The sequence below is a fragment of the Acanthaster planci genome, unplaced genomic scaffold (genome assembly GCF_054643075.1).
Source record: "Acanthaster planci isolate LZ-2023a unplaced genomic scaffold, COTS_SCS Contig3, whole genome shotgun sequence".
In the NCBI taxonomy this organism is placed as follows: domain Eukaryota; kingdom Metazoa; phylum Echinodermata; class Asteroidea; order Valvatida; family Acanthasteridae; genus Acanthaster; species Acanthaster planci.
Window position 1 is genome coordinate 11803 of NW_028257627.1, and position 241001 is coordinate 252803.

The 241001-nt window shown below is 41.1% G+C and overlaps 7 protein-coding genes and 2 long non-coding RNA genes across 20 annotated transcripts; 3 read left to right on the forward strand and 6 right to left on the reverse strand.

Annotated features, from left to right (window-relative positions):
• Positions 1–8871: 8871 nt before the first annotated feature.
• Positions 8872–32227, reverse strand: LOC110981090 (kynurenine--oxoglutarate transaminase 3-like). 2 transcript variants are annotated; one of them, XM_087131599.1, is made up of 15 exons: positions 32068–32227; positions 24549–24710; positions 23376–23434; positions 22725–22776; positions 22216–22314; positions 21313–21462; positions 19401–19487; positions 19025–19144; positions 18282–18402; positions 17384–17460; positions 16443–16532; positions 15503–15689; positions 13676–13746; positions 11616–11702; positions 8872–10915 (listed from the first exon to the last, which is right to left on the reverse strand). In XM_087131599.1, the coding sequence occupies exons 2-15, from the start codon at positions 24690–24692 to the stop codon at positions 10856–10858; spliced, it is 1404 nt and encodes a 467-aa protein (XP_086987725.1). In that variant the 5' UTR covers positions 24693–24710; positions 32068–32227; the 3' UTR covers positions 8872–10855. The 2 variants fall into 2 exon arrangements, with proteins under 2 accessions (XP_086987725.1, XP_086987726.1); XM_087131600.1 differs by lacking the exon at positions 32068–32227 and adding an exon at positions 25671–25845.
• Positions 32228–37009: 4782 nt separating this feature from the next.
• On the reverse strand, positions 37010–118573 carry LOC110981044 (G protein-signaling modulator 2-like). Of its 2 annotated transcripts, XM_022238211.2 has the most exons (15): positions 118441–118573; positions 112172–112392; positions 108072–108207; positions 90014–90156; positions 88541–88664; positions 80374–80489; positions 75615–75770; positions 74410–74518; positions 70854–70939; positions 69483–69532; positions 67095–67159; positions 65438–65626; positions 61014–61158; positions 43046–43239; positions 37010–41035 (listed from the first exon to the last, which is right to left on the reverse strand). In XM_022238211.2, the coding sequence occupies exons 1-15, from the start codon at positions 118441–118443 to the stop codon at positions 40880–40882; spliced, it is 1893 nt and encodes a 630-aa protein (XP_022093903.1). In that variant the 5' UTR covers positions 118444–118573; the 3' UTR covers positions 37010–40879. The 2 variants fall into 2 exon arrangements, with proteins under 2 accessions (XP_022093903.1, XP_086987731.1); XM_087131605.1 differs by lacking the exon at positions 118441–118573.
• Positions 51153–65502, forward strand: LOC147795589 (uncharacterized). Of its 3 annotated transcripts, XR_015423735.1 has the most exons (5): positions 51157–51366; positions 55915–55988; positions 56640–56693; positions 57620–57845; positions 65378–65502. It is a non-coding gene; the product is annotated as an uncharacterized LOC147795589 (long non-coding RNA). The 3 variants fall into 3 exon arrangements; XR_015423733.1 differs by lacking the exon at positions 65378–65502 and having other exon boundaries at positions 51153–51366; positions 57620–58032; XR_015423734.1 differs by lacking the exons at positions 51157–51366; positions 65378–65502 and adding an exon at positions 51383–51521 and having other exon boundaries at positions 57620–58032.
• Positions 118574–122649: 4076 nt separating the features above from the next.
• Positions 122650–141546, forward strand: LOC110981073 (pre-mRNA-splicing factor SYF1-like). Its single transcript, XM_022238296.2, has 23 exons — positions 122650–122844; positions 124397–124545; positions 125350–125473; positions 126228–126425; positions 127131–127265; positions 127606–127770; positions 128301–128360; positions 128735–128819; positions 130186–130337; positions 130810–130929; positions 131628–131728; positions 132834–132909; positions 133603–133689; positions 134355–134468; positions 134700–134786; positions 135617–135692; positions 136486–136595; positions 137105–137308; positions 138583–138699; positions 139150–139204; positions 139367–139487; positions 140035–140144; positions 140842–141546. Exons 1-23 carry the CDS (start codon positions 122809–122811, stop codon positions 140901–140903), a joined length of 2544 nt encoding a protein of 847 aa, XP_022093988.1. The 5' UTR covers positions 122650–122808; the 3' UTR covers positions 140904–141546.
• On the reverse strand, positions 141543–153825 carry LOC110981074 (uncharacterized). 3 transcript variants are annotated; one of them, XM_022238297.2, is made up of 13 exons: positions 153639–153825; positions 152476–152597; positions 151858–151996; positions 150643–150813; positions 150320–150457; positions 149219–149290; positions 148475–148592; positions 147138–147417; positions 146233–146335; positions 145190–145506; positions 144491–144733; positions 143739–143882; positions 141543–143309 (listed from the first exon to the last, which is right to left on the reverse strand). In XM_022238297.2, exons 1-13 carry the CDS (start codon positions 153817–153819, stop codon positions 142176–142178), a joined length of 3162 nt encoding a protein of 1053 aa, XP_022093989.2. In that variant the 5' UTR covers positions 153820–153825; the 3' UTR covers positions 141543–142175. The 3 variants fall into 3 exon arrangements, with proteins under 3 accessions (XP_022093989.2, XP_086987729.1, XP_086987728.1); XM_087131603.1 differs by lacking the exon at positions 153639–153825 and adding an exon at positions 153498–153578; XM_087131602.1 differs by lacking the exon at positions 153639–153825 and adding an exon at positions 153398–153491.
• A 280-nt stretch (positions 153826–154105) lies between these two features.
• Positions 154106–172395, forward strand: LOC110981063 (uncharacterized). 2 transcript variants are annotated; one of them, XM_022238250.2, is made up of 12 exons: positions 154106–154273; positions 155016–156995; positions 158308–158446; positions 159840–160002; positions 160543–160724; positions 162629–162706; positions 163007–163108; positions 164205–164306; positions 165613–165750; positions 166386–166481; positions 167510–167628; positions 168065–172395. In XM_022238250.2, the coding sequence occupies exons 2-12, from the start codon at positions 155137–155139 to the stop codon at positions 168225–168227; spliced, it is 3141 nt and encodes a 1046-aa protein (XP_022093942.2). In that variant the 5' UTR covers positions 154106–154273; positions 155016–155136; the 3' UTR covers positions 168228–172395. The 2 variants fall into 2 exon arrangements, with proteins under 2 accessions (XP_022093942.2, XP_022093944.2); XM_022238252.2 differs by having other exon boundaries at positions 154106–154261.
• rabggtb (Rab geranylgeranyltransferase subunit beta) lies at positions 170980–183937 on the reverse strand. The gene is made up of 9 exons (XM_087131598.1): positions 183810–183937; positions 182014–182121; positions 181224–181421; positions 179229–179334; positions 177660–177712; positions 176322–176432; positions 175004–175115; positions 173667–173830; positions 170980–172561 (listed from the first exon to the last, which is right to left on the reverse strand). The coding sequence occupies exons 1-9, from the start codon at positions 183810–183812 to the stop codon at positions 172418–172420; spliced, it is 999 nt and encodes a 332-aa protein (XP_086987724.1). The 5' UTR covers positions 183813–183937; the 3' UTR covers positions 170980–172417.
• An 802-nt stretch (positions 183938–184739) lies between these two features.
• On the reverse strand, positions 184740–224995 carry LOC110981046 (TNF receptor-associated factor 2-like). 5 transcript variants are annotated; one of them, XM_022238214.2, is made up of 8 exons: positions 224895–224995; positions 208755–209114; positions 207160–207232; positions 205595–205696; positions 205124–205288; positions 201458–201526; positions 199312–199398; positions 184740–188930 (listed from the first exon to the last, which is right to left on the reverse strand). In XM_022238214.2, exons 2-8 carry the CDS (start codon positions 208901–208903, stop codon positions 187815–187817), a joined length of 1761 nt encoding a protein of 586 aa, XP_022093906.1. In that variant the 5' UTR covers positions 208904–209114; positions 224895–224995; the 3' UTR covers positions 184740–187814. The 5 variants fall into 5 exon arrangements, with proteins under 5 accessions (XP_022093906.1, XP_022093909.1, XP_086987723.1 ...); XM_022238217.2 differs by lacking the exon at positions 224895–224995 and adding an exon at positions 215883–218321; XM_087131597.1 differs by lacking the exon at positions 224895–224995 and adding an exon at positions 211775–211925.
• Positions 224996–227950: 2955 nt separating this feature from the next.
• Positions 227951–232788, reverse strand: LOC110981047 (uncharacterized). Its single transcript, XR_015423732.1, has 3 exons — positions 231208–232788; positions 229396–229649; positions 227951–229171 (listed from the first exon to the last, which is right to left on the reverse strand). It is a non-coding gene; the product is annotated as an uncharacterized LOC110981047 (long non-coding RNA).
• Positions 232789–241001: the final 8213 nt, after the last annotated feature.

Consider the following 241001-nt stretch of genomic DNA (forward strand, 5'->3'; position numbering starts at 1 on the left):
GCGGAAACGGCTCCATGCCGGCGGGTTGCGTTGTGCGGCGCGGTGAATCGCCTTTTTCGGAAAACCTGGTCCGAGAGGTTCGGATGTCCGGGGTTGCCCGCGGAGAGCGGGCCGGGCGCTTCAGGCATGGCGTCCATCGGCTCGCCGGCCCACCCAAGGCCTCTGAGAGGGCTTTGCCCCGGGACAGGTTGGGCCCAAAACGTGCGTATTTCAATGAGAGCGTTTTGGACCTTAACCCCCACTCCCTGGTTTGCCTATTTATAGGGGGAGGGTGGTCTGGAGCTCAGCTCCAGCTGCCAGAAATCAGTACAGCCATATATTGTCCATACAATACGGCAATTCCTGCAGGGTGGAGCCCAAGCCTCCGGAGCGATTCCCCCTGGGGTCTGGACAAGCCCCGCTCCGTAGCCGGGAGGCCCTCCGGGCGCTCCGTTAACGGCGTTTCTCTGCGTGGCCGGCCCGACCCTTCATGCCCAGAAGAGCGTCGGCCGGCCCGCCCGGCCTTGCCCAGAGGTGTCGGAAAGGCCGCTCCCGGGCCGCGGCCGGCCCTGCCGGAGAGCCCCGGGACGGGAGGTGCGGAAAAAGTGGCAGCCCGCCGCCCCCACCCGTGAACGCGTCGGTGAGGCACCCTAGCTCCCAAGAGCGTCTCTCGTCGGGGTCTGTCGGGCCCGAAACATTACAAACATGTTGGCAAATTGTGATTACAACATTTGCTTGTTTATTAAGTGCGAGGATTTCATGCAATATGGAACTGAGTCGGACACGGAAAAGTCAACATTTAGATGCAGAGATTTTTTTCAGGGGATTGGATGTTAGGTGTATTTCTCATATGTGACAAATGCATTTCCATGAACACAAAACAAGATACTTAAAACCTGTTTTGGATTTCTGTGCAGTGGTTTGCTTTATGGTTAACGTGACATTTAAATAGCCACAACTTGTCAGTTGAATGTTTGGTGGGAAATGGTGGACACTATTGTGAGACATATCCCCACCCTTTTGTGACACTGACAAACCCTCGAATTATGCTAACCCTCATTTTGGTTTCAATTCAGTTTTAATTTGCCAGAAAGACTCACTACTTTGTGTTCTCTTCTAATTCATAATTCATGTTTGTCATTACGCATTTAGAAAACAAAAGCAAGTTAACTGGACATATCAAAATTCTCTTATAAATAACGTAATGAGGGGGTGTATAACTTTTGAAAATATTTTTAGAGGGTCTTCCAAACAAAGAGGAGGGCATCCATATTCAGTAATCAGAAAATATTAACCAATGCCAACTAATAGTTTTTTTAATAAGTGTTTCATGAAAAGTTAAGTGTTGCTACAGTTTAAAAGTTTTTGAGAAGTTTTGTAATATTCTATATCGAATACGTCACGTAAAACTGATAATTCTAATTGTTAATTTAACTGGGAGTGTTAAGGGAATGTACAACACGGGCAAGCAAAAATTCAAGCAAAACTACAGTCATTTCACGTAGTACCTTATTGAAATGTTGGTAATTTACATTCAAAATTTGATCCTGTAAAATAATAGCATCAGAAAAGTATAGTATTTCTTAACAATTTCCAACACTGGTCGGCCGACTTTTGTTGGAAAAACCTGATTGTTTCAACTTCCACCTCTCAGTCACCCAATTCAGTCCAGTTTGCTTGTGTTTAACCCATTTGTGACCGAATGCAATCCAGCTAAAAGTGGTTTCCTACAGCCTTACGTTTGATTCATGTCTACTGGGAGTGAAGCACTACAAAAAAATAATTCTTTATCTTGGATTCTTCAGGCATTTTGGAGCACTTTGTGCCAATTTTTTTTTCAGTCTGTAATTGAGATACAAATACCATTTCAAATACCACATTTTATTCAGACCTTTTTTAGCTACTACATGCATAAACAAGAAATAAATCATGTGGTTGAATGTATATTAGAAATGTTTCTAACACTGCTTTGAATATACTCAAATTCTATGCTTGCAACTGCCATCCAGTGCTAATAATTATGTCAATGCATAAATGTATAATCTTTATGTGAGTAGAAGTCAACTAGGAATTAGTGATCTTGCGATTTATAAATAAAATATAACTAGGATAAAGATGCAAGATGACTTGTCGAAGAAGATAGTAGATTTTGACCATCTGAATTTCCAACTTTTTATTTCAATGACAGTTACAATTAAATTATTTTCATGTAAACCCTGAAAATGCACCTTTCTGTCTCAGTTAACCTTGCTTTCAACTTTTGTTTCACTATTTTCAAAGGGTGCTCTAATTGATGCATGTTTTGTTTTCACCGTAACGAGCATTCCCATATTCAAAGCAAAAGCCATGCTTTCCCAGTTAGGATTGGGGCTAGGGTTAGGGTTGGGGTTAGGGATAGGGTTGGGGTTACAGATAGGGATAGGGTAAGGGTTAGGGTTGGGATTGTGGTTAGGGTAAGGTTTAGTGATATATAGGTTTGTGGTAAGGGTGAGGGGTAGGGAAAAGATAATAGGGAGGCAGCGTCGCCGCCGCGGGGGCGGTTTCTGGGAGAGGGGCGCCGCCATTCGGGAGGCGGGGAGGCGGTGGTGGTGGGATCCAGCAGTTAGGGGTAGGGTTAGGATAATAGGGTTGGGGTTACAGATAGGGTTAGGGTTACAGATAGAGTTAGGGGTGGGGTTAGGGATATGGTAAGGGTTAGGGTTGGGGTTGTGGTTAGGGTTGGTGATATATAGGTTTGTGGTTAGGGCTAGGGTTAGGGTTAGAGTAAGGGTTAGGGGTACGGGTAGGAGTGTGGGTAGGGTAAGGGTTAGGATTGGGGTTGTGGTTAGGGTTAGATTTAGTGATATATAGGTTTGTGGTTAGGGTTAGGGGTATGGTAAGGGTTAGGATTAGGATTAGGGGTGTGGTTAGGGTTAAGTTTAGTGATATATAGGCTTGTGGTTAGGGTTAGGGCTAGGGTTAGGAAAATAGGGTTGGGGTTAGGGATATGTTAGGGTTACAGATAGGGTTAGGGGAAGAGATAGTTTTAGGATTGGGGTTGTGGTTAGGGTTAGTGATATATAGGTTTGTTGTTAGGGCTAGGTTATGGTTAGGGTTTGAGTAAGGGTTAAGGTTAGGGGTAGGGGTAGGTAAGGGTTAGGATTGGGTTAGGGTTAGTGATATAAAGGTTTGTGGTTAGAGCTAGGGTTAGGTTTAGAGTAAGATTTAGAGTTAGGGGTACGGGTAGGGGTGGTGGGTAGGGGTAAGGGTTAAGATTGGGGTTGTGGTTAGGGTTAGATTTAGTGATATATACGTTTGTGGTTAGGGTTAGGGGTAGGCTAAGGGCTAGGATGAGGGGCGTGGTTAGGGTTAGATTTAGTGATATATAAGTTGTGGTTAGGGTTAGGGCTAGGGGTTACGATAATAGGGGGTAGGGGTTAGGGATATTGTTAGGGTTACAGATAGGGTTAGTGGTAGGGTTAGGATTAAGGTTAGGATTGGAGTTGTGGTTAGGGTTAGTGATATAAAGGTTTGCTGTTAGGGCTAGGGTTAGGGTTATGGTTAGGGTTGGAGTACGTTTTAGGGTTAGGGGTAGGGGTATGGGTAAGATTGGGGTTGTGGTCAGATTTACTTTTAGTGATATATAGGTTTGTGGTTAGGGTCAGGGATATATAGGTTTGTGGTTAGGGTTAGGGACACTAGAGTGAGGGATATTCTTGGCGTTAGGGTTAGGATAGTGTGAGTGTTCGTGATTGGGTTAGAGAAAGGGGCAGTTTGGGCTATATATCCACATCAACATTTGACACAACTGAAAATACTACAATTCAAGTCAACATATTAAAAATATGTTATAAAAATGATAGGAACAGTGTTCACTTTTCAAGTAAAGAGGCTCCCTTCACAGGGCAAAGTATCTGATTAACTAAAACATGTATCAGATCCACTACACAACTGAACATTCTAGTCCTATTTATCAGAACTGTTGGTGTTTCCGATTCACTCCCACCCCTGGAAAAAATGGCCTACGTGATACCATTCCGCATTCCGCGAAATGATTGTACTTCTGCGTGCAAACTCACTGATGTTTTGTGATCCCGTGGGATTTTTACAATAAAACATGCCATAATCAGGAGGGATGACATAAACATTTTTATAAATCCCGAATTTTGGACTGGTAGTTTCCAGTTCGGGTTATTTTTTTCACAAAAAACACGAAATTGCGGGCTTATTTGGAAAGACAATCAGAACTGGGCGAACAGTTTTACTAGTATGGATATATCTTTGGGAAAAGGCGAATAAAAAAAATCGTGGGTAAAACCCATAAAATTGAAACGAAAAGTGATCTACTGGCCATAATCTTGAATTTCCGGTGAAAAAAGCTGGGGACAAACCTCCTCCGAGAGTCAACAGGCGGCGCTATTTCGCTCTGTTTTTTCACTTATTTCTATGCGTGCACTGAACTAAAGGAAGCCCATTTGAAGACAAGGTAAAATCGACCACGTTTGCAGCCCCAGAGCAGGCAACCAAAGTCCTTTGGACCTCTTAACCCTCCCCCCCCCGCGGCAACTTGAACAAAAAAAGCAGAGTGTTCTTGGGTCATTCAGCTTTCTATTGATTTTCAATTTTAAGTAGGTTACTTAACGAATGAACTTTCTGATTATCCACCAAAAACAAACTCACCCCCATAAAAGTGAACACTCCCAAGTCTGTCATCAGCGGCCATTTTTCAAATGACATCCCTCCACCTTTTCAGTCTCTTGGGACAATTTGTCAGTAGCATTTTGCTGTGCTTGGCCTTGGAATGGGAGCCCTTGAAAGTGGAGAGTTCATTCTTGGCCATTCTTCCACAATCCCACAATTTCTTGGGCCACACAATCTCCTCTTTTTCCAATAAACTCTAGGGGTACTTTTTCAGCGCCTCGGTACGGCGAAGAATTCTCTTTGAATTGGGCAGAGCACCCCTATGGGCGCGTATTTTGGTGTAGTGCAACCTTTAAGAGCTGAGACGTGTCCGGACGGACGTGCAGTCCGGTGACTTTATCATATTGATGCGCGCGCATTAATTGAAATTTATCGACCGGGAGGAAGAGCTGCCAGTGAGATTTGTGTGTAGGCCAATTGTGCATTTTGGCTACATGATGCACTATTGTAGCGTTTTAATCGCTCAGTCTTTGCAGAGCAAAATTCTGTGCGGTATAACTTGGTTATTAATGGTTTTCTTATCTACGTAAATATGAACGACCCGAAGCGATTCTCTGAAATTGCCAAATGGTTAAGCTCGTGGTTATCAGATCGTTAGACGGTGGGTTCGAATCCCACCGGTGACTTTTATTTTCCCAAAGCTTGCTGTCAGCCAGTAGCTATAAGAGACTCTAATTCACCCCCGCCAAATACCAACAGTACCTTAGCCCACGGGGTAAGCTCTTCTGCTGGGACTGTCCGCGAAGTCCAGGTGAGCGCCCTAGTACAGGTTCGAGACGTATGGCCGACTCGGCGGCCAGGGCTTAGGGGCTTGTCTCGTTTCCTCCCTTGCATGGTCGCTCAAACTCTTTTTTAGAGTTAAATGGATGGGCAGGGAGGAAGTGTGGTGGGCCGGGAACCCTGAGATCCCAGAAGAGTCCTATATGGAAGCTGGTAACTGCGATTCCTTGCGAATTTCAGGAGTCCGTGCGCCTGAATGCTTTGTCAACACCACATAACTTTTATATTTTTCCCTCACCTATTTTTTTTTTAAATTTTGTGAGCGCAAAACACTCTCAAGGCAATTTTCTGGGTTGAGTACACGGATCACTTTTTGATTCATAATCTTAATTTCTTAAATGTTCGACAATAAAACCGATTTCAACCGTGTTTGGGTCCATTTCTGTCTAGTGATCTCAGTCGAAAAAACAGCGACGTATCTGTATGGTGAATTTTTATTATTGACGGTGCAAGAGAAACAGATCAAGGGGCGACACAGTCTTGCAACACTTGCCTCCTTATTTCATTGATGGAAAAACATTTAGTACAATTTTGCTTGCTTTCAACTGCAGAATCACTTGATATTTTCAAACAGAAATCCTCGCAAAAGACATGCATGTCTCACTTGTATTGGATTAATCTTCTTGCGTCACGCCCACAGATCTGCTCCCCCAAATACAAGCACAAAACTGGTCAAACAAAAGCAAAACAAACAAAGAAACAATCCCTATAGTTCTTTGAATTTCAACAACAGAAAATGATAGAGAATCCACTGGATGTCGAATCAGTCAAGATTTTGCTTTTACCCTAATCACGTCCCAAACGCTGTATACACCCTCTGTATCACGGCGCACTCCATTGGGGTGGTGGGGTTTAGCAGCGGGGGGAGGAGGTTGAGCGCGGAGGGCCGGCCGGCGCGGGTGCTCGCTGAAGATTTCTTCCTCGGACTTCGTTGACCGCGAAAGGGCGCATCTCCAGTTACGCTTCGACTCGGGCGCAAAAACCGACTCGGCCCCACCCGTGAACGCGTCGGTGAGGCACCCTAGCTCCCAAGAGCGTCTCTCGTCAGGGTCTGTCGGGCCCGAAACATTACAAACATGTTGGCAAATTGTGAAAACAACATTTGCTTGTTTATCATGTGTCCTTTTTTTCCCTTTTTTCCATTCAGTTCTGTTTTTATCTCCACGTAACCCACGTTACATTTAATTTTGGCAAGACCGAAACTTCATGTTGTCATTTATATCTAGAGCCTCACTGGCCCTAAATTTTATATCAGTATATTCGAGTTACAAAAAGGGACAAGGGAAAAAAAGTCACCCAAGTTACTTGGTCAAGAATGTGTCTCTTTTCCAACTCAAACAGAACACCACCGAAATTTACCTGCCATTTCTCAAAACTTGAGAAAATATCAAATGCAAGTATTGACCATTCCGTATTTCCCTAGGTGCTGGGCATGATGAAACACCGTCTTTGGAGTTACGATGATCTCCTGCTAAAACAGTTGTGATTGTACGCACACAACACAAAGTTGGCGTATATCTTTCTTTTTCTTTAACTCGTGTACAATTTGTCTAAAATGTACCTTTTTATTCAACCGCCGGCCTTGAGAATCAAAACCTTGACTTAACACTGGCTTGTGCACAGACTGGCGTATGTGAAATGGCATAAATGATGACGTGATCTTGTGATTTATAAATAAAATGTAACTTGGATAAAGATGCAAGATGACTTGTCAAAGAAGATAGTAGATTTTGACCATCTGAATTTCCAACTTTTTATTTCAATGACAGTTACAATTGTTTTTAATGTAAACCCTCAAAATGCACCTTTCTGTCTCAGTTAACCTTGCTTTCAACTTTTGTTTCACTATTTTCAAAGGGTGCTTTAATTGATGCATGTTTTGTTTTCACGGTAACGAGCATTCCCATATTCAGGCGCAACAGCCATGCTTTCCCAGTTAGGGTTGGGGCTAGAGTTAGGATAATAGGGTTGGGGTTAGGGATAGGGTTGGTGTTACAGATAGGGATAGGGTAAGGGTTGGGATTGTGGTTAGGGTAAGGGTTAGAGATATATGGGTTTGTGGTTAGGGCTAGGGTTAGGATAATAGGGTTGGGGTTACGGATAGGGTTAGGGTTACAGATAGAGTTAGGGGTGGGGTTAGGGATAGGGTAAGGGTTAGGGTTGGGGTTGGGGTTGTGGTTAGGGTAAGGTTTAGAGATATATAGGTTTGTGGTTAGGGGTAGGGTTAGGATAATAGGGAGGCAGCGTCGCCGCCGCGGGAGCGGTTTCTGGGAGAGGGGCGCCGCCACTCGGGTGGCGGGGAGGCGGTGGTGTTGGGGTCCAGCAGCTGGGGGAGGAGGTAGAGCGCGGAGGGCCGGCCGGCGCCGCCCGTTGGCCCTCGGGCGGACCGGACTTGGAGGAGGAGACCGAGGAGGACCAGCGGCGGGCCCGGCGGATCTCGGACTCGGCGGAGAAGCGGGTGCAGCCGGAGGAGGGCATGCCAGAACTGACGGCGGAGTGAACAAGCGCTTCCCCGGTGGCCGAGGATTGGCAGCTGGGCTGCATGTCTGACGCGGCCGCCCCAAACTGAGTTGAAATTCACGGTTAATAGTGTACCCCGCAGGAGGGCTCTCGGGGAGTTGCCAAGTCGGTCCCAATGCCATCGTGCGATCAGCTGTTCGGCACGGATGAACCATGGCTTCCAGCCCGAGGGCGGCATCTCGCAGCGGGCGGCGTCGGTCCCACCGTGGGTGCCGGACGGGGAGCGTTACGTGGGCGCCTGCTGAAGATTTCTTCCTCGGACTTCGTTGACCGCGAAAGGGCGCATCTCCAGTTACGCTTCGACTCGGGCGCAAAAACCGACTCGGCCCCACCCGTGAACGCGTCGGTGAGGCACCCTAGCTCGCAAGAGCGTCTCTCGTCGGGGTCTGTTGGGCCCGAAACTTACCGTCACATTTTGTCGGATTGTCTGAATTAATGTTCAGTAGCGTAACTACGGGGGCCTGTACCCCCCCCACCCATTTGAGATCTGTGAATAATGTCTGATTTTTCTTGCGTGAGAAAGTGCAGGGGTTATACTACATCTTTGAGGCACTGGAGCCAATGTACTTTATTGTCAGAGTTTGCCAGGTTGATGATGTCGGGGGGGGGGGAGACAAGCCATTCATCGATGATGTGCCGTCCTGTTTGCTGGATTGCTCCACAAAGCTAGGAGACATAGAGACAGCAGCAATAATCTCCATTGAGTTAATACAGTTCTGAAGCTACAACTTATTCTTGTGGTACCCCTTGAAAAAAGCATGTGCACCCCAAGCCGAGGTGCACTGGCTGCCCCGACGTTTAGCCCTATAGTTACACCACTGCTAATGATGGACACATTTTCATTTAGTTTGTTGAACCTTGAAGTCGAAGACGAAGCTGGATGCATAGTGCAAAAGACAGGAGCCCCACAACTTTCTATACATAATTCTGACATGATCATTATTTTATTTAAAATTCAAAATGAAAATTCTCAGTCTGTGACTGTTACAGCAAAAGGAGGGTTTTAATGGCTCAGTCTGTTAATAGCTGCTAGTGCATCATTGTGAGGGTCCCACAACTGCCCCCTCCTTGAAAAACATTCTGTCACCAGTTATTACATTACAAAAATTAAAATGACTTCCCAAATTGTTTCCTATTTATTACATTACAAAAATTAAAATGACTTCCCAAATTGTTTCCTATTTATTACATTACAAAAATTAAAATGACTTCCCAAATTGTTTCCCATTTATATAAAGTCAACATCAGGCCAACTGAAGCATATAAATTTAAAAAAGTGATATCTGTCAGGGATAAGCTTGTGGGGCCTGATCTTCTGCAGTGAGGCATCTGTAGTTCAATGGCTGAACCCACAGTGGCTCTCAAACAACACTAGTCAAGCATCTATTCCATGTAATGCTTAAGTCACTGGCTAAGTTTCCGCCCAAAATACTAAGCTTTTTTGTGTGTATTTTCAATTTTTTTCGTGTGGGGGACTACAATAGGTACAGGCATGAGGAGAGGGGATCACTTGATCCCAGAAATATTTCCATTGTTGACAGATATATGTACGTGTATGTGCAATGAACAATCCAATCATTTGTATGCCATACAAATGAGGCAATACAAATGCTCCAAATGCAGCTAGAACTGCATGCATCTGTTGTATGTGATGCTTGGGAAGCTTTCCACTGACAGTCTGAAAGAGAGACCTACAACAAGCTATGGGAGGAATGCTGCACCTCAGGGTTCCATGGTAGCTGGGGGTTATTCATCTTTTTCATGGAACAGTCCACTGGACAGAGAGCAAATTCTCTCTCTGTAGACCTCCATTTTTTCCAGTCACACTCAAAAGCAGCAAAATTCAATTGCTGCATGATATCTTATTAATAACAAAATGCATACGATTAGTGATACAAAATTTTAATTATGTTCTTTTCAAAATGGGTATATCTCAAAATAGTGGGTCCTATCCACCCAGACTTTCATTGACAATTCTACGATTTGTACTGACTTCATGTCAGATAATTAAAGTCATTTGCAAAAGTTTAGGACCACCCATAGAAAATGCATTAACCTAAAGGAAAACCAAATTTAAACCAATCAATCATGGCAACTTATGTTTATTTTCAATGTGTAACCTTGGTACCTTGGTTGAACATTTCTGACTACTATTTCCATGATTTGACATGTTAACAGTCTAATATTCAGTGTTCCCTCCTTTATTTCTGATTGCTTAGACTGGCTTTTTTTCCAAGCTGCCTTACAGACAAAATGTCATACAAGACCTGCCTTTGCAAGAAATTTGTCAATTGGGTATATAGCACTACACTGATGTTATGCACCACTGTAAAATCATGTTAAGTAATCATTCAGTGAGACAGTGTAATGCAGGCCCAGTGACAGAAATACCAATGAAATTCAAGGTGGTCTTAAACTTTTGCAGATGACTGTAGATCAGGTAAAGACACTTAGGCATGGTAATAATCACAGCAAGTCAAGCAATTCTAGGTACTTATATCCATTTGTGTATCACTGTACCTGCAACATTTATACACATGAATGTACTGTGTGCTTGAGTCACCTCTCACTAAGGACAGCTCAGTGAGAGCTCAGCCAAACACATCTGGAGACACTAAGACCTTTGTAAGTTGGAGCAGTGCAATCACAATTAGTTATCAGCAATCTGTGCCATATGTGCATTTATTGACTAGTTCACATCTGGCTCCCCAGACATTGTTTCAGGTAACAATGCACTGATTCTTCCTCCCTCACAAAAAGAGTCCATTGCATAAGAATGAAATATTTGTTTTTCAGTGAAAGAACAATGGCAAATGGTTCCTGGTCAACAACCAGTGATACCAGTAATGTTAATGGGTGAGACCACGGCACAGCCTCTTCCTAGAGTACTTCCATCCTACACACCAGCCTTCCATTTCATAAGTTTCTCTGCAGCCTTATCCAAAGTGCTGTCCTCCTGAAATATCCCAGAAACAAAATTGAGCTTTAGTCTTTTCTCCTCAGATATCATTTCTATTTTAAGGATCACAGCCTGCCCACTGAGAGATAGGGTAAAAACTGCAATGAAACTATGACCGTTATCAAAAGGAAAGAAGATTAAACCTTGAAATTAAACATGTAAATGCAGTTCTACTAATTTTCTGAAAGTCTTTAACAGTCTCAAGTGAAATTTGAAGGAATGGGTGCTTTTTTCAACATTTGTAATGATGGCATTTGATGGTTCCAGAGCTATGCCCTCTGTGCATAGCTCTGTGCATGTGCCCTCTGGTATGAAATTAACTCATCTGACACATTTTCTTCAACAATCTTTGGAACAATGATGACATTTTGACATTCGTTCTCCTGCGTCCAAATATCTGCCACCACATCCCTGTTTTACCTCTGGATACAGTGCACTTTCTAACAAGGGTGTGAGTGGCCACTAAAACTTAAAGCTGAAAACAGCTAGCAAAAAGTGCACATTTAAAAGGTTCCTATACTTTTGTACAGACCAGGTGTGCCAAAAAAGCTGAAATTCAGGGTTTAGATCTAAACAAAAAAAGCTAAACTCGGCTAAAAAGTTGAATTCTCACACCCAAGTACATGTTATAACTAAATGGCTAAATGAAAAAAAATAATGAAATGTCCAAAAGTGTTATGACGTAATTTTGTATTACCTTGATGAAGCAGAATCGAATGTACTTCTCTCCAAAGGACTTGTGTTCTTCACAGTAGAAGGCACTGCAGGGAATTGTTGCAACACCCTAAAAAATCAGAGAGGCCAGAAACACACAGTGCTAAAGTTTAAAAAAAATGTGTTACCTGTGACTAATACAAGCAATGAATGTATGACCCACACATGTGTAGTAAATAGTTTTCCCCCACACTGTATTTAAGTGGGCTAGACTAAACATATGACATATGCTTAGAAGTCACTTTAAGAGACTTTCCAATGGAACCACATAATAAAGTTTCTCAACAAAAAACAACCTGTTATAGTATCCTGTCTGTGTACTTGCCCATTTCAAAAGCAATGCTTAGGGTTTTTTGTGATTATCCTCAGTTATCAGGTTATCAACCCTCCTTTAGTTTTACAGCACAAATATGCACAAGTGCCCAAGGTCACTCTCTTGCACGTTGGTGCAATGCACAACACAACACAGCTGTGCTTCTTTGAGGTGTTTACCAAGTGACCCAAAGAGTGACTTCAGCGTAGGAGGGTTAATGAAAGTATTTCAGAATCACATTATTTGCTTGCTAAATAATTTGATCACAAATGGCAACTGTCTCAAATCAAGGTATAGCATACAAAAAAAAAAAGAGCACAATGTACTGACAACAGAAATGTCCGTTTCAATCTCCAATTTCATATTTTGGTGTAAAAACAAAACAAATGCAAGGCAATTATTGATCTGTTTACAAGACTTTTCCTTCTTTTTAATTTTCATGACCAATTGTTATTCCCTCAAAAAGGAAAAGCCAGCTATGCAGGCACAGAGGCTGTGTACCAAGTACGCATGTCCTGTGATTCAGCAGTGGTGGGTCAGGGGTTTAGATAATTGTCTTCAAGCTATGAGTACAATACCCTTCTTCCTTACTCAGAGTAGAGAGCAGTACTCTTTTGCCCTCAGGGTTGTTTCATATTGTACTCTTCTTTTTCGTGGGGAGAGTACTGTACTCCCTCATAGATGGAGGAATTGAGTATCGATATTACGCGAGTTAATCCTTTTGCCTCAGTAAATATAACAATACTTGTTATCTCTCTTGAAAAACACAGTAAAAAACGGTGCTTTGTGATAACCATAAACTCATGACAGCATAGACAAAAATCACATGAGTCCGTATCCGGCCATGTACTGTGGCACGTGTCAGGCTACCATGCACGGATGCCATGTTGACTCACCACCATGCGCACTTCTGACAGTGGCCATTCGGAAAGTCACGGTGCACTTCATTGCTTGGCGGTCAAATGTACTCACACTCACGATCTAAACCTCAATCTTTTTAAGGTGTTTCAGACTCAAATTTTCCAAAACTGATACCTGGTTTCTTGCAGACGTACCAGAAAGCCTCTAAAATGCCACTTGAAAAAATGCCAGTGTTTATCGGATCAAAACTTGCAGAAAACTTCCCATTTTTTTTCAAAACTTTCGATGAAGAGTTTGGGCAACTCGAACCCCATCCATTCGTGCAAAAGTTGATGAAATAGTGTGGTCCCCGCATGCTGGAAATCAATTTTACCGCACCGTGTCTTCAGGGAGTCCGGTGACCACGTTTTTGTACACAAAAACGATTCATGCACACAATGCGTGCGCAGTAGCCCATTTCGGTCTACAACACATTTCGCTTCAGGTTTTTCCCGTCAATTCAGGGTTTTCTGAATAATTTATCATGGCTATGCATGGAGCGGCGGGAAAAGCTGCATGCAGACGAACATGAACAAATTGGTTTCAGCAGCCTCTACTCAGAATGTTGCTGTAACTCTGATACATAAAAAATACAGAAACCCAAGGTACTCTTTTTATAGAAGAAATCACTGCTGCATGAGATTTTATGCTGCATATTTTGACTAAAGTTCCAAGTCGGGGAGCGTATATACACCAACACACATGTTATCTGAACCCCTGGTGGGTGTTTTGTTTTCCTAATTCAGAAAAACTGGGATTTTGATATTCAAGATGATAGAAAGCTGTTACAAGAAATTAACTTCACGTTTCTGTGTTCTGGCATGGCTTACCAATTTTGTGGTTATCCAGCGGACAATCTTGTAATCTTTCGGCCCATCACCGGAATCAGACAAATCTAAATCTGTGGGGAAAACAAAAATCAAACACAGCTTCAATGGTGTGTTGACAAAGGTCCCCTGCCAAACCCATGCCTACCCCATGACATTCAATCAGCTCTGCAGGACGTCAAGACCAACCCACACACCAAGTTTGAAATTGGTATGTCGAGTCCTTGTCAAGCTGCAGTGAAAATATTGATGGACAGGCGGCCTGATGGATACACACTTGGAAGGACAAGGTAAAGGCAATAAATGTATGCCCCTTTGAAAAACACGACATGACACAGGAGTTGAGTGGTGCAAATTTACATGTTGCGCAGCATCACTGATATTTAAGCATGTGACAGCTGAACCAGAGATCTATAAAAACAAAAAAGCTAACTTCGGGTCGCCTGCAATAAACAGAGAATTATTTGAAGATTGAAGACATGTATGGGAAGAATATAACGGACAAATGAAATCACTTCGAACAAACTTTAAGACAGATATACAAATCTCAAATTTGTTCCAGATCTTTTTAAACTATGACTTGGCCAGAGAAAAATTCAAACGTGTCACAGGAGTAGAAAGAAATGGAAATTACTCCTACATTCAGAAGTACTTGTAACGAAGTATAGACTTCTCTACCAACCTGAAAACCCCTCCTACTTTATTGGCAACGTTCATTCATTCTTTATTTTCCGACATAACTGTAAGTATGTTGCAAAGATGTACATGTGTAACAGAAAAAAAAATTGTGGATGGGGTCCCTTAGAAGCAGTGCTTGTCGAGTAGGGACCCCAATGAGGAATAATACACATTACTGCAAACACCACATTAATTTTGACATTAAACTGGACAAGAAACCAGAAAGTCATGTAAACAACAAGTCTTGTAACCCTGTAAGACACAGAAAATAAATGAAGATGAATAGAATTTATTTACATTTGAATGTTTGTAGATTTGACAGATTCTTTATAGAAACGTCTCAAGAATACCACAGCTTGGGACCCTCATGCTTGACTGTATTCGGCGTGAGAATGGTGCACGCAAAAGAAAAAGTTTCTTGTGATATCTGGTGAAGAGTTGATGCACTTCTTCCTTTCTGATAAACATAGAACGAATGGACTTAGGTAAATTTTTACTGTTTAACTCATGCATGAGGATCCCAAGCTGAAGGGAATATATCATTTACTTTGAGAGCTTTATACTATTTATGCCTATTTTGCCGGCAGGGTGTGAAAGCTCTGACATGCAAAAAAATTGCCAACCCTAACCCCCTGGGGTGTATGTAAAATCAGATTGAAATCAGAGGATTTGGGATTGTTCAGGTTAACGAATATCTAATCCACAGGTTGGCTCAGAAGAGATTTGAACCAATATCTCTAGGACAGTGTTGTGGTTCCGTTCATTCTAAGTATATCCTGACTGGAAAGCTCATGTGCCCATCACCATGCATAAACAAATGTTGCCTCCATGACTAGTTCATTGGGCCTCCATCTGTCCAGTACAGCCTTGTGCACTCTACATATCTGCCTTTTTCTCAGGGTTATGAGCTTTACTGAACGAATTATGTTATTCATGGGTTAAAGCTATAGGACATTTTGACTTGGATATTCCGGTGTAAATATACAAAAATGGGTCCACGTGAAATGCCCTCCAACAAGCGAGATTTCAAAACTCACCGCCATGTCTCTAATGCACACACGTGTTGAGGTAGTACCTACAGGCATCTAGTGTCTCAGACAGTTAAAGTGAAGAAACTACTCTTGCATTAGATGCAGATTGTCAAGTACTAACCTAGGTGGCTGACATTAGCCAGCATGAAGTAGCTGCCCTGAGGGATGATGGGAGTCAGGCCAATTCCCCGAAGTAAATTAGCCAGCTTATCCCTCTTGACCTCCAGCTCCTTGGCTAGGCTGGTCAGGTAGCAATCTGGTTGGCCCAGACGGGACATTTCTAGTTCCAGGCTTTGTGCTACGGCTTCCTGTGTTCAAAACAATGGCCTCTGATATACAACCTCTACCAAGCACTCATGACTAAGACGCAATTCAACCAGCAAATTTTGGGCAGTGTCAAGAGCCATCCTGCAAGGAACCATGGCCAAGTAGTTGAGGTTTGTAAATCATGACCAGTGGGTCAGGTGTTTGAATCCAGCTGCTGGCCATGTCTTGTCTTGTAATTAATCGGGCAACCATTTGACTCTCCCAACTCATGGGTACTGGCATAAGCTGGGAGTAACCTGTGATTGGAATAGTGTACCGTTTAAACCAGACAATGCTCTTGTGTGCCAATTCCACTTGAAATACATGTCCTGATTAAACCAATATAAGAAAAGGTGATTTATATTTAGATACTACATGGTCCCATGGATTTCATTCATGTTTTCCTTAGAAATTTAGCTTCGGCTTCTTCAACTAGTATTTGAGCTTGACACAATACACCCATGCACAACTATATCCATAGTATTACAGACTACTGCCGCTGGCACACATGAGGAGATTTTCTATCAAGTGCCCATGCTAATGTGCATTCCTCTTGTGTCAAGATGCTTCACATAATTTGTGCACATTCAATTCAAAATATACTCAGTGCTCTATGGGTGCAAACTAGAGTCCAAATGTATGCCTCCAAATGTATGCCTCCCTCTGTAGCACTCTAACTATGCCACACAGTGGCATCAACAGCTTTTGGTTGCCAGACCGGAACTTCTTCTAGCAGAGGAAAATGAAAGACATACCTGAAGCGGAGTGGGCGAGGTGTAAGCGCAATTCTGACCGACTGTTTTCAGATGGTCTATTAGGTACTGTGGCCCTATGGTCCAGCCAAGCTACGGAAGAGGAAAAGTAAAACCTCATATAAAAAAAACAGATCAATGATAAAAGCTGTGTACAATTTTAGGATTTATCTACCAAATACAATTTTGGATTTCTTCCCGGAACACATTGCAAAAGTTTTGGACTGCAACAGAACCATTCCGCTTCATCCGGAAGATAACCCCTGCTCGCTTATTCTTCCAAAAAGAGATTATGTAATTGATCCCACTTTTTATTACACTTGTCAAAAATGCTTTGCAACCAAAACTGAGGCCAAAATAAAAGAAAAATGTGAGCCATAAAATGAGTTGATACAGGCAGTCACTGTAAGTTGGTGGTGAACTGAATTGTGTGCTAATTTTTCCTCAATCACTGTTTATATCCTGCAGCTGGACCAAAATTCAATGACTGCAAAGATCAAGTTGATTTCAATGTCAGCACAAGAAATGGTAAGCTTCTAAGAAGCCAAATGCTCTTGTAGACAGGGCAACTTTACTTCTAGTTAAGTAGCCCTTGGAAATAGGAGGCCAGTGGTCTCATCAAACCACTTAAAAACCACGAAAAATCAGCCTTTAAAAACTCAACCCAGAACTGTGCAATGAACTAATGAATTTAGCAAGACTACAGAAATCATTTTAAATGAAACAGTTACACTGCACTTCAACACTGCTTTACTTTCTTTCAGAGACAAATTAACATTTCCTTCGGATTTCTGCAGCCAAAGCTGTATGAAATCTTTGTTTTTTTTAATGCTTGATCTGTTGAAAGTAACTGAATTACAATGACATTTGGTCCACGTAGTAATTCATGCACAATGACATTTGGTCCAAGTAGTAATTCATGCACAATGACTTTGGAGTCCTACCTTGAATCCTGTTACACTGAATATCTTGCCAGCGCTACAGACAGTTAACGTTCTCTCCCACATGTCAGGCAAAGTAGCTGTGTACACATTCACAGAATACAAAATCAGGTCACTGGTTCTCATTAAGGGATAGGTTGAAAATTCTGTGCGAGAACTAGTATCACTTGAAGTCAAGTATCTTCTAAATCTATATCAATAGCAGGTTTTTATTCGTGGACTCTCCCGGGTACCACACCGAATTAAGAATGCATGTGGAAAAATACTGTAATGAAGCATAGTATTATGCATATTAACCAAGTACTTTATAGAACAGAGCTAACCATGTAAACATGAATATTCTGACTCTATTTACTAGTGGAATAGCTAAACGAAAAGCTGATAGTCATTTTGAACTGAAAAGTTGGGGACCATTTGTCTTTAAATACTTTGAAAGAAAAAAAAATGGAAAAACAGACAGGCCCTAATCCTCCTCATTCTGAAAAAAAAAAAAGACAATCAACTGAATTTTTGCTATACTTAGTCTCAAAACAGAGTGACATGTGTATATTAATGTTGAGAATATGAGGGCTACTTTGCATCAAGTAGGAAATTCATATTTCACAAATATGACGAATCAAGATTGGAACTTTTATCACTACAAAGTGAGTAGCAGTATTTGTCCTAAAGCACCGTCTGAGGGTTGATAACATCTTCAGAAATGTATTCTTAAACATGAAAATGACACGTTTGTCACTCAGTGCTTTGGCTGATTTGTAATTAAGCATAAAGAATGCAAACAGAATATGAGGTGTGATGATTAAACAATGTGGCTTTAAGTTTTACAAGTTTTAAAATTAACACCACAGCTCTTCCAAATGCCTGGGCCATTTTCTTTGTTTTGAGCAACACAATGCCATACTTATTCTGATGTGCTCATGGCCTGGGTAGATCATGAATTCGTAGACTTCGTCACTGATACACAGTGTGTCGTGTTTCTTGCATAGATTGGCAATCATTTCCAACTCGCTCCTTTTGTAAACCTGGAAATTACAATCAAAATAAATTACAAAAAAATATGTGTTTATACCATCAAGTTACCTCCACGTGGTGATGGTTTCCTAGCCTGGTAATTACAGTGAGTCACATTTGCAGCCAGAGAATGCTGTCTGGATCCCTGAAAACGCTTGAGGACAACCATGGGTAGGCTTTTTCCCACATTAAAGGGGCAATGTCTTTTCTAGACGAAAGTTGTGGCCACAAAAAGTTGTCCCTGTAATGTTTTTCGTCTCCACAACATCTTTATTTGAACACATATGTAGTCCCCACACCCGGCCACAAGTATGTTTAAACTGTTCTACACTTCACTCACATACAAATCAATGATGACATGGCCAAGCTGCAAGGTGGAGATTAAGGCATGAAGAGCTAGGGGTTTTAATGACAATTCAATACTCAGGCTCTTTAGGATTTAATGACTAACAAGACACGAGTTCTAGGATTGTGGGAATCTTACACTTGGTATTTATATACAAAGAAGCACACTCCAAACCTCTTAAAACCTTTCAAGGTATCTGGAAACATTTCTCTGAGGCTCCACCCTGCACCTGGGTGAGCTAAGCTACATGTAGGTCAACTTGTTTTTCAGACCATTATACAACATACCTTTCCAAGGGGGTTGTTTGGAGTGTTGACAACTATGGCTTTGGTCTTCTCATTGAACAATCCAGACAGTTCCTCTGGGTCTAATTCAAAATCCTCGGCTGATTCTGGATTGTCGGTTTTCTGTAATGAGGGGGAAAATCATAACTGGAGAGTGATTTCACAAGCTTTAATACTTTATGCACCTAAATGTACCTAACTCTCAACTGAAACACTCGGTTAGATTTAAAAGCATTAACAACCATCAAATCAGTGTTCTTGTCAGCTTTTTATTCAAAAGAATTTGTAGAAATGATCTAATTTTGGATGCTTTCAATTAGTGTCTTTCTGAGAGCATGCAGATACCATGAAGGCTACTGTATACATGTACTGTACTTACGGGTTTTAATGCAATAAACCTGGGAGTACCCTCAGCCATCAGCACCATGGGCTCGTAACAGTCAAAAAATGGCTCAATAAGGATCACCTACATGTACATTGACAAAATAAAAGCCTTAAAAAGTTGATAAATTTACCATTTCATGAGCATACTTTTCATAGTCACATCTAAAATATGCACATATGAACTTAGAGCTAACAAAATGCTACCCGGTCTACCACCATCAGCCACAGGTAAGTTTCCTGTGTACTAACCTTCGGTCAAGGCTGTGGTCATTATATTTAAGCCTACACAAGGCATACATACTGCTTGAGGAAGATCTACATGTAGCACATGATTACTGGATTCACCATCTGCCACCACGATCTCCTTTACCAACTCACTTTTCCTGAGCTCAAGTGTTTCTTAATTTCTTTTGCCATGTCGGGACTGATATCTCACTAGGACCACTTTGAGAGTAAAAATACCAGATTAGAGTAAGAATCTGTTGATGCAGTCACCATTCTTGCCTGCAGTTGGGGCACAGGTGCTGTGACTTAACAAAAGGTAGCCACACCTCAAGTTGAGGATGTATGCTTCAATGCAGTGCCACTCTATGAATTGGTATCTCCTGGACTTCATTACATCTGCATAGATGGCAGCCTGCTGCGCTGAGTAGTTGGTCAAGAGAAATTATCACATTGGAATAGTTCAAACTACTGAGTTAATCAGCACGAGGCCTTGGAAATGTGTTGGTAAAAGGCATTTACTGCAGCAGGCTGTAAATACATGGACTCTTCACGCACTGTGCTTACTGCTCTTGTGGGTTACATTTGTTGCTACTATCGCCTTGAATAAAGGCTACTCTGGCTGGTTGGTTGGTTGGTTAATGGCATGTACGGCAACCTAAATGCCCTTTATGCCATGAGAATTAGACATGCATCAGATACAGGGGCTGTCATGTCACACATGACTGCCCCAGTACTGGCTACTACTATTTGTATTCGTGTGCAGCGTGAGTTCAACGTTGAAGCTCTGTTATGCGGACGACCGAAAACTCCAGGAATCAATACTGAAAGCCGCACGATTTTGGCAGGTACCAAAAAACTGGAGGGGAGATAGGAAAATACAATGTAGCAGAAGGGGGGAGCTTGTGATCCTCCAGACAAAGGCTACCCTTGTAGCCACCATGGCTTTTCAAGGGTACCGGCAATGGTTGATCTCTTTGACACAATAATGTAAGGTGCCAATCCCCGGGTCACCAGTCAAGATCTCTCCAATGAGAGCTCAAAGAAATTTGAGATCACCAGTTTCGACCTTCATACCAAAAAAAAAGGCTCGAATTCTATCAAATTCTAAATTTATGTGCAGAATGCATCAACATCCAACACCAGCTTCAGGTAATGTCAGAAGCCAAAAGCATCATTATCACCAAGCACGTAGTATGACTATCTGCCTAAATATAAAATAGAAGTTGGACTTCATTTTTTGTGGTTCCTTGCCATGTAAAAGGAACCATTCCCAAGTACATGTACCAGCTGCAAGGGGGCCTATTGGTTTGTCCAACAACTCAAAACTGGCTTCATTCCACTGGGGAAGACACTACCTTCTCACACTATTGATGTTTGAGTTTATGAGAGCACAAGTTATATTCCAGGGAAAGAGTAAGCAAGTTATTGAAATGATTTGGGAGGCATTAAAAATTATTTTTTAATTATCAACAACTGATGAATGAAATGGTGCAATGCACTTTCATTTCAGAAAAGGTTTCAATCATTTTAGGCTTTGGGTAATATAACTTAAAATTCAGCAAGGTAGGAAAATCTGGATTTGAGTATCCAACTACATGTATGTCATAGCCCTATTCAGTCCCATCCTTGCTTTCTGAGGCCAACCTGAACACTAAGTACTCACTAATCAATCTCTCTCATACCTCATCTCCTGGACTGATGAGACTCATAAAGATGGAAAAGAGTGACTGATAGGCACCAACAGTGACCATGACCTCCTCCATGGAATCAATCTCTCGTCCCATCAGCTTCCCATACAATGCTGCTATGGCATTCACCATCCTGGGATGACCCTGCCCAAATGCCAAATCCGCTCATGGTTATGTACAAATCTACATGTGAGGCACTACATTTCATGTCATGAAAGCCTTTGTTCTCTGCAATAACAATTTGAACTACATTACCTTGGTTGCCATATGACCATGCAATGTTCTAATCACAGCAAAAACAGAATGTACAGAGGCATCCCACACAAAAACATACGCTGTTAGGCTTAAACGTAAACTCAGTTGGCCATACTGCAAACACTAAGCACTACACCCCAAAGATGTACGGAGATCTTAAAACCCTCGCTGTAATCAGGCTGTTTTACATGTACAATACACTTTTTCTGCAAATGAACTGTTAGGGGATTTTTTAGGTGGGGTTGTAGGTTTTGCTTGTGGTTGTGATTTGTTTATTTGTTTTACTTTGTTCTTGCTTTGTTTATTTTTGTCAACAATTTGGTTGCGCACTAAATGCATGAAGTGTTTGTTTTTAGTAACTTGCATTTTTAATAAACTTCCCTAGATGGCAACAAAATTCCTTTGCAAAAAACAATTAGACACAATACCAAAAGATGGGCAGTGCTAAATCTTTGATTAGGTGAACGAGATCAAAGTTCAACCTTAACTACGAAGAGTCACATCAAATCAGATCGTACTGGCATAACAAAGTTGTGCAAAAAGTTGTGCATAACTCATTCACACCAAAACCATCCTACTACTGGTTTTAGCCTTGGAACCCCAACACATGAAATGCAAATCATGTCTGATGGCCAGACTTACAAAGCCTCTTGTATACTGAAAAAGGAGAGGATTGGAGCTGGTTGCTACATCAATGAGGGCCTTCCTGACATGGTCTGGAGCAGCAAAATCAGGGAACCCCTACAGCAGAACAGAAAACACAAAAACTCTCATGAGATGAAGGATCCTGTCACCTGTTGTTTTCAGCTTTTATGAGCACATAGTCCTGTTTGAAAACTGAAAATTCCTAACAGTTAAAGTATGCAAAACCAGAAAACAGACTGGCAGAATCAAAACTTGGCTTTACTCACTCCTACATAGAGCTCACTTCTATTCAGAATCAAGACTTTTAACTTCAATTGTAAAATAGTTCTGTCATCTTTGCTTTGTAGCAATTTTGAAGAGTTTTGTCAGCATAAACAAGAGTAAAGATGGCCGATTTTGTCTTGTTTTCCCCCTGCAATAAACACAATGATCTTCATGCCTTGAGACCGTGAGCAAAACAGCACATTGCTGATACAATATATCAGTTTGTCTCCAATCATACTAACCTGACCAAGATTGATGGCTTTGGTCTCGGAGCTCAGTTTGACAAACTCAGTCCTGTTCACCAAAATTAAAACATGTAAAATAAGAATGCGCAATGTAACAAGAAACCAGTGAAGTGTTCCAACAAAAGGAATAGAGAAAAAGCATGTTTGTCAATTGAGTGACTCAAACAAATCAAGATACCAATCTTAAGTTTTGGAACATTTCTTAATCCTCCAACATCCACAGTTCCAGGGCTGTCACAATACGGCCGTTTCACAATAGTGCGCCACCAAGAGTTTGCAACGCGTTGGCCGATCACAAAGCGCAAAATTTGTCGACCCAATGAGCATTTGGAAAGGGTTGACAAATTCCGCACATTATGATTGGCCAACGCGTTGCAAACTCTTGGTGGTGCGATATTGTGAATCCCCCATACTGACTAAGAACTGTCGTTATTATATCCTAAATTACTGTACATAACATGTACAGTGTAGGTATAACGTGAGCCATTTTGGGACTATATTCGTCTGTTTGCTTCGACATAAACTTCCACAATGTTGGCATATCTTCAGAGGGAGAAGCAAGATGGATGGCATCAGTTCAAAAGTAGACAAGCAAACATTAGCATTGACTTTCAGCCCATCAATTATGACATGAACACAGACAGTTACCAAACACTTTTCTTTTGCCCAGCCAGTCTTTTTGCAGGTCCATGGGATGTCATTTTCGTCTGAAAAATAAAAACCCCGAGAAATCTTGAAAGTAACCAAGAAATAACAAATTAAAGTCCTCGATTCTCTCATTCTACAATACGCTGCTGCTTCTCTCTCATCGATGAGTTGGAGCAGAGAAAAAGTCTTTGAAACACGGCACAGTATATATACATTACACACAGCTAGGTTTGCTGTGAAGTGAGTTAACTGGTTCATTACTGTACTGTAAGTCAGAATACATTAGTAATTTCCCTGAAAAAAGAAATAAATTAGACCTGACAAAAAGCAGAACTTGGATTTTCAGGATTTTTTTCATGCAAAGAGAAGGACCTCACCTGCAAATCTGAACAGATACCTTTACAATGTACAGGTAACAAATTACACCTTGCAGTGGGACACAATGGTACGGAAGGGTACAGCTACGGGGGGGTTACATGTAATTTCAATCTCATTCTCATCATACGGTACTTGTCAGAATTGTATACAATGTACTTCACGATGCATCAAATTGATCAAAATGACGGGGTTAACTATTAGAACAAACATATATTTGATTGAAGTCCATGTAAATAAAAGCATGTGGGCATTCCCTCAACTGCAACAAATAGAGGATATAACACACACCTGAATGCCAAACAGTCTGATCCAAGCACAGATGTTATGGTTGTGCTAAGTCAGATGAAAACTGCTTACTGCATGTGCCGCCTGATGCGTGCTGCTTTACACATGTGGTGTGTAAATAGAGAGTGTCCCTCATATGTAATCATGCATTGGCTCTTGTGAATAAACCACTTTAATAGGATGATCTACTGTATCCTTAGAAGTAAGTTGAATTTACATCATAAACTTGTCAATTTACATTGTAATTTACATGTACATTATAGACTTGTGAAAGCATTTTTGATGTTATAAGAAAAATTAAAACCTGTATGTAACTTATTCTGCCATTCTTCTGTCTTTGTGGTTCAGTGAGTACCAGGTGCGCCTTCAGGTCTTGAATACAAAATACATGTACCATACCCTGTGTAAAACCTCAATTAAATCCACTTCAATTATCAGTTTATTCCAAAAATTTATCCATAACATTATTTCAACTAGCAGCTGGTCCAATACGCACACATTTGCATGTACCTCATTAGAAAGGTGACGATGCCTTTGATGGAAGCACGCACTGCACGGTAGACAGACCGTCAGGGAGGACAACACACGTGGATGATGGAACACAGATCTTTCAGACACAACACAGATGAGAGCTGGTAAAATCCTATGCAGCATACCTCATGCGGTAAACCACTGAATAAAATGGACAAAAGAAAAATGAAGCGGAATTAAACAAGCAACCTTAAAAACAAAACGAGATTCTACTGAAAAGAAGTACAAGTACATGTACATGTGTATATTTTATGAAAATGCTGATGGAGGTCTCTAGATTCTACAAACTAGAGTTTCCAAGAGGTCAAGCAAATTGTACCTCTGAGCATGGCAGAATGAACACATGCTATGAGTGAGGCTACATGTACATGTATATCAAGGCTCTACATACACACATGTACCCCCTGAAATGCTGTGTTTAGCACAACTGAACTAGACTGGTGCTCAAATGGTTCTCCTCACCGTTAATTGTTGCAATGTACCGGTACAGTTCAACCCAAACAAACACTAATCGTGATCTCAATAGTAATGTGAATTTCCTGTACATACATGTTTATCTTACGACACATTTGAGCCTCTTCAATCAAATGTTTTTCTAAACAGAAATTCACACAACCAAGGTACACGTACATGTATGTTTTTCTTTTTTTGACAACGATGAATTAAACTATCACCTCCAGACTCTTCTAAATTCTTATAATGTTTTGGTGTTCACAACCAGATCATGGGGTGGGTTTATCTTTAAAAGCAAACACTGCTAATGTTGTCAAATGATATCTCACTGAATGTGCACAAGATCTCTATGTTGGCGACACTTGAATGCTACAAGTCCCTTACCTTTGACCCCTACATGTACATGTATCTGTGCCAAGGCTATGAACTGACCCAGTGGTCATAAGGCTTGGCTGGACAAAGGAGAGAACCCCTCCTATTTTAAGTTATTTTGTCAATGATTGTCAACAGAGAATACTCCGGCAGAGTTTTGCAGATTAATGAGCAAAACACAAAAAACAAAAATGGTACTTAACTGCTAGGGCATTTTGAGGCTGGCAAATAATGTACTGTCACTTCAATTTAAATGATTAAGCTAAACAGACATACCAGTTGGAATACGAATGCCGCCCACTTTGCTTGGAGGTAGCCTGCAGCAATACTATCTAATACTAGCTAATAGCCAATACTGGGCTAGTGCAGCATACAAGAAACATGCGATGTGTGGTCACCATTTGGATGAACACACACTAACCTTTGCATTTACCAATATTAGCTCACTACGCAAATACATGTACGGTATTGACCTCTGTTGCATAGACTTTTGTTATTTACACTTGCTGGTACACGTTCCGGTACATAACACACACTCTGACATTCACATGCAGGATGAATTGATGCATACAAATTGTGCCTGTCTGGATACCGTTTTCAACATGAAATATGGATGGAAAGACGTAAAACTGTGCAGCAAAGATAGGGATTTTGTACTGGGTTGAGCTTCTGGTATGGTTGGTCTCTTCTCCCTCAGTTTATCAGCAAAGGTCCAAAACCCTAACTTAGAAAGTTTTCTCATACCCAACTGATATTTCAAGTTACATGTATTTTATGGATGCCAATTATAATTTACATAAAAATGCAAGTTGTACCCCTCGACTTGCCTTTTCCAACACATGTACTGTACATGTAGCTGGACATGCATGATTGGTGATTTATAAGGACTCAATTACTGCAGTACACGTTCAGTAGGTGACAGCCAGATTCACTCCACAGGGGATCCCCCCCCCCAAAAAAAAATATATTACAAGTTCTACCAACAGCAATGCTAGTGCATTTTACTTTGCTGAAAAACATAGAGTTGATGACTGTACGTGTACGATGAACATGTACTGTCAATACATGGATGTTCATGTTTATACATGAACATGTAATTGCCCCAACCTATTAACTACATGTGTATTTTGAGTCCCTGTCTAAATTCAATTTAGTGTCACAGTAACATTTGTGACTGTATAATCGTCAGGCCCCTAATTTTGCCATCTACTGTGAAAGCCGAGCAGACTTCAAAATAGGTGGTGAAATTAGGGACCTGGCAACTACATGTACATGTATGTACACAGTCAGGGACTCTGTAGTGGAGTTTGCTAATGTGGTGCAGTTGAAAAACTTCAAAAATTCATGGAATTAAATACTGTAGGTACATATGTTATAACATACATGTATGTTATGAAGGTGATAGGTCTATCACCTTCATAACACATACTGTTGAACCTTTATTACTGCTGAGTGTTCCCTAATGAGGTGCATTCGAACAAATCTTAGAAACTTCCACATTTAACACTTAAGAATTCTTTGTTAAAGTTGATAAATTGTGATTAATCATTATTACCTCCACTTACCAACTACTATTTTGAAAGAAACTTATTTTCTCATATATCTAGGCACACATCAAAAGAGATCATTGTGTACTTTGAAAAAAAAAGAAGAAAATCAGGCCTGAATGGAATTCATTTGAACTTTACAGTGGGTGTGATAAACTCAAGATTTATGAATGGGAATGTCAACAGGTTGATGAAATTTTATTGTGAATTGATTGTGATTGATTTATGAATGGGAATGTCAACAGGTTGATGAAATTTTATTGTGAATTGATTGTGATTGATATATGAATGGGAATGTCAACAGGTTGATGAAATTTTATTGTGAATTGATTGTGATTGATATATGAATGGGAATGTCAACAGGTTGATGAAATTTTATTGTGAATTGATTGTGATTGATATATGAATGGGAATGTCAACAGGTTGATGAAATTTTATTGTGAATTGATTGTGATTGATTTATGAATGGGAATGTCAACAGGTTGATGAAATTTTATTGTGAATTGATTGTGATTGATTTATGAATGGGAATGTCAACAGGTTGATGAAATTTTATTGTGACACTTGAGGGAAACATTGCTATAGCAGCAAAAATTAGGGCTTTGCCATGTTAGATTACATCCAGAAATCACATTCATAAAAAAAGACAACATCCCAATTACTGGGACTCAGACGTTTGTGCAGCATGTTTGATACAGCAATTCATGAACATACTCCATCTGCCAATTCATGTAAATGTTACTACACTCAAAAACGTTCATTATTTATGTATGACACTGTATGGTTATTTGTGTATGCTTTCCCCTTGGCACTAGAATGCCATATTTTACACTCCCATTCAATCCTTGTTGACTAAATACAAGTACACTACACAAGCATAGCTCACATCTTATATGCTTGCAGCTCGAAGGAAGGAAATGACAGAAAGTAATCAATATCATGATCTTGGGTCTAGGTACAATACCACACTCTGGCATGCATGCGCTTCTGTTGCTTAAGCATGCATTTCTTGGGTCTGTACTGCCATTTCTTTCATGATATCCCTTTAAACATGTTGAATAGCATCTTCATTTATGAGTTCTGAACAAAATGTAGATCAATGCTACATTTTAACCACTTCCTGCCGGGGACTCCGGAATCGGAGACGTATGGTTTATATGCTTGGCCGGGGTCTCCGAACTCAAGAAAAAGGAAACAGGGCCCTGTAACAAAAGACCGTACTCCAAACAAAAGACCAGGGTGCTGGGCATTACTGACATTTTTCACTCTCAAATGTGGTGATAATCCAGCCTTGTTTTGAAACCGTATACCAGGGTTTGGGGCATTGAGAGCGAGTGGATTACCACCAGGGACAAAAGCACTCCACCCCAGCGATGAGCCACACAGCACTGCTGCACACTAATCTGGCCCCTACTGAAAAGAGGTCAGCAGTGCACTGAGCCAGGTTCGTGAACAAAAGAAAGTTATATAACAGTGCACACCGCACAATCTGGGCTCTGTTTACAATGCTGCAGGCCTGGCTGAAATACTCGGGCACCAATGAAGGTAACCTGTCAACTTAGAGTAGTGCCTAAAGATTACTTCGTGCGGCTATAAATGACCGTTAAATGAAATGATGAATTTTTGAATGATTTGAAAACGAATAAAATGATAGTCATGCCAGCCCAGCATAATCAACATCGAAAAATGCCCTGGCATGAAGTGGTTAAATTCTTTTTAACAAATCCCTCTAATCAAACTGATATTTTGTTTCCATTCAGTCCATTTCCTTATTATCAGTGACTGTCTCAGCATGTCATTCTCTACTGCTTTTATTCATTTAATGTTATTTCCCTTAATGACATTAATTTGTACACTGGGAGCCCTCCCTTGGCCTGCATACATGTAGCTTGTACAAATTAAGTTAAATTCTGTAATATTTACCTTTAATTTATGTTATCAATATCTCGTCACTGTAGATGATCATTTGTTGTTCATATGTCCATGTACTGTACATGTGTCTTGTTGATTGTTCTTTATTTGTACTGTAGTTTGGGGACCTGCACTCGACAAGCCATGCTTTTTGTGGGTCGTGGGTCTCGGTCCTCGGGAAGACATCATACCCCACAGTTCTGGGGTTAGGTCTCTCCTGCATACATGTATCTTGTCTTGGATGTCAGACAACTCGACCGTTTGCCAACTCGACTTACATGTAGGACAACTCTACCATTGAGATAATTCGACCGTTTGCCAGGTCGTCTGTTAGGACAACTTGACTTTGACAGAAAGACAACTCGACCAGTGAGATCTCTTCACATAATACAGTCATTTCCCAGTTCAAGATAGCGAAATTATTCAGTCAGATTGCAGCTCTACAAAAATCCTCGAATTCCAGTGAAATGTGGTCAATGTCCACCTTGTGTGATAAAGATACCACGGTTACCACTAAATCAATTTCAAATTTTAAACTTTTAATTCGGACGTACGGGATCGACAGAAGAGGTGACACACGTTCTGGATCTGTTTCCAATAAGTAACCACGCGAACGGCAAATCTATTTTCAGCCAGAACCATTGCAAAGAGCTTATTTTCTAATGAAAAATTCTTCAATTTAGAAAACTTGGTTCATAAATAAGAATTCCAATGAATTTTTTAAAAATGGGATCTTGTGTAAATTTCGACTCACCTTTTTCAGCTGCACAGCGCGAGCCATCAACAATATAAAAGGTTAATGTTCGTGATATTGATGTATATCTGCAGTATATGTTGTACGCATGCAGCATCTCTTATGTACAGCAGAAGGGTCTATCTGTGGCTTTTTATTGCAACACAACCTTTGAGGGCTGTTTGGTGAAAGTTCATTCGATTTGTTCTGGTGATGTGGAGTGCCAAAAAAACTTTGGAGAAAGGGCGTCAATGATGTGGTACTGTCACTCCAAAAGCTGCTCCCATTGGTTGTCCCAAGCTCCCACTCCCCGACCATAAGGTTTCAAGAATGGAAGGTGACAAAATCGGAACTCGGGTACCTCGGAAGCTAATAACCGATTAAGATTCAAGATTACAAGCAGCAAATAGGACATCAAAGGAAATGTGCCTCCATAAAAATACGACGCACGTCGGTTACTTCTCACTTGTTCCAAAACATCACTGATATCAAATCTAGTCCCGTACGGTTTTCAACCACCATGCTTGTTCAAACTCGAAAACTGAGAAATTCTGGGAATCCCTGTGCCACTGTTTCCCTGCATTACGTGTAGAGCGGTTGTTACATCTCGGCAGCATGCAGTGAAAAAGTGTCATTTACCAAATGCTAAATTGTAAAAGTGGACAAAATCAAAATTTTCAACAAGTTTATCACGCTCCTGGGGTTGGGTCCGAGTTGACTCAGGATGGGTCCGAGTTGGTCGTAGGTGCGAGTTAGTATTGGGTCCGAGTTGGTCGTGGGTCCAGGTTAGTATTGGGTCCGAGTTGGCATGGGTCCAAGTTGGTGTTGGGTCCTTGTTGGCATGGGTCCGAGTTGGCATGGGTCCGAGTTGGTTTGGGTCTGAGTTGACTCGAAATCACGACCAAGTCGGACCCATAACCAACTCGGACCCAATACTAACTCGGACCCACGACCAACTCGGACCCGCCCTGAGTCAACTCGGACCCAACCCCAGGAGCGTGATTAACTTGTTGAAAATTTTTATTTTGTCCTTTTTTACATTTTAGCATTTGGTAAATGACACTTTTGCACTGCATGCTGCCAAGCTGTAACGCCCTCTCACGTTATGCAGGGAGACAGTGGCACAGGTTTCCCAGAATTTCTCCGTTTTCCAGATCCAGATCACCAGCAGAAATCGAATCAACTTTCACCAAACAGCCCCAAAGTTTTTGTTGCAATAAAAAGCCACAGATAGGCCCTTCTGATGTACATAAGAGATGCTGCATACGTACAACAGATACTGCAGATATACATCAATGTCACGAACATTGACCTTTTATAGTGTCTAATGGTGTTATCCCCCACCTCACTTTTCAATTTTTTTTTGCCTGGCAAGTCTTGCACCTTGCCCCATTCCCTCCCCCACCCCAATACCGGCAAGATTTAGGCAGATGGAGGAATTCATCCATACAGGCCTTAACTGACTGTCCAAATAACGCAAATAGGTTGGTAATTTCGAACAACACTGACAAATCAAATCATTTTAAAATAAAAATGTGGAATATTTCCTATTGGCTTAAACTTGGAGACGGTTTTGAAGCATCGTATGTCTGCTCGCGAGCTCATTATTAATATTTTGTGATCCCACGGTTTCCTATTTTCTACAATAAGACGTGCCATAATCACGAGGGGTCATAGAATTATTTATACAAATCCCGAATTTGGGATTGATAAATTCCGGTTCAGAGTACTGTATTTCTTTCACAAAGAGCCCCACAATGCGGGCCTATTTTGGATAGAGGCAGGCCGCTACATTCATACGAGTGCATAGTTTTACTACTATTGGGGGGTATCTTCGGGAAAAGGCGAATAAAAAAGTTCATAAAATTGAAACGAAAAGTGACCGATCTGTCCATAATCTTGAATTTCCGGTCTACGGGCGCATATTTGGTGTGATGCAACCATAAGACTCAATGGGTCCGAGTTGACTCGAGGTGGGTCCGAAACGGCGTGGGTCCGAGTTGGCGTGGGTCCGAGTTGGTTGTGGGTCCGAGATGGTCGTGGGTCCGAGTTAGTATTGGGTCCGAGTTGGCGTGGGTCCGAGTTGGTCGTGGGTCCGAGTTGGCATGGGTCCGAGTTGGAATGGGTCCGAGTTGGTTTGGGTCCGAGTTGACCTGATCCCACGGAGATAACCCCCCGCCTATGTGACTGTTGGTCATTGTTTGATCGGACTTCTGGAGGGATGACGGTAACAATAGTCTAGAGTGTGTATATGGATTTGACATGTAAGGGGGGGTACCCCTCCGTCCCATATCTTGCCTGGTATAACTTTTGTAGCCTATGATTCAGTGATTATGAAGTAGGCCTAGGCCTAACGAATGTTAGCCTGCGGTACCTAAATTGTCGAAAACCATGAAAACCGGTCTCTGGTGGATAAGAATTTAACTTAATTTGTAAGCTGCCCCAGTTTCTTACACTGCCAGGATATGGAAAGAATACTCACACTTCTCTACTCCTGTTAAAAATACACTCTGTCGACTGAGAGAATTTGAGAATTCACAACAGACATGACAGATCTGTGCAGGCTTTCCACCGAGGATTGTCTTTGATGATTCACTATGCCGTGCGCATGCAGTGAACATTGTATGTCCACATGTTTCCGACACGCGTCATACGGCCGGATCCACACAGAAATTGACCAATCAGCACTCAGTCTGAAACACACGCCCACATCGTACGTCGACTGCCACGGACGACCGGTACGTACACATACATGTACATGTACAGAGGCTTAGAGCTTTTATAAATTTGTGAAACGATTTTTGTTTTAAAACTATGTCTTCTCATTCTCGGCGGCCACATGGAGAAAATTTGAACTCTAAGGGCGCAGACATTTTGAATCCATGTGTGTGGTTGTAGAACATTCAAAATCAGACAGAAGAATATCTGCAAAATCATCACATGTAACCTTTAGAGCTGCTGCTGAGGTGAAATTGAGAGGACAAGATGGAATATATGTATCGGTTGGCAGATTTCTTTCTGGAATTTGATGAAAACAAGTCGGCACATTTTTACAGTATGCAAATTAGAATAACACTGTGGATAAGTTGGCCGGAACATTTTTACTGAAAATGTTTTTCCCCAAAAAACACTTGGTTGAATTCTCAGAGAGGCGATATTTTCTTGTCAAGGGGCAGGGCCGGGTAGTCTAGCATTATTGGAATTAATTATGGGACTAGTATATGCTTTGCAGGTGGGATTTGTACTTGCCTTATTCGGAAAAGATCCTTAGAAGGGAATGGAATCATCACATTGTCATTTGTTAAACCCTGGCTTTTGCAGGTCCCATGCAACCCATTTGATGGGCGACGCACGACCCACGACGGGCGACGCACGACGGAAAATGGCATGTTTGGAACTGGTAAATGGCAGAACCGGGACACAACAAAAAGCAAAATGCGACGGACGACGGCAGATATGGAATTCCATACTAATGTATGGTGTACTATTTACGACAAATATTTCTCTCTCTCTTGCCTCCCTCCAGGCGACGCAACCAGACGACGCGACGGCACGACGGCTCTCTTGCGTCGTGCCGTTGGGTCGAACCGTCGCCTTCTTGCCATTTTGTTTGTCCACACACGACGCGTTGCGTCGTGCGTCGCGTCGTGCCGTCGCCCGTCGCGTCGTGCTGCCTTAGGCCCTTTCCTTGTTGCAATTTTTCTGCCTAAACGTTGCCCCTTCCGTCGCCCGTCGCGTCGTGCTGTCGTGCGTCGCGTCGTGCGTCGTGTTGTGCATCGCGTAGCGTGAAGCACGACGCGACTCGTCGTGTGCTGTTGCCCTTTACTTCATGGTGTTTGTAAAGGGCGCCTTTACTGTTTTCTTTCACCTTTCTTGCAAAGTACACGCTATTCGCTCTTTGGTGTTGAGTTTTCATTGTTTTTATCTCATCGATTCATTAATTGGGATTAATTTCAGTCATATTTTATCGAAAAAAATGAAAACCAGCAAAAAGAAAATCTGCCTATGTAGGTGCTCTCACATAATAAGTGTAAGCCCAGAATTTGTCACTTTTTAATTTACCCGGCTGCTCCTTGTTCGAATGTCCGTCCAATTTCTTTTTAAGACCGTTGATAAAGTTCCCATTCTTGGTAGATTTGTAACCTTATAAATATTTCTCTGTGGTCCATGCCTGCAGTTTCCAAGTAGTTCTCCCACTCCTCCAGACAACTTGTCTACAATTGTACGACCGCAAGTTTGACCACGGGTTTCATTAGTTACCATCCAGCCTGCACTATATTATTACCCTCAGTTTTCTTTCAAAGGGTGCAGTGTCCCAATTCAAGGAAAATTCTCCGCCAGGCGGAGGCGCAGAAAAAGTACCCCCCCCAGAGATTGTTTCGAAAAGAGGGGTCTGTTTGGGCTAGGAAATGGTGGAATTGTGTCAGTATGGCCCAGGATCATCTCTGTAGATTCAGGGGCACCCATCTGGGGGCAAAGCAGACAAAAATGGGATTGAAAATTAGTCAGAAGAGCCCCAGGAAGGTGAGGGATGTCATTTGAAAAATGGCCGCTGGGAGGGCTTGGCAACATTCACTTTTTGGGGGGTGAGTTTGTTTTGGGCGGATAATTAAAAAAATCATTGGTTAACCTACTAAAAATTGAAAATCAAATGAAATCTGAAGGACCAAACAACACATTGATTTTTGTTTGAGAGGCCTCAGGGACTTCAGTTGCCTGCCATGGGGCTCCAAACTTGGTTGATTTTACACTATTTTCAATGGAGCTTGAATTAGTTCAGTGCACCCTTCAGTTTAGTCTTCCTCGTTAACTTAATCAGCACCACACTTTCAAGGATATTAGTCCGCCGGCGTGTTTCTTAATAAAACACTGTAGATCCTACTACCATTGTGACGGTGTCTTTTCTTCCTCTCTGTTTGGCCTCGCACTTAATTTCTCATCAGATCTGCATGTTACATTTTTGCAAGTACGTAATAATAGATTGATGTATTGTATCTTAGAATAGATTTACAAAATTTCTTAGAAAAATCACAATTAGATCAGGAAAAGCTAAAACATTGTTGTGGCTGACGTTAATGTCATATATTTCCTGGAGACAATGCCGATTAGTCGCGAAGCTCTTTCTGATTACATTTGATTTGAAAAAAAAGGAAGAGTTTTCTTCAACAAATCACTACCAGATTCCACTTGAACATTCAGACGAACTTCATAACCTACAAGCGGGTTCATGACTTAAACACTAAACTTCATTAACCCTAACACTCCTCAGTCCTCCAACAGGTGAAGGATTGAGGAGGGTTAGGGTTAAAAGAAAACCTGTTGGAGAGTCTTTCAAGCGTTTATTTTGTATTGGAGAAACTTCCAGAATTTTAAAGCTGCTGAGTAACTGAGTAATTTCAGGTGACACAAGACGTGCACATTTCCAATCGCATTGAACTTGGTTCACCTCTTAACAGGTGCACTCACATGTCCATAGTCGTTTTCTTCCATCATCAGTTTGTCATAACAATGTTACTGAGAGATTTCACTGCTAGTTTTCCTTTCCCCTGCAATTCAAAATTATAAAAGAACTGTTTCCACTGTACTGGATTCATGTTGAGTTTGTTCAAAAGCTGAGGTGTTGATTGCAAGGGGTATGAGACTTAAGGCCTTACACATTAAGCAAAGATTTGCAACTATCATCACATCTACATACATGTACAATGGATATTTTTTTCTAAGCATTTTAAAAAAATGGTTTAATGTTCAACCCAACAGAGAACAGATTTAGACCTTCCTTTTCAGGGGAGGGGGGTCTTTCAGTGGGGACAGGGCCATCAAATTTTGAGAATGCCTTCATGTAGTTGTGGCAGAGCCAGAAACGAGTACAGGTATGTTATTAAATACACGTTTTACATAGAAGTAGTTCCCCTTTAAAATGTTTAGTTTTAGTTTGAAGTTCTTGATTTTTTTTTAAGTGTGCTTCCCGTTTATTTGTTTAAGCCCCAGCTCCCCCTATATAGAATTGCCACATGGTCTGGCCACACTCAGTGTAGCAAATCAGCAGAGACCAGTCAACTTCACATGTATTGTTCCTCCTAACTGGAGTGTGGTTTTCTGCTTGAGCCCTATTCTGCTAGAAGTCAGTGATTGAAGTCTTGAGTGTAAACTCATTTGGTCCATTTTATATACTGTGTTAGGTTTTGGTTTTTCAGTCCTTTTAAAATTTTTCGTCTTTCGGTTTTTAGTCCTTTTAAGTTTTTAGTCTTTAGGTGTTGGTTTTGAGTCCTTTAGTCCTTTTGGGTTTTTTGCATTTTTTCCAGTACTTCATTGATAAATTCTTTTGTGTCCTTTTGTTGAAGTCAAACATTGGTGTCCAAGTTCTTATTAATTCAGTTTCCTGCGACTTTTCCCTCAAAGATCCTTGGTTTAGTTAGAGTTTTGGTTGTTTTGCAAGTTCCCACATAGTGTGCCATTTTTCCCCGTTACATAATCTTCAAGGTCATTCTGACATGAGGCTGTGGGGTTACACACTTTGGGAAGAAAAGAATGAAATTTTCAAAAGAATCTTTTTGTCTTTGCATTTCAACATCTTCCGGATGAGGGGGGAGGATACTTGGCACTCCCGTCAACCTGACCTGACACTGCACCCATGCAGTCAAATCTCAAAAAAAATGAACTATCTATTTATACTTTATGTCTCAGGAAAGAAGACAAACTAAAAACACTTGAATTAAGTGCTAATATATAAAAAGTGCAAATTTTCTCAAAAATAAGGAGTATCTTTCCGGCCCACATACACATTGGGAGATTTATTCACGGGGAGTGGCACGTACACGCCGCGCAAGCAACTAATATACATGTATTGGCATTTGAAGATAGGGCAATCCAGCCAGCGTCTCCATTCAAGTTTGTGCAGCTCCTGCAGTTCAAAGGGAAACACTTGTTCAAAAATGCTGAATCCTTTTACATGTTCAGCAGTAATTCTTATCATTCGGTCACAAAAATACAAAAAAATATTTTGCACACCAAATCCACCTTCAATCCTGAACAACACTCAAAAAAGACAAATTAGTTCAACTTTCCAAGCATTTGACAGAAATTGAGAATTGAAAGCACATCCTTTGTCTAAAAAGGTAATTATAGGAGGGTTGATATTCAAATTAGGCTAACATTATGCCTGCTGAAATTTACAGATTTTCACTCACAGCTATAACTGTGAAAATATGGAGCACACTTTGGGAAAAAAGTTTCCTCGTGCCATTCTTTACTGCAATTTGAGCACAGTTTCATCTGACATTTGTGTCCGTGAAGTACCACAGTGGTTCAAGCATAAATGGATGAATTGTTGTTATCTAAGCAAATTTGTTGGCACTTTTCTGCAAGGACAAGATAAAATAGCACGGCAAACCACGGGGGCATGACAGTCACATTTCTACAAAGAGTTAAACTCACGCACTTGTTTATTTCAGAAAACATCTACCGTGCTGCTTTATTGTAGCGTTGCACCAGTTGGAGACTACATCATATGGGGCGCTCTCTTTGTCAATCAAAATGTCGCCCTCTGTGTGCACATGACAAATTCACTGGTACAGGACTAGAATCCACACGTTCATTCATTTCAATCCAAACAAATATCTGCAGTCACTGATATTAACAGAAAAAAAAATCAAAACCCACATGAGTGACACAGCTCAGTGGTGGGGGCCAAACCCCCCTAAAAGATATTTACAATATATTCCCCGTACATACATATAAAAAAAATGAAGCCCACGCCCCCACCCCAAATGCAATCACAGCACTTTTGTACTTAAAAACTCTCTGCAAAATCACATCTTACAAATTCAGTCCATTTACACATCGTGGGGAAAATATGTACAGGCTTACAAATGTGGGTTGCTAAGACACTCGTCACATGTACAGCCACTTTATACAACTCATTTTATATTAACAAACAGCTACCTTGGGCCAGTTTTCAAATTCACACGTGAATAACCATCTCAGTTATGTTCACTGGCTGACTCTTGACTTCATATAAATTTGGTTCAAGTCCACACTTAAGTCTCTGTGTTTCCAAGGGCAGGGCCGCCAAAATTGTCAAGTTCTACATGAGAATGGACACAGTCATAGCTGGCAAGGCTGTGTCTGACACCGGCTCATGTCCTAAATCAATGCACAAAACACGTCTATGATCTTGCAGCTCTAATGGCAACCAATCACATCATTTGTTCTTTGCCTGAAATGAGCTTACAGACCATGGAATGTCGTCATTGTTAGGTGAGAACAGATCAGGGAAGGGTGGAGCTAATTGGTGTTTAAAATATTGTGTAGTTTTTGGTCTATATATTTTTATTATGTGTGAGAAATCCCATATGAAAGCACGAGAATAACCTAAAATATCCGAGTCTAAAACTCAATGTGTGAGATTTGGCAACCCTGCATGCCTTCCTTGTCAAAAACAAAAACCACCTCTTTGTATCTCCCCCCCATTTGATTTGCTGTAGCTTCAGTCCATTATAGACTCAATGCTAGTAACCCTGTAACACGTACCGTGACAAATGGAGAGCTTGGACAAACATGTCAATGACACTGCTTTTGTGTGTCCATCGCCCACGTAAAAACACTGCGAGATTCGACATTTTGTATGAAGAGAATAAATTATACGCATTCGGTACCAAACATACGTAAGCCACTGCCTACACTTTGGTGTGTTTGTCCCAGGGGGATCATTGCTAGGTAACAAGGAGCCCTCAATCACTCACACAACATCTGTACAGTGGAGGCTTGTGCACTGCTGGAAATGAGTCCCTGCAAGTCTCTCACAAGTCAGTCACAAACTATCTACTCAGAAGTCAAGACATATGAAAACTATTTAAATGAACTGTGACAAAAACCTTCATTTGTTCATCTTGGTACTTGCGACTGGCCTTGTGAAATAACTTTTGACTGGAAATGTGAAAGGACTTGGCAAGGGACTTATGATGGACTCAACAACAACACTGTAAACAATGCTTTGAGTGCTATCAAATTCTTTTTTTTAAGTGGACAGAATTTTAGTGAGATAGGTCAACAATGCGAAAACCTTGGAATTTAATATGATTTCCCACTTCACGATACAAGCTGTTTTCTTCTGTTACTCAAGACTCGTCCAATATGAATTTTCTCTAATCCACTGTAAACTACTATCAGTGACCAAAATGAAAATGCCACAGCAAAGCTTTGAATGATTCATTATCTACACATCAATGCTTATGGATCACTTTGTAAGTGACTGTTGCATAGTTCCTAACCAAGATTCACACTAAATTGCAAAGTCACATTCATCCGGTAAGCCAAGAGCTCTTACCATCAACAGTTTCTGTACTTTCAAGTAACACTGTTGTTGATATGTACATGACATGCTTGCTGGACAAGGAATGTATAGCCATGAAATTTGGAAGCGAGCAATATATTTTGTTGGTAAGTCTATGACACTGTTGCAGTCATATCCCTGTTCAAGGTACCACTTTGAACAGCAATGCAAGGTAAAATGTAAGGTCCATTAACGCCTCAAACTGGGAAAACAGGCTCAACATGTTTGGAGTTAATCTACGACATTACTGAAGCTAACCATACAATGACAGGCTTAAATCCATAAAGTTAACAGCACGTTTTAACTAAACCTTGACCAATGGCCAGGTCAATTGTCAAACCAATCATGACCCTTTCAGGTAGGTCTATTGCATAAATTTTCAACTCGGTAGTGTGAGTTGTGGCGAGACAAATCACTGGAATATTATTTGCCAACAAACAACTTACAAATTAAGGCTGAGGCCAGAAATTTCACAGCTTTGCTTTGTCTTTAAGTGCAATGCCATACTGTAACACCCATGACCAATTTAACCTTATTCTGAACAAAATCAGGCGAAACTGTTTTCGAAATGGAGGAAGGAGCTATTTCAAAATTTGTGCCTGTTGTAACAATCCTATTATACTGACAGCCAACGTAAAGCTGCAAGTGAAACTGACTAAGAGTACGCTTTGCAGTTACAACACAAATTTGCCATGAAATCTTGTCTATGGTGTAAGTCACATACGGTTTACAAAATGGGCTTCTGGGCTTTACAAATCCATGTTTGGGTCTCCTCCTATATTAATCCAAGGACACGATTACTGTACAAAAGTGTACTGAAGTCTGGGCTTGGGTATAACGTGGTGGGTCCAGGGCTCAAATCAGTATTCCGGGCTCTCATTTCGGACTTGTAAAATTTCTTTTTTTTTTAAAACAATTCCTGTCTTGCTCTGTGCCAAGGATTTGACTGCGGGGCTGGTTAGACCTACTTCTTACACGGTACATCATCCTTTGTGACAGAGCAGATTTCATTCTGATTGTATCTTGGAGATAACTCTACAACTGCGTTACATTTACAGGCCACTACAACTCTCCTTAAAAATAAATAAAATGAAGTAAAACTACAAATGCATTCAAGTAAGACAGTCTTAAAAACAAAGGCACCTCATAAACACTTTTCGAACCTGGACCAGCTGTGGTGCCTAACAGACGAGTGGAAGAGTTTAAGATGAACGCATGAAACAACTGGTTAAGGTTTAGTGGGCTTCACTACATACAAGGTGTAAACGTGTTGCAACATCTCCGTGAGTGAAATCACTGTGACATCTACGCATGCGGCAAAACCTGAACTCATTTTTGTGTGGTGTCTTTCCACTGGGTTAGGACTACTTTCACAATGACACACATGGTAACAACGGTCCGTCACATTGACACATACGTGGAACACTAGAGAATCCTCCAAGAAAACAGACAGGGGATTGATTAAATAGGCAGAGGTTCCAAGTACCTGTCACGCTTTTGTCACATCTTTTGTTGTTTGAGTTGCCACTGCATGGCTCACAAGACTATTTCCCTAAGCCTCGTAACATATTGGGAGTGCTTCTCTGTTACCAACACCCCACACACAACATGACCCAAGGCCCAAGAGAAGCACAATACCTCATCCTACTCCATCATTGTTTATACGTGCAAAACACGCCAGCACTCTTCAACACAATGGAGATCACACTGACATTAAGCTCTTATTAACATAGGGGAATCACTTTACAGTCAGACAGACATTTTTCTCGAGGTGACTTGGCTCATGGCATCTAAAGGACTGGACTTCCTGCCTCATGGAGCAAGGCTACTTGATTCGTGCTCTGAGCTTGAGGGCGACATTGATGAGGACGACGAGCCATGCCGCTGGAGTTGCAAAAGTCTAGATTTACAACCTTCTTCAATGTTGCCAACTTTTTTTTTACTTGTCCGTAACAGAGAATTGCTATTTGGTTTGGTCCTGAGGTCCCTTGTCCGCCCGTTGAGCATCCATTCGTTTAGACTGGATGCGCTGAATCAAGGCAAAGAAATCTTCATCTGGTACAGTAGGGGCAGGCTGCAGGACAGGGGGCTCACTTCGCTGGTCATTTATTCGTGAACCCTGCATCAAACAAACCAAGGAAGGGTAAATCAATATAGAGTACTAAAACTTTACTTTTTTTACCCATGGGGAAAAAACCACAGCTCAGGGTCAGGTAGTATGAAGGAATTTTCATCAGCAACATGGACGCCACTGCATACACTGCAATGTACGGAGGAACAACTCAGGTATTTGCAGTTGTTTTGAACAAACAAAATATTCTCAGGTTGATTGGAAATTCTTAGACAACTACAGTGGACATAGATTTTCAGTTTGTTTTATACTTTCTTTGCAGGAATTATCTCCGACCAATAGCCTCTGCACTTCCTCGTGCGACATGACCGAAACAGCAATAACAATCTGGCCAAACTGTTACACAATGTACTGTACATCACGTTTGGATTGTACATAAAGACGTGTATGTCCAAGGAGACATATGCTTGAGGAGATGTACATTTCTGGGCAGTCCTCCGCTGAGAGGATATAGCCAAATCCATATTTTAACTGTACAGTCATTTACAAAAAGTTGAAGACCACCCAGAATTTCTTTTGGTATTTCTGTCACTGGGCCTGCATTACACTGTCTAACTGAATGATGACAGCATCATCTTCACAGCCATAGAGCAGTGCTAGGACCCCATCTAAATGAACGTTTCACAAAGGCAGGTCTTGTATGACATTTTGTCTGTAATGCAGCATGGGTAAAAAAGCCAGTCTAAGTCATCAGACACGGAGAAGTTTGTTTTAAGTCAGGGAAACGTAGTCAAATGCATGTAGCTGTTCAACGAAGATGCTAAGGTCAGTTACTTTGATTGATTTAAATTGGTTTTTCCTTCAGGTTAATACGTTTTGTATGGATGGTCCTTGACATTTGCTAACAACAGCAGAACATTGCTCATGCTGCATGAATTCAAAGTTTGGCTATAAATGTTTGGTAGGAACCAAGTACACGGGTGGAGAGCAAACATTTCATTGAGGAAGTTTGTACTGGCAAAAAACTGATTTTGAATAAATGCCACAACTGAAATTAACAAAAGAAGTACAAGTACGCATCGGCATTCACAGATGCCTTTCCAACTGTGCAAAACCTAACACTGCCTCTGTAAACCAACCTTCCCTTGTCATTTGTGGTACATTCCTTTTTCTTTAGTTTGATCAAAAAGAATACATGTAGCAAGACATAAATTGCCTCATACGACCCATTTTGTTGTACCATTCTGATAGCAATCAGCATGTACATGTATACTGTGTACACAATACAAAGACTGCCAAAAAGAGAATTACCCAAATACTTCAGGGGCGATCTTAAATGATGAAAATAACAAGTCCCAATTCTAGTCAATTTCACATGCATACACGAATACTCAACTGTCAGCACCCAAGGCAACTATTTCCAACAGTGCAGGAGCAGAATGACTGACTGCAATAACATTTCTCAGAAATGGGCTCCTATGGTACCCGGTATCTGAAGTCTCATAATAGCATTGACGTCATAGCTGGGTTTAATGGCTTTTCTGAAGAGGAAACTCTGGTCAGGTGCTTTCATGCATTGATTGAATTACAGGTGTCTAGATATTGATGCAGGGTCAGAAATATAAGCTGTCAGTTTATTTTGAGTTATATTTTTTTATTTTTCTTTATTTTTTTCGCCTACAACATTCCATATGTTTGTCAAACACTCTATGAGTAATGGATATACTTCATAAAGTAAATACCTGTAAGCATGAGAGACACTGATAAATGACCGGTGAAATTTGTCAAGGAAGTTATATTGCTCCAAGACAATCTGACTTTCTAAGAACAAGTTCCAAAGAAATGTCTAAAACCACTTTTTTAAAAATTGAGGAAGTGTGGGTTTTTAATTTGGTCAACTTCCAAGAATACAAGAGAAAGGCTCTTTTTAAAACGATGACCAAATGGATAACGTTTGACCAAATAGAAATAACGAACAGTAAAAATCTCCTTTGCATATACTGACCATTTTATTCAAACCTATGCAAATGAGTTTGCTCATGTACATGTAGATCTCACCTGACACCTCATTAGCATGTCAAAGAAGTCATCATCTGGCACACCCTGACTGCCCTTTTGTAGCAGCTGGCCCAGCACCTCCTCATTGTTGGTCTTGAGGCCTGGCAGGTTGCAGATACTAGACCGCTGCTCATTCAGCCGACTGCGCTGGAAACTGGCAATCTGATTCATGAGTTCCTCTTTCATAGGATAATCTGGAGATGGATAGGAGTAGGTGGGAAAAGGAGGGTGGAGGAAAGAGAAGGAATCACATTAAAGAACACAGGAAACCCACCCATGGAAGAGTAAAAGTTGGCTCTGATATTTCTGGCCAGCAGTACTATGAGCTGATAATGTACCATATAAAGGTACCATATAAAGGTGCCATAAGGTACCATACATGTATCAAGGTACCATATAAAGGTACCATATAAAGGTACCATATCAAGGTACCATATCAAGGTACCATATCAAGGTACCATATAAAGACAGATATTATGTGGTATCTACATCAGTATCATTGCCTTCCAGATATCATTGAAGTGTTGGTCTGACTTCAGTTTTTCCTGTAAATAAATGATGTTTAAAGCTCCAAATATTCAGAGCAATGTCAGAGTACTGGCTCATAAAATTCACTGGTTCCAAACTGTTCAGGAAACATACCCGTATTTTAGACATTAATGTACTTGTACATGTATGACCATTGGACAGACACTGTACAATGACTAACATGACTCCTGCTTACACACTGAGGCTGTGCTGCATACACGTACTCCGACATCAGAATATGTCATCCAATATTGAATACATGAACGTTTGAAGAATGAATATTTGAACACTTTTTACACAGCTCAACTGCTGGGAAATGGCCTACACGGACTTACAGGAGAAACAATCATGTATCTGAGACAAGAGTTGTACGTTTTATTTCTTATTTGCCAAAAACGTCGCCAAACTATGCTGTACTACCAGTGCTGGCTGTTTGTTATGAGAAACTATGGGAAAAGCGACAGTGAAGATCTAATTTACAGTTTTCAAATTACTTGTATTTGTTGCTTTCTTCACCTGTTTACTTCGACAATAGACTCCTTCCACTTTCAAGATGAAACAATACAATGGAAAGTCAACTATTGATCCATTTATCTCGTTGGATTGACTCAGTCATATCATGTTCTCTCATTATATCAACTGTCCTCTCAACTTGTCTAAAAAAAATCCTTGCCCTCAATGCTTATGCAAGATCAAAATAGATCCGAGGCTTGAGGTACGGTAGAGAATGCATAGTCACTGTAAACTCACAAGCGTCAGTGCTGACGCCTACAATACAACATTCACTTCTATAGCAACACCTGATGCACAGAACTTACAAACGCTGGACAAAGGCTTCAAAAGGTCAGAATCATCAGTGTCAAATGTTTTCCAAGTTTAGGTTGTTTCAGGCCGCTTCATGCCAGGGCTGAGAGGGCTCAAATTAACACTGATCCTAATGTGCTTTTAGAGCTATACATTTTTTTACACTGATCACAGCGGAAATAGGGAAAATAAAGCAAACAAATTTTAATTCAGTCTAATATTACTGATAAGAAACTGACTGCTATGAAGCACAAATACTTTTAAAATAATGATTAAAATCTTTGAAGTGCATGTACTGAATGGGCTGGTGAAATGTTCAGGGTTGGTCCTAGCCCAACCCAGACTCTGAGTGGTGTGAGATGGCCTATTTTCTCATCTGACACCCAGCTGTATCTTACAGAACCTTGTTGTATATACATTTGTGCACAAGGTTCACTTTCTTTTTAAAAAGTATACACAGTCAGAACTGGACCAACGCCAGTGCAACAGTGGAATTCAAAAACACGAAAACAGATGATGCCAGTGTGCTGACGAACTATAATTGGTATTCCACAGATCAATGGATTCATTAACATTCCATCCATTCATGGTTATTCACTCAAGTGGTGCAGTGATGATTTATTTGCAGGATTTATTTCAGTGTCGTATAAGATTTAAGGAATACAAAATATTGAAATATTTGTACAATCTAAAGAAGACTTTCATTCTACTCGTCTTAGTCTCACTGAATGAAACGTTCCATCTGTCACCTCTTAAAATTGTTTTGGCATCTGCAATCATAAATATTCATTATTTGTATACCTAACTACTTTTTTCAAGATGCGTACCATTATAGCCAGCTTTTGGAACACTTGCTCATAATACACATTGACTTTCTGGACCTCAAGTGAGATTTCTCGTGCATGTCAAATTTACAGCAACAACAAACGGCATAAACATTATGCAACAGCGTTTGATGAGAGGACAAACAAGTTAAATTCCTGTCTGCACATTTTCCTTCTAATGCTGACAGACAGGTCCCAGTGTAACGTTTAACTTTAGCAGACGACGCGTTATTTTTTTCCAAGGGATTCCAAGCAGAAAACAACCGTCTAAAAATAGATTTTGAAGTGACAAGAAGTAGTCTTGCATTTTGCAAGGTACTGTAAAGTACTCACCTGTCTTGCTATCCAAAAGGGTTCAAATATTTACGGAGAATGGGCCAAAGTCAGAGCAGCATGTGGGTCACGTAAACAAGACATAGCAGTGTCTCCATGGAAGGTTCTTTGGGCCAGTTACAAATGAGGCAAGTCCAGGATTGTGGAAGAGGTTTGGTAAGTGTTAAATTCAAGCATCTTGGGGTGACAGCAATTCCAGAGAAGGTTCAGTAAAAAAGCATCCCACCCACTCAAGTTCACTTCTTACAACTTTTTTTAGATGAGAAAATAGAAGATGTGAAGTGAAAGGCTCAGAACGTCTACCAAGCTGATTTCCCAAAACATGACATTTGACAAGTTGAGTCCCAGACAGCTTCAGACTTCTGTGTTGACTCAGGTCTACAAAAAAAAAGACAAAACTGGAAGTTTCTGAAAGGCACGCTCCATTTAACCAGCAGTGAATGGAGCGCAAAGGTGTTTGCCATCCAGCCCTCTGCAAGGATGTAATACCACACAGCGGCGACAATATCTGACAAGATCTCACAACAGGCTGAGGGAAGGGAGAGGCGCCACAGAAGCCTCCTCAGTATGTTGACTAACTCACTGGTGGTGTTTGAGTAAGGCATAGCTAGGAGTGCAGTGCGGCTAGATTCTACTCTAGGTCTATGTACACAAAGCATATGTTGTACAGCTGGCAATATTCTGTCTCCTGATTATTGAATGAGAAATGTTGGATCAATGACTAATCTTAATTTCAATACAGATGATTAGTTTGGGGATATTTTTTATTATGATACTTGTGAAGCTCTTGTTAATACATCAGTATTGTCTGATAAATTGATTTCACTGTAACGTTGAAACTGCACATTAAAAAAATGGTTTCAAACAGCATTAAGGAATGACATCTGATAAGCCATATTGCCTTTTGTTCAACATGCCAGAGCATGTTTCAACCACGGATGATGGTTTAGTGTGCATAAAAGATATAATCTGATAATTCACATACAATTTCTCAAAATGTTTACTATGTAATACTGCCCATTATACAATGGGATTTATATAAACTGATAGAATTTTTTGACTTTGCTCAAACAGTTTGCATTAAGGAATAACATCTGATAAGCCATGTTGCCTTTTTGTTCAACATGCCAGAGCATGTTTCAACCACGGATGATGGTTTAGTGTGCACAAAAAATATAGTCTGGCAATTCACAATTCTCAAAATTTTTACCATGTAATATGGGCCATTATAAGCTGATAGACAGAATTTTAAACAACTTTTTGGGCGAGTAATGTGGTTGGCACAAACACTGAAGCTACATATACCGGTTCTAGTACATGTAGGTAAAATTTTCCTGCGGTGGTGTTTCTGAGGCAGGGGAATCTACGTGGCACGTATTGATTCTGAACAACATTACGAGGGTGATTTATTGATAATTGCAAACTGATAGTGATACATTAACTTTAATATTTAACAATGCACAGTTATTGTCAAGCCCATTGCTGTGGCTAATAACTAGCATACTCATACGTATCAGATTAGAAAACTGATAAATGAACTCAGAAATGACTGAATGGCTATTCCACTGCTGTTGGGTTGGCAATGCAATGACCCTTAATTGGGTGCCAATTTCAACAAGGCGGCTTTGATATTAAACCAAAAAGGAGAAGGGCTGCCCTACAGGCCCCAAGGAAGCAGCGAAATATACAATGTAGAACTTTACATTGCCGGGGAGAATAATGAAACATTCATTAGGCAAGGTGGATGTTGGGCCAGCTGGCAACTTCACAAAAAGGTTTTCCTGCCTTGTTCTCAAATTATAATTAATTCCATGTGAAAGTTTGAAAAGCCTCATGAAAAGAAAACTGAGAAAGGCACAAATAATTACTTGTGATACATACTGGTGAAGGAATCTGTGAAGATGTGGGAGAATTGTCCTCCCCCCCTATGTAAGGTCCTTTCTTTCTATTAATACATGTAGCTTGCAGTAAGAATGACATGATACCAAGCAAACAGCTATATTTTGTACACCAATACCACCAGTAGTTTGAATGGTTCATGCTGAGTTACACTCTATATACATGTATGTACATGTTCATGTAAGTGGTAAGATTTTGTATGCCAGCGACACCAGTAACGGACCAGCACAGTGCTTTATGCATCGGTTGATGGAGAAGTTTGAAATATAAGCAGCTACATAAAAGAATACACTTACACCTGTAACCAGTTTTGTCATTTCTTAAAAATTAGCATCTTCTATTTGCAGTAATGCAAAATGAACAACCTTAATTTAGCAATCCCCTCAACAGTCAGGTGATGAAAACCTGTTCCATAATGAAAACTGTCAGTAATGAGCAATGGCTTTCAATGTGCAGCAGTTTGATTGCTGATGTAAATATAATAAGGGGTACGGTTCAATGTAAATGCCCTTGAGAGATTTTTCTAATATCTCCATCGATCCATGATCAAAGCACGGTGTGCTTACATGCAGTAACACATTTACTGCGTGTCCGCTGTATGTCCAGTGCTAACGGGTGGGCCTACTATTAGTATTCTGCATCCAATATTTGCATAAATTTGCATATGCGTAACACTTCAAAACCACAAACATCGAGTGATTAGTGTCAAGTACAATTGGTGTCTAATGAATTATTTGTACAGTTTGCTGTTGGTATAAACAAGTCATTCAAAACTTGCTTGCAAAATCTATGTTATTACAAGTATTTCTATCTCGGGCACAGTCAGTTGGAGATACAGCTTTTGGAGACATCATGAGGCATCATATTACAGACATAAATGATTCCTGTGCAAAGTTAAGGGTTGGAAAGTCAGAGTGGTTGGCGCCATCTGACGTGTTTAGGGTTCGTGGCTGAATATGTCCCCTCCTGCATACAGGAATCTCCTTCACCCTCTCTCTCACCAATGGTACTACTTTTTTTCTGAAGAAATTACCCAAGCCACGCCTACTTAATTACATACATGTATAACATTGAATTCCACTCCAACTGTCAGCATTTTATGCATTTTGGTACTGTGGAAACATTGATGATTTGTTTCTTTTTTTGGAGAAAAAACAATTTATTGTGTTGTGAGATTGTGCAGTGTTGCATAATTTTCTTTTGTTCCCGAAACTGGCCCGGTGCGCAGTGTCTTTTCAAATGCGGCCAGATTAGAGTGCAGCGGTATTGCATTGCTCAACACTGGAGTGCTGGAGCGCTTTTGTCGTAATCTGTTCACACTGAATGCCACAAATAGTGGTATACTGTTTCAAAACAATGCTGGATTACCTGTGCTATTGACTACTGAAAAAATATTAATTTAGGTTTTTTGCCCTGCCCAACGTGTATTTTAACACTGTGTGCTCAGTGTATGCCCCTGAAGGCTTGTGTAAAAACCACAAGCGTAAAAAAATATTGGCAATTCCCAGCAGCCCGGTCTTTTGTTCCGAGTACGGTCTTTTGTTAGAAGTCCAATTTTGGGTGCCCCAGCTATGCGTACAAACCTAAGGTCGCCGGTACCAGGCACCCCTGCATGAAGTAGTTAAGGGTGACGGGGCACCCAATCTTTACAGAGATGGGTACCTGCTTCCAAAAATACCCACAAACACACAGGCCTAATTGCTTTACATCATGCTTGCATATGCACACACTAAGCTTTTACCACTGGCAATAGTAAACCCAACTGGGAACCTCTAAGGGCCTTTTCACATTTGGCCCCAAAATAAATACAAATAGGAATTTGTGACGTCATATCAAATGTGACACTGTGAATTTAAGCCAATCTTAACCGAGATGTCAAAACTATGGCTAACCTTGCTTTGGAACACGTACATGTATAGGGGATAAACATGCTCACAGATTCAACCTGTTCCAATACACACTATGCACACCACAAATGCATGACAAAAGACATTAATCATGAAGCAGGTGAATATTGGCAGTCAACCATCCGCTGCAGAGAGAACTGTAGTGAGTAGTAAGCCAAACATTGGTGCTGCATGCGTACAAAGTGAATAGCAAGTTCCCTAGACCACTCACACTGACATACATGTTTCTGGCATACTTAAAGCACATCTATCTGAATGTGAAACCTAGGCGGTGGTTTTTGTCATGTTCTGTATTTGGGAAATGTTTAAATTAGATTAAGGAAGAACAACTTTCTCCCTGTGTTAGTGCTGTACTGTTCCTCTATATGCAGTGGCACAATCCTGCTGCTACCTGTATGCTGCTCAAAAAACAGTTACGTGTACATGTACGTACTGATTTTCCCCAAAGAATAAATTGTTACCAAAGTACAAATAATATCAAATGCCTACCTGGCAACTGCTAAGCATTCACAAATTCATATATACGGTATGTCAGGTACAATGTTGAACAAGACCAAGATGTCTTACCCAAAAGAAAAATAAAGTTGACCTCTCTCAGTCGGCAGAACACAAGTTCTTTCAACGTGAATGTACACACTTGTGCTTTTGTGATGACAAAATGCTACACTACAACTAGCGATGAACTCCTTCAAAGCTGTTAACAAATCTGGCCTTGTTGAGTCTGTCCCATGGGTTGTGGCTGGTCCATTATGAACTGCGCTCACTGCATCACTGTTGAAGACACCAAGCCCGCCGCAACCTTGTGAAATCAAACACCACAGGTCTATTCAAAATTGACGGCCCCGAGAACTGAGGCGGTACCGGAGACAGTTTTTGAATCTTCAGGAATATATGATCTGAGAGAAGACGAAAACAAGAAAATACTGCCACGAAGTCACCGCACAGCGGGGAAATAGGTGGAAATGAATATTCCAGGGCTTTGATCATTGAAAGATGAATGGGTCAAGTTCCAGGCTTTTCTGCCAGATCCATCAGAGTCTGAAGAATGAAAGTGATCTGCGAGAGTAGGCCTTCTCCTTCAAAAATCAATCACAGCATACATAAATGCAGCTCTTGCTCAAGACTCGTCTGAATGAAAGCTTTACTTGAGTCGATTGACTTGCTCCTAGTCACTCCCTTAAACAAAATTGCCAAGCTACGAATTACTACAAATAGGGTCCAGAAATCCTGTTGATGTCTGAAAGCAGATCTAACAGTAAAAACACAAACATCAAATCATATTGCATGTATGCAAGCATTTCAGAAATGAATTTTCAATTTATTGAAATTTCAATTTAATGATGATGAGACTAGGCCAAATCTAGTCTGCACACTTGACATTTATCGCGCACGCTCATTACAAGAAGCCTCAGGTAAGGTGCCCTGGTCGAACCTCGCCATCCATAGCAGCCAGCCATTCGTGTGTACAATGCAGAGGGAGGTGCCGGCAAAGAGAGGGGAGTGGAGGGGAGAAAAAAAAAGATGAAAATGAGGGTTACAGGGGAATGCAGGGTATTAATCCTCACTTGCAAATGCTAATTGAATTTGCCTTGAGTATCGCTGTCTGGGTAGAGTGCAGGGAGTTGGTACATGGATGGTTACTGGACGCTGAGGCCATGTGTACACTATAGAGTCGACCCACAATATCTAATCCGTGTTAAATGGGCCATGACGTCAATTCCCGATGCTCCTCCTGGCACGCTTACTAAATTTCCTTAAATACCTTAAAAGGCTATACACTTTGGTGAGAAAATGAAACCAGGTCCCTTACAAAAATGTTCACTTGGTAAAACAAGGAGAAAGACACCAAACAAGAGGTGTGGGCCCCCAAACGTAGATCTCCATCAAAAAGGACAACAAAACTACTGTTTGCAGGCTAAACTGACAAAAATCACAAACGTGTTCCTTGCGCACTTCTGGAACTGTAACAGCAACTACAGAAATGGCAACAACTATTTCAAGTCAGCTTTGCCAGCCCACTGTACATGTAAGTACCTCTGTTGCACTGTGGGATATGATATGAAAATCTGTAAGTTATACATGTATTTGACAATTACACACTTGTGATAAAAATGTTTTTTCATAATTACCAATTTACAGCCTCCACTTGGAATTTGATTGGAGATACACTCTTGTTTGCATGTAAGTACATATATGTGCATGTGACCAAGCCATGGCCTGTGATTCCGGATTCTTACTGTTGGAGCATCTTGAAATCTGTAGTTGTTTTTCGATAAAAAGCACCTCTAAGGAAAACATGTTTTCTCTGATTTTATCTGTTCAAACACATGTGGAGCATCCTAATTAAATGCAGTGTCATTTGTCTTCAGAGCAAACAATGCATGTACGTGTACATGTACGTGTACATGCAGCCATTGGCATGCACAAGGGTTTATCCACTACGAACACAGGGCCAGGGTTCCCCTCAGTTTTCTGTTTTCATACAGTGCATGTATGTGTAGCCATTGTCATGCACAAGGTTTATCCACTATGAACACAGAGCGAGGGTATGTTCCCCTTGTTTTCTGTTTTCTCCAAATGACGCAATCTACATTCAGAAGTCGCATCTTGGCACGAACACAAAAACAGAACTTTGAGCTCTGAAGACAAATGACACTGTGTTCGATTTGGATGCTTCCATATTTATTTGAACAGAGAAAACATCCGAGAAAACATGTTTTCCTTAGGGGTGCTTTTCAAAATAACACAAAAACTGCACCAAGAGGGTGATTATGCTACAGACCCTATCTACACTGAATCAAATGAAATCAGTTGTAAATTATGCTGTATTGAGATGTTTCTCTATTGGGTAAGTTTTAACCATTTTAATGGCACTGTTAAAAGGTCCTTGCAATGCAAGATTTTTAATACAGACATTAAAAATACAACTTTTTCACCCAATTAACCTTATTTTTAATGTTTGTTTTGCTATTTAACATTTTTTGCGCCTTTGTCATTTTCATGCTGGTGAGAATTTATATTCATGAGTAAGTCTGTGATTTCATTCTGGGCAAAAACTGCACTACTACATTAATTCTTACACATAAAACTACTGAAATTTGTGATACTTTGCCGTCCTGTAGGTAAAGTTCCTTTTCTTTAGGGATTTGTTAGAGGGAACGAACATGGCAATAAGCCAATGAGCAATACTTGTGAAAGAATTTTTTTTCGGTGAACAAATCTTGGGTTCACAATTTGAAGGGAAAAACATATGAATTGAAGAATGTTTCCGTGAGTGTTTCTGTGAGCAACAGCACTCTGAGTTCTACAGAAAAGCATGGACAATTCGAAATGTTTTTACACTTCAACCATCAAAACAGTGTCAAATAGTTTTCATCCATATTGGACAGGAGTACGTACAGAGGAGAGAAGTAAAGAAAACTGATTAGTCCAACAGACACTTGACACCTGCTTAAAGTAACCCACATACATGTACATATGAATTTTTGAACTTCATTTTTAAAACAAAGGGACTGATCTCTATGCGTCTTCTTTCATCTACGAGAAACACATGTATTTTAATCACACTTTTTTCACGTACATGTACTGTGTGCTCAACAGAAATCATAATATTCTGATCTAACAAGGGTCTTATTTGTGGGAATCATGTGAGCCTGTGAGGTGGTGTCATCTTCTCAATGAAGGTGCTGGACGAGTCATACTTCCAATACAAAGACAAAAGTCTGTTTTGACACCTCTCTTGTGTTGGGGGGGGGGCATCGGGTAGGGGGAAAGCCCTGAACAGGAGGGAAGGGGGGTGGGGCCGCTCTCAGTTACAAGTACATGTATATTATTATTTCTGAAACCTGAAAACACTTTGTATCTACCGGTAACTAGAATAACTGTCAAGAAATTCCTTGAGTAAAACTTAGTATCAAGGAAACCACTTAAACCTACAATGACACAAGTACTGGTACATATGACTGTGACAAATGGATTTGGGGATATCAGTAACACATAGTTTCAGTGTGGGTCAGAAAAACAATCGCTCTTACACAGGAAACCGACAACAAAAATGATATAACACATGTACACATGAACATAGGCCTATTGATTTAGTTTCCCTGGGCAGAACCTTGTGGGTTTTCATTTCCCTTAGGCCACAAACATCAACTCTAGCTGACACTGTACATCTATTTTTAGTCATGCATACAGTTCCACTGTTCAAAAATAAACTTGTCAAATGATGATTCTGGGAAATATTTCCTTAGTTTTAAAAACACTAACACATCCTTTCCATGACGTCTTCCCCTGTCGCTGCATCCCCACAGCAGGTAGACTAATTCACCAAACATGTCAGTGTGGTGTTCATTTTTTAACCTAAATGGGATCTTTGCAGGAGTGATTTGGTCTATATTTGGTGAGAACTCTCATCCATCGACAGAAAAAAAAAGACACACACACACATAAAAAGAAAATGATCATAAGAGACACTAGGATATCTAAGGACCTCAGAGATTTGAAGACTAATGACAACAAACCCTCTGGTGGATCAGAAAACTGTGAATGAGGATAACTCTTCTCCCCTCTCTACCCTAAGACACAACCCTATTTTCCACAGTGACGTCAAGACCCTGTGAATACAGTGCCAGCTTTCTGGGAAGGCATCATAGTCGGCGTGCCCCTCACTAAACTGGAGCAGCAACAGACGTCATGCTGCCGAGCTTTTTTTTTTTTCACGTGTGCCTTTTCAGAGTGTATGGCTGGCTGGGATTGCAAGTACCTGAGGGGGGACCTTAGGTTATCTTACAAACCTCCAGGGTTTGCAAGTCCTGCATGTAAATGGAAATTTGTTAAAGGTTACACGTTACACGCTTCATTTGTTGAAACTAAGGGGCTATAAAAAAAAAATCAATCATTAGAATGACTACGAGAGGTGCAATTTCAAGAAAGACAAACATTTACAAGCTTACGGGGATAACATCTCATGGTAAACATTCAAATGCTAATGTAGTACATGCATTCCAAACCAAATAAAATGTACTTTGAGAATATTTGTCAGAAATGAATTGCAATGAATTTCGGTTATTGCCAAATCTCAAAATGTATTAAAAGTAAACTCCATTCAAGTGATTTGAAAATGCAAATAGGAAATAAGTTACCAAAACAAACAAATACTGAACATGCAAGTCAGAAATAGCTTGAGCTGCTTTTTTGTCACGCTTGTGTTTACACAATGAAACCATCATGCACAATAGAGATCAATAGGAACCTTGTCATCTGTATACCATCTGTTTTCATCAAGGTGGCTGACTGAGTGATACATCAAACTAAAGACAGTGATTTGATCATTTTACTGCAAACCGTAACAAACTTATTGACAAATTAACCTAAAGACTCATTTTGTATGTTGATGGAATTTCACAATGGAGAGACTGTACTGGTTGGCTCTGACAATGCCAATCAGGATTCTACAATCCTGGACCAAAATGTTGGGACACGTGTCAATAGCCATACCCTTTGCAGGTCCCCTCACTCCCACGGTCAATGTTGCCATCTCGAGCTGGAGTGCAGACTGTGCAGTGAGACCCAACATTGAGAGGGGGGCCAGGGATGGGGGGGGAGGTTCAACAAGATTTGGCCAGGATTATCTGAATTGGTTCGAGGTTGTACATACATGTGCATATACACTGTACAGTACCATGTCGTTTTGCACGTGCATTCTAGTGTTGTTCGTGGAAAACATAAACTGGCAGAAGGTGTACACGTTTTTGGACAATCTGTACAAGTAAAAGAGATAGGAAGATAAATATCAATTGTGTATTGTGAGCGTACAATCACAACTATTTTGTAGGGGTTCAACATATGTAGTGCACCCATGGTATTTTGGCCCATAACTGTTCAAAATTGATGTGTTTCAGAATTTGAAAGGCCCACTCAGGTACACAAAAACTTACAATCCTGTGGGGTTTTTGTCATTTCAAAATTCCGTTATTTGGAATTATTGACAAGAAAAAATGCAACAACGATCCATCAAAAACCCAAAAAGAAAGGAACTGAGAGACTCTAATTCTTGAATGATTTGTTGTGGCTACCGCTGTTATTGTGTCAAGTATATCGCAACTGTGCCACATTTTTGAGGGCATGCTTTGCGTTGTGTTCCGTGAAAGTGAAGAAATGCAATCGTTACAATTTTGTCTTTGATAATTCACAAACATTTTGTGCGCTATTGGCTCAGTGTCCCTTAAACTTCAGCTTGAGATCTAGAGTCATTCAATTCTCTTCTCCTATCCACAATATCCAAGGATATACAGTTAGCAGGCCTTCTATGTACACGTTTAAATGTTTAATAGGCATGTTTAAACTCAGACAATCCTGGACAAAAGTACTGGGCCACCTGTCAATAGTCGTACCCTTTCCAGATTTCCCATTCCCCTGGCCAATGTCATCATCTCGAGCTGGAGCGCAGACCGCGCAGTGAGACCATTTATTCATTTAATGCAGTGTTAAAGACATTTTTTCCTCCTGATTGGTGAGGATCGTAATCAAAGTTTGTTTTTTTTTCCATCTGGTGACAACAAAATTGCTACTGAAGGCTGGAAAACTGCTCACTGGCTGAGACATCAGCACTCACAAGCAGATGGTGGGTTCCAGTCACACCCAAGCAAGGTTGTATTTTCTTCTTTTGGGTTCTGGCAGAACATGGGGCATTCAGTACTCAATTCATAGCAATAAAGGTTGAAAACTCACTATGAAAGATGAATCCAATACATGTTGTACATGGTCATCTGAATGAATTTCCCCGTAGGTTCAGAGACTGACAACACAGTCAGTCTACAACACATGCGTTAATGCGGTCAAATCCTGAAATTTACGTGCAGGGCAAACCGTGTGGTTTTAGCCACGAGAATTGCATGATAAAACATGAGAGTGATTCCATTTTTGGTCAATATTTCATCCTTTGTGGTTTGCTGTACAAATGTACTACAGTACATGTATGTTTTGGGTTGGCTGTTCAGGGATGTTGATGGGCTAATTACTGGGCAATGACTACTGGGTGTAGGAACTGGACTTAACTTAATGAATATTCAAGCCGGGAGGGGGGAGTCCAGGCATGGAGTGCTTGAATGCTGGTCCACTCATACCCATGCCAACTCATACACTGACCAACTCGAATGAGTTCCGACTCAAATGCCAACTCGTACGCCAAATAGGCCTATACACATTTTCCCAGTTCTGGATTGCAAAAATGATTCAGTCTGACAGCAGCTCAAATTCCAAATTCCCCCCAAAATAAATAATGATCTTTTTTTTATTTAGGGGAACGACAGAAGTAACAACACCTTTTCTAGTACAGGATCCATTTATCTACCGGTAAGTTCTGGATTACTTCAAACTTTCTTCATGCATAAAAAGTACTCAAGCTAAAAAAACTGTGACCACTGTAACGGTGACAGGTTGATTCTGCACAATGAAACATTCCAGTCAACTTGTGTCAATTTTGACATGATTGTTTTGGCTACACAATGACCCACGGATTACATCTCCCACGTCACACTGCTGAAAAACCCATTATGTTACCTACAAATCTGTCACACGCGTGTATCGAGTTCATCACATAATGTGTCTCATGCACAAAAAAACTGTGCCTTCACCCACCTGGAAAAAATACAGCATAAATATGCCTAAGATGTCCCAGAATATGAATGTATTCATTCATTCCTGGTAACACTGGGTTGTGGCAATGTTGTCAAGTCGTAGATTTCGCTCTCTTTGTGATGCAAAATTCCTCATTTCGAAAGAAAATTATCCTTTGCATTTTTACATCTTTTCCACAACAGATTCTCTGAAATACAGCTTGAAATGGAAGATATACAATTCATTTCTTCATAAATCACACTAGTTAGCCAACCAACTGTATAAAACTTGGAAAATCTGCCAAATTCTGCATACTGCTGCAGCGCATTAAATATGCATTAGACAGGCCACTAGTCGGAAGCTCACGTATATTGAGCATGTAAACAAAACGACTTCTGTGTGCCCTGCGGAGACCATATAGATTTGCAAGTATGTGCCCTACAAAATCAATGGAACTACATGTAGTGTGACCGCTTTGTGTCCACATTTCTCAGCCAACTTTGTGACACACTTGTTCCCACAGATGAAAGCAGGACATTTCAATCGCTCATGTATAGCAGATGCTGAATGAGGAAGAAAGCGGGGCAGACAGAGGTAAAGTTTCAGCAACAAGCCTTGTCAGAATGGTCTTCATGATATCCAGGTTAATGTGCTTTTTACAGGTGGAAACTTCTCCCATCGTACCTGTGGTAATACAATACTCTTCTGGAAATCAATCATTGCCTGGACTTGACGAGAAAGAAATTGGACGTGATGTTCCTCCTCATTGTTCAGTTACAGACTGAACATGTCCAACGAGACGTTTTTGTCTTCAAATCCATCAACGGGACACTGACCTTAACAAAATGATGGGACATTATCTACTGGGATGTCTACATGTACATGTAGGTTGGTAATAACTTGTCCTGCTCATGTCTATGTTTGCAAGGTGTATTTTTGCGTTGGGGAGATGTTAATTTCTATAACGGGTTTTGCCCGTCGTGGGTTCGAGTCCCACCCAAGTAAGCTTGTGACTTTTTTCGCAAGCTCTCGGACGAGCACTGAGCATACAGTGTTTATTAAAATATACGTTGGGTAAGGGCAAAACCCGTTATATACACGTAAATTAACATGTCTATGTTGCTGATGACCTCTTTTTTATACTATTTTTGTGGAATTCAGTTCTTTACCTTTTTTAGTAGAAAATTTCACTGTGGTTGATTTTAAAATATCTCTGGCACACAATTTGCATCTGAACAATTTTATTGTAGAACACAGCATCAACATCAGGAGCTCAGACCAGGAGCAACAGAACTAATTTATCTGCATTGAATGACATCACACTTTGGCTCATGAAAATCTTCATTAGTATGAAGTTTCTACATCTATTCATTTAGTGTGGTGATTGGTGTGAGCACATGTACATGTACTGTTATTATCCAAGGCTTTGTGCATCCGCATAAAAAATGTGAACTCCAAGGGGCTTTCATGGTGCCCTCTGTTGACTCTACCCCAACTTGTTCATCCAGTTGTAGTCTTTTTCAAGGGCAGTTACATGAAGAGATGATGGGCAGATCAGTTATCTCCACAAAAAAATCCTGAATTCTGAAACTTTTATTCTAGATTAGTCGGTAAAGCAATCTTTTCTGTTCTTTTCATTTCAAGAACTGTACCCATGTACCGGTAGCCTTAATAGCCTTTATACACACAAAAGGGATTTGAACCCTCACTCTGACAAACACTCAAAAAAAAAGTTCAATAAAAAACGACAGAACACTAACTTATTATTCAAAGCATGTGTTTTATTTACATACTTTACCGACATGGAAATGTGAAAAAAGTACATGTACAGTACATGCATTCATTCACCAGCAATAGAACGAGGGTTGTAGCTAGGAATAGGTGGATTGTTCAAGTGTTGTAATTAACTACTTGCAGTCTAAGCGTATGTAAACTTTTGACCACAAAAGGAGACAAAGTGACCAGAGTTTGTCACTGCATGAGAACGAAAAATTCACTATTTGTTTTTTACTATGCCTGATCCGTTATGGGATGGGCCGCGCATAGCATAAACCGCACCCTGCAAAAGGTAACAAATTAAGATTTACAATAAGTGTATTAGCCACACCGCTGTATAAGCCACACCACAGTGCCAACGGTGTCCAACCACATATTAAAGTCGCTGCACGTGCCGTATGCCAAGGTGCCGGTAAATGCACATGTACAGTATTCATTCCCTTGCCTTTCCTCATTTACTGGCAGTGCAACCAAATCTCTTTGTTGAAACCTTCATATCCATTTGGTTAAATACTGGTACGTTTGCATTCATGATACAGGCTTTTGAACCTTTGTGTACAATTTCAGTGTCGTGAAATTTTGTCCAAATTCAAACAGGTCGGTATCCAGAAACTGGGCAAGAATTCAGCTGAGTGTCCCCTAACTTGATGCACTTGAAAAAAATCTCAGAAAATCCCACAAAAACATTCCAAAAGTTCTTTAAAATTGATAAATTCTAGTAAACCATTATGACCTCCGCTCACATACCTAACTACATGTATAAGTTTGTCAACAAAATTATTTGAGGCGCATTTTAAAAGAGTTCATTTGGCACTTCGGAAAAACCATTGGAAAATCGGGCCAAAACAAAATTTCATCAGAACTTTGTAGCAGGTACAGGAAATCAAGATTTGTGAATCAAGATATGGGGAGTTTAAATTTTACCTTCTGTGAAATTTGAGGTAAAAATATTGACCCAATAAGACACCGACACAAAAGCGAAAAATTCCAAGTTCCATACATGGCCCAGAATGAGGCACAGCTTCCGTGATTCATTGCATTCTTCAATTTTGCCATGTAAGCTGCCCAGAGTATAAGCCGCAGGGAACTTTTTCAGCATGAGAATCAATGCCTAAGCAGTGGTCTATATTCTGAAAATTACGGCAAATCCAAAATCCCTGCCAAACTTGAAAAATGTCCACCTGAAAAACCTGCTCCATTATACGTCTGAAATTTGTTATGAATACGGCAAAGGGCTTGTATATTTACCTTGGAATATATGTATAACTTTTACTTTTTCAGTGCGACAATGCCATGCACTGGAACAAACAATTCCACTGGCATGTGATCAATGACCCACCAATGAGATGACAGAGAGATGTCAGGTGCTTTATAATCATCATCATTAAAGCAGTATCTTGACGTTGTCAATAACAGTACTGTGTTCTTTGTTCTTGTCATACATGTACAAATACACGCATCTCGAGTGCATCCACAAGATCACATTGGTGAAGACAATGTTGACTGTATCTCCATCGTATACAGTAAATTCAACTACATGTACATGTAATTTTGTTGGGTACAAAATATAACCATTGCAACACTGATCAACATGTGGACTCTTTGCACAAGCACCTGTGCTCTCAGTGGTAAACTCATTGCAGTTAATGTTAGACAATTTCTGCCCATATACCAGTGAATGATTCACTAATTACTGGTGCCATTACTGAGACAAAGGCTGGTTTTCAACACCTGCGTTCTAAGCCTAGAAAATACACACATAAAGGGAAGACTGAGAAAAACAGTCTGCTTAAACTCTGTCTTGTGATACATTTACATCGAATTTCCTGGTATGCATAAATTAACTCTTGCATGTACATACAGTACATTGATGACAGAGTGCCCTCCATTTGCACTTGTTCGAGGTGGCAAAAGGGCCTTCTATCAGGCACAAAAACCATTCAGGAAAAACTATTCCTTATTTGGGGGATATAATGCACACTGTATACATTATACATATGTTTATGTATACTGTTTATTAGATATTGCTGTACATGCTTAAGTACTCCCTTGATGCTAACAGAGTTAATGGTAGGCACTTGAGAAAATGCCATACATCCAGCGACCGCGCACAGACCAAAACATTTTGTGCACATTCTGATAAAAATTCATGGAGCTCACTGGAGTTCTGGCAAGCAGTTACACTAGGCACTATTTCCTATCCTCACACACGGTTTCTAGCACTACAAGGGAAGGAGTGAAGAGGGGAAAATGGTCGGAAACCCCAGAAGAGAAACTTACCTCTATCTTCACCACTGTCCCTCTCCCTCTGCTTGTCTTGCATCCTGTTGAAGGAGCAGCGCTGCTCGTCCATGCGCTTGCCCTGGAAGCGACTCAGCACGTCAAAGAAGCTGTCGTCGTCATCCATGATCTCTGGGGAAGATCGCTGTGGGGGTGGTGGGGGGTGAGGGGTGGTCGTAACAGTAAACAGTCAAGCACAATTACTCTATCATAAAGCATCAACATAATACATGTGGCTTCAGTGTCTGGTGACACACTTGACTGTAGTACATGAGCAACTTGTAATGTCCGTCAAGATGGTGTCTCTCAAGGATGTTGTCAAAGAGATATCATATCTGGGACAGATTGGGCTATCTGGGTCAGATTGAGCTATCGGATTCAGATTAGGCTGTCTGAGAAAGATCAAACACTAGCTCAACACAAATGGTCTCACTCCCTCAGACATTCAAACCAATGAACAGGACAAAATGGCTCAACAATGTTCCGGTAGCTGCGGAAATGTTCTTGATCTCTGAATATACACTTGAACAGTCCCCAAACTACCACAGGTGATACAACTCACCAACTGCTTCCATTCTGAACTTTATCAGATTATGCAAACTATGCTAATAAAGTTAGAACAGCCCTACCATGCAACACTGCCCTCGTGAGACAGGATCTATTGTTAGTTGACAAAAATACTCCCTATAATTCATTGTGATCTGGGATTGATAGCGAGTTTTAAGGGAAGTTCAAGTACATGTACATGTACAAGAATGTATTCAAAGTTTTCGTAAAAGGAGTCGGAAAAAACTTTGCCACTAAAAGTTTATGTTGAAAAGTGAACAATGAGCAATGACGACTTTGTCCCTCCCCACAGACTATGTGTTATAATGGAGCTGCTGGTTAACCACTTCCTGCCGGGGACTCCGGAATCGGAGACGTATGGTTTATATGCGTGGCCGGGTTCTCCGAACTCAGGCGAAGGAAACAGGGCCCTGTAATAAAAGACCGTACTCCAAACAAAAGACCAGGCTGCTGGGCATTACTGACATTTTTCACTTCCAAAGGTGGTGATAATCCAACCTTGTTTTGAAACCGTGTACAAGGGTTTGGGGCATTGAGAGTGAGCGGATTACCACCGGGGACAAAAGCGCTCCACCGCAGCGATGAGCCACACAGCACCGCTGCATGCTAATCTGGCCCCTATTGAAAAGAGGTCAGCAGCACACTGTGGCAGGTTCTTGAACAAAAGAAAGTTACATAACACCGCACAATCTGGGCTCTTTTTACAAGGCTGCAGGCCTGGCTGATATACATGTACTTGGGCGTCAATGAAGGTAACCTGTCAACTTAGAGCAGTGCCTAAAGATTACTTCGTGCGGCTATAAACGACCATTAAACGAAATGATGAATTTTTGAAGGATTTTGAAATTGGAAAAATGATAGTCATGCCTGTCCAGCATCATCAACATTGAAAAATGCCGGGGCATGAAGTGGTTAAACCTTAATCTTAGCAGTTATCAATGTTGATGATGCTGGGCCGGGATATTTATCTTTTTTTTTTTTTCAAAATTCTTTAAAAATTCTGGACACTTACAAATACGTGAAGGACTGTCTGTTGTCACTCTAGCCTGACAGACAAAATTTATTGAAGCCTGAGTATTTCAGCCAGGCCTGCAGCCTTGTAAAAAGAGCCCAGATTGTGCGATGTTATATAACTTTCTTTTGTTCACAAACCTGGCTCAGTGCGCTGCTGACCTCTTTTCATAGGGGCCAGATTAGCATGCAGCTGTGCGGCTCATCGTCCCGTTGGTAATCCGCTCACTCTAAATGCCCCAAACCGTGATATACTGATTCAAAACAAGGCTGCATTATCTCCACTTTTGAGATTGAAAAAATGTTGGTAATGCCCAGCAGCCTGCTCTTTTGTTCCCGAGTACGGTCTTTTATTACAAGGCCCTTTCCCTTTGTCCGAGTTCGGAGACCCCGGCCATGCATATATGTAAAGCATATGTGTCCGGATCCGGAATCCCCAGCAGGAAGTGGTTAAGGATACATTAGACTTGAATACATAGCCACATATGTGTGATTTAGGTGGCAGGAAGTTTGAATCAGAAAAAGAAGGGAAAAAGCGACAGAAATACACACCAACCTGTTGAAATAATGCCTTCCAGTTCCTCATACTGGCCTACTAGCAGAGAACTTGCAGATCTTAAGTGCCCAATTACTAGCATGCAACACAAGATCAGGAGGAGGTCTCTATACTCGAGTTTCATGCCACAAAAGTCCTCAGCACTGAAATAATTCGTAATGCCGCGGTGCCTACATGTACATGCTTCTTTTGAATGCATACTGACCCTACGACCCCCGGATTGATGTTGCTTTGCTGATGTGTATCCAACCACACAGCCAACACTGCTTTGTTAAATGTATACTCAAATAGTTTGGTACAGAATTTCCTGAAGTGCAGACAACTCTTATTTGACTGTCCTTGACAAGAACTGGTAGATTTCACATGGAACAGGATGTTAATGTGTGACTCTCTCCCTGACAAGAGTGAATTATTTCTCCCTGGATGATTTTCCTTTGCCCAATTATACATGTGCAGGCACGAGTTTCATGATACAAATAATGAATGTTTATGAGTGTAACGGTAAGAATACGGTAATTTCATGAGGTGAAAGATGAAATATTCAATCCCACGGGGAAAAAGCACAAAAATCATTCCCTTATTTTGTTTATACACTACTTGCATAAATCCTCTTCTCTTAGAACAAACAAGTCCCATTTGCGTGTTAACATCTGTCATTTTGCAAAACAGAGGTGTTCAAAGTGCCACCCACTGTCTCTACATGATTTTCCTCTTTTTTTCTGGGAATGAGATATATGAAACGGGAGTGAGAACCATTCAAGTGCGTGAAGTTCTGCTGTTGAATAGAACAAATATTTCAATGACGTGATCGACGATCTACCGGTACCAATCGTTATTGTATAGGACCTATATAATCTAGGAATAAACTGCTGGCCATCTGAAGTGCTGAGACCGTACCCGGGATATAGGAAACCATTAGTCATGCTAGTTTGAAAGATTGCTGCATTGAAATGGACGCCTGTACCAATTCACATTGATGAGACAAAGCCTGATGTGGCAGACTTTTTACCACAGGCAACCCTAGCAAATCAATAAAGGGAGGTGAAATTCACACCCTGTGGTGGGAACATAACATAAATGAAACCACTCCGCTTTTTCTACTGCAGATGTGATGGGGGTAACAAACTTGCACAGTGCCAGGGTTTAAACTGAGTACGACACCCCAGGGTTTAAACTAAGCGCGACACCCCCGGGTTTAAACTAAGTGCGACACCCCAGGGTTTAAAGTGAGTGCGACACCCACGTAGGTTTACAGTGAGTGCGACACCCCCGTGGGTTTAAACTGAGTGCGACACCCCCGTGGGTTTAAACGGAGTGCAACACCCCCATGGGTTTAAACGGAGTGCGACACCCCCGGGTTTAAACTAAGTGCGACACCCCAGTGACTCTAAAGAGTTACATGAATTTACACTGTATTTATACATGTACATGTAAAAACCCTACGACTGTTGAAACATTCCTATTGGTCAAAGCCCTGTCACGTAGCTGGTGTCCAAGAGTCATAACTACCATTAAGAGGTCATTTTACGTGGCTGTGTACGTTTTTCAAAATATAGAAATGACAATACCAAGCACAGAAATCTTCATTTTTTCCTTTCCTTTTGTACGTCTTTTTGGGAGGGGGGTAGGAAAGGGGTCAAGCAACAAAAAGGACATTGTTTATGCTTGTGAAAATGACAAAAATACACGGTGCACAAAGCCGTCAACCGACCAGCATGGTGGCCAAAGGCACAAGGGGACATGGATGTACAAGAGTGACCTAATAAGGCCAGTTTGTATGCAGTTTATGGCACATCTTTGTCCAGAATGTAAAATAAGAAAAGAAACTTTGCAGAGTTTTATCACTAAACAGTTTACTTCAACCATTCATTTGTACGCAATTCAAAGGGCAAATTAGTAATGAAAGGAACACTTTTAGTTTCTCTAGATTCAGATTTTGAGTTGCTGATCACTCTTCACATCGTGTGAGAGATCTCATGCATGAGATGTAAAGGTAGGCATCTAGTTCATGATGACACAAACGTCATGTACTAGCCTCCTAATCCCATGTAAACTACGCTTTAACTAACCAGGGTAAAGAACCAGCAAGAGGTGTGTTATAACGTGGTTTAGTTTGGATGGATGATCCATGTTAGCTCCCCTAGTTATTAAAACTTGACAAACTAGTTCCCCTGGCTACTGGGGTTTTAGGCAGATAGTTGAATTTCAGCCACTGCTTCTTCTATTCTAGGTGGAACTGAAAGCCCTCTGAAAAAGGAAGTGTGGCTCAGATTGGAGCCCCTGTACCAACCTGCTGAGGGGAGACCTGTATGTTGACGTTCTCAGTCCTGAGGCATGCCGCCGAGTCGCCGCTGCTGGAGCTGGTGCTGGAGGTGTTGGAGCTCTTCCTGCTCAGCTTCTCCTTGTTGCTGCCTTTCCTCTTGAACTTGGCACCTGCAGGTAGCTTGGTCTTGCCGTTGGCCGTTGCCCCTGCTGCATTCTGAGGAAACAGAATGACAGCAGTCAAACACTTCATTAGGTACACAGTGTTAGTTAGTGCATGAGGACAGTCAAAAAGTGTAGGGGATTCAGTGAGCCAGGATCTTTACCAGGCAGTGTATTGAAAACACCAAACGGAACAGTGTGCATACAATGTATCTAAGTAATGAGTCTGAAATGTAACCTTTCTGATGACATCAAATACTAAGATGAAGTAAGATGCCTGTTATGAAAATCAATTAAATAATGTGACGTATTGTATATTGCTAGCTTTTCAATGCCAAGTTTAAATTAAGTTATTTTAATGAGATAAACTTCATGTACCATTATGTAAAACAAAACAACTAAAACTGAAAACAACCTCAAACGAAACCTAACCCAACCAACCCAAATTTAAAATCCAAAAGAGCCACAACCCAAACCCAACCCAAACCCCCAAAATCAAGCTCAAACCACACCCAGACCCCAAATAAATCCTAAGCCAAACCCCAATCCTAACCCAACATCCAAACTCAAACCAAACATGAAACTCAACCCCAAACTCAACTCATAAACAAACCCAAATGGAACCCCAAATCAAAGCCAAACAAATCCCAAACGAAGCAAACCTGAAACCCAACTCAAACCAATTCCAAAACTCACACCCAAAGTAAAGCAAATCCCAAACCTAATGCCAAACTCAACGTATGAACAAACCCAAATGGCATCCAAAAATCTAAATCCCCCAAAATCCCAAACCAAGCTAAACTGAACCCAAACTCAAACCAACTACAAAACTCCAACCCGAAGTCAAGCAAATCCCAAACCAAACTGCATCCCAAACCGAAAACTACTGCAACCCAAACCGAATCGAACCAAAGCAAAACCCAAACCCAACTCAAACCAAACCGACAGTGTACACCAAATCTGCTAAATCCGCTACCCAAACCTACACGTAAACCACAAACCAACTCTAAGACCAAACCAAAACCCAAACACAATTCAACCTAAACCTAAACCAAATCTGCTACCCAAACCTAAACCTACACGTAATCCACAAACCGATTCTAAGACCAAACCAAAACCCCAACACAATTCAACCTAAACCTAAACCAAATCTGCTACCCAAACCTAAACCTACACGTAATCCACAAACCGATTCTAAGACCAAACCAAAACCCCAACACAATTCAACCTAAACCTAAACCAAATCTGCTACCCAAACCTAAACCTACACGTAATCCACAACCCAACTCTAAAACCAAACCAAAACCCCAACCCAACTCAAACCAAACCTAAACCGAATCAGCTACCCAAACCTAAACCTACACATAAACCACAAACCAACTCTAAAACCAAACAAAACTAAACCAAATTGGCTATCCATACCCAAACCTAAACCACAAACCAACTCCAAAACCAAACCAAAACCACAAATAATTCAACTTCACATGAAAATTTAATTCATTGCTTCAAACTATGTTGCCTACTTTATCTGGTGTCATGGTGACCAATTCCAGTCGCTCCATACTTTGGCGACGCTGCATATTGACTTCTGAAAAAAAAAAGGATCAAATGTTTGAACAACAGGGGAAAAAAAAAAATTTTATTTCCAGTAACTGTATCAGCCTTTTACCATGTAAGCAAAGGAAAAAATAAACATCATTCCATGGAGCTTTGTCCAATCAACTGTTTATAGCTCACAATCTGCGGCCCACAACTGCACATTTTCCATGGAGATGCCATCTAATGCCAAGACGAGACAATTTCCAATTTTGTTGTGAGTTTATATTCATCTGTTTCTCTCTCTAAACGCTACTTCAATTTTTTTTTGCAACATACCAAGAAGTTCCCATGGCAACAAAATTGAAAATGCAACACAGCATTTCTGGACGCCACAGGAAAAAAAATCATTTTGGATTGAAAATCTAATTGGGTTGTGAAAGACACATATAACCCTGCTGTTTAGTATTGACCACCATGCTTCATTGCCTTCAAGAATTTTTAATTTTTGCTACAATAGCCAAATTTATAGCTACACCTGTACATGCCATGTAGCTTTCAATAGCAGACACAAATTTAATGCTAAAACATTTGAACAAAAGGGACACACGTTCCAGGCCAGACAAACCATTCTGTTCTTTTCATTGCGAGCACTTAATCCAGGGCAAAAGAATTGTTCTACACAAATATATACAACAGAACGCAAAGTGACATCAGTAAGCTGAATGGTCCTCAATTAGTCACCTGTTGGAGGATTGAAGACTGCTAGGGTTACGATCTATGCACATACATTAACCCTGTGTAATATTCAAGGCTTCTGTAATAGCAATGGAATTTATCACAATCTCAAGTGGCTTGTTTGAATGGGATTGATTGCTGAATGCTATTTCTTATGAAACATTGTTCCTAAGTAGACTATTAAACAGAGATCGTGCATGGCAGCCATCTTTAAGGTACATGTATATTGTTATGCAGGAATAGCACAAAGGGGTTTACTCCTATGTATCCCCGTGGAACAAAAGCTCTTACTATAAATTGGCTACCATGCAGAACCTCTGTTCATAAGACAGCGACACAGTCCAAGTGGTTTGGTAATGACTGGTTAATAAATGAAAGTTCCTTAGGCATTTTTATATGGCATCTGCAAAAATGGAAACACGGTTCCTTAATTCCTTCAGGATGACTTGGGAAAACAATGATGTCATACATCAGACTTAGATCATCAACATCTGTGCGCTGTTATAGCAAACACACAGCTCTCAGTATAAAGCCAAAGAAACTTCCAGCTGTTAGCATCCCCAAGATGCTTTGTAAAAACACGCCCTCTCTTGTTGCAACACGGAGAGGATACCATTTGCAGAACTACCTGATGCCGCTCGGACAAATGGAGCAAGCAAGCCCACAAATACTGCCACAAAAATCAAGGCCTAACCCCACCACCAAAAGACTCCGGTTTCTTCTAACACAAATGAAACACCTAACCTATGGCTCCCTCTACCTAAAACACAAACGGAAACTACACAAAGTCAAATGAGATTTGGAGCACTCATTACCGAGTTGAATCCTCTTCTTGGTAAACATACCCAGTCCCAAACCACCTGCGAGTTACTAATATAAATGATTCCCCTGGAATCACCCATTTGCAATTGATGAGTGCCATCATATCCAGGCAAGAAAGCATGCTCTTGCTTACAGGAGGATTTAAAAAATGGTCCTCCGCTCGCACCCCCAATAATACCAAACAGACATGGCCAACTTTGGGCCCTCTTATATCCACCCCTTTCAACCCCTTGCTGGACATAAGAAGGCTAGACTATTCATGCTTCAATTTGTAAGTGTTGTAAGTCACCAGAGAGGGGTGTCACTGAAAGGGAAAGCACCATCATCTTTTCACACGCATGGGACAAAAAGCTCTCAAGTTACCTTTTCAAACAGTTCATCACAGAAGTACGTGTACATGCAAGTCTCTGTTTGGTTTTAATATGCGTCCAGCTACTTATGATGAACAAGTCATTTGGCAAACAAACACCTCAGCATGCAAGCATACATGTACATTAAATCTTCCCTAACCAGCAGGACCTCTCCTTCAAATGCACTTTGACCAGCATGGGGTTTCAAACTACATACTTTTTTGCTATATCTCTCATAAACGTATGTAACGATCGATGATTTCGGATACCGACATTATTATATTTGTTTATTTAATTCTGCATAATACACATATATACGAATGCATTCAATCATTTTCTCCAAACGAAAAATCTAGGACTATGACAGTCCAGGTCCACTGAATACATTTGAAAGGGTTTAAGAGTTAAGTTTTCACCACAGACAACTTGCAGTATCTGGGTTGGTACTGAAATAAAAACATCTACCTTTTTCTTTGAGTGTCTTTTTATCAGCGTTCTGTAGAAGGCCATCTTGGCTGCAAGGAGAATGAAAAAGAAACTAAATGTGACTTCTTTCCCTTTCATGCTTAATACAAATACACCTGACCAATGCTACAGTGCGTCAATTTGATATTCCCAAAGCACATTCCCACAAGAACATGTTATTATTTTCACTTCAGTATAGACCACATGGTGTGGTGTAGTAAAACTAGCCTCTCAAGGTGATTCATGGAAACATTCCATTTCTTTTTTTTTCAAGCGAAGCTGAGGGAAAAGTAGAATTCTCCAAGGATCACCTATGGAGGCTAGTTCCACTACACCACAAGGTAAAGCAGTCAGTATTCATTTATAACACATCTCCCACGGGCAGTGTTTGATTCAAAACAATAATAATAATAAACACTTATAAAGCGCCATCATGTATCTAGAAAACTAATCCGAGGCGCTAGACAAGAAGGTAAAATCAGGTTGATGACACTGAAGTGATAGCCAATTAATGTACCGCTAATTACAATTACAATGTACTTCTGTTTGAATACAAGGTTTGTTAAAGTTCAGTTGCACTTTTCCAAATCATACTTGCCTTGAAATGTTTGAACCCAGCTCTGTAGCACTAGCATTTGGAAAAACACATGCACAATAGTCTTGCCCATATGCATTCGTACTCAACACCAGTTAGTAGTTTGATTTTTCTCAGCTTCCTGATTTAGCACCAAACTTCTTCAGCCCATTGCAGTCTGCCATGCTGCACCCATTACGCCAATCACAGTAAGTTACTTGGAATATCCTCCTACAGATATGTCTGCACTTTTCTTCATCACAGGAGCCACACAGATATGGCAGAAATCAAAACATTAGAATCTTTGAGCCAGTAGACCCAAACAGTTACCTAGTAATATTGCTCCTTGACTCTGAGCTCATTTTTAACATTCCGATTGACAGGTCTGTCACTTGTTAATGATCAAAATAAATGTCAACTTTGTGGAAGGAAATTCGAAGAACCAGCAATGGGTAGACAAAAATGAAGACAAAATGGATCAAAGTGTTCCTAATACAAGAATGCGTTAAAATGAGTTAATTTCCTTGTACCGGTAGGCTGAAAATGGCAGTTTTTGCAAACCACCTTGCAAACAAAACAAATGTCTCTAGCAACATCACAAATGGATTTGTACAGGAATCTTGAATGTTCAGCAAAGAGTATTTGTTTAGTCCCAGAGGATTCTTCCAACCAAACAGGGTACTCTTCTAGTCCTAACACATGCAGGTACCTCGTCCCCAGTAAGTAACGCTCACTGTAATACTTATTCCTAGGCCTGAATCCCGTATGGAGTTCTGTCAATAGAATATTGAATGTACCCGCATGGATCTTTGTCTAGTCCAAGTACGGCTCGGAGGTCAGCCAGATTCATTTGTGCTGTCAGCTCTCCGGTTTTGTCTCCAACCTACATGAATGCAACAGTATGAAGACAAAAAATTACTTAAAAGGCTTTGAAATGGGTAGCCCCTGAATTCGTGGTGAACAATAAGGCTTCTTGGTTGTATAGAGGGAAGGGAAGAGATTAGTTACATCGATATCAGGGCCTAGGAGACAATGAATACAGATGGATTTTGCTGGTAAATAGGAGTCTGGAATGCACAGTGAGTAGTGCTTGCAGCTGCGCTTGGATTTTCAATAAGACTGCTGATGGCAAATTAACCAGATGGATGTGCAATTTGATAGTGTGTGTGTTTTTTTTTTTGGTTTACATCTGAACATGAAACTCATCACGCCCATTCAGATTACTGTCTGAGGTGAATCTTACAACAAAGGCACTCGCACTCATTCAATGAATGATTTTATCATAAAAGTTCTTTCCTGTGTGCATGCAATGTAACAGTAAATATATGCAGTAGAGACTTGTGAAATTTGCTGTATTTTAAAGACTTAGTCATGATGCATGTTTGCAGTTGAGCTTTGGTGAATTCTTACCAAATGCCTTTCATAAACACACACAATGCTTAGCTAACCATGCATATGTCTATATACATACATGTGCATGTGCATACATGTATGTACGAACATTATATACAATGTATATTGAACATTTATGGTTCAGAAGTGCAACGTTCAATGATTTGGGGTTCAGTTTGGTGACTCAGCTGCAGCACTACCTAAAATAGTAAATGAAAAACGTAAGCTGAGAACTACACGTAATCATAAGAAATATCGATTCAATGACATTTTGGCAGATCATCTGGTTTTTTCATCTTCGCTTTAGTCCAAACGGATTTTTACATTTTGTGTATGAACCGATGAGAGTCAGATTTCAGTTACTTGAGCCACGGCAAAGTTTCACGTTATACAACAACCCCCAAATCACCTCATCTTAGCGGTAAGATTGTTTACATGGGTAGCAACACACAGAGAAGACAAGATGATTCAATTTGAGAAGAAAGAACACTGCTTCTTCTGCCTTCAGCAAGGCAACAGAAAAATGTGTCAAGCAAAAATGCAAACACTAAGTCTGGAGCTGCCAAGCTTATTTTTTTTCTTTCGTTTGAATAATTGTTCCCATTTTAAGTTAATTTTGATGACATGAATTATGAAATCCCTGCCAGCCAATGCCGATTATGTAAACTTCTGACTTAAAGCAAAGACATCCATTGGATTTCATCTCTCATCCTTGTCAAGGAAATGTTTGGCTTGTGTATTTTTTTTCCAGCACACATGAATACTTTTGTGCCATCTGAGAGAATGCTTTCATTTTCACAAAGGAACTTCTGATCAATCAACCGGAATTATGTAACAAGGAAGCTACCGTAACATACATGCACATTAAACATCAATTCATAATATCAAATCAAATACAAGTAATCCCTTCAGCCTTGAGTCTCTCCCCTTTTCATTATTACACCTACATGTACACAGACAAAAATGTGATTTGGCCACAGCTTGTCAATAAACAACCGTGAAAAATAAACACATGAGACACATGGCAGGTTTGAGATTACAGATGTCTTGAAATCTCCTTGGAAAAAAGGAGGGGGGGGGAAGAACCTTTAAGACTTTAGTATTCCTGCGACTGGGAGAATAGGCATTAGCCAATGGTAGTTTGCTGGCAAGGTGAGGCTGAATTTGAATAACTCAAAACTGGAATATTCCACTCCCAATTTGATCTGTACATGTATCAAACTGTCACAAATGCAGACAGCAAAACATGTTTGTTCGAAATTGGAAAACATTGAAGAAAAGTCATTTTGGGTCTTACTGTTGGATGGGTCTTACTGTTGAATATATGCATTCTACTGCCTATAAATACTTGTGGGATCCTGAACTATACTCAAACCACTTCACGCTCGGGGCATTTATGAATATTGATGATGCTGGGACGGAATAGTTTTCTTTTTTTTCTGTTTTCAAAATTCTTTAAAAATTCATATCTTCATTTGCTGGACACTTACACCCACACAAAGGACGGTCTGGTTTCTACTCTAATCTGACAGGCAACATCTATTGATGCTGGAGTATTCCAGCCAGGCCTGCTGCCTTGTAAAAAGAGCCCAGATTGTGCGGTGTTATCTTTGTTCACGAAACTGGCACAGTGCGCTGCTGACGTCTTTTCAATAGGGGCCAGATTAGCGTACAGCGGTAGTGTGTGGCTCATCGCTGCGGTGGAGTGCTTTTGTCCCCAGTTGTAATCCGCTTGCACTGAATGCCCCAAACCGTGGTATACTGTTTCAAAACAAGGCAGGATTATCTCCACTATTGAGATAGAAAAAATGTTGGTAATTCCCAGCAGCCTGGTCTTTTGTTATGGGTAAGGTCTTTTGTTAGACGGCCCAGTTCCTGGTCTCCAATTGCGTAAAACCCCAGCCACGCGTATAAAGAATACGTGTCCGAAACCGGAATCCCTGCTGGCAAGTGGTTACGGATGAAACTGTGCAACCAAATACATCTAGTTGGATTTTTCCCTTATTTTCTATTTCATTGATTATCACCTCTGACTCTTCGATTTCAAAAATAAACATTAGCGTATTTGATAATAGGTCAAATAGCCAAATATCTGAATTGGCACATCCCTATTGGCTGGGAGATTTGTAAGGGGGAATGAGCGAGGCTTTCTTATGGGGGAAGAGGACAAAGTTCTGTCAAGACCAAGGTGGATTGGACTGGTAAGACCTGAGAGAAACAATGCCGCATGCCTGAATATGATTAATGCTGATCTGCAGAATAGATTACAAAATTTCTGTATGTGAATCAATTTAGTACTTGGGATGACATCACTTCACATTACCATACAGAGTATGGCCCATCAATGGGAATTAACTGTCATTACCATTGGTAGATTGATCAATTCCATGATAAATTCAGCAATAAAGATGGCCACTTGTTTTTCCTTTGCAAATGAAGGGGTTGAACAGTGCTCATCAAAACCGGGCAAACTTTGGTCTTTTGTCAGTGGATTAAAGAGTTTATGGAGCTGAAGACAAGGGAAAACAACATCTTATGTCAGAAGACTCCGAAGATGATTGCTTCACGGAGGCCACCTTGTTCTAAATGCAACAAAGTGACAGCAGCAAACTAATCAACAGCCCTGAAATCCCACCCACTGGGCATTCAAGAAAAAAAAAACAAAGTCAATCTAAACCGAGGAAGACTTTTTCTGATTTGGTAATGGCATGCATGCACATGAGAAGTGAAAAAAACCCAAGGAAATCAGCTTATCTGAGGAAAAGGTTCATGACAGCTTCTTCTTGTTTTGCACCAAGATTAAACCACAATCTTTGACGTGGGCTTCAAAGGGTCAGCACTCAAGGTCGCATAAATTTGTACACACAAGTCAGATATTCGTTAAGGTGGGGATCAGCAGATACAAGATAACTGCAATCAATCAACACCGGTGGTGCTCATCAGACACGTTTGGCAAATTACCTCTCTGGAAATCTGTAGGTGAAGAGTTGCATAGTGCAGTGCCTTTTGGTGGTTTTGCAGCGCTGTGTGTGCATTACCTAGACTCCAGCAGGCTCTACCCTCTCCAACCCTGCATCAAGAAAATAATAACTAACAAAATAAAAAATACAAAAAACAGTGTCGAAAACCATCAAGGCATCATGTCTGCACAGGAACGCTTGCACATGAAACCATCACTGCTGCAATATTCTAAGTGCAAGTATCACACATTCTTAAAGGTAAATTTACGTGCTCCCACCATCTGCACTGATAGTGTTGCATTACCATAACACATGGCTGCTGAATTAGCCTCCACCGCACAAGTACATGTACACACAGATGCTGTTTTAGTTAGCATGTACATGTACAGTACAACGGCTTCCTCACAGATGGCAGGCATACATGTGCAAATGTCATTTTGTAAAGGGTAATTCCAGAAATTTGGGGTCCAAATGTGTGACATATTCGCGTGCCTGTTACATCTGACCTTTGTTATTTGACATGGAAATATCACCGGAACTGATTTCAAACTATCAGTATTTGTTTGGCAGGTAATTTGCATTAATTTATCACTCTTGGAAATTGGAAAAAAACGTGTTCTGAACTTACAAGATTTGTCATAAAAGCAGTCACCAATTTAAAGATAATTATGGTCAGAAATCTTTAGACTTTCATTTTCAGACACACTACCCTGGCTGGAATTGCAGTCAGGGTGATTTTTTCTTATCGCTTAGAAAATATAGATCAAACTGTAGGGATGACCATTGTGTCTATAGTATAAAATTAGGGACCATTCGAAATGGTCCACATATGGGGTATACCGTTATGAACATGTACATGTACGTGTACATGCCTTGGGAAAAGTTGCTAATTGCTTAACACATTTGTCTCCTGATCATTTTCTTTGACAATCTATAAGCTCTGAATATTAAACATCAAATTAAATGTGTACATATGCAGTTTCCTTGCCATAAGTGCATCAAATTGTGATATATCTACGTGTAAATGTTTCTTTTAGCCACGTACATGTACATACTGGTATATCCACAACATTTCTAATGGTCTCAAACTGCAGTACCATAATTCAGCCGGTGGATGAAAACATGCTGCACAAACCAGTCAACCTCCCCAGGAGGGTAATTGCCTGGTTGCAAGGAAACCTTTTAGATATTTGCCTATAGGCCAACCTGTCCTTCAGTTTCTGTGCTATCCTGTGGTGCCTTTCATGGTAGTCTACAGCTGTTTCGTAATCCCTAAGAAGAGTAAAAGTGTTGCCAAGACTGTAGCAGGCCTGCGCCTCGATGGCTATGTCGCCCAACCGACGAGCAATATGGAGCGTTTTCCTGCACAGGAGGTTAGGGCAGAAAACAAAGGACAACAAAATAATTGTTATGTGCTTGGAGTAGCATTTGAAAGTTCTTTGTAAGTTCAAAGTATAAATGTAACATGTGAAATCTCTGGGCCTGTTTGCTTCACACAGATCTGTAGTGTGATTAGTGATCCCAAAGCTGGCTCGCCCTATCCACTAACCAACGTAGTGTGATTAGTGATCCCAAAGCTGGCTCACCCTATCCACTAACCAGCGTAGTGTGATTAGTGATCCCAAAGCTGTCTCGCCCTATCCACTAACCAACGTAGTGTAATTAGTGATCCCAAAGCTGGCTCGCCCTATCCACTAACCAACATAGTGTGATTAGTGATCCCTAAGCTGGCTCGCCCTATCCACTAACCAACGTAGTGTAATTAGTGATCCCAAAGCTGGCTCACCCTATCCACTAACCAACATAGTGTGATTAGTGATCCCAAAGCTGGCTCGCCCTATCCACTAACCAACGTAGTGTAATTAGTGATCCCAAAGCTGGCTCGCCCTATCCACTAACCAACATAGTGTGATTAGTGATCCCTAAGCTGGCTCGCCCTATCCACTAACCAACGTAGTGTAATTAGTGATCCCAAAGCTGGCTCACCCTATCCACTAACCAACATAGTGTGATTAGTGATCCCAAAGCTGGCTCGCCCTATCCACTAACCAACGTAGTGTGATTAGTGATCCCAAAGCTGGCTCCCCCTATCCACTAACCAGCGTAGTGTGATTAGTGATCCTAAAGCTGGCTCGCCCTATCCACTAACCAACGTAGTGTAATTAGTGATCCCAAAGCTGGCTCACCCTATCCACTAACCAACATAGTGTGATTAGTGATCCCAAAGCTGTCTCGCCCTATCCACTAACCAACGTAGTGTAATTAGTGATCCCAAAGCTGGCTCGCCCTATCCACTAACCAACATAGTGTGATTAGTGATCCCTAAGCTGGCTCGCCCTATCCACTAACCAACGTAGTGTAATTAGTGATCCCAAAGCTGGCTCACCCTATCCACTAACCAACATAGTGTGATTAGTGATCCCAAAGCTGGCTCGCCCTATCCACTAACCAACGTAGTGTGATTAGTGATCCCAAAGCTGGCTCCCCCTATCCACTAACCAGCGTAGTGTGATTAGTGATCCTAAAGCTGGCTCGCCCTATCCACTAACCAACATAGTGTGATTAGTGATCCCAAAGCTGGCTCGCCCTATCCACTAACCAACGTAGTGTGATTAGTGATCCCAAAGCTGGCTCCCCCTATCCACTAACCAACGTAGTGTGATTAGTGATCCCAAAGCTGGCTCCCCCTATCCACTAACCAACGTAGTGTGATTAGTGATCCCAAAGCTGGCTCCCCCTATCCACTAACCAACGTAGTGTGATTAGTGATCCCAACGCTGGCCCCCCCTATCCACTAACCAACACAGAAATACTGATCATGATCTGCAGCCACGTGAAACAAACGGGCAGAGTGTCCTTTATAAGTATCCTGTGTAGTATTGCTGACATTACAGACAGGTTCAAGGTGGATCTGGTCAAGCAACCAACGAGCAACATACATGTATTATCACTAGTCCACGTATTTTGTACCCAGCTGTGAAAAAACTGCAGTACTAAGTGAAATCTGAAGAACTTCTAAAATAAAACACTGAGAGAGATGCACACACAGGACTTGCTTGACAAAGCCGACTCAGCAGAAAGAAAGGGATTTTTCAAGGTAAAGTCACTGCTGGTGGAGTAGGAAAAAATCTTCTTTTTACCTTGCTTACCTTACATGTACATGCACTCGTACACACATGCCATAAATATCCACGTACATTTAATGTTGTACTTACACATACATGTATATACATTCCAAATGAAGGCAAGATGCATTGACATGGACATCTGGAAACTGTCATTTATGTATGTACATGTATGTCCTTGTACATAGTGGCAGTTGAAGGTATTTTTTTCTGGCTACATGTATGCAAATATGAAAAGAAAGTACATGTAGGTGAAGACAGACCTCCAATTGCTTTTTAGAGCTAAGAACTGAGCAAGTTTGGTTATATGGCTTTAATTTTGGGGGCCCCAAAAAAAACAATATGATGCCTATTTTGGGGTAAAATACCAGTACTGTACATAAATGCCCAATTTGGATTAAGCCAAAGTACGGTACATACATGTACGTGTACATGTAGAGTACAGCACTAATTTAAGTGTAGAGGACGCATCTGTCTATCATCTTTCTTCCTTAATTAGCAATACACGTATCAATACAAGAGTCAGTATGTCAGCTGCACACTGTCCCCTAATCAATTCTTAATGCCTGCGGTGCCCTGGCAAGCGTTCCAACTGGAAATCAATCTACTACATTGTACATGTATATGCGTAACAGGCTGAGAGGTCACCTTCGTCTGATATCAACATGATGCAGGATGGAGCTTCTTACAGATCAGCTTCCAAACCCTTGCTTTATCTTAGACTGATCTTGAGCTGTTGCACACCGACATCTGATGATGGGCTTTTGTGTGATCCAGTGGCAACTCAGTTCATATTACAGTGGTGAGATGGCAGTGATCAACAGCGACGGACTTTCTTCTGGCTGTGATTTGTTACCCTTGCTTGAATAAGTTGAATTTACATGCAAATGCTGCGGTGTCTCAAACCTAAGCCTCTGAAATGTATTGATTTTTTTTATTTTCTTGAAATACAGTGTATATTTTGGAATTCACCTGGTGGACAATGAGAAGGTCAAATCAATACAAAGTGTCAATTTTATCCTCTGTGGAAATTCACGTATTCACATACATATTGGCAAATGTCATAATGCAAGGTTTAACTGGCGTACAGTGTTGAGGTTGAGACAAGATCCAGTACTAGTAACAGGGTGACCAGTGACAAAGGAGTGAGTTGTTGTCATACATTTGAATAGCTCCTGACTTGACTCCAGACTGAAGGTCTTCAATGGTCTTGTGGGACATTAGAACCAAAGATCGTATAGCGCCTACGCTGCGCAAGATGGGGAACTTCACCGTGAATACGCGTAAAATGTTGTTATCGCATGGGCGCCATTCTGGTTGGACTACGCCTGCGCAGTGCCTGTTAATGCACAGGCGCAGGCGCCGCGACAGGCACGCACACACAATTAACGTTCACACTAGAATGGCACCCATAGTAATAACACCTTTATGGCCGAATTACCCATCTTGCGCCGCTACGCGGCGCTATATATAATCTTTGATTAGAACGGTCTTCCTATCCTGCATCGGTCAGGTATTAGCCTTTGATGACAGTCCCTTTGTAAACAACTTTATTTTCAGTGCATGGAAAAAAATCACTTGTTCCTGTCTGCATGAACAGTATTCAAAATACAGGTCCACATTAAATTCAGTTTTGAGTTGTCTCGTTTCCTTTTTTCTCCCAATAAGCACACAGCTGATTAAGTGCCATTCGAAAAACAAAAAGCTAGAAGGTGCAGTGCACTGCTTAACTGCACAAGAAATTGAGTTATGGTGCAGTTCAAATTAAGTTACAACCGAGTACACAGAGCAGGCACTCTGGAATGTAGCCATGCTGCCTACAACTGAAGTGTTAACATGTACATGTACACCTGTCTCCACGAGGCATTTTAGAAGGACAAAATATGCTAGACTATCCATGCATGATCTTCATGCAGTACCACTCAGAGATAAAAAGCTGGAATTTTTTAAAGAATTTTTTACTGCCCCTAATATCTGAAAAGATAACGATGCCTACATGTACTAGTACATGTAGGTCTCTATTTCACAAAAATAACAATGTGCGACTTCTAGAAATGTTTCGATACAGGCGATTCACAATAGTGCGCCTCCAACATGTCCAAGAGTTTGCAACACGCTGACTAATCACAACGTCGACCCTTTCCAAATGCGCATTGGGTCGACAAATTTCGGGCATTGCGATTGGCCAACGCATTGCCAACTCTTAGAGGCACACTTCATGTATTTTGAAATGCCCGTATTGGGTGACAGCTACAATAACAGTCTACACAAGACCTAATGCGTTTAAAGGACGTGTTTAACTACATGTATCTTCATAAATCTCATGAAAAAGCCAATTTTGTAGCTGTATGTTCATGCCCTTACGGAACCTGTACTGTATGCAGCTATTTAATGGCCCGAAAATATTTAAAAAATAATAATTTCAAGTGGCATTTTCAAACTAAAACCTTCACATTACTCTCAAAGCTGGCAACAAACAAATGTGATCCTGTCTTCAGAATCCCATACACAAATCACAATGACTTGCACTATTAACAGTCAGCCGAAAAGGCTGATCAGGATGTGCAAGAAAATGAAAAGATGCCCGGGCACCAACTTACAGCTTTACTCTGAGAGCCAGGAGCAATTTTGGGGAGATAGCAAGCAAATTTGTGTGCCGTGCAAAAACCAGTCATAAATTATTACTGGATGTGAACCAGCCATAACCTTTAAAGCCAAGTAATTTAGATCCAGTCATAGTCACGATTCAGACCCATCATACACCTGTACACCCCAAACAGGAAGTATTATGAGCCTCTGTGTCTGTCCGAGGCTTAGTGCAAAACTGCATGGCCACTCACTTGTAGTAATCAGCCGCTGTCTCAAAATCTCCCATAAACACACAGGCGTTGCCTAGGTTACTGTAGGCCCTCCTCTCCGCTGCCTTGTCTCCGAACTCTTTTGCTATGGACAGCCTCTGTGACAAAATTGATAAAATCCATTATTTCACAGGGATATGAATGGGATTCTCACATACGTCACTAATCTCAAGATTCCTACACCGGACTTGAGTGGACCTCCTTCATTTTATCGTATCTTTTGCTTACTGGAAAGCTTAGCTAGATAATCAATAAGCTGTTTTACCCAGGGTTCCAATCTGTCAATCCCCACTGTCCTAACTGTTGCCAGATGGTGAATATTTACATACAAACTTTGACTGTTATCCCATGTAACTGGCTAGAAAACAAATATATTTAGCACACTGCATTAAAAAATGTGCATTTGTGACCCTCTCTGTGAAAATGAGTCATGAGGCCACTTTCCTCACTTTGCATTAGAAAGAGCACAATCGGCTTTTTGTTTTAATGTACACTATATCACTCATTTTTGCATCCTGATGAAAATTTTTCCGTGCCTTTAACTCAAAAGTGGCTCCGCTGACTTTTGACTCATATCACACAAAAGATCACATTTTACTGCATCTTTGGCTACTGTTACGAAAATCTGCCTCTTGAACTCTAACTTTGCACACATACATACCGGTATATGAGAGATCCCAATATTCAAAGTAATTGTTACTGGGTTCTGTTCCACACACCTGTACTTCAGGAATTCGTATACCCGTTATGTGCACTGTGTATTTTCTTTCATTTTTGGAAAGTGCCCTTCACAACCACGAGCATTTCTTCAACCTGAATGGAAATTCCTAAAAGTCCATTTAAAAAGAACTGGACTTTTTAGACATTTTAAATCCTGTTTTCAGTGTAAACCGGGATGTAAGTGTGCGTCAGAATGTCTTGCCCTTGAGTGTAAAGTACAGTATACTTAACGCTTCAATCAACAAGAGCAGAGCAAACAATTCCTGCAAAATGCTTTGAGTTTGTTAAGCCACATGAACTGGTCCCCACAGCAGACGAACATGTAATCAGCACTGTACGAATTATACCGTGTATAGGTATGTGTATCGACTGTGGGCATAACCAGAGAACAAAGAATATCCTGGTCGGTAACTTGATAGCTGCTCGTATTGATGAGCCTACATGTATGTCATCGTTTCCATGGCAATGCATCTTTATTGGATAAATGTCCAGCACGAAAGAAAAACCACAAGGACAGCTGTGAAGCTCTCGATTTTCATTCTTTCCTGTAATTTTGATTGACGGTTTCATCAAATTTGAAGTAATGAAACAAATGTGACTAAATCTGGTCAATTAAATTTTTTTTTTTCATACCAATATAATTTCATAAAAATGGCTGAAATGAAGGGAAAAAAAACTTCCAACAAGAATTGCATGCTAGGAAATGCACAAGGTAAACAAAAACAGTCCTATGGAACAGCAAATATTGTTATCACACATTGTTGAAGTTATTCGTATTTAAAAGATAAATAGTCAAAGTTTTATACACTAAAACAAGAACTGACATATACATGGGTCATTCCATGAAGTTCGGGCACAGTTTGTGACGGCGTCCCTTGTTACATCAGTGAAAATAAACATCTTTTTTCCCTGCATGTGGATTCTAAATTAACACTGTTCTAAATCTTGCCGGGTTTTTGTAGTGGTGTGCTTCATCTTTGGTGAATAATAATGACTTAATCTGTTCTAATGTGAAAATAGTGGGCAATAAATGTTACCGATGTAACAAGGGACGCCGTCACAAACTGTGCCCGAACTTCATGGAATGACCCATAGAAATTCAACTAAGGAGTAAATGACATAAACCATAACAAACAAACAAAAACATGATACAGGTAGTTCATAATGTCTGCAGGGGAGTCTGTTCCAAAATGAGGATTGACAACCTGCATAATTTGTCAATCACATTGTGTGGTGACAGATGGACTGCATGTAGGAGTTTTTTTGATATTACGAGTAGAAAACACAGCAGCAAGTTGTTGATGAAAGAACATAAATTTTTGTCAGTAAAAGTCTCCCCAAAACAAGTTGGGAGACCTAATTAGAAGACCTGAGGTGGCCTTACAGGCAAACAACAAATGAAGCTGGACATACATGTATGTGGAAAACAAGCCTGCAACGTTTCATTTACATGAAAAAGGCTTCAGTACACATGCACATATGTACATTGAGCAATTTATTTTAAGGCTTCAATTTCTCATTGTTACCAGTAGTCAGGGAACTTGGGCTTTCAACCTGTCAACCTAAAGGCAGGAGGTGATTTATCAGAAAGTCAGTACAAATCAGCATTTCCAACTGTGCTCGTAGCTTGCTTTGGAGCGGATTAGCACAAGCTACCTGTAGCAAATTGTCATGCTGTACATGTACATCCACATATGTATTATGGGGACCAGTGGATGCTACCTACATGTACAATGCACACAGTTTCTATACGCTGACAGGTGTAACAAAAACAAAGACGAAACAAGATGGCAACATGTACACAGGTGATTATCAGAGATGGAGATTGTTTGGGCCTACATGTACAGTACATGTACTTTTGTAAAACCACCCAACTGCACGTGTACATGTAAGTATGTATGCATAGGCGTCACAATGTCAGTAGTGATACCTACATGTACATGCATGACATGTACATGTGCCTCTCCTTCCAACTCGGTGATCCATGCTGACATTCAGGTGAGTTACATGTGAGCTTTCAGTACAAGTAGTGGATGGGATTTTCAGTTTTGCCAGATTCTGTGTGTTGTCTTGGAATATCATTCCCAGGTTTTCGTGTGTTGTCTTTTCTCAGACAGTTTTTCTCACATTGAAAATTTCTTGTCTTCTTTTACTAGGTTTCCTCAGGCCTCTAGGAGCAGTCACTGTGAAGTTTCGAGGACCCTTGATTTCATTACCCAGACTTGAAAAAATACTATTCAGAATAGCCCGAGCAAAAACATACCTGGTGCCAGTCCATGTAATAACACTGAACTTTTTAAACTGAAAAGAAAAGATATACATGTAAATCCTCACAGAGGGCTGTTTAGTTAAATGCCTTGGTTCATTGCTAAAGAAGGAATTCTTCCGATACCAGTCATGAGGCTGTTGTGCACATACATGTTTCTCCTGTACAGGTACACGTACATTGTAGAAGCATTGTGCTATTGACTATTATCTGGTAAGGTGGGCCCACAGGCAAGAAAAATCAGTCTGTAAATGTAAACGGCATGGTTGCCTCTTGAGCTGTGTACAAACTCACTCACGGGTTAAAGGTCAACTTTCATCAGCTGTCATCAATATTTAAAGAGAAAATCTGGTAACTGATAAAAACACCCAAACTCTTCAATGCTTCTCCCTTTAATGGCATTCTGTTGTAGCATTTTTTAATGTCCTTTTCTTTTTCCTTTCCGGCTCTCATAATATCCACTCTTTACTGTCTGATCAAGTGTCTTTAGCTATTTGAATTTCTAGCCGTACTACCACATGGCTAAGCGACCTTTTTGCTAATGGCATAAAGGGAACTAGCGTATGCCATACATGCCATTAATTCTACAACACTGCTTCTCCCTCACAAAGTCTTTTTGACTTTCACATAATCATTTTCACAACAGACCTCCTCTGCATTTGACTGCAAAGTACATATTCCTTTCAATTCTTTCAATGTAGTGAGTAGCCCATCTTGAAAAGATGGATGTGGCAAGTCCACTAATCTACATGTACACACAAAACAATGGCGCATGTACACACAAAACAATGGCAGCTCATCTTGTCTGCCCACCATACCAAGGATTGTACAACTTCAATTCCAATCAATTATCAATGAGTAAATAGGCCATTACTTAGCTCAGTGAGGACTGGCCCAGATACAAATAATGCAGTGTGCTATTAAGGCTCATCCATTTCCTCAGCAAACATGTTGTTGAGGAGCAAACACCATTGCCTACTGTGGGCAGACTCGGCAAACCCAAGCAACCTGAGAGGTGCAGTGCATGACTGAGCTGGTATACATACAAACATGTATACATGTACAACATGTACAAATGTACATGCAGTGTATGTGCTGTCGACATCACTATCAATAATGGTACACGTATGGGGTTTACAGTGTAAATGGAAATGCACATCTTACTTGAACGCAATTACCTAAGTAGACTACTACCGGTAACATCTTCAACCAGGCCTGGCTTACATGTACCCATGAACATTGTACATGTTCAACGTAGGTTAAAAAAGAGGGACAGGAAAGCGAGGATGAGGTCTGCTCCTCTTCAGCACCAAAATGAACATCAACGTGAATATGAGGTACCGGTACCCATCACAACAAATTTGGGCCTGAATTCTAATGGGCACATTAATGTCTGCAACTGTGCAACGCAAATACATGTACACGTATCTACATTACCTTAACATTATGGAAATGTTTTTTCTGAAATGAAACCGTATAGGGCTAAGGTTTCTTTCAGACTGATCATTTTATTTCTCCGCATCTGGGATAAATATCCAAAAGTGGTACGCGCCCTTGAAACCTGTCGAGTTACTTCTTTCTCCCCGTTTTTGGCGATGTACACGTACAGTACATGTAACTCCTGGGCCCGAGTATGTGACATCATCAACTGCAATCCTAACCTCATTCGTTTGCATTTACACTGCACATTTTGCAATATTATATTTGATGCAGAAGTATACTGGTACATTGTAACACTGGCAACAATTGTATTGGAAAACACGAGGCCCCCAATTGAACATTCCTGCAACATTCAGGGCTGAAAACTATTGCAAATCCACAGTGTAAAGTCTTGCTGAGATGTTAAAATTTGTGTTCACATTCAGTTTTACATCAAGTATAAACATGCACAAACAGTGGCAGTGTCAGACTCTACAGTGGGGGGGAGGACAAGTAGAAGACAAAGAAATATTCTAGGGGCAACTAAAATAATGGATCATTTCAAACAAGCTGAAACGAAAGGGACAACTGTGCAAACAGAATAGAAATTCAAATTTCACCCTCCACTTTCATTTATCAAATGTTCTGATTTGGGACAGCAAAGGAAATTTCTAAACGAGTTTACCTGCTTTGTGTGTGTTGGGGGGGGGCAAGTTGAGCATAAATCATGCAAACCAATGGAAGCAATCAGTCTTTCCCACTATGCTGTTTGTGTTAGGTACATGTACCTGAAGAAGCAAGGTGGGCCTCCAGGATTAGGTGCTGCGCCAGTTAACGAAATTTGGAAACCATCCCAGGTTCAAGTACGTGTACCGGTAAATGTACATATTTGATCCTTTTATTGATCATGCCTGGACAAGAAATGTTTGGATAGGCAAAAAGCTTAATTCTTCTAACGCATGACAATATGGACAATGGAGGGCATAAAGAATCAATCTGATTGCCATCTCTCAATCACAGGAAATATGCGACAAACTAGGCAAAACATCCTGAAATCAGCCTTTTGTTCTCATTTGCATTTTTCCCCAGGGTAGGCAAACCACTTCAGGAGCCAGGAGAATGACTCATGGAGCACTCCACAACATGAAAGAGCCACATTCTCTTCAATGTCCATAAAGAACTGAAATTTATGAGGGTACTGACGAATTGTAGTTCAAGGCAAACATGTCCCTGTAATTGGATGCTCGAGGATAAGCAAGCAGGCTGGCTTAACAATTCAGGCTACAATCCCCAGAAACTAATGCAAATGACCAGCAGAAATTAATTTACTAGCATTATCATATGAACTTGTGTGAATGTAGCCTGTGAAACACACACATACATGTATGTCCGCATTTGCCGAATTTTAGTTCTGGCCTTGCATATGTGTACATGTTTACTGCAAAAAACCTACGCAAATGTACACCAATACGTGTACACAATCTTTGGTTAACTCTTTTGAAGTAAAGAAAACGGTTGATTAACCACATGCTGCCGGGTGCTTTTAAAAATGCAGTGCACACATACAAGATATTCTCAAGATTTTCAAAATTCTTCAAAAATTCATAATTTAATTTAATGAACGTTTTATACCCGCACGAATGACTGTTTGGTGACTACTCTAAGCTGACAGGTAACCTTCATTGACTCCTGAATATTTCAGCCAGGCCTGCTGCCCTGTAAAGGGAGCCCAAAATTGTGAGGTGTTGTGTAATTTCCTTTGTCCTCAGTGAATGCAAGTGGCGTCTTTTCAAACATGGCTGGATTAGCATCTAGCGGGCGCACTATGCCCAAAACAGTGGTACACTGTTTAAAAACAGTGACTGATTACCTTCGAAAAATGCAAGCCGAAAAATGATGGCAATTCCCAGCAGCAGGTCTTTTGTTCCTCCAAGTATGGTTCTTTTGTCCCATATCGGGCACCCCAGCTCTGCGTATAAAGCCATGGTGCTCGAGACGGGGTTCCCCGGCAGCAAGTGGTTAATACCGTACACACACCAAATGCATTTAAAATGCAGTTCAATATGCAATTGTATTACAAACCCTCACAGACTTTTCTGGTACTTTTTTTCTCCTTTCCATACCCTGCTAGTTTTACCTCACAGAGTATTTCAGTGTTAGTAGGACTTTTTCTGAGGTAACAGATTAGATGATTTGCCCTTGTCCAGAAGGTTTCATTTAGTACTGCATCAGTCTGCAGGTGCAGTTCTTCCCAAAGTTCCTTGGAAAAAACATTATCCCACGGCCAGACTCCCTGGTCATCTGAAGGACAGCCTCCTTGACCTACCTACATGTACATGCACCTGTAGTAAATCATGCATTACATCCTTGATACCATGCTTAAACTGTACAGACCTAACCTAACACATGTTCATGTATAGTATGGCTGTCAGCCTGTCACATGACCACACACATGTACTCATTCCAAAATTTGCCCATGATGTAATGTACATGTACACAACTAAGACAATGACCGCACTCTGCGCAGGGTTCCCACAGTATTCTGAAAACCAAATCCAATGACTTTTGGGGGACTTTTCAGGACAAGATGACAACTTCCACGACATTTAATGCTATTTGACAGAGCAAACTGTTTAGTTATTATGAAATGGAGGATTGCCATAGCCACTAACAGACTGAGAAGGATATTACAAGTACCTGTAAATTTACCATTATAGCCTGTAAATTTATCCTGTAAAAAAAGACACCTTGTATGATCTTATCTTGATTTCCATGGCTTTTCTATGACTTTTCCCTCCAGTAACAGGAACCAAGGAAGCCCTATTTTTTGCCAATTTTTCAGGACTTTCAACATGTTCAAGGATAATTTTTTTTTCTCAAGATCACAGGGATTTTCCATGACTTGGGGAACTTGGGAATCCTGAGTGGAAACCAACTCCAAGGGGAAACTGTTTAAGTCTCCCAAAATGTGAAGTCTTCCAAAGTGAATCCTGCACTTCATAACAAAGTATTCATTGACTACGAGACAAAGCAACAACAGATGTAGATGACAGAAGAACTACAGTACATGTACATGAGCTAATATGGCTGACCAAGCTACATGTACATTGTACATGTACGACCGTTTGTGAATGCCGACTTAAAAAAAGTGCAATAACTTGCTGGCAGAGGTTCTAGAAGGTCTCCTACTCTTGTAAAAGGTGAACATTGATGAGATCAACCTCAGAGAAGATGGAAAAGTTGACATATGTACATGTACTGTAAAGAAGTGGACAGGTTTTGACTCATCATACATGTACCTGAACTCAAATTCACAGGATCAAAAAGGGGGTAAAAAGTTATGGTAGGTGAGATGTAATGTGTTCAAAGTGGAATAGTGATTTAAGAAGCAGTGTGTCGCTAAGATTGTGAAGCACATTCATATTTTCAAGAGATACATTTATAACTTCAGAGTAAACAGAACATATGTACTTTTCTCAGGTTAAGATGTGCTATTTGATCGATCTGTTTATGGTCAGACATAACGTGGTTTTACTTTTTTTTTTGGCAATGATATTCATTTGAAAAATTAACAAACTAGTTAAAATCAATTGTTTTAGCTATGAAAACATAACTAGGGGCAGTTCGGGTATATTCAAAACAAATCTGTGCTGACGACATAAACAATGTATAACGGAGGAACTTAAAACAAGACCGGCTGACCAAGACAGACAGAAAGAAATTATTTTAACTAAAATAACTTGCCTCTTTGTGGAATCCAATTGCCGTCTCAAAGTTACCAAGGAGATAATGCGTGTTGCCTAGGTTACCGCATGCCCTACCCTGGGCCGCCTTGTCTCCGAGTGACTTGACAATGGCCAGATTCAACCTAAAAGTTGATGAAATGACTGAAGTGTGTTGATAATCCCTTTAATACTTAAGACTTACATGTAAGGTTTGCATATATATCTTCTATCGAAGAAAATGCTGAGTGCTTTGAAATGTTAAGTTGCTGTCTGCCAAAGTCTATTCCAGGGACAGTACACTTACAAAGTACATGTACATGCACACTGCATGGCCAAAGGTGATAATGGTAACTGTTTTCTCATACAGGCAGAAGATATTACATTGAAAATATGGAACATGTATGTACCGGTATGGTGTGAAAATATACATGTAACAGGCCACTGGAAAGATCCATGGCAGTCAAGGTTTTGTACCGCTATGAATAATTCAACCAGCAATACCATTGTTGGAGGGTTCAAACTCATGGAGCTGGCCCTGTTTTGTGGAAAAAGGCTAACATGGGCGATCACACAACCACATTTTGCAAACTTCTCCTTGTTACAGCATGGGATACCAAGATCAATCAACATTCTGTTGTTGACTTACATCGATCTCACTTGTTAAATGTCTAACACCTTCAAAGCACTATAGCTGGTATAGCTGGTGTCCATATAGCTGGTGTCTGAGTAAGCGTCTATACTCAGTCATGAGGACATTTTGGGGGAGGTGGAGCAGTGTACCGTATTTGAGTCCATCAGGCAAATGTTTTTGAGTCATACCTCGAGGCATTTATATTCTGAGCTTCATTACTCAGAGAGTGGGTGTGGGCATCTGCTTTGACCCTTCCATGCCCCACATGTACCTGTATGTTTGGGGTTTATTTTAACCATGCTGTATAGAGCAGGTGGGATATGACAGTCTTCAAATCTAAATGGTAATTCAGGCACTGTGTACGTACATGTACACGCATTGTCCTCAGGGTATCAATGCATTGCCGGATGAACTCAACAGGACCTACCAGAAGGTGACAGTTAAAATGTGTATACAAACACATTGAATGTCTTTATGTTATAAGAGCAAATTGTCAAACACTCAAAGGAATCTAATAGTAAAGTCTGACAAACATGTCCTGCTGTAGGGCAGAATTAACTTTTGTGTGAGTCACTAAAAATACCAAAGGAAAAAGTTACATGGAGGGTAGAGAAGAGCAAAAGCCTAGAATCAATAAGCAGAGAATGCAACGGATTTCAAACTGAAGATGTACAAAAAACAGCCTGCCATTTGCCAAAATGCGAGTGAGACCTGAACTGCAATTTGCTATTGATGTGTGACCCAATGCACATTCAAATAATTGCTTCATACTATAATGTACATGTATGTAGACTGACGTAATATTAAAATTCCGTTTTTATGTAACTGGAGGCTGACAGTTGCTCAAATGCAGTCACTTACTCGTAATACTCCACTGCTTTCTTGAGGCACGCAATGACCTCCTCCGGGAAATCTCCAGGATCCTGGTGGCCTGCTCGACCGGCATGCTTCCCCTTAGCATGGTAGACATTACCCAGGTTGTACAGTGCCCTTCCTTCACCAACCTGAAATGCTCAAAACAATACAAATTATCCCGTTACACTAAACATAGACATGTTAAGAACAGTACACTAGGCATGATTGTACCATTCATCACCTACAATGAACATGTACATATACAGCAACACCATGGTCTGTGTTCCAATCACATTGTTAAATAACAACTCTGTTTTGTTGAAACTTCCCTTGGGGGGGGGGGAATTCTTTAACTGGAAATATCAACCCAACTGTGGCTGCAGCATCTTAACAGACCCGCACTGGTTCTGGAAGGTTTCCATGTTGGAGTAATGCAGTTGTACAGGAATCTTGATTAATCCAGTAGAAACAGCTCTGCTTTGTAAAACTCTAATGCAAGTGCACCGTTGGTTAAATGTCTTATGACATTGAATGATGTCATTTCCCTCAGTTAATACACACAGCTCATTCAGTGTGTCACACAAGGAATAAATGTTCTGCCACGATAGATACTGGGAAATCTATGTGGGAACCACCAGAAGACAAAGAAATGCTTACAGGGAATCACAGTAAGTTTCTTCAAGGGCATGGAGGCAAGGGTTAAATATGTACATGTGCCGGTAGGAAAGAAACAGCTGAAATCATAAGAAAACACCAGGCAATAATCAATATTTTGTACAGGGGCACATGATATGTACACATGTTCATGTATGTACATGCACAATGTACATTGCAAATGTACTGAAATTTTAGATTTTGCAAATTACACATGTGACAGGGGCAGATCCAGGGGGGTGGGGCATAGGTAAGCATGTCCCTTCCCCTTTTTTTTCACCAAACAAATATATAAAATAGAAGAAAAAGAGGGAGGGAGAGGAACTAAAGATTGAGGGACCCAGCCCCAAAAATAGGACAAAGTAGTAAAAAAAACAACAGTTTTCCCTCTGGTTACCCAACCTCCCTAATTTTCCGGCTGCAACCCTAAAATTTTTATTGGCAAGTTACAAAAACCCCTGAAAAATAATAAGTAAAAACACCCCTCCCCCATTTTGGAAAATCCTAGATCCGCCCCTGTGTGCAATGTGTATACTAACCCTGTGGTCATGCCTGCAGAAACCCTGTTAGAAACTGAAATGAAGTATAGTTCTTGTACTAACCGCTTAAACATAAAGTACACATATGCGTGTGATCGAAGTGGCGTACACGTACATGTATTTGACTGTGACACAACATATACCGGTATATGTAGATTTACACTGAAAATATGTCTTTTGAAGACATGTACATGTACCAGCAATATTTCTGACTGTCAACAAATTCAGAGTCTATCCTTTAGGGTGGCTCTGTTGTCGTGATGCTATTTCATTCTTACAACACACAAGCCCCACAGAAAAACTCAGTCATCTGCATTCACCTGAGACTTGATGAGTAATAGTACATGTAGGTACACTGTGCCAACAGTCTGGAAAATTCTAAAAGTATTCTGGAAAAAATAGTAACTGATGTTTGACTGGTTGACTTCACCCACTGGTGCATGCATAAAAATGCATGGCATGATTATCATCCAATGACAATGATGCGATGAAAATTTTGAAAGGGTTCATTCAACATATGTAAATCATAATTTACAATGTTTAGGTCAAGGTCACAAAAAGAGGTTAATCTTCACAGCATCTGCATCAATGAATCTTCTGTTCATCTGTCAACAACTGGTGTCTGTAAAAATCTTTTCGCTCATACATGTATGTATATGTACATGTTTCAATCATGGATGGTCCCAACCTACAAGCATGTAAATCTGTCAGGTTTCAACAATGTAACTTAGGCAAAATCCAGAATCAGCCTTGAGATCTTCCAATGCCTCTTTGCATATTGTTCTCCACAATCTGAATTCCTAGGGTGATCGATCATTACCTCAGGCAGGACCTCATCCCTGGAATGAAACAGTCTTGTAAGACTGGTTCTCTCTCTTCGATCTCTGACCTGAAGTGCTTTAAATTTGATACTTCGGTTTTATTCTCGATTGTAATCCACCCTAAGCATTCGGCATACATGTACATGTATGCTCGTAACTGCATATGTCCCTTATTATTATCATCATTATCAATACTTGAGTGTCACACTTTGTACACATGTACCTTAGAAATGGTTTCATATGGCATGAAATTACAAAAACAGAAGTTAAAAACTTCAAGTAAAATACTAATGAATGAACATACTTTGGATACATTAAGTACCAGTTGGTGGTTTTTCATTGTTAATACAATGAGTAGGACTTCATCTCATCAAAGACTCATGTGAAGTACATGTACATGTATTAAATATGGTTCAAAGCTTCTTTGCAATTTTTCATGTGGACACTGTCAATCTTGAATTATTTTCTTCTACTTGTACAGGAACATGAGCATGTGCTGAATTTCATGTACAGTTTTTCTCCCAGTACTACATGTACATGTACATGTACGTATCTCAGTCTTTATTTAACCCTAACAGTCCCGAATGCTACAAAGTACTACAACTTAGTAGTAAAACGTAGTACTCAGCCTTGTCGCTTGTAAGAGGACACGGCATTATTATTCTCTGAAGCCATAAAATACAATCAAGAAGACAATGTACCATACTGTGCTGTGCACTATGAATGCATAGTTTCATTGTTCTATGTACGAGTAACAATGGAATAAACCTAGCCAGAATTAGTAATTTGTAGCGCTAGGTCCTTTAGGCTCAGAGTGTTACGTAGTATTTTGTAGTACTGAGTACTCTAAGCCAAACAACGCCTGGTACTGTTAGGGTTAATAGAGGGACTCACACAATGGATGATTCAACAATGGATGATAAGTGCATAAAGTACCGGTAGAAAACAATCTTATCACATCTTTTATCGTTGCATACACACTGCGTCCACACCGGCATACATGTGCACATGAGTTTGTGTGTTCTTGCAGAGGACAAGTGATGTGTAGATGGTCCGTCTTTTCTAACCACTTCAAAATTTCAGGTAGTGTGTAAAAGGCAAGAAAATGTCACGGCTATTAATACACAAATGATTGTGCATCCACTTAGGACAGGAATGAGGATGACAGATGACTGCAATCCATCATGATTATCACATTATACTCCATGGGAAATTATGCCCACTTCCACTGGTCCAAAGGTCCAAAAAAAAATCTGTATTTCATTCCAAAGGTTGCTACTGATTTTTTTCCCCGAGCCTTAGCCCCCCTCCCCCAAAATGTGATGTCAGATTATCTACGGTTTGACAAAGCATATACATGTACACTGTGTAAAGATACAAGATTACCATGTTTAAACAGTTTCTGATATTCATGGACAGCTTGACAAATGGGAAATATTTACATTAAACCTTAGCAGCAGTCTTCTTGAGTTGTGTTCACAATCGGCAATATGCCAACTTGCATACGTGTATGAATCAGAGCACCTGTACTGGTAGCTACATGTACAATATGCCTGTGTCAAAGGATTGCACAAAAATACATAAATGCACACGTATTGGTACACTTTACAAAAAGTGAGAATCATGCTATCTCATCTAGGCAAGTTTACATACAAATGCAGGTCTTTAGGAAGTATGTGTACATGTACGCGTGTGTACACGGTGTATCCGGTAAGGCATGCAATTGACAACATATTTAAAAAAAAAAAAAAACAACTCCAAAACCAAAACAAACAAAACAACATTAGCTAATAATTTGGGTTAAGAGATGTAGTTCAGCGCCGGAGGACATTTTTGCTTAGTGATGTATGCCTTATAATATACATGTAGAGCAGGCCCATGTACCTATATACCATAGACAAGGTCTCATTTTTGTTTTCACCGTGTGCGGTATTTAAAATTGAATGCGAGAGCAAAGTTCGTGAACTTTGGGGTCCAGTGGACATAAAACAGAAAAAGAACAGTCGTTGGTTTTATTTGGCCATTCTGTAAAGTTGTGACGCAGAATGCGGGAGTCAGAATACCATACCAACTGTTTGCTGTAGCTTGTACACATTAATGTAGGACCCTGAGCCCAGCAGTCCCATGAGTATGAGTGACGCTGATGATCATTTGGTTTCTTCTAACTCCTACAATGAGAATCACCTTGTCGACAACATCAGCATGATCAGCAGCACTGAAGCCGTTTTGCCATAACAAATTATAGTACAAACTTTTGGAAGAAGACGCCATCAACAATGCAGTTGCCAGCAAGCTGGCACCGGTTCATGTATTGTCCGGGGAGGATTCAACGAGACAGCTGAACACCGACAGTATGTTTTATAGTTGTACAACGTGCAATAAAAAAAATTACCAGAGAAAACAACTGAAAAAGTTTGCCGAATTAACGTAAAATCCTCTGTCTTTATGGAAACAAATTAAGTCCAAATACCAGCTTAAAATAATACGAAGCAACATTTTTGGTTGTAGGGCACCCACCGGATGATACATTTATCGGTACATGTACTTTCACCGTGTCATGGAGGGAGTGTACCGTACAGTTGGGAACATCTCAAGCCCAGGCCAGTTCTACTCTCGGCAGCCCCGGCATTTGCATACATGTACATGTATGTGCACCACAGAATGTACCGGTAGTGCCACACACGTACATGTACATGTGTACCAGTACATGCATTTCAGTTCACAATAATGTTTTCATGAACATGTTGACACTGTAGTATCTATGTTTGGAATGCAAAATTGACAACAGTATGGGGAGAAAAAAGGTCATGGTGATATTTTGAAACAAAATCAAAAATCCTAATTGTCACAAGAATAGTACTGTCCACAACTAGGGCAAAGGGTCGATTACCTTTACGTGTCAATGTGGTGAACTTACAACAAACATCAATAAATTCCCTAGGTATTGTGTCTTTATTTGAGTTCTAAAATAAATGTTTTTTCATGGACAATCTTGACTCTGTGTGTGGTTTAAAAGTTACATGTACATGTCATATGTACACTAGATATTACTTGACTTGTGTCAAAGTTCAAGTCACAACTGTTGAACACCACTGAACTCAATACATGTACATGTGCATGTACTGGAACCTGTATGCAAGAGAACATGACCTTGTAATATGGAACTCACGACACAAAATTTGTGAGGGAAATGTGAAGAAATAAATTTGTATAGTGTATCTGGGCTACTCTGTGGAAGGTTTGCAGCTGCCACCAATGATGCACTTATTGGGCACTCTATTTTTGGTCATTTGTGACCGGTTATATCAAACTCAAAATTTCTGCTAAGTTGTAGCTGCACTGTAGTTGGGCCGCTGGGAGAGACATCCAGGAAGATTCCACACACTGCATGCAGGCCCATTGCCATGCCTGCCAAACAATGGTATGCCTTCATATCGTGCATGATTACAGCACAGACGAGGCCGTGCCCCTCCCACATGTACATGTATCGCATCATAATTTTGGCCCATTCACATGCAGCCCTCAACGATGATTTCTAGACAGACGACGATTTTTATAATGATCTAGCCTGGAAACTAAGGTTCTAAAAGTCACTTTTAAAATTGGTCGGATGGCAAGAATCATGAATTATTTTGGGGTTAGTATGTTTTCAGCCACACATAAGCCCAATATGACACAAAATGTCCTCCATCTTTGAACTAAATCTTGAAGATCTGGGGTTTTTTTGTTTATGACTATGCCCCAAAAACACCATTAGTGAAAAAAAAAATGAGTCCTCTAAAAAGGGCAAAGATTCACACCAATACATACATGTACATGTACGGGTGTCTACATGTACCAGAGCTCTGGAAACTTTCTCCTGAACAAAAAAAAATTGCCGAAGATTTATATTTCAAAAGACCTACAGTATGCAAGTATACATGTACTTGTACAAGAGAAGGCATTGTACCAGTATGGTCAAAGTGACAATAAATTACATGGCACTGAACCAACAAATACCGGTATCATAAATTACATGCAGTTCCACATTCAAAGGTAATGTGCTTGTACATGTAGATGTAGATTTACATGTCGTCTTCCTAAATTCCAAAAATTTCAAAGATAGTTGCATGTACCGGTACATGTAAGCACAATCTACATGATCAACTACCGTAAACAATGGCGTTGTTGGACTACATGAAGTTATTTTTTATCCCGCCATGTACTCACATGTTTTCTTACATGTACATGTACACCTACTGTACATGTACCGGTACATGTAGCCATGTACATGTACACGTATAGTCAGGTGTACATGTACAAATGTACTTGTACTTGTACAAGCATGTGGTTTGCTACAAAATGTGGCATGTGTGTGCACACAGTGAGATCATGACACCCCTATAAATCCTGCACATGAACAAGAAACAAGATTCATAAAGCAGGGAAAACTATGAGATAAATGTCCTCTGCTCCTGTGTGAAAGAACCTCAAGAAAAAGACCAATCACTCGGCACACAGGAAACTGCCCCTTGTGGGGTGTATGCTGTAGATGGCTTTCACGAGCACACTGTATACAATGTACATGTACAAAAAAGGAAGTTTAAAAATTGCGCAAAACAGGTGTTTCTGCAAATACAGAAAGAAGAGTCACTTGGGAAACAAACCTGAATTTTTCATGGCAAATGCCTACAGAATATTTTCAAGATGTATTTTTGCGTTGGGGAGATGTTAATTATATATAACAGGTTTGCCCTTACCCAACGTATAGTCATTAACCCAAAAAGTACATGTAGTAACTTGTACAGTTTATCCTTTGATAGGTCAAGTTCTCATGAAGTTGGAATGCAAAAAAGTAGCAATTTCATGAAAATCAGAAATTTTGCCCACCTTTAAAAATAGTCAGTGACTCAGTTCCGAGGTGCTGATAAGGGTGTGTACACGTGTACTTAAATATTCCAGCATCTGCTGGGTAGGGACAGGATTACATTATTGGCCAGGCACCGGAGGGGAATCAGTTGTGAACAGTGTGTTTGGCTATTGGTAGTTGCAGTGATCATCATAATAGGCCATAGATAATAAATCTGGTGGGCCCTGCAGTGTACATGGATGCGGTCAAATTATCACAGTGATTCACTCAAGAATGACAATGCCAATCTACCAAAATGACACAACTCCAATCTTCAACTCTGCCTTGATTAGTTGGGGTACAAAGCGGGAGTGCTTTTCTTGACAAGTTTCAGTTGCTAAATGTAATGAAGGACAAGCCTCGGGTTTCAATTAGATCTGGACAGGGCAGTTTTCTTTTTTTCCCCTCCTGTTAATACTACTGCCAAAAAAAACCATGGGGGAAAAGTTGAGGTAAACTGACACAACAGTGTATTAGTACATGTACATGTACCAGAACGTAATTATAACTGCATACATGTACACGTGCATGTACCCGTATATTATGGGATCCACAGTAGCTTAGTAAGCAAACAAGCTTTACCATGGTGCATGGCTGCATGCAAATTAAAATTTGCATCTTGAAACAGATGGAATAAATCTTGTTTGATGTCACCAGAGACTGCAGTGTATGAGCATTTAATGCATGTACATGTAAGTCAACATTCAAGGCCAGTTTGTTTCACACAATATGGATCTTGATTGGAGATCCCATCGCTGGTTCGCTCCATCCATTAGGTGGGATTTGGTGTCAGTAAAACAACAATGGATCACTGATCACGATCCAGATCCATATAAAACTACCCAGCCCTTTAATTCAGTTCCAATCTGTAGAGGCTAGATATTAAATCCCAAAATTGTCTGAAGCAGGCGTTTTGCCTTGACACTTTATGCACATTTTATGCATACATTTACAGTAGTGTATGAATGCATGAATATTGGGAAGAGTTTTCAAGTTCAGATTCATTTGATCTACATGTATATGGGCGATTCACAATAGTGCGCCTCCAAGAGTTTGTAATGCATTGGCCAATCACAACCTGTAAAATCTGTCGACCCTTTCCACCCGTCCATGGTACTCGTTGGTACTTCACCAAGTAAAACTCATTTCAATCCCCATGATCATATAATGAGGATATCCCAACTTCATGGACAAACCCGCATTGGGTCGACAGATTTCACTCATCATGATTGGCCAAGGCATTGCAAACTCTTGGAGGCACACTATATTGAATCACTCATATTACATAGATATACCAGTACATGTACAGTACATATACACACGTCAGCCTTCAACTGCAACCTTACCAATTCCAAACTTCTTGAAACAAGCCACAGAAGCAAAATCCTCAGGAGATGAGAGTGATGAACTGACCAAGGCTGACACTAACTAAATTGAGATGTAATCAAGGCCTTACTCTGACAATGGATTCTCCTCTGGGGGCAAACAAAGGCCACAGGAATGACGTCCGATCACTGTCCCCCGCCCTCCTTTAGACAAACTCAAGCCTACAGCAAGACAGGGCACAGCCCGGTTTCTCCTACTGTCCCCACTGTGCTGTTCTTACACTCGTAAGTCAATAATTGAACGGGGAGGAGGGGGGAGAGATTTGTGTACTTTCCTTGCTACCAGTAATTTGCTGACGGCATTTCATAAGTTATGATGAGGATGGCGTGAGGGGAGAAAACTGATACAGGAAGAGGAGGATGGGAAAAAAAGTAAAAGAGACCAACTCCCTGAGGAAATACATGTACATACATGTACAATTACATGCAGGTGGTACATGTAAATCCACACATAACACAAGCACATACATGTACATACTAGTATGTCAGGTATGTGTGTACAGGTGCAGCCAAAGGTAGAAGATGACTGGAAGTTTAAGTCTGAGTCCACGAACAAGCCAAGGGATTTTTGTACTCGCACGCACAGTCTGTGACACATCACATTACAGCCAACAGTGTTAATGCAGATTCATACTGAAAATTCAATTACTATTCAATTCAGAAAATTATGCCATACATGTTTCATGCTACATGTAAGTCACTGGTTTCCCCCCTTTCTGGGCTGTACATGGGGGATGGAGGAAGGGTAAATTACATGTATTGCTAAATCGGGCTGTGAGAGAAAGTCCCCACACTGGTCAATACTGTGTGCAGAGTGACAGAAAAGTATGGTTGATGTTAAAAAAAACCCATGTTGAAAGACATCTAATGCTGGCTAATGTGGTACATTTTTTCTGCACCATGACTTCAGAGCAAAATTATAACGGTGTTACACAAACAAAGAAAACAATTACAGCAGTACAGCTACAATTTTTGGAAGATTTTGTTCATTTTCCATTTGGAAAGACAATAAAATAACCTAAGGCTGACTAAAGTGTAACCTGCGGTATCTATTAAACTAATACTGCACTGAGGCGTTGCCCATACAAATCAAAAATTATGGCAGAACAGCTGAAATTTTAAAGGATTTTTGTTCATCTTCCCATCATCAATTATGCCTCTAAATGGCCTGAGATTGCACCACAGAGCATCTAGAATGCAAAATTGTTGCCCCTAACCTCACGCCGTGAGGGCTTCACGCTGCACACTTGCAGACCCATCTTGGACAGATGCCCCTATCCTTCATTTTTATCCTGGCTAGAGCCCTGCATGTACATACGGTACTTGGATAGAGCTCTCCAATCATGGGCAAATCACTTGGCTGAAAGACTTCAATATAATAAAAAAAAAACAAAAACAAAAAAAAACGTCGACAGAGAAAGAAATATGTCATTTTCTTTAATACAGACGTTGTACATACATTTCAGTAATACATGTACATCACAGAAGTCATCAGTGAGGAAATATGAACAAACACATCTGTGTGAAATTGTTTGTGCAGATTTGCGAAAGAATGCTACACATTTTCGGTTGTTCATAAGAGAGACATGCTATGAACAACATGCAAAGGTGACCTTATCCAGGACAGATTTTCATGAGTTGATAACACACGTCAGTTACTGATACTCAGTCGCAAATGAAGTGACAAAACATACATACATGTACCCCGGTACATGTATATTCAACAGTAGATCCATCCAGGATTACAGTTCGTCATGTTGAAATGACTGGCACTGCACATACATGTACATGTACATACTGTACAAATCTTAACAACATTTGCACAGCATACAAATAATGAATGCTAATGAGTACAGTAGTAGGAATAATTTCATGGGGTGACAGACGAACTGCTCTAGTCCATGAGGCAAAGCCAAGAGGGGTGGAACATTTTATCCATCACCAAACGCAATTATTCTTACCACTGCACTGATGTGAAACATTCCTTATTTGTTTCATGCCAATACTTGCATAACTCCTCTTCTGTTAGGAGGACAGATTCGTATATGCAGTACCACCCACACATGTAGGTTGAAGGTTCCTGTCCCCACTTGAGTTTTTCTCTTTCTTACAGGGAACGAAATATGCGGAAATGGGAGCTGGAACAAGTCAAGTGAAATGAAGTTCTATTCAAATTTAACGGGTATCATTAAATTGAATGAATAATTCCATGACGCGTGATCAACGATCCACCAATCAGATGACGAAAATTAATGTGGATATTTAATCCCAACACAAGAAAATGTGTGCACTTACATGTGTGGTACCATACCTTGAAACTGAGAATCCAGATTAACTGGTTGAGCGAAATAAATTCCAATCAATGCACTGCTTGCCATTAAAATTTGCCAATAGGTTAACCCCCACCAAGTGCATAAATAATATTATCCACTTCACTTGCCACCAATTCTTTCTCATCATGATAAGCACGGAAATTAGCCAGGCCTTGAATAAAAACACGGATGACTGGTTTGGGCAGACTAAATGCTCTCCATGGTGAGACTCATCTATTCTATGCGAAATAGTTATTGAATTTCTGATGTCAAATGTTCACAAAAGAGCCGAGGGTTTAGCTGCCGTGCAAAATGGAAAAGAATTTGCAGGTGGAAACCACAACAGATTTTTTGAGTCTCTGTTTGGGGAGTAGAGGGTCAGCAGGTATTAAACAGGACCCACACGCGCGTCATGCGCGGCTATTACAAAGGCACCTCTCCAATTATACGTCTTTGGGGGTGCGTTGTGTGTACGGTGCATTCATGCGTTTCACTTTCACGGTCACAAAAATCAATTCCATTAACACAGGTGTGCGTTGCGTTTGGCCGTTTTGACAGATACAAACGCTCGGCGCAAGTGTTGATGCACACACACATATGGAGAAACACCTTAAGTCGTCGGTTCAGTGTGTGACATTGGGCAGCCACACAATTGTTTAAATGAGTTAGTTTGGCATTCCAACAGCACATGCCCAATATAAATCACATTTGAGGTCATTTGGATGTGCATGCGAGGATCTACCCTATCAACGCTACTCTACACAAACTCGCACACTTGCTTTGTTCCCAAATAACCTTTTTTTTTAAATACCGGTACCAAACGAACTCATTCGAATATACATGTAATTCAAATCATGATTTGGCAACTTTTGATTGAATTCGTCAATATAGAATATTGTGTTTTAGGGGAATATGCGGCATAAACGTGCATACTGAGCTAAAACTTCACCAGGTTAGTTGTTAGGCACCCTTTTGTAATACATACATGTATGTATCAAATGATGAACTGTACATGTAGCTTTTAGAGCTTTTAAGTATCATTTCAGGAATTCATTACGTCACACGATTTGTTCAGTGAACAAATAATTACAGCACAAACATTCTATGAAAGCATACTATACACGTGTGGATTAAATTACAACGTTCATGATGACAACGTTTTTCATTATCTTTTTGCTTTAAATCCTAGCTTAATGAATAAATAGTTATTCGCACAGTTCTGGGAAAAACCTTAGAATTGATTGCCATGTACCGGTAAAGGTAGCTCAGACTCTGTTGCGGATGATTTCTTCCTGGGCTGGCTATGACTACATGTATATATATACGAATACAGCAAGATAAACATACAGGTGCATCCATGTGTACACAATCCTGCCACGTTAGCCAAAGAACTTGACTTCTGACATGCTGTAACAATGTGCAGAATTCATGCACATATGAAATCTCTGCACGCATTATGTACGGTGTAGATTACAAGCTCACAAAGATACATTTTGGCAAAATTTGGAGACCACAGGTTCCTTTGCAAGAAGTGATAAGTAAATGTACTTGTAGGCAGTGGTGCAATTTATTTACATGTATGTGTAGTCATAAAACCACAATTGGGAACTGACCAATTGCTTACATGTACAGTATATACTGGGTAGCAATTACATACAGTACATGTATTACATACAATGCATGTAAGAAAAAGAAATTGGATTTGAACTTTTGATCTCAGGAAAACAGAGCCAGTGGTCAACCAAGGGAGCTACAGTATCCGGCCTGCATGGCCTGGGGTTGGCAATTCCTTCAAAAGAAATTGAACTGACAACCGATGAGATACATGTAGCCTTTAATCAAGGCGCGCATGGCATCCTGGATGCTAGTACAGTGGTAGCACAGAACCATGCCACCCGGGATAATGGTAGAGTGATGAAAAAACAACAGTGTGAGAGGCGAAGCCGCGAGCGCCTTTACTATCTCGTGGAGAAGGTTTTTTTTTTACATTTCTTTACCTGCATGTACATGTATTTGGTTGAAAATTCTCATAATGCATTGCATATTATGGATATTGGCCAAACTGTATGACGTAACATGCACTCGAAAGGAAGACGCAGGGGAACGCTTCCATTAATAATTATGTCAACACTTCTGCACGTGCATGGAATGATGATAGCCCATCATCATGGAGCAGTTGTGCGTGTGCGTGCTGGGCACTGAAATAAAAAACGCGGAGTGGCCGCATTTGAATTTTTTTGTAACTGCTGTGCATGCCAAAGTGCTACATGTATCTAGAATAAATGAATATTGTTTAGCTCCAAGAGATACATGTAGTAAAGGCACTCGTGGCTTCACCACTCGCATCGGTCTTATTGGACCAGCTGAGCATCCAGGGTGCCATGTGTGCCTTGACTACAGGCTAATGAGATCATGACCTCCATGCGGCAACAGCAGCTGACATGGCATTATGTGGCCCACTTATCGTACATGTACCGTACTGTATGAGAGGCATTGATCAATTGTATGCACTGGTTAACGTTAAAGTGGCGAGTGGTATGGAGCATGTATAATACGTGTGAATGCACCTGTGTAGAAACCTGTAGCACATCCGAAAGACAGTTGCCAAGACTACTTGGCAAAACAAACAATCACCCCAACAAAAACAAATAAACAAACAAAAAACACACCTGTAGTGTGTTGAAATAAAGTAACTATTCGGCACTTTGTTGGTCAGGGCTTACAATGTGTAATGCGTGCACATGTACATGTACCGGTACATGTACTCACAAATTTAGATGCACTGAATACTGACATTGTTTATTAGAGGTTAGAAATTTTACTTTCTAAGTAAAATTAATTCATTTGTCATAATTTTAAGACTTACAGTATTTCTAATTTTCCCTTTGCCCCAGAAATTTCCATAAGCTACATGTACATGTACATACTGTCATCAGTGCTTCATTTAGAGGAGGAAATGTGAACAAACACATCTGCCTGAAATCGTTTGTGCAGATTTGCGAAAGAATGCTACACATTTTCCGTTGTTCATAAGAGAGACATGCTATGAACAACATGCAAAGGTGACCTTATCCAGGACAGATTTTCATGAGTTGATGACACACGTCAATTGCTGATACTCAGTGGCAAATGAAGTGACAGAACATGTACATACATGTGCATGTATGTACAACTGTAGATTCATCCAGGATTACAGTTCTTTTTTTGGACAGCATTTCAGAAAAGTGACATTCTCATGGAAAATCTTTGCATTGTTTTAAAGAAAATGTAACAAAAAGTGAAATACGGAGAGAATGTATTCTTCAAACCAATCCCACGGTTGAATGTACAGTATATGTACCGGTAACTCACATATAATCTTGTTGAATTTGCCATGGTCAAAAATTTTAACCACTTCCTGCTGGGGACTCTGGAATCGGAGACGTACATGTATACTTTATATGCGTGACCGGGGTCTCAGAACTCAGACAAAGGAAACAGGGCCCTGTAACAAAAGACCATACTCTGAACCAGTATTGTAGTCGAGTACTTTTTTCCGAGTACCAAGTACTGCCGAGTACTTTGACTGCCGAGTACAAAGACAAGGCGAGTACTATGCCAGCCGAGTACAAGTACTGGTTTCTGAGTACAAGTACTTGCACTTCTGAGTACGAGTACAAGTACTGCTAATTCAAAAGTAGAGACTCTGAGACCTGTCACTGTGTAAAAGAAACACTGAATGCAGATGACATGGCTACAAGAACAAGTGATCTGGCTAGCAATGTCACGGTCACTACACGTGCGTTGCAGCAGTTGACACAAAGTGCACGGCGCGCGAAGTCTATTTTCCAGACTCAATTATTCTCATTCCTGTGATTTTCTGTATGCTGGGTTCGTTGTTAGAATTTTTGGGTCCAGGAACCAGACTACCAATGCCCCAAGTAAATCATGGGACCATTCTGGAGTACAATATAATTTGCGTACGTTATTGGTTAAGTACGCGCACAGACGGCGAATGGGTCGTATACATTAATGGTCCCACGTTCGGCCTTCTCTTTGTCAGAACCCTATCGAATATCGGGTCATTGAAGTCGATATTTTTGTACTTTATTTTAACGGCCATTGTAAGTTAACTTAAAGGATTTTTTTATCAAGTACTGTTAATCCAGTACGAGTACTTTGATCCTCGAGTACAATTTTGAATGTCGAGTTACGAGTATTTTGTAGCCCGAGTACAAGAACTGTAGTTCAAGTATGAGTATTTGGATGTCCGAGTACAAGTACGAGTACTCTGAAAACGGTACTCGAGTACGAGTACCGCAACACTGCTCCGAACAAAAGACCAGGCTGCTGGGCATTATTGACATTTTTCACTCTCAAAAGTGCTGATAATCCAGCCTTGTTTTGAAACCGTATACCAGGGTTTGGGGCATTTATAGCGAGCGGATTACCACCAGGGACAAAAGCGCTCCACCACCACAGCAATGAGCCACACAGCACCACTGCACGCTAATCTGGCCCCTACCGAAAAAAGGTCAGCAGTGCAATGAGCCAGGTTCGTGAACAAAAGAAAGTTACATAACACTGCACAATCTGGGCTCTTTTTACAAGGCTGCAGGCCTGGCTGAAATACTCGGGCGTCAATGAAGGTCACCTGTCAACTTAGCGTAGTGCCTAAAGATTACTTTGTGCGGCTAAAAACGTCTGTTAAATGAAATGATGAATTTTTGAAGAATTTTTAAAACAAAAAAAATGATAATTATACCGGCCCAGCATCATCAACATTGAAAAATGCCCCGGCATGAAGTGGTTAAGTAAAATTTACAAATTACTAAAAAAAAACATTAAAATAAAAAACCCAACTTTGGAGAGCACTTAAACACATCAAGATCAGCTCAGAAATGTCAGGTACATGTAGGTCCTGATGGGTTGCAGGTACATGTACCGGTACCCAAGTGGACAGGCCTACCCAAGCCAGAGGCCTTCTACATCTCCCCTGAAGTGGTGTGTAAACACTGTTACTCCAGCTGGGCTTAATGAAATGCATGTTTAAAGAGGCATTTAGGTAGGCATTTTAAAGGGCTCAGCAAAATAAGAAGAGAGCCACAACACAATTTATCAATTTCTGGCTAGCTCACTTGACAGGTTCCCATTTGACAATCTTCTGATGCAGACGTGTCATTTCTGGGGTGTATAATATTTGGCACTGAGGCAACGGTGACGTTACCCTCGAATGCAAATTGACTCTGACATCAATGGCCGTAATTTACTGAGAAATTTTGCTGACATGGGGGAAGTTCACCACTAGCAAGTACATGTACATGTAAGAGCTTTTGCCGACAAAAACGTTGTTTTTGATGATTTTTGTTTTCACATGACATGATTTTCTAGGTTGCATTTATTGACATACATGTAATTGCTTTTGTTTGGGTCTCTTTATAAGGAGAGGGGGGGCACAGGGAAACAAGGACCTCCCACTTGAAGCCTTTGTGTCCCATGGTCTTCTAGTAATCACATTCTGACTTAACACAGAACCTATCTTCTAATTCTGCCGAGGAATTCCTATCAAATATTTAGACAAGTTCAGAATGTCTGAGCTTGCTTCCCTACATCATGTGAACTAAAAGGTGGATTGACCAATTTTACGTGCATGTATGTAATGTAGACAAACATGGAAAATGACCACAGGCTGGAGAAGGCAAGCCTAATGTGCTGTGCTGGAGAATAGTATACTGTATGCTCATTTGTTTTCAACCTCTTGTAATCTTATCACAGGTTTCCAGTGCAGAGACTTCAATATGAGGTTAACTCATACACAAAAGGCTAGTCTCTGTACACACTCACTCAGGCCGTGCGTGCGTCTGTGCATGTCTGTAATCAGTGCCCCTCATGCTGCATATATCCCCTAATCTGACAAATTATCATGCAGCACTGGAGCATGACTCTTCCATTAGATGCCACGTTCTCACTGACAATATGCAGCCATCTATCACCCACTCCACCTTCTCTGGACAAATATTGGAGAGAAACTCAATCTGCATGTAAGTCCTAGTTTTTGTACACATGTAAAAGTCTGATAGAATCCTAAAAAAAAAAAATTTTAATCAATCAAACACTTGATATGAAGGCTAATCCATTTCTTTTCATTTTTTGTTTAGCTCCTGTAGGTTTTCAATACTTACAACAGTTGATGTTACTTTAGAATCGGAGATCAAGGAAAAGTGCCCAAGAGAATTCACTTGTTGAAGGTTAACTGTGAAAAACTAATATGTACATGTGTACCTTGCGAGCACCTGAATTTTTCCCAAAAAATTCAAGAAGTAGGATAATCAATGATAGTCTTTCATGATTAGATGCATAGATATACCAATGAAGTTTGCTTGTCAGTCCTGGGGTACAGGCACATAAATCATGGCCAAGCAGGGCCGCAGGTTGAAGGCATACAACGTAGAGCTGCATGCAATAATCCCATCAATATACATGGACATGTTCATTCTAGGTGTCATCACTGCAAATTATGTGTACATGCTTGTAGTTTCCCTAACGCTGGAGTTCAAACCAATCTTGCTGGAAAAGGGCCTCATTTTCATGTTGTTACATGTACAGTGTATATAATACTTTCAAGATTTCCTATGAGGTACATGTATTGTTGGAGCTGTCTCCCCTTTGACCACTGTGTAAATACCTTTCTACACCACTTCAATATATGTAAGACATTTCCAATACCCTTCTGGCAATGACTTGAACAAATACTGGTACTTAAATCCTGCTTGGTACTGTAGAATCACCTTTCTGACAAAGTCTCTCTAGGGAGGCATGACATTAAGTGAAAGCTGGGAGATCAATCTGAATTTTCAATTCAAGACATCAAATCAAATTTTTACGCAACCGAGGGTTTTTGCAAATGGACGAGACAGAGATAGCGGGTGGGAAATTTTTTCTCCTTATAGGCCTTCACATGTCATAGGGGAGTGCTGATTGTTCCAATATTTGATCAATTATACACGCCCCGATGCAAAAAAATACTTCAAAATTCAAATATTTGAAGACATGGGGAGATGAGAATTACTGAAATAAGAAAAGGAAAATTCAATTATTTGGTTACAAAATTGGATTCTAGAAGCATGTATGGATTTAAAGGTATAACAAGTAAACCTGAAGGAGCTGAACACATACATGTACGGTATAAGGCCAAAATTTACTTTTCCTTCAAATTTTTCTTTATTTTGGTAAAACTTGTACATTTTATTTCTGTTCTTGTAGGAATTTGGTACAACCAAATATTAGACAGGCTGTATGGACAGATAGAAGGTCAAAATATTAAATGTTCAATTATTCAGTAGTCTTTTTCAGGTTTGACAACTCCTTGCTTACCTAACATTGTTCAGTGATTAATTTATTTCAACAAAACATCCGATGGTTAAACAGTGCATGTATGTAAACATATCCCTCCCCTGAAGCTATTAAACATAGCTTTGGTCATTACCCTGTCACCAAGCTCTCGGGAGATGTCCAGGTGCCGTTGGCAGCAGACAATTGCCTCGTCAAATTTCCCCAACACCTTGAGTGTGTTTCCCAGGTTGCCACTTGCCTTGGCCTCTCCAATGTGGTCCCCCAGTGTGCTGGAGAGAAAAATCATTAGATCTTCAAAAAGTCAGAGCGTTATCAATCAGGAGGAGCAGAAAATGGAGGGAATGGAATGGCATTTTTTTCTTCAGTGCAGAGCTGAAAGCCAGTATTCCAGTCAAATTCCTGTTTGCATTATTTACACATGTACAAGTACACGTATGTGCCACCTGACAGACAATAATCATGTCCTTCACTACATGTACAGGTACATGTACATGTATCTGCTCTGTGCGACAACAATTGAGGGCGCTCAGTGGTTTGAAATAAGCCTTTGTACATGAACATGTATGTGAAAGGAATGCAATCAACCAAAACACATTGGTACCTCTCAAGAGTTGTTTACTATACTGTACTGCATGCCACATGCTGCAGCCTCATGTGCACACATCTAGCAGACATGAACACAAGGACAATCAGAAATAAAAACACCAACATTATCAATTGGTATCGGTTAATACATTGTAGGCCTACTGCACAGGAAAATACTGCTAAGATAAAAACAAATAAAACAACCAAAACTGCATCTTCAAATTATTGAATATTACACATTTTACAGTATACGAAAGTACATACGGTACATGTACATACTGCACTGAGTATGTTAAGTATATTATCAGTAGTTCACATACCGGCACATGTGCTGTATGAGTGGAATGTTGCTCAACAAATTGTTCATAATTGTCTGTACATGTGTTTTTAACTGATTAGAACATCATACTGTACACATGGTACATGTACATGTATGCAAAATAGACACATGTACATGTACATTGTAAACATGTACAAAAACATGGACATTTCTGTATAATCACAGACCTAGGAACACATTGTACATGAACAGGCATGAAATACACATGTACATGTACATGGGTACAATTGTAAATCTCCTTATCCAATCTATACAAAGGAAAAAAATTATATTGGCACGGTAAAAACTAATTAATCTCTAAATTACTGTCAACTGGTACTGGTTAATGCTTTTTAGTGCATCCAGGAAAACCCACCACTAAAAGACAACTGGGGGAAACGTGAAGCGACTAGAGGAAATGCTTGCCTTGAAGGAGTTGCACTAGAGGCAATCCTCTGCGTGTGTGACACAAACACCCAAGATACATGTACGTGTACAGTGTACATGTACCTCTGTCTAGACCTCCTGACCAGAAGCCACACAAGAATGGAGGACATGTATGAACATGTACCAGTACCTACATGTACATGTACATGTAGGTACTACTAACAATGTCCAACATCTGCTGTACAGAGCATACATGTAGCCTCCATAGAGACAATTACATAAAAAAGGTAGACATGTACATGTTCGATATGTGTACATGTACACGCACATGCAGACAGAGAGGGAAAGAGAAGCAGACAATTACTCTCATCCAAAGGGAGATATTGCTGTCAAATTGGATGGGGAAGGGGGGGGGATAAATCACATCTGTAGGCCTCAGTAGAAAGGAGAGATACTAAGCACCCAAGGGACGTTTGCAGTTAAACCCTTTGGTGAGGAGAGAAAAATGGCTGCTGTCCATCCTTCCGCTCATCTAAGAGGGAATTAGCACTCAGATAGTGGAGGGCAATTTGTCAAGGTTGTGGAGGGGTTTCATTTTGATTCTCTGCTGACTGTGGCAGGTGAAGGTCTTAATTTGGCACTGGGAGAGTGTAAGGAGATGGTTTTCGGGATTGAAGCTAATATGATGAAATGACAAATACATCAAACTGTGAGGCGAGATAATTGGAACAGAATTGAGGATTGGTGCTCAACTAGAGATAATGCTGTTAAAAACCTCATTACTGAAACAGGACCTCTTCCTAGTGTGCTCCCGACCATTCACACAAACATAATGGAATTCATTAACCAGTTTGCTCAGTGCTTTCACCGCTTTCCAAGAGTTTGTAAGAAAAAATGCACAAGCTTGCTTGGGTGGGTAAGACCACCAACCTACTGCTTGCTGGTTAGTACAAACCCACACTCTACAGTGTTCATGAACCTGTACAAATGTTAGTAATGTACATGTACAGTGTAGGAGAAAATAAAAGACGCGGTCGATATACCGATATGTGTACATGTAAACATGTATTTGTGCATGTACCGAAATGTAGCCATAAGATTTGTGGGATGTACCGATACATATGTAGGTGTACTACACATATAAACAACATTTCATTAAAAATGAAACAAATTTTCAGTAGAATATGTACATGTAGAGAGAGTTGGTTCCGATGATGCCCGGTGGATATGACAAGAGGCATCAGCTTACATGTAGTTACTTCACTTATTAATCTTACATTGAGCACGTATTTTGCCAACAACCATTTTGTGATACATTTGACCCTTTGTTCACTGCACCCTCACAAAAGTCACATTTGCATAAAATTAAATGACCTGTACGGCTGCAAGGAACGATTGCCTGCCCCCATCCAAACATAAACAAAAACACATACATGTACATGTACACACACGGAAAAGCTTGGCAAAATAATACTAAACGTTCAATAACAAAAGAGAGAAGAGCTCAGGTTACATGTACAGTATGCATGTGCAGGTGTTGCATACATACACGTAGTGGGGACCTCTGCACAAAAAAAGTCCACATAATGTAGGGTATAACGGCACTGTGTGGACTCGCACACGTCCCCACAATGTTTCCCCCTCTCTCAAAAACAGTTTCAGGGGCATTTTGGGGTCAAGGTTACCCGTGGCAAAATGAAGAGGAACAGTCCAGGAAATCATCATCCAAAATCCAGCTAGAAAGGAGTTCCCGTAGTTGGAGAAAAAGGAGCATTTTCCTCAAGTTTCCTTGACCACAGGAGAACAAAGGAGTGTCCACCCTTGTACGTGAAACAGGAATGGCTGTGTTGACTTTCTGTTGATGTCTTAAGATGGTACATGTATGTAAGCTCTGCCAATGTGAAAGTTTGACCCCTATTTACAGTACATGTTCATGCTGTACATCATCCACACAGCTAGAAATGTAGACACTGCCAGCCATCAAACTGGGACTTGAAGGCATCGGGGGCAATTTCATTTAATTTGATCCCTGTGATTTGTGCTTTGTTGGCACTGAATAATGCTTCCATAGACAAGATGCTTTCCTACTGCAAGCGCTCTTTGCAAATGAGAAATTGCCTTGCCCTAAAGAATGACATTCCTGTCCTGGACTTTTGGGGAAGCAGAAATTTGGTCGTGCTGAAAAACAAGGTGTTCAATACCATTACCTTTTAAGTCCACTTTTTTCTGCACAATTTCCTTTTGTTAGTGAAGTGCGCCTAATAATAAAGTCGGTAACAGTGTGACCGACTTTCCAATTTGGCATTGAAATGCAGATGCCTTTTAGCATCATTGCTGCTGTCAGCTACGGAAAACTGACGTTTCTGACAAGGACAATGAACACCTGTATATATGTGCACTGGAGTACAGCGATGTACTGTACGTCAGCATTGACATTTCTGATGAAATTTCAGGTAAACAAGGAGAACTACCGTACATGTACTATACACATGTACAGTGTGTATGTGAGTTTGTTTCTGCATTCAATTGGGAACCCTGAACAATAGCGGACAATAAGGTCCCCAATTGACAGAGGGTCCCCGATTGACAACTGTGTACAAAACATATGGGTGGTCTTCTAAAAAAGTTAAAGTACAAACAAAAGAGGAACAATAGGGGGTCCCCGGTTGCAGGCAAATACACACTTGCGTGTACATGCACATGCATGGCACCAATGCATAGCACATACTGTACATGATGGACAAAGGAAATGTGGAAAAACTTGACTACACGTACTGTAAGCAGGTAAAATGTGCAGATTCTAATTGCAGAGACACTATAAAAAAAAAAAAGAAAGGTCAGATATTCTCCCAAGTAAAAAAGAAATCATCCATGAGGACAACCCATCAAAACATGAGTGATGCGCCGTGAGAATCAGGTACATTTTGCCAGTCATAATTTACCATGCTAATGTGAGGTCATGCCTGTGGTACTCCAAGGCTCGGGTGTAGTCCTGTAGATAGAAGTAGGCATTCCCTAGCTGGCTGTAGATGGCACTGAGCGTACGCAAGTCATCTGTCCCAACCTCCACGGCCGCCTCAAAGTACTGGACCCCAGCCTTGCAGTTGCCAGCTTTACACAGCCTCTCCCCCTCCAAGGCCAATTCCATGCAAGAAGCATCCATCTGCAGCATTAAATGCACAGAAAAGAACTCTAACATTGTTACTGAATATATGGTACATATACATGTACTAGTATGTGCCAACACATTGCAAGGCATGGACTGTACAGACACTGCCTTGTACATTGTACATTGTTCAAAGGTGTATAATTTCCCAAAAAGTTCCAAAAAGTATTAACCCAAACCTCCCCAGGTCCTCCAAAATCCTCCTTCCATAATTGTCTGATTTTGGAGGATTCACTTTATCAAAGTCTTGGGTCAGACCCAATGCTCAGCCATGCAAATGGACCGGTGTGTATACATGTACATGTGTATACAATGTACATGTACCGGTACGTATAACCTCCATGTACATGTACAGTGTACATATATGAAAACCCACATGTAAATTATACTGGTATTGTAATGCCATCAATTTATAAACCTTGGCCTTGCCGGGCCCGTCGCTGTGCCATGCCCTGCCTTACCCCTCCTGAATCCTGACCCTGCCCCTTCTAGGCCAACATTGTCAATGGAGAAAACATAGAAAACTCAAAACACCTCTTCACCCTAAAAATATGTGGGATGGAATCCTCCCTCTAAATATTGTCACTTTACATTTATTTTTTAATGCCAAGCCTTCATATTTTCAGTACACCAATTTTACGAAAATCCCATGAAAAGTACAAGTATTGTGCGGTGTAGATTGAAAATGAGACACACTGTTCGTGTACATGAAAACATTTACGTGAATGTACCATTCTGCCTGACCATGCGTACACAGGTGACAGGGCACACATTCTGTACATGTACATACATGTAGGTACATTGTGTACATTAAGTACACTTTATGCCCTAGAAACATGTACATGTACAAACTTAGAGTGCAACATGTGTATATGTACATGTGTATACAAGTATACTTTTATACAAAGAATGTGCACCTGAGTTTCTGCACCAGTACAAGAATACGTACAAGTATGGATTTCAGAAGATTCAGGAAGGTCCTCAGTGAAAAAGCCAAAAGGAAGTAGGGTTAATGTTACAAGGCATGCAAGGTGTACATGTACATGTAAATGTTACAAACATGTCCTGGTTTCCCCTGGGGTACTGATACATGTATGAGTCAGGTGGTTCAACAAATTTTGCCAAAATTCTAGTGCCTAAAACAAAAGCATGTGTTTTATAAAGCCTTACATAAATTCTATTTAGTCTAATAGTACATTTACTGTACTCCAAATTTCCCCTCTTAGATAAATTGATCTTGCATTCTGTGTCCTTCCTTATTCTGAATGATTTACAAGTGATTTATGTCAAAATATCTAACTTGCTTTTTCCTTCCATCTTTGTCTATTTTGTGAAGTTTGAGGAGGTAAAATTCAATACAAAAGCCTGAGGTGGTCACTAGATAAGTAACAGAAGCACATGTACGTGTAAATTACCTTGAAGCATATTCAGTCATGGGGATTCATATTCACAATTTGTGTGTTACATGTAAATTTATTTTTAATATTAAAGGAGAGTTGAAGTCAAACTGACAGATGTTGGAGTATGCTGAATGCTTGTTTGCTTTGCCGCTGAAGCATAACATGTTCTCCTATCAGTAAATTTCAGAAAATACAACCATTACCTCTGATGAAAAAGCTGGACATCATGGCAATATTTGTTTGCAGTGGATTTTTTTTTAATGGTAATTACTGCGTAGTAGGGCTGTTTACTAACAAACTATGTCATCCCACACAGAAGCATACTGGTACCGGTGCAAGTACCATTTTAAAAAGTAACATCCTCACAAACCAGTATTCATTTGTAAAAAAGTGAAACAAGTACGTAAATTTGAAAAGAGTAATTTCATCTTAATTTGCATGCACTTCCCTACCACAAAGGAATATGAGAAGAGTACACATGCATACATGTACATGTACATGTCCAATGCATGTGCACACAGAAGGTCTGAGTGAGACATTCTTCAAATATTTCTAGCCTGCACATTCTTTTTATTTTCATGCGGTTTTGAAAACGTGGAGAAAATATTCTGTTTGCTCACACTACATAACACACATGTATGAACACTCTATTAAGCTTTTTCCTGCTACATGTTCATGTAAATACATGTACACATGTACAACAGGAAACAGCAGTGACATAGAGTGAATGTGTTTTCTTGTGTGTAGCAGTTAATATGCACCCGCACATGTACTGTGGTACATGTACCGTACCAGTGTTCCTCTTCCTTTTACTCAGGATAAACTCCAACCCCATATTTTCTCAAAACTCCGCAAATCTTGGGGTTTACCTTACTGGAGAGTACATGTTATCAATAGTTTTGGTAAGAGAATTGTTGTGAGCTTACATGTTGAGTGGATCATAGAGCTACATGTACATGTATGATAAGGTACTAGAATGCTAATTTGTCACACCCCACGTGAGGAAGTTTTAATACCTCTTGGGAGCTCACATTTTGAATTCATGTTCACCATCAAATCTTTTTTGGGGGCAAGTTGGCATACATTGTACATGTAGTTGTTCTTTCCTCGCCTTCCACCTCTGTGGTCCCGGGTTCGATTCCCGGCCCTGTCCACATGTACCGGTACACGTAGATTGGGTTTTCGGTCTCTACCTGATTCCCTGGGTTTTTATCCAGAATGTTCCTCTGGAGTTTTCCTCCAATCTCTTAAACTGTAACTGTTTTTCATTGTTTCATCTCTACAGATTTCTTCAAGGCTTGCGAGCTTACAGTGCCTAGGGCGCTCATCAGTTGAGGAATCCTTGGTGTCATAACCAGGAACTAAATCATAATTATAAAAATAACCAAATGACACAGCTCTCTTCATAGTCCTCTGCTGTAAACTGCAATTTCCAACTCCCTTGCGTGATATGCCCAGTTTAAACTTTTCTTGGCCAAATTGATCACTGAAAAAATTGCACTTCTTCAACCAGAAGCAAAGCTCATCAACATCCACATATTTGTTATGCAGGAGTCGAAGATGCGCAGCAAGCAGGGAATCAGTGCAGGGCAGCTGCAGGGGCATATGTTCCAGCTGTGGGAGAGAGCATGTGCATGAGTGGCGCCCTGAAAGCTTCAGGCCCTCTGTCAGCTTGCAGTCACCTGCACAGAGCAGTCATGTGAAGAAGACTACAAAAATACAAGCACAAACAGCTCTTATCAAAGCTTTTCAGAGTTAGCCAAGTTGACATGTCAACCAGCATCTAAAAGAGAGCAATCTTTCATGTTAGCCAGGCTCGAAGCCAGTGGTGCCCTCCAGTTCTCCATGTAGGCCAGTAATAGTGATGAGTGATAGCGATTAGGGCCGAGTCAAATTGAATAAGTGATTTTTTGAATATATTTGTCTTTCAGTTCAAATGAATGTTTGACTATTCAGTCGTACCGGCTGGCAGATTGTTGATGAACAAACCATATACAAAATCAGTTGCAATAATGGATTGTACATTATAATCACTACATGTACATGTATAATACCGGTAGCTTCTCACTTTAGGACTATTTCCAGCCACGAGTTTGCAAAGATTTAACACCAAAAACTTCTCTGACACCACAATTTGTGGTCCCCAAGAGACCATTACAATTTGTCTGATGCAGCCATCTTCCTCTTCGGGCCTCCAGTCATTCATTTTCAAATTCAAATATTGTCATGACGGTTTCATCATACTTTTTTCAACAAAGTATGCATCAATGCACCATTATTACAAAGACTACTATCTTGGCAAATTCATATTAATTTGTTAAAAAGCTATTTCCATATTCTAGGATGAATTCGACATTGGACTGTTGGACATACATGTACATGTACAAAGTATGTGTCTGGAATATGCTTGAAACAAGATACAATAGTACCATTTTTCCCCGTTTAAAAAATGCTTCCCTTCCTTTTCCTTAATTTTGCATTCAAATATTTGAATTCAAAAAATAATAATCAAATATTCAATAATCGATCAAATATTCGGATATTTGGCACAGCCCTAATGGTTTATGAGTCACGACTGATGACTCATAAGATTACAGGCAATCGAGGCCTGAGTGACAACTCAAGAGTCAGACTCAGAATCTCCATGATCACGCCAACAGAAATTACAACTTTATATAAGTTCCTTCATCCCATATGGGTACATTAATCCCCAGGACTGTAAATTTCAGGACTCCTGTGTTTAGTTTACTAATATTATGTGGCCCTGAAAAAGAACATAACTCCGGCATTGTCTCTTAATTGTAATGACCCTATTTTGGGTTACGTTTGGAAGAGTAAATCTGGAGAAAAGTGGAACTTTCTTACCTTATGTCTGTCAACGTACATGTACCAGTAAATGCAAAGTCTGACAGTCAACTTGACACACACACAAGCATTTTCAAATCCTTGTTCTTGACTACACTCGAGTAACACCGGAATGGTGTTCTTGAGCAGGTTATTACAAACGGGCAGACTGTGCGTGTCATTTCGAGACAAAGCAATGCGAAATTGCAAACAAACCTCGGATTCTGCACTTATTTGAGGACGATTCAGAAGATTAATGTGAAACAGATCAAAATATGGTCCTCATAGCAGTCCCTCTTTCCGGAGAGAAGAGAACGAGAATTCATGGAATTACTGTGCGTGTCATTTCGAGACAAAGCAATGCGAAATTGCAAACAAACCTCGGATTCTGCACTTATTTGAGGACGATTCAGAAGATTAATGTAAACAGATCAAAATATGGTCTTCATACTCATAGCAGTCCCTCTTTCCGGAGAGAAGAGAACGAGAATTCATGGGTTTACCAAAAAGGCAATTCCCGCCATATGGGAATCAGAATTCAGATCTCAATTTCGTCTGTCCACCAGAACATTTGAATATATTCTGCATAGTCCATCATTTTGTTCTAGCTGCACCTCGCTCAACCCTCCAACAACCAGGGAGTGAAAAAATTGATTCGCGAACACTCTTTCGGGTCAGTTCGTCACACTCGTTTGCGACCGCTGTTCTCGTGTCGGGTCAACCCAAATGTTGTCAAGAAAAGGGATTCAAAAATGCTCTATGAGGTTTGGCTGTTCTTCGGAATACTTACTTCCCAATCCACTTATCTCGACAAATCAGAGATCAGCTTTCCAATGAAACTTTCCAGTAGCCCATCAGAGATACTCTACCAAGCAAGTTTGAAAGTATCACCACGTACACAGAATAGAACCAAGGCCATGGCTATATTTTCCAACTTCTGACGGATCTAAACATGTGGATGTGTGCAAGGCACTGTATGCACAGTCTGCCTGTTTTCTTCAATACTTAGTTTGGCTCATCTCGACCAATTAGAGATCGATTTTCTGATGAAACTTTCAGTTACATGTACCAATGACAGGACACTCTACAAGAACGTTTGAAATTATCGCAATGTTTATTTCAGTGGATGCGTTTCAGTGGTCTTTGTTCATGTCATTTTTAGCCTACGCAGCTTGGAAACTCGTACGCCGAATAGTTGCGCACGCACACTGTATGAACTGCACTGGAGAACTGCTTAAAATGGTCCACAACAATGGCAAGAATTACACATGTAATGTTACGTCCGACTATATTTTCCCGTTTTTGTCTTTGGTGGTGAAGTGTCGAATTTCTTATCCCACCAGCAGTGGACATAAGGACACATAGGAGTTACAGGCGTGAAATTGGCTCCTTGGACATGTTGGAAACATGGGAAAAGGCAGAAGTGTTGAAAATTCACCCAATTTTGCACCCTTTATACTATAGGCCTACAACTGTCACTGTTATCCTGGACTCCCTCCGTAATGTAGTAAAGTCAGGCATGGGTAATTCACCTGGGCTAGACCTACCATTAAAACATGTAAAATGAGTACCAAGTACCATGCATACAATGTACATGTACCCGGACTCCAGAGCTGTCATGACAGTGTCATGACTCTGTGGGGTCCGTCGGATCGTCCGCGGCGGACAACCAACATGACACGGTTGGGAACAACACCCCCCCCTAACAGTTCTGGGAAAAAGTGGTCCCGAAATTTTATCCCCATTGTCAACTTTAAAATTTTTACACAAGCGCAAATAAGTAAAAACGGCTAAAACTTACCATGTAGGCATTCACTGATGCCCGTCCCTCTGAAGTTCGAACTGCATTTGATGTGCACGGTGGCGCAATTTTACCCGATTTCAATCGAGCGATGCCCAATGTCTACAATTTAATACACGCGAGCAATACTGCCACCAATCTGTTGTTTCTGTCGCGGTCTCTGATTGGTCAACCGCTAACAGAGACCCAAAAGGTTCCGAACATAGAGGGAATCGTGTCGCACGAGGGCAGTATGCATTTCGTGATCGAAATTAGACTTGCATTAGTTTAGCGAGTGTGATGCATGTTTGACAGACTTCACTATAATAACCAGGCCTAGTTTGCTTCACTAGGTAAAATATTAATAAGTATAGTAATTTTGCATTCCTTGAAATAGTTAATGGAGATCAATGATCCCACACGAGGGCTGCAGTATCACGTATTTCGTGATCAAAATTAAACTTCCATAAATTTAGTGAGTGTGATGCTTGTTTTTGTTTATTATTAACATTACAGTCTTCACTTTGAATATTATTAATTCTGTCCATTGATTCGATAGTAACTAGGCCTAGGTATTTATGCTTTGATAATAATATCGTTAACTTGTTCCATTAAAAACTTGTATAGTCATTTTGCATGTCCTTTAAATCGAGTCAGGGAAGTAAATTGGAGTTTAAAAAATGGTAAAGGAGACTATACGAGAGGGTTACCGTTATCCTGCATTCTCCATGCAGAATTTGTCACTAGCCCTGCTCCTTGGAAATATTGCCCATAAAATTTGATTAATTGTCTGTTACATGCTGATGATGTGGCAAAAGCGTTTTGAACGTCGTTACCTCGGATTGCCCCGAATCTGCGATTAGAGTGTGTGACTCCCTATTATTGAAATTTACTATTTAGGTAGCGGGTGAGACACTTTAGCACAATGGGAAATCGTTTTAAGATAACACTTGGGTCATAACGAAAACACTTACTGGATATGAAAGGAAAAGAAAGAGTAACACCGGCCTTAAACGTGTAGAAATGTGAATTGACCTTAGAAGGGCTGGTATGTTGGCCAAATTCAATATGTGTGGTACTCCGCCATATATTGCGAACGCCACATGTACAGGTCCATTCGGAAAAAACACAGGAAATAGATTAGTTCAAAAATGCCAGATATAAACAACCGCAAGAGGGGTATCTATATTCTGATTACTGATGACATGATAATTTTACTCATCTGACACTCTGTGCCGTACAACCATAGGCGCCACGGTAAAACCACCTCAAACGCAACAGGTCGCTTTTGTGTAGGAAGCCGTTTTGTCTGTAGCAGCTTTTCCCTGCGGTCGTCTTTTCAGTTGCCTTGCCCTACTGTGTATTGTCCTGTTTATCTTTTTATGTGTCTGTTTCTCCTTTTATGATTTCTCCTTTTTATGTTTTGTCATTTAGCAATATTCATACATAGATGGTTTCACTTGTATTTAATTTGCTATCATTGATTTTACTTTCTCATTTTAAGTTTAGTGCAACGGTATTGCTTTATCCATGTTATGTACTGGTAACTTCTGTCCTTGGCAGGGTCCTGGATGTACGCAACATTTTGATGGTAGTTGTGTTACTTGTGTGTTGTCATTAACAGCCCATATTCAACCTTTTATATCTTATTTGAAATGTCTGAAGATTTAAAATAAAATATATATATAAGAATTATATCATCTCCCCGTTTCTGAATTGTTATTGTAAACACTCAGCAACAGCAGAGATGGACCATCACTGACTCGAACGTATCAACAGTGCTGGTTTTAATTAAGGTGTGTCCATGAGGTTAATGGACAGCTTATTAAAATCGTGTCTTAGTATCTCATATGCCTCAGGTCGACTTGGGTTCTGTGCCGATGCTGTGTCCCATGATATAGTTATGCATCTCTCTGAGATTTTTTCACTGCCGAAATAAAATAAATACAAATTTCGGACCGATTCTTCGGTAATTTGGGGGGGAAAAGTACAGTTTATAATTAGTAGACCGTGCTGGCGAAAGCCATCTCAAACACCACAGGTTGGGACGAGGGGGCGGCAGTGCGGCTGATAACAACGTTGGGGATTGATATCTGGCAAGAAATAAGTAAATCGACAGAGATTGTATTTTCAAATTTGTTTTAAAAGATGGATGGCATTGATATTTTTCTGAGACCACGACTCATAACACTCCGTTTAGTAGGAATTCGAACTTGGTAGAGAAACCACCGCAAACGTTGAAAAACGCCACAGGTCGATTTGAGATTATTCCCCAATTCCTTGGGTGAAAGTCGTGTTATGTTTCATTTCCTTGCCCCTTCTGAATAAACAGCCTGAGGGCACATTTAACAAAAGAGTCCGTGAAACCAACGGACGGGAACACAATTTATTGATTTTTCCCCACCTTTGTTCCCATCCTTGGCTTCCCCGACGCTTTGCCGTTTGGTGACTTGTTGTGGAGCGCCCTCAACGGAGAACCACGTCAACTTAAACCATCTCAAACGCCACAGATTGCAAGCTACCACAGAGCGAAACATGTCGGGTGTTTGTTTTTGCCTCGATGAATCCTAGACAGAATGGCTGTATTTCTCGAATTTGTGCTTAATATCGGTGGAAATGGTTACTTTAATTATGACACTCATCACACGCCGTTCAGCGGAAACCTGGCCCCGAAACCGGATCAAATGTCAAAGGTTGATCTAATATTGCATTCGAGACAGGCGGCTGTTATATATCGGGCCAGGAAATGGAAATAGACAGGGCAGCATAAATTTTAAATTAGTCTTGAAGATTTGTGCCATTCTCTTGAGGCAAGGCAGTTATCCACAACACCCTGTCCCCCAAAATGAAAATTAAGAAACCGCCCCAAAAACCACAGGTGGTTTTAAAAAAGGGTCTTAATTCGCGTATCATGACGGTCCTTTGTTTTTGTTTCCATGCAACTTAATCCGATGGAGGAAAAGTGAGATGCATAATGTCTCTCTCCATTAAATCCCAATCAACGATTGTTAGAGGTGGTTTCACCGAAGGTTTTCTACTGCATGAAGAGCTGCCCTGAGCGATGTCCGCGGAAAAAGTCACACCACCAGTAATGTCACCCAACGTCTGAGTAGAAAATAAGCAACTCTAAAAAATTAGAGATTTGTCATTTATTCCTGGAACGTTTTCAACACCTAAACCTCCTATCTCCTCTGTTCAAAAATAGAACTGTGATGTTTGAGGTGTTCCCCCGCTACACAGCAGGGAAGTACAGCACAGAGCGTGGGGGGGGGGTTCTCTAGACAAGAAAGACCATTTTTTAGCATTCCTGTAAGCGTTCATCATGCATAGACATTCCAATTTTTCTGAATCAAATAATAACCTTAGAGATATTAAATATTACCTTAGTAGTGTCGGAAGACAAGGCCGGGGCAAAGTTACCTTAAAACCTGTCATATTATCAACATTCAGCATTTATAAATCCCTAGTACAGCTGCTAGTATCTGTTATTAGTTAAACCGATCTCATTTTCCTGCGTCCTCTTTTTCATCGACTCGTCGCGTTTGAGGTGGTTTTTGCTACGCGATGGTCTAGCGAATTTGGCCGCCCCCGCACGTTAGACATTCAAAGGACCATCTACCACTCTAAACATTTTAAGACTAAATTTTGTTTTCCTTTTTGGAGTTTTAGCGGCCCGTGTGTCACCCACTCCTTTCTTATGCCTTCCGTCCAAGGAGTCCGGACGACCTGTGCGGCCTCTGGGGTAGTTTCAAAGCTGGAATCTTTAGAAAAGGAAAGATAAGGCTAAAGAAAGTTTTGAACCACTCCTTTGCTCATCCAACCACAGCAATTTTAGCAGGCCATAGTTACATGTCGGTAGGAAATAGCGTCTATGTGCTTTCCACTTACATGTAGCTCCAACAGTGTACTCTCCCTTCAAAAACCACCTGTTTATTAGTGGCGTTCGAGGTGTTTGGATACTGAATGCCGATGATGGCGCTCTTCAACAGGCTACTACGTGTCTTTAGTAGTGAGAGATCTATTTCAGGACAAATAATACGGTTATTTTCACCTCAGTTTTTCTGAGGTTTTGGACATTTTTTTTAATCTATGCGCATACAAAACGACAGGGAGTTCTAGGACAATTTCACACAAAATCGCGGACAGTGTTATCTTGAAGGACTTATGCAAGTTTGATTTCTTATTCAACAGCGCCCTCATGCGGTACCGGTACGAGACTCCTTTTTCTTCGGATCCTTTTACGTACAGGACGATAAGTCTGGAGTGAATGTCGTCTACAAGTCGTTGATCTTTGGGATTTGTGAAAACAATAATTCCGGTTTCCCTTACTTTGACAGGGAAATTGATTTGTCAGTAAATTTTATGAAAGAATGCCATTATTGAAAGACGATGCCTATTTTAGATCAGCCATCAGAAGTCATATTTGTGAGTAGAGTAGGATCTAGGATGGCTTGGACTCGACTGTGCTGTGTACAGTGTGGCCAAGCACCTGCAGCGAGGCCTAGCTAACCGATACGGCTTACACTCATCACTACAGTACAGTACAGCTGTTACGCCCAAACTATAGCATAAGTCCCAACTATAGTTGGGACAGTCTTAACTGTAGTGCTGCAGTTGGGCTTGCCCAACTATTGTTGACCAATGTCTGTTGGAAATGTCTCAACATTATCCAAGTCAATGTGTCTCACACTTGACACAATTCATAAAAAATGTGGCACTTAGCCCTATGACCAATGACATGACATTTGTAAACAATATGACTTTGGCACATGCTGGGCACATCATGCACACAGGACCTCTCTGCTGTAGTTGGGCTGGCCCAACTGTAGCACTCTAGTTGGGACGGGCCCAACTATAGTTGGGACTGATGCTATAAGGCCTAGGCCTTATGTGGAAGATGTTTATTTTGAACATTTGTTTAATTGGATTAAAAATCATAGAATTGTGTCCAAGGCCAAGTTTTCACTGTTATTTCTTAACCTAGGCCTATGGGGCAGCGCGGACATCTGGGCTTCTCAAAATGGCAGGTACCGCGCCAGTAAAAACAATGACCATGGCGACGTACGCATGCACCAGCCAGTCCGAGGATTGGGTTACACAGTCTGTTTTTTGTTCAGTCATGTCAGTACGTACGTGTGCGCTCGTTGTAGTTGTTTTCATCAGCGCGGTGTGGTTGCTAATAATTTGGGGAAACTGCCAATGTCCATTCCATCATCCATTATCTTTCATCATGTTCTTCCATGCCATGGTCATCATCTGATTTAATATGCGCGATGGTATAGGAGGAGGTGACTTGTGCATGACTTTCGGCCAGCGCTGTGAAAACAGCCCGAGGTGAATGCACTTTTGCTATGCAAAGAAACATAAAATGTAGGCCTAGTAAAATTTGTTTTCACCTCACACTGACCCGAGGTCAAGCAAAGTTGCATCCATGAATAGTTGCCAGGTCCCTAATTTTGCCAGCTATTGTCAAGTCTGATTGGTTTTTACAGAAAGTGGCGAAATAAGGGACCTGGTGACTATACCGTCATGCATGTTAGTCCGAATAAGTTGGACTCTACAAATCAACAAATACAATGTGCTGTGACAGGTAAAACAGTAAAACTCCAGTGATGCAACTTGTCGGAATTACTAGAACATATTGATTTTGTTACGTCCCAACTATAGCATAAGTCCCAACTATTGTTGACCAATGTCTGTTGGAAATGTCTCAACATTATCCAAGTCAATGTGTCTCACACTTGACGCAATTCATCTAAAATGTGGCACTTCATTTCTTCATCTAGCCCTATGACCAATGACATGACATTTGTAAATGATATGACTTTGGCGCATGCTGGACACATGCACACAGGACCTCTCTGCTGTAGTTAGGCCAGCCCAACTGTAGCACTCTAGTTGGGACGGGTCCAACTATAGTTGGGACTGATGCTATAGTTGGGGCGTAACAATTTCATTGCACTCTCCCAACATGCAGGAGGAAGATGATCTTCCCTATGAAGAGGAGATCTTGCGGAACCCATATGCTGTCAAGTGCTGGCTGCGGTACATTGAGCACAAATCAGCAGGATCTCACAGCGCCCTCAATCTCATCTATGAGAGGGCACTGAAAGAGCTGCCTGGAAGGTAGGTGGCTGTCTCGTAGGGTTTGTTTGTTTCACATAGATCTGGACCGTGTGATCAGTGATCCGTTCACTTATTCCAGAACCTGCCTAATGGATGGAACGAGCCAGCGTTGGGGTCACTGATCGAGATCCATGTGAAACAAACAGACCCACAGTCGTACCTGCTGTTCTCCAGGTAACTATTGTAAATAGCCACAGGTTTTACTTAGAAAGCTCATTTTTACAGCCCAAAATGTTCTAATACAGTTCACTGCAGTTATTTGTTTTTTGGCCAGTTGTTCAGGATTGTGCCCAGAGTTTAAAGATTTTCATCATTTAGCGATAGATCCAACTGATGGCTGGAACCCCTGCACTTACATGAGATTGTTCACATCTGAATACAAATTTAAAAGTCACAAATGAACCTTGCTCTTGCTTGGTCATAGTTTTTGCTTAGCAGCAGTTGGCAAACTATGGTTGGCCGTCGCTGCAAAACAAAAGGATAACTTACAAAGTGTTGTGTCATGCAGCTTAAAACACCCAATAATAAATACTACTACTAAATATTGCTACTTCCCTCTGTAATATTAATGAGGCAGATTTACAATTTGAAGGAAACATATGCCAGCCAGTGGTGAGCTTTCTGGAAACTTTGGCCACCCATGCAAATGGTATGCCGTCCAAGAAAGGTCCGCACAGTGCAATTTCTCAGAATTTTAGTCTTATCAAGATCCATGCAGAACAAAACAAGAACAAAGTTGAAAATCTCAGAAATGAATTGACTGTTACACTCTGCGTACCTTTCTCATGTTTATTACTTCCTCAGTTACAAACTATGGTACAACTACTTGAAGATCAGACGGAAGCATGTCAAAGGTCGCTGCATCATTGACCCTGGGTATGAGGATGTCAACAATGTGTTTGAAAGAGCTCTGGTGTTTATGCACAAGGTACATGCTAATAATGTGTTTGAATATTCATCTTTCTTATGGCAACAACAGTGGTGTTATTTCACATGGCCTGGTCCATACATCACTCTGCGTATTGTGCTAATTGAGTAAATTCAAAAGTGGTGTCATGGATCCAATGTGGATCATGTGCGTAAAGACACCCAGTATGTTTTCCCTACTCAATCAAATCTGCCCTATTTTCAAGATGGGGTAATTAAGAGGTCTCTTGCTAAAGTTCTAGTCAAAATTGTCTGACCAGTTTGTGTATGATGTGCGTGTTCCATCTTTAAATTGTAAATCATTTTGCTTTTAAGAGAAATGCATTATGCCAGTCATGCTGTCAACATTCTACTGCCTTTTGAGCCCAGAAAAGTGCTGTCGCACAGTGACTGTTGTCATCCATTTGTGTCCAGTCCATTTCCATCTCCTTGCCTTGAATTCATAACTCGATTGGCTTAGCTTCCCTCAGTAACCTTCAAAATAATGGGGGTCAAGATGTCTACTTGGCAACAGCATTACGGTGAATGGTGTGCATAGTCAATTCCATTAGAAAGAGGCCCTTCAGACTTTGCAAATGACCTCATTATAACGGTAACCATAGATTATCAGGATTGAAAACAATGAAGAACAAAGGATTGGGACTTAAACAAACTGTTTAGTTCTCTTCAAAATTCTAAGAAAACTTAAAATATTCAAAAGATTAGAGGTGACTGTGTAATTATCGCATACATGTAATTAATTATGTGTTTGCCAGATGCCTCGGATTTGGCTGGACTACTGCCAGTTCCTCCTGGACCAACGCAAGATCCCGCGAGTCCGGCGGACATTTGACCGAGCTCTACGGGCATTGCCCATCAGCCAACATCATCGCATCTGGCCCCTCTATCTCAAGTTTGTCAAGCTCTATCCACTGCATGAGACAGCTGTCAGAGTGTACCGAAGATACTTAAAAGTGAGGGTCCTGTCTCGTCTTCCCTTTCAAAAATAATTCGTAGAAAGCACAGTCTGAGAGAGCACGATGGGAAACGTAGTTTGCGGTCTAAGCGAAAGGTTTAAACTCATATTAGCCTCAGAGTGGTTGTGTTTTTTCTGGCGTTATTGGAAGCTTGAGGTCAAAGGTTAAAGAGTGTGACTTTGTGAAACTGTTGCACGATACGCTATTAAGACTAGATTCTGTTTCTTTTTAGTGTAGCCTGATCTTTGAAACTATTTTTTCAAATTGTCATTTACTGCCTTGAATTGACAAACCTGTGGCCAAGGCAGTCTCTGTAATCATTTACATGTACTATATATTAACAGTCATGTAGATTGGCCCATAAGAATTTGAATATGTGGATTATTGCCAAATGGTCGGTAAAGGCATTGGCAGCTGCAGACTGAATGTACATGTGCTTGATAGTCTTTTTTTTAAGTGTTTCGTGTGCCATGTGTTTACACAAGAATTAGTGGATTTGATGGTGGATTTGATGGCTAGGAATCACTTCTCAGGAAATGAGAATGTATACTACACAGAGTTCACTTGAAGAAGTTCATGGTTATGATTGAATTTCACGTTTTTCATCTCTAAAGGCATGTTGCCCAAGCCCAGTGATAACTTCAGTTGTTGATTTATTTGCTCATTAAACAAAACTAATTTCACATTCTATGTGATTACCAGCTCTTCCCAGAGAATGCAGAGGAATACATTGAGTACCTGGTGTCCATTGACAGATTGGATGAGGCTGCCGTCAGAATGGCTGACCTTGTCAACAATGCAGCATTCGTCTCCAAAGTTGGCAAGTCCAACCATCAGGTCAGTGGCTGAAAAGACATCTGTAGCCACCCTTGCAGACGACAGAAGAATTTTTTCTTTCCTCATCTTTGTTAGTCTTTAATATTTTTGGTTTTTATCTAAAAGTTGAAATTCATTCAACTGAATTTTACAGGAGCAAGGCATGATGAAGAAAGTGAGCACTCTTCAACTGGCTACATTTGGAGTCTTAGCTGATCTGATTTTGCATTCATTGATATACCTTATATGGAGGATTCTAGCGTGTCCCAGTTACTGTCAAAATAATTAGCCTCAGAGAACTGGGTTTAATTAATTCACAAATTCTAAATTTCTTCATGAACACATCCTGCCTTCTTAACAGCTCTGGCATGACCTGTGTAACCTCATCTGCAAGAACCCTACCAAGGTGACGTCGCTGAAGGTAGACCCCATCATCCGCGGTGGCATCAAGCGCTTCACAGACGAGCGGGGGAAACTCTGGTGCTCATTGGCCGATTATTACATCAGGAGCGGCCATTTTGAAAAGGTCCGTCAATGGGATATTTACACATAGGACCTTCGGCACAGATTCAACAAGTTTTAAAAATTCATTGTACATGAACTTAAATTGTAAATACCAGCCTGTTTATGATACAAAACACAGCAAAAGGGGTCAGTCACGAGGGAGTATTTGACCTGGTCGTGAATTTTTGAGAGTTGTGACAACACCCCTAAACCACACAGTTTTAGTTTGAATGAAGATGTAGAGTCAATGTGCTGACGTACTGAGTGCATGCATGTGGACGCATAGCGCCCTCAGCTCCGTCTTGGGTGTCTTGAGTCCATTGGATGTTAAAACGTCCTGTCTCGCATCTCAGCAGTCAGTAATTGTTAAATGTACATGCACTTGTTATATTGAAGGCATTTTAATTTGTATACATAGCACATAATGGAAACCATATATTTAGACTAATCAAATGGGTTGCAGTGTAACAAGTGTGTTTCAGGAGTAATCTTTTCAGTATGATTTTCAAGCAGAGTTATGACAATGAACCATGCTGTACTTTGTCATTCCAGGCCAGAGACATCTATGAGGAGTCCATTCAGACTGTCACAACTGTCCGAGATTTCACTCAGGTAAATAACATTCCAGTTTCTGTGGGAGTGGATCTGTTGTTGAGTCCTATTTGCCGTGCAGCAATTAATGTGAACCTGCATCAGTTTGAAGTTACTGAACTCTGCAGCAGTGCAAACAGACAGTCCAGTGCTTCAGCCAGGCTACATTTTTATTGAAAACGAGAGGCTTTCCTGCCACTGGAAAGCTCTGCTGGAGCAACCTGACGGATGTCTGTAAAACTTTCAATTAGCAGTAGCGCTTTCTTCTCTATGAATTTGCTTCTGAGTCAGTGACGAGCAGAAGTATACTTTGTTTGCCAGAACATGCATAGAGTGTTCTTTTTGATGCCTCCTTCGTTTTCCTGCACCTCCATTTTTCTTCTTGTTATGTTCAGGTGTTTGATGCTTATGCTCAGTTTGAGGAGAGCATGATCAGTGCTAAGATGGACACTACCGCAGAAATGGGACACAATGAAGAAGGTAAGACATTTCAATGTTTGTCATCATTGATGTGTGAGTCAGGACTGACCCAAGTTAAGGCTTTCCAAAGCGGTCTCTTGCCCGTCAGTGAAAGTTCATTGAGTGTTAAGCCTGTGCTATCCCCAAACTCATCTGTCTATTTGAGTTTGAGTCTGCTCTTTTGGGATGCATAAGTGTCCCTTCCAAAGTGTCCTTTACGATTATTTTGTCAAGGTTATCTCCTTCTCTTCTACAAAGGTGACCAAAGTATCGAAGCTTTCCCAAATTGGGTTGCTTTCCAATGCAGTGATAAAGATGTTCCTTAGTGATGTGATGCAAAGAGGTCTAGTGTTAAGGCCAGTTTATACTTGGCATGAAAGTGAACACGAAGACAATTTTGTGGTGTTCCAGATGCTCATAAGTTGAACACATTTCAATTCAAGCAAGATTCCCTGCACACGTTTTGTTATGCGAAATTTGTTTCACTTATCGGTCTGAAGGATGAACTGGCACCTTAGGGTGCAAGTCCAGAAGATTGATAGACCAAAAATGATGCAAAGAAGACACCTCAATCCCAGAACTTAGAACAACTGTGTCACCAGTGCCTCAGTCTTAAGGGCCGGCGACCATTTAGACCCGGTTTGAAAAGGGCCCCCCCGGTAGCCCACCCGGTATAATGCCTGCCCGGTATTCAGGCTACACCAGGCCGGTATCAGGCCTGTCTGTACATCAGCATTTCAAAGTCCCTGATGAAAGGCTTCCCCCACCATGCTTCCACAGATGAATAGGGGTCTAAGTGGATTAGTGTAAACATTGTATAGAGCTGAAGGATTAAAAACCACAAGCAGGTTCCTTCTTGGATAGATTACATGTACCAGTACTTGCAAACAATAGACCCCAGGATGGAGAAGTTCGAGATCAACAACCAGTCCAGCATCCCAGGCCGGTAGCCAGGCCGGTATGAAAGGGGTTTTTGCAACAGGGCAAGCTTACCTGGGGGGCCCTTTTCAAACCGGGTCTAAATGGTCGCCGGCCCTAAGGGCTTTGAGCTGGACAAAGAGAGGGCGCTATTTTCCTAGCAACAGAGGCTCCTTGGGTAGGAACTGAACTTTGCTGGTTCACAAACGACTAAGAAATGCACGCATCACAGCTGCGTCACTACCAAGAAATAAACACACTCCTGACCAACGTGGTTCTTTTCAACCGACGAGGGGGTGCTTCTGCTTGAAGCGGAATAAAAGACACAAGTTATTTTTTTAATATAATATAAATTTCTTTGTTATTGTTCACTCACTAATTGAAATGAATGTACATGTGACAGTACTCCAAGTGACCTTTGACAAAACTTGTGAAACCATCTCTGAAAATATGTACTTTGTTCCTGTAGATGATACTGATCTGGAGCTGCGACTTGAGCGCTATGAGGATCTGATGGACCGGCGCCCTCTGTTGTTGAACAGTGTCCTTCTCCGTCAGAATCCACACAACGTCCATGAGTGGCACAAAAGGGTCAACCTCTTTGAAGGCAAACCAAAAGACGTGAGTGTCATTACACAAGTAAACAGACATGCAACCTTTTTTGGGATCAGCTGATTTCTTCATTTTTCACACACATGCCATTGAAAGCCGAAAAACTTTTCACAGAGTCTTGTAAAGATTGGAATTTCCACTTTTTTAAAGGTTTTTTTGAAAACTCTCATGAATTGGTGGATATTTGTCCACAGATCGTATTTGGGGGACATCCTTTGAGGTAAAAAAAATGTACAGATTAAATGTTTATGGGCATTGAAGAATTGTGGTTACGTTTCAAAAAGGTTGTCTTTCGAATGTGTAAAAAAGGTGTGAGGTTATGCAATAGAACAGAAAGGAACCGGGTAACGTGCTTTTGTTAGTTGGTTTTCTGTATACTCATTACAGTCCTGTTTTAGTCCTTTCTTTGTTAAGTGTGATCCTCAACAAGCATTTTGTCCCCCTGTATCAAGAATTTTGGTTTTTTTGTTGGTTTGTACAGATAATCAACACATACACAGAAGCAGTCCAGACGGTAGACCCCAACAAGGCTACAGGAAAACTGCACACCCTGTGGGTGGAGTTTGCCAAATATTACGAGAGACATGGCCAGCTACCTGAGGTTAGAACGAGTAGACCTGTACAGTGAGAGAGACACACAGGCAGACAAATGGGGTGATAGACTCACTGCTAAATAGACAAACATTGATGGCTAGTCTTGCATGGGTGGTCAAAATTTGCAGAAAGTTCACCCATACTAATGGGCACTGTAGGGGCCTGGTGTCCTGCTGAGAGCTTACAGATAGGAGTTCTCGGTGCCAGATGTATGTGAACAAGTACACGCTTGTGTTGACTGACCTGAAGGGAGATGGTTGCTTAGTTAAAAAAGTTCCTTATGTTTATGTACAAACCCATAGGCCGACTTGCGTCAAACTAGTTTTCCAAATGTGGTGAATCTGACAGCAGCATTGGCATAGGGGATTTTTCTCGGTTGCTTGGATTCCTATCTCTGATTTTTTTTATATTTCGAGATAAAATCATATAAGTTTCACAATTTTTTTGGATTTGTTTTAAAAAGAGTGTTGGATTCATGTAATTGCATCCATTTATGAGAGAACTCCTGACCTTGTTGCTATTAAAGTCTTGAGTAGTCATAGCAGTTTATTAATGTCATGTTTTACAACCCATGTGCTTGATGTGTCATGGAATTTTCGGCATCACTGATCTCACCCTTGTTACATAAGATATAAAATTGTTCCTCAAACTGGTGTGTGAAAGTTTCGCCCCACATGGACTTCTCTCTAACTTGTTTTGACACAGGCACGTCTGATTTTTGAGAAAGGCACCAAAGTCCTGTATGTCAAGGTGGATGACTTGGGATCTGTGTGGTGTGAATGGGCTGAAATGGAGCTCCGGCATGAGTAAGTATACAGTGAGCTGTGTCATGTTGATGGTGACCTTTTGACCTTTGAAGTTTACTCTCACTTATATTTGATTTACGTTAGAATGAGGCCTATGGTTTAAACTATGTGACTTGCTTTCTATAGAGAAGTGTTTGTTCTGGAAAAATGGTGTCACAGAGTCAGACTGTTCTTCCATATGGGGACTTCTAGGCTGACCAGCATGCGTTGTTTTGTGCACTAGGCTATCGTTGGTGTAGTTACTGAAACCTTTTCCACAGAGGTCAAAGTTCAAGTAGTGCTATATATGAGATTGTTTTCTTGAGTGTTTTCTTGTCTGTCCATTGTTTCATGCATCTTCTCTGCCCACCTATCGACGAAATATGCTGTTAGAAGACACCACTCTGTCAGGAGCAACATTTTTCATTAAACAAAGTGACAGTGTTTTGGTTGCTTGTGACAAAATCATACTGGTGGTTGGTTCATCGCGTAAAACTTCAATAAGCCATTAGCGAGTAACATTTGAACAAAATCTGGTACACTCTGCTATCTTATTTCACATAAACATAACAATTCCCTTGACTAAAGACACTGTTGCTATACCTTGTGAATTGGGGCAAGCTTTTGCATAGCGACCACCATCTCTGGAATGGACTGGTTCCTTTGTGCCCTTCTCATCCATTGAGAACAGTATACTGATGCAAAGTGTCTCTTATGTAACTAAGCAAAAGCTTGCCCGTATCATGAGGTATAGCAACAGTGTCTTTAGTCTGGGGAATTTGAATTGTTATGTTTATGTGAAATAAGATAGCACAGTGTACCAGATTTGTTCAAAGGTTACTCGCAAATATACCCAGCAAGAAATGAGATCGAGGGGTACCCCGTCCAACATGTCCAATCCCTATACACATTCCAGACTATTGTTACTTAACACATCCCCCAAGATGTCTGAAAGGAATTCCCCAGATTCCTGCGAGACAATGACCAACACAAAGCAGGGGGGGTTCTCTCCGTCTCATACCTTGCTGCATATGCTTGCAAATGGCTTATTTGTTGCATTGGTGTTATTGTATGAGCCTGTACTTTAGAAAGAGCTCTCAAGGACAACTTTTGTTTTGCCCTTTAGAAATTCTGATGCAGCACTGATTCTTCTCAGGCGAGCAACAGCAACACCAAAGAATAAAGCTGCCTACTATGATAAGGTCAGCTGAAGAATTCTTATTTGGCTTTTTTCCTTTTACTAGGTGTGCAAAGTGTCTGTTGTGACAAAAGGTTTGGGGCCACTGAAGTTAAGAGAGCAGTGAACGGGTTTATAGAAATTATTGCTAGGAGGTTGCTAGCTAGGTATTATAAGTACGGTAACCATGCTTTCCTGATTGATTTCTTCCTAGTGACAAAGACAGAAAGAGGTTGGTTAAGTGCTTAATACACATGCTCTTAGATTGCGCATAGTTTGTGTTCGGGGAGAAGAGAGTGCAATATTGATAGGGTTTCTGTCATATGCAAATGACCGTCTGATGCTGGAGCTGCTGAATTGGATTGATTAGCCATCACGTCATTGTGAATGCATGTTGTACATACATTTGTACACAGCTGAGACGGCGCACTGTTAACTGCACTTCAGTTGTAATTTGTGATTAGTCTTTGCTGTTTGATGCCTCATCTGAAAGCTGTAACTTTATTTAGCAGTTGTAGGGAATTCATAATTTGTGTAAAATTGGGGATGGGGGTTGACACCCACAGGTAAATAGAGAGTGTAACTGGATAGGATAGAACATTTCAACTCGGGATTTACAGGACGTACCAACAGTGTCCCTAGTCAAATTTATCAAGCAGTACTTCTAAAATGTTAGCAAAATTATTGTGATTTTGTGCGTTTATTTTATAATGTGTAGAGTGAGCCCGTCCAAAACCGGTTGTATAAGAACCTGAAGGTGTGGTCCATGTATGCAGATCTGGAGGAAAGTTTTGGAACCTTCAAGGTCAGTCCAGAAGAAGCCCAAATTAGGCACAGTTTGTTAATCACTATAAAGCAAACATTGATGCAACAAAAATCCAGGTTCAAATAAAAGTTGCACTAGCCTGCAGTCACTTTGAAAAATCACCGATCAAGTCGTTTGTGATTAACCGCTCTATTTCACTATACCTGGTACATATTCATGGGGAGAACTGATTTTAAATTCACCTGCTCAGTATCATGTGCTTGCCAGTGCTTCTACGTGCAAATGGGATCTCTGTACACAGGCAGAAAAAGATGACTTGTTATGTGCATGTTCTCTGTACTGATGATTCTTAGCATTATCACACTGGATACTATTTGTGTGTAAGCATTGCCCCAGGCAGTCACTGATAGTGGCTGCCATTCATGGTTTTATTTCCAGGCTTTTGGAAATGATACAAAACAGTACTGACTTATATGAAATGTGTGTAAAAGTAAAGTAAATGAAAGTAGCATCTCTTTTCTTTTCTTTTCTTTGTGCCTCATGAACTTGTCAATGTTTGGGCGCAAATATAACACCCCACTTTCCGGCCATATTTATTGGTACATTTCTTTGTAAGTGGGCATTTATGTGCAAGTGTGAATTTAAAATGCTTCAAAATTTCCAGAAAACTGAAAATTCCTGTAAAATTATTATTCTTTTTATAGAGTACAAAAGCAGTGTACGACCGTATGATAGATCTCAGAATAGCCACCCCCCAGATCATTATCAACTATGGAATGTTCCTGGAAGAACACAGTTACTTTGAGGAAGCATTCAAGGTAGGATTTCTCTTCTTTATCCAGAGGGAAAAATGGTGTTGGATGTTGTTGGAAGTTTCTCAGATCTGAAATGTCAGTTGGCCTCCCTCAGTGGTATATGAACTTTGTCATCTTTTGACTTTTCAAACTGACGTTTATGGAGAAGTTAAGCAGAAAATTATTAAAGTGCTTATTTATTAAAGAACTGATGTGATAAACTTTGTCATTTGCTGTGTGCTGTTCTTGTTACAGGCATATGAGAAGGGTATTTCTCTATTCAAGTGGCCGAACGTCTATGATATCTGGAACACTTACCTCACAAAGTTCATCCAGAGATATGTAAGTCTGTTTTAAGACTTAAAGGTTTTCATGGTGAAAGAAACTAGATCTATAGTAAAGATTGCGGTAACACCATGTATTTATCTCTTCTTTGAGTATGTGTGGTTCTGAGTTATTCCCCGGTTCTTCTCAGAACCACACATAAGTCTGTTTTCTTGTTTGCATCTTCCGTGCTTCGTGAGACCAGAGTGGAAATAAAATAGGATGTTACAAAAGGATGCAGGTTAATCCTATCTTGTAGCCCAAATATACTGAAAAATACGTTGTACAGTTGGAATCATTCTAGTCTGAAAGAAAGATCGTATAGCGCCGAAGGCGCAAGGTGGATAACTCTGCCCAAAGGGTGTAATTACCATGGGTGCCGTTTGAGCAAGCGATACGCCTGCGCAGTTTACGGTAATGCTTAGGCGCAGGCTTAGCAGGTGCACGTGCCTGCCACGGCGCAGGCATATCGCTTGCTCAAATGGCGCCCATGCGATTTCAACGTTTTACGTGTATTCACGGTGAAGTTCACCATCTTGCGACGCTACGCGGCCCTATACAGTCTTTGGTCTGAAAACAGTCTGAATATTACACACAAGGATAAATGAGGACAAAGCGGTATTGCCCTATGAAAATAGGACTAAAAGCCTTTTGGATGTGTGTTGCTATGGAGATAAGACTTCAAACTGGCTAAGAGGTTTGGTGTTTAGAGCAATCTGCCTTATTGAAATTCCAACATCTGAGATATTGCCTTACGCTATTGGGTGTAGTAATCGTCTTTAAAGTGATTCCAGTGGAATCTTGTTTATACTCACTCTGTTGTTAATGTACTTGTTGATTTTTTTTAGGGTGGTAAGAAGCTGGAGCGAGCCAGAGACCTGTTTGAGCAGTGCCTAGACGGTTGCCCTAAGAAATTTGCCAAAGGTATTCCTGAGATCAAGACAATGTCACAGCTAGGCGCGTGGATTCTATCCGAACCTGTTGTCCATTTCATAGGGACCATAGAATGCATTGTAAAAAGCACACCGATTGTAGAGACAGGCGTTGCTTGACATCCTGCCTCAGCAGTGGGAATCTCCTTCCATGTGTTGGCATGTTGTTGTGGTAAAGTTGAAGGTTTCCCCTGGGGCTCAGCACACAACTCCGTGAAAGTTGGCCCAAAAGATGAAATTGAACAAATGATGCCAGTATCATGCCGTGTGATTTTTTTAGAAACTGTTTCTGTTTTTTTTGGGAGAGTATTTTTGAAAATTTCTGTTGACCCTTACTCCCATGGTGTACTGGTTGGAAATCCTACCAATGCAGCAACGTACAAAATGGTCAAAGTGTGTCGCCTAATAATAATAATAATAATTGAAAATGTATAATTTTCAGTTACTAGCCCAGTGGATGTAACAGAATCTTAAAATTGGGGGCATATGCTGTTGTTTTTACTGCCTGTTGCATCAAGAACCTATAACTCTGCAAACCTCTCTCAATAAGAACTGTTGGACAAGGTTAGGGTTGATGAAATTGTGGGTATATGTTGTACGTACAATGTTCTTATGAAAAATGAATATCGGTACTCTTTGTCAAAGTGCGTTCACATCGATTTTTGAAAGGAAGATCAAACTTGAACCAAATGAGACAGTCATAGGTTAGGAGGTGTGTTGACTTCAAATTAATAGTCACATGCATTTCTGGGCTCATTTGTTTTCATGTGCTGTTTTTTGTGCAGCAATTTTCCTGTTGTATGCCAAGATGGAGGAGAATTATGGCCTAGCAAGACACGCCATGGCGGTGTATGAGAGGGGGACAGAAGGGGTGCTACCAGAGGAGCAGAATGAGGTGGGGCACTCCTGCCTAAAAGCAGATATAGCACGGAGGGGGGGGATTGGGCTAAATGTGTACTTGTTGGCATAATGCTTTGAATCAGTGGTTTAAGCCACTTCCGATGGTATGGTTTTTCTGCCTAAAGCCTGACTTTTGAAAAAGCAAGCTTTATTGGCCAGCTTATCAAATACAACCTAACACTACAACATCTGACTTTTGAAAATTATCTGTACAACATTCACAGGCTATTTCTCATCACAACTTCATAGTTTGCAACACGTGGAGGCCCAGCCACAGTAACAAGCTGTACCAGTTGTCAAGTTCAACACACAGTCCTCTAAAACCTTCCTAGACATGTTTGTACACTGAACAGGATTAGGGAGCATTGTTGTCTGCAGTCAGAGGCTGTGGTACCATTTGATGTTTGAACTGATCTTGATTGGCCACCCCTATGAATGTAGAGTGCTGATCATGTTTACTTGGCCTCCATTGTAAACTCTGTGAGCTGGAATGTTTTTTTGTAGATGTTCAACATTTACATCAAGAGAGCTGCCGAGGTGTATGGTGTAACCCACACCAGGTCCATCTATGAGAAGGCCATCGAGGTCTTGCCAGATGACCAGGCTAGGGACATGTGTCTGCGATTTGCTGACCTGGAGAGAAAGCTGGGCGAGATTGACCGCGCTCGGGCCATTTACGCTCACTGCTCCCAGATATGTGATCCAAGGGTATGTGAAGTGGAACAAGAATTATAGAGCACCTCTCAGGGGGATTATCAGTAAGGCCTTACCGTTCTCTCGTGTAAAGTCCGCTTTTTCAACGGCAAGTGTGTCGTTGCTTAGGGGCCGAAAAGTTTGCAAACTGCACACCTGTGTAAGCTTGAGCACGCACGGGGTTAATGAGCTGGCATGGCTTGGTGCTACTGTTGCCGAGAAACTATGTCACGAGACACACAGACATATTTACATACTGTGTTCTTTCTGCAGACAGGACAATGTTGGAATAAAATGATGGGCTTGGAGAAGCATTCACATATTACGTTCTTTCATTGGATGTTAACGTGTTGAAATGCAGTTTTGACTTCAAGAAGCATCAGCTGCGAATTTTGTGCAGTGGGTTTTTAGTTTGAAAATTCGCAGTGCAAATTCGGCACCAACTTATGTAAAAAAAAATCATGTTCACGATCGTGCCGATTATTTGAGAGTTGGCAGATTTTGAACATGTTTGTCCCTAGGCGAATTTTATAGCAGCGAATGCTTTATGGCATCATTATCGGTGTGAACCTACATTAAAAGAACCAGTATTACGGTCCATTACTCTACCTTTTCGTGAATTTTGAGTTGTACTTCATGCAATGACGATGTGAAATAAAATAACTTCACAAAACCTACGGCGCGAAATTGTGCCCTTATTGAGCCCATCAGTAGATCACCTGCATGCTAATGAGTTTACAAACATGCATAATGCATGCATATATAAGGTGCGTCCTGGATGGCCAGTCACGTTCACATGATTTGGACACTGAAACCCTATTTCTATATAAAGAACGTCAAGAAAGCTTATAACCAAAAAAATTTTTTAATCACTCTGTGCTCATGTTCTTGCCGCGTACGGTTGTCGTTGTCAAGTGCTCTTTTGTAAAAAAAAAAGATCGCAGACTCCAGTGGCGTTTCCTCGGGAAGAACGGTAAGGCCTTATTGGTAAGCCCCCCTAAGGAAAACATGTTTTCTCTGATTGTATCTGTTCAAATAAATATGGAAGCATCCAAATCGAACGCAGTGTCATTTGTCTTTAGAACTCAACTATAACAAGCTAAAAAGGGTATTTTTTTTCTGTTCATGCCAAGTTGCGAATTCTGAATGTAGATTGCATCATTCAGAGAAAACGAGGGGAACCCTTGCCCTCTGCTCGTGGTGGATAAACCCTCGTGCATGACAATGGCTACACATGTGCATTGTGTCCACAAGACTCATGTCATGGGATTATTTTTCTCTTTTCCAAGACCACTGCTACTTTCTGGCAGACATGGAAAGAATTTGAGATCAAGCATGGGAATGAAGACACTGTGCGAGAGATGCTAAGAATCAAACGCAGTGTGCAGGCAACATACAATACACAGGTATGTAGTCCACATTCTGAGCATGTCAGCTACTCTAGAAGTTCAGAAGTACCCGGCGGTTAACCAGTGATGATTTGAGTCATGTGGTGCTTTTCTGTAATATTGAAATGCTAAATGACACTTGTCTAACTACATGTACATGTCCAGTGTGTTGTCGGGCAGTCGCACCTGAACTCCAAGCATTGGTCCTTGCTGTTTGTTGAAGTACATTGCCTTTCTTACAAGCCATTCAGTTCATCTTGTTGATTAGTGTGTAACCATGTAATATGTATGTGCCACGCCTGATGTGTAGGCCTATGTGGTTGCCAATGTCATCATGTTCAGTAACGGTGAGCTTGGTTTGACATTGCCTTATGTTTGCCACCATATTTATGCATTGTATTGGTCACACGGCAGTTTAGTAAAAATGCATGTCGACATGTGATGTTTCTCTTCGTTTTCATCAAACAGGTCAACTTCATGTCTGCCCAGATGTTAGCTGCATCTAAGAATCCTGCCGGAACAGGTACTTGAAACAAAATTCAATATTTTGCTGCAAGAGTAAATTTCAGCGTCCTGTTTTACACGCCTGTGTGTAAAGCAGTTCAGTTCTTATGTTAAACCATGTCCTTAGCCCTACATGTATATGACTGCACACAATCTTGACTGGTATTCCCTCGTTTACCAGTGTCTGACCTAGGATCAGGTGGCTTAGATGACATGAAACTGCTAGAGCAGAGAGCCCAGGCCATGGCTGCGGAAGCTGAAGCTGACAAACCCAAGACCAAGAAGGACATTCTGTTTGTGCGGTGAGTGACTACAAACATTTCCCAACAATGCCGCCTCTGAAAAGTTTCACTCCGAAGAGAGGACAAAACCCTGACTGGTGATTACTCAGTGACAGGCCATGGTTGTTGATGCACTTTTGTAAAGTGGGTACATGCTCAGCATGAGTCAAGTATCATGACCTATGACCTCTAGAAGAATACGGCGACCGCGATGATGGTTTCCTGGCATATTTGCTTCCAAGGTTGTTGCGAAATTTCAGGCCAACTAGGTTTCTGGAAGTACGGATTTCCCTTTTTTTGGCTAATAACATTGTCGAGTGTCAAAAATGGCCTGATCTCAGTTTGCCTTCAACAAAAGCAATGTAAACACTCCATGCATAGTTAAGGCCATTGTGTGGCTCAGCTGGCTAATTGCTGCCAGCTTTTAAAAGAAATGGCTATTGTAGTTGCAAGAATTTTGCCGGGATTTCGTACCGATATAGCTGATAAACTGAGCTGCCACTCTGAATCATCTGCACAAAGGTTGCTCCTCCTTCAATGGATACCTCATTTTTGATCATACCTTCAGTGGGAGTGCCAAGGCTAGTGATGCTGAGCTGGCTGAAGCAGCAAGGATGGCTAACCCAGAGGAGATCAACATCGATGATGAGGATGAAGACAGCGGGGAGGAGGTTGATGGTGAGTTTATCTGGAGACCTTACGGCTATGTCTGAATTACATGGCTATGACTGGAAATAAGTCATGCAGCTTGAGGTAATGAATGAAGTAGCTAGTTGGTGACCTCAGTAGGCACGTTTGTTATTTAAGGTTGGACAAGGCATTGGAAGTGACAAAAAAGACCAGTAAGTTGAATCAGAGGCTAGTCGTCAACAGCTGGTTGATTGTGCCTGGTGCCCACTGCCAAGAATATCTGTGCAAAGATTACCGGCAAAATTAACCTCTGGTCACTGAACAAACATGACAAGCAAGTGATTTACACATGGCTGGTGACTTAATAAACTCCCTGGAAAATTCCCAATTTCTTTTCCTTTTCACTCCCTGGAAAATTCCCAATTTGTTTTCCTTTTGACATCAAGCATCAGTCATGTTTGTTCCAGAGGTTGATTTTTGCCGGTAACCTTTGCACAGATATTCTTGGCAGTGGGTACCAGGCACAGTCAGCCAGCTGTTGACTACTAGCCTCTGATTCAATTCACTGGTCTTTCTTTTCAGTTCCGTTGCCTTGTTACAGCTTTTGGTCTGTATTTGTTCAAAACCTCAGCCAATCACAGGGAAATGTTGGATGCAAAGATGAATGTCTAGTGAATGGATTACAGTGAATTCAATGAGCCAGTTTTAGTAACACTGTTTTCTTTCATTTTTTCCATGATTGCAGAGGTGCAAGTGGAGACTCAAGCAGTCCCAACCGAGGTTTTTGGCAACATACAAAAGGAGTGATGAATCACCCAAACAGCACTTTCAACCCTTGTCAATTTGTACGTTAAGATAATGACCGTCATTAAATAGATTCTCTTTGGGTTTAAAAGATCACTGTATTTAAGAAGCCATTTCTGGACATTTTGCACACAAAAGGATTATTTTGGACAAGAGTGTCATTTTCTGAAAGCAGACACCTCTTGGCTCTAAAAGGGGATAGAGGATGGCTCAAGATTTGAGAGGGAGCTTGGAGGGAATTGGCATTTTAATTTTTTTCATCAATTTTTGTGCCATCTCAAATTCACATCTGTAGTTTAACCAGTGTCTTAAATAGTCTCAATTGTAGAAATCACGTAAACATAATTAATGGGGGGGGAATGCACCAGTTTACAGATTTCCTTATTGGAGTAAATGATCAAAACTAGGGCTTTGAAAATATGATACAGTCCTGTGTAAGAGAAACTTTATACTTTGGAAAAATTGTAGTCTCAAGTTCCACAATTCGTATTAAAGAGAATGAAGGGCCTCTCGTTAGCATGCTGTAAAGAGACATATTCATTTTTTTGTCAGCACACAGAACGTGACATTTGTGGATAAACTACATCGCTGGAAATGGAAGAGTTGTTGCTGAATAAACTTGTTTTTTTAAATGTTCGTGTGTAAATTGTTTGATGTTCCGAGTCTTTATTGCAGTTCTGTGACAATATAAATGGTGCATGCATAACTACCACCTAAACATTTCCAGTCTAAATACAAAGCTCAGAATACTGATGCTTTTGACAGTATCTATTAACACATTATAAGCCTTACACTCGAATCAAGTTACACATTATTTTCTGTGGGTAACAGCCAATTAGTATTGATTTATCAACTGCAACTTCCCAGGCATTTTGCTGGAAACTTTACTGAATCCTCAGTCACTGTACAGAACCTCATGGTGCATTCTATGTACTTTTATGGGATATCTACAGTATGTCAAGTATTAAACACCGAAGTGAATACATTACGTGCACAATGTGCATGTGCACTTCCTCGTACAAAATGATGTCACACTTTGGGACTCTACAGGGTGGGCTATATACATGAACGATTCTTAAATTCTACCGTTCCTTTGGAACCACTTTGCGATTTTTAACCCTCATGCTGGGAAGGTACATTGTATGAGAGAGCATTTTCCAAAATGGTAAAATTAAAAGAAGCTCGCTGGCCTTCAAACCACAAGATGCTTTGCTTGGCTTTTTAATGCAAGCACAAGATTGAATGATTTTGCAATGAGAAAAGAACAGTGCATTTCTAGTGTTTTGACTTGCTTGGATTGTTTTGCCTGAATACAGGCATACCCTGCCCCACTGGTGCTTGTAACTGCAACTCTGGAAGCAATGACTCAATGTTCAGCTGGGAGGCCTCATTGGCAAGTGATGAGGATGAAGCCTGGCCATCATTTGAATCTCCTTGGAGGACAGATTGAACTGTGCTGTCTCTTGCTAGAGCAGCAAGATCAGAGGCAGAGCTAGTGGCTGTGCGTGATGCCCTCCCATGGAGCTGATGTAGTGCGGATCCTACCGTTGGCCGTATCTCCTGGGAGTTCAGTACCCGGCTGAGCCGGGCTATCGCTGCTGCATCCAGCTCGCCGGGGAGGTTGACTTGCTGGATGCCGTTGCCCTGGGATTGGCTTGGGTCGCCAGAGCCCAGGGGGATCTGCTGCAGCTCCACTATCTCCACCATTTCCGGGTTGAGAGAGTCTTGACTGAGTGAAGTGGCGGTCAAGGCCGAGCTGGTCATGCACTCAGTGGTCAGGCTGGGTGGGAGGGAGACCAGGATTTGCTGCTGCTGCTGGGGGGCCTGGCGCGAGTCTCCAGCACTCAGGAGTTGGCCATGCAGTCCTGTCCCGCCCAAGAGGAAGTTCTGTTGTATGGCCGGAATGGCCTGGATGATGACTTGGGCCGGCTGCACTGCACCCTGCCGTGCTGCTGGACCTTGTTGTTGCGATTGCTGTTGCTGCTGTTGTTGGGGCAACAGCTGGGTTGATGTGTTCAGCACTGAGTTGTTGTTCAACATCTGTCCGCTGTTCAGAGCGTTCAGCAGGGTCACGGCAGCATTGTAGCTGGGTGGGGGTTGCGACGCTGTTGCAGCTGCTGCTGTGACAGTCTGAACGGTTGTCCCGCTGCTGACACCACTGCTGCTGGGAATCCCCAGCTGCTGCAGCTGCTGTGCTGTCATCTCACTCTGCATCTCCAGCAGCAGCTGGTGCATGTTGTTCTGCTGCACATTGATTTGGTTCTGGATTTCCTGCAGCAGTTGCTGTGTGTTCTGCTGCAGCAGCCGGCTGTCCATCATACCTTCCATGGCTACAGACGGCTGCGCCACCGTGACTGCTGTTCCTGTGGATGCTACTTGCTGCTGCTGTGCTACCAACTGCTGTGCAATCTATTGTGGAATCAAAGCCAAATGCACAGTGGTACAGTATCTAGTGTCTTTTGTGTCTTGGATACATGTGACTACTACTGATGCCCTACCGGTATTTACACATACATGATTTGGCAGCAAGCCAATGCCGCACACACAAGTGTGCGAATAATGCACGTGATATGCCAGGTGATTTTTAAAAATGACCTCTCAAAGAAACCCCAAAATGACACTGTTCTGAAAAGAAGATATTTTATTCACTGTATTGATACCCCCCGCCAGAAATGTCGGAAGACTTTGATGCATATAAAATTATGTATTCGCCCTCTCTGATTTGCACGTTTATAACACTGTGACATATGTGTAAATCGGTATAAAACTCATGGAACCCTACACTTGTGTAACTATGGGACTTCAAGATGTTTGATTAGTGCACCAGTGAGATGTTACCTGTTGGGCTCCAAGCTGATGCAGTAAGAGTTGCTGCTGTGCTACTAGCTGTGCTACCTGCTGCTGTTGCTGCTGTGTAGATGCCTGCTGTGTCTCCGCCTGCTGGCGTGCTGTGGACTGGCTGCCAACTTCCTCCGACGTAGCCTGTAATCAGTAGCAATTGGTAGTACTTTCTCGCTTAAAACTGCTTTCTTTCTTGGTGTGGAGTTGCGATATCAGATCAAATATTCACGCTTTGAGCTTGTCAAAGTTGAATCCATTTCATCACAAGCAGATTTCGCTACAAATGTTTCGTAACAAGCAGTTGACTTCACTTTTGCATTCACCTAGACTGAACAGGCCTTGATTCTAAGTTTGTCAACATATGCCGCATGTTAACATCAACAATGAAATTATGTTTCCAGGAATGGACTAATTGAAAATGTTTACATGTAACGTTAAATATACACAAATCTGTCTACAGTCAAACAGACAATGTGTCCTATTATTAAACGAGTTCTCCATGGTTGCATTAAACACCCACGCAACTTTTGAACAATCCCAGTTGAGCTAGGGTCCTGAATTTTTGTGCATACAAACAGCACAACAGAGTGGTCGCCTGCCCAAATGGAACACAACCTGTGAGTACTGGACAGTGCTTGAACATGCATGGAATACCAGGAGGGTTGTGAAGCAGGTGTGGGACTATTGGGCATTTGGAGGTGGGCAGTCTCAGGATAAATCCAAAGGTTGGCCCGCTTAGCTTTACAAACCTGCTGCTGTGCCTGTATTATCTCTTGCTGCTGTGTCTCTGACAGCTGCTGCTGTTGCTGTTCTTGCTGAAGCTGCTGCTGCTGTTGGCGCTGCTTCTGCTGCAGGCGTTTCTGCTGCATGGCAAGCTTGTGCTGTTGCAGTTGCTGCTCGATCACCGACTGCTGCTGGCTGATGCGACGCTGCTGCTCATCCAGGTGCTGCTGCAGTCGCTTCAGCTGGTTCTGCTGCTCACGCAGCTGTGTCTGTGGTGTAAAACAAGTGTATCATTTCTTGTGAGAACGTACAAGCTGTGAACTGAGAAACCAAGGAGGGATCCAAGTTCACTGGAATACAGGAATAAACAGGAACGCGTAGGGCCATGGCTCCACCTGTGCCTTTGTATGCCTGTATGTAGTGAATGAGATCCAACACTTTGAGCAACAAATGAGTGATCACAATGCCATTATATCATTATCACAAATGTCTGAGACAGCAACAATGAAGAACAAAAACAAATGCAAACACAGAAACAACAGCTCATAAAAGTTGCAAACTAGGACAACAAAACACAGCAATAATATAGGGCGAGGATACAGGAAGTTAGGCTTTATAAAAGGCAGCGATATTCCCATATTCATCAATAAAGAGCCTAATAAGTAAGTTTTGTGACATGTGAAAGCCTGATGTGACAGAGAACGATGTGCTTCACTCGGCATTACCGCTGTCAGTGCAGGTGTCTCAATGTCAGTAGCAGCACTATTGTTATCTCCGCCCCCTCCCCCCTCAGTGCTGGTGGTCCTGTCCGTGCTGGCCTTCTGGGCCACTGGCTGGCTCTCCCTGGTCCCCAGCACGTCTTGCTCCAGCTCACTCAGGCTGCGCTGGCGCCGAGGGTGGTTCTTCCAGTACCTCTTGAGGCCGTGGGCCGGTGGCTCCCGGTCCCCGCCCGTCTCACGCATCTGGGTGGCCACGCTCTGGATGGTACTCAGGCTGCAGCCGGTCACCAGCGTGATGAAATTGGCGCAGTTGGAGACCTTACCTGCCCGAGGGGAAAGAATCCACGAGGCCATTGTTAACATCTTAGATTTAGTAGGTATGGTTTTTGATGACAGATTTTGCTATACTACAACCTGAAAGGTGGTCAAACACAGCCACAATGTATTAGTAATCTCAGAGTCACTGTCTAGTCCATAGCAAGTTATTTCATAAGACCACTCACTAGAATCAGGGTGAACAACAACAAAAGAATGGTTTTATTGCAGTTCATTTGAACAGTGTGTGACTAGACTTGTAAGCCGATGGCTTGTGATAGACTCAACCACAAATACAAGTCTGATATAACTGTTCAACTAGGGTTGTGTTTGATAAACAGGTCAAGCTGTAAAAGACTAAACATTTTGAACCAAACATCTACAAACTCTTAAAATGTTGACAAAGCCTTAGTCCTAAACAAGTCCAAGTGCTGAAAGCAGAAATATAGGTTTAATCCAGGTGAAGTGTGACATTAGAATAAACCGCAATATGGCCCAATATCACAGACAACCAATATTGTTGTTTCAATTTTGTTGTACACGTATCCCCATCTCACTGAGTTTTAGACCGCAAGTGATCTTGCAATCATACTTAATAAAGTTGAACAACCCTTCACCCAAATACGCAGTGCTGTCTCAACCGAAATTCCTCCATTACCTATCGAGCTAGCTAAGCGAGCTGTTTCTCACCATGACCTACTCAAAGCATGTTTGCTGAGAGCTCAGCTACTCACCTGAGGGGGTCAGCATCTCAGCGAGGACTTTCCTTGCCTCGGCCTGGCCCGAGTTGGCTCTCTCCCGCCATGTCTTGAGTAGTACAGCATGGCTCTGTGCCATCTAAGAATAAAATATCACCACCACACTTTCTTTGATTTCTCCCCCAAATTATTAGATATGAAGAGTTATGCTTGAGTGCTACTTTCAAACAGTTCTAACAGGCAAGTGAGGGCTCTGCTGTGAACAAAGGTGCCAATGCAAGGGCCCACATACAGCTATTAGAGGGACCTCTGCAGGTGGTACCTTAAGTATGGCTCCAGTGCCAGATCAGGCAACTGCCAAAGTGAAATCTCAGGTGAAGGCTCAGATTAAAGTGAAGGTGCCAGCATACCCGTAGGTGACCCAGTGAAATTGCCACTGCAGGTGCTGACTGCTTTTGGCAAGAGTGTTACGTAAATCCACTATGTGATACCTGAAAGCCTAAAGTGCCAGAGGCAAAGATGTCAATGGGTCTGATGCACTTGCCCAAAATGTTAGGAGAACCAGAAAAACTTACATGTGCATGTATTGTTCCAACATGATCTGAGGCAGTATTTGAAATGTATTGGTCACAGGTCCCTATGTCTATCACAAGTCTTTCAGTTTTAAGTCAAGTCACAAGCTCCTCAAATGGACCATGAGAAAAGCATTCCTATGTCATCCGCTACTTACGACTGGGCCGGTGACTGGCATTGTGACTGGCTTTATATGAAAAGACTTGTGATGGACTCAACGACAACACTTTATCGTGAATTTAAAAATCAGACAACTGCTGGATGACATATCCTTCATGTAGCCATTACAAAAATCTTATGAGCTCTCAACATTTTGGACCCAAAAAACACATTAAAAAAACAATAAAAAAGTAGGAGCAGGACCTCACCAATGAGCACTCAGCCTCACAGCATTTGATGTCGGATAGCTCAGTGATATCCTTGAGCAGGCCCAGGGCCATCTTGCCCTTGGTTCGTTCAATCCTCTCCCGCCGTTCAGGCTCCGTCTTTAGCTTCTTGTGCAGGAAGTTGTTGGAGTAGCTCAGGATGCGCTGGCATGCTCGCTCACAAAACTTGAGCTGGTTGCGCAGGTACTGACGGTTGGTCAGCACAAACTCCTCAAACTCTTTGGAGCGCTTCTGGCCATTACCCAAGCCCACTTTGCGGAATCTGATCAAGTGCAATGCAACAGGTCATTTGAGGCAGTCCCCATCGATAGCGATAAGGATTGTTATAATTATTGTGCATAGCCAATAGCTGGAACGAGCATGCTGAGTCGTTACCTTAACCATTAGAGCTAGGGTGGGGAGGCTAAATCTCCCCCATATATTTTTTACTACTGCAATGCATTTTAAAAAAATTGTCCTGATGACGCTGGAGTTTTTCTGCTGGTGCCTTGCAGTAATTTTAACGCCAATTTGAAGAAAAATGGAATTTGTTGTCACATATCTATTATTCCTAGAAAGGTCAATGCAGCAACATGCATTAGAGTGTGAACTACAAAACAATTGGTATCCACCTTGAGCAAAAGCGCCCACTCATCGGTTGAAAAGAGCCTTGCTGGTAGGCAGTGTTCATTTTGTTGGCAATGATGCAACCGCAATGCATGCATTTCATAGTCATTTGTGAACCAGCCAAGTGCAGTTCCCATCAAAGGAGCCTTCATTGCTTGGAAAATTGCGCCCTCTATTGGTCCCGCTTTGGGCCCATCAAGATTGAATTGAAACGTCAAGGATGAATTCCTAACGAGCATCTTTTGTGTGCCTCCTAAATTTGAAAAAAAAATTGGTCTGGGACAGCTGACATCTTGGAAGATAGTGGCATCCCCCTGCCCCACTCAAGAGAGCAAAGGCAAACAGCTCACGGTTCTGCAAAAGCTGGCAATCAGACTTTTGATGATCTAGCATTGTGTACAGCTGCTATTACAGAATCTCGCCCAAGATGCCAGGATGTAACGAAGTAAGGGTACCTCAAGCGTACCTCCATTCACAATTTGGGTTTCCTCAGAAAGATTTGGGTTTTATGTATGACTACCATGTTCAGTATGAGATGTACTCAGGCAGAAAAATTAGCTTTTCCAAAAAGCTTTTCGTAGTTAACAAACCCAAACTCACCCCAAGAGGGTAACAAATATCAGTTAGCCTTCTATAAAGGATTCCTCCCCAATTGTATTTTTTATGCCAGCAGTCCTAAGCCAACAAACAAATCTCTGAGATGGTCAACTGACTTTTTCCCCTTGTTGATCAGCTCTTCAATGCTGTAGGACTTCTTCTCCTTGAGTTTCTTGGCATCTTTGATCATCTTGAGAAGTATGCTGGCACGGTCTCTGGACTTCTCCATGTTGCCTGGATGGAAAGGAAAGCCAGTCCATAAAAATAGTAACAACAAATTCAATACAAGTCAGTATGATGCCAAAGCAATTGCTTTGAATTCTTGACCTGCAGAAGAAAATACGTTTTAAATAGATCAAGCTGAAATATGCAGTTAGCTATGTGAAGATGCCAACAGAAACTGGGTGTCAGTTGTTTTAAAAGTTCAGGGAGAATTAATTGTACGTGCTGACAGTTTGATGAACCGACTAAAAGACACTTTGTATGTATGTAATGAACGGGTCATTAATAGAAAAACAAGTAATCAATCAATCTTTAACAATTCACAACTCTAACAACCCAGTGCGTACATACACGTACGTGTATGTACGTTGTACACGCACAAAATGCGGATATTGAATAAGAGGACAAGAAAGCATTTCTGATGACTCAATGTCCACATTTGACAGTTGTGAGGTCTTCCAAAAGGTTCAAGTATGAACTGAAGAGGACATGAGGGCTGTCCAGGACTGTTTGTGGCTTCAAGAAATAAAAACAGGGTCACATGTAAACCAGGAGGGGACAGGGGAAAGCAATGTGAAGGTAGGTCATATGTATGCCTCCCACTCCAGTTCTTGTCATAGCTGATAGGAAGCACGTACCTTCGGCAATGATGTATCTCTGCATACAGCCACACGGCTTGGAGGAGATGTGCAGACAAGCCAGTCTGTCAGCTGCGGGAACAATGGAAGTACGTTCAAAGTCAGAGACAACTTCAGGGTTAAGCTGGCAATGTGACCCGGTACTGCAGTGAGAGGATAGCCACCGCCTCCATAGCGTTCTGAAATCACATAGCTACACGTGCTGCCTATTTGACATCCATTCATTTTGACTGACCCGGTCCTCAAGTAGGTGTAACACACTGAATGCAGTGACCATTCCTCGGTGTGCGGATATTGGAGCTATTGGACCTATGTCACGAATCACATGAGCAACAAGATGACTGTTCACAGACCCTCTATTCCCTTGGTCATGTAATCAGACTGACAATGGTAGCCTGAAAGGTCTCTTGCTGGAAGTGGTACCTTGTCGTTCATATTAAAATACCTACTGGTTTAGATCTAAGCGGTGTTACAATGGCTTTGTATTTTTAGTGCCAATGTGGAGATTTCTAAATACCGCAGTAAGTGCAAAATGATTGATTTCTGGTTTGCTCTAAATGAGGAAGACTGCTACACAGGATCATAATATTTCATTTCTAGCAGGTTAGGAGGGAGCACATACAGTAAATTTACCCCCCCCCCTTAGAATTCTACAGATTGGCAAAGTGACGCAAGCAATGCAAATAGTTGACTGTTAAATACATACATAATGACAGCTAAGTGCAGTACCTTGGCATTGAAAGTTAGCCTGGGAATGGGAAATTCTCTTCACTTTTTTCTCTTCCAAAGGAATTAATTTTCAATTTCAACAATGGGAAAAGATTTGCACACCTGACACACAAGTGGAAAGACGTTATCATGCTTTTTCGCACAAGTGAAAAAACATTTTCAAGCCTTGTGAAATGTGAATGCAAACAGGAATTCTTTTCACCAAATTTCCTATTCCCATTCACACTGTTAACTTTTAATAGCAATGAATGTGCATACAGTTTTGGATTGGTGAACATGTGTGTGTGAGCATTCATTTCACAAGCAAACCTTGTGTCATGTCCACCCGATCAGGTTCACATTTCATGAATGGCTCAGCAAAATTCCACTTACCGTCTGGGTCTTTCAGGCCTTCGACGAGTGAAGAGGCAAATCGTTTGGCTTCCTCTAGGTACTTCAGCTTGTCTTGGTCAGTGGCCTTAGGCACTTTGTATCGATCCTGGTTCTTTTCTTGTCTGTCAAAACGGATTCCTAAATAAATTGAGAGGAAAAGGCCTTCAGAAAACTGAAATTTGGTCCCAAACATTATGACATGCAATTAATGAGGAATTTTTCCTGCAAGATTTGACTCTCTCAGCTTGTTTTTAAAGGGAGGGTGGAAGACGGATACTTCATGTGGGAAGTTATATGAAGGAGGAGGGAGGCTCAGTACCCACCACAAGCATTACAGAGAGTCAGTCGCTTCTTGGTCTCAGGGTCAGTCTTGTAACGAATCCCAAACACCCTCTTCCTCTTAGGAGCAGCTGCATGTCCCTTGCTGGTCAGACATCGGCCAGGCTTGACAATATAATTGGAACCACACTTATCACAACAGAATGGGGTTCCGTCTTCAAAAAGAGAGAAATGAACACAGCAAAAAATAGCATTCTGATGAAAGAGGAAAGCAGTCCAATTCAAACCTGGTCAGCCGCTAGCTGACTCTCAGCCAAGTAGAGCCAAGACCTTGGATCTCTCACAAGTTGTCACAAACCACAACTCAAATCTCAAGCGCTGAGGGGAGATAATATACTTGAAAGGGTAGAATTAAATATTGTACGGTTCATACATGCCAGGTGTATTCTGTTTAACCACATCAGGCCAGAGACTAAGTGAAAACTGTCTGGCTATCTGTACACACCGGCACAGCTGACAAGTTCAACCATCAAGTGTACCTAGACTAATCTCTGGCTGACGTCTAAACATTACTCATCTTCTGTTTGTTTGTACACACATACATGTACAAAGTCTAAGAGGTCTATGGAAACGGATCATGTGCTGAACATCAACTTAGCCATAGTGTACAGCCTGTTATACCATCAAATATTACTCCATGGGTGCACCCTGGAGTGTTGAAAAATATGAGAACGCGGTAATAACTATCACAAAAATATTGTTCAAATGATTTTGGCGAATCACTTTTTGTGGCATTTGGTTGTATATCCAGAAGCTGGCAGCTATGCAGCTATTGCTTTCTTCTGAAGTAAAAAACTCCACTGACAAGTTTTTAAAAATACCAGGAATGGATAGTCAGGTTGGCGTAGTGTTTCTTTCCTCGTCTGTGGATTGAGTTTTCAGTCCCAACCTCTAAAACTAAACGTTTCTTCATTGTCTTTGTCACTCATTATCATGCAGTAATTGGTGCAAAATGTGCTGTTGGACGATCAGATAAATAAATATAATTAAATAAACTACGGTTTTTATCTGCATGTACATATACAAAGAGAGGTGTGGCCCAGTGCTTTTAAATGCCTGATAATGTCTAGGCCTTCTCTCTCTTAACATATTCAACAGCTCTGTCATTTTCCCTTCTAGAAAAATGTCCCGTTGGAGCCCAGACAATTGCCCCCTCCGCATCTTTTGAGCTCAATTTAAAGCATGCGCGGCCTTGTTACCTTGGTTGACATCAGGTTGTCCCGGTTTCCTTGCAGCACGGCGTGCTGTACCCAGACGTTTCTGTCGGGTGTCCTGAACCTCGGGGACGAAGTACTTGGAGGGTGTTTTGGTCCGGCAGCTGCGTCGCATTTGTGAAACCTTTTTGGGGAATATGAGAGCAAAGAGTACTGCTGCAGATCAAATTCCCTCACGTCAGCGAACCTCGTGCATGCGGTCTATTACTAATCCAATGTACGTGTACATAGGCATTCTGTTCTATGGCACACCAAACCTCTATGATAATGTAGGCAGTCTATACCTTTGCAAAATATGCACAATGTACACGCAAATGGGTGTGCAAAGATGTTAAGGTACAGCTTCTTTCAGCCCAAGGCTGTCCCTGTATATTCTTGTGCTGAGTAAATAAAAACACCGAGAAAATTGTAAAGAATACTCAAATTGTTTTAGACACTTTCGTGCCTTTAACTAAATGGATTGTCTTTGATTGGCCGATATAACAGATCTGCATGAGGATTTCAGACCTATTTATGAAGAGAGATCACAAGTTACACATTTTCAACAGTCTTTGCTTAAAAACATGATGTTACATTAGTGTTGAAGTAATTTTCAATGATCACCTTCAATTTTGATGATGTGCAGGTATCCTTGAGTTGCTTGTCTTTGCTTGCCGTGGATTCTTCACTATGTTGATCAGCACTTTCTGACAAAGTTGCCGTTTCAATACTACGGGCATTCCTGGCTGATAGCACAGAATAAGTTACTAAGTACAGATACTTTTGAAACAAGATTGGGATGCGGTTTAGAATGCTTCAGGAAATGTTACTTAATGAGTTTGTTACGCCCTAACTATAGCATCTCTCCCAGGGATAGACAGTCCCAACTGCAGTGCAGCAGTTGGGCTGGCTGAACTATTGTTGACCAATTTCTATAGAAAATTTCTCAACCTCATCCAAGTTTATGCATCTCACACTTGACACAATTCATCTAATATATGGCACTTCAGCTATGACATGGCATTGTAAACAATACGAGTTTGGCACATGCACAGTTGCACACTGGACCGTTTACCCCCAGAACTGTGAGGTGCGATGTCCACCCGCTCCCATGAATGTGTGGGGTCCGACATCCACCCCGCTCCCAAGAACGTTCGTGTGAGCGGGGCGGACGACAGACCCCACAGTTCTGAGAGTAGGCTTATGCTGTAGTTGGGCTGGCCCAACTACAGCACTCTAGTACTGGGACGGTGAAATGGGACTGATGCTCTAGTTGGAGCGTAACAAGTTAAAGCCTGCTGATTTACAATTCATGTGCAAGAGGACCTACCTGTATAAATGGATAAATAGGCCCTAAGCCCTGTAAAAATAGCTTAAGCCTTAATGAAGGTAGGCCTGATCGGTTTTTCCAAGTTCCCAAAATACGAGCATTAGCCTATTACTATTAGCCTAAGCCTAGCCTAACCCTAATGCAGACATTACATTCCAGTCATGCCTGTGCTATTTTGATCAGAATGATGGAACTACATGTATGAATCAGAATTACCCCTGGGTGTGTAAACCTGTGTACACGTATGATGTACATGTACAAAAGTACAGTCTACATCAACGTCAACGGAAAATGTAAGAGTTCAAAGAAATCTCACTCTAAAACTATAAACGTCCTGTCCTTAAAAACGAACACAGCTTGCCTCCCGTAGGCCAAAAGTTTTATACACTATGCGCTGAGTAAGGTATGGAGAATTGTGCTACGAATCACAACTAAATAAGGTCCATTACCAACATACCACGAACTTCTCTTCCGATTCGGTTGGTTCTACCACCCCGAACTTTCGTTGGCTTTCTTCCACGGCCCACAGTTGATCCATGGGCTGATTTTTTTGTGGAATCTCTTTGCCTTGAAAGGAGAAATTCCTCATTTTCTTCGGCATCTTCGGACGAACAAAAGAACTCAACCAGCGTCGCCATTTTTGTCTTCTCCTTAATTTAGACGAATTACTGAATATTCAGAGTAATGAATATTTATTTTGTATTTATTTTGGATCAGGATATAACATTTAATGTGAAGGAACAAATCTTAAATATAAACATAATTTTTTTTTAAAGTAATCATATTTTGAATTGTTTTAATTTTCTTTACACAGGTTTAAGTCTGTAGGCTTAGATTTTTTACATATATGGAATGTAATTTTACTGATCAAAATTATTCTGTTTCTGTGAATCTTTCCAACACCCCTTAAACTAAATTTGCAATATTCCAAGATGGCAGCCTCCATGTGTGGCGAAGGGAAAAGAATCGTCCCCTAAAATCAATAAAATTACTCGTAATCTGGCACATTTTGTGAGGCATAGACGAATTTTTGATATTCACTACATATTCGTGCGGTGAAAGCTTCATTCAGGGTCGTAGGTGAGCAGAGAGGTACTGAAACTTTTACAATTCGTGATAGGGTCTGTGTGAACTAATACAAACACGACGAGGCGTGGGATGGACGTTGAGGGCGCTTTAAAATGCATTTTTATATTATATTCGTTGCCTTTTAATGCCTTGAAAACTTTGTTCTTGTTGGCACAGAGTGAGGAAATGGCCTAAGTTATATTGTTGTTTTGATGTGCTTGTTTGTATTACAAAATGAGCTTCATCAATTACACTTAGAATAGTTAAAACTTGTGTTGTAATGTTGGCCAAGTAAGTATGATGTGATAGCATGGAACTTGGAGGATTCTCTGTAGTCAAAGCATCCTGTACACCAACTTAAACTAACAGTCCATCAGAGTGATGATAAGGCCATGATATGACAAATATTTAAGTCACTGAACCTTGTCATAACATACATGACACATGCATATAACTACACGCAGGCTGTTATCACAAATCCTGCTACACAACGATTTTGGTAAGTTGATAATGACGCACTGTTGGAAGGCAAAAGGGGTAACATTTGTTGTTTTTTCAATACCTTTGTGAAAAGTTATTACACTTAAAATCTGCTTTTGTTCTATCAAGGTTTTGGAAGAGGCATGCAATGCAGTTTCCCTGTGTTCCTTATGTGAAGTTTTGAGCGGTTATCTACAAGTGTACAAGAACCAACTTATTCTTTGAATGAGGGCACAGTAATCTGAGGCATTCTTTTAATTCATCTCCCTTGTCTGTCATTTTGCAGGTAATAAAATGAAACTTGATTGAGAAATGATAAGTTGAGAACAGGCCACTGGCACAGCATGCTCATTCCTGATGCATGACAAGATTCTTATCTTGGCCTGGAGACAGATGCTTTGGCCATCATGAGCATGCGGCGACAGTCCCGAGTATCCAGTCATGCTTCGCTCCCAGAGAACAAGTCAGAGGCTGCATTCAATGAGAGGTCAACACGATCTCGCACTTCCTCAGAAGACCTTGTGGTCCTTGAACTCCCGAGGATAGTCAGGACAAAGCGGTCAGGTCATCAGCGGTCAGGCATTGATGGTCAGCACGACGCCATCAAAAATGGCAAAGCAGGCTCGAGTGCTGTCAGCTTGGAGGGGAAGGCATCGAGACGTGGGTTGCGGAGCACAGAGTATTCTGTGGCCAAAGAAACAGATGCTGCTGCCAACGTTGAACACCATAGTGGCGGCGGTGGTGGTGATGCCAATGTCTCAGGACGCACAAGGAAAAGATCTGGAAGGATAACTAGTACTGCAGAAGAGACTGAAAAGGCTCAAACTCACCTACAAGAAGCCCAAACTGATGGTCGCTCTTTGCGTAGGCGAACTAGATCGGGTACCTCAGTGGATGGTGTTGGCAATGGCCCTGCTGAAAGAACAAAAGACAATGACCCAGACAATTCCCAACAGAAAAGTTGTGGAGAAGAGGTTTCTAGTTCGCATAAAACCTCACCAAGCAAGATTGCAGAGGAGGATGCGAATACATCAGATGGGAGGAAGGATATTGATGAGGTTACATCTTTAAATGAGCATCATCAAAAGTCGGAAGACTTACCACAATCTACCTCAGTACACAAAATCTCCAATGCATCAAAATCTCAGCAAACAAGACCAGGAGAAACAGTGGTGCAGGCAGGAACTATAACTATAGCTTCCATTGGATCACAAGGCTGCTCTGAACAACCTCGCGAAGTTAGAAACAAGATGCCTAAGCTCAACCTTCCTTCTGCATCCTCCGAAGAACCTCTTTCACGAACTAGTCCAAGGAGAGCGCGGCAGTCTCACTCTCAGTCTAATGAAAGTAAAAATAGTCTCATGAATGACAAGCAAGAGGTGTTCGAACCTGACCCTGCCACAGAGGGTCAGTGTTTGGCAAGCAATGGTATCAGGGGAGGCAAGACAACTCCCAGGAAAAGAACCAGGAGTAGTAGCACCAGCATCTCTCCAAGGAAGCCTCCAGAGAGCCAAGATGTAGGCCCACCTGAGCCTGGCTCACCAAAAAGACGGAGGACAGGGACAGTGTGTCGGGACCTCTCCCAGGATTTTGACACAGCTACGCTAGCGAGCACAGATATCACCCCCTCTTCTTATTCACAATCAGAATGCAATAATGAAATAATGGCTGACCCTCAGGACGCTTCTGCAAGCATAGACAGAACTCTAGAAGCAACTCTTAATGATGGAGACGGCAAAGAAACTTCAAAATCTATCACCTTGACACCTGATAGTTTTGATACTAGAACCACTGCAAATACTGTTGGAACTGAAGTTTCCCTCCCACAGCGATCCAGACACAGGAGTGGAACTTCCCCAAGGGGTTCCCCACTAAAACAGGCTCAGCTGGACCTCACAAAGTCCCCCACCAGAAGGGGTCTTAGGTCAGGCGGGGCCATCCCAGAAACCCCTCCAGAGGAGATCCAGGGGTCAGGAGTCACTGACAACAACACTGATAACAACAGGGTAGAAACAACGCCTTCAGTGAGCCCCACCATCAGTCCGAGGAAGTCCTCAGGAAAGAAAAAAGGTTCCGGCAAGAAGGATGGTATCCTTCCAAAGGAGGAGGGGAGGGAGTTAGTGGGGGAGTCCAGAGAGCAGACCCAGGAGGCGGGTCTCAGCAGAGAGGATGTTGATTGTCAGGCGGAGGAGTGGTATGAGGATGTGGATGAGACGGAGCCTTTCTACTTTGAGTCTGATCACATGGCCATCAAAGGAAATAAAGAGTGAGTTGGCGTGTCCTCTCTCATGCATGTACACTGAAGTTAGATTTTGTGTGGACAGTGAAGACAAAGGGGTTTTTAATCCATGTTTTTGTCTCTCCCCATGTTGTGGTTGAGTTGAGTGAATCTCCGCATGCCCATCACAAGTCATGCAGTCCGAAGCCAAGTCTCAACCTATTCAAATGTACTGTGATCAAAGCATTCCGTTGTCGTTGTTCATCCAGTTACTTGTGACTGGGCTTGTGGGAAGACTTGTGGAGAGACATGTGGAAGGAATTCTCCATTTTTATTTTTCTTCTACAATTAACTTATACGGGGTCAGGGGAAAAGAAAAGAGGATTTTATAACAATGAGGAAAATATGATATCCTTGTCCCCTGTGGTGCAACAGGGGGGTGGGATTACGCTCGAGCATCATGAACTATTTTGGGGGGCAGAGGGAGGATTTCCTTGGTATGTTGCTGCTTTAATACTGGTGAAGCAACAGAGAAATTTCAACATTAAAAGTTACCGTAAGTTGAAGTACATGTAATGAAGCGGTATACAACTCACCATACGGGTACCGGTACATGTAATTTGTCACAAGGGCCCACAGTTAGTGAAGTATTTTTTCAGTGAACTGAGCACCCAGCAAAGTGTGATTTTTAAGCATGGACAGATGCAAGTCTGCTTGTATCAAAACAGATCTTAATCAGTGTTCTGTTTGTAAAAGGGCAGTTGGTAAATTCAAGTCATTCATGTCACATTTTAAAGCCCAAAACAGCTATTTCAAAGAAATTTACATATAATTTTACACATTGGGCATACATGTACATGCACTTGCATGTAACGAGAACAAGTGGATCACATCGGTGTTCTGTTGTAGTCCACAAATCGATCCAAAGTCATCTAGTCTTAAGTTACATGTTACTCCAATGAAATAGCACAAAGGTTACTTCATTAATATTCATCCCCTGTTAGTTGTTACTAAGTTTTTGATTTCACTTGCAGTTTGCTTGAAACTACACTCCTGCTGAATTTGTGATGAACTTGTCTACATCACTTAGTCACGCATTGCTAATCCAACTTAATACGTGTTAAGCAGTTTGGGACAGTCTCAAATGTCAGGACGTTCCTTTTCCCTGGAAATTTGCACTGTTCCCATTAAGAACGTGATGGCAAAGCATACTGATGGACCAGTATTCCCATTCGGGAACAGCAGCTGTTCCCACCCGGAATAACTTCCGAGATGCTCCCTCAGTAATAACACGCATTTCAAGCTTTTGACCGTACAGTTGACGTACCTTGTCTGATCATTTCATACCCTACCCATCCAGCTACCGCATGCTACTCCGCACCCTGACCACGCTGGAAGCACAGCGTAAGCAGGCCATCCAGGACTTGGACAGACTGTTAGAATGCCGTGACAAGGCACTCAAGAACCCCATCAAGTTTGTGCACAAGCTGCAGCACAAGGTAAGCTGGGGTTGGGGGTGTGTCCCTGAAGAGTATTCAATCATAGAAAGAAGGAAAAAAGACTGACTCGCATCGTAGTCTGTATTTTACCAGTGCACATCTTCCCATGTGTTCCAATAGCTGAGTCAGCTATCGATAAAGACTAGTCTTGTGAGTTGGATTACAAGCCGTTACTGCAATAGCACCCATGCTCACGTATAAGTGACGCATGCATGTTATACATGTATGCAACCAGCAGTGTGTTGTGACTTTCCTAAACGCATTCAAGCGTCTTGTTCAAGGTCACACGTAAGTGTGTGCTTTCGTAGTAATGGCTTCTCCTTGGATTAAGCTATAGGTTTTTCAATCCGTTTCAGTCTAAGTGGAGACTTTGTATTAATTTGTACATGTACTGAAAATACATCCGTGCAATGACATCTTTAGGAATGATCATCAATGTTGATTCTGTGGGTCGTTTGGCAGCTGCTCATGGCGCCCTTGTATGCCATCGGCTCAACCATGTTTTCCAACCTGTATTCCAAAGTTCTGCATACAAAATTCAAACTACATGTGACTGTCAGTTTCAGCTCAATCCCCCCGTTTTGCAGCCACTTTCTATGCAGCTCTGAGTACAAGTGATATTTTTCAGTAATTGCTGAGGCTACAGTCAAAGTTTATAAATATTTACTTACAGCTGAGCTGGGATCTTGTATTCGTGTCAAAAGTTGGAAAGTTGTTATACTGTTGAAATCCAAAAGACTGGATTTTTCTTGATTTATGTAAATTTAGTAAAACTTTAGTTTTATATCAGGTAAACTGTTGTAAAATTGATTGGAGCTCACCATGCATACATTTTTCTACAAGGTACATGTACATGTATGTTCAGTAGTCAACTGTTTGTTGGGCACAGGTTTGCTGCTGGGTAGAAAGTACCAATCAGTGAATGATTAGGCTTTACCGAAGACAGATGAGAACCAATCATAATCCATAGATATCACATGACACAGTTCCTGGTTTACCAATATGTGATATGTTATTTCCCAAAACAGGTCTCCTCTGAGTGCCTGAACAAAACAGTTTCTTGAAAATTTTGTTTCATACAGATCTTTTCCAATGCAATGAAGTTGTCCAAGTGGACCTTTTTTTTGGCAAAGCTAGCCCATGAAAAGTTCATGATGTCACAGATGACAGTGGAGAAATAGAGAAAATATTGAGATAATTTTGGCGGATTTAATTGTAACCATTGTCTTCATACATATCAGTACCTCAAGAGGCAAAGGCATAGTCTGAATCTAAATTTGAGATGATTTTGGGATGACATATTTTTGAACATTTTTTTTCTGAACATTTTGATAGCCTTTCATGAAATTGTGTTTCATGTAAAATCAAAATGACTTGTCTCCCCACCCCCCAGGAAATGCTCAGTTTACCGCATTCCCAACGAGTGGTCACGTGTCCTGACATTGACTGGGGGCGCTACATAGGTCCCCCAGAGACCAACGAACTACTGGGATTGGTCAGTCAGCCAAGGAGCATGCGGCCTTCAAAGTCAGCAAGCAATCTTGCACATGCACAAGGTAGGGTACAAGACCTGGAGTGGGTACGTTTCTTTGATCCATGTATGTGTACTATTTATGTGAATGCCTTGGTACCGAATGCTAACACATTTGCTTCAGATAGGCCTTGGTCAACATCAGTTACAAACTAACATCAAACTGGCAAACTAGTCATTCCATATTTTGTAATTATTTTTAAATATTTTCAGCATATTATGTATTGTAATGTTTCCTAAATTTCTTTCACAAGAAATATAATAATAGCGGTTTACCCTAAAAGCTGAGAACACCCTCCCCCAAAATATTTGCATGTAGCTTGCAGTAATTAAACAGTGTTCTCAGAAATCCTCCATCTTCAAAAAGTCGTACTCATTAGGTAGGTCAGTTTAAAAAAAATGCTATGTTCCAGTCCAAAATGTGTTCCAGAATGTCAGGTTTTTAAACCGCACATCTAATTGGGATGAAAATGTCTTCACGAGTGCCCAAGTTGGGTGTTGAAATTCTTAGATAGTGATTTAAAGGTTGTATTACCTTTCATTAACGTGTACCCATGTCCATCAGCGGGCTGTGGGTCTTGTGGCCTAAGTCAGATCAAGCCGGTGCCCACGACCTCCACGGCATCTCAGGCCTTGCCATCTGGGGCAGGAGTACCAGCGAGTCTGGAGCCAAACAAGCCTTCAACAAGCAGCATATCGGATGAAGCGCAGAGCACAGATGTGTCGGAGATGAAGCCTGAGCAAAAGGTATTTATTGTTAGGAATGTTACTTGAAAGTTAAGTCACCAGAAAGCCATCAAAGTGGACATTATGGCTTTGTTGTATTTGCCATTTCCCGAAATTCCAGAAATATTTATATTTCTGGGAATTCCAGAAATTAGGGGTCCATTTTTTTGTGTCCGTGTCACATCTGACATGTGATTTTGTAAGTTCAGAACACATTTTCTGATTTCCAAGAGTGATAAATTAATGCAAATTACCTGCCAAACAAATAGTAATAGTTTGAAATCAATTCCAGTGATTTTTCCATTTCACATAACAAAGGTTCAGATGTAACAGGGACACAAAAATGTCACTTTTTAAGAACCCTAATTTCTGGAATTACCCATATCTCATAATAAAGGAATAAAACTGTGACAGAACTGTTTAAACTAGAACAACTAAAACCGGGTAGGGGCCTGGAGATGATAATGGACTCAGCTGAGAGTGAGGTTCATTATATTTGCTACGCCCACAGCCTGATTAAAGGGCCCATGAAATGTGTTTTTTATTAGTTTGAATGGAAGATGATATGTTTAATAAAGATTTTCCGGTCAGTAAAAGTTATCGCTATAATTATTAAGTATGAGAAAAAAAATTATAAAGAGTTTATGTGAAATGGCCCCACCCCAAGAGAAGCGCCTTATTAGCATAGGAAATTTGCAAATTTGCATTGAAAATTTGGACGGCGAAAGTCAGCCAGGCCGATGCTGCGAAGGAAGTTGTATGCATTATTCTGTGGTTCAGGCGGATGAAATGGTGTCTGATTTTTTGTGGATTCTGAAACCTGCGTCAGAAAGAGCACCGCCATTTGTCACAAATTCAAACATGAATTTGAGGGGTGCAATTTTGAAAAACAGCAATTAGCCATAATTAAATGACCCTTTTCCATTTTTTCATCATTTGTAATGTTACTGACATAGCAAAGCACAATTTAAAGCAGAAAACTGCAGTTAGTCCAGGGAGGTCTGCATGGGCCCTTTAAAATGTACTACTTTATACCAGCCTCTCACAATTTGATTTCCATTCATAAATACTTTTTTGGGGTAAAAAGTAGAAATAAGTCCAACGTTCATATTTATCCCATGTGTTATCAGTGACATGCCTCGTGGGCAGTACTGAAATCTTGTTTGGGAATTGGCGCATGTGGTGTGTGTTGCGCGAGTGATGCAGAATGTAGCTTTCATGGAGTGAATTGAAATTTCAACTGTATAAAATGTGGACTCATTGGTTACATCGCACATGCCTGTTTAGTAATGATGAGTTGATGACTGCTATGTACAAGCACTGAAGTCTATAAAATAGGACTCCAAATTTTGTTATGAAACTGGGAAAGTGTTTGTGTTTGTTGATGTGTATACCTTAGACAGCTTATAACCATTCCAATTTTATGAAAGCCCGTCGAATGGGTAGTTTTCAATGGCTGGTAAAAAGTACTTGTACCAACCTTTATGGTTTATGTGAATATATGATGCCTACTCTATGGACCTGACCAAATGTTGCCAGACATTCCTTGGCTTAACTCCAACGCTTAGCTTACCCTAAGCAAAGAATTTCTGCCTACTAAAGCAGAAAATAGCAAGACAGTTTGGGTGCAGCAAGAAATTTTGACTTTGGCACAATGTTCATGTCCTGTGACTGAGGATTCTGTAAGTGCACTTACTAAAATTAGCACAAAAGATTTGTGCTGGTGATGTAAACACAGAATGGTGCTATATATGCAGAATCCTGTCAGTTACTAGAGCCATAACATTGGGCCCTGGACAAATCCCAGGGGAATTGCATGGTTTCACGATAGTTGGTGATGATGAAATAATTAATAAGTGCTTTGAATATAAATCAAGTGTATTGAGTATTGATGTGGACTCTGTTTTGGATACTTTTTTTTTCAGGTGGAAATTGTCCGGGGTAGAGTTGCAGAGGGGAACAAGCCACCCACATTTAACCAGCTATGGACAAGAGATGAACAGGTAAACAAACTCTTTGATCGTAACCAGTAAATCGTTTTTATTTCTGTGGTTCTTCTGCATTTCACCGTTTGGATTAGGGTCTGTATTTGTTAGGTCAAGAATTAAAATCTATACGTGTTGAAGTTGCACTGCTGTAAATGGTTAGCATTGCAACATTAAGAGAGTCAGCTTTTACTTCACTTGAAAAAACACACATTACAGATGGCTTTGTTTTCCCAGTTTGGATTATTTTAAATGATTTCAACAACTTTGCATATCCGTACTAATTTAGCTGTGATTTGATGTTTTTGGATTCGGTAGCGGAGATTAGAAGAATTCCTTGTTAAGTATCCCACAGAAGATGTGGAGGCCAGACGATGGGAGAAAATAGCCAAAGCGTTAGGGAATCGCACAGCACAACAGGTGAGAAACGCATCAAGGATCTCTCCTCATGCAGATTGTCTCTGACTTTATCAATTTTATCACAGGGTTTCACAAACTAGCAAAGGAGCTTGAGGAAATCTCTGTCAGGAAGTGAAACTTCACAAAACAGTTACTTTACTAGAAGGAATATTTTTAGAATATGCGAAGCAATGTTATGGGCTGATAAACTTGTTTGTTGGCAAATTTAGTGACCTTTGGTAATGCTCTAGTAAAGAAAGTGCTGCAAGTGGGTCTATAGATTAGGGGTCCAACTTTTTTCATGCTCCTGTCACATCTGATATGGGATTTGTGAGTTCAGAACACATTTTCACATTTTCTAATTCCCAACAGTGATGAATTAATGCAAATTACCCACCCAACAACTAGAAATGCTTTGAAATCAATTTCAGTGATATATCCATGTCAAATTACACAGGTCTGGTGTAACAGGGACACCAAAATATCATAATTTTGGACTCTGAATTTATAGAATGCCCCATGTCCTCAAGGTTCTCTGTTAGTATTATTCTGTCTTTGTAATTAAACACAACAAACTTACATGTATGTTTTTGCTGAAGGTTTTCTAATTTGGGATGTTTCAGTGGGATCTTAGCTTCTCACGAGAAGGGGGTGTAGTTATTATTAATGTATGAGCAGTTTGTAAGAACGACTGAACTGTTGTTAACTTTGACGGGGAAGACTTGCAGCATTTTGGTTAGAGAGGGGTCTGGTTGTCCTATGGATGTCATGTAGGCTGTTTTGAACTTCCTTTTGCCAGTGTAAAAGTTTGACAGCTTACAATAAAATCGGCACTTAGTTCTGAAATACTAGCTGAGGTCCGGGGGTGGGGGTGGTGGAATTCCCCCATATGAAAATACCTAATTTGCATCATTTCTAGAAAAGAAATAATATTCCAATTTATCCTGTTGGACTGGTCTTTGTATTGATATTTCTTTGAGTGCACAGCACGTGCTTGTAATATGGCAACTGGTACATGCCTTGTCAAAGTGCACACAAAATTGGCAGCAGCAATGTCGGACCTGTAAGTAGGCATGTCGAAATTAATCCCACCCTTTGCTGTGCGTTCATTTGCCAGGTTGCTAGCAGAGTGCAGAAGTATTTCATTAAGTTGATGAAGGCCGGCATGCCTGTGCCTGGACGACTGCCCAGTGTGTCCACATACCAAAACTGCAGAAAGGTGACCTTAATCATGCATTTCACTGTTGATTGATAACCACACTGAGCCGCTGTTCCAATTATTAGATTTATTTTGTGGTATTTAATTGCCCTTTGCCCCATTTCCCCCAGTTTTGAATGTAACTGACTTTACACTAAGTGGCATTCCTCTGGTACAATTTACAAAAATTCCAGAACTTTATTATGGGAGTCAACTTGGCAAAGCAGTACTTGCTCTACCATCCCGACCTCTTGTGGCTTGGGTTCAAATCCTACCTTGACCAACATGTGGATTGGTTTTACCGTCACTACCTGATTTAGCGGGATATTTTGGGTTTTTCCTCCCGCCTCTAAAACTGGACATATCTTCGTTGTCTCTTCCCGAGGACCCCATAGAGCTTCTTTTTCATTTGAAAAGAAACTGCACAAAAATTTGTTTTTTCATGTAATAACAAGGTGTCAAATAACTGTAAAGGTTTGGACTGTGGTGTTTGTTTCAAAAAGCTGCTGAGGTTGAGGTGCCTATCGTTTGGAAGATCGTGCAAATTTGCACTTTTCAGCCATGTCCACTTTTGCGTTAAATTGTCCTATAATTTTTTGGATAATGGGTTATTTCTTTCACGAAGGAAATTTCATATGTAATTTGTGCACAGTCTGTGCTGAGAGCACATACTGAATCACAAGCTGTCACAACAAATATGAGCAGGGATGTGAGGATTTTTCTGGATGTCAGGACGTTTGACCTGAAATTGTTGACTTTTAGAGGTTTTTGTCATTCAGGTCTTGCTACTTCATACAAAAATAGGATTCATGTAATTATAGTGTTTCTGTACCATGTTTAAAAAGTCCTCGATCATCACTGGGCATAGGATTAATACCAAAAAAAATTTGAATGCATATATTTGATTCATTATCATATATTTGAATATTTAGTTTTTTATTCAAATGGTTGTTGGTGCAATGCAATTAAACTAATCGGAACAATTCATGATTCATCATAACCAAATTGCCTAATAAAAGCTAAACCCATAAAAAAGAAAATAACACTTCTGCCTTTGGTTAGCAACTTATCATGAGTTATTGCATTGATAACATCTTATTTTGCTTCAAAAATGCTTTTCTATTAAAAGGCTGGGCTGACTGAAAATTCTCTGTGTAAGCTGATGTGTAATTGAATTTAAGTTTTGTAATTCAAATAATGAATTATGTGATCAGTTTGATTCAACTCAAGTATTTTATTGTTGCAACCCCTGTCTTGAATGGGTTACACCTCCTCATCCCGTAATCTAACCCCTGATGACAGTACCTTTGTTCCATTGGATATGCAGGGTAAGAAGATTCACCCCTTCACTAAGCCTTTGTTCCAGCCCTCGACGTTTCTCCAGTCCATTCAACCGCCTGTCTACATGTCTGAAGATGACCCCTATAGCTACACCCTGGATGATGACGACGATGAATTGGTTTCTGTAAGTGGTCCCTATAGCATGCACAAAGTGGCCCTCTGGAGGCCAAATTGGTTGTGTTCCTGTCACTAGAGTTATTGCCATATACCTACTACTCACAAGGACGTCACTTTCAATCTAGTCCCCTGAATCCGTTTTATAATTTGTAAATGGAGAGCAGCACCGAACTATTGTATGACTGGCATACGTTTCAAGCCTCCCTTTCTTTTTTTTTTAAGCTAACTTAAAATACTAAGATATGTTCAATCTCAAATGTTGAATTAGACAAAGTCACAAGACGATTCCTTTTTGACATGAAATTCGTTTCTGCTGTCAAGTTCTCATATTGAAGAGTTAACCTCATGTTCACTTTCAGTCTGGTAAACTTATGAATGAAGTTTTTCATTCTATCATTTTCATGTAATCCTCAGCAGCACATGCTCATAATGAAGAGAGTGTCATAGGTCATTCAAGAGCTTCAATACACGTGCACAAGTTCAGCTCTATCAGTGTGGCCACACACTCACTCAAGCACACTGAGCATGTTCGGACTGGCGTGATGTCTAGGGCTTTGTTGTCAAATGACCTTACCTCTTTGAAATACTGAACTGCCTTATATCCAGCCTGTGCTGCTTCATGTTTTTTATTGGCTTTATCAGGATGATGAGTCCATCCCTGTGGATGTCAGGGACACCTCCGAGTACCAAGAGCTGATTCAGCTGAAGCTGATGAAGCGAAAGAAAGTCCGGCAGCAGGTCAGTGACGGATGGCTGAGATTGCCTATTGCCGTAATTCCACATCAGCATACAGCCCAGACAATGGGCCCCTGGCAGTTAGTGTAGCATGCGTGATTGTTAGGAACCCCTCAGACCTGGTCATTTGCACAGCGCACACACCCATGCTAGCTCTGCAAACCTAGTGTGGACATTCCATTGTACTCAAAAATTTTCTTGAATTGTGAACACTAATTTAATTTTAATTTCTGTTGAAAGTTTCCTTGACGTTTCCTTTAATGCTATTGACGACCCTAACCCTCAAATGCCTGTAAACTTGTTTTTAGAGAGAGAAAACAGATGCTTGGACCTGGGCAATTCATACAATGTCCTCACTACCTGCACTGTCTGGACAGCTTTTGTTCTCGTGTCCTCACTACCTGCACTGTCTGGACAGCTTTTGTTCTCGTGTCCTCACTACCTGCACTGTCTAGACAGCTTTTGCTCTCATGTCCTCACTACCTGCACTGTCTGGACAGCTTTTATTCTCATCCTCACAAGGAATAGTATGCTTCTGCACAATTGGACATGCCAACAAACAAGTCATTTTCACAAAATTGGTGTTCAACCTCAAATTGTGATAGCATACGGCTGCTAAGTCCGTCATTTTAAGAGTGTTTCAAGTGCAACCCTGTGTCTGACTTGATTAAAAATTGTCACCGCCAACCTTATAGAAAACACATTAAAAGCTAAAAAAATAATGTATAAAATGGAATATTACCTTTACTCTAACTGTATTTATTCTTGTCATGAACTCGTCTGTTTTCATCTTTAACCATCTATAACCCATCAAGTTTTGCCGTGATCCTTCCATCGTCCATGAAGTTACCACGCATGCTCCTAATCCCTGTGAAGTGATCCCCTGTGGAATATACATTACCGTTCAACACTCCTCACTTATGCAGCAAACTGTGCCACACTTTGGTGTTCCTCGTATGGACCTGCTTTCCTGATGCTTTGGTAATCCAAAACAGTGAAGAAACCCTGTCAATGTTTTTCCCCCATGTTAGGGCCATGCTGGTTACCGCTGCGATGGGTGCGACATGGAGCCCATTCTAGGTGTGCGCTGGCACTGCATTGAGTGCCCAGAACCTATCTCCACAGATCTTTGCCAAAACTGTGTCAACTGGTAAGTGAATATGAAATCTGCAATCTACGAGTGTGCTGTGGGTGAGCCCATCGCTCTGTTTGTTGCTGTTTATCTGGAAAGCCTGGATATCTGGTGATTAACTTAGCATGGTCTCTGCTGCAACACAGTCTGATTTCTTACATAACTTTATTCCTGCACATTTTGAACTGTATCTTCACCATTTTGCAATGACGTGCCTTGAGGCTGACAATATGATGATGCAAATTTTCACATGAACAGAGAAGTTGGCAACTTGTTAACCCATTTTACCGTGTGTAGATTACTGTGCTCCTTTGATTTCTTGTACTTTGGAGACTTTTTTCAGCCATCACAAGCTGGGTTTTAAAGTCATAACGAAAGAGTCGTGCTATTCAACACATGTAAAGACAAATTTTGTGGCAGCAACATAAAAAACAATCTCCTAACTGCCCCACAGCAACTTCAGCTCCAAGCATCATTCCAGCAGTCACCGGATGGAACCAGTTCACACCGGCTACAGCCAGAGCTATGTGGATGGGGACTATACCAGCTTTGAACCCAGCTCCGGAGACTACAACTATTTGGACCCTAACTACAATCCAATGCAAGCCACAACCTGACCAAAAGGGTATTATCATTGTTATTGTAAACCACTACTTTAGGGATGGGGAGCCTATAAATTGATAAATTGTATCACTTGCTAAATTCTATAGATTGGCATCATGGAAGGCATGTTCCGTCAGCATTGTTTGCACTGAACTTCCCTGAAGCACGAGGATTAATTAGATTAATAAATATTGTATGTAATAGACAGCACACATGCACATTCAATCTGGGAAGTGTTAAGAAAAGCAAATGTGTGTGACCGATGTAGTTTCTATACCAAGGACATAGATCTGCTTTACAGTGTGAGAAGCATGATAAATGGACAGTAGCCTAGGTCTCTTCTTTTTACTTTCTCCATTTATTAATAGTGATTAAGGAAAAGATGAGTACCAAAGTTACCCATAATTCATTCTTCTCCATCAGTTGTTGAACAGATCTATGGCTTTGCTCCATTTGTGAGGGAGCGATTTATTTAATGCCCTCTATCAGAATTTAACAAGTGAATGTCGGTACTTTTTTATGGTTTTGATTACAAGTAATTTAGAAGGGTGACTTTTCTTCCGTGTTGTGGAAAATCTGGACAACTAACACTGTGTGGACATTGACTTGAATATGGTATTTTAGGCTGACTGGACAGAGTAATTTTTGTGAAGAACTTTTTGTAAAAGGGGAACAAACTCTCTTATCACTGATGAAATTCTGGCGTTATTTAGAAATGAGTATTTCAGAGTTGCTGAACACCCCATTAAAATGATTGCACACTGTCGACTGAATGACCCTTGTGTACGATGTCAAGAGTTGATATCGTCTTGCCAGTGCATAAACGTCGTATCTCAGTTTGGAGTAGATGCACAAATAGATTTGTGGCCTCATGGTAACTTTTGTGCTGAATTACAGGATGATGCGACGACTTCAGGCAAAGGATGCATTAAGGAACATAGATTGGTTGTGCTGGGCTTTCGGTATCTTGATCAATGTTAGATAAATGAACTTTGATTGACATGAGATCAACACACCCCATTCCAACTTGAATGGCGCACCGGGCTTTCCAGTAAGTCACAACACAGTGAGACACAACGTTTTGCACAAACACACCGCAGTGCCCCATCACAAAAGAATGTAAGGTGTAAATCTTGTAAAGCCACAGATTATCGTAACTCTGCTCTGGTTTCAAAGGAATTTCCGTCTTCCAACTAAAGCCTGTTTTTGAAATAGTCAAGTAGCATCTGAATCAGTTGCAAATGTTACTTTGTTCAGTATTCTTTTTTTTTACAAATTGTGTGTTTGTTTCTCATGCTTCTGTTGTGCAAAGGATAAACGACATTTTAACTTGAATTAATTACATCATAATAATGCGTCTTCAGTGAAATATGCCCGTTATAATCCTTGAGTAAATCTGAATCAAAATACAGCAAAAAATGATTTCACGTGATTAGCAGTTACGACATCTTGCACTGACAAGGCGATATGCAGAGTTTAAATTCCAAAGCGGAAACCAGTTTTACAAAAGAGAGAAAAACAGTCACTCTAACCATTACTTATCTCCCAAACAATATATTTTCAAATGAAATTGAATTCCAGGCACTCCGAATTTTTTTAAACACAGTAAGGGACAATAATGTTCAACACTTCCATCTTATGCAGTGTGTCCCCCACAAATAGTGCAAGATACAATCCATTGTAAATATAACATTTAAAAGAGTTCACTCTTGGCTTAATTATGCTTTTAAATGTCCATCTCCTGTCCTTTGGTAATCCAGAGAGGTTCCCAAGTATAAACATAAGCGATCCAAATTGAGTCTGTGTCTTGTGAACTCTGATCACGTGACCTAATTGAAATAAAAATGCACATATGAGCTTTTCACTTTGATTCCTAAGGAGATGCTGACGGGGCTCATCCTTCTAACTCCCTCAATTTTGGGGCCCATCTCTAGATTACCAAAAGCAAAAAAGATGAAATAAAATGCATCAAGCTACAAGTGTTCTCTTTCAAATCCTGGAAGTTGTAAATAGTGCCAGTTGGCATTTCATGTTTAAGGTGGACAGAATTTGCTTCCATCTTTTTGCGGGAGACACAGGGCATAACCACTTCAATTAAATGTGGATGATTCACTAGAATGGTAAATTCCTCTCTCAGATGATAAAATTTCCTCTCCTTTGAAATGATTATTAGATTTTGGAAGACTGAGTTTGATTTGACTTTTTTTGTTTCAAGATGACAAAATGAGGAAGTAATTGACAAGAAATCTTGCCAATTATCCTAACTTTCCATCACGCCAATTTAGGGATCATGTTGAATCACTAGCAGAGTCACAAGAAGCTAAAAAATATGCAAACTGGGCATCTGATGTAACAGACACAACAGTTGGGGACTTAGGTGTTTCCGGAAATATTTAGTGTAAAATAAATTTCGACGTCTTAAGTTATTATAGATATTTTAAAGAACTGTCAAGGAATGACATGGATTTAAAAGCCTGCCTGTCTGGTACCTACAATGTATTTGACTAGTTCTTCCATTATGTTTGCCTTACAATCTAGGGCGCAGACTCCGACGAAAACATTATACCCAGCAAGATATGGGATGGAGGGGTACCCCCCTACATGTCTGATCCCCACACACACCCTAGAGTACTGTTACCTAACACATCCTCCCAGATGTCTGTAAAGAATTCCTGAGATTCCGATCAAACAATGACCAACACAAAGGCAGGGGGGTTCTCTCCGTCTTATATCTTGCTTCATATGGAAAACATCAAAGGCTATAGATTCCTGTAAAATATGTCACACCAGTATTTATTTGGGAAACAATATGTAATGGCAATGCTATCTTTTTAGAGTTACCAAACATTGTACAATTCAAGAGTTTGAGAATCTAAGTGATGTTACTTGTTTCATACTTTCAGTCTTCACATTTCACCACTGAAAAAAAAAAAACCAATTGAATCTCATGTTCATGATTTTTTGTCTTTTGACCTTTTGAGTAACACTTGCGACAGGTTGATTGAACAAGTTTGCAAATTGACAGCTTTGTTCACAGAGGGTATTGTGTGATTGGGAATTTGTTCTTCAACAGGCTATTCGATGACTTCCTTCTTGCTTACCTGTGGTGTTGTCATGGACACGCATAATATGTGGTGCCCCAAGAGGTCATTAAGCGATTAATTTGGCAGAATGAATTCCAACAGCCAAAACAATGGACATCAGTACACACGTCTGGCCTTTCCTTTCAAAGAAATTACATTGACTGAGCCACTTTGCCATGCATGCAAAAATATTTTCTGAACTGCTTACAATCGTGTCAGCTTTTTCCTTGTATCGTTCCACTCAGCAGCCATGTTTATACATTGCATTGTGGGATACTTCGGAAGTAACCAACTCGGCAGCTCAGTTACTGGGGCCTGGGGATTGAGCGTGAGAAGTCACACTGGATTGTTCAATTAAACCACTAAAACCAATCAAAGGGAAGTAATAGAATGCGCTGAAATGAACATATGATACCTGGCTACCAGCTTGACACCAAAAACTCATAGGACTGAATGTTTACTCAGCTGGGAGACTATGAGTAGTTGATTTATTTGTGCACACGTACACTCACCAACACTTACCTTACATACCTACAGTGGACTTTCTTTTCGTTGCAGTTAAGAAAACTCAGTGAAAATACTCGTTTTTCTTGAACTGGGAACAGGATTTTCAGCTGGACATTTGTAAAAGGTTTCCGTGACTGCTCCTGTTCCTTTTACGACGGATGACCTCTGCCCCAAAATGCCTCTAAACTTCTTTTTCAAAGAAGGGGAAACGTCCTGTGGACGTGTGTAAGTCTTCCTTTCCTGCATCGTGTAGACATCTTTTGTTCACAAGTCCACACTTGGTATGTAAGGTTAGCGCACACACAAGTGTTTAAATGTGTGTCTAATAACACCAAAGTTTCCATGACACATCCATGTTACTGTAGACTGGGAACAATTTAAGGAAAACACTTTTTATAAATATGACATTTCCAGCATTGAAAATTTAATGTCATTCTGGTTTGGTTGAATTCAATATGGCCCCCAATTAATTCAAAAGAGTTGGCAACTTTTTCTGAGCTAAACTGTTTTGTATCAAGCCAGAAGGAATGAATTGTATATGAAGGAAATATTGACATTGCTTGGAAATAAACAGAAAAAAAAAGACAGAGAAGTACAGTGACCTGTGTAGATATCTACAAGAGTGTGGGTGTGAGTCGTATTCTTAGAAGTGTTTCCTCTGGCATGCAGAACACGGGGTTGACCGGCTTGATCTGGTCAGAGAAGGAACCAAGGAGTGACAAGCCTGCGATACCGAAGAGGGTATGAAAAGGATCCACCTGAGGAAAGAAGGACACAATACAATTGAATGGGGGCACACCATCCGGAGATGGTCTTCAATTTCACGTCGGAGACCTATCTATTTTAAAGTCTGGCCCAACTGAATCCAATCCAGGCTGTGTCCAAATGACATTACAAATGACTTTATGGGCAGCAGCCACAGCCATCAACTTGTGGGGAACGTCAAGTCACAGCCAAGTCATTCAACACAGCCCTAATATCTGTTTATATTTGGCAAGGCGGCCATTTTGAAGTCAGCACGTACATATTTCCAGCAGGGTCAACCTGCCAAATTATGAATCCCCCCATCATAATTAGACTGGTACCACACACTGTTCATGCAACACACCACGAGGAATGCATCAGAACTTCCCGAGTACTGTGGATAACTTTATTCTACTTTCAGGCACGCAAACTAGTGTATTTTGATTTTCAATTGTATGAGTGTGTAGTAGAAAACGAGGGAAATCAGTTGCATGCCCATACCTCTCATTTATCTTTCCAAATACGATGCATCTTACAAGGAGTGCATCTTACAGCCCAAATTGGTATGTTCACAGCAGTGACCCCCCCGCCAGTTTTATTCCTCATAATTGGAAGAATGCATGGAGTGGGAATCTACCTAAGTTCAGCCAGTATCTTGGTCATGAAAGGGAGACATGAGCTAAGATTGTTGCTGAAGCAGCACACTGAAGTTAAGAAACACACACAGTGCATGCCTGTCAAAATGTACCTCGACTCCTGATGATGTGATCAAATACTAAGCTGTCTCTACTGCTTTATACACTACGTCGTAATTGGCTCCGACTCCGTTTGTTGGTTTAGGTCACAATTTAAATTAGACTGGCTAGCTGGTGCCCAGCTGGGAACTGCTGGAACCACAAAGCACATAGATGTTGCCTTACTGTAATTAATCATTGTACCAATATAGTGCTACCTATTGCATCAACAATCGCAAAGCTGTTGATCAGGGAGTGAGGCCAAATTTAGCATCCAGTATCAACACACAATTATTCAAATGACCCCATGGCAAATTTAGCAGAGCACATTTCTAGTTTTAGCAGATTTGGGCACTGACTAAATATTCAGCCCAGGCCAACTCACCATATCACCTGGCCTGTCAGCAAAGCCTCCCGTCTCGTCGTCTTGACAAGCCAAGATGAAGGCTTCTAGCTTGCGTTTGTCAATCCAATGCAGCCTGCCAATGATCTTGAGGGAGGCTAGCACCCACCAAGAGTAGCAGACATCTGGCAACTTCTCTGGTCTCCCTGGGGCAATCATATCCATAATTGTCTATAATTGACTCATACACCTGTTCTAATCACATCACATTGGTCTGGCTTTAGAAGGGTTTTTGTGTTCTTAACCCCTTGCTGCCGGGTGCTTTTAAAAATGCAGTGCACACATACAGGAGATTTTCAGTTTTCAAAATTCTTCAAAATTCATCATTTCATTTAATGGATGTTTACATCCACACAAATGACTGTTTGGTGGCTACTTTAAGCTGACAGGCAACCTTCATTGACTCCTGAGTATTTCAGCCAGGCCTGCTGCCCTGTGAAGAGAGCCCAGAATTGTGAGGTGTTACATGATTTCCTTTGTCCTCAGTGAATGCAAGCGGCGTCTTTTCAAACGCGGCTGGATTAGCATGCAGCGGTGCTGTGTCGCTCATCAATGGGGCCCCGAAGCACTTTTGTCCGCGATGCTAATGCGCGGGTGCGCTACACCCAAAACAGTGGTATACTGTTTAAAAACAGTGACGGATTACCTTCAAAAAATGCAAGCCGAAAAATGATGGCAATTCCCAGCAGCAGGTCTTTTGTTTCAAGTACGGTCTTTTGTTACACAGACCAGGTCTTTTGTGCCATTTCGGGCACCCCGGCTCCACGTATAAACCCATGGTGCTCAAAATGAGGTTACCCGGCAGCAAGTGGTTAATACACGAATTTCACATGAGAAAAGCGTCAATATAACTGGGATCAAGAATTAATTGTTCGGAAGATATTCCATACAATATACATATAATGTTCATATACTCAAAATAACCATATAAAGGAATGTTAAGACATCATTACTTCAACGACAGTATTCACACAGGATCTACACATTCAAATTACAAAAAGACTATGAATGTATTTTTAAAAATACCTTTAACGGAAACAAAAATTAATTTGGACAGTACAAATGACAAAACACATCCATATTAAATAAGAATGATTCACATATCATGTAACGGACAAACAAGATTTGGTACTGAGTAGTCCCCAATAGATTTTCTCCTTGTATTATACTTGCTTTTTTTGGTGTGTGATCTTTTTATGTTTTTATCGACAGTAACGGAGGTTCCAATGTATTCAATCACCCAAACTCCAACATCGGGGATTCACTTTTGGTTTACTTTTCAAGGACCCAGCCACACGCTTTGTATGGGCTGAGCATACCATTGAGTCCACCAGATGGGAGTTGTCTCTCACAAAGCCACCAGCCTAGCTGGTCTGCATTGACATGATGTAGACTATCAGTGATTGCCAGCATCCCAACACAGCAATACACCTGCACAAAGGAAGGAAAAACTAGACATTATAGCTGTGAAAATGATAAGTTGCAGAATGTTCTCCAATCTTCACGTTTCCTCCAAAAGTTGAGGGTTCCATGACGGGAATGCTCAATTTATAAGCACCAATTTCTCTCTACAAAAAAAAAGAACATGAGATACCCATTTTCCATTCACACTTTTAAAAACATGGCTTTTCGGCACAAAGGATTTTCCTGTTACCCCTGACAACTGGGATTACTGTTGCTCCGACATCACTCTTGGTACCACTTTACTGCTGAAAGGTTTCTGTACAAGTTTGCTCACAGACTGTCTTGTACTGAATCCCCAAACAATAACATTCTTACAAGAAAAATCACTGTTTAACTAATGAATATGAAAAGTTTTATGAACACAGAGACAAGGTTTCAAGGTTTATGAAACACATGAAGATATGAGGAATTACCTTAATTTGTTACATGGGTCCCTGATATTGTCCATTTGACTTGATGCTCGCCAAGCAGCAAAATGATTTGATGATACACAGCTTGTCAGAGAAATTCTCAATAAGAGAAAATATTTAAAGGAACCAGGAAATAGAGGTATTTTTATACATTTTACTAAAAATCCTTGAAATTGCATCTTTGGGTTTAAATTATTCTGATTTTTGTTTTGTTTCGCAATTTTAACCCATATTTTGATGTTTTTTTTTGTTTTTATGCTAATGAAATTTGCATGTTCATGAGCAGAACTATTATGTCACCCAAGGCACTGAATCTCAATGTTGCACTGATTTGTGCACAGAAAATTTCTAAATTTTTTTAACCACTGCTATGGCAGATTTCATTTTCTTTGGCATTTTATTGCTGTGTAAGTATATGGCAATAATCCAGCAAAAATCCTTTTCACAGAAATGTTTGCAGATAGCAAATTTGGGGTTCACACTTTGAATATGAAAACATGGAACCTGAGCCATGTCTTCCTGGATTTACATCAAAGCAAAAGCGCCCTCACTTGTCCAGAATTGCTTGGTCAATTTTTTATGTTTGAAAAAGGGCACCGTTCAGTTCACGTAACTCAAAAAAGATGTCAAACAGTCTTCATACATGGAAGAAGAGTACAGAGATACACAAAAAATAATTCTTAGAAAAATTCATTTCCTGGATCCTTTATGCTGTTGAAGGTCATTTTCATGAGGCCATTTAGTTTGGTCCCTGGCAATTCACCTGTCCTGAATGTGATTCGGAGCCAGGCCGACAGCCAAAGCCACCATCAAAGTTCATACAGGATAGGACGTACTCCACTGCCTTCTGTACATTGATAGCATCCAGTCTGCCCTATGTACAGGTACATGTATGTCAAACAGAAATTGCAAAGGGGTTAATGCTTCTAGTCATTACACCTCATGACGAATTATGGGCCTAACGCACATCTTTCATTGGTCAGTGGTCAAACACATCATGAAAGTTACAGTATCCAACTCCCTGGAGACATTATGTGGAGGACTGAATGTCTACAGTGGAATGTCGCTATACCAAACTCCGCTGTACTGAACAGCGTCCTTGGCTTCCCAATAATTTGTGCACAGATCCTACCGAACACTATTCAGTTGCCGTTTGTTATTCCCAAATGTCAACATGATAAAACAGTGGGTGGTTTTTTTATGTTGAAAAGTGACCATTATTTCCCCAAGGATTAGAAGGGAAAGCCAGTAGTTGTCAATGGTATTGAATAGACACTGGTTTTGCGACTCCACATGATTGGGTGCGGAAGAAAACCGCATGTACGCGCACGGTGGCATTGCACTAACAATAATCTAAAGAGGGCACCGCTGATACACAAATCAACCGAGATTCGTCACAGCATGCATCAGAGATCGATCCTGAGCGGTATTTTCACGAATTTTAGGATAAACTTGATATCAATTTTTTGACTCAACTTTAAATTAAAAAAAAAATTAACAGATACATTTCTATAAACCTTAAACTTGAATGCAACGGCAAAACATCACAAAAACAGCTAGCCAAGGTATCACAAGAGGGTGCACTTCGGTTAGACAAGAGAGGGCGCTATTCAACATGGCAACGAAACATTCGGCAATAAAATTCGCTATACTGAACGACCGCTGTACCGACCATTTAGCGTGGACCCCGTCTTGTTCATTACAGCGACGTTCCACTGTATTTGGCTGGAGCCATTGAGCAGAAGTGACTTAAGATTGGCAGCTACACTCCCAACCATGCATCTATAGTGATGGCTGGTCATCTAATTACTTCAACACACTAACATCTTCAGGTTGCAAAAATGATATTAACGGGAGTCACAACGTCAACACTGGTTGTCAGTTTTGGTCAATTGATAATCAAAGTTTGTAGGCAATGTTCCAGAACAAAACACCAAATTCATGTTGGTTTTAGCTGAATTTGGCTGTCTTCTGAAACCAAGTACAAGGAGGTTCTGAAAATCAACCAAAACCTCAAGAGCATTACTTTTGCAAAAATCCCTTCACTCCAACCATTCTGAGTTGTACAAAGTTTTGAGTTTTGAAGAGAAAGATTTCTCACCAGTAATGCCAAGCACGCAACTGCACAAAATGAAAATCTAGTATCAACTTCCCCTGCAAGAAAAGAAAAAAAACACATGTATTTTCACATAACCGAAATAAGTACACTGAATTATTAAAAAGGCCAAAGAATTCAGGACAGTTGGCAGCCGTGTTACAGTCCAGTCAAGGGTGAAGCCAGCTTCATGGCCTGGGGAGTTCGACTGGTGTGCCAGCAAAATTTGCATCACATGACATGAATTACAACTGCCTCAAGCAATTGGATGATCAGTGGTTCTGTCACAATGGAGTGGACCTCTTGACAGGGAAGGGGGCTGTTTAAACTTCCTGACCTCCCTCCCCCACATCCAGCACAACTTCTTTACAAGCCCATCACTGCTCAATAGACATTCCTCTGTCACCGTTCATTGTCACTTGTGACTTACTTGTGACAGACTCAATTAAAGAACCAAATTTTGAATTCTTCCTTGTAAACCACCATCCTTTGCTCTTTATGTTGACGTGGCTTTAGTGTTTTGAAAGCATATCTGTCAACATGAACACAGGACAGCTAAACTTCAGAGTGACCTAAAGGAAAAAGCCACACTATTTTTATGTCAGCAAAGCGCACATTAGCGTGCAGTGCCAAGTCCAAGCAGGAAGTTCTGGGGTTCTAGATGCTCTCTGGTGCAATCTGAGCCTATTTTGTAGCTTTTTGCATAGAACTTATGACCAAAATAGGATCACAAAATAATTTTACTGTACAAAGAAAATCACTCCTAGTTACTGCCAATTTTATGCTTTTCAATTTCCAACATGATACCACATCTATGTTCCATCTATATTCTTCCAATTCAAATTAAGCAAAGCATAAGTTTTCATAAATGTATATTTCACAGCAGTCAGGTGTCATGTTGGAAATTCAAGAGTACAAGGCCACTTTAATCCTCAATGTGCCTAGTCTCACATTAGACAGATGCCGATCAACCAATACCAAATTTACTTTGAGGGCAGCGGCCTTTCATCCAGCGACCTGTCCACCCGTCCGTTGTAAAGGCAGTGTATTTTTTGACTGGCACTTACATGTACATGTAGCTTTACATCTTTGTGTGCTGCACTATGAATACCAGTGTATCTAGATCGATACCTGTCAAATGGCCCTGTGTGCTGCCATTTATTAGTCGGGGAACCAGACTACTTTTTCCATTGCATCGCACGCATGAGCAGTTTAACCTCTGCTCCAGCTGTTTTGAATATTATTAATAAAGAAAAGTTTGAAAAACCATAATTTTGGGACTAAAATTCTTAATTTGGTATCAACATTGAAATATTGTAATCATTCTGCCAAAATTGGAATGGGTGGCAGGTACAAAAGCTGCATGAGACTTGCCCATTATTCTTTTGTCTGTCTGATGGCAAGCCGCGGTTCTGCCAACAACTTGTGGGCAAAACTGAGGCCACTGAACACTTTCTTCGCCCCCCAAAAAGTTTTGAATCTCATTTCCTGTTCCTCTACCAATAAATTCACCCTGGTCTGGCTGAGACGTCACTGCCAAATGTAAACCTTCCATTTAGTGGGTGCAACACTTACCCCACTTGTCACCGATGAATGAACCATCATCTTGCTCTAGTCCTTTGACATATTCTACTACTTTGTCAACATTGATGACATCCACAGAATCAAAGATGATTAAAATCTGAGAAACAAGGGAAAGAGAAATTAAGATTTAAGTTATGGATATCTGCTACAGTCAGTAAGACCCGGTCTAGACACCATGCCACTGCCATATCAAACTGAGATGATTGAAACTTTACAAAATTATGTACGGCATTATCAGTGCTTCTGGAATCATTTCGCTTGGCAAATTGAGTTCAGCATGGAAGCATCTTTGGCTATACAGGATCTATCGTACAATAACCATTCTCGACAGCGGTGGTACAGCAAATGCATGTAACCTGATTTAACGGTGGACAGTTCATCATTTCATATTGTAGCTTCGTAAGATATAGGAAATTGACAAACTAGGCTTTACAACCTACATACATATACATGTAATTTGTCAACTTCCAATACCAAACGGAGCTAACATAAACCAAATTCAAAATAAACCCTTGGTTTCAACTGTAACTCATACATGTTTGTTTGCTATTACAATTTCAGGCATCCCTTAACCCCTTCGTGCCGGGAGGCGGCTAGACACGCCGTAAAAATTGAGATCCTCAGCCCGCTTTTCAGCTATTATTCTCGGCCCACGCTCGAGCAAACACGGTGAACGAAGAGAGACCCTGGCTCTTGTATATTATATATTTTGTAACCCAGCAACGAAAAGACCGAATTTGCATCATAATGACCAGCTTCACAATAGTCCCCACTTTGAAAAGAGGCAACGGGTATGTGGAAGCTTAAGTAGAGCTGCATGCCACCGAACAATCAGCCTTTTCACCGTGTAATTCAAAGCGTGCAGAGCACGCAGGGCCACAAACCGAGAATTTGCAGTTTGGCAGGTGGCCTTCGTGGCCAAGCAAGGCTGGAATTCTTGGAGTCGGCTTTCGGGAAGAAATTCCCATCGTCAAGGGGTTAAAATGTTCATCGGTACACTGTATATGTGTACCACCATCTTTTATATATGTGAACAAGGCAATGTTCCAGCAAGCATTTGCTACCTACATGTAGGCGACAGTTCACAAAGCACATGCATAGTGACTGTCCTTAGAACTGTTAATAACTCATGTGTGTTTGACTTTTTATATAGATCCTTGCACCTGCATCTTGTAACAGCAAAAACAGCGACTGACACAGGACAGTGGATGGACTGGTTGAGAATTTGGCTCTAGATTATAAATATGTATGAGGAATGGTAAGACGCAATCTTGTCTTGCAAAGTACAATGCTTGAATGCACGTGGCTAAATATCATTGAGGAAAGAACGGCCAGCAGAAACGTATCAATACACAACCAAACATGTACATTTGACTATCGAGACTACAATTGAAGTTTGACACACAGAGCAACTGTCATTCTCCTACGACACTTACTTTCAATTAAGTTCGGCTCAGCAATAGAGGGATTTCACATTAGCACCGTCTGCGCATATCTGCATCGAAACTGAGGCTCTCTGTGTTGAACTTGATCGCGTGCGCCCACGGAGTCCACACAGTACATGGAGTATTTGGTTCGTAAGTGTGACGCCACTTCAGTTTAAACCACGCCCACTGCACAACATACACGACTATCGCAGGTACGTTAGTTCGCGGTCAATTGTCCTTATATTTTCTTTTGATTTCACATGTCGAGTCATCCTGAAAAACTCTTCCACAAAAATTTGCAGCCTGAAAAGTCTGAATTTGACATACCTCTATGTATTTTGTGTCTTAACTCCTTACTTTCAATCATCTGATCGTATTAAGAATTGAAGCTGACACATACAGCCTCGTTTTCAAATGCGGAAGTGCGCAGATCAACGCTAAAAGCGTCGTATTGGGATCCCTCTATAGACAGTTTCTAAACTGAGTCTTACTTAGCCACTTTTGTTTTCTTTGTTTTTTTGTTGTTATTTTGGATGGTTTTTTTGGGGGGGAGACTTACCTGTAATGCACTCAACGTGTATAGCAAATGAGGGTCGTGGTTGACACTGGCCCCAAAACCTCCGCATTCATGCTGACAGCTGATGACAAAGTCGACAATCTCCTGCTGGGCCATGGCATCTAGGTGCTTCATCAAGTCCATGACTGTGATGCCCCAGTAGATTCCACTCATACGCAGGTATTCTGTCATGACATACTCCTAGAATAGATGGGGCAAAAGGAGGTTGGCAAGAAACATTGCCCACTGTCAGGATATCAAAGTTATTTTTTTTCTGAAGGGCCACAAAATATCAAGCTGCTTAACCAAGGCCAAGACAGTAATGATACCCCAGCATAAGCCACTCCTGTGAAGACACATGGACTGCACTGTCAGATACAACAAAGGGGGCAACTGTCACACCATAAGAATAACTGAAGCTGTTTATGTCAAAAATTCACTGTTATTTTGGAGTTGAAAATCTGACTCCAGGTTGCACATAAATTAATTTGGGGGAGATGTATTGCATAATGTACCAGGTACATGTACACTGAAATGCATTTTAGACCTCAAATACAAGATTATATATCACCCAAAGTACACAGAAGTTACATATTTAGAAGGAAAGCCCTTTTTGACATGTAAATAAGAAAGTTCTGGTACCAGTGAGTCCAGGAACATCCAGTGTACATTCTTGCTCTTTCTATTGCTGCAAATCCCACTCAGTTGTTTCCAATAGTCCATGCCATAAAAGTATCAGACACTTGATTTCCTGGGATCAAACATGCATGGAGGAAAAAGTAATTTGTCTTACATAGTCATCTTTCTTGGAACCATAGCTGGCAATGTACTCTACGTGTTTGTCCAGTAACAGTGTGTTGGGAGCATCCGGCTTGAGCGTCACATCTTTGATTGGGGTTCCCTGTGGTACATGTATAATAGAATATAAAAGAATATCGGGAAAAGTACAGTACATGTGGGCAGCAGACAGGGTAAAAGGGACCTGAACTAGAAGGGGGCTGAGCTGGGGGGAGGGAACAGATTGGCAAAGATTAATGTTCTTAGTATGCTATATTAAAGTTCTGGCGGCTGGGGTCGCTACAGCTTACGAGAATACATGCAATGCACCTACATGTGTGAGGCAATTGGCTAGCAACTGTAGTCATAGCATGTGTGTGTTGACCATGGCCACAGTACTTTTTGATGCAGTCCAAGACAGCATGGAAATTTTACATGTGTTTTTCCTTTCGCAGGTATCGGTAGCTATGCATTTGAGATACACAAAACCAGAAAAAATCCCTGTAGTCGGATAGGTGAACTGTTGATTGCAATGCCGTGAGATACATTCATTCCAATCCATGGCGCACGGACCAATCAATGCACACAGTTCGATCGTCAAGTGCTAACTTGGCCAATACACAGGGTTAAACTTAACCTTGCCCGGAGACCAATTACAGCGGCCAGGATTGAGCATGCAAGTTTTCATTTCCAAGCGCAGCTTCTTTTGTTTCTATGGTCAAAATTTGTGCAACGTCCAAAATTTGTGTGAGCATGACTGTCAGTAGAGATGTACATCACAACTCAGAGGCTGTCTCTAAATTCGGAGAAGTCCCTTTATCTGGAGAAAACACCAGCCCCCCGAAAGAGAGAATGTCTCCTTAAAAGGGGACTTTTTTAAAAGAGGGCTTGGGTCAAAAATATCTACATGTACATGCTATTGTTATTTTTTTCTCCCATATTTTCTATTCATATTCACTTATTTAAGTTGTTTTTCATGAACTTTGTGCCATGTCACTTGATTAACTATATGTTAAGGATTGATATTCAAAAAAATTGTTCTGATGCAGTCTTTTTCCTGCCCTGTCTGTCCCATTGCAGACTTCTGCTTGCAATTCTAGAAGTAAACGGTAGAATTGTTTTTTAACCCCTTCGCGACGGATGACAGTAAAAGCCGCCGTAAAATTTAGATCCTCAGCCCACTTTTCAGCTATTATTCTCGGCCCACGCTTGAGCGAACACAGTGACCTAGCTAGCTCTAGACATTGCAAGATTTACAGAATGTGGGCCGAGCTTGGAGGCCATCTCACGCATGCGCAAATGCGTACTACCGCACAAACGTAGATCATTCACGAATCGCGACGGAAAGCGTGGAGTTTCGCAGAATTTTCTGCAAAATACATTGTCCGCAGGCATATTTAGGCCTAGTAATTTCATCACAGCATGGAATTCGGGACTTGCACTTGTGAACGACATTTGAGCAAGCTAGCATGGCTAGCTGTCTTCGTCAAGTAAAAATGTGAGAAAAAATTGTTGAAAAAATTTCGCATAGTAGGAGGATACCCTGGACTGGTAGATGTCGTCCAACCTGGGCTAGGGTCCAAGTTAAATGGACTATACAACATAACACCCTCCATGAACACATTATGAACACTTAATTCGATTTGAACATGTTGAACAGGCACGACAGGTTTTTAAGTTGAACATGTTAAAAGCATTTTTCTATCATTTTTCCTATTCTTCTCGGATAATGAGTGAAATTTCATCCCATTCCCTTCAATTTTAGAATAATCTTACAGTTAAAGTATTCTTTCATAAAGTTTCAACACTTACCATCCCGGCCCGCGAGCTGATGTTTTCACGTTTCTTCCAAAGCCGATGTCATATCAGCACTCCTCATAACACTGGACACAAGTAGGCCTACTACTATATAACTAGCAAGTGAAAAAGGGGACCCGACTAATTCCAGTAACAGCCACAAGGGGGCGCTATGTCAAACTATTCGCATTATTGTGTTCGATCTTACATATATGTACCTGTAGGCTGCATGTATCATGTAAACATTTTATCCGGTCGAACAAAACATGGAGGAAGGAACACTTGGGTTTTGATTTAATTAAATTTGGAAGTCAGTCGTATTTATTGTAATTCAGTAATGATGAGTACATAGGGGCAGACGTGAGATCTTTCACAGAGTGTCTGAATCAGACAGTGTCAATTTGAAACCTAAATATTCCCGGTACCTTTCCACTAGCAAATTAAAGCCCTTCATCGTACCTCCAACGTAAAGCTGCGGTTAGGAAGTCCCCTCCCCACTACCAAAAGAGATGTACCCCAAATATGACCAATTCAAGGGGCAAATGGGTTGGAAATGAGTCCACAAGACTGAGGGAAAGGCAGGAATTTATAGGATCCGTTACACTCCCTGCAGTAGGACCGTGAGTAATTCACAAGCAATACACAGTTGATACTGAGAGAATATGAAACACCCTTTTCTATTTGAACTCAAGCCAAATAATCTTTCCTTCTCCAGTGATCATCTCAAGACCTACATTCTAGATCTTAACAAAATCATACCAACCCAGTCTTTGAACAATACTCATAGCTGTGACAGTGCTTGTAGACAATCTGTACTCCAGCTAGAAATACATGGCTAATTATACAACCCAAACCACTGAGCAATCTTTTATCAAATATAAACCCTTTCCTTTGAAGCCAGCAGTTCAAAAACAAATGAAAACTAATCCAATCAGACGACAAGACTTGTAGATTTTCAAGAGTTGTTCTCTTTATTAAAAAATTGCCTTGCCAATTACAGACATATCAACCCTGTACATTTAGCCCCCACTTCCTACAAGGACACATTCTTCTGGTTTTTGCAGGATCACTGTCACAATTTAGAACTGCAATGTTTTAATATAAAATATATCAGTCAACTTTTTTATCCAAATGAATAATACAAACTGCATTAAAACAATCCTTGCTTAGGAACTTTCGATTCTTTTTTTTGTCTTAAGAATTATACATACATGTACTTAGGTAAATATACACATAATTTCCTCCGTTTCATGTGTTCAAACATCAAAGTTTTCAAATTTAAACCAAAGTAAGTCTTATAAGAACTCACCTTGGGCAGAATGCCGACTTTACAGAAACATTATTCAGCTAACGTACTGAAGAGTTTTGTCAATGCTACCATGCAAGCAGACTGCACAGGGGGTTCAGCACAATATTGCAGTAACATTGTAGTAACTTCCTGGTTGTATGCCTAGCAATGAAAATTCGTTCCTAGGGGTGTTAACAGGTATTTTTGGAACCAGGTATCCATTCTATGTTTAAAATACTGGGTACCCTTAAAATCTACACAACACTAACAAACGGCATTGCGTGAAATATCCCATAACCAGCGGACCATGTGCCTGAACATGAACATGGGCTCTTCCAATGTATGAACATTCAAGAGGGGAATCTCCCCCACCATTTTATTGAACCAAATTGTTACCTTCAGTTTGTAACAAAAAGTAGTTGTGTCTAGTCTCTGAACCGCAGTTAAATCTGTGGGACTGGGTTTTTGAGTAGCACAGTGATATTTCAGCAAAATTCTTCCCTTTGCTATTATACTTAAGTTCACATTCATACATTTTACATGTACCGTACTGTACAGTATGTGCGGATTTTTTCTTTCTTTTTACGGGTACCCAGCCTGAAAAAATGAAACTTGGTTTTGATATCGAAGGGCGGATACCCGGGAAAGGCCTATTAGTTCCACTTCATGGCGCAAAAAATCTTGTGCAGTACGTTTGTTAATAAAAAATGCACAAAACTGACCTCTGAAGTTTGATAAAAGGAAACAGAGTTTGTTTCTAATGGCTACAGACATTTGAGTACGTATAACTCTTTGACACAAAACAAGATTTTTCAGATTGGAACAGGCAACTTCCTAACCAAAATCTCAAAATTGTAAAATCAGTTTTACATTTAAAGAAAAAAATCATAAAATTTATATAGAAGTAAATTAAGGATCAAATTTAAATCCTAGATACATGTATGTCACTTCGTAGTGAAACCAACGACATATTTTGTATTCAAAGTTGTACCACGCACTGTACGTACACAGTGTTCTTCCAGTAACACTGATATTTTGTACTTGTGTAGTACACTAGAGCCTGCCATGATCAGCACTCAAATATACTCAGATCTATTGCTGCAAGTTGAATCAATTCATAAAATTCCTTATCCAGGGCACATGTACATCCAAAATTATAAACTTGCTAGTAAGGACCCAGACGTACATGTACCGAAAAGAAGACAACCATGGAAAGTCATAAAATACATGTAAATCATCCACAACAACCATGATCAGAGTATAAATCATCCAACAATCAAAATCAGAAAATAAATCATCCACAACAATCACTATCAGAGAATAAATAACCCACAACAGTTAAAATTAGAAAAAGTGAACATTTTTAGCACTGAGTTGTTTTTGAACAGTGACCTACATGTATTACTATACAGGTACATAAGGCATATCCAAGGAGACACCGTTGCTATGGTGACACCACACTCGCGCACATACGCATTCTTTAACTCAGGAGAACATGCAATTTGACCAGCTGCAAAAGATCACGCTACCACTACAACAGGGTCTGATCAAATGAGCGCAGAATACATACCTTGTGGCCACCAAGTTTCCCCGGTGACCGACCACCAGTAAGGTGAGTATTTGCTTTTTGTAAACTTGGCAGTAAGGCTCATCGCTGTACATGTACATAAACTGCCTCAGCATTCTTCATCACTGCAGTCACTGCTTGTTTTTATCATGTTGGATTGTCATTATCGTTCCCATTCAGTGCTGGCTCTGCATTTTTCTCATACTTTTTTTGCCATTTGTAAAGTTTTAAGGATTTATGGTGCTTTGTTATTTGTCTTTGCCTACGACAATATGTACATGAGTTCACTCAGGCCGCTGAGAGCCCCCTACACAGCCATGATGGATTTGTATTCTGCTTTATTGATTAGTCCATACCAAAGATTGTATAGCAAGTTAGCAACAAAGGCACAAGATGGATAACTCCGCCCAAAAGATGTAATTACCATGGCCACCGTTTGAGCAAGCAATACGCCTGCGCAGTTTACGGTAATGCTTAGGCGCAGGCTCACCAGGTGCACGTGGCTGTCGCGGGGCCTGCGCCTACGCAGTAATGTGCATTGCGCAGCCGTATCGCTTGCTCAAATGGCGCCCATGCGATTATAACGTTTTACGTGTATTCAAGGTGAAGTTCGCCATACGATCTTTGGTCAATACATACCAGTACCTCAAAGATGCTTCCATACAAATGACTAGTGAGCATCATCCAACTATCAATGAGTTCACGTGAGTTACATGTACACTTGAGTGTAATGCTCTGTAGCAGTTAGTAGTAGATTACTGGGCAGAATTCCATGTTCCTTTCGAGTTTTTCCAGACCAGCTGTGTTGAGCATCACCTTAATGAACAGGAGGTCCATTACCTCCTTCCATTATCTCAAAGTTTGAAGGAGCGACACTTCATTGAAATCTTCATGCATGGACTGTCGCTTACACGTGACTTACAGTAAAAACGCTGGCAGGTTCCCGTGCAAGGTTCCCAGTTCCTCATAATTTTCCAGGCCAGTTGTGTTGACAACCACCGTGATGACATCTTGAGTCCTCTCTTACGCAGAAGTCCAAAGTGCTTGTTTGAAAGAGTTGTGTGAAATGCTCACGGTAAATAGCCGACGGCGAACTACATGCATGTACGTACGTGTGACGTGCAGTAACATTGCAGCAGATTCCCGGTCAAGGTTCTTAGGTTCACTACAGCTTTTCCAGACCAGTTGTATCGACAATCACCTTGATGAACATGGTGTCATCTTTGACGTAGTTGTCACTGGCATTCAGAAGCTCCTGGGTGACAAAGAGTGGGCAGCCGGAGGCGATGTTCATGTCACTGTTTGGCTTCCTGAAGGAAGAGCTGCTCGGGTCAGGACGGAAGGCATCCACGATGTGATCTCGGTTGTTCTGATCCAGCAGCATGAAGGTCACCTTCTGCTGGAAGGGCCAGGGCAGGAGGGCGTCGTGGCGTCCCCGCATGACGACGAAGAACAGCGACAGGTGGCTGTGCTTGCCCATGCCGTCACCGTTCAGGTAGATCCTGGCTGACATCTTGTAGCCATGCCGGCTGGTGTAGAAGACAGGGGAGTAGAAGGAGGTGGTCTTACCAGACACGGCATCCTGCCGACGCCGCTTGTACTCGCTGATACGCCACAGGAGGACACCGTCATAAGACACGGCTTCCAGGGCCTGGATGCGCAGCTCCTGCTCAGCCAAGGCGATGTTCTTCAGTGTCAGCATCTGGTCCTGGGAGTGCAGCCGCTTCTCCTGCTTCTCGGTGAACTCCTTCAGGTAGGCGTTTTGCTTCTCCAAGGCCATGGTCTTGGCATGCACTGCCTCCAGCTCATTGCTGAGCACAGCCAGGACCTGCTGGAAGGTCTCCGTACGATGGTCCAGCACAGCAATCATGGCGCTGATGTCCTCTATCTTCTTCCCCACTTCCCTCTCCAGCTTGGCTATTGCCCTATCCAGGTCTGCCTTCACTTTCTTCACGTCCTTATTGATTCTCGTGATCTCATTCTGCGGGGCTTTTGCATCTGCACAGCCAGCATTAGCTTTTCTCATTTTGCTTTCAGTTGCATCATCAGCTTTGACAACCATATGTTCCTTCAGCAAGTCAGCCAGATCTTCAAGTTCAGCCTCAGACAAGGCGGAATATTTTTTGACTTGGCTTAAACCTTCTGTCTCGTTATCTAACCGCTGTGCCCCACTATCTTTGCCCTTTGAGACAGACACCAGACTACTGATGGTATCAACAATCCTCCGGCCATGGTCCACTAAGCTCTTACTCATGTGATCCTCCAAGCCACCTGCAACAAGCTGAGGATATCAAGACAGAAAAAAGGAGCATCAATTAGAAAAACTGATGTCTGCATTTGTTTTGAACCTATTATCTCTTAGAAAAGCATCCACCTAGACATCAAACTTTTGTTAAAAGATTTGTCAGTGTGCTGCTCATGCCCTGTATATGAATAGACCCGAGGTGTAACGATGTCATGTACATGTACAGTGTTTGTGTAGTGTTGAATTTCAAGAATAAGTTGAGCACGTGGAAAGATGAAGAAAAGACTGCTTACTGATACCCCGCCAAAGAAACCCTTTTGGAATTTCATTTCTAATGAGACTGTACCCAACAAAAAATCTTTCTTTGTTGCTTTTCCTGAGCATCTAAACCAAAGGCCTGCAAGTGGTGAATGGATTAATCAGTGATATGGAAATTTTGATATACATGTGTTTTTTCCATTTGCTGATTTCAAAGCCACCAATAATGGCTTCTTCTGGAAGAGGCAAGAGGATGTCCTGAAGTTTAAACTTCCTGAAACAAGAAACTCAAACACACCGGGCACAAAATCTTTTGAAATAATGTGGAATGTAAAAAGACATGCCCACTTAGTTGAATCATTTGCATGTGTACACTCAATGTACATGTACATGTAAATGGCTGACATTGTAGAGATGCTTTTCATGAACAAGTTCAGTATTTCACAATGCAAACACCTGCGCTGATATATAAGACAGACACTGGTATTACGTAAGTGTGCTGCTGTTCATTTTACACATGCACTCTTGGAATACTGAACTTGCTCTTTGCAAAAAATACTTCATTTTGATGATCCCTGAGCAGAACCTGCCTATCTTTTTAACACCTTGATTAAATCCCATGCAAACACAGAATACGAAAACTGAGAGAAAAAAGAATCAGGCATTGTGGTTGGATTGAGTAACAGTTGGACTGCTGCGTGACGGCGCGCATAGGCATTGCGTCCATGCGCAACTTAATAAACAATGACATTCTTTGTTTGTGTTTTTGATTTATTCCGTCTTATCCTGTGTAACGGTACAAGTCTGGGAAAAGAAAACCTTCAGGTAAATAGAACAATTTAAATGAATGATTTCATTTAAGATTGGAATTTCACAGAATAAATTGTACGATACGATAAGATTGCATTAGTGATTGCCAATGTAGAAATAAATGTAGATTTGCTTGCAATTTACAAGATAACCGAGCTCTGTCTGGCTATCCGTTCAATATATTGCTGGTTTGTACATTTGGTACATTAGACGGATTAGACTTCATTTTCTGACATGTCAATGGTATGATTTTCACTCTGCCTTCTGTTTGTTTTATTCATGATCAGCCCACTAATTCTAGTTTTAGCTCATTCTAATTACAGCGATATCTGGTTTAGCGACTAGTTCAGTTGTATCAGATGAAGTTGATATATTTCAGTAGAATGTAAATTTATGTTAATCTTTGTCACTAGGGAAAGTGAATAGTTTGAAACTTATCGATTCAAGTTAGATTTCTAATTAAGCCCACTTTTTGTTTCTGTGTTTCCAGAATGTTGTCATTGTTCCTGGACACCCAATAAAAAATATACAGAAGCAACGATTAGAAGATCCCGCTTGTATCGTAGTGATCTGGAGTCTTTCCAGATGTTTGTATTATAAATGGATATAAGCCCCCCAAAAAGTTAAACTGTGCGCAGTAATTTTTTAAAAATGTTTTGCAGTTTGCACAGGATTTTCTGCTGCCCCCAAGACCAACGAACATCAGCTGAGCCACCGATAGCAATGAGGCTAAATCCAAAGCTGGGTTTCCAGTGCCATCACATTGCCAATGCAAAGAGCCAGGGATTGACCACTCAGTGTGCAGGCTAAAATTGGCTCGTAGGTAGCAATCAAGTCATGTCCGATGTGTAATGTGATGTACTGCACGCTGTATCCCAGTATGAAAGGGCTAACAAGAATACATGTATAAGTTTGTTGAAGAGTTCTGACTCATGAAGAAGGTTTGGAATCTGTTTACACTTGTTGGTGACAGTTTTGGTGGCAGTTTCATTCGTATTGGTTGAACAGAACAGAGATGCCAATAAGTTGCAGGCCTTCCAAGTTATGGAGGTATTCATGTACATGTACGAGTCTGTTATCTTGACATTAACAAAGTGTGACTTCAGGGAAAATGGAGTTGCGAGATGTCTGGTTTTGAGTTAACAAGAGTTTAATGTACAGTATTTGTGTACATGAGAAAAGATTGATACATGTATATGTATATCAAAACTACGTAATACTGGATTTCTGATAAATCAATTATCAAGAACTCTGATAGATAGACCCCACACATGCGACTCTGATTAACCAACATCAGTATTAAGGTTGTACGACCCATAATAGGTCCATAAAAAATCTCAACAGAATACTGAAGAAACTAGACAGTGATCCTCGTCTACCGTAGTTTCCTTACTGCAGAGCAGGAGGCATAACGGGCACATTGAGAGAGTAAACGTATTGCTTAAATAAACCATGCAGCTGCAAGTCTTGACATTTGCAGTAAAACTATACGAACATGTGTACATGTATGGCAGTTAAATTGTGCACATCAACATCACTGGTCCCACTGCCATCACTGGTCCCACTGCCATCACGGTGCTCTTCTTTCCTATCAGACCAAAAGCCCACCCCATGTATTGCAAAAACACAGGCTATAATGCCACTGACTATGTCAATTGGGCCTGATACACCTACGTGTCCGTGTACATGCATTTGTCAAAATACAAACTGCTGCCACTGAAAGACCAGTGTCAACAATATAATTTGACTACATACATTTACATATACACCAATATCCTCATCACAGCTACTGCTGCTGCTGTCCGAGTCACTATAAATTGGGTCAGCATCCATCTTGTCCTTATGCAGTGACAAAAATCGGTCTGAACTGCAAGAGAACTGTGTCTGTTTTGACCTCCATGTACAAACACGTTTACTGCGCATGCCCAGGCACTAGCTTACATTACTCTACCTGTACACAAGAGGGCGCTGTGCCAAACAATCGCAAACTATAAATGTACTGTAAGGAAACTTAGAAAGGAGCTACATGTATATAACTAAATTGCGCATACCGGTATATCAATCCCAACTGACTGAAGCGTACATGGGCCAATGTGCACAAAGTAGGTTGCTTGATTTATGTCGCGCCACACAATGAATACATGCGCCTCAATGGCGAAGGTCAGCTATTTCTATGCAATTTACAACTACATGTAGGGCAACTGCTGAGCATGTTTCCGGAGAAATGAACTCAAAAGGCATCTCTCTCATGCTTCAAAGGGTAAGTAACAATAAACAACAGATTATTTATAGATGGTGGCCACATCTAACATGCTTCCAACCATGATTGGTATACTGCGGTATTTACAAGAGTTGTCAAAAAAAAAAAAAAAAATTGTGGGTTTTCTTTTACTTACAATGTACTTGTATAAGCATCTTGTATATTGTGAAGGTCTTGATTACTCATGCTCTTTCAATTAAAAACATGCTAACATGATATCAGCATCACACAAGTTAGTCCTAACTGAAGCCTAAATACTTGCCACATTTCTGACTAAAGTTAAGAAGATTTTCGAAAAAGTTTCAAAATTTTCAAAGAGGAAACTAAACCCGGTCAAATATGTGTAAATCATACATATAATTCAAGGCATGTACATGCATACCAAGCCATTCACTCTCATTTCTGTTAAACTCTTTTAAGCTTTCTGTTGTTTTAAAAGTCTTTTTTTCCAACTTTCATTCTTAACTTAGATAATCATACCATAGATGTACCGATGCTCACCAAAAATCAGTGACTTGGTTGACAGAAAAGACTCCAAAATCCTTTGATCAATTTTACGTACGGTTCTCAGACCAAACTTAATACTGAATTGTTGAGGGAAACTCCCCTCACGTGGCTGCAGTTGGCGGGAATGGAAGTGGAATTTACTGGCAACGCATTTCCCCGCCAAACAAGGTCATGTGATCACTGATGGGTGTTAATACAGCAATAGTCACTTCTTGTAGCTGACACACAAGAGGGCGCAACTGCGCCACATGAACAAAGGAGTTGTCTATGATCCAAATAAGCCTGTATGTCTCTGTGTCAAACTGAGGTCATGTATTGTACATGTATGTGTACGGGTAGTCCATATTATCAAGCATGTATGCGGCCCACTCTGCAAAAATGTGTCTCAAGTCACTGGAGACACTTTTGGAATTTCACTTTGTATGAGGTTGAGGAATTTAAGCTCTTTGTTTTGATATGTCACTCAGTTTGGTTTGATCAAAATGGACATTGTGTAGATTATACAGTGTTGAGGATTCCTACCGGTATTGCTTCAACACTGTGCAAGATTTTCTCAAAGGCCTAACTCAAAAGTGGCTCTGGCGAAACGTGACTCAGTTTTGTATAGCAGGTCACATATAGATCTTCGTGTTGTCTGCTATACTAGCAGTTTGCATACAGGTGTACATGCAGTGACAACTGTTATACTGGTCTTTCCTAAAGATTTTTTTTATTATAAATGGATATAAGCAAAAAAAGTTAAACTGTGCGCAGCAATCTTTAAAATTTTTGGGGCAGTTTGCACTGGGTTTATCTGCTGCCCCCAAGACCAACGAACATCAGCTGAGCCACCGATAGCAATGAGGCTAAATCCAAAGCTGGGTTTCCAGTGCCATCACATTGCCAATCCAAAGAGCCAGGGATTGACCGTTCAGTGTGCAGGCTAAAATTGGCTCGTAGGTAGCAATCAAGTCATGTCCGATGTGTAATGTGATGTACTGCACGCTGTATCCCAGTATGAAAGGGCTAAAAAGAATACATGTATAAGTTTGTTGAAGAGTACTGACTCACGAAGAAGGTTTGGAATCTGTTTATAAACACTTGTTAAGGACAGTTTTGGTGGTGGTTTCATTCGTATTGGTTGAGCAGAACAGAGGCGCTAGTAAGTTGTGGCCATTCAAGTTATGGAGGTATTCATGTACATGTACCAGTCTGTTATCTTGACATGAACAAAGAGTGACTTCAGGGAAAATGGAGTTGCAAGATGTCTGGTTTTGATGAAGAGTTTAATGTACAGTATTTATGTACATGAGGAAAATTGATACACTGTACATGTACATGTACACGTACATGTATGTCAAAAATACTCAATACTGGATTTCTGATAATCAATTTCAAGAACTCTGATATTGACAGACCCTACACACGCGAGTCTGATAGCCAACATCAGTATTCAGATAGTATCATCCATAATGAGTCCATTAAAAATCTCAACAGAATATTGAAGCCTCTAGACAATGACCCTGGTCTAGTTTCCTACCTGCAAAGCACGAGGCACAACAGGGGCACATTGAGAGAGTAAACATACATGTATTGCTTAATGAAACCAGCTGCAAGTCTTGACATTCACGTACATGTACAGACATGTGACCATGTACATGTATGGAAGTTAAACTGGTCCCACTGCTATCACGGTGTTTTTCTATTCTATCAAGTCAAAAACCCACCCCATGTTTTGCCAAAGCAGGCTATAGTGCCACTGGCCCACATCATACCGGTAACTGTGTCAATTGGGCCTGATGGGACATACGTATGCGCACATGCATACCCATTTGTCAAAATACAAACTGCTGCCACTGAAAGACCAGTGTCAACGATATAATTTGACTACATACATCCTCATCACAGCTACGGCTGCTGCTGTCCGAGTCACTATAAAATGGGTCAGCATCCACCGTGTCATTATGCAATGACAAAAATCGGTCTTCACTGCAAGAGAACTGTGTCTGTTTCGACCTCCATGTACAAACACACGTTTATTGCCCATGCCCGGGCACTAGCTTACACACACATACGTGTACATTACTCTACATGTACACAAAAAAAGAGGGCGCTGTGCCAAACAATCGCAAACTATATATGTACATATAAGGAAACTTAGAGAGGAGCTACATGGGCCTATGTGTAGGTTGCTTGATTTATGTCGTGCCACGTAATGAATACATGCGCCTCGATGGCAAAGGTCAGCTATTTCTACGCAATTTAAAATACATGTAGGGCAACTGCTGTGCATGTTTCCGTGCGAGATGAACTCAAAGACCATCTCTCATGGTTCAACGGGTAAGTAACAATAAACAACAGATTATTTATAGATGGTGGCTACATCTAACATGCCTCCAACCATGGTTGGTATACTGCGGTATCTGCAAGAGTTGTCAAAAAAACCAAAAAAACACTAATTTGTGGGTTTTCTTTTACTTACTTGTATAAGCATCTTGTATATTGTGAGGGTCTTGATTACTCGTGCTCTTTCAATTAAAAAACGTACTAACATGATATCAGCATCACACAAGTTAGTTCCAACTGAAGCCTAAATCCTTTCAGTTACAACATTTCTGATTAAGAAGATTTTCGAACAAGTTTCAAAATGTTACAGGGGGAAACTAAACCCAGTCAAATACGCGTCAATTATAGATAATGTACATGTAGAATTCAAGGCATGTACATTGTACATGTATACCAAGCCATTCACTTTAATTTCTGTTAACCTCTTGAAGCTTTTTTGTTATAGAAATCATTTTTTAAAGCTTTCATTCTTAACTTAGGTCATCATACCATAGACATGATAGATGCACCGATGCTCCCCAAAAATCAGTGACTTGGTTGACAGAAGAGCTAGAAACTCAGAAATCCTTTGATCATTTTATGTACGGTATTCAGAACAAAATTTACACTCGATTGTTCAGGGGAAAATCCCCTCACATGGCTGCAGTTGGCGGGAATGGAAGTGGAATTTTACTGGCAAGGCATTTCCCGCCAAACGGTCATGTGACGGGGTTGCTTCAACAACAGTCACTACGTGTACACAAGAGGGCGCATACAACTGTGCTACATGAACAAAGGAGTTGTCTATGCCTCTGTGTCAAACTGAGGTCATGTACTGTACATGTACATGAAGCATAACAGCAACAGTAGTGTCTGCTATATAGTTTGCATACAGCTGCACCAGTCACAAAGCCCAGATATGATGTACATGTATATTTGTTCAACCATGGACTTCCCTTGGGAGTACTGGTACACGTACATTTAGTCGTTTTTCAACTCTGAATCTTCAGCAATACGGTGTAGATACGAGATTTAGAAAATAGCATTACAATTGAAACATCACACAACTGAAAGTGATGTGGGAACTGTATAGGTTTTAAGCCTGCATACTCACCTGCAAAATTAATGCCAATGGATACGCAGTTTAGGCAAGCACAAACATGTACAGAAATGTTCAATTAACTTATAAAATCCACAAGGTGTTTGAAAGACTTTGAAAGCATTTCTCTGTAACACACATGCAATGTGTCACCAAAAATATTTAGCATTTGAAATTGAATCAAACAAAGGAGCTGCACTGAGCTCCCCCCCCAAAAAAAAACCATCAGTAGAACACATTTATCATTTACTTCCTGTCTGAGTAGATGCCACGTCGACACTAGTCGATTTACAGGCCAATATCAATGAGCACATCTGGTTCTTATCTACAAACATACATAAATGCATACTGCACATGTCAGGAGCCATCCATTCCAACATGTCCAACCACAACATAACAATATCTCTAAAGGGAACAATTGTGGTAAAAATATCTGCTTATCTGGGTATCTGCAGTGTGAATTTTTATGTGCAAAAACTTCCTGGATTAACCCTAACCCCCAAGAGTGTATGTAAAATCGTGCTGAAATTGGAGGATTTGGGAGTATTAGGGTTAATACATGTATAATGTCAAATTTCAAACAAAATGAAAAATAACGTACCGACCAAACCTCTTCACTAATGTAATGAACCTCACATTCCTGAAGCAACTGTGCATTCTTCCCCTGTTCTATCGTGACAGGGACTTTACACTGAACAGAGAATTAACAAAAACTACCCTGCAATGCAGACGTAAAAGGTTCATTCTCATTGGAGGTGCACATTTAACATCCTGTGAGAACACATGGTACTGTACAAGTCCAAATACTAACGTACATGTATGTAACAGACACAAAGTAATGAAAGAATTTAAATGTCACATTAGCTCATAAACAACCATAAAAATCATTATTGATACTTTTCTTACGTACATGTAGTTTTATAAACACAAAAATACATTATCATTGTCATCCATGTATATGTACATGTATATGTACTTGCACATGGTGTGTGTTTATCATCGGAGTATACAAAGCATTTTTTTATAATACAAATCCATGCAAAATATATGCTCTGATGAGCACCAGTTTAAAATAACTGTGTCTACATTATAAATGTACGAGATAAAACAACATGGCTGAAAGAATCCCCTGACTTTAAATAATGCAATTTTAGAAGAAAAAAAACATGAATAAGTGACATTACTTCGTTCTCTTGGTGTTTTGAGCATTTTGAAAAAAAAAAACCCAATAGACTAAATTCATTGTTTTCTTATTCCTACCCAGATTGTGGGGGGGGACCAGAATTTAGAGTCTGTCTTTGTTTTTTTCTCTTGTGACCCGGTAGGGTTTTCAGCTACATGTACATGTACGGTTGCAATCCAATAAATAAGAAAGTGCTGGCCTAACAGTGTACATCTACCAATCATATACAGGAAATATACATGTACATGTATAAAAGAGAACGGTAGGCCCACATGTAATTATTACCATAACTAAATACCTTGCATTGTCATGTTTTAGGAGTGATAAAATATCACTGTTCAGTACAATCTGTATTCGTTGTTGCATGAAATGAAACGTGTACAGTACAATATGCATGCGCCGTGTAGGTGTACCAGTAGTCAAAACTAAAACTGAAACTGACTTATTATTTTGACATTCACAAGCACTGGTGAGTGGTTAGCCTTTTGTTTGTTTTTCATGGCAGGGGCACATCTATTTGACAACCTGTGGGAGGGAAAACAGGTGAATAAACCACAAAAGGTTTTAATAGTTTTTCCTTTAGGGGTGGTCTTTGTTGAAAATAGTTCTCAAGCATGGGAGTGCGTGTTTAGTCTAGAAGACCTGACTACAAGCTGTTAAACAGAAAAAGCAAGGCCCTTTGTTGAACTACATGTATGTGCTCGTATGTACAAACTTGTACCACTACATGTGCTCAATCCTTTCAATGATGGGCAGTACACTCAATTGCAGTACGTTGGTCTGTACTGAATTGTTTGACAGTTTTGGTACATATTATTTTATTTGTCTGTTAGTCCCTTTTTCATGATTGCAAATTGACTGATTTATTAGTTTGTTTTGAGTTTTCAGCGTTTCAATTTATCTGGCAGCACCAAGGAAACCAGCTAGACATTACATTATTTTTCAATCACGCAGGCGTGCTACTTTTCTATATTATGTGCTGTCTTTTTTATGATAGCTGTTAAATGGATTTAAACATTTGCTTGTGTGCATTTTGAATGTTGATTATTTACCTGTAAAGTTAAAAAAAAATGCAAAACGACAAACAGCTGTGTGCACATTTGTGGCAAAAGTGCATGGTTTGAACCCCAATATGTGTTAAACGCTTCTCTCCCATTGTTTGGTAATAGAGAGCTCTTCTAATCCATGCATGAAGGGTTTACAAAATGCTACATATATTTTTAAACATATACATGCATGTAGTCTTTGACAATGCATCCTTGTGTCTCAATTATTTTAAATTTTTGTTTCCTGTTGCAAATGGTATTCTGGTGCCGTGCTAGTTTTCTTGCTGACAAGTACCTGCATTTCAGTATTTATGAGCAAAACTGAGAGTTTATTCAGGGAAAAACCTCAATGTTACATTGATTTGTACACAAAGCTCAGACTGGAATTTCTAAGTGTTTGCTAGCCTGAATTTTCTCTTCTTTGGGATTCCTTCGTGTGTAAGTGCACAGAAAAAAACAAACGAGTAAACTTTTCTCAGCAATGGTGTCAATTTTGTGTTCACAATGTATAACATGAACAGTGCCTTCTCTGAATGACATCACAGCAATAATGGTCTCAAGTGGCCAGGAAAAGCGTGCATGATTTCCCTTTTTCTAAAAGTACCCTAACATTTAATTTTAAAAGGGATTTCAAACAGTTTTGATACTCTGAGAAGAATGACACTGCACTACAAGTAAGTCTGAGAAAATTCACTGCCTAGACCCCAGACTTGGTCTTATAGGCTTGATAGTGAAGATGTCAAAATCGGGAAAGGAGAAATACACCAAATTGGAACAAACCCCGCAGACAGCCCAAACCTGCTACCAATTGCACTGATAGAACTTTCCGTACAAGTACTGGCAGGCTAAGTTTCTGTACGCCTTAAATCTTGAAGGATCAAAGTGGCTAGACTGTTGGACGTGCCAAGTGCTACAAAAACCAGGCAGCTATGATGCAATTTGCTACGTACCTTTACGTTGCAACCAAGTGGAGAAAAAATGCAATTGATCTTCCTCTTAGCACAGTCTCCAGTTTCGGGATGTAAATGTTTTTCCATCTGTGAAATAAGGGAACGTTCTTTAATCCTGATGAAATTCTTCGCCCATGCTCGTGTCTGGGGCCCAGTTTGCTTGAGCACTGTAGCCGAATTTATTCTACTTTACGATACCTCCATCCATCTCATGGAAACCATGCATAAGTAACAAACAATAAGCAGAGAAAATGAACACGCCAACACCCCAGCAACAATTTGCTTTGAACTGTGGTGCAACCACTGAAATGTCGATCCATACGCCATGTATCAGCACATCAAGGCCATGAAGCCAGCTCAATGTTACCAGTAGTTTTCTCCTATCTGCTCTGCGCTGGGATGAGAGATGCTGTGTAGGACCAGCATCCCTTTGGTGAGCAATGGTGCAAAAACTTTCAGACAAAAATGTGTTCACTTTAACAAGATTAACCAGGGCGTGGTGTCCGGTTCCTCAAGTTTGCCATGAATGGATTTGTTCTGATTTGTGGTTTTTCAGAGATGTTTGCTTAGTGGCTCTGTGGTGTGGTATTTATAATGGGCCGTATGTGGTTTTGTGATGTTCACTTTGGAGGTGTGTGAAGTTGTGTGGTATTTGCAATGTGTTGTATGTGGTTTTGTGATGTTTACTTTGGAGGTGTGTGAAGTTGTGTTGTATGTGGTTTTGTGATGTTTACTTTGAAGGTGTGTGAAGTTGTGTTGTATGTGGTTTTGTGATGTTTATTTTGGAGGTGTGTGAAGTTGTGTGGTATGTGGTTTTGTGATTTTCACTTTGGAGGTGTGTGAAGTTGTGTGGTATTTGCAATGTACTGTATGTGGCTTTGTGATGTTTACTTTGGAGGTGTGTGAAGTTGTGTGGTATGTGGTTTTGTGATGTTCACTTTGGAGGTGTGTGAAGTTGTGTTGTATGTGGTTTTGTGATGTTTACTTTGGAGGTGTGTGAAGTTGTGTGGTATGTGGTTTTGTGATGTTCACTTTGGAGGTGTGTGAAGTTGTGTTGTATGTGGTTTTGTGATGCTCACTTTGGAGGTGTGTGAAGTTGTGTTGTATGTGGTTTTGTGATGTTCACTTTGGAGGTGTGTGTAGTTGTGTGGTATTTGCAATGTGCTGCATGTGGTTTTGTGATGTTTACTTTGGAGGTGTGTGAAGTTGTGTGGTATTTGTGGCACGTCCTTGAAAGGAGACAACTCACTGCCAATACTCTGTACTGTTTGAACGAGTGACGTTATGCTGCAAGCTCAATTGATGTCACGTGACCTGAGAAGTCACTGGTGCCATAAGTGACAGCACTTAATTTGGTATAACAATACTAAACTCTGGTTAGGTTTGGTACATCCTCAGATGGCAACAGGTGTATGCTGCTGGTGCTGGGGTGAGCCTCGATATCTACAAGTCTAAGCAGGTGAGTAGTACAAGCAACTGTCTTCATGCAGCTTACGTTGCTCTCTTTGAACTTTAAACATATATAACTTTGAAAGTACAATTTACTGCGTCCCAATATACACCTACATTGTAATTAGCATTTTTTTCCCGACTGTTAATCAATCCTGTATTTCATAATCTCATCATTCCCAAATGGATGCCACCTGCTTTTCCCTTTTCAGGCCTTGGCAACATAGGCACAGGAAATTAATTTGGATTCGTCATCAGTGCAAGAAAGCATACCCACACTGACATCCTCCAGGGTGGCCTGCAAAGTTTTGATCGGCTCCAACCATGTTTAACAAAGCACAGCGTCATCACGAAGCTTTAAAATCTCTCCACAGAGTTTGAAAATTTTGGGTACGTCATTTCTATTCTGAAATGTTTCATTTGAAACAGCATTACAATTGCTTTAAGTTTTTTTTTACAAAACCCAAATCTACATGTACCCGGTATCTCTAAAGATGCACAGCAAACCGCCACACCCATGCCTTCACAAAGGCTTCCAAGATTTCAGCTTTCCATCAGCTCCCCTGCAGCCATCAAGTTCAAAATTTATAACTTGGGCAATGGTCCTTCTCATGGCGGTTGTGATTGGGAGGAGGACAAGATGGGAGGGTGGGGCAAGAGGGGGAACAGTAAGGGGGGAAGGACATGAAGCATTTACCTGTGATCTTGCCACGCGTTTGCCACAGCCGCAAGTTACTGGTGCATCGGGACATTCTGTAGTATGTTTCTGTTTACCAAAATGAACAGTCAAAATTATATGCTTTTTTGTCCTCAATACTTAACGCCCCAAACTACATGTACATGTATATACAGATGTCTAACACAAGTGGTACATGTAAATATGAATGGTGCTTGAAAGCTGAACATGCAATACATGCAGTGCCAGCAGCAGCGAAGGCCAGTTGTGAGGCCATTAACCTTAACCCCCCTAGGGACCATTGAAATCCTGCCCAACCTTGTTGGGATCAGCATGGTTAGGGTTAATAGGCCCCATCCCATTATGGGCCCTGTAAAAAAGTGGGGCGGGGCACCAGCCCCCCTGGCCTTCCCACTTCCACCGCCAGTGCGTATTTCTCCTTTGAAAGTAAAACACATATCATGCAATATGAACTATTTTTCAAATTATGTCACACTATTAAATTCAGCAGGAACTCAATGCGGAAACAAGGGAATTTTTCCAGGCTCCTCCACATGAATAATACCCACTGTACAATGCCGTTGGACCAGTGCCATTTTCAGAATTGTCACGTCACAGTTGAGTGTGGTCCAAACCTAGGTAGAAATTTCTAGCAATGATAACAACGATTATAAAATGTGAGGGACGGACAGACACTTCATTTAAAAAGTTAAGTTTTGAAATACGGGAAGAGTCACTTCGGGGCAACATTTCCAATATTGTCCGTCCCTCACATGTTAGAATCATCTTTTTTTTCTCAAGGCACATACTAAATAAACAGGATTTAAAATATATCCTATCTGTTGGTATTGATGATCATCAATCACTACTTGCATACAAAATTATTCGCATCTTGGCTTTTATTGTATGAAGTTATACCTCTTAATTATCGTGCGGGACAGACATGTCCGTCCCTCATGATAATTAAAATGATAATTCTCAGGCCACAAGCAATGTATTACATATGCCAACTTTGCAGGGTTTAATGATGCTGATAAACCAAACATTAATATGGGTAAGTCCAACTTTCTCCTTCTTCTATACCAATTATCTGGAGATCATCTACACACTTGACAAAAAAGCAGTAATTTGTTAATAAACAGTGTACAGCATGGCACTATACTCTTCAACCCATTTTCCAAGACCACCATTTTCCAAGACCGCCTTCTGTCCAGCCCCAGAAATTGATATTTTCTCTGTCACAATTAATACATTCTAACCTATATGTACCCCCCACCTGGCCAGGATTTATTTCCTCTTGAGGGGGCGGGGATGAGGTATCTTATAGGTGAGAGAGGGTCCATTCAGGGGTAGGTACTTATAAAAATAATTTTAATTAGGGCATAAGAATGATGCCAGGTCTATTTTTGAAGCAGGGGTGTCAAAGGGATTCTACTTGGAACAGAGTACATGTATGTACAACATGAATGAGGCAGAATCAACCATTCTGCATTAACCTCCTTCTATCAAAATCGTATGCTCTTGCATGGTGGCAATACTGTATGTTGACTTCTTAATAGTCTCATTCACAGAGAAGTGTGCTTTATTGTACACTGAGAGTAAAACCCAGTCAATAAAAAGCAATGACCAGTGCACAACGGCAGTCTAAGTATACGGAAAATCACCACCTAGAAATCAGAAACAGGGAAAAGCTACGGAAACAAAAAGCATTAGCAAAACATTGGGAAGCATGTACCAAATCTTCAATTTGTAAACTTTCAGAGTGATGGATGTGCGGTCCAATTCAAGTCACGATACACGTTTGCATTACTGTGTGAATATATCCAAGAGAATTGACCATAACCTGGAACTATTGTGAGTCCCATCATGGCCAGGGAGTGGTGGATGCCATTGGCGGTACTGCGAAAAGTTCAGTATTCAGAGATGTTATGGCCCCAAAAATTGTCTTAACATCAGCTTCTGAATTTGCCTCACATGCAGATGAGATACTCAAAACACAAGTACTGTATCTTAATCTGTCCGAATCTCTGACATCAGCAACTGCAGTACCTGGGACTCTGCAAGTTCACCGAGTTGTACATAAGTGCATTGGTTGTCAAAAATGGCAGCTGCTGTTCTACATAAATTCATCTTTGACTCTGCCTGATGAATATGATGAACGTATGCAGTCTTTGGAATACAACACAGCATTTCACAGGCCATCCGTGGCATCTACTACGTGTACCTCCAAGCCTCATGCTGTTGAAAAGGCCGAGAGCTTGTTAGATACAGCCTTAAAGCTCAGTCACTGGTTTGCTGTTTACTTCAGTCTGTTTCGTTACTGGTTTATTGGTATTCTCTTGGAAACTGGAAATAGTGACCGTAGTCATGAAGTGAAGCTTGAATTCTTAGAGCAGGCAAATCCCATGCAAAATGTCTTCAAAGTCAAGGACACATGCTGGACAGACAAAAAAGAGATCATCTTCAACTTCAGCAAGAACTCCCATCTCATTTTCTCAGTCTTCAGTCCAAACAGTGTCCAAGTCTGACTTTGAAGACATTCAGCTCTTGTTTAAGGAGAGAGTTTTGTAGAAAGTACAAGCTAAATATCCACTTTGTCTCACTGCTACCATCCTTAGTAGGACAGGGTGCCATTATTGTTAAATGGAAAGCTCAAAAATCAAGCTTTGCTGATGGTTAAGTGTAATGTCCATCCCTCAAACTGACAATGTCCGTCCCTCACATTTATTTTAATGGCTCAAAATTAGAATTAGATTACTGTAGCTCAATTTATAACTCACTAACTGCTTTTTTATTAATTAGGATTTAGTTATTTTGGGTAAAATACTTCATAAAGCTTTGTTTTTCAAAAAGAGTCACATTTACGTCCGTCCCTCACACTTAATTCAACCCAAATGTGAGCTTTCCAGTAAGTGCCAGTGATTTAAAATCTTGTCAGTTGAGGAGTTTGAAACTTGGAAACATTCTCACCTTTGGTTAATATAAATCAAAACATGTGGACTTAGGTGAAGGTGGCCCTGAAATCTTCTTTAACAAATACAAACAAAACAACTATGATATGTGGCCAACTTGCACAGGTGTCGGGGCAAAACACACACATATTTTACTGAGAATAGGCATTCAAGAAATCTTAAGCAGAGCAATTAATGCATTGATGTCCATCCCTCACGTGAGGGACGGATTTGGATCACGTTCCATTTTTATAAAAATGAGGAAATGACAACATGTTGTGTTTTCAGTCAACACGCGATGCTTACATGTACATGTATTTCTGCATATTCCCTACAGCACTTGCGGCAATTTATGCATGCACATCTGGTTTCAATCTGGTTTTAATTTGAGACAGTACATTATACTGTACATGTTGAGTTCGAAACACATGCATATGAACACACCATACAAGGAGCCACCAGGCTGACGAGTTCCTGTACATTCCCTTCCCGGTTTCCCTACCACAAGCACACTCAAGCATCACAAAGGCAATTAACATCAAAATAAAATTAACCAAACACCTGACGAGAGTTTGACCAATTACCTGTATCAACCTCAATACCTACAAATACATGTAGATTCAAATATACGTCCACATTTACTAAAAGCACATTAAAAATAACATATACCAACTGCACATCTTACAACAAATAAAGTTACTTCTTGTAAATGTACCAGATTTCTCTTTTATGTTACCTTTGCCTCTTTATAGGGCAGCTGCTTTTTACAATATCTGCATTCAATCACTCTCATGGGGCATTCCTTCTCCAAATGGTGGGCTAAGTCTGCTCTTCTTAAAGTTTTACCGCATCCGGACTTCAAGCACTTGATTCTTTCAACCGGACATGAAGTTTCATGGTCCTGAAAATGGAACACATAACTACTGAAGCATATGTATATGTGCAAGCATGTAAAATCCGACAGATGCATTAGGGTAGGAGTAACATTGACGCAGAAATCTCATGAAGATGAAAAAAAAATTAACATCAGAAAGATTTGTCTGTAAAAACTAGCTTTTGACAAAATCTTTCAGTTTACAACTGAAGTCAGCAGAAGGAAAGCAATTCAGGGAACTTTTTCAAATGAAATTCCCAGGAATATTTACAGGTATGGCCTGTAAACAAAGTCCATTGAATTACTATGCCATGAGGAAAAATCAAATCCTACCTGACTGTATTCTTGGAGTTTACCGGTCCAGGTACAACCTTCATTAATGCATTTCACTGGAGCATTTTTAATCTCTTTTCGGGCAACAAAATCTGGGTATATCTGTAAGGACAATCCAATAGATCTCTTCAACAATCACTGAGAAAAACCATTAAAATATGGCCACGTTTAATGCTTTGGTATTGTAAAATATGCACATATTTTTACTTAATCACTTTTAACCCTAACAGTCCTGAATCCTCCAATTTCAACATGATCCCCCACACACCCTAGGGAGTTAGGGTTAATGTGTTTATGTGATTGATACCTCCGCCCTAAGGTACATGAACATGTTATTGTGATGTGTCTTTTACTGATAGTAGTGATTTCTAGACTCTGGGAAAAACATTCCTGAAACATAACATTTTCTTGTATGAACAACCTCTGTGGTAATGTCGCATAAAATAATCAGACATCAAACTGCAAAATTTGGAAAATTCCCCAATTTTTCCTGATACGTTTTGAAAAATGTATATATTGCATGTTCAAAATTCCTGGAAATCCACTAGCCCAAATGGTTTATATATGTATCCTACTTGCAGACCGAATGCTCTGGATTACAGGTACATGGATATTTAACACAGTTTCATATGTTAATGTTGCTTTAGCCTGTGAGGAACGAACAGGTCCGTGATGTGTTTGTGAATGTAGTGAGTCACCTGCCTGTCTGGAAGCCGCCTTCTTCAGACATTTACTAAGCAGTGTGGATGACGCATTTCCATGCACATACTGCACACATGGAACGCCTTGGTCGTTCATGGAGAATTCATTCGTGTACAGGTTTCTTTACATCACCACCACAGTTGTAACATGTTTGGGTACATGAGGTGCATTGGACATGTACTGTACATTTCATCAAATGAAGTGAGACTGGAAATTTTCAAAGATAAGTAGGACCAATCTATGACATGGAGCTGCTGCCAGCATCTACATGTAGCTCAAGTATAACAAGGCTACTGACGATAACTTGAGTGCACCAGAAATTTTCTTTCAAAAGATTTTAACTAAATTTGTTTCCCACATATACATGTAGATAACCAACAACCCCCAAAATCCCTCATACTCTCAAAGTACACACATGTGTCACATGTTCCCCCGAATAACATGCACATGTACATGTACGTTCAATGTTTCACTCACAAAATTATATACCCCGTTTCCAGAGACGGTATGAACTGTGCATAATGATATACATGTACATGTACTGTTATTATCTCTCTGCGACCAACAACTGACACCAAAGCATGTTCTAGATGGAAAGGTTAAATATGTCTTGGCATTATCAATTCGCTTTCAATTCTTGGAATGAGATGAATGTTAGCAATGTTTGAATTTAAAGATGCTATCAGACACATATTTATAAACCCTTTCTGAAATTTAAGCATTTCTGAGAATATGAACACTTACATTTGTATAATGAGGTTTGATCTGATTAAAATTAAAATAACCACAGATGTTCCCTTAATGTAAGATTTTTATTAAGGGTGAAATGAACCCCTATGTACATATATAAATGTCATACCAACCTCCTCTTCATTGAGAATGCCTTCCGCGGAATTCTCTGGGCATGCAGGACACCGATGCTCTGCTCCACTCTCCCTAAAAGAGCAATTCACATGATTCAAGGAAAGATGGATAATTTAAACACAACACCCAAATTGTACATGATTTTGGGACTTCTGTACGGTAAAGATCATGGATGGTACAATGTACATGTGCTGGTACCGTAACTTTTTAACAAATTCAACTCAGAAATTACATTTCAGCATTATTGAAAGGTAATCAATGAAACTTTACCCGAGCACATGTTCTTATTCCTTTTAACTTAATGAGGAAAGAATTAAGAGACCACACAACAAAATGTGGTACCAGACACAGCTTTGCTGGGTATATTTAGATAGATTTCTTTGACTGAAGTGAACTATTTCTGCGGTTCGCTCTTTGACAACTTAACCACTTGCTGCTGGGGGACCCATTTTCGAGTACCCGAAATCAAACAAAGGGAACTGGGCCTTGTAACAAAAGACCGTATTTGGAACAAAAGACCAGACTGCATTTTGTGACTCTCAATCCTCAATAGTGGAGATATTCCAGCCTGGTTTTGAAACAATATTCCACGGTTTGGGGCATTTAGAGTGAGCGGATTACCACAGGGGACAAAAGTGCTCCATCACCTCAGCGATGAGCCACACAGCACCGTTGCACGCTAATCTGGCCCCTATTGAAAAGAGGTCAGCACTCAGCAGTGCACTGTGCCAGGTTCGTGAACAAAAGAAAGTTATGTAACACCGCACAATGTGGGCTGTCTTTATAAGGCTGCAGGCCTGGCTGAAATACTCGGGCGTCAATAGGTTGTCTGTCAGACTAGAGTGGCCACCAGACAGTAATTTGTGTGGGTGTAAACATCCATTAATTGAAATAAAGATTTTTTGAAGAATTTTTAAAGAACTTTGAAAACTGAAAATCTTGGAAAAGTCCTGATTATGTGCACTGCATTTTTTCAAACCATCCGGCAGCAAACAGTTAAAGGGTATAAGCAGCTGCAATCCGTTTGTTTTAGTATGGACTACTTTCAAAGTGCACCTTTGTGTCTCATTTTCAACTTTTGTGTCACCACATGTATTTCAAAGGGTATGTACATGAACATGTGCATGTAACTGCCTTTTGGCTTTTATGCCAACAGGTATTTCCATATTCGTGGAAAACTGTGATGTCATCTCAGGAAGAAAGCTTCAATGTTACATTGGTTCGTATGCAAAACCATCTTGCATTTTTGCAAGGATTTTGCTGGACTAAATTGTCTCTTCTTTGCTGATTCATTGTTGTTTGTGTAAATTGTAAACGGTAAAATCCAAGAACTTTGGAAGATCACACCGTATGTACACATCAATGTACAGTACAAGATTTATGGAATAGCACACTGTAGGTACATGAATAGTGCACTTGAGCGGGTTTAAACATGCAGGATGCTTGGGTATACATGTAGCGTGCAGTGAGCCTGTGTAATGATCATCATGCTTTCTGCATGCATACCAGGTGGGGTAATAGATTTGAAGTTCGGTACAGAAATGAACATTTGGGGTGCAAGGGGAAAAGTTTCTTCCAGGACAAAGGAACTCACCTCCGGATCTTCTCCTTGATGCAACTGTCACAATATCGATGACCGCATGGATTCTGTACTGCGTCGCGATAAACCATCAGGCAAATGTAGCATAAGAATCTCTCTGCAAATGACGGCTCTTGGAAAATTTCTTTTGGAAAGCCTGCCATGTCTGCAGAAGATGGTCCAGTTGTTTCCTTCAGGTTATTCCTGATATATAAGTCAAAAGACCTGCTCTACAAGTATGGCTTAAAGTATTGTTCAGTGTGTTCACTGCTGTAACGGCCGTCTTGTGGCGCGAGACTATGTATCTCAGGAAGCACTGCAACGTCTTACCGTTCATAGATTCAAGAGATGGAAAATCTCCTCAAAATAAAGGTCCTGCCAAAACAACAAAGAGGGAGGTTTTTATCTCAATAAAAGCTATATTAAATGCTCATATTTAACTTACAAAATGGAAAACATTTCTAACAGGTGTACACATATGATGAGGATTCATTTCTTGTTGTGGATGTCGACTAAATGTCACAGATATTGAAACTGTCCACACAACAAAAAAAGTAACATAGCTACGTGTACAGCATAATAAAAATAAAACCTGCTCCTAATGGTACAATGTATGGTGAACTACCAGCCCATACATTTCTAGTAATTTACATTTTACAGTAAAGGTTAAATAAATACCTCTGTGGACCATGTCAAGGACGGTTGGATATATAAATGTATGTGCACATGCAACATTCTTACTGTACTACACTACATGCATATTTCAAAAGGAATGAAAATCTCTGCCTTTATTTTCCCAAGGCACCTAATGCGTACATATTATAGATGCACATGTGGACTGCTGGAAATCCCACAGTGTTTTTCTCCTTAATGTCACCATGATACCAGTAGGGATGTTGGATGGTGTTTGAAGCAAGTTCTACACGTCATTCTTCATTAGTAACATCTTGAATTGTGCCCTTTTGATGAGCATCTAATGTATGAGTTTTTCTTCTTCACTAATTCTTTACATTCGCCCACTTCCTTGGACGGAAAAATGGGACAGGTGTCTTGGTGGTAGTTCTTGTTGCATACGTAAAAGGCACTCCTTTGACTGCTGTAGGGACCGCGGTTTTTCTTCTGTCCCTTTGATAGACACGCTCAATCCTGGTAGAAAAGGAGTCAGTTCAAGGAGTTCATTTTCTGTCATTCTTGTCGAGTTTGCTGTGAAGTTCTTCAGACTTGTTTTGTCATCTCCCTTCAGGCTTTGCAGGGAGGGCACACGATTGTGTTCAATGGTCGCTTCCTTTTTGATAAATTTAGTGAACTCGCAGAAGGCTAAACTTTGTTCCTACCAATATCTGCAACCTGTCCGGCCCATCTGCTTAAAACAGTTAGGAGCTTTTAGCTAGAGTATGTTTCTGAGTACATACATGTACCTCAGCCTAGGCAGTATAGAATTGCTTTCGTCCTTGTCAGAGCGTGATATGGAGAAAGTCTACATGTACATGATTACTCGCGCGTTGGAAAAACTCGACCGTTAAGACAAGTCGTCCGTCAAGTCAAGTCGACTTCGGCCTGAAGACAAGACGTACGTGGCAAGCAATGCTAAGCTGTAACTTGCCACCACTGCTTCACACAAACTAGTCCCAGGTGATGTGTTTGGGTGAAAATGCACGCATTTCCTGCACAGGCGACTAGTGCAATGGATGGTACACACTGCACGCCTTGGAAAGACGGCAGCCGGCCACATCCCGCACGCATCGCATGTGCAAGGAATTACCGGTGCTGACTTGGACTGAAAAAGTCAAATTTCACGGAGGTTATCGTGTCCAGGACCGGGAAATTTATTAAATAGCTAGACACACCTAAGAGTCGACTTGTTTGAACGGAGTGTCTCGATGGTCGCGTTGTCTTTCGGTTTGACGCAGAGGGGTCGAGTTGTCCCAACGGATGAGTTGTCTGGACCCCGCGTCTGGTCCTTAAATGGTAAAATCTTAGATACAGAAGAGGTATGGATGCATCAACAACTGTTACACCATTCGTTCGTCCATAGCTAAACAGTTGTTAAGTGTAGAATCCTCACCTCAATTCTTATAAAATTCAGTTTGAGCATCACAGGCCTACGCGTACATGTACCTGTAGATGATCGGGATCCATAGAGTTGGATATATCCAACTCTATGTCGGGATCGCGTATCGATGAACATGACCGATCTTGCCATATGCAGCCAGAAATTCTCGCACCGAGATCGACGGCTTTTTCCTATATAAACATATTTTTTCAGATTAATATCAGTCATGAAATAGTCGTTGAATACGTCCGCCTGCCATTTTGAAAAAGTTTACCTTCTTTGTCGGAACCGGACAAAAAGTTTCGCAGTCTTCTGACAGCAAAACAAGTTTATTATTACCTTCTGGAACAAATTTGTTGATGAGGCTGAAAAAAGTCTAATTGTTCATTTTCGTTTCGTTTGGCGCAACTTACGCCACCTAAAATGACTGCACAAGTTACGCCACAATTCGTTGCGTAAGTCACGTAGCGGACTTATACGCGCAGTGCGTAAGTTTCGTGAAATTGCACAACTTACGCAATAAAATGTGGCGTAGGCCTAAGTGGAGTTACGCCATAGCCTAAAGTTTTGTGAAATCAGCTGCTGGTCGTGTAGAATACGAAAATGACGCTGACTGGCTATTCAGGACGAATACATAAGCCATTGATGTCCATTATGTCTTTACAATGGAGATCAATGACATGAACGTTACGTGAAAAAAGGATAATTTTCACAATTATGCTTTGTCGTAAAATTGACATTTTCCACTTTCTTTGATTTTTTCCGGCGATCTCTCTTACCAGAAGCTATCAAATATTACCATTTGATAGACTCTTGGCAATTTATTCACATACGAGGTCTTCAAGGGGAATGACAGTACAAATCCCTCACACGGGTCACCATCTAGCCTAGGTTGGACGTTGTCTTTATTTCATCACGACTGACGTCCAGGGTATAAAATTTGTGTACGAAACGACCACAAATTTGGTTCTAATTTGTTTACCTTGTTGAAGAAACTAATTTTTCACGGTTACAAGTTCTTCGTGGTCTTATCTTTAGAGAATTTCAAAACGAACCATGGACTGCAAAATCGAGGAAAATGAGAGAGAGACAACGTTACTTTTGTAGATGTAGTTCATCCGTTCTCGCGTCTAGTTGTAAAGTGCACGCACGTACAGTACAGGAATCCGACTGCGTGCACACAACGCGTGCGCGATTTCCAGTGAAGGCCTATTGCACACCTGCTACACGGAGGCCGTGACTGGTACCCGGCTTTAACCCGCGTGCCGTCGAGCCCATATAAAAATGCAGTTCCGTTTTTGTCGGATCGAGGGCTTAAGACTGACCAATTAACCCACTATTGGTTACCCCTAAAATGTTGACATTTTGTTCCGCTTTAAATTTCGGTTTATAAACATAAATTTGCGACACAAGCTTCTATTTTGTAAAAATAAGCTCGGTTAGCGTAGAAGGCCTTGTATGTGCAGGGTTCTTGTAGTTGTGCGGCAAGAAGTTAATCAACGATCTCTCTTTGAAGTGTTTAACATGTTTAATTTGTTTGTAGAGATTTATTTGTTAAAGATGCATATCTTACAATATTGTACAAATCCAATTTTATTAGAATGAAACAGTAACTTATCCTAATAATCGAGGAATAAAAAGAGCATTACATTGAGGGCATGATGATTGTGATGAACAGGCGAGAGCGCTGCTATACTGATTGGGAACACAGTATGCAGAGGCAGTACTGGCGCGCGCATGTGCGATAAGTAGCGATCACGCACAAATCGCGCTGTTGATCAGCCTTTCTTCTTTTTTTCGTAAACTAAACATATAATAAGCAGACTGAATTGGTAACTGGAAGTGACGAGTTGGATTTTAGAGCAATGGACAGATAGCTAGACTGTGTCGAAGTTTTTAAACCTCATAGTAGGAGATTTTTTGTTTTTATATTAAGGGCCAAGAGATTGTTAATCGCCGTTTTGACTCGTATCAGTCTACCTTATCAAAAAAATTTATCTAGCCAGCGCTTTCTGGAAAAGTTCTCCATCTCTAAAAAATGTATCCGATATAACTTTTAAAATGGAACAAATCAACGGATATTAGTAAATTGCTAGCAACAGAAATGTGCCAAAGCCTTACTGGATAATAGCCTCTCCCCTCGGCACGGGACTGCCGGATCCCATAACTTCTATCGAATTTTGTGGACACCTTTTGTCCGTCTATTTTAAGTCCACTTGTTAAAATATAATACATGCTAAAAATGGCCAGATTTTGTACAAATCGTGAATTTTAACTTTCCCGTACTGGCCGTGGTAGACTCAGCTTGCGTGCAGGTAACTAAGCCAACTGTCATCAACGCACGCCACAGTCTCGCCCCCCTGACCGATGTTGTGTGTACTCGGCATGGAGATCTTCAATGGTAGGCCCACTCGTGGCTGGCAACCACCGTGCCGCTGTGCGGTGAGCGTTTTCGAAACCAGTGGATTTATTTAGACTTCATTTTCGCTGGTTCCAGTCAGAACATGTAGTTTCGATGTACGTGTGCGCGGCTCGGAATATCGTACGCCGAATAGTTGCGCACACACGCTGTACGAACTGCACCGGAGAACAAAAAATGGCAAGAATTGACGTTACGTCTGACTTCATTTTCCTGTTTTTATCTTTGGGAGTGATTGTCGAATTTCTTAACCCACCGGACGTGGAGATAAGGACGCATAGGAGTTACAGACGAGAAAATGGCTCCTTGGAAAAAGGTTGAAATAAAGTTTTGCGCCCGATTTTGGATTCTTTATACCCTGGACTCCCTCCGTAACGTAGTACGGTCAGGGAGTCCACCTGGGCTAGGTCGACACCACCGATATGCGTCGTCTGCTAGAATAATTTTTCAAGCCGACGACTATTATGTCACCATTGCGCATGCGCGAATAAACAAACTAAATTCACTTCACTAAGTTCCTTATTATACGTTCATTCCATTACTTTTCTGAGCATCGAGTCGTCGGGGCACCTGTTCAATATTTTTACCTGAATTTCCTGAGACTGGCTTAGTGCTTCTTTTGCATCCCCCCTCACGTGTTCCTGAACTCTTTCACCAAGTGATCTTACCGTTTCCCAAATGTATCTCTCTTCACATCCTTTGCATGTTAACTGGTATATCACCTCTCTCTGTTTGCACTGTCCTTTTCCACTGCAGGCTATTGTTGGCACATCGTGACCTTGTCATCTAGACATTTGTCCCCTCGGGATGGATTTGACTTCGTCATGATGTCCTTTGGGCCACGGAAAGGTGCGGTATACCGAATGTTCACGCGAACCCCAACCGTTGCTGTTGGTCGTTTGCAAAATCGTAAGTTTTCAGGGCTTTTGTTTTCAAAGGTCATGCTGGCCAATATTTTTCCCTTCATTTTTTGGGGTTTAGGTCTTTTTAGCAGGGTAGGCGGGGGAAAGAAGTTTTTTCCGTGATCGGGAGCCCAAAATAGGGTCGGTCGGAAATGAGAACCATAGAATACAAAAAAAGGTGCCCTTAGCATTAAAAGTGCCGCACAGTATGGCCCCCAATATCATGGTGAGACTGTGTAAATCTTTGCCAGGACACACTTCCTGGGTCTTTGGGCTCTCACCTGAGAACAGAATGGCGAAAACATATGGTTGAAAAAATGGTCCTATATGCCCCCGACAAAGTTGGTCGTTGCCACTTGAAAAATGGCTGCAAGCAGACGCGGAAATCACTTTTCGGGTGATAATGTTGTTTTTTGGGAATAATTAAAAAAAATGTAATTGGTTAACCCACAAAAAATTGAAATACTGGGGACCTCACAGTAATTTCATTTGTGTTTCAGAAACCTCAGGGATGTTGGTGTGCATACTGAGCCCCACACAATGCTGATTTTATAAATAGGGGTTGAATAAGTTGACCGTACTCCTTGGTGTATAGGGACTAGTAACTAGCTGCAGTTTAACATATGTGATTAATGCTGAATATTTAAATCTTTGTCAGGCAAATAGCAGTGATTTAACGAAGGGCCTAAATTACGTAAGGGCATTTAGGCGAACAATCCACATGTATCTATCCTTGTTCATCCTCTGTTTAGCTTCCAATGAATGGCATCGGTAAACTATTTTACAATAATTAATTTAAATCAGTGGGTTTTGGGGTTAAATTTTAGATAAATAAACCGTTAATAGTGAAGTTATATCAGTACTGAAGAAGAAAAGACGAAATATTTTATATCAACTCCTGCCTGATTTGTGGATTGAGTGGCCTTCGTTTCCTCGTTTACATAAAACCGGCAAGATTCTGCCAGTTTCATTGCCCGTTACCGGTCCCTACGTCCGGAGGACGTCTGTAAGACGTTTGGAGACTACGTAGGGGACGGGAACCAGTCTATACGCGGGCACGTTTTGCCAAAGTCGTTTTCATGGATACGATCTTGCTGCGCCATCGAAATTGCATCAATTTGCCATAGATCTTCAGCTGGGTCTATGTTTTTACCCACTAAATAGTTTGACAGCGATATCATTATTCACGATATACATGACAATATTTTTGGTCAGGTATTGTTATTTCCAAAAAAGACATAGGCTACATTTCATGAAATGAAACAGCTGCTTGCCTGGCATGAATTCTCATGACCCTTAACATGTGTGTAAATGACCCTAAAAATGGGTTAAGTTCAATTTTTCCGTAGAAACATACGGCCCTGGTACATGGTGTCAGCCACCACTACTGTAGCCTTTCGTCAAGGCCTTCGTGGCTGTGTTTATGTGTAACTAAAAGCGGCTGGACCGGAGGCTACATGCACGAGTGGCGCGGCCACGAGACCTTTCCAACTTGTCGGGAATTTCTTATGTTTTTCTTTATGTTTTCGATTTTTGCTTCCCCGTTCATAAGCGAGGGGGTCAGCATACATTAACCTATTAGGCAAATTGAATGTATCCGAAAGATGGCGAGCGTGTTAAGCGTGTCTGCGGCCGTGAGTGCAGGTCAGTTGTCTGAGCAGTATTTGAACAGTTCTTCAGGAAAACTTCACCTTGCTGAGTTTAAACCGTTGCAGTGTTAGGCTATTGAAGCATCTGTGCGCTGGCGTGACGTTTTCGTCACTACCCACGGGATATGGTAAGAGCTCCATGTTTCAAGCACTGCCGTTTTGCTTTGACCATTTGGCCTTGATGAACTGCTACTTGCTGGCGTTACTCCAACGTCAGAACTATCCCCCACCAACAAGCACCATACCACAGTTGTCATCTCACCGCTTATTGCCCTCATGAAAAACCAGATGGAAACTTTGCGTAAGCTTTGAGTTGATGCCGTTTATTTCGGAGACTCATCTGCTTCGACTATAGACCAAATGACTTGTGACTTGACTTGACTTGCCCTGTGACCAAATGACTTGTGACTGGACTTGTGACCGGACCTAATAACTTGTGACTTGACTTGGACTTGCAAAAAATGACTTGCTGCCAACTCTGCTATTACATGAAGTTCATGAATAATGCATATCAGAAAGCTTATGAATAATTCACCACAAAACCCTCAAAATCAAGTTGGAAAAGGCCTTGTGGCTGCACCACTCGTCTGGGCTCCTGTCCAGTCATGTTGTAGTTACACACACACACAGCCACGAAGGCCTTGACGAAAGGCTACGCAAATGTTACTGATCTGACGGCGCAGGATGGCAGAGGAGGAAAATTCTTTGTGGCAGTTCCCACAGGAGTATGCTGCCGCAGGGGATCGATTCCTGCATTGATTCACCTTCCAGGAAAGATGCAGATGGGAGAAAACAACATATCATAAATGTACATTAAATAAACCTTCTGCAGGTCAGCATGGGGAACAAGGTTTGCCACTCCCCAAACCTTAGGGGGCTGTGGGTGCGTCGTGGCCTCCTTTCTCCGGGCAGTGTCATCACCTGTTTCAACCGGAGGGTACAAGGGGGAATTACAGCCTGCACTTTCACCTTCAGAATCATAACCTCCAGTTGTCTCTGAGCGACTTCTTCAACAGGGTCTGACCCTGGATCCACATCAGCCAGATCATCGAACACTCCCACTGGGACCTCCAGGGAGTCCTGTTCAGGATCTGTGGGCTGGTTCAGGGTTCCTCTGCAGCGTCTGGGACAGGATTCACACGTCCTTTGTCTGTCGAGACTCCCGTATCGTCCCCATTCTGCCTGTTATGTGATTGGTAAGTGCGGGGTTTCAGCCAAGAGCGATTTACATCCACATGAAATGGTTAAATTAGTCGGTTAATTATATGTAACACCTTGGGCTTGACCTTTCTGCATCCGTACAACCACGTCGTAATAGTGTGGTAATGAGGAAAGGGCCTTCCCGCTTCTGTTGTAATCTGGGACGCAACCCGATCGTTTTAGTTCTGACTCTTAACCACAACTGCATCTCCAGCGTTGTAGGAGTCAGGACGACACCTTTATTTATAGTTGCATTTCTAACGATGAGCCGACCTTTTCAAATACCGTCTGACTGTCTCGTTAGACGATTCCATCTTCTCTCTCAATTCATCAACGTAGTTGGGTACTTTGAGTGGTTGCCAATATATCAGATCGACTGGAGGACTCACCTACCTTCCGAGCATTAGGCAATTAGGTGTCATCCCCGTACTGTCATAAGGAGAGGAATGCCATCATCACACAGGCTATGTGCTTGTCCCAGTCTTTTTGATTGTTTTCGACATAAGATGGAAGCATGACCTGAAGCGTTTGGTTAAATTGCTTTACTTGCTCATCGCTTTCTTGGTGTTGTGGGGTGGTTTTTGGTTTGGTTAAGAAGTTTGCAGACGTTTTTAAACCTCACCGTGAAGCTGGCTTTGGGGTATCATATGCCTGCACGCGAACGCCTGGAGGAAAACATTTGCAATGGTTCCAGCATCGATCGAGGCTAATGGATACACGTTCTAGTGGCACTCCCGATATTTACTGCAGCAAAAGACCACTTCTTCTCTTCGTTCGTGTCTTGTGTTTGGTGCATTCCAAGCACTGCCTGGTCAACTGCTTGGTAGTCTCTCGCATCTTGCTCCAGAAGAAACGAACCCTCGCCTTCTCAATTAGCTTTTTGAACCCTAAGTGGCTTCCGGTGGGAGAACTGTGAAGCTGTCAAAAGACCTCGTCTTGCAGTTTACGGTGTACCACAGGCAAATAATGCACCTTCTTGCCTGTGTCATCTTCCCACTTCCAGTGAAATACACTCCTCTACGCAAATGCAAATGGTTTTAAGCTCCCACGGGGTCTGTAGCGACAGCTCTTATCGGTGGCCAAAATTTAGACCTGTCACTAAAGAGACGCAGTATCTTTCAAATTCAGACGAATGCAAAATAAACAAGCGTCTCGACAGAAGTTTGCAGTTTCAATCATGTATTGTGCAGCTTTCACTTCTAGCTAGTATCCATGGTAACAAAGCTCCGGACAATTCACGGATCAACTGGTACGCAAGTTCAAATAATTCCTAAAGGTTGAGCCTTTGCAATCTAGGTTAGAGTTCCTAATAGATCCGTAGAGTACGCTACATTAACTGGCATAACTCCGTGAAAACTGCAGGTAAATAAATCCAAATACAAAGTTCAATATAATGGAGTACATTAGATCATGCAAATAACGAGAGAATCAAGTGATTTCTTATGAAAACTAACTCAAAGCTAAAGTTTCGAAGACTCTACAAAGTTGTCACTTGTATACATGTAGCTGTAAATCATTGGTAAGCAACACCTCCTTGCTTCCTCAGGGACTTAGGCCTTAAAACAATCAGGAAAGAGGTGGTTCTTTTCAGGTGTTCTGGAGCGCAATATGAAATAAAAATGGCTGCTGAAACAATGTGTTTTCAGAAGTGCAAAAAAATCTGGTTGGTCAGCAGAGGGCGCACTACAAGTTTTCTAGGGCTGCAGCTACAAGGTCTTTAACCAGGCATTTTCAGCTGAAAGTCGGCTCAGATCGGTCTACGTGTTCGCTCTTTCTCCAACCATTATGTCTGATTACAGGGTCACCAAGCTCTTTTTTCTACCAGTTCCATATCTGAAAATTTCTTAAGCTCGACTGAACCGATATTTACTTTAATGGTAGAGCACCCCACTACCGTAGATCTGCCACCGTCCTTTTAGCTTCTGCAAAAATTCACAGCCTCTTTCACTCTAATGGTTCATCCTTCGGCTTGTCTGGCGTCCTTGGAAAGGATTTTCCTGGACCTGGTACAGCTGACTTCTCTTCCGTTGAAAGGCTCTCAACCAAATTTTTTGCAAGCATGATCGCACTGAAGACATGGTTCCCTGGACATGGCATCTGCTTTACCACGACAGCGACTTGGGAGATGTTGTATGTCTAAATCATACTCCGCAAGGGTCTGCATTCACCTTGCCATGTGCCCAGTTGGATCCTAAAATCCAAGCAACCATTTCAGCACCGCAATGTTTGTTCGTATAATAAATTTCTTAGCAGAATTAGTACGGAAATACTTTAAAAAGTACACCACCGGCCACAGCTCCTTCAATGTTAAGAAATATGGTAGTTTGCTTTCGCTCTTTGTGAGGGGTCAACTTGAGTAGGCGATCACCCGTTCGACGCCATTCTGCATGAGGGACAAGACTGCCCTAATCCCGTGGTATGTAGCATCCGTGTCTAGGATAAAGGTTCCTCTTTGGAGGGGTACACCAGAACTGGAGAAGTAGTGAGCAGCAGCGTCTATATAGCAGCTACTATAATCTCGATCTGGGGAGGAACCATCACTGCTTCGACAACAGTCACACGGCAAACCTGCTGCGGTCCGCAGTCTCTCGAAGAGGTAGCTCTACCCCCGTCCCTGTGTAGAGTTTTCTCCGTACAGTCAATAACGCTTTTTTGCTCTCAGGAAGTCTATTCCCCGGCCAACAACGCATCGTTGTTGATATCTGCCCGATGAACCTGTGTTGTACCCACCTTCCACTTCAAAGTCGGCCACAACTTCCCCACTTACCGCTTTTGCCTTACCATGGGCGAGATGAACCGTGAGCTTGATGAAGTCTATCTTTTTCCGGTCCTTTTCCGAACTAGAGACACAGTAGCTCCCTCCCGTATCTAGCAGAGTAACCCCTTCAACACTGTTTAACAAAGCATCGATGTGCGAACCCTCCCTAACAGTAGCAACACTACCCGGAAAATTAGCATCAGTATCCTCTCAGTCGAGTGTCTAACTCCAGATGATTTTCACAATCCTTGTAGAAGTTGTAAACGAAGCATGGATCCACTTGCCGCACTTCCTGTTGGTTCATCCGAAATACGTTCTCCTTCATTGGCCATGGAGACTGGGAAGCCTGCACCTCGATCAGGACGATTCTTAGCTCTTATTGAGTTATGGGCGGGACAGTCATACAACAGGTTCGCGCTGTAATTCCTCGTACCTTTGCGGTGGTCTCGCGCTGTCTCGTGCACAGCTACGTTTGAGCTGTAAGTTCCTAGGTTGACATGTGATAGACATGGTACTGTGGACTAGCAACTGTCGGCTCTACAGCAGGGGTGTTCCTAGACAAGACTTGTTGTCCATTGGACGTGCTGTAGAGACAGTTCCTTGGGTTTTCTGCGTGTCCTGTTTTACATTCTTTGGTCCGTAGTTCAACTGGAAACAAGCTCGACATGTAGTCGGTCATCGGCATCTGGGTTGGAAATTCGTCTCTTAGAGGTTCGTCAATTTACCGAAGTCCATATAGCGGTTATCAGTACCTGTAGATAATTTCTGCGGTGCTCTCCAACGCTCGATCAGATCATAGTAAGTTCCCGTCGAAGTCCGGGGGGTCTGCAGAGGCAGATTGTGCTGGACTGGTCTCCGCGGATACTGGTGCGGAATATGTGAAACTCCGAGTCTCGAGTCCAACGTGACGTTCGTTCCTGCTTTGCCGGTCTGTTTCCAGTAAGATTACACATGGTTGGGGGCAACAACTGCAACCGACGTCTGGCCACTAGTTCCTTCAGGTAGGGAGTTTGCGCAGCTACACGTACACAAGCTCCACGCCAGTGTTTCGATTTCTTTAGTGACTTTTTCACATTCCTTCTCCAGGTAGTTGTACAGGTCGGTCATTGCGGACGGGTTCTGGTGTATAAAACAGGGGCCGCTCTGTCTATTTTCAATGGGAAAGCTCATGTCGGTTATCTCTGTAGGTTTTGCAGTTTCAGATGTGCGAAATACGTTTTTTTTCCCAAGCTCCCGCCGGCTCATCTTTGCTCATCGACTCAGCAGATAGGTTCAGACGCACCTTAGCTATTTCGGCACCGTCAGCCTGTTTAGGTCTGGCCGTCAAATAAATAGCTGGATGTTTCTGGTTGGCTTCCTCAGAAATGCTAATAATTACTTCTCTTTAACTGCGCCTGGCTCCAAGGATTCCCATTCGGCTATCTCTGTCGGCTTTCCAAAGCTCCCCCGGCCCGTCGGCTCATTTCTAAACCGTCCTGGATATTTCTGACCTCCTGTCTCTAGTCGGCTCCTCCTGCTGTGTCGTCCGGTGCCAAGGGTCCCTACCATAGAGTTTTACATTCGCTTGCCATACAGTGTTACAAACTATTAGGTTTTGAATTCTTCTCTGTGTAGGTATGGCCACGCCTCAAAGAAGATCCAGCTCTGCCCCTAGGTACACTGGCCGAAAGGGAAGGTTCCAGCTGGAACTTCTTGGGATTATTATTATTAATGATTATTATTAATTTCTGGTAATGACACCAAGCATTTCCTCAAAAGTGCCCTAGGCACTGTAGCTCGCAAGCCTGAAGAACCTGCACAACTTCGCCTCAGGAGCTTTGCGTCCTTTGGATTTTCTGTTTATCCTACATCAACAGTAGTCAAAAATTCGTCGGTCCTGGAAAAGTAATTGTTTTTTGATTTACAGTTTTTCCTGCCATTTTTGTACATTTGATTCAAAGATCAAGTTCGGCACACTTTCATAGCAAGATGCTGTTTACTTTTATACAGCATAATGTACGTTGTTTACTTTCATGTCGATTTTTTTGTAAACAAACATTTGACATGTACATTTCTGTTTTCACAAAGTGACAAAAAATTACCTCGTTAGGACAAAATAGCGACAATACACTATTCTGCAAGAATTAGAACGCGAGTTTATGTCGTGAGCGAACGATGTTGAACATACTACGTGTGTGCGTGTTGAATTGTAACAACATTTAACAATTTTCACGCTCGTATGTTTTCACGAAGTGAAAACAAGTGTTTACAGTGTAATAGGCGGGAAAGGTAGACTTCAAGGTTTTGGTGCTCGCACGAAGTAAAAAAAGTTTAATTTATGAATTGCTGTTTAATCAACAGAACATTTCTGAAACTAAGTGTGGAATAGCATTTAAAACCCCTACATTTCATAACCGTGCACAACATCCCTCAATCCATAACAAAAAAATTTGCCGAAAATGTGTCGTGACATGGGAATTATTTTTAAAAGCGCTTATCGTCGTCCGTTTTGCAAGATGCGGGTCTTTTTGTCACTTTGTGAGATTAACAAAGTGCTACCACGGTAATAGACTGCGACTTTTTTATTGGTCGAGAATGTATAATGTGATATGCCCCAAACCCGCATGTACAGAATAACAAGAACATGAGAAATGTTCGCCATGGTAAATAAGTAATGTACCCCCGGAGGGACAATTTGATCTTTCCCACGGTTGAAAGTGTCGTTTCCACCGCTTTGTATTGGCGTGATCTTGGGTACGGGCTTGTAAAGTCGTGTTGGTACTACATTGTACTTTGGTTTGAGGTGTACTGTGTGGGACAGTGAAGCAGTATTTGTGGTATGACCGCCGTTTTTGTTTATAGCGTTTGTTTTTGTCTTTTTATATGAACCAATTTCGCTGTAATTTCACCTTAATAATGTCAAGAGATGACAGCAGGTTGGTGTTTTAAGAAGTTTTTCTCTAGTTCTGAAAGCAACTCAGAAATTTGAATTTTGCAGGACAGCATCTTCATGGAGAAGATTACGGGACATTCTGCGCTTTTTGTACACGGATACTGTTTCTTACTTACATACCTCATTTGGTTGTTTTTTAATCTATCATAGTTTTATCCGGGAGTGACTTTAGAAGGACCATAGGGTCTTATTCCTACTCTTGTTGTCGTCGGAAATTAACATTAGTTATAATAATTAAGCGTGCAAACTGTGGCAGTTCCCAGTTTTGCATCACCAAAAGCATGACGGGGCAGTCCCCTGCATGCTTTGCGCTGAAATTACTGCATCGAGCTGTATACTCCCCACAGAGCTGATATGAGACGGTATTCGGAACGTTTTATAGGCCCAGTGAGCAGGGGTAAAAACAATGGAAAGGGCTTTGTTATTATCATTGTTAGCCACAACAGAATGAGATAGCTTTCTATAGTTGGTAAGGTAAAAAATAGTACCCGTTTCCATTTATTCAATTCCGTTGAACGTATTGAACTAAACTTTTTAGTGACGAAGACAATTTTAGTGAAATGAAATGCACTGTGACGGAGTAACAGCAGAACAGCGAGCAGAAGCATGCAACCCCTCATCGGCTGGAAAGAGCCGCGTTGGTCGGGAGTGTTCAAATGGTTGGGATGTGACCGTTACGCGTGTATTTCCTTGTCGTTTGTGAACCATCAAGGTTCACTGCTGATCAAAGGAGCCTCAGTTGCTAGGAAAATAGCGCCCTCTTTTGGTCCCGCTCGAGGCCCATAGCAAAACAAATGTTTCCTGTTGTGACGTGGTCCATGGGTTTTGTACACTGGCCAGAGCGGGCAAATGACGCCTTTGGGTAAACACCATGGACCTGTGCACAGCATGCAACTGTGTGGTGGTACTGGCACAGGAAAGTCTAGAGGGCTAGGAGATGACAAACTTAACAGTGTGGAGATCGCATGATGTAGTGATAATGATGTGATTGGATATACACGTAGTTCAAGATGATGAATGTTCACAGAATTAATCTACACAGCCTTTTATAGTACACATGCTCTGATTACATTCAGCTCCACACTTTGTAATCAAATGTATGAAGGTGGTCATAACAAAGCCACGACTAAATTAAACCCTGTCTAATCAATACTCCTTATTGAGCCTAAGTACCCTTGTCACAACCAGTGGGCAGTCCGGCTATGCACAAAGTGGATAGGTAGCATGGATTTATAAGACGGTGTACAGCATCAAGAGAACAGATGAAAACATTTCCCTCAAAACAAGACTTTGGCACCAACTTGCAAAGTGTGTAATAACACTACTTCATGAATGCCACCACATACTCTGCTTGCACTATTTTCTGAACATATCGTAATAAAAATTATATTGCAGCGTTGTAGTCGAGCGCACCACCAGTCCTTTCATGAGTCCCTTAACAGGTCTGATTACAAGTCCCGAACAAGACCAGTCATAAGTAACAGGTTGAACATAAAGGAATGCTTTTATCATAGCCATTAAAATACATTGTGTCTTAAGGCTGAATAACTGGTGATGGAATCGACTACAGCACTGTTAATTGGAATAACTGCTAAAACTGGTTGAGGATGCTGGCCATTAAACCCAGAGAAAAATTACGCACAACAAACTGTAACTGAGAACCTTGAAAACAAAATGCTGATTCAGTATAAATCAACACTTTCTAAGAGAAATCTCAATCAATATTCAGGCTGGGCAAAGCTTTTTGATATTTGATCCATCTTAAATGTGGTCAAAACAATGTATTTTAGCCCATTCAAAACCTCAAATTTAAAACCTTTTTTGAAATCCACAGGCAGCCTACACTCTATCGAAGAATTAAGGGAACACGTTATTCAAGTCAGAACATTTGCTTATTTATTCTAAATGCTTTTGCTGTTTTCTTGCACTTCAGCTGGTATATGCTAGAGGATGGATCCATTCACCCCTATTGTAAACATTGCACACATAATCATGAAACGTTGAATTTTTAACCATTTGGCGTTCCATACTAAAACTAACTGCTACACTGTACTGTACATGTACATGCATTGTAACTACGTTGTGACAGAGGATGGTTGTACTGAAGGAAGTGAACTCCGAATTTTTGCTGAGCCATGGGTTCCCTGATGGTTTTCCGTAGGCCTACTCTAGTTCGACGATGATGGTTCTACGATCACCCTCTGCATATGTATAATCCGAATCTATGCATTTTGTACATTACCTTTCAGCATGATGACTACTGTGCGGGGCAGATTGACTCCCTTGTCCTTACCTGCCGTTGTGGGGCGCTGACCTAAGGTTTCATGCGATCATACGGTAACTGGCGCTAATACTGACGCATGCGCATTATGTCGATTTAGTACGGTCAGTGACAATATAGAAAAAAAAGACACCTCGCTTTAAAAAATAAGGAACAATACAAGTTTCTCAGTACACATCAAGTGAATCATTTCCTCGTCTTTCATTTTCCTTTCCGTTCTTCGTTAAATAATCGTCGTCTTTTGAAGACATTTCTATCCAAATATGATATCACCCCTAAATACAGTTGTGAATCTATGAAAGCATATAAGGCTACTTGCAATATTTTTTGGAGTAACTATATCGCCACGGCGAAATACTATCTCGCCACAGCGAGATACTCTCTCGCCACGTGGGTTACGACCTCGCAGCAACGACTTACTATCTATTTCAGTAGTTTCATAAGTCTTCTCAGCGCGTCATCGTTTTCAAATGTATCTTTAAGGTGGGAATGCAGTGAGATTTGGTTTTAGATTGCTAATTGGAACAAAGGGGATGTTACATTTCAACAAAGCTTGTTTTCAACTCGAAAAGAAACAAAAGAATCTTATTTTATGGTGTGAATTTCCACATTCGGATGAGAGGTACACTTTAAAAAAAATCTCTCCTACATTTTCCAAGTGCCAAACAAATTTAAAGCAAGTATGTTGAAAGTTACATTTGAACTTTCATCAGTCGAAATGTACTGATTTATAGTACTTAAAGGTGGTGTACACCATTCCCTTTGTCGTAATTTCACAAGATTGGCTGATTACGGTGTGTAATATTCACTACAACTTACATTCCACTCACTTGTTTCATGTTTGAGTCAAATGCTTTGTGAAAAATCGAGACAAACAGTGCGGCAATTCAAAGCTTAAATCGAAGGTTTTGTAGTTTATCTTGTGTAAAATCTATGGTTTATAGGGCGTTCGTAGTACAAGCGAACAACGTCCGCGGGGTCGGGGCGGGAAACAGGCATGATAGGTTGTCATTCCCTTAAAAAGGAGCAGCTTTCGACGACTAGGGGTAATCAGTGAATTTACCAAGGAGTAACGCGCCTTCTCGATAATGTAGCATTGCGGATTCGTGGAAAAACCTCATCCAGGAACACAGCAGTCGATTCGTGTCTGTGACATCGAAAGGACTGGGCCTACTTATTATGCACGTGCGCGCGCGATCGTGCTGGCGACACTTTCATGTCAGTTCACAAGTCGATGAAGCCTAAAACTCCAATTATAGTTGAGTCATTAATAATTCTAAGTAAAAAATAATTATGTCTTAAAACAAGGGAGGATTAACGTGTGGAAATCTCACTTTTTGTTGACGAAAATCTTCATGCTCAAGAAAAGCCGCCATGTTGGATCATACCATTATTATCTAGGGGTGATTTTGATTCCGCAAAGTTTTTCGGTTTAAAAAACCTTTCCTTAAATAAAATTCAACTTCACACTGATCCAATTTATTTTGTACTTTACGCCTAACACTCAGATTTCTATAATTTCCGTTCACAGTGCTTTTGCTGAAAGAATGTCGGTATATATTTTAGCTGCTTTAAGTTTATCCGTTCATCAAAATGGAGACTCCCATAACAATTAATGTCTGCAAACACTACATAAAGAAAATTGACGCCTGTTAAAGGATGTGGTGTGCGAAAAAAGAGAACGATTTTTTTCTCGAAAACTACAGCATTCTGGGTGGAAATATTTTACAAACTGATTGAGACTGTTGTGTACTTTCTTTCAAAAAAGATATATCAGGATTATTTGTTAGTCGGATTCTCGGAATTTTACCAATGGTGTGGGCCTACACCACCTTCATAATGGAGATCAAAAACAGCACTTTTACAAATGCAACGCATGAAATACCTTACAGCTTGGGACACTCAAAGCATTTTAGGTTACTTAATGCCCCCCGTCTCCAAATATAGTATAAGTGCACACGTGTCATGCGCACCAGGCTGGAAGTGTCGACCCGTGTTCAAATGTTAAAATAAACTCCATCCATCCAATAGGCCTATTAGTTAGCGACGAAAAATACGTTATTCATTTGCCCTTCCCAGCGCCCTGCGCTCTATGGATGGTTTATGACGAGTGAACGCATGGATTGTGCGGTCAAACAGCACTTCAATCCAGTCTGTTTCACAGTCAATGGAATGAATAATTTTTTAGTGACAAACGGAAACGTTCCATTCCATTCGGCTTCAATGTAGTTTTCACCACTCCACTCATGAACGACATTCTTTGCATACTATGTACGACTGCCCACCTCTAAAACTTCTCGACGGTTGGCAGAACTATGGCAAGCTTTGAGTGTTTTAAAGTCCCACACAAATGACACAACTTCCTACTATTGTTACGATCCGAAAAACTCCACACTTATAATAATTCTAAAGCTTGAGTTTTATCCGATGCAGCAAGGGAATCAAACAAGATCACACTGATATATGGAACAAATAAACAAGACAGTACGATTTAACGAGAATGTTACACTTAGCATGTAAAAAATAAGGACAAAAAATGCTGATTGGAACTAGTTTACAATGATAAGGATAAATAGTCAAGAAGAGATCTTATATAAACAAGATGTTCCTTTAATACGGGCGAGAGCTTGGCAGACACAGTGCTGGACTCCATAGATGGAGAAAACAGTTCAGTCCTTGATGGTACAAAAATGAGCTGCAATGGGGACGAAGACCACGTCGAATAAGAATGACCGGGCTCAAGACGAAACTATGGAATTCCATATCTGCCGTCACCCGTCGCCCGTCGTCCGTCGCATTTTGCTTTTTGTTGTGTCCCAATTCTGCCATTTACCAGTTCCAAACATGCCATTTTCCGTCGTGCGTCGTCCGTCGTGCGTCGTCCGTCGTGCGTCGCCCGTCGTGCGTCGTCCGTTGCCCGTCGTGCATCGCCCGTCGTGCGTCGTCCATCGCCCGTCGTGTGTCGCCCGTCGTGCGTCGCCCATCAAATGTGTTGCATAGGACCTGCAAAAGCCGTTGTTTAACAAATGACAATGTGATGATTCCATTCACTTCTAAAGATCTTTTCCGAGTAAGGCAAGTACAAATCCCACCTGCAGAGCATATACTAGTCACATAATTAATTCCAATAATGCTAGACTATCCCTGCCCCTTGACAAGAAAACATCGCCTCTGAGAATTCAACCAAGTGTTTTTGGGCTAAAAACATTTTCAGCAAATATGTTCCGGCCAACTTATCCACAGTGGTATTCTAATTTGCATGCTGTAAAAATGTGCCGACTTGTTTTCATCAAATTCCAGGAAGAAATCTGCCAACCGATATTTTGTCCTCTCAATTTCACCTTGAAATCCAGAAATACTGGACGTGCTGTGGATAACAAACTGTTTATTAAATGTATTGTTAAGGGGCAATTACCACTTGGTTTAAGTTTCAGAAAATATGACGTGTTGGTTTTTGTGGGTGTGTATGCCATGGTGGATAGACCAATGAGAACAGGTTGTCCAGCACATCAGCATTATTTATGGGGCTAACAAGTAACGCTACTGTTTAAAAGACTTCTGTGAGCCAACCTGCAAATAAAGTCACGTCTTTTTTTGAGTATACAGCAGATTTCATCATAGGTATACCCACCCTCAAAATAATGTTGAATCAGTTCGTCTCTTATGAAAACTAATAAGGAATCAAACATTGTAAATAATTTATTGTGTACATTCAGTTCTGTGGGATATCGTTTTGCTCTTCAAATTCATATTACCACAACCCCCTCAAAAATACAGATAAAAACAGCACGTTGAAAAATAGGTTAATGGAACCATAAACGTGCAATATCAAGGATTTTAGTAAAACGTTTCTTTCACGATTCCCCCTTTTAGACCCCCTCATGCAACAGGCCTGCTAAAGGTCTTTTATTTTTTGTATGTCCTTGGACGCTTCTCGATTTCCTCCTCTCCAAGCTCTGGCCTATTAAAAACATTACCCAGGATGCGCCTCAACTTCAGATTTCACTTGACAGCACGTAGCGTAGTCCTGCAGTGAGGGGAGTTCCCCGCCCCAGGCCATACCAACATTCCACGGCAGACTGCAAAAATTAGGCTCGGTTGGTTGGATCACCCTGTCACCTCAGAACCGCGGTCCTTAGGCCTACGCCTTGTGCACTTTGGTCTGCCGGCCGTTTCGTCAACGTATTTCTGTCTTCAACAGGTTGTTCAAAGAACACTGGTCTTGGACACTCACCCAGCTGATCACCGATGTACAAAACAGTATCACAATATCATATGGACAACAATCATAATGTGACCATAGAGCGATCGATACACAAAAATAGCAGCGTGAGTAAACGCTTTAAATATTGATTTCAACTTAACCTACAGAAAACTTATGAAAAAGTCTCCTTCAAAGAAAAGGCTGTTTTGGCTGAATAATTATTAATCATAAACAAGATGACCTTGAACTCGATCTCACCTTTTCGCTGACCTTTCAATTGGCGGCACATTGCGTATAGCGAGTAATGTTATTCTGCGAGTCGGGTAGTTCCCCAGATAACCACTCCTAGCTCGGCAGACCGCAATTTCCCCGTAACTTCAGACCTGGTACCCGCCTCATTGCACAGTTCATGTAACCTCTCCTGCATAGCCATTGACAAAATCACTGGATTTGGAAATTCGCCAAGTTGATTGCCCCGGCCCTGTAAAGCACACGACCACTGTAGCGATCGACTGCAAAATCACGAACGATCAACGCGCAACGTTCAACAAAGGGACAACGGGAAAACCCGAGGCTTGTTAATGGTGTGCTGGTTTGATGATAAAAGGTTTGCTAGACGCAAAAAACCCACCAAGCGGGAAGTTCCCTTGCAGCGAATTCCATACACACACAAAAAGCTCGCGATACATGTAAAAAACCCCAACCTATCGGGGATTTCATTGTGAGATTCGTCACTGAAAACGACTTCCAAGAGCCAAGATGTTATTCCTTAAATGTTTGGATTTGCACCCTTCCCTCTAAAAGTAACTCATTTTATTCTGTGTACGAAATATCTCAAAAAGCAACTTCGGATTCTTATGGAGGTTTGAAGTGCCAACGCTTTGCAATTTATTAGATAGGAAATATTAAAATTGCCAAAATTTCATGAGGATGATGAGGATGATGATGAGGGTGATGATGAGAAAGGATGAGAGTGATGATGAGGAAGGATGAGGATGATGAGGATGAGGAGGGTGATGATGAGGAGGGTGATGATGAGGATGAGGAGGGTGATGATGAGGAGGGTGATGATGAGGAAGGATGAGGATGATGAGGGTGAGGAAGGTGATGATGAGGAGGGTGATGATGAGGAGGGTGATGATGAGGATGACAAGGAAGGATGAGGAGGAGGATGATGATTAGGAAGGATGAGGAAGGATGAGGATGATGATGATGAGGATGAGGGTGATAATGATAAGGATGAGGAGGAAGGATGAGGAGGATGATGAGGAAGGATGAGGATGATGATGACGAGGATGATGAGGATGATGATGAGGAGGAGGATGAGGAGGATGAGGAGGAGGATGATGAGGAGGAGGATGAGGAGGATGAGGAGGAGGAGGATGAGGATGATGACAAGGAAGGATGATGAGGATGATGATGAGGAGGAGGATGAGGAAGGATGAGGATGATGATGATCATCATTATTATTATTATAATAATTCCACACTTATATAGCGCCTTAATCCAGGCTCTAAGGCGCTTTACAATATAAAACAATACAAATAACACCTATATTAATATGTTAAGAACACATTTACAATTAAAATAATACATCAAAAATACAAAGATACATGCAAAACTGTGGTGCCAAAAACAACACTTCCCGGTGCCACCAGAAGACCAAACCCAAAATGTGTCCCCCCCAACACCGCCAGCGTCGCTCCCCGCACCCACAGGTGCTGAAAGCAACATTCAGCGGCGCCGGGAGCAACACTTAACAATAATGGCAAGGGTGTTAGCATGGTCGTCGGATAACACCACGTTTCTGCAGACGTTTCTGCAGTCTATACAGACTAGATAAATGACAATTCCAATTCCAAGCCTTGCCAAATCAACTTGTAATAAAGAAAACAATAATTTAAAAACATACATAATATCGCATTACGGTCCTCAATGTTGGACCGCGTTGAAATCACTCTTTGAAATGAAATCCCTTTTCTGACACGAAAAATAAGTGGCATGGCTTTGGGTGCATCTCTTTCTTCCTCTGCGCTCTTCACCAGTGCACGTAAAGCAAATCAATCTCACCCGGGTTGCACCTGGTAGAAAACTCCGAACTTGATCTCAGATTTGTTGACATTTCACTTGGCGGCACGTAGCGTAAAATAGCCAACAATGCTATCCTGCGTGTCGGGGAGTTCCCCAGGTCATGGTATTCCACAGCAGACCGCACATATAAAATTAAGATTTGGCGGGGTTGGTGGGATCCAGGACAACCTTCTCACCTCGGAACTCCGTCCTCTTGCCCTGTATAGCATGCACTTCGATCCGCCGTTTCGTCAGCGCATTTCTTTCTCCAAGAGGATGTTTATCACCGGTTTAAAAAAATCCTGATATTGATCGACGACTCGCATAATGTGACCACAGCGATCGACAAACGAACAAACAAACGAAAAATGGAAGAAGTAATTTTTTCGATCAAGCATTTTTCATAAACAAGTCGGCTCTGAACTCGACCTCATAATTATTTCAGTTAGCCACCCATGGCGTAATATCAGCGAATAATGCTATTCTGCGAGTCGGGTAGTTCCCTTAGATCGTACTAACCATTCCACGTCAGACCGCAGCTTCCCATAAACTTCAGATCTGTCTCGGTGTACTTTGATCATCCTATTATATCCAGTACTGGGCGCGCTCCATGCAGTCTCCAAATAACTCCCCATAGGCTTTGAAAAAAAATCCACTGGACTAGTATAGAGGCTTGCCGAGTTGATCAACTGTGCAAAACCCAGATCACAATAGACCACAAAAACACGTGCGATCCCCAGCCAGCCAACACAACAAACAATAAGTGTACGGTTTGTTGACATAAGGCTCGCTAGACACAAAAATTTCCACAGCGCAGGAAGTTGGCCTGGCAGTGAATTCCATACACACAAAGAAGAGCAATTAATGTAAAAGAAAAATTGTCAAAAAGACCAAAAATACATAAATAAACAAACAAAAAAACAAACAAACACCCCAACACCCCAACAAACAAACTAACAAAAAACCCGAACACCAAGCCGTCGGGTGAATGGACATTTGGAAATTCGCCAAGTTGATTGCCCCGGCCCTGTAAAGCACAGGACCACTGTAGCGATCGACTGCAAAATCACGAACGATCAACGCGCAACGTTCAACAAAGGGACAACGGGAAAACCCGAGGCTTGTTAATGGTGTGCTGGTTTGATGATAAAAGGTTTGCTAGACGCAAAAAACCCACTAAGCGGGAAGTTCCCTTGTAGCGAATTCCATACACACACAAAAAGCTCGCGATACATGTAAAAAACCCCAACCTATCGGGGATTTCATTGTGAGATTCGTTACTGAAAACGACTTCCAAGAGCCAAGATGTTATTCCTTAAATGTTTGGATTTGCACCCTTCCCTCTAAAAGTAACTCATTTTATTCTGTGTACGAAATATCTCAAAAAGCAACTTCGGATTCTTATGGAGGTTTGAAGTGCCAACGCTTTGCGATTTATTAGATAGGAAATATTAAAATTGCCAAAATTTCATGAGGATGATGATGAGGGTGATGATGAGAAAGGATGAGAGTGATGATGAGGAAGGATGAGGATGATGAGGGTGAGGATGATGATGATGAGGAGGATGATGATGAGGAAGGATGAGGATGAGGAGGAGGATGATGAGGATGAGGATGATGATGAGGATGACAAGGAAGGATGAGGAGGAGGATGATGATTAGGAAGGATGAGGAAGGATGAGGATGATGAGGATGAGGGTGATAATGATAAGGATGAGGAGGAAGGATGAGGAGGATGATGAGGAAGGATGAGGATGATGATGACGAGGATGATGATGAGGATGACAAGGAAGGATGATGAGGATGATGATGAGGAGGAGGATGAGGAGGGTGAGGATGAGGAGGATGATGATGAGGATGAGGAGGGTGAGGATGAGGAGGATGAGGAGGATGATGATGAGGATGATGAAGAGAATGAGGATGAGGAAGGATGAGGTTGATGATGATGATCATTATTATTATTATAATAATACCACACTTATATAGCGCCCTAATCCAGGCTCTAAGGCGCTTTACAATATAAAACAATAAAAATAACACCTATATTAATATATTAAGAACACAATTACAATTAAAATAATACATCAAAAATACAAAGATACATGCAAAACTGTGGTGCCAAAAACAACACTTCCCGGTGCCACCAGAAGACCAAACCCAAAATGTGTCCCCCCAACACCGCCAGCGTCGCTCCCCGCACCCACAGGTGCTGAAAGCAACATTCAGCGGCGCCGGGAGCAACACCTAACAATAATGGCAAGGGTGTTAGCATGGTCGTCGGATAACACCACGTTTCTGCAGACGTTTCTGCAGTCTATACGGACTAGATAAATGACAATTCCAATTCCAAGCCTTGCCAAATCAACTTGTAATAAAGAAAACAATAATTTAAAAACATACATAATATCGCATTACGGTCCTCAATGTTGGACTGCGTTGAAATCACTCTTTGAAATGAAATCCCTTTTCTGACACGAAAAATAAGTGGCATGGCTTAGGTGCATCTCTTTCTTCCTCTGCACTCTTCACCAGTGCACGTAAAGCAAATCAATCTCACCCGGGTTGCACCTGGTAGAAAACTCCGAACTTGATCTCAGATTTGTTGACATTTCACTTGGCGGCACGTAGCGTAAAATAGCCAACAATGCTATCCTGCGTGTCGGGGAGTTCCCCAGGTCATGGTATTCCACAGCAGACCGCACATATAAAATTAAGATTTGGCGGGGTTGGTGGGATCCAGGACAACCTTCTCACCTCGGAACTCCCGTCCTCTTGCCCTGTATAGCATGCCTTTCGATCCGCCGTTTCGTCAGCGCATTTCTTTCTCCAAGAGGATGTTTATCACTGGTTCAAAAAAAATCAAGATAGGCCTATTGATCGACGACTCGCATAAGGTGACCACAGCGATCGACAAACGAACAAACAAACGAAAAACGGAAGAAGTAATTTTTTTCGATCAAGAATTTGTCATAAACAAGTCGGCCCTGATAATCGGCAACCTCATAATTATTTCAGTTAGCCACACATGGCGTTATATCAGCGAATAATGCTACCCTGCGAGTCGGGTAGTTCCCTTAGATCGCACTAACCATTCCACGTCAGACCGCAGCTTCCCATCACTTCAGATCTGTCTCGGTGTACTTTGATCATCCTATTTTATCCAGTGCTGGGCGCGCTCCATGCAGTCTCCAAATAACTCCCCACAGGCTTTGAAAAAAAATCCACTGGACAAGTATAGAGGCTTGCCGAGTTGATCAACTGTGCAAAACCCAGATCACAATAGACCACAAAATCACGTGCGATCCCCAGCCAGCCAACACAACAAACAATAAGTGTACGGTTTGTTGACATAAGGCTCGCTAGACACAAAAATTTCCACAGCGCAGGAAGTTGGCCTGGCAGTGAATTCCATACACACAAAGAAGAGCAATAAATGTAAAAGAAAAATTGTCAAAAAGACCAAAAATACATAAATAAACAAACAAAAAAACAAACACCCCAACAAACAAACAAACACCCCAACACCCCCAACAAACAAACTAACAAAAAACCCGAACACCAAGCCGTCGGGTGAATGGACACCATTTTTTTAAATAGTTCTTCCAAGGTTTCAACTAGAAGATTCAATTCACAAGAACAAGTTCCAAGGGCCGGAATGTTCCTTCTTAAATGTTACGATGTTCATTCTTCGTTCTAAAAGTAACCCATTTTCCCGTTCGGGACGTGTCTCAAAAAACTGCTTTGGCCTACAGAGGTTTGAAGCGCCGACGCTTTCAATTTTGTTAGGGGAAATATTAAACTTGCCAAAATTTCTCCTACTTGTGTACACGTTTGCCAAACTAACTCCTCAAAAGTTGTGACCGCATCATAAGATTGTAGAGATATATAAAAAGCAAGCTGCAAGAATAGCCAACAGCAACCTCCTCGTCGTTCCAAAAACCCGACCCTGTTGACCGCACGTTCTTTCCAAACTGTTGACTAAGACGAACCTGGGAATTAAAATGTAGGTCAAACGGTAATATGCCTTGCCTGACGTATGCTTTTAACCAGTGAGTTCAATAACAGAATACGACAAAACATTCCGCCTATTTCAACAACGTCACGTGACACTGTTATGCAGGTTCCAATTCAACGACTATTAGCGCACGAAAGCGCGCGCCGTCTCTCTGGTATGCAGGTACATGTTTTAAATGCCGCCTGCAATGTATGTCGCTGACATGCAGCAGCGATAGTACTGTAGCAGAAAACCCCATAAATAAATCATGACCCCGTAGAAAGCCTGGGGTTTAACCACAGTTGAGCACTGACTTCTTCTATGCTGATGACTTGCTGAAAGTATAAAGGTTTTGTAAATTGGATTACAAAACAGTTCTGCTCTTCAATATGCAAATTCATATAGGCCTAAGCATACCCCCAAACTCCAAACCCAAATAAATGCAGATAAAAAAATGCACAACAAAAGTTTAAAAAGAGGTTAATTGATACACAGTGGCGCAATTTCAAGATTTTAGCAAAATATTTCTATCACCATGGTCCCCGGTCCCCTCATCCAACAGGCCTGCTGATAGTCTGTCTTAGGCGCTTCTCGATTTTTTCCTCTGAGCTCTTGACAGCACACGTAAAGCAACAGGTCCATTAAATCTTCCCCAGGATGCACCTCGTTGAAAACTCTGGTGCGACGTGTTCAAAACCTGAAATTGATCTCAGATTTCATTGTGGCAGCAAGTAGCGTAAAAGCTGACAGTGACAACGCTATCCTGTGTGTCGGGGAGTTACGTACTCTCAACAACATATCACGGCAGATCGCACATTCAATAACACAAAACTTAGGTGTGGTTGGTAGAACAAGCCTGCCACCTCTGAACCGTGCTCCTCATGCCCTGTGTACCCTACCATTTCGTTGAGCATTCTTTCTCCGACAGGTCTTGGACACTCACCCAGCTGAACAGCTGATCACCGATGTACAGATCATGATCTTAATTAATGGACTACTATCACGACTACACAGGAATCGACACACACAAAACAGTACCGTGAATATATGTACACAGATTTGTAGCGCTAACACTTAGCAAGAAGAACGCCATCCGATCAATGGCAAAAGCCTCAAAGAAACGGCCTTTTTCCCGACGACTACTACTCTTTCCACAAACAAGTCGGCCCTCAACCCGTCTTAGTTTCATTAACATTTCACTTGGTGGTAGTTCGTTTAGGTCCTACCAAACTGAGATTCCATGGCCGACCGAGATTTCCCCATAAGTTCAGGCCTTTCACCGTGTCTCCGCTTGTCCGATTATATACGCCGTTCCGATATTAACTCCTCCTAGCCACTGAACAAACAACATCAGACTTGGAGACACGCCCAGTTGATTAACCATTGTACAACGCTGGATCATAGTGTACATGTAGATCGATTAGAAAATATTGCAACGTGAATATAGAGGTTCAAAGTGCTAACGCTTTCAAGTTTCAACTTAGCAAAAAGGGCGCCATCCGAGTGGAAAAGCCTCCTCTAAAGAATAGACTTTTTCGATAAATAATTTTTCAGAAACAAGTCAACCCTGAACTCGATCTCACATTTCACTTGGTCACACATCGCACAATAACAGCGAGTAATCTTTTCCTGCGAGTCGGGTAGTTCCCCCTGATCATTCTAACCCGCCCCGTCAGACTGCAGTTTCCTCATGACTTCAGATCTGCCTCGGTGCACTTTGGTCACCATTTACAGGTGTATACTCCCCATGGTCTCTGAACAAAACATTGGACTTGGAGGCTTGCAAAGTGGATCACCCACCCTTGTATAACACAGGATCGAGAGACCGATAACTGTAGACAATTTATACGATCGGCGAGCGATACCGTCAACAAAGAAGGGGAAAACCGTAGGCTAGTTTGGGCAGATTTTAATTTCCGTGTACCGGTTTGTTGACAAAAGGCTGGTTCGACACACGCAGAACTCCAGCGAGCGGGGAGTTCCCTTTTATTAGGTTTCACAGACAAGCAAGTGCGTGTTTAGTGTAAAACCCCTCCCGGTACCGTCGGATTAAAGGACACAACTTTTTTCGATTTTTTTCAGCAAATTTAATTGGAAGATTCGATTTATGAAAACAAATTCCAAGTTTGGATTTTTCATGTTTGAATTTCATCCTGGCCCTTCCCTCTAAAAGTAACCACTTTTACCTGAAGAAAGTATCTCAAATAATGGCTTGGATGCTTACTGGGATAAGAGGTGCCGCCGCTTTCAATTTCAAGTTTGCGAGGGGAAAAATGGAATTGCTAAACTTTCACTAATTACATGTGCAGACTGCGTGCCAAACAAAATCTTTAATAACGGTGACCAGGGGCGTAAGGGCCGGGGGTGTGGGTGTGGTGCGACATCTCACCAACAATTTATTTATAATTTATTAACAGATTAAATTCAGTTGGCAAATAGAGAACTCCGTCACGTCAAACTCTGAGAATCTGGAAACCCATCGAATGCAGGTAGGTAAATCTTTGCAACGTTGTACAATGTCGTTTCCACGGCACGGAAGTGAACACAAACGTGCATGTACAAGGAAACCTAGGAACAATACTCCCAGAAGTGAAAGGTCGTTAATGAAATCCATTTGTTACTCTTCTGCAGGTGACTTTTCCTAAATGTTACTTGAGGAGGACAAAGGGAAAATTCCGACATGAGTGTTTCCTGGGGTGGTTTCAGTTAGAAATCATACTTCAAAAAATTATCGGATATGACAGGACGGCCCATGTAAAGTCCCCATAGGCAGACCGCGCGAGGGTTCCGGAAGCTCGCTGCGGTACCTTTTACTTTCAGGCTCTAAGGCAATGTGCTTGTTGCATGATCACATTGTAAATGATTACGGTATATTTAAACAACGCTCTCGAAGGGACATTTTCCGTAGCCCCAGCTCTGTAACCACTGTAAACAAACCAATTTTCCTGGATGCCTTAATATGGTAGACGGCTATCGATCACCATTTATGTCGAGAAACTGTTGAGCCCCGGTCAATGCATCGAACATAGTAGCTTGGCCACCGACGCGCAACTGGGGAGTTCCCCTGCGGCCTTAATTGCCACATTAAGAAGGCAAGCGGCGAGCTGTAAGCCTATGTATTTGCGAGAGCTTTGGGGAAACCCAGTCACCTTGGTACTGTGTACGAACTCAGTACAATCATACATTTTCAAAATTTTGAACTTAATTATCTCATATTTCAGGTTCAATGTTTACTACCCAAAGTAAATTACCCCTCAAAACAGTCACGCGGCCCACTGCCATTTTGATAATAAGACGCCTACACTCCACTGCAAACGACAGCGATTTGGAGGGCCCCTTTTGTCCAATACTTTCAGAAAACAAGCTGGCGGTCCTGCTGATCATCACCTCCCTTCTTTACAAACCATCCAGTCCACGTGCCACAAAACAGCAGACGATTTGACAGCTACAAATCGTGATTCCGGCGTCCGCGCAGGCCATTGGGCCTAAACTGGCCTGCAACTACAGACCTTTTCTCCTGCCATCCTAAGCTTAAGGAAAATTCAGTCTCGGTTGTTGGCGATAGTTTCTGCCCCAGAATGCACATTTTGCATTTATCAGTACGGGCCAGCATTTCCATTTGGAAATTAACACAGCATTTAGTGTCGGACCCTTCAGTAATTATTCTTTTGGATTTGTACTCGAGGCCCGCCATAGTTTCGTCAATCAAATGCACTGGAAAAAACCGCTTGTGACGTGCATGAGAGGTCTATACAGCCACGTCTGTGACACCCAGGCAGCCATGGTGCATGCTGAAAACATTTACAGATGGGACGTGTGAGGGGTTTCCCGGCTTCTTTATAAATGATGCAATCTGCGCGGCCACTATGGGCAGGAGTCGGTTTGTTCGCGAGCGCAGAATCTTACCGATGGATCCTTTCCTAATCGTTGCAACACAGGCTGGAGTTCCCTTGTCAACAATTTTGACGAAATGCGTGTAGTGACAGACGGAACGGTCTTTTGCGTTTGTCAGTATTACCCGCCAATGGTCACTTTCATGTTAATTTTTTCTTTAGTGAAAAAGCTTACCCCTTTTCGTTACGGTAAGTATAATCATGTACTTTACGAAATAAACTATACAAAAATAAAAAAAAATAAAAACAAGAAGGGCGGTGTAATCTAGGTTCACGAATGTATGAATTTTCCAGTAAAGCTTGTTTGGAATTTTGCTGTTCTTCACGACTACAAATTTAGAGTCAGCGGCCTCCTAAATCTAATTCAATCATGTTTTGCCTTCTTTTCCTTCTCATGACGAGACATGTCATGTATCAGACGAAATTTTAGACTGAAACATCTTGGCCTAAGTCTCAAACCCTTGGTCTTCAGCGTCAAAGCCTTTGCTTTAACGCAACACTGCTTGAACTTTGTTTCGTTTCTAATAAAAACAATGCCACTTTAACTCTTAGGGGACAGAGTGCGCGCACGTGCAAGGTGACAACAGAACATTGTACCTCGATATTTGGCCACACATTGCTCATCGACGATTGCATTGAAGAGCAAGCGAACTCCCGGATGCCAGCCACCCATCAATGTACAGAGATAAATAACTTGCCAATATCATGGTCTCCCCCCCCCGTGTGAACACGATACCTTTATCCACTGGAGTTTAAAGGGTCAAAGGAGAGCAAACAACCCACACAAATATCCGTCTAACCTCGAGGCCTCTTGAACGGATAGGGATTTCCACTGGAATACGACTCAATGAGCAGGAACCTTGTGCACAGAGCCTGTGCATGCAGTACTAGAAGGCCCAATCCTTGCAAATACAAGTTCCACTGCTATTAGAGCACTACTATGAGATTTAACTGAGCCCATCCATCATTCCATGTGGTCTCACAGATTTTGGTATATGATCCAAAAATCAATAGCTGTCTCTTGTAAAATTAATCCGTACAACAAAAGTATCTGGCCCAACCTGGAACCGAGTCGCACTGCAGCTTTATTGCGCAACCCATAGATGGCATGCTCTTTGACGTCACAGTCGTATGCTGCTAAAGCTACAGTTGGCCGTCCGTGCAGAAGTAACAGAATTATTCATTAATTGTTAAAAATCTTACGCAGATATCAGAACACAAGGCACTAAATTAAAATGAATCCCTGTTTGAAATCAATGGAACAAATATTCATTTTGCACGAAGTAGGAGTGAAGTAAAAACCAACCCCAAAGCGATATTTCTGCCAACTCTGGCCGCCCATATAAGCTGTTGGTATATAAGATCGCTCTGTTTTAAGTACTGCAAAAGGTACCAATGTTAAACTGGTATAAGATTAGCTCCAGAAACTTTACAGCACGTGCCATTTTGCCAAATGTCATCAGGACACAAAACACCCGAGACTTATATAATTTCCCGGTAACAAAAAAAAATGATGGCAGCACTCTGAGCTTAAAGAAATTTGAATTCACAAATCAGTCTAAGATGTCTGAACGTTCACTAAACTGAATGTAAAAAACTGATAAATGTGGTGAACCTACACTGTACATCCTGTGATGGGTCAAGTTTGTTCGTTTCACAAAACGAGATCGCCAAAGGATCTCCTTCAGTTTGGAGTCCTTTTTCAATTCCATTTTTCTATTTTTTTTTCACTTTCAAATCCCTGCAGCTCATCACAGGCTAAATAGTATTTGAAAATTTGATGAGCAATACACACATAGACTGAGCGGTACAGTCTCCCAGGCTTTTACGTGCACACTGTCATGTCACGTACTTTCATCAATAGTTCTGCCTTCACAAAGATAATACATACGTTTAATTGTGCTTTT

Excerpts from the sequence above, each read along its gene's own strand:
- LOC110981063 (XM_022238250.2), top strand. The coding sequence starts at position 155,137 with ATGAGCATGCGGCGACAGTCCCGAGTATCCAGTCATGCTTCGCTCCCA. Across the intron at positions 156,996-158,307 it reads GCCATCAAAGGAAATAAAGA|CTACCGCATGCTACTCCGCA; the intron begins GTGAGTTGGCGT and ends CTACCCATCCAG. Across the intron at positions 158,447-159,839 it reads TGCACAAGCTGCAGCACAAG|GAAATGCTCAGTTTACCGCA; the intron begins GTAAGCTGGGGT and ends CCCACCCCCCAG.
- LOC110981074 (XM_022238297.2), bottom strand. The coding sequence starts at position 153,819 with ATGGCGACGCTGGTTGAGTTCTTTTGTTCGTCCGAAGATGCCGAAGAA. Across the intron at positions 150,814-151,857 it reads ACAACCTGATGTCAACCAAG|ACGGAACCCCATTCTGTTGT; the intron begins GTAACAAGGCCG and ends CTCTTTTTGAAG. Across the intron at positions 144,734-145,189 it reads AGACACCTGCACTGACAGCG|ACACAGCTGCGTGAGCAGCA; the intron begins GTAATGCCGAGT and ends TTTACACCACAG.
- LOC110981073 (XM_022238296.2), top strand. The coding sequence starts at position 122,809 with ATGCCTATTTTAGATCAGCCATCAGAAGTCATATTT. Across the intron at positions 137,309-138,582 it reads CCCAGATATGTGATCCAAGG|ACCACTGCTACTTTCTGGCA; the intron begins GTATGTGAAGTG and ends CTCTTTTCCAAG. Across the intron at positions 139,205-139,366 it reads TAAGAATCCTGCCGGAACAG|TGTCTGACCTAGGATCAGGT; the intron begins GTACTTGAAACA and ends CTCGTTTACCAG.
- LOC110981046 (XM_022238214.2), bottom strand. The coding sequence starts at position 208,903 with ATGGCAGGCTTTCCAAAAGAAATTTTCCAAGAGCCGTCATTTGCAGAG. Across the intron at positions 207,233-208,754 it reads ATCAAGGAGAAGATCCGGAG|GGAGAGTGGAGCAGAGCATC; the intron begins GTGAGTTCCTTT and ends TTGCTCTTTTAG. Across the intron at positions 205,697-207,159 it reads GCATTCTCAATGAAGAGGAG|ATATACCCAGATTTTGTTGC; the intron begins GTTGGTATGACA and ends TTGTCCTTACAG.
- LOC110981044 (XM_022238211.2), bottom strand. Across the intron at positions 65,627-67,094 it reads TCACCATGACACCAGATAAA|AATGCAGCAGGGGCAACGGC; the intron begins GTAGGCAACATA and ends CTGTTTCCTCAG. Across the intron at positions 41,036-43,045 it reads ACATGCTAATGAGGTGTCAG|GGTTCACGAATAAATGACCA; the intron begins GTGAGATCTACA and ends TGTTTGATGCAG.
- LOC110981090 (XM_087131599.1), bottom strand. The coding sequence starts at position 24,692 with ATGCTGCATAGGATTTTACCAGCTCTCATCTGTGTTGTGTCTGAAAGA. Across the intron at positions 22,777-23,375 it reads GGGCAAAAGAAAAGTGTTTG|GACTGAGTTTGTCAAACTGA; the intron begins GTAACTGTCTGT and ends TTTGGTGAACAG. Across the intron at positions 17,461-18,281 it reads CCATGAGCACATCAGAATAA|CTACTTTGCCTGACATGTGG; the intron begins GTATGGCATTGT and ends ATGTGTACACAG.
- rabggtb (XM_087131598.1), bottom strand. Across the intron at positions 181,422-182,013 it reads GTTCCAAGAAAGATGACTAT|GAGTATGTCATGACAGAATA; the intron begins GTAAGACAAATT and ends CATCTATTCTAG. Across the intron at positions 177,713-179,228 it reads ATTCATCGGTGACAAGTGGG|GGGAAGTTGATACTAGATTT; the intron begins GTAAGTGTTGCA and ends CTTTTCTTGCAG.